Source organism: Choloepus didactylus, chromosome 8 (assembly GCF_015220235.1).
Source record: "Choloepus didactylus isolate mChoDid1 chromosome 8, mChoDid1.pri, whole genome shotgun sequence".
Taxonomy (NCBI): domain Eukaryota; kingdom Metazoa; phylum Chordata; class Mammalia; order Pilosa; family Megalonychidae; genus Choloepus; species Choloepus didactylus.
The window spans coordinates 97,539,376-97,827,733 of record NC_051314.1 but is presented as its reverse complement, the minus strand read 5'-3'; the positions used below and the strand labels follow the sequence as shown (position 1 = coordinate 97,827,733).

The 288,358-nt window shown below is 36.5% G+C and overlaps 1 protein-coding gene and 1 non-coding gene across 18 annotated transcripts; one reads left to right on the top strand and one right to left on the bottom strand.

Moving 5' to 3' along the window:
• Positions 1-70,673: 70,673 nt before the first annotated feature.
• On the bottom strand, positions 70,674-232,037 carry KIF21A (kinesin family member 21A). 17 transcript variants are annotated; one of them, XM_037845822.1, is made up of 39 exons: positions 231,787-232,037; positions 231,253-231,383; positions 139,710-139,932; positions 139,397-139,579; positions 137,841-137,990; positions 137,014-137,148; positions 136,332-136,499; positions 134,360-134,475; positions 130,924-131,119; positions 130,306-130,495; positions 129,426-129,489; positions 124,663-124,866; positions 119,147-119,185; positions 114,548-114,638; positions 114,017-114,134; positions 113,407-113,595; positions 112,795-112,994; positions 111,567-111,674; positions 108,406-108,474; positions 108,090-108,304; positions 107,784-107,937; positions 107,407-107,601; positions 106,679-106,780; positions 105,765-105,930; positions 105,257-105,277; positions 101,040-101,100; positions 100,601-100,655; positions 98,566-98,780; positions 96,089-96,196; positions 94,125-94,253; positions 91,993-92,031; positions 91,274-91,288; positions 87,870-88,006; positions 86,034-86,214; positions 84,408-84,572; positions 83,076-83,193; positions 80,980-81,150; positions 79,429-79,628; positions 70,674-71,929 (listed from the first exon to the last, which is right to left on the bottom strand). In XM_037845822.1, the coding sequence occupies exons 2-39, from the start codon at positions 231,294-231,296 to the stop codon at positions 71,836-71,838; spliced, it is 5,028 nt and encodes a 1,675-aa protein (XP_037701750.1). In that variant the 5' UTR covers positions 231,297-231,383; positions 231,787-232,037; the 3' UTR covers positions 70,674-71,835. The 17 variants fall into 17 exon arrangements, with proteins under 17 accessions (XP_037701750.1, XP_037701751.1, XP_037701752.1 ...); XM_037845823.1 differs by lacking the exon at positions 231,787-232,037 and having other exon boundaries at positions 91,274-91,285; positions 231,253-231,742; XM_037845824.1 differs by lacking the exons at positions 91,274-91,288; positions 231,787-232,037 and having other exon boundaries at positions 231,253-231,742.
• A 16,926-nt stretch (positions 232,038-248,963) lies between these two features.
• On the top strand, positions 248,964-249,025 carry LOC119543536. Its single transcript, XR_005218607.1, has one exon. It is a non-coding gene; the product is annotated as a U7 small nuclear RNA (small nuclear RNA).
• The last annotated feature ends 39,333 nt before the right edge of the window (positions 249,026-288,358 follow it).

Below are 288,358 nucleotides of genomic sequence, written 5' to 3'. Positions count from 1 at the left end.
ACAAAATAAAAATCTTCAGACTACACAGCTACAACCTAACATACACTCAAGTTTTCACCTTTAATTTTATGAAAATATTAATAATTTCTTTAGTAGCTATTTGATAATTAATACTCAAATGGAAAAATCTAGTCAATCCAGTAATAAATAAGGACTCTGATCTGTGAATGATTCAGAAGAATTGGAGTCTGAATGTAAAGAAATTTTAGGAATGCCAATTTATTTCACTTTTATTTTTCATTTTGCATATACACAATAGTGATATACAATTTTTTTAAAGTCTAAATAAGCCTAGAAACCTGTACTTCCAACAATACAAAATAAAGATGCTAAGAAATGAGAAGTCATTATGACATAGTTTAGTTGGCATTTTTTTTCTTTCTTAGTGGTGCACAAAATAATGGTGCACATTATAATTCATGGCATTTTAATTTTGATGAAACATGATCATAAGATATCTCCTAGAACCGTAGTTAGGATAAAAATAGATGATGTGTAAAGTCAAGCACGGTATCTGGTACAAGTAGTGTTCAGTCAACATTAGTTATTAGCAGCAATTTAAAATTTTCCTATGGAAATTAATATAAGTTGAAGGACTGCTTTAAAAAGTTATACTTCCTTGCAATCTTGTAATTTATTTTAGAATACCAGGACCTCTTCTATTAATTTGACTTCTGTGGTATTATAAAAATATGTCCACAAATTCTTTGATCATTCTCCTTGCAAAAGGTGGACCCTAATTTACCTTCCAGGGAATGTTAACTGTACTTGGTGATTGGTTTCTACGAATATAGTGTGGCAGCAGTGACAGACTGTGAGTTCCAAGACTAAGTCATGAAACATATTGTGGAATCCTCCTTGTTCTCTCTCCCATCACTAGCTGTGCTGGTTTGAATCTATGGTATACCCCAGAAAAGCCTATGTTCTTTTAATCCAATCTTGTAGGGGCAGACCAATTGTGGGTGGGACATTTTTATTAGGTTGTTTCCATAGAGATGTGACCCTGCCCATTCAAAGCGGGTCTTAATCCCCCTTGCTGAAGTCCTTTTTGAGAGGATAAAAGACAGATGACACTCAGAGAGCTCAGAGAAGCTAAGAGAGACCTTTTGGAGAAAGCCGTTTTGAAACCAGAACCCAGGAGAAGAAGGATCAGCAGACCTCACCATGTGCCTTCCCATGTGACAGGGAAACCCCAGATGCCAGCTATCTTTCCTCAGAGAAGGTATCCTCTTGTTGATGTCTTAATTTGGACATTTTCATGGCCTTAGAACTGTAAATTTGCAACCTAGTAATTCCCATTGAAAAAGCCTACCATTTCTGGCATATTGCATTCTGGCAGCTTTAACAAACTGAAACACTTGCTCTGGGGCAACCTGATGCCATGCTATGCTCCTGCTGCACTATAGAGAGATCCGTATGGCAAGGAACTGAAGTGTCCTGTCAATAGTCTTGTGAGCAAACCATCTTGTAAATAGGTGTTTCAGTCCCAGCCAAGCTCAGATGACCATAGACCTGGTCCACATCTGGACTCTAACCTCTTGAGAGATTCTGAGTCAGAAGCACTGGGAGGTAAGCCTCTCCCAGATAAACTGCATGAAGTAATAAATGTTTTTTTTTGTTTTTTGTTTTTAAGGCAGCTAAGTTTGGAGGTTATTTTTTTTTCATAGCAATAAATAACTAATACAATTGTTTTTATTCTCTTTGTAGCAAAACAGGGAAAGAAAAAAGTTGACATTTATGTCAGCTAGTTTAGTCACATTGTATAGAGATACACTGTACCCATGGAAAAAAATGGGTGTTACTACTAATCTTACACCCAAAGAAACATATTATACATCATGTGAGTCTTACTTTCTGTTTTGAATGAAAGCTTAAATCTTCCTGATTATTTTTTGCAAAGGCATGATAAAATACCCTTTCTTCCTTAGCTGATATTCTAGAAAACATTTACTATAAGATGTGCATTTTACAAAGGAATAAATTCCATTGATCCTTTTCAAAATTTTAAGCTGCCCTTGAAAGCACTCAGCATCTTTATTGATTTCATAATGTTGCTGAGAGCAAACATCTCTCTTTGAAATGAATCCTGGCAGCAGGAGGGAAGGTCATAGCTGATCCTCTAATCCCTTTTCCCCTCTTCAGCCAAGGCTAGAATCAGGCTCCCTTGGGTGGCTGATTGCATTTCTGTCTTCTCACACCCTGACATGTTTATTCGATGAAAAATCGATGAAAACATTTACAATAGTGACAATGATGCCCATAAAACCACTTGCTGCCACAGCTAAAATCTATCATGACTCAAACTGGAAAAAATCCGAAAACAAAATCCACCTGAGTATTGAACAGAATGGTGGACATCATCTCCCAGAACCCTCACATTTGGACCCTCTCCTCCTTGCTGTCTGACTATCTCCCGACTGGGATCACTCCAGAGATTGGATCCTCTAGAGCAAAATGTACGGTCCTTGAAGCCAGTTTAGCATCCAAGTGGCAACAAACACAATACAGTGCTGGCTTCCTGGAGTCTGAATGAGAATCTGAGATTTTAATTGTAAGCTGAGACCAGAGAAAGTCTGTATTAAAATAATTAGTAATTGGACTGTTAGAAGTTAGAGGGACCTGGGAGCATCCAGGTTGCATATTAGAAAACTGTGTCCCAGAGACCTCAAGTGACTTGCCCAATGTCACAAGCTGCTTAAAGAACATAACTCCCCCAATTCCTGATCCAGGGTACTTCCTACAAATAGCCATATCCCACGTTTTGATAGACCCTACTTTATTGATTTTGTTTTTGTTTTTATTTATTAAATATATCTTTATTAAAAGAATAATATATGCATGTTAAACAATTAAAAAATAAATAGATGATCCCATTTATGTAAAGTTTTCAAATAAAACCAGAATACATTTTAAGGTTTTCAATGGAATGAAAGTATAATAATATGGTTGAGAAAAATCCGCAGCAACCTCATGAGGGTGGTAGTTCTGGGAATCAGGGTCAGTAAGGGGCAAAAAAGGAGCTGCATTGTTTCATCAATATGATATATGTTAAGGAAAAAAAGAGATTTGAGGCAACTATGACAAAATATTAACATTTGTTATATTTGAGACATTAGTTTTCTTTATAATGCTCTCTACACTTCCCTTGTATATTTTAATTATTTCTTAAGAAAAACAAGAAAAAAAGTTAAGTTTTACACCATAAAAGAAAGTGTATCCCAGCTCCCCACTGCCCTTCCTTGAAGGCAATCTCTAATTAAGAGCTTATATATTCTTCCAGAATTTTTCTCTGCTTATGTAAACATACAAATGGATTTGCGATGTAAACATTCATTTTGCTTTATTTAAACAACATATCTTTCAGAGTTTTCCTTTTTTGTACCTCCAGCTCATTCTTCTTTTTTCCACCTCATTCTTTTTAATTGTTTCAAAATATTCCATTGAATTGACGGATCTCAATTTAATCAGTCTAGTTTATCTGAAGCATTGCTACTCAAAGTGTGATCCATGGACTAGCAACATCAGGATCACCAGGAATTTGTTGGAAATGCAAAATCTGCATTTTAATAAACTCACCAGGTGATTCCTGTGAAAATTAAAGTTTGAGAGGGCCTGATATAAATAACAATGGAACATGCCAGTGACCTTTACTTGAAATAATCCAGAGTGTTTATATTGCATATTCATTAAAAACATTTAAATCTATTTTTTAAGTAAGTATTCTTCTAGGTAATATGACTAAAAATACTCAGCATATGAAAAATTCAAGGGTGATGCACTTATTTCATGGGTAGACACTGAACACAAGAGAAGTGAGTAGAAAATGATTACAAGATAATTACTAAAATTTCTTCACAGTCTTCTACTGAGTCTATTTGTTAGTTTGACAATTTTAGAAAAATAATGAAGTACAGCTTCAGGGGTTTTTAAAATGTTACCATACAGACAAACAAAACTAGGCTTGGAAAGCATATCCAAAAAAAAAACAAAAAACTAGTTCAGCGTGTGGGTTAAACCAAGGAAATGAAAATCTAGAAGTTTTCCTTCTCCCCATACTAACTTCACTTACAGAATTTTCCAGGAGGTAAAAAATATTACAAACAAATATGTTCATTTTACACAGTTTTAGTTATAGATCACAGATTCCAGGGCCTAGAGGATGAAGCTCTCTTAAGACTGGGGAAGCTAGAACCAAAAGGAAGCTGGACAGTGAATGTGGGTGTTGCCATCCAGCTGTGGTCCAGAAATGACTCATTCTCCAGCCCCCCCCCCACCCTTAATTGTCATTGTCTTGGGGTGCTACTCTTGATGCTCTGCTCTCCTCACTCTCAATACTCTCCCTAGGGAATCCCACCTACCTCCAGGTCTTCAGCTCCCAAAATCTCTTATCCAAGGCCCACTCTGGAATTCTAAACCTTTGTTTCCAGTTAACTACCGAACATCTACACCTGAAGGAGACACAGATTGTTCCAACACATATGTCCTCAAATTTAGCACACCTCAGTATCACATGGAGTCCTTGTTAAAACACAGATTGCTGGAGCCCTCTCCCAGAGTGTATGATTTAGGGGTTCTAGTGTGGGATATGAGAGTCTGTGTTTCTAAAATGATCAGGCACTGCTGATGCTGTTGGTTCAGGGGCCACTTCAAGAATCACTGATCTACCAAAATATACTCAAAACCAAATTCATTTTCCGCGCCCAAATGCTTCTTAACCAATCCCCATTTCCTATTCTGCTCTTCATCCAAGGTCATGGCATCACTGTTAACTTAGCCCCTTCCCTTGCCTTCCTACCTCACATTAATGTAGAAGCAATCTTGATTCCTTTAGTTGAATTGTATAAATGACTTACTACCTGTTCTAGTTTGCTAATGCTGCCGGAATGCAAAACACCAGAGATGGATTGGCTTTTATAAAAGGGGATTTATTTGGTTACAGAGTTACAGTCTTAAGGCCATGAAGTGTCCAAGGTAACACATCAGCAATCGGGTACCTTCATTGGAGGATGGCCAATGGCATCCAGAAAACCTCTGTTAGCTGGGAAGGCACGTGGCTGGCATCTGCTCCAGAGTTCTGGTTTCAAAATGGCTTTCTCCCAGGACGTTCTCTCTAGGCTTCAGCTTCTCTCCAAAATGTCACTCTCAGTTGCTCTTGGGGCATTTGTCCTCTCTTAGCTTCTCCAGAGCAAAAGTCTGCTTTCAATGGCCATCTTCAGCAACTCTCTCCACTTCTGTGCATTCTTCAAAGTGTCTCTCTTGCTATAGCAAAAGCTTGCTCCTTCTGTCTGAGCTTGTATAGTGCTCCAGTAATTTAATTCAGACCACCCTGAATGGTGGGGCAACACGTCCATGGAAATTATGCAATGAAAGATCTCACCCACAGTTCAGTGATCACATCTCTATGGAAACATCCAATCAAAAGTCTGCAACTCAAAACTGAAACATTTCCTGCCCACACAAGACTGCATCAAAGATACCGGTGTTTTGGGGGGACATAATACATTCAAACCAGCACACTACCCTATATATGAAAACCTTACTATGCCCCACATCTGCAAATCTCACCAAGTAAGTGAAAAGTTAGCCCAAGAGATAAAGGAAATGGAAATGATTTTTCTTGATATATGACCACCACTCACAAGTATATTTAAAATATTTCTGGAACCAAAATAAGAAAAAAAAGTCTGTCCCAGATAATAATTTATCATCTCTTTCAATTTACCAACTCTTTGAATTTATGAGAGGGAACTTTATAAAATAAATTTAAAAATTAACTTGAGATCAAGGGCTAGAGGGAACATAATTATGAATTTGCTAATTGTTCCTCCTTATTCTATGCTTTAATTTAACAAGAAATTTTAGCCACATGAGAATAATTTAAGCACAAATTATATAAATCACATCCATGCATTTCTGGACAACATTTTCAGGTATAGTACAAGAAACATGTAAAAGACAAGGACTCCTTCAATAGTCCAAAAATTCACAGGAAAACATGGATATACAGTGATGATGGGAGAGAAAAACTCAAAGCATGAGTACAAGTAATCAGTAATACTAGATCACTGTATTTTAAATTCTCTATTATTCATTCACATGTTAACTAGATCATTTATCTACTTATACTAAATACAGTTGCAACATCTCTTGTGTCCAAGAATCTGCTAACATTTGGCCATTTTGTAACTGTGCAGGGTATTTTCCCTCAAAGGATTTCAATGCATCACTTATGTATGGCCTGTAAAATTATATACATCTTATGTGTTTGCACAATGCCACATACTTAAGCATGCAGAACATTTTCAAGCACAGGTAAGAAAAGCTGCAAAGGAAAGAAATTACATGAGTCCTGTTATAATCACTTCAGAAACTGAAATGTGGTGCTAACACAAATGGTGACCATGGCAACCTTTTCTGTTTAGATGTGGAATATTAAAGTAGGGACAAACTACTGCAGTCCCATGCACTTCTGAAGAGATAAGTATTTTCAAGTGACTTCTATTTTCACTAGTCCTGTATTATTTTTAAACAGAAGAAAATCATAACATTTTTTAATATGCTGCTTCTTTCATTCAGAGGTTTTACTGAAAAAGTCTTTTCAAAATGAAATATGAACTTTGAAATAATTTTGCATTTCTGTGTTCTAATTAATAAAAAGTACAGAAAGGAGAAAAGGCAAAATTAACATTTAAATTATGAATTTGCTTTTTTTAAGTTTTTACAATTACATCACTAAGTATTGCTGTTCAAGAAAAGAACACATGCATATTAAAATCTCTCTCATGCACATATAAAATAGAATAGTTACCAAATGTCTGCAACATCTATATAAGATATTGCTTCAGGAATTATTATCCTTTAAATATCCTTTCAAAGAAAGATTCAGTAGCAATTCCAAAAATAGAAAACATCGATTTGACTACCAGCTTTTAGTAGAAGGTGAATAATGTGTGTTGTCAGAATAAAGGGCAAACCAGGGGAAAACATTAGCAGACTTCTACAGATTTTTACCACGGCTGATTAAATAATAATACGCTTAAACAAAGTGCCTCCTGGCATAAAATTCCTGACACCTTTTACAAGCATATCTCTATCATCATGCCATTTCAGTTGGTTTGTATTACTTTTGGCATCAAGAAAGAGAAAACTGACCACAGATGGCTGAATTTACAAGCACACTTATTGTTTACATGAAATTGGGAGATTGTTGATTCTGGGGTTGATTCAGTGGATCAAGGAAATATTGGCTGTTTCTATCTTTCTACTCTGTTGTCTTGAATGTTGTTGGCTGTTGCCTTAGAGTACCAGGCTGCTATAACAAATACCACCCAACAGGTTGACTTAACAATGGGAATTTGTTGGCTAACAGTTTTAAGGCTAGAAGTCCAAAAGCAAGGTATCATCAGTGTGATGCTTTCTCCCCAAAGCCTATATCATTCTGGTGCTGGCTGCCAGCCATTCTTGGGGTTCCTTGACTTGTATCCCTGCATTGCAATGTCTTCTCCTTTCAGTTGAAGAATATGTCTAAATTGTGGTACATGATTCAATCTAACACAGCTATCCTCCTCAGGCTTGTTGCCCCATTATGTCAAAATGACTATGGAAGGTACAAATAAAATGTATCCCAGTCAAGAATGACAAGGCAAGGGCAAAGGGGCTTTTCCTTCCACAGTTTATAGCTTCATCAGGGAGGAAAATATCAGAAGCACTTAGCAGTCTTCTTTTCAGATTACTGCCAAAACAGGTTCACATGACTCCCTTTCAAACAGTTTTTGGCAAAGAGGCATAAGAGTGCCACATTACACTCAAACAAAGTGTAATTTTCTTATCTGATGCCATTTTAATATAGCTCCATTCAATGCTGTGCCACCACAGCTGCCCCAACTTGGCCTGTGTGCCAGCACCACCCTGCCAACCACTCTGCCACCATGCAGGACATGAACAAGTACAGCAGCACAGAGGAATTCACAGAGGGATCCAAGATCAAGGCTAACAAGAATCAGCAGGATGGCAGTTGTTCTGGTTTGCTAATGCTGCCATTATGTAAAATATCAGAAATGGATTAGCTTTTATAAAGGGAATTTATTAGGTTACAAAGTCACAGTTCTACAGCCATAAAAGTGTCCAAACTAAGGCATCAACAAGAGGATACACTGAGGAAAGGCTGATGGCATCTAGAACACATCTGTCAGCTGGGAAGGCACGTGGCTGGCATCTGCTGTTCCTTTGCTCCCGGGTTGCATTTCAAAATGGCTTTCTCCAAAATGTTTCTGGGCTTGTCTCTCTTTTCTTCTCTGGAGCAAATCTGGGCTAGCATCTCCAAACATTTCCTAGCATCTCCAAGTGTCAGAGTCAATGTCAGCACTTAGCTTCTCTCCAAAATGTCCCTCTCAGCTGCTCACAGCTCCTTCTGTCTGTGAGCTCTCTTACAGGACTCCAGTGATCTAATTTAGACTCACCCTGAATGGGTGGTGGAGTAACACCTCCATGGAAATAATCTAACTAAAGTTCTAGCCCACAGATGATTGAGTCAAACCTCCATGGAAACACTCAATCAAAAATTTCCACCCAACAAATTTGGGTTAAATGATGATGGCTCTTTTTGGAGGCAAAATATATCCGAACCAGCACAAAAGTAAAGTGTCTATTGGAGGCTTGAGCTAGGATACAAGGCAGAAAGATTTGAATGTTTGTCTCAATTTGGAGGGGTTTTAGACTAAACAATTAAAACAGATCCAGTCCCTGGAAGAGCAAGTAAATTTGGATTTGTGTTTTGCGGAGATGCTGCTAGTGTTCATAAGGTTTTGGAACTGAAAGAACATAAACTGGTTGGCAAATCAATAGACCTCTAAAAGGGCTAAAGCTTTAAAAAGGAAAGAAGCATCCCCCCAAAAGTTTTGTGGGTGAATTGAGCCCACATTCTTCTGAAGAAAAAATTAGAGAATATTTTGGAACATTTGGAGAGCCTGAAAATATCAAACTTCCCATGGATACAAAAAGAAATGAAAAAAGAGAATTTTGTTTTATCACATATACAGATTGTGATGATTAAGTACATGAGTCAACTTGGCTAGGTTATGGCATCCAGTTGTTTGGTCAAGCAAGCACTCACTTAATTGTTGCTGTGAGAACATTTCATGGATTTAAATCATTACTCAATTAACTGAATCTATGACTGATTAAATCTACAATCAACGAAGGAGTTTGCTTCAGCAATGAGAGAAGTCAGCCAATCAGATGAAGGTCTTGAAGGAAGTATTGATGATTTCAGCAGTCAGAAGGAAGAATTTCTATCTCTTTTCAGCCAGCCATCTTCTCCTGGGGAATTCTTCAAAAGCTTCAGAGCCACCAACTTGTAGCCTGCCCTAAGGAATTCAGATTTGTCAATCCCACACAGTTGTGTGAGCCAATTTCTATAATAAATGCCACAATCCAAAGAGGTATATAGGCAGCAACAGCAACAACAGAAAGGAGGAAGAGGAGCCACACCTGGTGGACAAGGTCAGGTTCAAAATTGGAACCAAGAATTTATTAACTATTATGATCAAGGATATGGAAATTACACTAGTACCTATGGTGGTGATCAGAACGATAGTGCTTATGGTGGGTATGATTATACTGAGTATAACAATGGGAACTATGGATATGGACAGGGATATGCAGACTACAGTGACCAAGGGGCATATAAGGCAAGGCATGTGAACAGGGTGGTAATCACCAAAACAATTACCACCTATTCTGGTTTGCTAATGTTGCCAGAATGCAAAACACCAGAAATGGAATGGCTTTTATAAAAGAGGGTTTACTTGGTTACATAATTACAGTCTTAAGGCCATAAAGTGCCCAAGGTAATGCATCGACAATTGGGTACCTTCACGGGAGGATGGCCAGTGGTGTCCGGAAAACCTCCTTTCTCCATCTACTTGCCACACTGATCTCTTTGTTGTCTTCCTAAAATATTTATGCAATTTTTTGCTTATATGGAATATTTTTGCAAACTAAAATGTGCTCCATTAACCCTTTCAAAATCTTTCTCAAATGTCAAGGCCTTCCAACTCCACCACTCTGAAGTTTTTCTTGATCCTCTCTTTGAAATTAATCCTTTCTTCTTTCCTCTGTGCTACCAAAGCACATTATACATCCTCTACCTAAAATTTCTTCATTCTACCTCATATTATGGTAGTCTTTTTGAAGTCGGACACTATCCTTTTCCAACTTATTCCTCACTGCAGGCACTCAACACATCATCAAATCTGATCTTTTTCTATAACCCTGATGAGAACATAGGATACAACAAGTATTAATGAGGTATCTTCCATGAGGATAAAGCTATGTACTACATACAGGAAATCCATTAATTTCCTCCATCATGTTGTTGAATGGACACTCACAAAGTCATAGGAGCAGACTGAAAAGCTTTATAACTTGGAAAGGGATAGTATCAAAGAAAATGCCATGGCCATGGGCTCCTGAACATGATAGCACATGAACACGGAAGCTCAGTACAAACATGACTCAAGCTCCATTTAGCCAAAGAGAAGGTGGGCAGAAGGTGCACTCAGCTAGAACATTCTCCGTATGGCCATAAAGAAGCATAGGCCATTTGGAATAGTGGAAGTTCTTTCAATACTAGAAGTCAGGAGGCTTGGGCTCTACTCTCCTTTTAACAATTCACTGATTGGACAAGGTCTCTTAGTGTTTCTGGACCTTTGTGTTTATATTTGTAAACTGGAATGTCAGAATCAGATGGCCTCCCTGTAATGGGAAACTATAACCCCATTTCTCAATGGTTCTAAGACTCTGACATGTGTAGCTGAGCAATACAGAAGGATCTCACTCCAGTATGTACTATAAACTCAACTCAAAAAGGTTAACAATTGGTGGTAAGAGTAGTTTTCTTGTTGTTGTTGTTTTGGATTTTTAATATTTTTTATTATGCATATTCTTGTAATTTTCATTTTATAATATATTGTAATAGTTTTTCATATTTAAATAGTAAATAGTAAATGGTATATAAAATACTGTTTACATTTTGTATAATAAATCATAATGATTTGTCTGGCCCCTTTGCCTCTTTTTTTTCTTACAATTTTGTTGAAATATAGTCACATAATATATAATCATCCAAATTGTACAATTGTTCACAGTATCATCATATAGTTGTGCATTAATCACCACAGTCAATTTATGAACATTTTCATTACTCCTCCCCAAAATAATAAAAATAAAAATAACAATAAAAGTAAAAAGGAACACCCAAAACAACCCATCCTCCCCATCTGCCCCATTATTCATTTACTTTTTGTCTCCATTTTTCTACTCATTTGTCCATACATGGATAAGGGGAGTGTGAGCCACAAGGTTTTCACACTCACATGGTCACACGATGTCAGCTATACAGTTATACACTTGTCTTCCAGAAACAAGGCTACTGGGTTGCAGTTCAACAGTTTCAGGTATTTCCTTCTAGCTGTTCTATTACACTAAAAACTAAAAAGGGATATCTATATAATGCATAAGAATAACCTCCAGAATGGTGTCTTGACTCCTTTTGAAATCTTTCAGCACCTGAAACTTTACTTTGTTTCATTTCTCTTTCCCCTTTTGGTCAAGAAGGTTTTCTCAATCCCATGATGCTAGGTGCAGATCATCCCCAGGAGTCATGTCCCACATTGCCAGGGAGATTTACACCCCTGGGAGTCATCTCCCATGAAGGGGAGAAGGCAGTGAGTCCACCTGCAAAGTTGGCTTAGAAAGAGAGGCCACATCTGAGCAACAAAAGATGTTCTCTGGTGGTGACTGGTAAGAGTGTTTTTCTCTCTCTCCAATTCTAGATTTTTATATAAAGGGAGACATCTGGAACTTTAGAACTACATTTCAAACATTGAGAAAAGTTGATAATCTTCCAATTATCCACTGTGCTTTATTTTATTTAAAGTTTGCAAATTTATAGTGTTGGGTAGCCATATTTCACTTTGTGTATCAAAACATTCAAAAGCCAAATAAAAATTTTTTTATTATTATTAGAAGAACTACATAGAAAAAAAAGCTTTAATCAATAATAGTATACTGCTTATAGTATATAACTGCATTGTGGTAGAATAATTTTATAGCTCCTTTAAAAGCTATGCTTCTGTTGAAATATAGGATTTTTCTAAAAAAGTTTCTAGCTTTTCAATAAAAAAAGTTTCTGCTATAAATGGAGATTTCTGTAACTATGGGCTTTGCATCAGAGTTCTGGCTGCCATGGAAACCAAAGGATGCAAATATCAGTAAAATATAAATCCAAAACTGGTAATCCCTGTAGGGAAGAAAGATATTTTTGATTTCTCCATTAAAAAACTGATTTTATAAGTTCAGCAGAAGTGGAAGGAAAGTGGGGTTCATAAAGCAGATGCAAATATTCCCCTCTGGGAGTCAAAGAGTATGAGAATGGAGCCTGAAACTGCCTTTTCAGGCATCTATAGTCACAAAGCAAGGTAAGAAAGTGGTTCTTACAGGAGAAATCCTGAACCACGGTAAAGCAGGTGGAAGCCCTTTGATGCTACACTGACTTCACCCACAGAAACAATGATCCTATGGAATTTGGAACAGGAATCAAGGGGGAAATTCAATTCAAAAAACAATTTGGCACACCCACTCTCCTTTAGGTGCCAGGCAATGCTGGTCTTCTCCTCAGACTCCCTACACTAGTTCCTCAGCTTCTGTTCATCCCAAAGGGGAATAAATTCTTGAACCTTCTCTCCCCTCCATATATCTCAATATACCTCAATTGAACATACCAGAGGTTGCCAGTTTTCCTACCTCAACCTACAAAGAAGGGAAGAAAGATGAGGCATCACAGACAGTATTCATGTTGACACATTCCTAAAATTACTGGCTCTTAACCTCAAAGTGGAATTCTCACACCTTGCATCTCAATATATGTCTGTCATCACTTAGCATCCCTTAAATGTTCTGACTGGTGATAGCCACATATTCATTAATAAACATCTATTATGTACTTACATTATGAAAGACTCTGTTAGCTTCTTTGTGGGTTAAGGTATTAAAGACACAGCTTCTACGCATAGGTAGCTTATAGGCTGAGTGGAGACAAGATAGGTAGATAAATGTAATAAAAATGATGAACATTGGTGAAGATGTAGACAAAGTACTTGGGGGTTAAATGGTGGTATAGATAACTTCAGGTTGAGGAGATGGGGAAATACTTAATGGAAAAGTTAGTGTTAAAGTGGACGATAGAGATGGAACAATTCTGGAAGGACAGGACTGTATTGTAAATTGGTTAGTTTTGCTGGAGTATAAGACGTGTAAATGGGAGTGACAGGCTATACATTTAACAAGGAAAAGATTCTTGGGGGAATTGTAGTAAGTAAAGTTTAGAAATGACATGTCTAAAATCCTAGTTTTAAAAAAAAATTCCTGGAAGTCATCCAATGGGGAGTTGAAAATCTTGGGCTGAAACAGTGAAGTCAGAGCTTAAGATAGTTTGGGGGGTCAGTTATATGGAGATGATGGTGAAAGCCATGTGATCATCAAGGGAAAAACCATAGAGTGAGTAAAACAAAAAGAGAAACAATGAGAAAATTATTGAGGACTGCTTAGATTTATTTTTTATATATGTGTTTATATATATGCATTTCAGTAGTTTTACATCATGGGTCTAAAACATCATTTAATGAATGTAGTCACTAGGATGGGCACCTTATGTAGATTATTTTACCCTTGCAACAACCCAATGAAGATATTTTTACTTCCATTTCATACATGAGGAAAGTAATTTCGTTCAAGGTCCCATAAATTAAAAATGCCAAGTTCTTATGATAAAAAATCCAGAACTTGATCCAAACTCTACATCACTATGCAATGCTGTCTTTCCTAAAATCTGTCGATGACCTGAATAATTAGACCAAGTAGAGTTGCCAGGCTTAGAAAATAAAAATAAAGGATACCTAGATAAATTCAAATTTCCAGTAAACAACAAATATTTTTTTAGAATAAGTATGCCCCATGTAATATTTGGGGAATAATTATGCTAAAAAATTATTCATTGCTGATTTGAAATTCAAATTTAATTTTGTATATCATGTGTTTTATCTAGTAATCCTATGAGTGACTAAAGTATGGAAAATGATGTCAATTCTTTAAAAAAAACAAAACAGGTTTTCCATACCCCATAGTCAATAATAAACTAGACAGGCAATAAATGATCTTGGATGAATGAAAGACTGGATAAAATATTATAAAAATAACTGAAATGAATAACCTTAATTTAACCATTTAATAATAGTCATGTGCCTCTTATGGCACCTTTTGGATGTTATCATATTTAGGAAAATGGGATAAAACAGTCACATAAGTGCCTCAAATATAAATGAAAAAATTAACAGTTTTTTTTTTGCAATTTTAGAGCAATTTTATTGAGATATATTTACACACGATACAATCTATCCAAAGTATACAATCAATAGCTCATAGTATCATCACATAGTTGTGTATTCATCACAATGAATTTTAGAATATGCCTTTTTTAATGCATTTTTTATTGTGAACTTTAACATATATACATAACAGTGATAACTTTCAAAGTACAATTGAGCAAGTAATTAGAGAGCAAATTTCAAAGAATATCATGGGTGACAGTTTCACAATTTCAGCTGTTTCTGTTAATGTAAAATATAAAATGCATTCAGAAAGATGTTAACTTCTGATGTACATCTCAACAAGCAGTTATATATGTAATTTCAAAAACTGTTAAGGGACATCAACATGGTGACATAAACAGCTACTGAAAACTCCTCTCCAGAGATTCAATGAAGGAAAGGACAATTCTGAATTGTTTGGAACTCTGGAGGAGGATATAGACCATAGAAGGGCCCTGCAGATGCCAAACTGAAGAAAGAGAAGAAATATCAGGTAGGAATTTTCCATCCCAGACCAGCCAATCCTCTCCCTTCCCCCTCACTCAGTCTCTGTGTGGGAAAGGTGCAGAATGAGCAGATGGGACCCCTCCCATCAGGGACACAGATTTTAAAATCTCTCACAGTAGTGAGACATTCCCCAACTGTTTGAAGGCCTGGGGGACAGAGGAGGACATTTCAAGGCCCAGGTCAGTGAGGAACAAAAAGACTGAGAAAACATGGACAGAGACTCCATTTCCAGCCCTGGGTCTGAAAACCCTTCCTCCACCCTTAAGGGAAGCAGCAGCTGGCAGCTATTTCATTGCCTTGGGGACAGCTGGAGTGCTGGGTCAGCTGAGGGAATATTCTGTAACAGGTGTAGCCCCACATTGAGCCAGACTGTGGCTGGCAAGTGAGAGCAAAGGAATCCTGCAATTTCAACTTATGCACCCTGTGCTTAGAGGCAAAGCAGCCTCTAAGGATGATTAAGCTACCAAACCGTGCCATCTGCTGAGCAGCCTGGAAAGTGCAAGGGAAGTGGAGCACCACTGGAAGCCAGCAGATCTATACTACCACACACAGTGAACTTGCTGGGGTGCCCAGTGCCTACCTCCCATCCCTGTGGCAGGCCATGATGGGTGCCTGATTTGGGGGGAAGACTTGGGGACAGAGCCAATCTCACAACTGGCCAGTAAGAGAAACAAAGAAATAAAGAGAACAAAGAAAACTCAAGGCAAAAAAGAGAAAACAATCTCCAGAATAAACTAATCAAGAAAATCAGATGCCTAGACACCAAAAAAATCATGAAACATGAAGATATGGCCCAGTCAAAGGAAGAAACTAACACCTCAACTGAGATTTAAGAGGCAAAACAACAAATTAAAGATGTTCAAACAAATTTAAATCAAATCAATGAGGTGAAAGAAAATGTGACAAAAGAGATGAAGGATATAAAGAAGGCACTGGGTGATCATAAGGAAGAATTTGTAAGCTTGAAAAAACAAATGGCATAATTTATGGGAATTAAAGGCACAATAGAAGAGATGTAAAACACAATGGAGACATACAACAGCAGACTTGGAGAGGCAGAAGAAAGGATTATTGAACTATAGGACAGAATATCTGAAATCCTACACACAGAAGAACAGGTAAGGAAAACAATGGAAAAATATGAGCAGAGTCTCAGGGAACTGAAGGACACCATGAAGTGCATGAATATATGTGTTATAGGTGTCCCAGAAGGAGAAGGGAAAAAGGGCAGAAAGAATAATTGAGGAAATAATCAATGAAAATTTCCCAACTCTTATGAAAGACATAATTACAGGTCCAAGAAGCACAGCATACTCCAAACAGACTTGATCCAAATAGACCTACTCCAAGACACTTACTATCAGATTATCAAATGTTGAAGACAAAGAGAGAATTCTGAAGGCAGCAAGAGAAAAGCAATCCATCACATACAAAGGAAGCTCAATAAGACTAAGTGTGGATTTCTCAGTAGAAACCATGGAGGTGAGAAGGCAGTGGAGGATAAATTCAAGTTACTAAAAGAGAAAAACTGCCAACCAAGAATCCTGTATCCAGCAAAACTTGCCTTCAAAAATGAGGGAGAGTTTAAAATATTTACAGATAAACAGACACTGAGAGAGTTCATGAACAGGAGACCTCCTCTACAGGAAATACTACAGAGACTGCTACAGACAGATAGGAAAAGATAGGAGAGAGGGGTTTGGAGAAGAGTGTAGATATGAAGACACCAGGAGATAGAAAGAAGATAAAGATCAGGCATTTGATGCTGAAGGAGGACAGAATGTTCAGCAGGATTGATTGTATAGATCCAGAAATGGATAGCACAATACTGGGTGATGGTAGCACAATATTTTAAGTACACTGAACAAAGATGACTGTGAGTATGGTTGAAAGAGGAAGATTAGGGGCATGTAGGACACCAGAGGGTGCTTCAATTGTGTTCACAATGTGCTACCATCACTACAATCTATTATCAAAACATTTCCATCATTCCAAATAGGGATCTAGTATATTTTAAGCCTTAACTTCCCACTCCCTATCCCCACCCTATCCCCTGGTAACTAATATTCTGTATTTTCACTCTATGAGTCTGCTTATTCCAATTGTTTCAAAACAGTTGAGATCACACAATATTTGTCCTTTTGTGTGGCTTATTTCACACAACATGAGATCTTCAAGTTTCATCCATGTTGTTCTGTGTATCAGGACTTCATTCCACTTTATGGCTGAATAATATTACATTGCATGTATAAACCTCATTTTATTTATCCATTCATCAGTTGATGGACACTTGGGTTGTTTCCATTTTTGGGCAACTGTGAATAATGCCACTATGGTGTGCAAATATCTGTTTGAGTCCCTCTTTTCAATTATTTTGGTATATACCTAATAGTGGGATTGCTGGGTCATATGGTAGTTCTATACTTAGCTCTCTGAGGAACCACCAAACTTTCTTCCACAGCAGCTGCACTATTTTTCATTTCCACCAGCAATGAATGAGTGTTCTATTTCTCTACATCCTCTCCAATATTTGTTATTTTCTGTTTTTTTTTTCTTTAATAGCAGCCATTCTAATGGGTGTGAAATGATGTCTCATTGTGTTTGATTTGCATTTCCCTGATAGCTAATGCTGTTGAACATCTTTTCATGTGCTTTGTGGCAATTTGTATATCTTTTTTGGAGAGATGGCCATTTTTAAATTGGGTCATATGTCTTTTTGTTGTTGAGGGAATTCTTTGTATATTCTGCATATTAAACATTTAGCAGACGTGGTTTCCAAATACTTTTTCCCATTATGTGGGTTGTCATTTTTTACTTTCATGATAAAATCCTTTGAGGACCAAAAGTTTTTTTTAATTTTGATGAAGTCCAATTTATCTATTTTTTCTTTTGGTGCATGTACTTTGGGTGTAAAATCCAAGAAACCATTGCCTAACACAAGGTCCTGAAGATGCTTCCATACATTTTCTTCTAGGAGTTTGACAGTTCTATCTCTTATATTAAGGTCTTTTGTCCATTTTGAATTGATTTTTTTTATATGGTGTGAGATTGAGGGCTTACTCCTATTTTTTTTGCAAATGGAGATCCAGTTTTCACAGCACCATTTGTCAAAAGACTATTCTTTCCCAATTGAGTAGTCTTTGCCACCTTTTCAAAATTCATTTGGCCATAGACTATTCCATCAGTCTATTTGCCTGTCCTTGTGCCAGTACCAAACTGTTTTGATTACTGTGGCTTTGTAATAAGTTTTAAGATCAGGAAGTGTGAGTCCTCAAACTTTATTCTTTGTTTTCAAGATAACTTTAACTATTTGGGGTCCATGTAAATTTGATGAATGGATTTTCTATTTCTGCCAGAAAGGTTGTTGGAATTTTGATTGGGATAGCATTTAATCTATAAATTGCTTTGGGTAGTATTGACATCTTAACAATTGTGTCAGTTTGGATATATTATGTCCCCCAGAAAAAGCCATGATCTTTTAATCCAATTTTATGGGATATTGGGATTAGGTTGTTTCTTTGGAGATGTGATCCATCCAACTGTGAGTGACACCTTTGGTTAGGGTGTGACCTCTGATTGAATGTTTCCATGGAGGTGTGGCCCCACCCATTCAGTGTGGGCCTTGATTAGTTCATGGGAGCCCTATAAAAGCTCAGACAGAAAGAGCTCACTGCTTGCTGTAGCTGAGAGACATTTTGAAGATGGCCATAGAAAGCTGATATTTTGGAGAACACCATTTTGAAATGCAACCTGGGAGCAAGCAGATGCCAGTCATGTGCCTTCCCAGCTAACAGAGGTTTTCCAGATGCCAATGGCCTTTCTCCAGCAAAGGTACCCTATTGTTGATGCCTTACCTTGGACACTTTATGGCCTTGAGACTGTAACTTTGTAACCAAATACACCCCCTTTATAAAAGCCAATCCATTTCTGGTGTTTTGCATAATGGCAGCATTAGCAAACCAGAACAATGATATTTAGTCTTCCAATCCATGAACAAGGAATGTCCTTCCTTTATTTAGGTCTTCTTTGATTTTTTAGCATTGTTGTATAGTTTTCTGTGTACAAGTCCCTTATATCCTTGGTTAGATTTATTCCTAGATATTTGATTCTTTTTGTTGTTATTGTGAGTAGAATTTTTTTCTTGATTTCTTTTTGTTCATTGCTTGTATATAAAAACACTACTGATTTTGGGGTGTTACTCTTGTACTCTGCCACTTTGCTGAATTCATTTATTAGCTCTAGGAGTTTCTTGTGGATTTTTCAGGATTTCCTGTATGTGTGATCCTATCATCTGCAAATAGGGAAAGTTTTACTTCTTTCTTTCCAATTTGGATGCCTTTTATTCCTTTTTCTTGCCTAATTATTCTGGCAAGAGCTTCCAGTACAAGGTTGAACAACAGTGATTACAGTGGGCATCTTTGCCCTGTTCTTGATCATAGAAAGAAAGCTTTCAGTCTTTCACCATTAAGTAGGATGTTAGCTGTGGGCTCTTCATATATGCCCTTTATCATGTAGAGGAACTTTCCTTCTATAAGTGTTTTTATCTAGAAGGGGTACTGTATTTAGTCAAATGTCTTTTCTGTATCGATTAAGATGATCATTCTGTTAATGTGGTATATTACACTAATTGATTTTCTTATATGAACCAACCTTGCATACCAGGGATAAATCCCACTTGATCATGGTGCATAATTTTTTTAATATGCTGTTGGATTTGGCTTACCAGTATGTTGTTGAAGATTTTTGCATCCAAGTTCATAAGAGATATTGGTCTGCAGTTTTCTTTTCTTGTAGTATCTTTATCCAACTTTGGTATAGGGTGATGTTGGTCACATAGAATGAGTGAGGTTGCACTCCCTCCTTTTCAATTTTTTGGAAGAATTTGAACAGAATTGGAGTTAAGTCTTCTTGGACTGTTTGGTAGAATTCCCCTCTGAAGCCATCTGGTCTTGGGCTTTTCTTTCATGGGAGGTTTTGTTTATTGATTCAATCCCTTTACTAGTATTTGGTTTGTAGAGATCTTTTATTTCTTCCTGACCTGGTGTATGTAGTTTGTGTGTTTCCAAGTATTTGTTCATTTCATCTAGGTTATCTAATTTATTGGCATATAGTTGTTCACAGTATCCTCTTATCATTCTTTTTATTTCAGCAGGGTCAGTGGTAATGTCCTCCTTTCATTTCTGATTTTTGTTACTTTTATGCTTTCTCTTTTTTTCTTTGTCAGTTAGCTAAAGTTTTGTAATTTTATTAATCTTTTCAAAGAACCAATTTTTAGTTTTTCTGATTCTATTTTTTGCTTGTTTTCTATTTCATTTATCTCCATGCTAATCTTTATTTCCTTCCTTCTGCTTATTTGGGTTTAGTTTGTTCTTCTTTTTCTAGTTCTTCCAGTTTTGAGGTTAGGTCTCTAATTTGAAATCTTTCTTCTTTTTTAAGGTAACCATTTAGAGCTATAAATTTCCCTCTCAGCACTGCCTTTGCTGCATCCCATAATTTTGGTATGTTATATTTTCATTTTCATTCACCTCAAGATATTTCCTAATTTCACTTAAGGTTTCATCTTTAACTGATTGATTGTTAAGAGCATGTTGTTAAATTGCCACATATTTGTGAAGTTCCCTTTTCTCCCTCTGTTTGTGATTTTTAGCTTCATTCAGTTGTGGGCAGAAAATATAAATTGTATGATTTTAATATTTTTTAAATTTATTGAGACTTATTGTATAATCTAACATATGGTCTATCTTGGAGATTGATCCATGTGTACTTGAGAAGAATATGTACTGTTTACATTGGGTGCAGGGTTCTATATACTTCTGTTAGATCTAGTTAGTTTATTGTATCATTCAAGGCCTGTATTTCCTTATTGATCTTCCAGTAGGTGTTCTATCCATTATTTAGAAGGCTGTGCTAAAGTCTTCAATTATTAATGTAGAACCATTAATTTCTCCCTTCAAATCTGTCAGCATTTGCTTCATATATTTTGGGGCTCTGCTGTTAGATGCATATATGTTTATAATTGTTATATCTTCCTGTTGAATTGTCCCTTTTATCAGCATATAACAACCATGTTTGTCCCTCATACCTGTTTCTGACTTCAAATTTTTTATCTATTATTGGTGTAGCACCCCAGCTCTCTTTTGATTACTACAGCCATGGTACATTTCATCATCCTTTCACCCACAATCTACTTGTATTTTTGAATTTAAGGTGAGTCGCTTGCTGACAGCATATTGTTGGGTCATGTTTTTTAACCTATTCTGCCAATTTCTGCCTTTTGACTGGAAAGTTTAATCCATTTACATTTAAAGTCACTACTGATAATACAGGACTTTCTTATAGCTTTTTGCAACTTAGCCTTTGTAAGTCATACCTTTTTCTTTGTTCCTTTCTTCCATTAATGACTGCTTTTATATTTATTTGCTCTTTTGTTGTACCATATTGAATGCCTTCTCATTTCTATATGGATATATTTTTTATTCATTTTACTTGTGGTTATCATGGAGTTGAGATTTAACAACCTAAATATATAATGATCATATTTAGGTTTGATACCAACTTAATTTCAGTAGCATGCAATGCACATTTACCTTCCCTACACTCCTCTGTCCCACCACCATTTTTTGTATTTGTTACCACTTATATCTTTGTACATATTATGTCCAAAAACATAGATTTATCATTAGTTTTTATGCATTTGCATTTGAGCATCTGCAAGAAGTAAGAAGTGGAGTTACATACCAACAATACAATACAATACTAGCATCTATAATTACCCAATGGTTATCTTTACCACAGGTCTGTATTTCTTTATGCTGCTTTGAGCCACTTTCTAGTGTCCTTTCCTTTCAATCTGCAGAAATCCCTTTAGCATTGCTTTAGGACAGATCTAGTGGTGATGAACTCCCTCAGCTTTTGTTTATCAGAGAATACCTTAATCTCTCCCTCATTTTTGAAAGAGAGTCTCACTAGATATAAAATTCTTGGCTGACAGTTTTTTCTTTCAGCATTTTAAGTATTTCAACCCACTGCCTTCTTGCCTCCATTGTTTCTGATGAGATACCGGCACTTAATCTAATTGAGACTCCCTTCTGCATAACACTGCTTTTCTCTTGCAGCTTTCAGAACTCTCTCCCTGTCCTTTGTACTCAATAGTGTAATCAATATATGATGAGGTATATATTTCTTCATGTTTATCCTGTTTGGTGTTCTCTGGGCTTCTTGTATGTGCATATTCGCATCTCTAACTAAGTTTGGGACGTTTCTGTCATTGTTTCTTTGAATATTCCTTCTGCCCCTTCTTCTCTTTCTTCTCCTTCTTGGACTCCCATAATGCATGTATTGGTGCACTGTTGGTATCCCAGAGGTGTCATAGGGTATTTTCACTTCTAATAATTTTTTTTTCCTTTCTACTCCTTGTCAGATTCTGGAAAAAGAATCTAGTATATAGAAGGAATTTATGACCTAGGGACCCCACAGCTTATCTCAGAAAAACCAGGTGTGACATAAACTTAAAGGTTAAAGACTGTTCAAGGCTGTTCCAGCCATGGTGGTGCCTCGACCCCCAGGGGGTGGATAAGGCAAGATCAGATATGCCCATAAGATTAACAACCAGAAAGGCCTGCTCTCCCTAGATAGATAATACAGCTACATTTCAAAGAAGAATAATGCTCAGAACCTTAGCAACTAATCAGCCCAGAAATTGATAGGCACTCACCCAATCGAGACACAGGACACACTCAGCAGGCACCCTTCCCCCCCAACACCCTCTCATCCCAACATGGGGTTTTCCTTTTTAAAATGCTGCTCTCAGAAAGAGAACTGGAGCCATTTTCTTTCTTCCTTTTCTCTGGCTCCCACCTGCTTTCTTCCTCTAATAAACCTTAAACTCTCTACTTAAACCATGACTAGCTGCATTGTGTGGATTCCTGAAGGACTCCAACCTAACACTCCTCAGCCTGACTTCTTTCATGTGTCTTGTCTTCAAGTTCACTGATTCTTTTTTTCTGCCAGCTGCAACCTGCTCTTGAAACCCTTCTGGGCATTTTTCATTTCAGTTTTTATGGTCTGCAACTCCAGCAGTTCTGTCTGGTTCCTTTTGAAAATTTCTATCTCTTTACTTAGACTCTCATATCATTCATTCATTATTTTCCTGATATCTTTTAGTTCTTTCTCTGTACTTTCCTTCATCTCACTGAGCATTTTTAAGATCATTTTTTAAAGGCTAGCTTTAGTATTATCATATTTTCATCTTCTTTGTTAGTATTTTCTGTATTTTATCCTCTTCCTTTGTATGGGCCTTCATTTTCTGTTTCTTCGTCTTATACTTCTTTGCTGTATACTGTACATTCTAATATTTTAAAACATTAATGCTGGGATTTATTCCTATGATGTCTGCTTCTTTGTTTTTGTAACCAACTGGTAAAAAGATGCATATTTTCTTGAGCTTCAGCCCTCCTATCAGGAAGATCTGCCCAAGGTGAATGCCGTGTACAGGGTTTTCCCTGTCTTCTGGGTACGTGTCTTGTCCAGGCTTTTGCTTGTTCATTGTTTTATTAGAATTACCCTGTTTACAGGAGTTTGCTTGTCCTTCTGTTTCCCAGGAGACAGACTTCCCTCTCCTGGGTGTTTGAAGCCAAGAGGCCTTTGTTTCAGACTGTCTGCCTCTATAGATTTTTACACTCCTTTTTTTGTCTCAAGCTGCGTTTGTCTGGAGGGCAAATTCTGGGAGGAGGGTAATCCTAGAGAGCACTTTCCCAAATCAGTCTTTCCCAGCCAAAACAGGGCCAGGCACCCATGAAGGGGCTCCAAAATTCCCTCTGGAAGGGATCAGGGAGGGTGCCAAGAGTTTCTCTGACAGCTCCCCAAAGCTGAACTTTCCTGGCCTGCCCAGCAAATGTAGCCCTTCAGCTAACGGTCCCCTGCAGCCCTGAGGAAGTGTTGTACCTTTACATCTCTACCACCTCCACCCCTGTCAGGGGCAGGTTGAAACAACAGCTTCCCTCAGAGCCAGGCCCCAGGGATCCAATTTGGTAATCAAAAGCCATGATCAGTGATAGGCCATGCCCAGCCCTGTTCTTGGGGAAAAGGAGTTTTACATCCCTTTCTGTCACCAGTGTGCTAGCCAGGGACTGGACTCCACATGGGTCTGCTGTCAGAATGGGGTTGGGTGCCAGTAGCTGCTGCAAGAGAGCATTTACTGTTCCTCACCGTATTTTATCAGCCTCTTCCTCCTGCTCTTCCCTGGTTGCTGTACAGTGTTTCTCTGGCCTCGGGAGTTTCAAAACAGTTGTTTCAAAGTTCCTGCCAGTTTAATAGTTGTTTTGTTTGAAGAACTGAGTCCTGGAGCTTCCGACTCTGCCATCTTCTCCAGAAGTCTCCAACACAACTGTTTTATCCGGGATTTTGAAAAGAAATGTGCCAAAAACCAAACCATTTGTGTGTGTGGAGCTAACTTTTAAAAAGCTTCCTGATATAACTTAGCTAGGAAAAAAATTCATATTTTAATGATTCCATTTTTCTATCTATATACTTTCTTCAGACACATAGTACATCCAAAGGCCAAATCAAGAACAAAATAAAGTAGATATTTTAAAGAAGGAAAGATCATTTAAATGCAGAGCATTATTCATGAGTTATTACTATTCTTAGTTTACGTAATAAACTATTTAAAAATTCACTGTCATTGTTGAGGTCAGCAGCTGAGTAGAAGGAAATTTTAAATGGAATTTCAAATCACTGATCATTAAAACATAAACCTAAAGCAAGTCAGAATGGTAAATGTTGGATATGACAACTCTCAACTTTCTGTTCAGTGAAATGAAGAAATGTATTTAACTTTAGAACAAGAAATTAAGAGATGTTTAGTCAATGAGTGATGTGACAGTTAAAGACTTCATTAACATATGTTGTATTTATGAGAATTACCAAGACCTTTAATTATACCTACTTTTTAACTCAGAATCTGTCCTTGGGCTTAATTTTTTTCTGCATTGTAATTAGAGATTTGCCATTTTCAGACCAGCTTATAGTGTCACTTTAAAAAAATATTACCCTCTATATTAAACACAGTTTATTAGCTACCATATATTTTTAATGTAAATGTTGTTTCTATAAGGCATTTATGTGGCAAGGGTTGTATATTAAGAAGAATTGTCATTTAATTGGGAATATGACAATGTGTTAATGAAGGAAAATGAAAATCAAGTTGAAAAATAAATTGCTACTCATACAAAGATTATGGAATGTCATTTAGAGGTTGGAATTGAGAGGAAGCTCATATACTCCCCACCCCAGGGAGTCTGTATAAGAAAAAAGTTTAACCACATGCCTTAGCTGATTATGGTACAACCTTCCATGCCCAGAGTTACTTCCACACGTAGACCCATTACAGGCCATCACTGAATTCTGACCCTGATTATAAGTAAGGGTTATACAGATACTGTTAATCTTTGAAGCAAACCCAAGTTGTATTGCACCATTTTGTACTGCATGAAGATTATGTGCAGGGAGGATAAATGAAGGAGTTAAACTTAAAATACCCAGGTACATGAATAGCACACAGCTTTAGGCACAATATGAGTTTGCTAGTTGCATCTCAGGTCACAAAAACACTCACATCCTAGGTCTAATGCAGTCTCTATCTGTTTTTCAGGAGCTGCATATGTCCTCTATTGCTTAATCAGATTTTGGTTTGGTTATAATTTAATTTAGGTGTTTCCTATATCATATTCAATCCTATGCCCTGCTATGTTAATTCTCCGAGCTCTGTTTATGTAAGATTCTAATTTGCAGTCAATACATTTTCTAAAATGTTCTCTGAATAAAGCCCAAGAAAATTGAAGACAAGGTTAAATTCTAAATACGTGAGTCATGTCATATAAGTTTAATTCAACTGCATTCTTTTTTAAAAATTCTAGTTTGAGTTGAAGCAAGTTTACTTGAGTATTAGTCTCAGTCTGGAGAATTTTATTACTTCTTTCTATCTTGCAAAATATCCATACCTATTTTGCATGGTATTGATTGCATCTTTGAGCATTTCCAAATGGAAACCTGATCCACAGTTGCAGTAAATGCAAAGAACTAAACACATCCCAATTAAACAATTAAATAATAGAGATCATCAGATAAGATAAAAAAGAAAAACTCAATGCTATGCTAGCTACAAGAAACCCATTTTTAAGCAAACAACCTATATAGGAAAAAAGTAAATGTATGGGAAAAGATATACTATACAAACACCAGTCAAAAGAAAGCTGGAATGCTGATATTACTATCATACAAAGTTAGGAATATATAAACAAACTGGATACTCTCATGCACTGGAATGTTACTCAACAAGAGAAAAAGGAAAGAATTACTGATATAAACAAGAGCATGGATGGATCTCAAGTGCATTGTGCTGAGTGAGAGATGCAAGATCCAAAAGTTACAAGCTTCCATTTTATGACATTCTGGAAAACAAAGCTCTGTAGGGACAAAAACAGATCAATTATTACCAGCTGAGTTCTAACAATAATTCAGAAAAGATTTTCATCTAAAAGGATTTGTTTTCAATGCTGATTTACAATGAAATACCTACTGTACAAATAAGTACATCTGGCTATCAGACAGGGGGCCTTACAAATGATAAAGAAAATTAAAGTTAGTTGTAACTTCCTCCTCAACTGCTGAGTTTTGATAAAGTGATTAAGATGCAAAAATGATAGACTGGAGGAAAAGAAACATTTTTTTCTTTTTTGCTTTGAGTCACCACAACAGTGTAAAGTACACAGGGTACCCAGGAAATAAGTCATAAAAATAGAAAATAAAAACAAAATTACATGAACATAACATTAAGGCTGAATCAAAACGGCTACAATGGAAATATTGCTTATAAAAATTCTAGAAACAATTTGTTTCCCTTCTCTCACAGTCTTGCAGGGTTGACCATTCAGAGTAGTGATTTCGATCATCTGCTAGAAATAAAAAACCCTGAGATCCTTTGGCCAGCACTGTGCAACCTCACTGTTGAGTCCACATGTTTCATGAGAGGCTCAAAGATGAGAATGGCAGTCAGAATATTTCTGAAAGGGAAATCTACTGGTATCCATAGCCCCCTCTTTATGTGACTGTCACCTAACTGTCCTTATAGGCAGTTTTGAATGTTTGTGGCCCAGGATAACTCCTTGTTCATTTAGAGACAACTGCCTCAAAATATCCTTCAGTTTTACCAAAGCATCAAGAAATTTCTGGAAATTTAGATAAAGCATAGCAGCAATTTCTAACTATGTAGTTGGTAGGCATGGCTTGAACTCAAAATTGGGGGAAAAACTGAATCAATCAACATCTGAATCTCCACAGTAACAGGGACCAGATAGATGCCCCCACCACAAACTACCAGAAAAACAGACCGAATATATGAAACAACAGTTCTCGACATTGTGAAATGCAGCATGTAACAGTGATCCCTCAGAGAAGGCAAACAAACTAGATAAGTCCTACAAATGCATCAACATACCGCCTAGAGGCAGTGTACAGAGCACAGCACAAAGGAGGGAACCCAAACAGAGCCCAGCAATCTGGCTGAACTGAGGAGACAGAGATCAGAGTTCAGAGACGTCAGGCAGTTTGTAGGGCAGTGTAACAAAGAGGAGGGAGCTAGAGAAAAAGGATCTGGAAGTTTGCAGAGGGGTCATCTCAAGTTTTTGCCTGAACTGTGTACGCGTTAAGAAAAAACTACCTGAAGCCAGGGAAAGAATCACTGCAAAGGAGTAAGTAGAACATTTTTTGGAAATCACACAGGGCCAGCTACTGTGGAACGACAGATGTGTAATACACGGGGCATAAGGGATAATCCTCTAAAGGATACAGCATTAGTAATGGGGCTAAATTGGCCCTAGACTAAAGGTGCCTTGGCCCTACCCTAACAAAGCCTATAAGCAAGCCTGAAAAGATCCCACTGATTCTAATTAATTTGAATTTATGTAAGGAAAAACCCACTATATTTAACAGAATAAAACAGTATACACCACCACCTTAAAATTCACAATGTCCAGCATTAAAAAAAATTATCAGAACAGGATAAAAAGTAACAGGCAACTATGACCTATAAGAGGAAATAATAAATCAATGATTTCAAAATATATCCAGAAATTATAGCAATTATGAAAATAGCAGAGAATACATATTATAAAGATGTTCCATATTTCCAAGTAAGTAAAGTAAAATATAAGTATGATAGAGAAATGAAAGACATAAAATTGACCCAAACTTAATTTCACATTACCTTTTTGTATTACTTTGATATTGCCATATGAATAGGGACTATCCAAAATAAAGCACAGAGAGGAAAAAAAAACAAAACAAATGAACAGATAATAAAACAGATAGTTTTGTACTTTAAAAATACAAGCTTAAATTGGGGAAATGTGTCTATATGTTTAAAAAGAATGGATATATGATGTCCATTTTGTTTGTTGTGCTTTGGGAAAGTTTTGTTTTTGTTTGTTTTTGTTTTCTTAATGGATCAGAGACTGAATGCTTCCAGAGAGATGGTGCATTTAGTAATGGATAGAGGTAGATGCCCCCCAATGCAAATGTTCTGCCTCCCATAGAGACAAGAACCCTAATATCTCATACTCTGGGTACAAGAAGGAATGTGCCAGTCCCTGGACAGTATTTGGCATAAAGTAGGCTAACCGTTAGCCTATGAAAGCAGGCCCATATGAAGTTCTCATGAGTAACCCTGGGTACCCAGCAACTTTGAGGACAGGAGGTAGGAGGATAATTCCAGCATTAGAATAAGGGTTGAACAAACAAATTTATCTGTCACAAATGTTCCTGATTTAATTAAGTTAATAAATTACTTGTTATTTTTATTGGCAATACTTTTTGTAATAAATTCTACCAGGATGCAAGAGAGTAGAGGAATTCAATCTCCTTAAGTTGGAGGCTGATGAGTGAGAGGCACCAGTCTCCACAACAGGTATCTAGTCATGAGCTGGAACCAGAATTTCAGAATTAGGATTTTTGTAAAGTCAGTTCTTCTAGAGTAAGAGGAAATAGCCTGAGAGTAGAGAGAAGAGCGCAGCTGAGGTACGGCTTGCCAAAAAATCTGGGTATTAGAACTCATACTCATTGTCTAGTTGGGTATTTCCTTTAGAAAAAAGTCAAACATTTATTTCCCAAGAATAGATCTAAGTATGGTCCATGACAACAGTGTCCCATTAATTAACACGTATTGCTTCCCGTTAGCAATATTTCAAATAATAATGTAAATAAATTAAAGAAACATATATTATAGATTGACATCCATTTTTAGACAGGGTGTTAAAATGACCAATTTCTGCATATGTTCAGATCAAGTCATACTCATATATCTCTGACAACCATATTTCTGAACCAAAACTCAGAACGTCATGTAGTTCCTTGAGGCTGTTCTTGCTTCTCACCTCCCAACCCCTCGGTTTCCAGCAGTTCACTCCACAGAGACTCTCTCTCCTGGAGTTCCATTGCCCATCAGTTACCCAAACACACTTTGGAGAGCAGCTTAGGCCCCGAAGGGGCCATCCCTTTTGTCCTTGAGATTTCCTGGGCATGAATCACACCCATTCAAGGATCCCTAATAAAAAGGGAGAGGTCACACATGAAGCTCTCCAGCGTGACCAACGAAGTCCCCTCGCAAGACCTGACGTGCAGTCCGCTCATTCCCTACCCTGCTCCCAGTGCAGCTTGCTCCAAAGAAATCCTCCTCAAAATCTCCCCATTAACTCCAACAACCCAACCATTTTATAATCTCAAACACGAATAGACTAATTTGGCACATCTACTTGGAAATTTCTGCATCATAGTCTATCTCTTGAATCACGTTTGGACTATAGTATATATCTTATCTTCATACCACAATTGAAACTCCCATCTTAACATGTACCAGCTTTTAAAATTTTTATTCCAAAAGTATTATGTACTCATAACAAGAAAACAGTCCAAAGATGTATAAGGAAACTCTCTCATCTTTAGTTTCCAGCTCCACTCCACCCACAATTTTCATCCCCACGAGGTAACTAATGTTATCAGCTTGATGTGTGTCCTTCCTCTTGTTTCTTTGGTTTTATTTTGGGCTTTTTTGTTTGTTTGTTTGTTTGTTTTTGTATATTAGGGATAATAATGCTGTTATTTTTTCCATTCTAGGATTTATTTTTAGAATTTGTGGAATCTTTTGCCTCCAGAAGTATTTGTTTTTCTTAATCAGATATATCCATATTTTCCCTTACAGTTTCCCTTATAGTCTCTTCTATATAGAAATTTTTCCAATAATTTTTAATGGTTAATAACTTATTCCACAAAAAAAGAAAGAAAATTAATTAACTGAAACAACACTGTAGGGTACTATCTGAAATGATTTGCAATATCTAGGAAATTATAATTATTGCTATGTCAATTTGAACAGAAATATAACTTTCAGAACATTGGTTCTAAATTGTGAAACACTCAAACTACTATGGGAATTGCTTTTACAAGCAAGGATGTCATTATGTATGCAAACATTACCCACCTAGGAATGGGAATAGTTTCATAAATGTCCTTGAAGTTTCATTAGTAATATACTTTTCCATACACAGCCCATATACATAGAGAAAGCTACAGGGATAAGTTAGTAACATTAGTACAGCAGGTATCCCAGCAGGTGAGTGTTCAGCAATCAAAACCTCTCCCAGCCTGTGGCTTATTTTTTTTTATTATTATAGAAAGATTTATTTTGCAAATTTTATTTTGCTGGAGATGCTCCATTATCTTTTGTTTATATGATAATTCTGTAGGCTAGCTTAGGGGAGGTACATACCAATTATTATTAGCATTTGTTTCAATGTATTATGACTTTCTCCAACTACTATAGTGGACCAGTTGGTCTCTACTATAATTAAATATTTTCCCATGTGGCCCAGCTTCTTTCCACAGACACAGTTCAAGTGTAGTGCAAGTTTCGAGTGACCCTGACTCTAATGTCCCTTTATGAGCTGGGTAGCTCCCTTAATATCAAATATTTAATTATTTCCCCCCTTTTTGGGGGGATAGAAATAAGAAATCATGACTTCAGAAAGTCTCACCGAGATCTCTGTGTACCACATTCAGAAACAAAACTTTCATAGCATTATCACAAATAGAACATGTAATATTTGTTGACATCTTATAACTCTTTCTCCAAAAATGTACCAACTTGTGATTTAATGTGGCTTTTAGAGGACAGAGAGAGATCTGATTATTTCTCCTATCTAGAAGACATGACAGATTTAGTTTAGTGTCATCACTGCCAATCATACCTGCCCTTGGAGACGTTATACAAAGGGCAAATATCCTTTCTTCCTTTGAAGCACATGTCTGGTTTTGAGAAAACCCTGTGGATGTATATATAAAGTACAATAGCCTGTGGCTTATTAATGGGGACCACAGAGCATCCTGGAAGAAAAGCTTTTCCCTTCAGCAACAAACAGAGAGAATTAAGTTTAGGGCACATGAACCTAAAATGTTCATGTATTATAAAAATCCAGAGTCCATTGATTACTAAATGCCTGCTAACCAATATATAGTAATACCCAGTACAAAAGTGACAGAAAGATGGATGATTGTATGGTATGTGAATATATTTCAATAAAATTACATTAAGAAATAATAAAAAAAAAGTAACAGAAAGATAGAAAAAGCTTAGAGCTTGCAGGAGATTGGCACTAGAACTGGCTTTCCTAAGAAATAAACTTCCTTTATTTCACCTCTGCCCAACTCAGAAATGTCATTCTCAATACAGTGTTTCCAAATACTACTTGTTAGGATTGCTCACGCTACTGTCTTATTAAATTTTCTTCCAATTACTCTTTAAAGCAAAGATAGAAATTTCAGCTTCATGAACCTCCAAGAAAAATTCAGCAAACCTTTATTCCATTTTTCCCCCAATAGTGAGCTGATCGCTCTTCAATTCCAAATCTTCAACTTGGGATTGCTCTTAAATCACTCTGTTACAGAAGTTTAGCATCAAAGCACTAACTCATCTAGTCTACCAATAAAATTGCCAGGGAGTCTGGTAAAACTTTAAAATTAAGATATATTTCTTGGCCTCCAAAAATCTTTAATACATTTAGAGGAAAATTCTATCCAGTTAACTGTACATTGCCAACAAAACTACTTTGCAGATTACCCAGCTGTCGTAATTATGGCTCATTACTTCTCAAACTTGACTGCACATTTGAATCATCTGAGAAGCTTTAAAAAATGATCGATGTCTGGGTATCACCCCTAGAGATTCTGATTTACTATCACCTTGAAAGCATATGTACTTAAAATATTCAAAGTCAGTATGGTAGGTTCAAAATTTATTCAGTAAGTCTCAAATGTGCAAAGCTAAGTAGTTTCATTTGTTTCTAAACCTGATTCCACCTTGTTCTTTTTGAGCTCCGTTTCTACTGAAAAAATTGGACCTAACATTAAAACTATTTCTGTTTATTGTGATTTTAAACTCTTTGGGGGAAATACTTTCTCTTCTGAGTAAATAATATCAAAATTCAAAATTCCTATTAGATTGTTTTTCTTCTCTCTCAAAGCTCTTTCCTGTTTCCCAAAATGGCATCTGGTTTTTGCAGGGGGACTTGAGTAGTCTCCCTGGTGAGGGAAGAAAGATAGAAGTGTGGTTTCTAATCTTGATATCTACCTTAGTGTGGTAGTTTGGAGCTGTAATGTACTCCAGAAAAGGCACATTTGTTTAATTCATTCTTGTGGTTGCAGACCTATTGTGGGTGGGACCTTTTGATTAGGTTGCTTCAATTAAGATGTGACCCACCTCATTGAAGGTGGGTCTTTATCCTTTATTGGAGCCCTTTATCAGAAGAGACACAGGGCGATGGGGAGGGGGAGAGGGGGAGAAAGGGGGAGAGGGGGGAGAGAGGGAAAGAGAGGGAGAGAGAGGGAGAAAGAGGGAAACAGAGGGAGAGAGAGGGAGAGAGAGAGAGAGAGAGAGAGAGAGAGAGAGAGAGAGAGAGAGAGGGAGAGAGAGAGAGAGAGGGAGAGAGAGGGAGAGAGAGAGAGAGAGAGCACTCAAGAGAAATGCCCAGAGAAGCAAGAAGGACCCACAGGAGCTGAGAGAGAGAAAGCTACTGAAACCAGAACCCAGGAGAGAAGGACCAGCAGACATCGCCATGTGCCTTCCCATGTAACAGAGGAACCCTGGATGCCAGCAGCCTTTCTTTAGAGAAGGTATCCTCTTGTTGATGCCCTAGTTTGGACATTTTTCATGGCCTTAGAATTGTAAATTGTAACCTAATAAATCCCCATTTTTAAAAGCTGGCCCATTTCTGTTATATTGCATTCCAACAGCTTTAGCAAACCAAAATACTTGGTATCCATAAGATTATGGTTCCTGGATACCTTAAGTAGCAGAGAGTAGCAGATAGAAGGCATTCAGCAGTGTTTCTTAAATTTTTTTTACTCATGAACCTGTTTCCGGTTATATGTAAAATCTTGAAAAAGATCCCTTGGAAATAAAAAAAAAATATATCATTGCTGTATATTGTATTTTTAGTGCTTTTAAATTAAAATGTTGTGCGTTAAATTAGATTATTAACAGTTCGTACAGCATAGTGGTAGAAACAAACTGCCCAGGATTCAACTCCTCATAAGAATGTGGACTTGGCAAATTATCTTCTTGTGAAAGTAACAATATGTTACTTGACAAGTATTATCTCTGTGCCTCTTTTACCTCATCTTTAAAATAGGGAGTTGTTGGGAAGATTAAACAAGATAATGTATGTAAAGCTTTTATAGCAGCACCTAACTCACAGGAAGCGTTTTAAATTAGTTTTTATTAAGTTAATAACATCTTTAATGTTATCTTAAAAAGATACATTGTTAGTTTTTCCATTTAATGCTGCTTAAATGACTTTGATAACATAGAAGAAAAGCAAGACTTTTCACTAATACAAAAATGACACTATGTTGGGCTTGATTTGGAGAGTGAACTGTATATTGAAATGCATAAATAAGCAATATCAATGTGCTACTCCAACCACAATGCAAACTAAGTATTTCTTTCTGTTTTCCTGTTGCCACACACATCTTTTACTCATTGAGATATTGTTTGCAAACATGTTACTGAACTACCAGAGAAAGAACCTCTAGGGTACCTTTTACAACCTGTCAGTCCTCTATTGCCAGAGAGAAACTACTAGCCTGGTGGCACAGATACCCAGGAACCCACATCAGACAGGGATAGATGAAAAGATAATAACTTATTTAAGAGGACATGTTAGGTTAAAGCAGGAAGACAACCTAAACAACTAGAATATACAGCTCCCATGGAGACAGATGAACAAAAAGGAACCCGTATTTGACAGCTTTTGATGGGATATCAGTATCACCCATTTTTCAGCAACTTACATCAACACTGATATCTTGTTCTCATTCTATGGGGCAGCGGATCGACTGTAGTTCTGCTTGGCTGTGCTGAGCTTAGTGCTGTTGAATTCCATGTGGCTTCTCCTTTCAGTACTCAGGCTGTAGGAGAAGCTGCTAGCTGGTCAGGCTGTTCTCAACGATGGCGAGCAGATGCTCACATACACAGAGCCAAAGAATGCAATTGCATGTTAAGCTTCTGGTTGCCTGCAGGTGCATCACATTTGTTAACATTGTCCCAAAGCAAGCTGTGGGACCACTTCCTCAGCGGGGTGAGGAAAATATACTCAAATACAAGAAAACATGGCAAGGGCAGGAAAGAATGAATAATTTTAAATAGATGATACCAATTCCACAGAACAAAACAAAATAAAAAGTAAAATGAGAATTCTTAGCAACCTACAAGTATGGATGACAGAAGAACAAATACAGGACATAAAATAACTTTTACATAAGTTTTAAATTAAAATCAAATTTTAAAAATAAAAGAGGAATAAGATGAACAACGTGGAAAACCCAACTAGGGATTTAGAAAACCAAGTGGAGTAATAAGCCCAACAACTGTAGCAAAAGTACACAGAAAAGAAATAAATGAGATGAAAAAAAAAGAAAGGAAACTATGACCAGAAGAGCAGATAGATAAATAGTTTGCTCACATTTTTATATAATCTATAATAGGAGTTATATAAGGGAACAATGAAAAATCTACAAAATAATAACAGTCAAGGAAAAAAATAGGAAATTTTCCTGAACAGAAGATACTTGCGTATTGAGATTTAAATGTATTACCAAGTATCAGGCAGGATAACTATAAAAGAGACATTTACTTAGTCACACTCTGGCAATATTTTAATGTAAATAAAAAAGAGAAAATCTTACATACCTGCAAACAAACAAACAAACAAAAAACAGACAGCAGAGAGAGAAGCTGACTACCATTGTAGTTCTTTTTTGCACCATCGAAAGCAGGAAAATGAAAAGAAAATGTTCACCAACTTAGAGGAACATATCAACAATTGTATATACAGTTAAGGTTTATTCAGATATGAAGTAAATGAAAGACACTTGTGCAAGTCAAGAATTTACAGTACACTTTAGGAGGATACCACTGAAATAAAAACCCATGTGTGCCAGTTTGAATGTATTATGTCCCTCAGAAAAAGTCATATCCTTTGATGCAATCTTGTGGGACAGACGTTTTAGTGCTGACTGGATTGAAATCCTTTGGGTGTTTCCGTGGAAATGTGCCCTACCCAACTGTAGGTGATAACTCTGATGAGATATTTCCATGGAGGCGTGACCCCACCCATTCAGAGTGGGTCTTGATCAGTGGAGCCATATAAATGAGCTGACAGGCAGAAGGAACTCAGTGCAGCTGTGAGTGGCATTTTGAAGAGGAGCTACAGCCAAGAGGGACACTTTGAAGAAAGCACAGGAGCTGCAGATGAGAGAAATTTTGAAGAAAGCCATTGAAAACAGACTTTCGCTCTGGAGAAGCTAAGAGAGGACAAACACCTCAAGTGGAATTAAGAGTGACAGTGTTGAGGAACTGCAGCCTAGAGAGGAACGTCCTAGGAGAAAGCCATTTTGAAACCAGAACTCTGGAGCAGACACCAGCCACGTGCCTTCCCAGCTAACAGAGGTTTTCTGGACACCATTGGCCAGCCTCCAGTGAAGGTACCTGATTGCTGATGTGTTACCTTGGACACTTTATGGCCTTAAGACTGTAACTGTGGGCGCGCGCGGTGGGTGCCGCAGCGGGACTCGCTGCGCTCCCTCTGTGGTCGGGTGGCCCCGCTGTCCTGTGGCAGAGCCAGGTGCTGTGGGTGGCATGGGGCTCGATGACAAAACAGAAGCAGTATGTCCAAGGTTAAAAGTCATTATGTCAGGATGGAGAACCAAAGATGGCAGCTAGGTGAGACAGGGCAAAAAAGCACCTCTGTGAAAAATAGTAGATAAAAACCAGAAAGTGACTCAGAACACCACTTCCAGCAATGCACCAGCCAGACAAGGTCTGCTAAATCCACAGGGAACGTGTATTTGGTGAAACCAGGAGCCTGCATTCTGAAACTAGTGAGTAAGCCAGCTGAAAGTCCCGTGGCCACGCTGCGGTGTGGGGAAATGGTGGGCTGATGTTTGGAGATGGACTAGTTCTTTAAAAAAAAAAGCCCTGGAGTGGCTGCAGATATGACAGGGAGAGCCGCACAGTGAAGCATGGTGGGAGCGGGCTGGGCTAACGCCTCGGTGTCTGGTGTGGAAGATACCCCTTCCCACACCCGCTGCTGATTGTCTTGAGACCAGAGAAGAGGAGAGCCAAAAGGAGAAAAAAACCGCATTCCTTGCAGCCATCTCCCCAGCGGGTGGGGGATGCTTCTGCCCGGGGCCAGACCCACAGCCCAGAGCCGTGCCAAGAAAGCCAGTGTGACGGGGAATCTTTCCCCAGAACTACACACAAGCCACAATATCGGCTGTGGACAGTGGCCTTTAATACACCCATGGCTGATGTCCCAGAGCTGGGAGGGTGGAGCTGTGCCAAAAGGGGGAAGTTAACGCATCCCATTCAACCATCTTTGAAGTGGGCTGGGAGTGCCCCTGCACAGCCCAGTGACCAAGGGCTTCCCCAGTGGTTTGGCACACACTAGTGACATGGCACAGCCCTCCCTCAGCAGAGGTCCTGGAAGAGCACAGGACATCCCAGGGACCCTATGCAAATACCAAGGACTTGTGGGTCAGTGGCAGAGATAATTGGTGGAAAGACTGAAATGAAGGCTTAGGCTTCTGCAACAGCCTTAAAACTCCAGGAACACCTGGGAGGTTTGATTATTAAAGCTGCTCTGCCTGCCTAACCAGCTAGACACATGCCCCACATTCAGGGTGGACAGCACCAGCAACACACCCAAACTTGGCGTACCAATTGGACCCCACAAGAATCAGACCCCCACACACCACAAAGACAAAGTGGGGGAGAACTGACTTGAAGGGAATAGGTGACTCACGGACGCCATCTGCTGGTTAGTTAAAGTGTATGCCACCAAGCTGCAGTTCTGTCAAATTAGGGATCAAGTAAAGCAAATGCCAAGAGGCCAAAAACAACAGAAAATCTTAAAGCATATAATAAAACCAGAAGATATAGGGAACCAAAAGATCAGAAGACACACAGTACTTGGCACTGTTAATCAAAGAATTACAGACAGGCAACAAGAGCATGGCTCAGGATATAAAGGACATGAAGAAGAGCATGGCACAGGATATAAAGAACATAAAAAAGACCCTAAAAGAGCATAAAGAAGATATTGCAAGAGTAAATAAAAAAATATAAGATCTTATGGAAATAAAAGAAACTGCTGGCCAAATTAAAAAGACTCTGGGTACTCATAATACAAGATTAGAGGAAGTTGAACAACGACTCAGCATCCTCGGGGACAACAGAACAGAAAATGAAAGAACAAAAGAAAGAATGGGGAAAAAAATCTAAAAAATCTAAATGGATCTCAGGGATATGATAGACAAAATAAAACATCCAAATTTAAGACTTATTGGTGTCCCAGAAGGGGAAGAGAAGAGTAAAGGTCTAGAAAGAGTATTCAAAGAAATTGTTGGGGAAAACTTCCCCAACCTTCTACACAACATAAATACACAAAGCATAAATGCCCAGCGAACTCCAAATAGAATCAATCTAAATAAACCCACTCCAAGACATATTCTGATCAGACTGTCAAATACTGAAGAGAAGGAGCAAGTTCTGAAAGCAGCAAGAGAAAAGCAATTCACCACATACAAAGGAAACAAAATAAGACTAAGTTGTGACTACTCAGCAGCCACCGTGGAGGCGCGAAGGCAGTGGCATGACATATTTAAAACTCTGAGAGAGAAAAATTTCCAACCAAGAATACTTTATCCAGCAAAACTCTCCTTCACATTTGAGGGAGAGCTTAAATTTTTCACAGACAAACAAATGCTGAGAGATTTTGCTAATAAAAGTCCTGCCCTACTTCAGATACTAAAGAGAGCTCTACCGACAGAGAAAAAAGCTGAGGGACTTCACCACCAGTAGATCAGTCCTGTAAGAAATGCTAAAGGGAGTTGAGCAGGCTGAAAGGAGGTGACACTAAATAATTGACTGAAACTACATGAAGAAATAAAGGGTACCACTAAAAATCACATGGTAAATATAAATACCAATACTACTGTCTTTTTGATTTGTAACTCCACTATTTACTTCCTACAGGATCTAAAATACAGAAGCTGTAATGATAAATCAGTGGTTTTGAACTCAATGTAAAATATGGAATTTTTGATAAGAACTACATAAAAGTGGGGGAATGAGGGAGCATAGGAACATAGTTTATGTGTCATATTGAAGTTAAGTTGGTATCAAAGAAAAACAAGATTGTTATAGATTTACGATGTTAAATTTAAGCCCCACTGTAAACACAAAGAAAGTATCAGAGAATATGACCATAGAGATGAAAAGTAGAGTAGGGGTTCTGAGAAGTGGGGGAAGGGACAGTGGGGAGTTAAGAAAGGAGTGTAGGGTTTTTGTTTGGGGTGAAGGGAAACTTCTAGAAAGGGATGGTGGGAAGGTGATAGCATTGCAACTTTCTAAATGTTATTAATCCTACTAATGGAATGCTAGGGAGGGGGTGGAATGGGAAGATTTAGGCTGTATATATGTTTCCACAATTGAAAAAAAAAAAGACAGTCTAAATAGATGACAATTAAATGCCAAGGATGATCCTGGATGGGATCTGAGGATGGAGGAGAAGAGGCTCAAAGGGACACAGATGGGACATAAGAAAAAAGAAAAAAAAAGGATATATAGAATGTAAGCTTTGTATCAAGGTTGAATTTCTTGAACTTATTAGCTGCACTTAATGAGATTGCGTAACAGAATGTTCTTGTCCATGGGAAAGGTATATGTGAATTATATTGTTTTTTCAAGGATGTGTGCAGCTTGTTCTCATATGTTCAGAAGACAGAGCAATAGATGATGGATGATAGGGAGGGAGAGAGGGAGGGGGAGGGAAAGAAAGAAAGAAATGGTGGTGTGACAGGATATTAAAGGTTGTGGGTCGGGGTATCGGGGGAGGGGGGTCGGGGTATGCTGGAGTTCTATGTATGCAGTTTGTACTGTTTTTGCAACTGTTCCTGTAAGTTTGAATTTATCTCAAAATAAAATTTCTTATATAAAAAAAAAAGACTGTAACTGTGTAACCAAACGTTCTAGTTTGCTAATGCTGCTCGAATGCAAAACACCAGAAATGGATCGGCTTTTATAAAGGGGGTTTATTTGGTTACACAGTTACAGTCTTAAGGCCACAGAGTGTCCAAAATGTCATCAGCAATCAGATACCTTCACTGGAGGATGGCCAATGGTGTCTGGAAAACCTCCGTTAGCTGGGAAGGCACGTGGCTGGCTTCTGCTCCAAGTTCTGGTTTCAAAATGGCTTTCTCCCAGGATGTTCCTCTCTAGGCTGCAGTTGCTCAAAAATGTCACTCTTAGTTGCACTTGGGATATTTGTCCTCTCTTAGCTTCTCTGGAGGAAGAGTCTGCTTTCAATGGCCATCTTCAAATTGTCTCTCATCTGCAACTCCTGTGCTTTCTTCAAAGTGTCCCTCTTGGCTGTAGCTCCTCTTCAAAACATCACTCACAGCTGCACTGAGTTCCCTCTGCCCCAATCAGCTCATTTATATAGCTCCACTGATCAAGGCCCACCCTTAATTGGTGGGGTCACGCCTCCATGGAAATATCTCATCAGAGTTATCACCTACAGTTGGGTGGGGCACATCTCCATGGAAACACTCAAAGAATTCCAATCTAATCAGCACTAAAATGTCTGCCCCACAAGATTGCATCAAAGAATATAGCTTTTTCTAGGGGACACAATACATTCAAACCGACACACCAAATAAATCCCCTTTTATAAAAGCCAATTCATCTCTAGTGTTTTGCATTCTAGCAGCATTAGCAAACTAAAACACCAGGTAAGAGAAAATGACATCATTCCAAAGATACCAAGAAAGTAGAAAACAAAGTATAAAAGTGGCAAACAATGTATAAGAGTAAATTCATACTTAAATCTGATTATGGAAGTTTACAATATTACTGTGAAATCTATGGGAAAGCAATCTTAAAACAAAACAAAACAGTAAATTCAGTAGATTCAAATTTAAATTATTAAAAAAATTTAAATAGAGCAGAGGTTGTGGGAATAGGTTGAATAGGGAAAATAGGAAACAAAGAGATTAAGAAGGGTCTCAACTTGGCAGAGAGAGGAGCATAATTTTTATTTAATGATGATGTACAGATAGAAAAATATTAAAACAGTTGAAATACAAAGGTACCTATTAGTAATGCAGTAATACCTAATAGATCTTCCAAATTAATAGGAAAAGGGAATCAACTTTTTTGATCAATCTAATAAAAGAAAAAAGGAAAGAAAATCTCTTAAAAAGTATGAAAATATAAAATAAAATAAGGAGAAAGGATTAAATTTAAACATAGTTATCAAATATTATCAATGTGTTGCATTCCCCTATTAAAAGAAAAATATTATATTTTAATTTAGTGGGAGAAAAAATCCAACTATATTAATGATTGTAAGAAACACACACACACACACACACACACACACACACACACACACACACTCAAATAGAAATAAGCTTTTAGTTCAGAACAAACCACTTCAAATTTACTGGCTTTAAATATCAATCATCCATTAAGCTCATGATTGTGTGGGTTAGCAATTTGGACTGGAATCATTGGGAAGTTCCATTCACCTGGGTCAAGCTCACCTGAACTCAGCTGAGCTTGCTCATGTGCCTTCAGCAAGCTGCCAGGTTGGCTGGAAGTTGGCTGATCTGTGATGGCTCAGTTGCAATAGCTTGTATCTGTTCAACATAGTCTTGTTTACATGATAGTATTGACAAGGGTTCCAAGAAAGAGTGGAAGCATGCAAAGCCTTCTGGGGCTCTGGGCTCGAAAGATACACATCTCTTCCACCACATCCTATTGCCCAAAGTAAGACACTGGACCAACCCAGATTAAAGGGGAGGAGGGAGTGAGACACCACTTCTTGATGGGAAGAGCTGCAAAGAACTGTGGCCATTTTTACAATCTACCACAGAAGGATAAAAAATATTAAAATAAAAGAATGAAGATATGGGCTCTGGTAAAGCCTAAGTAACAATACAATAAATAGAAACAAGATAAGGAGCTTTCCATGAAGTAAGGTGAAAGCTTTATATTCACGAGAGGAATAACAGACCAAGATGTTACAGTCTTATATAAAATGAAATTAATATAAGTGCAAGGAGAATGTTACAAGCCTATAATTATTGTGGAATATTTTCTAAATATCTCTAAAAACATCTAGATAAAATAGACAAAAAAATAACAAAAAAGGGTGGAGAAGATTGGGAAGAAAAACAATAATTTTGATGTAACAAAAGCTATACCACAGAATGATAAAGTATGCCTTCTTTCTAAACACTCATGTAATGTGCACCAAATTTGACCTTGGTATTAGAAAACAAGGAAACATTTAAAAAAATTTCTCCAATTGTAAAATAGATTGGTCAAATTTAGCAGCAGCAGCATTATCATTATCATCTATCCACTAAGGGAAAAAAAGGAAAAAAACTTCTAATTAATAATTCTTGGACTAGAGAAGAAAACAAAAATTACAAACTGTGTTGAAATGAAGAATGAAGATTTCTTCATTTCAAAGGTATTTATCAGTTAATGGATGATGTCAAAGTATTGCATAAAGAAAACTATGTAGCCTTAAATGCATTTATTGTATAACAGAGACAAAATGTAGTAAGTAGTCCAAGAACCTAGAAAAAGAACAACAGAGTCCAAAGAAAATAGAGGGCATGAATTAGTAAACACAAAAGTGAAAAGCAATAAAAACAGGACCCTCAAAGATTCTTTAAAAGCACCAATAAAATATAGAAAATTGTAGTAAGAAATCTCAAAGAAATTATATTAGGAACTAGAATGAGTAAAAAATTACAAATATACAGATATAAAGAAAAATTTTTGAATCATATATTGTATCAAATCTAAGATACCATCAGTTGTAAGATGTGCTATTATTTTCCGCATCAAGAAAGAAAAACTGCTGCCAACTAAACTATGATATGAAACTTTTGTATCATTTAGAATTTTTATTTTATGTGTATCAAAAGAACTCATATTTATTTAATCATATATATCTTATTATATATCACTTTTGTCTACAAAACAAGAAGGTAAATAGAATGAAGTAAATTGGTTTGGTTTCCTAGAACTTCTTCACATTCAGACTCTCTTTTCAATCAATTCTGAGTTGGAGAGTTTAAAACCCATGGGAAAAAAAACCAAACCATCAAACAGAAGTCTGCATATTAAATCTAGAGAATGGTTAATATCCTATTGCTTTTGCTTTAAAAATTCAACCACGTACTCAATTTTCTTTAAATAAAGATCCAGATGCTAATCTACTCCTCTTCTGTTTTTGTTCTGTTTTATTTTGTGGGTAGGTTTCCTCTTTTTTAAAAAAACAAAAAACAATCTACTTGATTTAAGGGAAACTACAGAATCGAGAACTCACCTGTCAGGGAAGGAGGGTCTTATTTATATTATCTGTAAAATTAAAAAATTAAAAAATTAGGAAAGAAATCAATCTTTGGTTTCTGTGTCTTACTCCTTTTTTGGAAAACGTAATTCCAGATTAACAGAGAAAAATTCCAAACCCAGTGGATCAATCTCTGAAATAGTAAAGTCTGAAATAGATAAATAGAACGTTGGCATGAGAACCTACTCAGTACAATACTTTGCATTCAATAAATTGCTTCGGACAACACCTTAGGGTATTTTCCTGCCAAAGACTAGGATAAATGAACACCCAAATAAGCTGGAATAGTAAACATATGATTTGCTTGCTTTGTTATTTTTAGCATAACTTTTGAGGAGAATAAATTTTTTTGTATGATAAACATTAGCAATGACACAAAAACACATTTGAAATTTAAGAAAAGATATTATGGTTTAAAATGTGAACTTACGGTTCACAGGTGCTCACTTCTCAACCCTACCACTGAAATCAAAGTATTGGCATGAAAAAAGTAAACAAATAAAACAATCCCTAAACAATAGACAGATAAAAATAAGATATAACTGCTTGACCAAAAAGGGGATGCAAAATGAGACGAAATAATTTCAGTGGCTGAGAGATTTCAAATGGAGTCGAGAGGTCACTCTGGTGGACATTCTTATGCACTATATAGATAACACCTCTTAGGTTTTAGTGTATTGGAATAGCTAGAAGTAAATACCTGAAACTACCAAACTCCAACCCAGCAGTCTGGACTCCTGAAGACAATTATATAATAATGTAGATTACAAGGGGTGACAGTGTGATTGTGAAGACCTTGCGGATCACACCCCCTTTATCTAGTGTATGGATGAGTGGAGGAATGGGGATAAAAACTAAAGGACAAATGGGGTGGGATGGGGGGATGACTTGGGTGTTCTTTTTTCACTTTTATTTTTTATTCTTGTTCTGGTTCTTTCTGATGTAAGGAAAATGTTCAGAGATAGATTGTGGTGATGAACACATAACTATGTTATCATACTGTGGGCAGTGGATTGTATACCATGGATGATTGTATGGTGTGCGAATGTATTTCAATAAAACTGAATTTAATAGAAAAAATAATAAGATATAATCATATTTTCTCGTGTCATTGAGGTAACCACCAAAAGTTGAAAACAGAAATTACGAAATTATCAAGAGTTTACCTCTGAGTAGGTGCAGAGAAAGGGTGGTAGGAGAGAGACAAGAAGTAATTAGCATTCATTATAAGCGCCTCTGTAAAATAGTATTTGTTAAAGGACATATATTACTGTGATTAAGACTTACAATTTTAAAACTTTAAAGCAGTCCAAAGAAGAAAAGAAAACGGAAATGTATTGAGCTTTTTTAAAAAACAGTATTTCCTATGGGGTGGATGACACAAAGCTTTTGAATTTTAATGCTAATTTCTTTAAGAGTTTCCTGCTGATTTCTAGTGCTTGTTAAAAATATCAGTCTGAAATAGAAAACGGTGATGGTGAAAATAAACCCTTCTTACTTCAACTTCAGGATATTTTGGGAATAAAGATGCAGGTTCTGTTTTCCCTTGAAAGAACAAAATCCGTCTGCTCCATAGGATTATTGACAGTCTTTCTTCTAGCCATGTGGGTTTCATTTTATGCAGCAGCACGAAACTACATTTCTGAGGTCTAGTTTTCTGCCTTTTATTATTTTCTTCTCTCTTTGGAAAAAAATACATGCTGATTCTTAGTCAGAGATTGAATTCCTACTTGTTTTCCCCTCTACTCCTCAGAGAGCAGTTTTCCTTTAAGGGATGTAATGGATTTCTATTATTTATAGTAGTATTATCAAACCGTACAGTCTGGCAGCACAGATGGAATATTAGACATATAAAAGAATAAAGGAGCAAACAAAACAGATAAAAGTCAAACTCTGCAATGAAAATATTACAGGACACAAAAGCAGTCTGATTTTAGTATGCATCTTGCTATGTCCAGGTTTAGAAAATAAATTTTCATAACCAATCTAAGCAAAAAAAAAGTATACTCTGGCACAAGAGACCAAAAAGAGCAATTGTTGGTAAATAATGGATCTTTTTTTTAAAAAAAAAATTATATTTCTAATCAACTTCAGTCCTTCACTTCAACAAAGAATTGTAGAGGCAATTCACCTAAGCCCTGACAAGGGAAAACACAAAAAGTATAAGAAGCAGTTTAAAGGGCTAACAACTGAATTGAGATGATATTTATATGCTGACAAAACTGGAGAACAATCAAAGACTAAATACTAAATTGAAGCCTTAAAATCCTGAAATGCATGAATCTATTTCTGAAATACTGAGCAAGAGATGGGAGTGAGATGGGACCTGAAACTGAAGAATTTCATTCCACCCCAAAGCATCACAGATACAAGTCAGAGAATGGGAGCAATTGCAAAATCCAGCACAATTAAAGCTGAGAGACCACATTTCATAATGTGTAAGAAATATTAAGACCTTCTCAAGTCTCTTGTGTTCTGTTCTATTCACCAACTCTCTCTAGCTATTTCCCTAATTCTCTGGCTTGGTTCACAAGCAACGTCTACCTGCCATATCTCTACTTCCTCACCTCTCTTTATGACTCAGATCACTGTAGTATCTAACAAACTCCCCCCTCTATACCCTCACTTAAGTTACTAGTGGCTTCTTGTTGGCTAAATCTAAAGTCCACATTTAAGTCCTTATCTTACTTGACATTAATGTTCATCTGAGATGGTTAACCATCCTTCCTTGAAATTGTCTCTTCCCTTGGTTTCTCATCCACTGGTCCTCTTACTCTACGTTCATTCATTTGAAAAATAGTTATTGAAGGCCTACCATGTCCAAGTCACTCCTACAAACTCTGGGAATTCAGGAGTAAAAGAAACAGACAAAAATCTTTGTTTGCATGGACTTCACATTATAAAGGGGAACACAGAGAAATAAGTAAAATATGTAGTATACTAGAAAGTGATAACTGCTAAGAAGAAAAATAAATAAATCAGGGAAGCTAGGATAAGGAATTTCAACAGTTTGGGGTTATAATTTTAGATGAAGTGACTAGGAAAAGAGATATTGGATATTGATTTAAAACCTGAAAGAAGTAAAGGAGTAAGCCATGTGGATTTCTGGGGAACAATTAATTCAGACAGAGAGAAGAGTAAGTTCAAAGACCCTGAGACAGCAATGTACAGGACATAATAGAAGAACGTCAAGAAAAAGCTAAGTGAGCAAGGGGGAGAGAAGTAGGAAAGTGAAGTAACTGGGGACAGATCACATGGGCATTTAGTGGCCACTGGAAGGAATTTAGCTTTTACTTGCACTGAAATGAGAAGTCATTTGTTAGGGGAAGGGAGTCAGCAGAGAAGTGACATGATTCAACTTGTCTTTTAACTGGATAACTCTGGCAGCTCTATTGAAATAGAATGAAGGTGTTCATGGGGAGAAGCCGGAAGACCAGAATAGAAGCCACTGCAATATTCCAGATGAGAGAAGTTAGTGACTTTGGCCAAAGTGTTAGTAGTGGAGGAGGTAAGAATTAGTCAGATGCTAGATGTGTTTAGACATAGCGCTGAAAGGATAAATGACTTTTGGCCTAAGCAACTGGATGAGTGGTGCTGTCATTTAGTGAGCTTGCGAAGACTGCAGGTGAAGTAGGATTATGTAAGAGGGGATTACAGACTGTTAGGAGCTTGTTTTTGAACATGATAAACATGAAATGCCATCAGACATCCATGTGGAGATACCTAATAGACAGTTAGGTATATGCATCTGCAATTTAAGAGAGAAGTCTGAGCAAGAGATATAAATTTGGGAATCTTAAGGTTACCTGGTATTTCAAGCCACAAAACTGGATGATCACAAAGGAAATGAGGATGGATAGAACAGAGACGAGGTTCAAGCACTGAGCTCTGGGACACTCCATTTGAAGGTCTCTTTCTTCTTCCACCAATTCAGTACAAGAGGTGATCGCCAGGTTCACCTCACTCTCCTCTCATCAGCATCTCTGGTCCAGCTCCTCTGTCTTTTCGCCTTGCCTTCCTCCCAGTTCCAGGCTTCATGTGAGCATAGTGACTTCTATTCCTTTCCCAGATCATCTCCGGTCTTCATATGAACGGTATTTCCTCTCTAACAATCACGATTTGTATTTATTAAATTTGTATGCTTTCTTGTTTCCTATCTGCCTGCTTCACTATCCTGCAAATTTCATGAGTACAGAGACCACCTGTGTCTTATTAACCACTGTTCCCCTGACACCTGCCATGAGGCCTGGCATGACACATTGAAGGAAAATATTTATATTTGCTGAAAGAATAAATATGAGTCCTTCCCTGATGACTCCCCAGTATGTATCATATTTCCAAACTGGATTTCTTTCCTGCACTTCAGAATTCACCAAACTGGCTATAAGATCTTCATTTGGAAGTCCCACAGATACCTCAAACTCAACATATACAACAAGAACCAGCATTGTCCCATCACTTCCTATTTTGGTGTCTGGAAAGATTGTTTACCTAGTCAGGTAAATCAAAAATTTAAAAGTCCTTTTTTTTCAGTTCCTACATTCCATTGGTCACCAATTCCTGTCAAGTCTCTTTCCTAAATGTTCCTCAACTTTATTCCTGCTGCTTTGCTTTGGTTGGGATCCTCAGTTTTCGATCTGAAAGCTTCAAAATGGCTCTTCCTGACCATATCCTGGCCTCTTATCTATTCTGTTCACTTTTGCCAAAATGATAATTCTAAAAGGCAAATCTGAGCCTATCAGTCACTCTCTTAAGATCCCACATGACTCTTCCAATCTCACACAGGGATCAGAAACCAAAGTCCAATCCAGTTGATGTTTAGTTCATACATTTAATAAGTAAACATGAATTTATTTCCAACATTATTGGGATATTTTGTACACCAATCCAGATTTCTGTTTCCCCTTGAAAAATCCAAAGCTTTGGCAAAACGATACAAATTTCCACATAGCAACAAGATGAAGCTGAATACCACTTACTTTCTGTGGGCTGGGAATGCCCTGAGCTCCAGTTCACCACAGCCCACCCCAGCTCATGTCATTTATGTGGACTACACAACTGGATCCACTGACCTAAAGGGTAAACTCCAGATACCTTAACATGGCATATACAGCATTCTGGGTATGCTTCTACCAGAGGTCCTTTCTGGGGCTCTCCTTTCCACATGCCCCTTCACCTTCTGATGCCTATTCCTCTCTAACTTCATACCGTGTACTTTGGACATGACAAAGCACTTGGAGTTCCCGTCACTCCTGTTACACACACATTCTCCTCTATCAGAGAATTCATCCATTGGAGGACAGACGGATCTCCATGGCCCTGCAGGCTTGCTTTTTCAAAACTCCATGGGTAGAGAGCCAGCTTAGCATGTCTGAGTTAGCTCAAAAAACCCTATGATACCAGCTGCTGAACTTCGGAGGCTTCTGTGTCTAACAAAGTCATTTCCCCAGCCACTGTTATATAGTAATAACATGCATAGTGTTGTATAGCCCTTGTAGATAGACACAGGGATGTCTCCTGCTCCTCTGACCCTACAAATATGCAGAGTTATGGGGTTAGAAACCCTTTCCACTGGAACATTGGCCATGGTGTAGGCAATCTGGCATTTGGCCTAAGCTGTGGGACAATGAATGAGTAGGTGATTGCATGCGGTCAGTTCTTCCCCAAGAAATCCTTTAAAATATCTGCACCATAAAATGCTAGCAGTGTGTATCCATGACCCTTTGGCACAATACTTTCAATTTCTTGCCCAAGTCTTCTTATGTTTATAAAACTTTCCCTGACTTCCCCAGAAAGATTGAGATCCTTGTTGCTCCCACAGTTCCCTTGGCACCTTGCTCTTTCCCTTAGAGTTGACTCTAAGACTTAGAGGATTTATCAACTCTACTGTAATTTCTTGTACGAGTTCATACTTGTTTTAGTTTCCTAGGCTGCTCAAACGAATACCATGAGAAGGGTTGGCTTAAACAATGGGAATTTATTCACTCACAGTTCTGAGGCTAAGAGAAAGTCCAAATCAAGGTGTTACCTAGCTTCCCGAAAGCCAGCATTCTGGGGCTGCTGCCTGAAATTCTGGCTCTGTCACATGGCAAGGCACATGGCAGCGTCTGCTTTTCTCTCCCTTCTCTTCTAGGTTTCATTGATTTCAACTTCTTGCTTCCCTGGCTTTCTTGCTCCATGTCTGAATTTCATTCTCTTATAAAGGACTCCAGTAATAGGATTAAGACCCATCCTGATTGAGGTGCACACCTTAGCTGCAGTAGCTTCATCCAAAAGCCCTTCTTACTGTGGGTTCACACCCACAGGAATGGATTAGATTTAATAACATGTTTTTTGGGGGTACCTACAGCTTCAAATCACCACAATACTTTATTCATCTTTCTAGCCTCACATGAGGCACAGAGTACAAGCTCAAAAAATGTTCACTGGATACACAAATTACCTGAATAATGTCAACAGAGTCACTCTGAGAAGCTTCTTACAGCAGTTATTCATGAGAAAAGCATTGAGTCTTTCCATCCAATTTAGTAAGAACTGAAATAACATTGTTTCATTTCTTTGCATTTTTTAGTAAAATTTTCTTTTTATTCAGCATTGTGAAATTGTTTTGAATTGTTTTGAAGACTAGTTTCAATAAGATGTGTATAGAGTTCTCAGCAGAGTGCCTAGTACATAGTAAGTGCTCAGCAAAAGGATACATCTGGCAGGCAGCATTTAAAGTGGTTGAAAACAAAGGTTTCAAAGATTCAAATCCTGCCTCCAAAATGGGGCAGCTCCAATTTTTAAAAAATGTGTCTAAAGTCAACGAGATAGCTGAGTTTCCTACACAGTTGTTAAGGACACAGAGCTCAGAGTCAGACAGCTCAAGGTTTTAGTCTTGGCTCTGAAACTAACAGTCTGTGTCATCTTGAGCAATTTATTTAAGTTCTCTGAGCTTCACTTTTGTCACCTGTAAAATCAATCATACCAACCTCTTAGGATTGTTATGAGGGTAATATAAGTCAGTAAGTATAAATTTTAGCTCAATGCCTGGTACAGTTAAAAAATCAAAAATTTATTTATTTATTATGCCTTGTCAACAAAAAAGTAAGTAGGAACCAAACTTTTTTAAGCATACACAAAATTACTTGGTTGTCAAGGAAAATCTCACATTGGGTTCTCTGTCCATTTGCTCTCTTATATATAAAACCCATAAACTTAAAGCATAGTAAAACAGATGGGCCACTTCCATCTGCCCTATCCCTGATCTTTTTTCCAAGAGAAATAGTGTTATTACTGCTGGATGATAAAGAGATACGGTCAGGCTAGAAAGCAATTTGGTAATATCTAGTAAAGATAAATGTGTGCATTACCTCCAACCCAAAGTATACAACCTAAAGAATCTCTCACCAAAGTCCATAAGGAAAAATGTCCAAGGATATTAATTGCAGCATGGCTTATAGTAACAGAATATAAGATTTCCAGAAGATTAAAAGCAAATTAAGTTTTAAAAAAAAAAAAAAAGGAAATGAGTTGTTAAGCAGCCATACACTGTTTTACCAAACAGGAGTGAAATTGAATTTAGAGCTTCATAAATTAACATGAATAAATCTCAAAAACATCATGTCAAATTAAAAAATACTTTGAAACCACACAAAATAGTGCTTTCAATTTTTTATGGATATATACATATGTCATGTTTAGGATTGTGGTTCCCTCTGGAGAGAGGAGGATGGGAGTGGAATTACACAGGGCTACAAATAGCATTTAATTTAATATTGTATTTCTTTTTAAAAAAGGAAAGGAAGAGATTGTGAAGCAAAACTTGGCAGGTAGGTAGAAGGTTCATGGATGTTTGATATATTAACCTAGCACTTCTGAATATTGAAATAATTCCTAACAGGGAGATAAAAAGAAGTGGTATTCTGATTTCATTCTTACTTTCATGATAGTTTAGTGTTTTCCATGTGCTCCTCTGTCTCTTTTCCACCTTCAAATCTTACTCATCAAGGAGAACGTAGTCCGCCTCCTCAGAACTGGGTTGCAATACTGAGATTGCCCTGCTGGCCTCGGTGGATCCCAAAATGCAGGTTCTTTCTTCAGTTCTTATGAGAAGATGCATCGATCACTCCTATTCACCCCTTTGGTGAAGGAGGGATCCCTCACCCTAGGTGGCATGAGATAGCTCAACACATGACACCCAAACCTGGACAGATGAGAGCGGCAGTTTAGTCGTCACATATGCTCACACTCCAGCGAAGTAGGACTATGCACGCCACGGTAGGGCCACAAGGGGTTTGTACTTGGGAGCAGAGTGAACCAGAAGGGGCTGTGGAAGGTAGGCTTTGTGATGGTGAGAGGGTGGGGTCTGTTGTGGCAGAGAAGGGTAGAGTACAGCTGGTCTGGCTGATAGGGGACTAGCCGGATGGGGAGCCTTTCCTGCTCAGGGTGGGGTCAGATCTGGTGACAGCTGCGTTGCTTGTAGTTAGAGCTTTGGGGCCCTGTGAGGCTCAAAGATGTCAAGGCAGCATTTTATTTAATAATGCATCTAAATTTCAAGCCTTACAAGATAGAGAATGATACTCAGACTTTATATTTTATCTATAATTAAGGACTATTTAGTTTAATAATTGCAAAAGTTTGTATTCATAAACTACAATTAGGACATTGTTGGAGTTTGCAGAGTCCTAATTCATGAAGCTCCCAAGAAATCTGACTTCTGTGCACACTTGGCAGATTTGCAAAGTACCTCTTAATTCCTCCCCAATTTTTATCACCCAGGTTTTTTTTCCTGTTGAAAAAGTGGAATGAATGAGATAGGTGTGTCTCAGGACTTTTTTCCTCCTGTCTGTGTAAAAAAAGGCAGCCTTCCTCAGAGATTTGAACTCTACCCTTTCTTTGAACTCCAAGAACTCTTATTTTTCTAAGGCCATCAATGCCAATCCTGGCTGCTCATCAGAATCATCTAGAGTCCTTGTTGTTGTTGTTGTGTTGTTATTGCTTAATACAGATTCCCAGGCCCACCCAATACTTACTGAATCAGGATTCCAAAGGTTGGGGAACCAAGTTGTTTTCATGAGTAAGCAAAGTCTTGAAGTAAATTTTAAATTTCTTGAGAGCAGTATTTCTTCTGTATTTCTTCATAGCTGACTTCATAAAAATAATTTCCTTTACTCTTTCCTAATTGCCACCACTTTTGTTCATACATAACCATCATCTTGTTCCTGGGCTATTGCATCGTGTCTCTTGCTGTTGCCCTCTCTCTCTCTCTTTCTCGCTCTCTCTCTCTCTGACTAATTTACTAATTTGAGAAAGTGTGAAGAAGGATAATTATGGGTGAAATGAGAGTGTGTTACACAGAACTGTAACCTAATCATTGTATCAAGAGAGTGCAAGTCAGAGAAGGAAGGCTATCCTGAGGAAGTGGTATTTATCTGAGAACTTGTCTAGCACGTCTATAATCTTTCAATTCATTCCACATTTATCAACTGCCTTCTAGAATGCCTACCTTATAGTGCATCTGTGAGGATTTAAAGTGATTAGTACATGTAAAGTGATTAGAAAACAGTAAATGCTCAATAAATGTTAGCGCTTGGTATTATTAATGCCATTATGATTATGTAAAGACTCAATAAGTTTTAGATATTCTTGTTATTTTCATTATTATTCTGTGACAGTCAGTAATAATACAAAGACGAATGACACATAATATCTGCCCTTATGCTGTTCACAGTCTAGTGGAAAAGACTAGTTTAATATTAACACAATCCATCAAGTGACGGACACAGAATATAAATAGGAGCAGCTGAGGGGTCCTTCCCAATCATCCTTTGTGGAACTTTCAGAGTATTTCTAAACACCAATTGGATCCTGTTTTTCCCCTGCATAAAACCTGTTGATGGCTCTCCATTAGGTATATGATAAAAATCTGGTTCCCTAGCATGACATTCAAAAGCTGTAGTTCACCGTAACCAACAAGTTACAGTCCTCCTAAGCATACCACACCATTTCCAGCCTCTGGGCCTTGGCTTAAGGCAGATGCAGTGCTCGGCCTGCCTCTTCCCATCCTACCCCTTTCTGCGGAGCAAATATCTATAAAGTTTCAAGATTCTCAAGTTTTCCCACTTTTATAAAGCATTTTCCTGACCACCCCCTTCTTCCTCTTCCCAGGCAGAACTGACCACAGAACCTGAAACACTTCAAGTATTTGTGTACTTATCTCACCTCTCTCTGATAAATCACAACTTCTTTGAGGGTGAGAGAATTAGGCCTGAGTGATTTTTATATCTCCAGAACAAAGTCCTCTTGAATGAATAGGGGCATGAAATGCCTGAATATGTGCAAGATTTCAGTTTTGACTCTCAGTTTATAATCTCTCCATTGCCAAACAGGTGAAGAAAAAATCTGTGTGAAGTCACATGATTGTACAGGCCTGATGGAAAAATCAGCACCCAAGAGTGCTTCCTCAGAAGGGTGGTGAAGATGGTAACTTCGCCATAGCCAGTGCCGCATGTCAGCCTGAACGGAGCGGACGGCCCTACCCCAGTGCCCCCAGATTCTGTGAGAGCTTGATTCAGCACAAACTCTGTGCTTTATTTAATCATATTAATTAATAAATTAACTTAATTCTATCATAATTATACTTGTTTTTGCTATGATTAATTTTATCTACTGCATGTCCCTATGATGGGTAAATCATTTTGATATATAAGCCTATCCTCCTGTAACACAGAACTGCTAAGAATTCATAAACATTGCTCTCCTAGATTCCTAAATACATGAGAACATAATATTGACATGCAACATGTATCATCATTATTAAATAGGTAAATTCAGTTTTCCATCTTCTAGATAATCAGTCTTTGGCAGTGAAGTATATTGCAATAATTGAACAGAGAGTCAAGCAAAATTTGCCCCCCTCCCCAAGTAAAGGAAAAGAGTAAGAGAAAAATGTAAAATAAATGAATTGGCAGGTAGAAAATGCAGATATCCTTCTGGAATTGCTCTCTGGTCCCTCTGTCCCTAAGATAACTGAGGCAGTAAGTCACATACTTTCCTCCTTTCTGCACTACATCTAAATCTCAAGTTACAAGGAAAAAAAAAGTAAAAATAGGAAAGGAGGAAGGACAAAAAAGTCAATTATTTGACTGTCAATTACAAAGCCATCCCTTTATCCCTGTAATTGGAAAAGAAAAAAAAAAGCACTACTCCTTGAGCACTTCCTCTTGTCAATGTGCACAACCGCCCATGAGTGGGGACTTACATAATCTCCATTACAGCTGAAGAAACCAGACTGCAAGGCCTCTACAGGCCCATTGATTAATGGCCCCAATGGCCTGGCTCAGACAATTCCCTCAATTCCACTGCCTTCCTCCCTTCAAAAAAGTAGGAAGTTTCATTTGAATTGAGATGTACTGCCAGTATTAAGTACACATTTTTTTTAATACAAAAAAGAATGTGATTTTAATAATTTCATGAATGATTTTTGTACTATTACATGTTGGTGATAACACTTTGGATATATTGTGTTAAAACATGCTATTAAAATTAATTTTACCTATCTTTTTTAACTTGTTTCATTGTGGCCTTTAGAAAATTTAAAAAATTAAAATGGGCGGCATTGGCTTACTGGAATTCACCGTAAGATCAATGAGATCTCTCTCATTCTTTACCTCCTTCCCCATTTGACCCCAGCCCAGCAGGTAACTGATTAGGGGAGCTCTCCATACAGAGACAGGATCTGACTTGCATAATTAGCTTTAAAAAAAAAAAAAAATCTTCTCATGCCTCAGTTTCCCCATCAGAGTCACAGAGTTCTCCTGGGGCATGTTTACACATTCAATTAAGATAATTATCTGAAAGAAGTAGCAGGGCTACAAGAAGAAATGGAGTAAGATGTTAAATTAAAATGGCAAGCTCTATGAATGTGTATGAGAAGGGGATATAGGGGAGTAATATGGGATTCTTGGTAGTGGTGTTATTTGCTGTCCTTAGTAGTATATTGTATTGTATGACATGTTATTTTTCTTTTTATCATTTGTTCTTATTGCTAAAAAAAAAAAAAAACAATTTTTCTCGTAGTAATCAGTATGTTCAAATGCTGATTGCAGTGATAAATGTACAACTTTATGATGATACCATGAACAACTGATTGTACACTGTGGATAAATGTATGGTATGTGAATATAACTCTATAAAATTGTAGGAAAATATATATATAGGAGTAAAAGTGTTGGAGAAAACATGGTGAGAGGGATGATGCCTCACCAATATGGACTAACTACAAGGTGTAAACTCAGAATTGAATCTTAGAACATAGCCTAACGTGGACACAATAATTGTAATAGTCCCTAGATTGTAAGCTCTTACAGCAGTTAACTCTATCCCTGAATTGTAAGGCCTATCTCTAAACTTTGAGATGCTGATCCCCTAGCATATGTTGTCACAAACATTGGGACTGGCGATTTGATGTGCTGAGCCCTCGAGCATGGGACTTGCCCTTATGAAGCTCATTACCGCAGAGGAGAGTCTAAGGTTGTATGTAATGGTGCCTGGGAGTCTCCCCCTGAGTACCTCTTTGTTGCTCAGATGTGGCCCTCTCTCTCTCTAACTGGGCCATCTCGACAGGTGAGCTCGCTGCCCTCCCCTCTACGTGGGACCCAACTCCCAGGGGTGTGAATCTCCCTGGCGACGCAGAGTATGACTCCCGGGGATGAATGCGGACCCGGCATCGTGGGACTGAGAGTATCTTCTTGACCAAAAGGGGGATGCAAAATGAGACGAAATAGTTTCAGTGGCTGAGAGATTTCAAATGGAGTCGAGAGGTCACTCTGGTGGACATTCTTATGCACTATACAGATAATACCTCTTAGGCTTTAATGTATTGGAATAGCTAGAAGCAAATACCTGAAACTACCAAACTCCAACCCAGCAGTCTGGACTCCTGAAGACAATTATATAATAATGTAGATTACAAGGGGTGACAGTGTGATTGTGAAGATCTTGTGGATCACACCCCCTTTATCTAGTGTATGGATGAATGGAGGAATGGGGATAAAAACTAAAGGACAAATGGGGCGGAATGGGGGATGATTTGGGTGTTCTTTTTCACTTTTATTTTTTATTCTTGTTCTGGTTCTTTCTGATGTAAGGAAAATGTTCAGCGATAGATTGTGGTGATGAACGCATAACTATGTTATCATACTGTGGACAGTGGATTGTATATCATGGATGATTGTATGGTGTGTGAATGTATTTCAATAAAACTGAATTTAATAAAAAAAAATGGCAAGCTCTAATAAAAGGGAAAATAATTTTTTAGAACTCAAGACCTAAAATTATCTCTCATATTTCCTCACAATACAATTACTGCAATACATGTACCAGTTTTAATGGCAGGAGTAAATAAGCAAATACTTGGTATTAATATAATATTAATAATAGAGTTTGTACTATATACAGAAGTGCCGTTTTAATTGCTCTAGTAATCTTGTGTTATAGTCTTTATTAAACAGCAAAACACTAGCATTCTTTACTTTCTTAAAAAAAACAAAAGGACTACAAAATAGATGTGACTGGTAGACGTTCCTAAATACTCTTTTGAGTTTGATATGAAGAAAAATCGATAGGAATATATATATTTTACTTTCCATTATGGACAACTCTCAAAGGTATCAAATTTCACACGTGAATGTCAAGTACATTCTCTATGGCACTATTAATCAAATTATGTTACTAATCATTCCTTGTATGTTGATATTTTGAACATTTTAATTATTTCATAAATCAAGGATTTATTGCTTTAGATTCCAAACAGGTTCCTTGTTGTTCAAGTCAAGGCTGTAAGATAAAACAGCACTTTTAAATTGTAGTTTAATGAGAGTGTTCTTGGTTACTGCACATTGGTGCCTATATGATATCACTTTGGACCCATGTCCTTGTGAGTATTGCTTATAGTAAGAAATACAAAAAGATATGGTGGTTGTTCCGGTCTGCTAATGCTGCTGTTACTCAAAACACCAGAAATGGACTGGCTTTTATAAAAGGGATTTATTATTACAAATTTACAGTTCTACAGCCATAAAAGTATCCAAACCAAGGCATAAACATAAGTATACCTTCACTGGAGAAAGGCCATTTTGGCATCCAGAAAACCTCTGTTAGCTGGGAAGGCACGTGGCTGGCATCTGCTTGCTCCCAGGTTGCATTTCAAAATGGCATTCTCCAAAATGTCTCTGCATCAGCTTTCAACGGCCACCTTCAAAATGTCTCTCTAAACTGCAGCAGCTCTCTGGGCCTGTGTGGCTCTTTTTAAAGTACTCCAGTAAACCAATCAAGACCCATGCTGAATGGGTAGGACCATATCTCCACGGAAATAATCCAATCCAAAGATTCCAACCTAATCAACACTTAAACGTCTGTCCCATGAGACTGCATTAAAGAACATGGCATTTTGGGGGTCGTAATACATCCAAACCGGCACATTAAATCTGTTCTGGTTTGCTAATGCTGCCATTTTGCAAAATACCAGAAATGGATTGGCTTTTATAAAGGGGGTTTATTTGCTTACAAAGTTACAGTCCTAAGGCCATAAAAATATCCAAACAACGGCATCAACAGTAGGGTACCATCACTGAAGAAGAGGCCAATGGCATCCGGAAACCCTTTGTTAGCTCAGAAGGCACATGGCTGGCATTTGCTGGCTCCCAGGTTGCATTTCAAATTGGCATTTTCCAAAATGTCAGCATCAGCTTTTTGGGGCAAACTCTGGGCTACTATCTCCAAAGCGTCAGCAAAAGTTTGCTTTCAATAGCCATCTCCAAAATGTCTCTCTAAGCTGCAGCACTGAGCTCCTTCTGTCTGAGCTTTTATAGGGCTCCAGTAAGCTAATAAAGACCCATGCTTAATGGGCGGGGCCACATCTCCATGGAAATTATCCAATCCAAAGACATTCCCCACAGTTGGGTGGGTCACTTCTCCATGGAAACAACCCAATCCAAAGATTCCAACATAATCAACACTAATACGTCTGCCCATTCCGAGATTACATTAAAGAACAGGGCATTTTGGGAGACATAATACATCCAAACTGGCACAGTGGTATCAGCTCAGCTACCCACAGGTAGGAGGCCAGGCATTCCTGCAGGGAAGTGACCTGGGCCAGAGTTTGCTAAGGCTCTAAGCCAGACAGTTGAGGGTCCTCATTTCACCAAATACAACAGCAGCAATTTCTCTGATTATGTTTCTTCTCCCAGGTGGTCTGATCAGCTGTCCTTGGCTCTCTCCACAATATTGTTTAGCCCAAGGTCCAGCTAACTTTTTTTTACCATGACCCATTGAAAGAAATACATTTTACGTATCAACTGTACCTAGACACACATAAAGATAAAAAAGTACATGCTTTACCAAATAATTTACCATTGCGAAGAAAGATGCTCTCATTTTCTATCCTATTGTATGGTATCCAATTTTTTTTAAATATAAATTGGTTTAACACACTGAATTAATTTCAAAACAATCTAATGGGTTGGAACCCATTGTTTTTGAAAAGCACAACTCTAGTTTCTAACTCTAGTTTCTACTCCAATGGCCAAGAGAACTTTTGGACACGGTGGTAAAATTGCTCTCCAAGGAATGTTGTTTAAAAATATCTTGTTCACTATTTGATACTATTGTCAAAATTATTATTCAATCAATGAAAAATTAAAACTGACATTGTAATCCCATGATATGATGTATCCTTCAGATATTTTTGAAACTTTAAATGAGTTCTTCCTTAAGCTGTAAATAAATGAAGTCAACCATATTAAAGTGAAGGGAAATACCGAGAACCTATGTATTTTTAAAAAAAATTTTCACCAAGGATTTTTAGCTCTCTTTTTTTGCAATATTTAGCTGAGGATAGGCTTAAAGATACTGATTTAGATATTGTCATCATTTGGATAATATTAAATAAAACAAGATGATTAGATTTGAAGTTCTTTATAAACATAAAATCCCAAGAGTTGAAAAGGACAGTGAAAATAATTGGCCCATATTTGCAGGAAGGGTTAGTGATCTTGAAGCTCAATTTTATCAGTATCATTATAAAAGATTTTTGCATCCAGTTTAGGGTTTCATAACCACTTCTTTGGAAAGAAGTCAAATTACCTTTCTCAGTATTTATAACTACATATTGTAGTCAAAAATACTTTCAGTAAAGTAGTGCTATTATCAGGAAAGCAACAAAACCAATTATATCTGCAATCTGTTCTGCTATGACATGTTCCTTAAACATGCATTGTCTCATATTGGTGGAAGGGGACCAATGGGGGAATGATGACAGTATAACAAAGAAATGGTGCTGGTTAGCATGTATTTTACAATTAATTTCCCACAATTAAAGAGAAACTTTAGCAATATATGAAGACTTAAGGAAAAAGTTGCAAATCCCACAGCAGTATTTTTCTTTGGTGTAAACAGTAATTGACTTAATGACTTTAAGCATTGCAACCCTTTACATCAGCTCTCTGATGAAGCCACAAGTACAAAACACATTAACAGAGACATTTTCTGTGATATTTTTTTAAAGAATGGTGAAGAAGTTTAAACCCTGAATCAGTATTTCTGTTTTGATGAAATTGTTCTCTATTAGAAGCAAATACCAGTAGGGCCCCACTTCTCCAAGGAGGAGGCTAGAGCGCCAGGGTACAATGCTGCAGTGTTTGACTAACTGGGAGGCTGTGGCCAAATGCCAAAGGAGAGGTCCCTGGGCTTCTGTTTGTCCCTAGGATGGTTATTGTTTCTGCGATTGCTTTGGTTACAAAGTCCCATGGGTTTGGACTGGTCTGCTCTGACCCTGTTTGCACTTTAATCCCTTTTATTTTATTGAACTTCAGGAATGCTCATATGTGTTATAACAGAATTGCCTGTATTATTTAAATTAGCTTTGACCCTTAAAATGAAGTAATCATATTGAATTTGATTAATAAATCTTGCTTTATAAATATTTTATAGAACTGACTTCTTGTATACAAGTAAATTTCTAGGCAAGATTGATAAGAAAGAATTTATGTTGTGAAAATTAAATATTGATATTTTTTAATTTTTGGGTTACCTGTTAATCTTTCAGACCTCAGAGATCTACCATGTAACTTCTTTATATTTGTTTTATTTGTTTTTCCAATCCAACTTCTATTCCCCATTATTTAGCAAAGGATATGATTTCCAGAAATTTTAAGAATTTCAGACTGAATATGTACTTGGATATGTGATAGCATTTTCACATAAAAGTTGTGTTCATATATAGAAAACTATTTGACACTAAACTTATAAACTACACTCAGCTCACCTTTGAGCACATCATTTCTTCTTCACTGGCAGTATAGAGCTTACAAATAATTTATCAATCGAAGGATTACTCTTGAATATTATTAATATCTCTGATAAAATGACAGTCAGTGATTGGTGGAAATTTCCACTAAAAGACTTGGTGATTAAATCTTGACAATGGATAACGCATCCAGTTCTATTTTTCATTTGACTCTACCCTGCCCTCATCACAATGCCAACCAACTTTATTCAGTGCTCTTTCAGTTTGCAAGCAATGATTTTGATGAAGAAAATATTTTTTCAAGAAAATAATTTTAAAGATTTCAAATATTGACAGTTCTTTTGTATCCATTGTCAGTAATATTAAAATAACATTTCCTCTCTGACTTTTTCATTTCCCATGAATCTTACATGAGAGAAGAGGAAAGCGTTGCTTTTCAAGCAGGATGTTTTTATCCTCTTGTGATGATCATTCTCTTGATTTCTGATACCTTTGCCATCTCCTTGACTCTTCTCAAACCATTTCATAACTTAATGGAATAGAAAAAATGAATTCATTTGGAATTCTTCCCAGCATTACACTAATAACCTTCACTACAGAGGATAAAGTTAAATTTTTCTTCCTTACTGTTTGGCTTACCACAATTTGCAATTATTTGTGCAATTCTTTAGAAACATGACTTTTTCCTTCCTATCGTATTTTTAAACATTTCAATGACAGAATTACAGTGTTTAAACTTTCCCCTTACATTTCAGAAGTATGAAATATCTGCCAACTTTATCAGCATGTTTCTTTGTAAAATATTCAATGAATCTTGACATTTTCAAGCTCCAGTAAAAAAATCTTGTTGGCAGATTAGGCTAACAATGGTAACTGCATATTTGTGAACAAGGCTGTGAAGCTCAATTTCAAAGAATCAACCAAGTATTGTCAACCTTTTTCTTTCATTTCTGACATTTTGAATCTGCCCTCTTATGAAACTGACTACTAGACACCCCTTTGGATTCCCTGCAAACTTCTCAGTCCCTAATATTCAAAAGAAAATTCATGATCTTGTCCCCAAAACAAATTCATTATTCCATCCAACAAATATTTACTGAGCTCTTATTATGTGGCAGGCACTGTGTTGACTGCTGAGAATACAGGGTGAACAGAATTAGGCAAACCTTTTGTCTCAGAAGATGGCTATCCAGTGCAGAAGGCACACAAATCAAAGAAACACACTAAGGTAATTGATGTGAAGGAAAGGGACACTACTCTTCATTGTAAAAAGAATTTGCTCTGCATTCAGGGATCATGACTCCTGAAGGCAGTCATATTGGAAATAAGATCTGATGGATGCTGTGCCGGTTTGAATGTATCATGTCCCCCAAAACACCATTATCTTTGATGTAATCGTGTGGGCAGACATATCAGTTTTGATTAGATTGTGATTCTTCGAGTGTTTCCATGGAGATGCAACCCACCCAACTGTGGGTGATGACTCTAACTGGATGATTTCCATGGAGGTGTTGCCCCATACATTCAGGGTGGGTCTAAATTAAATCAGTGGAGCCATATAAATGAGCTAACAAACAGAAGGAACTCAGTGCAGCTGTGACAACATTTTGAAGAGCAACTGAGAGTGACATTTTGAAGAGGAGCTACAGCTAAGAGGGACACTTTGAAGAACACACTGGAACCGAGAGAGGAGCTTCAGCTTACAGAGACATTTTGAAGACAGCTGTTGAAAGCAGACTCTTACTCCAGAGAAGCTAAGAGAGGACAAAACACCCCAAGAGCAACTAAGAGTGACATTTTTGAGGAACTGCAGCCTAGAGAGGAATATCCTAGGAGAAAGCCATTTTGAAACCAGAACTTTGGAGCAGACACCAGCCACATGCCTTTCCAGCTAACAGAGATTTTCCTGACACCATTGGCCATTCTCCAGTGAAGGCACCCTTAGTTTATGGACACTTTATGGCCTTAAGACTATAACTTCGTAACAAATAAACCCCTTTTATAAAAGCCAATCCATTTCTGGTGTTTTGCATTCTGGCAGCATTAGCAAACTAGAACAGATGGGTTGTAATGGCTGAACAAAGGCTGATGTGTATGGAGTCCTGGTCATAGAAAGCCCCAAAGTCTTTGGTCTTTCCCCAGCGAACCATGGAAATCCTCTGAAATGTTTTAAGCTGAGGGTGACTGAAATAACTTTTTTGGATAAGATCATTCTGGGGAACAGATTGGAGAGGTTATCACAGTAGAGGAGAGGACACCAAAGAGTAGTATGTGCCCACATCCAGGGCAGAGAGATGATGGTGTAGGTAGCAGTGAAGATGGGGGAAGTTTGAGAGATGTGAGTAACTTGGTAGAAGATGGAACATGGGAAATGAGGGGGAAGGGGCTGTCAAGGATGACCTCTAGATGTTTACCTCTATCTTCTTCATATCCTGGCATTATATCCAATTAATGCATAACAGATCCATGGGGTCCTTCATCTCCTTTACGCCTATATCCCAAAGGATCTTTAAAGAGTCCTTTAACTAACATATCCATGAACTCTCGCTCCATTTCCAAGATGCCTACCCTACTTTATAACCTTGAAACATCTCACCTGGATTACGCCAAAGCCTGCTATGAATTTCCCTTACCACAATATTTGTCCTCTTCAATCCATTCTCCACACAACCACCAGAGTAATTTTGTCACTGCCATATTTAAAAGCCTTTGTTGGCTTCACCATGGTGAACAAAAATTCAAAATCCTTAACTTAGCACACCAAGTCTGTTATGATCTGGCCCCTGATTTATCACCCATTTCTCAGTCTAGAATTCTCTTTCTCCCTCTCCTTCCTATTTGTATTCCTACTCCTACTGCTATCAACTGAAATGCAAGCATCACCTGTCAGAGAGAAAGAGAAACTAACTTGAGTTTTCTGCATACCTGAAATAAAGGTAGATCAAAGCCAGTTCAACATCTTCAAAGTAAAGTACCTTTAAGGAAGCTTCTACTTAACCTCAAACTCTTTCAAACAAACTCTGCCTCTTATTGAAATGCATGTATAGGTAGCTCTCTCCTGAATAATACTGTGTCAGTGAAGTTGTGTTCAGGGACTGGGAAAGAAACCCCAGCTCATACATGTTTTAAAATAAGAGAATCTATCTTCTTACCTAATGGGGAGTCCTGGGTTTTGGCAGACTTGAGTTCAGCTGACTCCAACGTTGTAATCATTCCAAAGCTGTATTCCTTTGTGGTCACATGTGTTTTTCAGTAACAGTTGGATCTCCACGTTTGCTTGATCACTCCAGTAGCAGGGGCCAGTGAGCTTCTCCCCAGTCAAGGAATAGGAATCCTTCCTCTCCTCTCAGGCAGACGCAGGAATCCAGGAGGCTGGGTCAGGAGTTCATAGCCAGATCAATAATCACTGTCAGGGGAATGTCAAGTTTGATTGGCTTAAACCTGTGTTCCTGGATCAGGGCCCTGAACCACAATAGAGGAGAATAGAATAGACTTAGACCAGCGGTTCTCGAATGTGGGCCTTCTTCAGCAGCATCAGTACCACCTGAAAGTCTTGTTAGAAATTCAAATTCTTGATCACCACCCCAGACCTTCGGAATCAAAATCTCTAGGGGTGGGGCCAGGCAATCTGCTTTAACAAGCCATTCAGGTGGCTCTGGTGCACACTGAAGTGTACTTAGACTAATTAGAACCATTCCTGGGTTTTTTCTGAAGCACACTGACTATGTAGGGTGGGGTGAATTCCTGAATTAAATTAGAGTAGACTAGTGTGTGTCTCTTAAGTTCTGCCCAACTTGTGACTACCTCCCCTCCTTGCGTTAGATTGTACTTTGATTTTTTTCTTTTTCTTTCTCTCTTTCTTTCTCTCTCTTTTGCAAGAAGACAAATTTTCAGGATACCAAGAGATAGAGACCAAAGAGTTTTCACATCTCATAACTCCCTACCAAATGCAATGCACAACAATGTCCAGATATTACCCACTCCTTTTTTCAGCCTTCTGCCTGAGGGTGGAAATCTTTAATTATTCAAATGAATTGTCAAGAAGCTATTGCTCACTCATTGCTGGGGGCAACTGGCATTTCTCACCCTCAATTTAGCTAGCCCCTGCAGGGACTATCAGTCCCTGTTCCAGTAAACAGAGGAATTCTTTCAAACCTATTTAATAACTCTTCCTAAGGCAGAAATTGGGGGCTTAAGAAGAAATTCAGTTACAACCTCTGCCTTATTAGGGACACTGAAGGACAAGATTTTCCTGACCTATTTATGGAAAACTCATATGGAGCAAGTAAGCAACAATACTAAAGAAAGGAGCTTAAGCAAGGGATTGCAGATATAATTATTTTCAATCCAAGTGGCTAGTCCTCTAGGAAAGGACACAGGGACTCTGACATGCCTTACTTAAGGGAAATAGTCATGGATATTAATAATCCATGAGAAAAAAAATCTTTGTATGAAAGGAACTGAGATCTCAGAACCCTTCTAGAGATTTTTCTGTGGGTATCTCATAGGAACGTGAAATAGAATAGGCTACTTTGGTCCAAGGAGATCTTTAAAGTGAACATGTCAGAAACAGGAAAATGGTCAACAGTCATTTGTTCTCCGTTGCTAATATCTATGTCACTTCCAGGGAGTGAAAACTCAGTTTCCAGCAGATCTTCATTCGTCTCGGGCTTTGACCCAGTTTATCAGTAGGGGTTCTTAGTTGCAAACAACAGCAACCAAGTCTGCTAGTTCAAGCAGAAAAAGAATTTACTAAAGGTTATTAGATAGTGAGTGTGTACGATTTCCAGAGGAGCCAGAGGATGGGTCTTGGAGGCTACACAGACCGGGAGCCAGGTTCAAAATCATACCTCAGAACTGTTTGCTGTTTTATCCACCAGGCATGGGCTGCACAGCTCACACCATTGGCACCAGCCATCCACGTTCTTCCACTGCTACTGTGGAAAATGGCCTCAGCTCCGACCACCCTGTCCAAGGGATTCAGCAGGTGCCAACATTTTTGTCGGTAGCTTCCAATTCAAAGTCAGTTGCCAGTGCTTGTAATGGCACAATTCTAAATCACATCCCACCAAGTCTGCAAAGGGAGGTGGGGGGAATGGATAACACACAATTAGGGAAATCACAGATACCTGGTAAGTGGCCAGCGCCCAGCCCTTCCATACCCCCACCTGCTTCTCTGGGGAAATCACAAACACATGCTAAGTGGCCATCATCTGGCAACGACCCTATGTCCACCTCCTTTTCTTTTGTGTGACGTTCCAGAACATGGGGGAGATGTTATGTCTAATGGAAAGGCACTGCCAGATCTCAACCCTGAAACCAGGGAACAAGCTGCCCCTGAGGCTTATCAGAACAGGAATTCTCAGTGGCGGGGCCCCTCCCCCAGAGGTGGAGGAAAACCACGCTAAAACAGTACAGACTGGTCTCTCTTCTTTGGCATGAAGTGAGCCATGTGGAACTGCCATCTATTGACCCAGCCTAGAGCAGTTTGTGGCCACCCTGGGCAACCAGCTATGATAGGATTTATCTTTTTGGACTCTTAGTACTATGTAAGTGACAATAAGATTTGCTCTTTCTGGACTCTTTATTCTGTACATAAAGGGATCATTTGCTGAAAATTTCTGTGGTGCCCTGAACCTGTGTTCTCACAACACACCCTTGTAGCAACTCGCTCCAAGCTGGAGTCTAGAGTGAAACGTGGAACTCATAGGTGGGAATTGCCCTAACACAGGAACTTGTCGAAGGTACTAAGAAATCCAAAAGAATGGCAGGTACTCAGTACAGCCAGACTCAGGATCCTTTATATGTTTACACTCGATTTTCACCTTATTTTCACAAGTTTGGGTGGAGGAGGCAAGTAGAGCAGTCATGCAGCAGCAGGTGCACGTGTGGATCTTTTACAACATCAGTGTAAACGAATGGAAGGCAAGTGCTGTAACAAAGGCAAGTCTATCACCCACTTGGACCCCAAAGACAGCATAAGACAATCTCTCTTAAGCAAAATTCTTACCATAAATTTCAATTATTCATAGAATAATAGATTATTAGTACTTGAGAAACTATCAATATACCCTCTCCTCCAAATCCTTCAATTTAAATGGCTGGCTACATTTTCATTATTTTTTAAAGAAGCATGTTTGACAGAAAACATTATGGTTCTGAAAATTTGGAATTCTTGATTATAAATTCCATGAGGTTAGAGTTTCCTAAGCAAGGCATATTTTTAAAGGGAAAAAATTTATTATTTTTGAACTGACCTTAATAAGGAATGTTTAACTTTAGGCAATGGAAATCAAAGAGTTAGCCACCAGGGTTTTTACTAGCCAGTGGGCACCAATGTTCAAATTAGAAAATTCCTGAATACATATTTTACTTCCTTATGTTGAAAATTTGTCATAGAATTCTTACGTTTTTAAGAACAAGGTTATTTATGCCATCTGCCCTAAACTTGTTTCAACAAATACATAAATTTACAATGTCTAGGAGTGAATGCTACTCTCTTGGGTTGTGCAGTGCACAACCTGCACGACCATTCATGGTAGGCCTGGTGACCATCCCTCTCTGTAGAAAATCTTTTCCAGAATACATAGTGTTATAAATCAGTAACTACATGCATATATACTTTATTAGACTATAGGTTAAAATGCTCTAATAGGCTAATTACAAGGAATCTTAAAATTCAGTGGCTCAAACTAGATAGATGTTATCAATCTCCTACCTAACAGTCAGGGTTGACAAACTATAGCCTATAAGCCAAATTCAACCTTCAGCCTGTTTTTGTATGGTTCTCAAACTAAGAACAGTTTTTATATATTTAAAGGGTTGGGAAACAAAGATAGAGGTGGTGAGGAGAAGAAGAATGTGTGACAGTGACAATATATGGCCTGCTAGGCCTGAAATATTTATTATTTGGTCCTTTCCACAAAAAGTTTGCTGATCCCCAGTGTAGAGGCTGGTGACAGTCCAAGACCCTTAAGCAGGTACCTCTGTTCTACAAGGCCAAGGACTCAGATTCCTTCTATCATGTTGCTCTACCTTGCATGGTCAAGGCTGCAAATGCGGAAAGGGGAGAGAGGAAGAGAAGGTCAAGTACTTCTTTTTAAAAAAAAAAAAAAAATTGGGGCCAGAAGTTGCATGCATCACTTCCACTTAAATCAGAAGGCCAGAACTATAGTACTTGGCCGTGATCAGGTAGGAAATGTAGTCTGGCTGGGCAGCCATATGTTCAGCTAAAACTTTAAGGCTTCTCTTAGTAAAAAAAGTGGTGGAGGGCTGGTAGGAGAAGGAAATTAGCAGTTTCTGCCACATATACTACACAGCTCTCAGTTGGTGATGGAGCTGTTTCAAATGGTTAAAATCTCTCATTTCTCTCCCACCTCATGTATCAGAATAATACCCATAGAGTGTATTTACTCTGTGGGGATTCCCTGTCAACAACCAGCACAGTGTTTTCCAAACGGCAGGCAAGCAAGGGTGGGTGATAGAGGAGAGAGGAGAAGGTCTATGGACAAGGAGAAGAGAACAGAATGAGACAAAGCACTCATTGGATAAGAAAAAAAAGTATTTAAGATCCTTCAGTTAATGACCAAAATAGCTGAAATTACATTTTTAATCTCCCCAGCCACTTCCTGTCTTTTCTGAGGCAGCTTGTGGAGACACTACTTGTCTGCCTCTGGCAGAGGCTGTTAATTATAAAAACTGTCTGATAGTCTCATCAGAGGTTAATAAACATTGTATCCAGGTTCCTGGATCATGTGGGTTAATCCTGTCCTAAAATTAGAACTAAAATTAGAACTGCTGCTAAGTATCATTTTTCAGTGATGGTGTTCAATTGTGGTGGCAGATGAGAAAGCATGAAAATATATCTGGGATACTCTCCCCTCCAACTTCCCTGAGTGAAACACCAGACAGGACCAAAAGCCTGAAGAACCTAACAGGGTTGTCAGAAATAGCAGATCTGTAGATTTAAGTGTAGGTGGCACCTCCAAATGCCAGCTGTCCTGGAGGGCGTGCAAATATTCTGGGTTCAGCAGACTTCAGAATAGTTGCACACATGAGAGAGAGCTAACATCAATAATTGGGTGACAAGGGACAGCAGAGGGCCTCCACAGACGACTGACAATTGCTGGAAATTGCAGGAAGTGAGTGCTTCAGCCCTACCACTGTGGGTAGACAGCCTGTCCTTACCAGCCCGGGAAAACAACCATGTGTAGACAAAGAAAAATAATAGCACACCAAAGGGCAGCAAAGCAAACAGAGAAAGACAAAACTGAATAATTATTAGTAAGGGGTTCCTGGTAAATTAGAACTGCCAGAGGAAAGAGAAGATGACTTTAATAAATAATAATAATAGCACTTAAGGAGATTCTATTAAAACATAAGAAGGCTCCCTGGAGCTTAAACAATACTAAAAAATATTTTTTTCAATGTTAAAAACAATTATCATAGATTAATAAGAAAAGAAGATGGCCATTTTTGAGAACTGAATTAGTCTCCTGAAAAAAATAAATGGAAGAAATATCTTAAAGACACTGGTCACAAAGAGAGTGCATTTTTTTGAGAATTCAATTGCAAATACAGAACAACTGTAGTTAGTTTAAGCAGAAAGGAATCTAACATAGAGAAATGGGTGCTTATGAAATCTTTAGAAGGAGTAGAGGAGCAGGTTCTAGAGTAGACACCAGAACTAACTGACCAAGGGAATTACTGCCTCCGAAGACAGAGAGCTAGAGAGCCACTGCCCCCTGGAGGCTCAGGACCACACCTCAGCTGGTCACCACTAAAATGATCCCATCATTATTCACAGTTGCCTAAAGGTGGGGGCAATCCAAGTGTCCACCAACAGATGAATGGGTAAACAAGATATGGCATATATATATATAATAGTGTGTTAATATTTGGCCGTAAAAAGGAATGACATTCTGACGTATGCTACAACATGGATGAACCTTGAAGACATCATGTTGAGTGAAATAAGCCAGACACAAAAGGACAAATACTGTATGATCTCACATACATGAAATTGGCAGGATACGCATATTCATAAAGTCACAAACTAGAATACAAGTTTCCAGGGGCTGAGTTGGGGAGGGGATTGGGGCGTTAATGTTTAATTGGCACAGAGTTTCTGTTTGGGTAATGGGAAATTTGGGCAATAGATGAAAGGGATGGAGAGATAACTTTGTGTGTAATTAACACCACTGAACTGTATATTTGAAGAGGGAAAAAAAGAAATTTAAAGTCACATATGTTACCACTCACACACATACACACACACACACACACACACACACACACATCCAAAGAACTGTACCACAAAGAGTGAATCCTAGTGTAAACAGTGGAATAAGGTTAATAGCATAAATAATTACAACAATATTGTTTCGTGAATTGTAACAAAGCTACCAAACTAATTCCAAATGTTAACAACAGAGAAAACTGGGGTGGGGGTGGGGCAGTGTATGGGAATTACATGCTTTCTGCATGATGTTTCCATAAACAATCTTTTATGTGAAGCAGGAAAAAAAAACAGGGTGCCCTGGTTCTCAACACCCTCCTCTAGTAACCAGGTGCTGGAACCCTCCCCCCTCCAACTGCTGCCACTGGAAAAATAAAAGTCTCTTTGACAGTGCACTAATTCCACCTCATTCCACATCTTGCTGCGTTCATGTGCTTGGTGGGAAGTAAGGTCAAATGTGGAACCCGAGCTGAAGGAAATTTTGAGAAACGTGGCCTCTGCTTTTCCTAAATCCAAAATACTCAAAATATATTAGGAGGGTTTTGGAATCATGTTTCCTGCCATATATGGTATAGTAGACATTTGTTGCTACTTTTGTTTTGTCTGGCAGAAAGCCCACTACACCCCCATCATAACAAATCCAATATATAGTACCATATTTTGTCAATTCTAGGATACACTTGTTTTTGTTTTTTGTTTTTTCACAAATAAAAATCTCTGAAATCAAGTGCTTCTGATCATTATTGGCATTTTGGATTCCCCCCATTTCAGGGGATGCCAAACTCACCCCCTCTAGCCCCATTCCCATCCCACTACCCAGGACACCTGTCAGTCTCCATCCCTTTTCTCTCCCCTTGAGGTAACCAAGGTTGCCACTGTCCTAACATTTATGGGAACAGTTCCTTTTTTCTGTTTTACCATTCATGTTTGAATCCATCAACTATATAGTTTGATTTAATTCCTTTAAATAGAACATTTCCTTGGCTCATCAAGATCAGGTTACAGGTTAAAGTTTTCAAGATTATTTCATGTCTAGTGAATAAAGAAAGGAATATATATGAATTGTCAGATTTTTAAAAAATCTATCTTTTCTTATACCACACACAGATTAAAAAAAATGGTTTTGCACACACTGGCCTTTTCTTACACTTAGAAAAAAGAACAATAGAATAACATTAATTCAGAGCAACATGTTTATTTAAGCCCTAGCTAAGTTTTCATTTACAAGCAAATATTTTCAGGAAAAACATCACATAAGACAATATTTTCAAATGTTATATACCATCTACATAAAAGTTAAACTTGCAGAATTTACAAATTAATATTCAGAGCAGACAAGTAAATTATACATCCTTTTTCAAAATCCAATCTACAGCATTTAAAAATTCATACAGGCACAACGTAAGAGAATATCTTTACAATCTACCTATTTACATAGCTTTTCCCACTGTATGTGATATAGTTCTCATCACAGCTACCAAGGTTTGCAAACAGTGTATTTAAAATATATCTAGCAGCATATAAAAAAATTAGATAAAAGGGGAGGAAATGCTACTATTAAATAAAAATGAAACTAAAAGAAGATAATAGAAACAACTCCATAGGAAAATAGACCAAAATATATTTCTGTTAGGACTCAAAAATGTTTCCCACCACACACTGTATGCACAGCACTAATACAACAACAATTTAACAGCATTTTAGTCCTGAGCACAGAATAGAGCACAGCTGCAAAACTTTGGTTAATACATGTCAATGCCAACATTAATACAAACTGTTTAATGTTCTTTATTAGTAGATTAAGATCAATTCCACTTTATGAAAATCTTCAATAATACTCTCATATCTTATTTTTCCCATTACATTAAAAGAACTTTGAAGTTTGGGAACCCTCTATAGGCCAATTTAAATACTAGACACACAGACCACAATTTGACTAACATTCTCAATACATTTAAATATGTAAATTTCAGAATAGACTATACGAAGGAGGTAACAGTGGTCAGCATTTTATTCCAGATATTTATTCCAGTATATTTTACTGTCACAGCAGCAGACATCTTGCAGTTGAAATAATTTGAAGGTGGTTTTTATAGCTACGCACAAAAATCAAGCCACAATAAAAGTACTAATCAAGCAGTGTATCAACTGTAATTTATATGTTTCAATAGATATTAAATTAAGCACATAGGATAGATACAATTTTATTTGAACATGACATATTCAGCAGTTAGATTCAGATATATTTTCCAGTTAATCCCATTCAGGGCAACATTTCCATAAAGAACATATAGAACATTATCACAGTATTCACTTTATGACTATCTCCATTCGTGTTTAATTACTGGCAATGTCTTCCCCCGGATCTCCAGTATCTGAGATCTGACCATCTTGCAAATTGCGAGCCTTCCAAATTCTCACAGTTCGATCACTACAAAATAATAAATTAAAAATGAATATGTGAACAGAGACAGAAAAATTAAGAAATAGCTCTTAGAATTACTTACTATGGAAACATTTTCTGAAGAGATCCATAATAAACGTAAGTAAAAAAAATATATGTTGTCCAATAAGTATATCAAATCTCTACTCATAATAATGGAGCTTGCTTATCACCCCGTCTCTTCTGTCTCTCAGCCCCTCACATCATACATCCCAACATGTCACCAAATCCCACTGATTCCAACTGCTAAATGCCTCTTGGATCTGCCCTCCCTCTCTCACCCAAAAAAAAGAAGAGAGGAAAAAGAATGTTTCAGGCATTGTTGCTGTGTGCCCTCTACATATGTTAATGAATTTAATTTTTCTCCACTACCACAAGAGATAGGTACTGCTACTATTCCCATTTTATAGATGAGATTGAGACAGAGAGGTTAAGTAATTTATCCAAGTTCACAAAGTTAAGATTTGAATCCAGGTGGTCTGGCTCCACAGCCCCATCTCTTAACCATGGTATTGGATGTGCATTCATTATTTCAGAAAATAGCATGTGGTATGACATATGGACGGAGGTCTTTGGGTACAACAACCTGGAGTGTGGTCACACTGAGGCCTCTGGGATGGGAGGGGCTGGGACAGGGTTTCCAGGGATTGGTGACTCCAGTAACAGTCATTAATAATTATCTTTGGGTGAAATCAGAATAAACCCACAGAGAAGGTAGGAGGGTATTAAAAGGTGGACTAACACCCCACCTAGCAGACAATATGGAAGATGAAAAGTATTTCCAAGAAAATTTGTTTCTGCACACTTGGCATCTGCTGGTTACTGGAGACCAGTCATTAGACAATCACATTTCTTACCATGTCTCTCATCATGGCTTAAAGACAATATCTCCCTACTCCAATTTCCTGATAAACCCAAACCCCAACCCCCCCCCCCCAAAAAAAAAGTAGAGTTTCCACAGAATTTGATAGCTAAAAGGCACTTCAGAGATTAGGTAATCCATTTCAAGTGACTTGCTCAATGTAACAAAGTAAGGGCAAAACAGCCTAGATTTCTGGTTTTTAATCAATAATCTCACCATCCCACACAGCACACATACACTTGTAACAGCAAGGGTAAATGTTCATTCATTTACCCATTCATCCCTTCATTTATTCATTCAACCCTTCCCTTAACAAATGTTTATTGAGAACCTGCTATGTGCCAGGCACTATTCTAGGCACTTGGGATAAATCCATTTAAAACAACAACAATAAAAAAAAACAAAAACAAAACAAAACAAAAAATAAACCTCTCCCTTTGGAGACCATATATTCTAGCAGAAAGAAACAGACAATAAGCCACAATAAATTACTAAAGTATAAAGTATATTAGAAGGTGATAAGTGCTATAGAAAAAGAAAAAGTAAACTATGGTACGGGGAATCAGAAGCACTAGGTGATGGGAGAAATTACAATTTTAACTAAAGTAACAAGGGTATTAGTATTGAGGAAGAAAGATACCAAAGATCGCATTTCAGGCAATGAACATGTGAGCAGCTGGAGCCAATGCCCTAAGGCAAAAGTAAGCCTGCTATATTCAGGGTCCAGCAGGAAGCTAGCAGGGTTGGAGCAGAAGGAACAAGCCAGAGAGTGGTAGAAGGTATGGTAAAGAAAGTTACAGAGGGTCAGAGATCAGATCAAGAATCTCCTCTAGGTGAAACGGAGGACCACTGCAGGGTTTTGAGCAAAGAAGGAATATGTTTAGATTTGTATTTTAAAAGGAAATCTGGCTGCCGTGTTGAAAATAGACTACATATGTGCAAGGGGCCTTACTTGGAAAACTACTGTAGTAATCCAGTAGTTACTGATGGTGACTGGAACCAGACAGGCAGAAGAAGACACATTGAGAAGTTTTGCAGGTTTGAAACTGTTATGTACCCCAGGAAAGGCCATGTTTTCTTAATCCAGTCTTTTGGGCAGACTTATTATGGGTTGGATCTTTTGATTAGGTTGTTTCCATGGAGATGTGACCCACCCAACTGTGGGTGAGGTCTTTTGATTAGATTATTTCCCTTGAGGTGTGACCCCACCCATTCAAGGTGGGTCTTGATTAGTTTACTGGAGTCCTTAAGAGAACTCAGGAGTCAACACAGACCCAGATGCTTGGAGATGCAGACAGAAAGATGTTTAGAGAGGCTAAGAGATGAAGCTCAGAGTTTGCCCCAGAGAAGCTAAGAGAGGACTCCCAGATGCTTAGAGAGAAAAGCCCTGGGAGAATAAACAAGGATGCACAGGAGCTGAGAGAGAGAAGGAAGCCCAGAGACATTTTGGAGAAAACCATTTTGAAACCAGAACATGGGGGCAAAGGACCAGCAGATGCCAGCCACGTGCCTTCCCAGCTGACAGAGGTGTTCTAGACACCACCAACCTTTCTTCAGTGAAGGTATCCTCTTGTTGATGCCTTAGTTTGGATACTTTTTTTGGCCTTATAACTGTAAATTTATAACCTAATAAATCCCCTTTATAACAGCCAATCCATTTCTGGTATTTTACATAACAGCAGCTTTAGCAAACTGGAACAGAAGTGGACATTTCTGAGATATAATTTAAAAACAGAAATAACAGTATTTGTTGGTAGATTAGAGATGGAATGTGAAAGAAAGGGAACAGGGAAGAGTTCTGGTCTGAGCAACAGAAAATACAGAATAGCCATCAACAGCAGAGAGAAGGCTGTGGGCTGAACAGGTTTTTCATGGGGAAGATCAGGAGTTCAGTTTTTGATGTGTTAAGTTTGAGATGATTGAAATTCTACTACTCATCATGACAGAGTAAGTAGCACCAGGTTAGACCATCTGCTGTAAACAAAGAGGAAACTTGAAAAAATATATGGAGCACCAGTTCTCAGACACTGGGCAACAGGCAATGCAGGACTGTGATGGCGCAGAAAATGGAGACAAAGAAGGTGAGCTCCATGACTGCCCTGGCTTTTTGCATGGAGGCACAGGGAGAGGGAAGTGATATACAGGGAGGGGCAACCCAACAGAGAACCATAGAATCACTAAGTTGAAGAGACAGCAATTAAAATCTGAGAAGTCTTAAGTAGGTGGAATTTTCAGGACCAAATAAAAAGAGAGAGCAATGCAGAAAAAGAATCTACATAGGGGTCACCTGAAGTTTTTGGCTGAATGCTAATCTGCACATGAATAGAGTGAGCCTCTATAACTAGCAGGGAATAATGAACAGAACAATTCCTGAGATTCACACAGGGATATGAGATGTTAAAGTTCTAACCAGTGAAGTGGAGGAATATCATTCAACATCCAGGACATTCAGCGGAGATCCCAGAAGAGTCAAGCCTTAGTAAAAGAGCTAACTAGCCCTAGAAAGACTACTCTAGACCTATATAACAAAGCCTAAAAACCTGCCTAACAAATCCTCAAAAAAAGTAACTTAACTGCCTGCCAAACAAAGCCCAACACTCCTTACAGGAATATAACAAAACCCAGATATTCAAAACATAATAGTTGTACATTATAACATCCAATAAAATATTACTTGATGCAAAAAAGAACAAAAAATGTACCTATAATTACACGAAAAACTGATCAACAATAAATCCAGAAAGGACTTAGAGTTATATATGTGTTCAAGAATTTCAAGGAAATAAACAAAAGGTAAAAAAAAAAGAAAGAAAGAAAGAAAGAAAGAAAGAAAGAAAGAAAGAAAGAAAGAAATAGATGGTTGTTTTAGAGCTGAAAATACAATTTCTGAGAAGAAAAATTTACCAGATCGGCTTAACAGCAAATTAGATGCTACAGATGCAAAGCTCACTGCACATGGAACATAGAAACTATTGAAACTGACACACAGGAAAAAAAAAAAAGCTTGAAAAATAATAAAGAACAGAGCCTCTGTGACCACCATTAAGTGGTCTAACATATGTGTAATTGGAGTCCCAGAAAGAACAAAGGGGACAGAAAAATATTTGATGAAGTTATGGCTGAAATTTTTCTACATTTAATGAAAACCACAAATCCACATATCCAAGAAGTTTAAATTAACTCCAAGTAGGATAAATATAAAGAAAGCTACACCAAGACACCAAGACACTTCAAGTTGCTGGGAAACAGTGATAAAGAGAAAATATTAAAAGTGAGCTTGTGATGCCTATTGGATATCCAAATGGTGATGTGAAATACGCAGTTATATGTATGAGTCATTCATTGGGAGAGGTCTGAGTTGGAGGCATAAATTCGGTAATACTGATACTGAAGAAATATAAAAACATGAGAAATAAGAGAAGATGACCAAGCACAAAGCCCTGGGGTACTCTAACATTCTCCTTGGCTCAGGGAGAAATAAAAAACCCGCAAGGGACAGAGCAGGAGTGATCACTCTTTTGCCCTTAAGACAACAATGAGTGAGTTGTCTTAAGAAGTCAAGTGAACAAAGTGTATCAAGGAAGAGAATAAATATTTGTATCACATGCTACAGACATAGTTAAAGAAGACAAAGGAGTGCAAATTGAACCATGGATTTAGTGATGTAGAAATCATAGGTGACCTTGACAAGAGTAGGATTCATAAGTTTGTATGGAAAAAAGTCAGACTGGAGTGGGCCTAATACAGAAAGGGATGAGAAAAATTGGAGCCAGCAAGTACAGACAACTCCTTCAAGGAATTTTATTGAAAGAGGGTGCAGACAAATGGCAGGGAAAATGAAGTCAAGAGAATGTTTTGTAAACAGGAGAAATAAAAGCTGATGAGAATGATCAGATAGAGTGGGAAAATCATGATGAAGAAGAAAGGGGGAAGGATTTCTAAATCAATGTTCTTGAGAAGGAGGAAGGAAGAGGAAGTATCCAAGTGGAAGCAGAAGCTTTAGGCAGGAGCACAGATGGTTTATTTCCGTCATCAGATGAGAAGCAAAGCATGTAGGTTTAGATGCTAAAGTGAGGGTAGAAATGGAACCAAGGCAGATATTGTAGAAGCAGCATGGGTGGTGGTTAAGAGTACAGACTTTAAACTGGACTATCAAACCACCTGGTTGCCAGCGCTGGCTCTACCACTTACTAGCTGTGGGACCCTGAACAAGTTACTTCTCTCTGTGTCTCAGTTTTCCCACTTGTAAAACAGGGAGTATAATAGAACTTTCCTTCCAGAGTTATGAGGAATAATGAGTTAATGCCTTTAAAGTGCATAAAAAATGCCTGGCAGATAGTGAGCATTATACAAATGTTTGCTAAATTATAAATAAATAGAACTGATTAAAAAATAGCCCTTCTGATTTTCTGGCTACTTTTCTATGAAATATAAACATGTAAATATAAATATTTCTTTGAAATATAAATACTTGAGAATATATAGTAAATAATTTACACCTGATGCACCTTGGGTAAACACACAAAAAATTTAGATCTTCAAAATGAGACCATATCAGGGAAGAGAAGTAAGTACAGTAACATCGTATCCCATCCACCAGGCCTCCGTGATTAACCAAACTCTTCTGAGTGTCCAACATCTTTCAGTGGTATCAAATTATTTCCAGTAAATTATCAAAGGCTCAACAATTTTACAAGGAAATAGACAAAGTGATGACTCTATACAAGGTAATACATCTTAAAAATAGCATCTGTATAGAAAGTAAACACCTTAGAAAACAAAAAATACTGTAAATTGATTTTGAAGTAGCTTAAAAATAAAAGAAAGTGAATCTAAATGAAAAGAGGAATTGAATGGAAACAGCATAAATAATAAGAGATGCCACAGAACTAAAGCAGAGGTTTCAAAATAAAATAAGGGCATTTGTGCATTTGGGATCGACTGAATCAAGATAGATATTTATGAGAAATGGCACTTTATTCGGATGAGGCCAATACCTCACATTATAGTATGTACGCTTTCCTTTCTGAAGTACTTACATACATAGTATGTCATTTTTATGGGCCCAATATCTCTCCATTCTCTTCAAGAATCATCTTAAAGATCACTTTTTCAGTGAGGCCTTCCCAGACCTTCTGATTTAACCCTTGTGATACTCCCACCTTCCTTCCATGCTTAATTTTTCTCCACATTGCTCATTACCATCTAACATGTTTTACTTATTTATTTTCTACCTCTCCTCACAGAATATAAATGGAGTTGGGCTCTGTTTTGTTCACTGCTCTAGTCCCAAGACTCTGGGATAGTGCCTGGTACACTGGAAATTCATTGTGAATGAATGAAGAAATGAACAAATGAATCACTCAATCCAGCCATCCATAACAGGGATGAAGCAGATGTTATTAATATGTACTTATACTTTAAAGGAAGGAAAATGGAGGCACAAAGAGATTTTTTTAAAATCACTTGTTCTAAATCATTAATTCCCTACGAATGTAAGGCGAAGAATGGCAAATCTATTGCCTTCCTTAAAAAAATCCTTAGAAATCAGTCATTCATAAATGATTTTTTTTAAAAAATTAAAAGCAGAAGGGCAAGATTTGGCAGCAGAAAAGGAGAGGCTAAACTTGCATATAATTGTGCCTAAGAGTCTCCCCGAGTACATCTTTGTTGCTCAGATGTGGCCCTCTCTCTCTCTAACTGAGCCACCTCAGCAGGTGAACCCACTGCCCTCCCTTCTATGTGTGACCCGACTCCCAGGGGTGTAAATCTCCCTAGCAACACAGGATATGACTCCTGGGGATGAATCTGGACCTGGCATCGTGGGATTGAGAATATCTTCTTGACCAAAATGGGTGTGCAAAATGAGACAAAATAGTTTCAGTGGCTGAGAGATTTCAAACGGAGTCGAGAGGTTACTCTGGTGGACATTCTCATGCACTATATAGATAACACCTGTTAGGTTTTAATGTATTGGAATAGCTAGAAGTAAATACCTGAAACTACCAAACTCCAACCCAGTAATCTGGACTCCTGAAGACAATTATATAATAATGTAGATTACAAGGGGTGACAGTGTGATTGTGAAAACCTTGTGGATCACACTCCCTTTATCTAGTGTATGGATGGATGATTAAAAAAATGGGGATAAAAACTAAATGACAAATAGGTTGGGATGGGGGGATGATTTGGGTGTTCTTTTTTTACTTTTATTTTTTATTCTTATTCTGATTCTTTCTGATGTAAGGAAAATGTTCAGAAATAGATTGTGGTGATGAATGCATAACTATATGATCGTACTGTGAACAGTTGATTGTACACCATGGATGATTGTATGGTACGTGAATATATTTCAATAAAACTGAATTTAAAAAAAAAAAAAAGATCTGGCAGCAGAGCATTAACACAGGCATAAATTTTGTCATATAACTTGGGGAGCCTAAATTCAGTCCCCTTAGTGTACATCAGAAAACATAAATGAAATATCTTAAAACAGACATTAGAATGACTGTGATAAAAGAAGGATTTCATATGCTTTGTTTCTATATACCTACAGTTTACAATATTTATTCAATCTGAACACAAAGTAACCAGTACAGAGAAAAATCATGTGGGTAAAACTTACTCAGCTGCAGTAAAAATGTGGGTGGAGTTGACACATATGGCATTGATAGGACTATCATGACCCTTCATCTCTCCAACTGGTGCAAAAGTATCCACATTCCAGAGTTTCAGAATGCCTCCTCTGCAGCCACTGAGCAAAACCGGGTGGCTTGGCACCACTCCCAGGGCACAGACCCAGTCCTTGTGTGCATTTGGAACTTGCTGAGAGGAAAAAGAGACATCAGCAGCTTAAAGGGAGTCTTCCACAGTGATATTTTCAGACCAAATAAGTTACATTTTTATTGATAATCTCAATATTTGGAATATTGAATGGCCTGCAAACTATCAAAGTTCATTTTCTAAGCAATCACAGTTTAAAGAAATAAATCTGTAATGTGCTCTTTGATTTATCTCACTAATTATCATTATGAGTATTAAAGTCCTGTGATGCTAATAATCTACAGAATCTAAAAGACCTGGAAAGTATATAGAATTCTTCTAACATCACATCCTCTTCATGGGCAGTAAACATCTCATCTTTCTCCAGAATGTATTTATTTGTAAAACAGGTTTTGAGAACTACAATGTGGTAAGTAGGCTATAGGAGCTGTCTCAAAGTCACCACCTTAAACCTTTGGTAAAGAACATAGAGGCCTGAGGTTTTTGTAGAAGACCAAGGTAACCCATATATTTCATAAATGAACAAGCAATAATTATAAGATTAGACTATATGACTAGATTTATATATAAACATGTTTATATATGCAATATAAAAATCACAACCATGAACACATGCCTACAAAAGAAAAGCTTTTGAATGACATACATGTGTCTGTTGCTAATGTTAATATTCATCTACTTATTCATTTTATTTTCATCTTTTGGTCACAAGGAGGGATATGGTAGCAACTATCATATATATACCCATACATATAAAAAGAAAAGCTTGAAATTGAGAAAAATTTCACCTACTAATTAATTCCTTCCCCTGGGAATTAAAAAAAAAAATCACCAATATTAGATGTTTTTCTTTTTTTCTTTTTTTTTTTTTTTTTGACATAACACTTCAATCCAACCACTGTTCTGTAGAAAATGAGAGAATTATCACTCTTGGATGCACAAAATGCCCCTGCAGATGAGGAATCATTTATACTACTCTTGCCTCTGGCTAAATTTGGTCCTCTTTGGAACACACGTACATGAAACAAAAACAAAAGAAAATGAGAAACTACAACCGTTCTATTCCAAATCTGATTTTATTTAGTAAACACATACATGGGGCAATTTCAGATCTTTCCACCCTTACCAGTGCCTAATCTCCTCTTATCTGGCAGATATTATAAAATGTTGACTTCATCTTCATGTCACAAAAGGGAAAGAATTATAGCATTGCCACCTTTATTCTCATTAATATTTCTGGTGGGTGATGGTAAAACACTCTTTAAGAGGAAGCTCTGATTAATATAGTCCCTAAACAATGAAAATTTAGATAGAGGCTCTTTAAGTTCTTTCATATAGACTATTAAGGGATTTTGAAGTGCCCCTTCCACACCATGAAAACATTCTGCATTACCTGAAGAAGGTCTTTTTGAGCTAAGTCCCATTTCTTGATTCCATTATCTCTTGACCCACTAAATAGGTTATCCCCTTGAATAGTTAGTGCTTCAATGCCATCATAATGAGGGGGTTCAAAATTGTGGGTAGGACTCACAGTTCCAAGAGCCCCTTCAGTTACATCAAACATCTAAAAGAGCAAAAAGAAAGCAGACATCCCCATTTAACTTACAAATAAGCACCTATATGTGCACATTCCTAGAAACATGTATATGTATATACATCTATATTAGAGACAGGATTTGTTTTGTTATAATATTTTACTAAGTTAATTAAATTAATCTGGTATGCATGATATTTACATTTTCACACTATTTTTGTTTACATGTCACATGCCTAGCTCTCTGTAGACTTTTTAAGAAAGGCAATCAGTTTTTCCACGAGTGCAGAAATGACATATTCAAAAATAATAATAATCTATCTTGTTGAAATTCAAATAAACAATATAATTCTTATTTAATCACTATTAGGTAGCTCTGCAGTCATGATGTTCACTTCAAATTTTGTTGCCCTCATCTCTCTTAGCTAATGACCTTGTGCTTTCCTAAAAAGACTAGGGTGATCCAAAATAAACTTTTTGGATCCTCCTCCCCCATGCCAAAATGTTCCTGTTATCTTCGAACATCCTCTTACCTGTACCTTTTTCTCAGAGGCTAAAGTGTACTTACCTCTTTCCAAGGTTCACATCTATGATCTGATTCTAACTCCTCCTACACTTTCATCAATTATCACCACTTCAGTCTTCCCTTCACTCCCCTTTCCACTGGTCCCATTTCCTAAGCATATAAACATGCTCAAATCTCCTGAACACAAAATCCTCTCCTCTTAACCATTTTATTTTCAAGTCATTAACTCTTCTCTCAACTTTTAATCAATTTAGAAAGAGTACATACACTCTTCAACTTTCCATATTATAACTTTGGTTTGTACTACACTTTGAAGAAAGTCTAATCTGAGCACCCATCTCCAAACTGGCAGATTCAGTTCCTCTAAGTCCTCATTCTATTCTATCTACCAGTATCACTTGACACATTTGATTTCTCCTTTCCTCTACATATTTTCTTTTCTATCTTTCTCTCTTTCTTACTGTCACCTCTTTTTATTCTTGTTGGTTCTTACAGATATTCCTCAAGGCTGAGTCCTCAGTCAATGTCTCTCTGCCTTGGCAGTATCGTGTACTCTAACTCCTTGAATATCCATTTCTATTTGAACAGTCCCCAAACCTCCATCTTTAGTCATAAGTTATCTTGAGCTCTGGCCTATATGTGGATGTCATGTCAGTATCTCACATTTAACATTTCCAGAATCAAGCTATGCAGCTTTCCTCACCTTATCTGCTAATTTCACAAAATTCTAAAGACCCTAACATGATCACTCAGAGATGGTGACCATGAGATAGATGATGGTGATAAAATAGGTAGGTAGGTAGGTAGGTAGGTAGAGTAGATAGATAAATAGAAAAGGAAGAAGGAAAGGAGGAAAAATAGAAGGAAGAAGGAAGGAAGGAGGGAAGGAGGGAGGGAAGGGAGGGAGGGAGAGAGACAGGGAAAAAGGAAGGGAGGAGAGGGAGAAGTATAGGGAGGGAGAGGGAAAGAGGGAGAGAGACAGAGAGAGAGGGAGGGAGGGAGGGAGGAAGGAAGGAAGGAAGGAAGGAAACCTAATAGTTGGTAAATTTAGGAATTTGGATACGGGGGTATGTTAGAATTCTATGTATTGTTTTTGTATTATTTTTCCAACTTTCCTGTCAGTTTGAAGTTATTTCAAAATTAAAAGTTAAAAAGAAATGGTGACCATACAACTCCAGCATTAGTTGGATGACTGAGGTAAAAAAATCTTTAAACTCCCTCCCAACCTACCTTCTATGAAAAGTGAGAATATCTGATTGAATAACAAGACAATAATGGTCAGAAAGAATGAATGAGGGAAAGATAAGAAAAGTTAGAAATGGGAAAGAGAAAATTGATTAAGAGAACAGGGTCCTAGATGAGTCTCATTAATTCACCTAATATTTAGTGGGAAATAGAAGAATATATCCAACAATTCTATTATACACACTTTGATGTAATGATCCTTGGAGCCAGTGATGATTAGATCTTGTCCACTGGAAATCTGATCAACAGTAAGGCACATAACAGGGCCTAGATGTCCCGTTAACTTTCCTGTAGATTGGAACCTTTAAAAAGAAAGAAAAATAATTTCATTTGAAATTATTTCTTTGCATGCTGGGGCTAAGCCATAATATAAAGAGTCTACGTGCTTAGTTTCACCTCTATGAAGGATTAGAGTCAAAATGGTCAAATTAACAAATTCTATGATGGAGGTGGGGGGAATCCTAGATAAGCTATTCCAAAACTGGCTAAAAAATAAAACCAAAAAACAACAAAGGTCTGAAAAATGGCTTAAGAGTAATTTTAACTCTAATCTAAGTTGAGGTAAACCTAAATCTAATTAAATGTATGACATGTGATAGACATGTATCACTGATATTATTATAGCCAATTTGGAATTTGAGTAAAACAACCATATCACTAATGTAACTACAGAATCAAAAACAATGGAGAAAGTAAGATTTTATACATACACACATACCTATTTTTAAAGGAAACATGTCTGGGAGGAGGAGTAAGGAGATGAGCAATGAGGAACAACAAATGTTTGTGCACACACACATGCATACTCATGTGTTATGCATATATATCCTCACACATACTCACACATACACACATATACACCATATACACATATGTATACACACATATACTGCGTATGTGTATACCAGAGAATAGGTGGTCCATTTCATCAATTATTATAAATATATTAAAAAGACCAGGATAGATATCTGGCTGGTGGAAAAATGTATGATGTTAATTTTCTGGGGTGACAATGAACCTTTGTTTCCCAGTCCTACTTTAAATCAAGTGCTGGGATACAGAGATGCCTTTGGCTTCTAGGACATTATCGTTTCTCGAAAACCCTGTGAGGATTTATGTCCAAAGTTATTAAAGTAAGTTTATAAACTGAAAACAAAATGAGATATAAAATGTTTGAATTATGTTCCTAACAATAATTTTTTCATGGGTATTGATGAAACCACGTTAAGAACCCTGCTCTCTCCCCAGTAAACAACACAATTTGCGGACACATTTTATGAGAGTCTAAGGTTTCCATTCTATTTTTTTTTCAGCAATGAAGATTAAGAGGAAAATTGTGAGTTTGCTGATGAAGCTGATGACAGACGAGATACTTAGGGGTGTTGGGCTGAATAGAAAAACCTATGGTTATATACTAATCAGGTTATAAAAAACTAGGCCTCATAAGCATCAATGTGATATTAATGTTCGAAAGTTGTATTTGCCATGTAAGAAGTACATTTTCCTCAATTCCTACCTTTTAAGATCCCACATTCTGACAGCATTTCCAGAAGCTGCATAGAGGAAAGTGCCGGTTGGGTTTAGTGCAATTTGATTGATCTGGTTCTCTCCAGAAGGAATAGCTACTGTACGGTTGGTACTTGCAGAACAAGCATCTCCAAGAGTAACTTGACCTGAAGACCTTAAAAGAGACAAAACAAAGCGAAAAAAAAAAAAAAAGTCACAAATCCAGACATGAATTAGGTCTGGAATTTCTTGAATTCCTATGAAACAGGCCAAGGCAAGGACAGGAACTGTGTCCTTTTGTCATAATACACACAAAATAGTACTTCTCACATGGGTGGCATTTGTAAATGTTGGCTGAATAAACAGATAAATGAATATATAAAATGAGACAAAATGGTTTAAAACTTTTAATTTTTATTGCTATTATAAAGCTAGGAATTCCAGCCAGGCCCTGAGTTAGAGATGACTGAAACTTCATTCAGAAAAGATAAGACAACAAAGCTGAAAACTCTATATAGTGATGCAGAGTCACAAAGGTAATTCATTTTTCTGTAGTTTCCAGAAGCCCCCTGTGCGACAAATCTACCAATATTCCTTTCATAAGTACGAACAGTCCCCTGGATTAAAGACAACTGGGGACCTTTTTAATTATTTGCAGTTTGTGTATCAACCCAATCACATATGGGGTATATCACCGTATACTAAAGACAAACATAACTTACCTATATTTCCTCAGATAAATTCTAGATGTTAAAAATCTTTTTAAATTTTGAAACATTTTCTCAGTTAACTTCTAAAATAGCCAATTAACTTCAATCTTTTTCCACTTTAAGTTTAGTGATTCAACTGGATTGTTAACATTTCTAACTTAAGATATAGTGTTATATTTCTACAAAATCCCCCTCAATCAATAGGCTCAGTACAGTAAAGAAGTAATGGTTCTCAAATTACAAGTTAGCGCTTAAAAGTTAATCTCTACAAATTAGTAAAAATTAACCCCTTCCATACTCCCTTCTCTCATTTACATTAGCTGAGTTCACCTCAGTTTTGAATATGTAAAACAGTTCATAAACTCATGGCAAAAAGAATCATTACTTGCTCTACATTTTAATGACAGACATGATCACATGAGAAAACAGACTCATCCTCCCATTATCCTACATAACCTGCAGTTCTGAAATTTGTAATAATAGCAAAGCAGAGTCTCAGTACTAAAAAAAACTCTTGATTATTCAATATCTGTTAATTAAAGATAACAAGTACTTCTTAACTGCTTGCAATGGTGATTTGAAGCCATTTCAAAGGAGTGGTATTCATTTGAAGCAAATAATATAAATCATTTAACTCTCTATTTGGGAGAGAAAAACATGAAAAGTGTACTTGGTCATAGATCGCAGTCTTTTCTAACATGATTTATCCCTTCCTGTTTAATATGCGGCGTGGCTCTTGTCTTTTATTCTGTCAGCATTTTTTTTTTCATCCTTTATTTTATCTGTGTTGTATCATATACAACTTAATATCTTTTTGGAAGTGGACAGGTATAAATAAATAAAAAATACATTCACAGTCCTATCTTCTCTTACATTTAACAAAAAAAGTAGTCATTCCTTATGCTGTTTCTCTTTAAGTTACTTACGTCAGAGTTCGCATGCACTTTGCTGAATCTCTGATATCCCACACCTTAATATAAGATGTTGAAACAGTGAAGACCAAACTTGTATAATTACAGTATTTTACAGATACGACATTGTTGGGATGACTCCCCAGTGACATTATCTCCTGCCCAGTCACCAGATTCCATACTTTACAAGTGCGATCTAAAACAAATTTAAAAATAATAAATACCATTAAGATAAACAACATTAGATTCTCCAAACAATAAAAATTATTTAAACAATTTCTGTCCTACAAGTAGGAAATGAGACTTCAAACTGAGAAATTATTCAATCTGTAACAGGCATACTAACTCAGCAAGTTCAACTACAAGGAAGGTGTAAAAATGGGATGAAAGCCACAAATACCTGTTGTATGGATTACACAGTATTAAAAATAATGTTAACACTTTGAAATAGTATTATCAAAAGAGTCCTGCTTCAAATTGCCCATGATATTAAAATAGCCATCTCAAATCAGCCTCTTCAAAACATTCTTCTTTAATCACACAACCACTTGCTCACAGCACTCTCCTCACTTGTAAATACACGTATACCTTTCTTTCCTAGGGGTCACAGCTGATGGATTTTCTTATTTTTGATCCAAAAACATAATCAGAAAACTATTATCTTTTGTTTTTCTGACATGGTAAATATCTAATTATCCTGGGGAGATAAATTTACTCTGAATCATTAGAAAATTCTGTTATTTTCACAGAATTGACTTTTTTTAAATTGGGCAATTTGTTACCATTATTCACAATTCTCAAGATCTAACTAGACTGTTATACATCCCTCATAGACAATGAACAATAAATGTTAAAGCTGATTGAACAGAATCTTGTAACATCCCTAAAAGCTAAAAAAAAAAAAAAAAAAAAAAAACTTTTACTAGCTCCTCAAATTCCTGCATATATTTTCTTCCTACCTTCTAGTCTTATTGTCCACCACTTTTCTTACATATACTCTACTTCTCAACTCAATCAGACTTAGTTTCCAAACACACTCCAGATTTACCTCCATATCTTTGCTAATGTTCTGTAATTTTGGATGCGAATCCTTACCTGTTGATATCCAAACCACGATATTAGGTTCATTCTAAATTCCTCCTTGACAGAGCCTCCCTTGCTTCTCACAGCTGGGCATAATCTCTCCCTTTTCTCAAACTCCAAAACTCTTAGTCTGCAGTTCATTAAGGCATTTACAGTTCATTTCTATTTGCTTGTAACTGTACCCCAGGGGTTAAGAGTGCAAATTTAGAGACGAGTAGACCTAGGTTTCCAATCCTGGCTCTTCAACTTACTGGCTGAGTTTACACTGGGCAAATTATTTAATATCTTGAATCCTCTGTTTCTTCATTTTAAAAATGAGAATGCAACATGTATCTCATTAGGGATGTTTTGAGAGTTAAATGAGTTATAATTGTATTCTGACTAACATAGTCCCCGGCAACATAGGAAGTGCTCAGGAAATGGTGGTTTGTGCTCATCTTATTATCTCTACCTCACTGCATTTTAAGTGTGTTATAAATGTTTATATGATCTGCAGTACCAAGCTTTGTGTGCAGTAGGTGCTCGAATACTGAAGGGAGATGTATTCTCTCAACTTTCTGGTCACATAACATGAACAGGGCTTTTACTTTCTTCCCAACTAGGCAATCATTTTACAAAGTATCAGATGTTGAACCAGATTATCTCTCAGATTTTTACCAGATCATAGTTTGACTTTTTTTTTAAGCCTGTTAAAAATGTAATCATAAAAAAAAAAAAAAAAAAAAAAAAAAACCCTGTGAAATGTCCACATTTGAAAATGACTAGCACCTTTTGATCCAGTGAAGAGGAGATCGTCAGTAGAATCTACACAGAGCACAGCTTTTATATGCCCCTCAGCTATGTGAATACACTGTAGTGGAGAAACTCGGATTCCTTTTGAAGCAGGAAATGGGTTGATTATTCCCCTGAGATGGGTGAAAAACAAAAAGCAAACAAAAATAGGATTCACCATCAGTAGCAAATTAATAGCTGTAACATGATACTAATTTTATTTTTCTTCTTTGACATTAAGAAGTATTTATAAGTAAATAGTAATAAAATAAAATACAGATTGCTCCTTGTCTCTTTCATAAGCAAAAGAACAGAGCCAGGATATGAAACAGTAATAGTAGTGACAGGGTGCACCCACTAACTGAGGGTCTGCTGGGAGCTGCTTTCTGCAAAGAGCAAAGCATATGATACATTTTGGGTTTTCTAATTAACAAGTTCATCTCTCCAAAGTTTAACGAAGCATGTTGGGAGCTGTTTGTACTGAATTCTGACAAATAAGAAAGAAGCAGAAATGGTGGACACTGCAAAATGTGACTCTATGTCAAAAAAGGACATGGAGAAAGTACGACACAAATCACCTAAATACTAAGAAAGCACATTTCAAACAAAATATGAACAAAAAGATAAGAATTATTGCATGGACAGAAATTCTAAAGAAAGGATGGTACAAAAAGATTAAAAACTCAAAGAACAAAATTCTAACAACAACGATAAAAAGGAAAGAGAATTTTTTTTTTTAATTGAGGCTCTTTAGGGAGCTTTCTCATAAATTTAATATTTCAGTTTCTGCTTTATGCCACTGAACTATGTACTATGGAAATACCAAGATTATCAAAACATTGTTCCCACCCTTAAAAAAGTTTAAGACAGGGTTTGAATTGAAATAATTGTGCTAGGAAGGCTAGAGATGAGAATGAATTAAGACATGATAAATATATCAGGCATATATACATTTGTTCAGAGCAGGATGAAAAATTATATTGAAATATATGTATTATATAAGACAAAATGCATCATCATAGGAAAAATATAGAGATAAAGTAAAAACTGCTTTGTTTCCATCTTCCTGATTAGAGGAATCAATCTTCAAGAATCAAGGGACAGAAATGATTAAGAAGAAATGTGAGCCTAAGATATGTGTCAGAACTAGCAATGGAGACATATTCAGTGAGTTCAAGTATTTCTGTTTTTTAACAATTATATTATAGGGTTTTGAAAAATATGCCATCGTGAAGGCAAAATCATTGTTCGTACTCTAAGAAATCAAAGTGTTCAAAAGGGGACAAAACTTGTGACCCAATGTTCCAAAAAGGATTCCAGAAATTATAGATCAGTAAAACTTCATGTTGAATCCCATAGAGGAAAATATTAATCAAATCATTATGAACACTTTTTAAAAGTGCTCATCAATAGGAGATAACTTGGGCTCACCAACCTCATGGGGGGAGTTCTTTTTAGGGTTAATAGGCAGCAAATTAAGGGAAGGTCATATACACAGTATATGTTGACTCCAATAAGCTTTTCAAATGCTATCCTTATGGACATGGATAAGTATTGAACTGTTGCAGTAAGGTAACTCCATAGGTGGCTGAGGAGTCATACCTAAAGAGTCATTTCAGTCTGGAAGGAGATCTTCAATGTCTAATCAATTTATCCCTAGCCCTAAAGACAGAGGTGGCATGCTTATTAAGTTAATTTATAGAGGTGAATACTGTATTGTACTACCTGGAAAAAAAATGACTGAAACAAAATTAATTCATTTTAAGTACCTCTTTAGCAGTAAAACAGTCATTGGACATTGTTTAAACATAAAATTTAAGCAAAAAATAGACCATAATGCTTCAAATAGGAAAGGAACTCAATAGCAGCGTAAGTTTAAAAAGCTTAAGGGCTTTGTTTACTGGATATGAGGTCAATGAATCAGCAATTTTTGGTTCCTCCCAAATCACTATCAATTACTTAGTCAATGGAATTAAATATTTCAGAAGAAGGAAAATAATAGAGCTACTGTACTCTATCTAGGCCACACTTGTAATGGGATTTAATTCTGGATGCCACATTTTAAGAAGGATATTGAAAAGTAGGAGCTTTTCCAGAACAGAGTGGAAGCAGAATGAAGGGTCTTAAATTATATTATGTAAGAAACAAACTACAAAACTAGAACTATTGAGCTGATGAAAGAAGGCTCATTAGAGAGGATACAATAGCAATCTGAATATTTAAAGAATTTTCACAAAAATAGAGTCATTTGATTAACTCTGATGTATCTCAAGAGGGCTGACAAAAGACTAGTGAGTAAAGGATGTAAATTTAGGCCCAGGATTTTTTTTAAAAAACTTTATTTTTATAGTCTAGTTACAATAATTTTAAAAAGTGAAAAAAATTCTTGATCACTGGATATATAATTACAAAGTACTATTATTTGCATACATATCAATTTGAGATTCTTGAAATTAATGCTCAGTAACTTGTTTGTAATCTAAGAATTTAACCAGATTAAACTTGAAATGGAAGCAAACCCTGCTCAGAAGTCTGAATCTTCCGTTTTGAAACCCTATAGCCATAAGATTCACAGCTAAGAACTAGAGACTTCAAATTTGCAATTATTGCTTCAAACATACAAAAGATATGATCTAATGAAGTCAATTGCTACTGTTACTTCACAAACAGAAAATATATGTATATATGTTTCAAAAAGCTGATTATAAAGAAAAAAATCATGTTAATAGCGTAAGAGATGTTTTTGATTTGCATTAAATGACACAAATAATCCTAAGAAAAAACTTAAGCAGTACCCTGGGTTATGCAATACCCTGTCTGCAAAGATGTGCTTCCTTCAGTTTACCAGCTTTATCCTAAGAATCTATATTAATTTGCCTCTGATGATATAACATCCAACAAAATTCTGTCAATGTATCAAAAGTTTTAATAATACAAATATATTCAGTCAACAGTCACCTCCAGTGACTTAGGACACAATTATTTTCTGGTGAGCAAGAGTTCTCCTTTTCATTCTTATGCATTTTAATATCATTGATTATTCAGTCTTCTGAAGAAAAACAATCCCAACTTTAATTGTTGCATTTTAATAATTAGATACTGAAAAAATTTACAAATGTTCTGAATGTTAGGGTTAATGTTTTATATAGATTGGCTTATATATAAAAAATAATAGAAAAATCTCAAAAGTGAAAATATATATCCAGGTATTTATTCTCTATTAGAATTAACCTATTCACATTCTGAAATATAGAAATCAACTTTAAATGAGTTTCTTTAAGTTAAGGATAAAATATTGCAAAACAGACCAGATCCAAAGGGGGAAAAAAGCACTCCATGCAAATCACCAAAGTCTTGTAATATTGTGAATGAGATTAATGTGCTTTCCCTCCCCTGCCTACCTTCGGGAGGATCTGCTGTTGATCAGCAAAATGGCCATAAAACAGGGGAGACAAGTGCAAAGAGGGAGGTGACAAAATAATAAGTGGGGAGAGGGAATGAGAGAGAGAAAAAGAGAGAAAAAAAGTAAGGGTCCAAAAAAATATCTATAACATGAAAAAAATAACATTATTACTTTTAAAAATCTATCAGCAAAAGTTACTCACTATTATAAAAAAACAAAAACCTTTTACTCCCTATTCCTTTTCTTTCTTTCTTTCTTTCTTTTTTCTGTACCATAATATTCTTTTATTCCCTAGCATACCTTTGTCTCATCATATAAACTGCCATAAACTTTTTTATTTTAAATTGCTAAACCAACAACAAAAAATACTTTATTCATCTCCCACATTTTGAGATATTGGAAACAATTATTAAGGTACAAACCTTCTATGACTTCAATGTTCATAAGACTTAATTTATTTTAAAGAAAACATTTAGATTACAAACAGAAAACAAAAATCACAATTCTTTAAACTATCACACACACAAAAATTGCCACTGCTTTGTCTAAAAGACATGATCACACAAATCTATTAAATTTAATGTTTAAAAATATTAGTGTATTTATATGGTTTACAATAAGTAATGCATGCAACAAAAATGAGACTTGCTTAGAATCTCTAGGAAGGCTTTTAAGAACACCAATGAAAGACCAGAATGTAGGAGAGATAGAAAGTACCTGTGTACCTCCGACAGAGAGGAGTCACTTTCATCAGACCTACAGTGAAAGAGTTAGAATTATGAGGAGACAGAATACAGATGTCAATAGGTAAAGACACTGAGTTTGAACTGAAAATCAACAGCATGAATACAGAAATACAGCAAACATTTCCTCTATAGTGTCCTGCTTTTCTATTTCCTCTGGATACCAGCAATTTTGAAATGTATCTAAGCCAGGTAAAATAGTTGATTCTTATGCTTTCAACCAAGACTTGGGGTGGCAGGAGAGGGTCTGTCTGTCTCTTACTGATCCACAGAACTTATCCTTACTTCTAACATTAAAGCCCTGGAGGAATGCCAACTTCATGAAATATATCACTTTGAGCTTCTTTATATTTAATTTGACTGGCTCTAGAGATATTTTCCTATTTCAAAAATTATTAACAAATTTTATTCATCTTAATTATTACTATAGATTTAGGCTCTAATATGGAAGTTGCCTGAATATATGTTTGCACGGAGAACAAATTACTCAAAATTTAATAACCTTTGCTTTGAACATATCTCAAAAAAGCATTGAGTTCATTTGACTAGGGAGCCCTCAGCAATAGTTGGGGGACTTTAATGCAATTTAAAAAATAGGTGAGCCACTTCTGTCAGACTTACCCTGGAGCCACCAAGACTAGCTGTGAGTCTGGTTATTATGAAAATCCATTTAGCTTCTATAATAGGCTTGAGTAGAATAAGGAGAGAATGAGTGCTGGCCTGAGATATGAGCGGGAACAACGTGTGTGATCTAATTCTTGCTGGTGAAAAATTGTGGTCATAAAAGGGGCCCCGATGAAAGTGATACATGAGGTAGGGGAGGTTTGGAAAGTATAGAAGAGGCAGTCATTCTAAATTTTAGCTTATAAGGGTGAAAAGAGTCAAATTATTGGTAACTCATAAAATATTTTAGTAAAAGTTATGGAACTGTGACTAGATTGTCTATATTATCAGAAGACTGATGGAAAATTTTTATTACTGTGACTGCAAGGTAGACAAAATTTAATAATTCTTCATAGAACTAATGAAAATGAACTTCCCAAAGATATTCCTAATATTTTTCTGCCGTTTTCCTGATTAAATGAGATAGGACTGGACAATGTTAAAGAGCCTTTTTTCCATTAACACACAAAAATATTTACCCATCTAGATCAATTTAAAGGGCATGTCATCTACCATGTAAATTAGATTAAAATATAGTCAACAAGTTTATCCACAAATTAAATAGATTAAAAATTCTTTCAAAATGATAGTATATTTTTCTAAGTTTATAGAGCCATTTAGCAAGATCTAAACATGCCGGACATATTCCTAAATGGCATCTTATAAATTTTAGACACCACTGACACATAGAGGGAGAGAATAGCATAGAAACAAACAATGGGCAGGTAGGGTAGGATCAGGTACATACACCCACAATGTTACAATTAAAAATCAAAGCAGACAAGCCAGAGTTAATAAATACCTTATGGCAATATTATCAGTATCGAATTCTTGCAAGAGATTCTGGTTTGATGTGGGAATATTTTTTTCACCTTAAATTTAATGAAAATTACATTTTCCATACCCCTCTAACCTCTCTTCTCTCACAACCCATCATGTCCCCACCAAAGATGCTCTTTTATTCCAAGAACACAATCATTGAAGTTTTGTGGTATATTTTTCTAAAATAGCCAAGTGATAACATGCTATATATAAAACAATGGTCTTTGTAAGATGTTATATCCACCAAAGGTAAGATAATTTGCCTCTTTCAACCCAGGCTATCTGGATTAGAAGCATTTGTGGGCTCTCAGATGCTGATGGATCCCAGGAAATTAAATTCAAGCCATCTCAAAGATATTTCAATTCTAATTTATTTGTAAAAACAAAGGCAAGATAAGTGCTGAAAGTATAGTAATGCAAATCTACAACAGGGAATACTGTTCAGCAGGAAAATAATTTTCTCTAATTTTGGCTATATGGTTCATTTCTCATATGACAAGAGTTCACACATCAGATTCCATCTCCCACACAAAGAGATGATTAAATGTTTTCTACAGACTGGATGGAAAAGCTCAGAATATATTGTGTAAATAGTTGAGGCTATTTTGCACTTTGACTTACTTATCCTGCTGAACTGATGTGTTTCCCTGAGAAACAGTAAGACGATTAAAAACATTCAGTTCATTACGGGGCCGGCTTGGTGGGGAAGAAGGAGGTGAAAGACTAGCCTCTGAGGTTCCAGAATCTGAGCTACAAGAAAAAGAGAACATTACATAGGTGGCTTTAATTGGTTATGATTAGTTAGGAAGGCTATAAGAAACATGCTTTAAAAAAAAATCTCCATTAGAGAACTCCTTCCATCCTCTATTTCTTTTTACTAAGGTAAAATGCACTCTGGATTTTGTTACACTGGCCACAAGATGGCACTGAAGAAAAAGTTCTGTCTGCTGAAATTTGAAGTCAGTATAAATAAAGCAAGCTGAATTTAAAATTCTAAAATTTGAAGGTTAAGACCAAGCTGCTCACTTTACAGGCAGGGAAAGAGGCCCAGAGAGTTCAAGAGCAATTTGCCTATTCAGCTGATTCATTCATTTATGTTTAAACTACTTGTTTGCTCCATTCTCCCATCCCCTAAATATTCTTGAAACATTTGATTCAGTACAAACAGGCAAATTACATCTTTAAATAAAGGAAGAAAGGATGATAAGAAGGATCGTTTCCATGATATTCAAGTGAGCTAAACCAGTGGTCAAAGTGGAACACATGCACTTTGGCATATGGGAGCGGATATAAGAATTTTTATATTTAATTATATATTATGGAAATTAGAGAAATTAGCTTTATTAATATTTATATGCAGATTTGCATTGATACTCTCATTCCACGACATGTGAAGAGATCTACATTTCACAGGCAGCACGTTAGGTAAACTGAGGGAGGAGAGGGTGTGCCACAGGGCAGAAGGATGACAGTGGCTCTAACCCATTCAACCTACTGCACGTTGCACTGTTGCTTCACATGTGTCCAGTTAATTGGATCATCAGACTGTACCATGCAATAGTAAGCAAGCTAACCCTCACAAAATACACAAGTGACTTGTAAAAGATTGCTGCAAAGGCACGATTGAGGGTAATCCCAACATTTTAAACATAAGAGAACAGTAAGAAAACCACACAGCTAAGACACCTTATGTGTAATAGTAGCTTTTTTTTTTATTAAATTCAGTTTTATTGAAATACATTCACACACCATACAATCATCCATGATATACAATCCACTGTCCACAGTATGATAACATAGTTATGCGTTCATCACCACAATCTATCTCCGAACATTTTCCTTACATCAGAAAGAACCAGAACAAGAATAAAAAATAAAAGTGAAAAAAGAACACCCAAATCATCCCCCCATCCCACCCCATTTGTCCTTTAGTTTTTATCCCCATTCCTCCACTCATCCATACACTAGATAAAGGGGGTGTGATCCACAAGGTCTTCACAATCACATGGTCACCCCTTGTAATCTACATTATTATATAATTGTCTTCAGGAGTCCAGACTGCTGGGTTGGAGTTTGGTAGTTTCAGGTATTTACTTCTAGCTATTCCAATACATTAAAGCCTAAGAGGTGTTATCTATATAGTGTATAAGAATGTCCACCAGAGTGACCTCTCGACTCCATTTGGAATCTCTCAGCCATAATAGTAGCTTTTTGTCAGTCACTTTAAAGAGGTAAAGTCAATGTCAATTTTATCAGACGACAGTCAAAATTAATTTCCAAATTTTTTAGGAGACTATTTGAAATGTAGGTTTAATTCGTTACCTTTAACAGTACACCTCATCTCAAGGGAATACTGACCCATACCCTTGACAAGTGCTCAAACATTTTTATAGGTATGTGTATGACCAAGAAAGTTAGGAGACCATTTATCCAAATCAGAGCCGACTTGATTGTCTTGATTAGTCAAATCAGTCTTAACCACAGAACCAGCCTAAATCAGGAAAATAATTTCACTATTGCCCATTAGCATCTAAATGCAGCAAACATTCTAGCAGTCTAGTAGATAAAAAGCATTAGTAACTTACTGCTTTTGTTCCTTGGCCTTTGACTTTTCTGCTTTTTCATATGCCTTTCTCCTTGTTATAGGGGAAAGTTCTGGTATTTTCTTTTCTGATACAGATGGCTGCCTGGAACTAAAATAAAAAGAGATTCTTTAATCATTCAATTTAAAATATATTCATATAACTTCATTTTGAATATGTTCAACCAAAAATTTTAATAGATTTCTAATTGGAACTTGAGAAAGATTATTACTTGGGAGCAAAAAATAACTAGGATAGAAACATATTATGAATTATTTTTAGCTGATAAAACTTGACACCTATATATTTTATTGTTAAATTAGCAATCTAATTATATATGGGAAAAACTATTATATTTAAATGTAAACATCAATCCTTTACTACCAAATAGCTATAATAAATATTTCATTTTAAACAAGAACGTTGAAGTTTGATTAAAATTGCTTCAGTTGAAGAAAAATTGTCTTTAGTTTTACAAGAACAAAAATTTTAGAACACTAGAATATGAGACACAAGATTTAATGAATTAATATTTAGATATAATCACAAAATAGTACTTAGGCAATCACACACACACAAAAGAACACAATTATTTTGTTTAGCTAGGATTTAGGTATTAATTAGTAGCTATGTAAATTTAAAACTATTCCTGTCTCATTATAAATTATAAATATGGAAGAGTTCCTATGTAATTAAAAATGCAAAACTATAATTTTCATGTATGGTGGTAATGGATTCTAATTGAAAAAAATGTATCTTTGCTTTCCTTGGCTAGTAATATTAACATGAAAAAAATTAAGGAAATCAGAAAGATCCCCAGAATGGACCTACCATGATGATTTCATTTTAAAAATGTAAATTAATTGTGGTTAGACTCTGTATGACTGATTTTTCTAAAAGGGAGACATCACATTTTAGAATTTCTGTACTATTTAAATCGTAAGGGCCATTTGAGTAAATTATTTACTTTGTGCAATCAAAGCAATGCACTAAATGGCTTATAAAAGTCACTGCACCAAGCATGTGACCAACTCTTAAATTTGTAGAGAATCACATAAGCATTTGAATGTATGAAAATCAAAAATAAGACATATGAAGATACAAAGGCTAAAAGAGATTTTCTATGATCTGAAGGATATATTTCTAAAATGAAAAAAGGCAAAAAGAAGGTATTACCTGAATCTGGATTCCAGGCCATAGATTAAGTCTTGAGGTTCCAAAAGCCTCTATTCATCTGACAGACTAATGCTGAATGCATGCGGGTTCCTAAAATCTGTCCTCATTTCTATATCACTGACTTCACCAAAACAATTTCTTCTATGCTCCTCTTACCACAAAAGCACTGAAGCCATAAGCTACACTGGTTAGCAGTCTCGAACGGCAAATCCAACAGTTAATTACAAAGACCACCTCAAGCACATGCAAGAAAGTTCTGTCATCATTAAAATTAAAATTAATTTTAAAACTAAAGGTAGCGGATGGAATTTCTGAATGGAAGACTATAAAAATATCTTCATGAAATGAAGACTATTATGGGAAACAGAGAGAAACTCAAGTGGGGAAAGCTTGTTATTTTTTATTACTTTTAGGGTCATATAGTGTGTCCCACTTTTTCTTTTTGGCAATATTCCTCAATGTAGCAATATATTTATTACATAAATTATTTGCTACAGCATACGTGAGGGTTAGTTTGAAAAATATCATTAAAATTGTTTGATAGTGACTGACCTAATTTTAACTATTAAAACATACATACATACACACACAATCACACCCACAGAACATATACACATACACTGGCTTGTGCAGAGGAATCTCTCTTTGTCTCCAAGTCAGTAATGAAAAAATTCTAAGATTTGTTTTGAATGGAATGTTTTTTATTCATATTAACATAGATGGGAAAGAGAATATTCCCCCATCCAAGACTTTAATAATACCAGTAGAAATACTTTGTGAATACCTTCATCCCAAATATACAATGTGCTTCAAGGTATAGAATTAGAAAAGCTCAAAATGTTTTAAATTTTTAATTAACAACTCTCTTTTTATTTAAAAGGGACAGAAACAGTTTACTATCCTGATAGGGCTCTTAGAACTAGGACACATGAAATTTAGAGCAAATGTAAGTCTTCAAAGTGACTATTTATATACAATGGTTTTATAGGTACCATTTTAGTGTAATTTAATTTAGTTGTTTCTAAATAAATTTTCTGTCTGTAATTCATAACTCAGTCCTTACAAAAAAATTATAAACCTTAAATATGATCTTAAAACTTAGAGACAAGTAATTCAACAAAGTACACCTCATCTTAAATGATTCTGTATGTTCAAAATATTAGGGGAGACAGCACCTAACAGAAATTACTTTGAAAACCAGGAATCTTATTTACATAAGTTTAAAAAAAGAGAAGAAATGAGCAACATGCATATTTTTTAAAAAGCCAAAAGAAAGGAAGTTAGTGTAGCTGGGCCAGACTTACATGCTGCCTATCTTAGAAGGTAAGCCAGATGGGGGAGGGAGCTCTTTTTCCCTAGCAGAAGTACCACTTGTCTCTGCATTCATCCCAATCTCTTGCCCTTCTGCAACAGGTGTAAGAGGGCCAGGCAAGGAGACATCTCCTGCACTAGTGTCTGAAGCTAGTTCACTGCTATCTGCATACAGCAATTCCATCTGAGTAGTGGTTCTCCTTCGGGCCTAGTCAGAGAATGGAAGGAAAAGCAATCAGGAGCAAACTTTTGCAAAAGAAGGCACTTAGGGAATAGAGATTTAATATTAGTTTGAAATAGGTAAAAACATTTAGTGTGTCTCTTCTGGCAAATGTGTGAAACATAGCATGTAAAATAGTGACAAGCAGAGCTATATCCAGATTAAGACCTTTAGAGGCCATTGTAATAGCCAACATTTGTATCAAACTTATTATGTGCCAGGCACTACTAATCACTAGCATATTAGCATAAATGTAGCACTATCATTAACCCAATTCACAGATGAGGAAACTGAGGCACAAAGAAGCTGAGTAACTTGCCCAAGGGCACACAGCTAGTAAGTGGTAAAGCGAGATTCAAAGCAATTTGCCTCCAAAATTACTGTGCTATCCTGCCACTTGTGGTCAGCTCCTTCTATTTTTTAATTAAAGAAAAAAACAAAAAGAAATTAAACCAAAAGATAATTGCAGGGAAGCTCAATTAAATTTGGATTTTCCCAGGCTTAGATGCTTTAATTTAATAAATTATTAAATATCAATTTTTAAATTTTTTTCTCAATTTTCATCCTGTTCCCCTGATACCTTAACTATGTCTTTAATCTACCTGCTGGAAAATTCAACACCAGCCAACACAAGAGTTGGGTGTTGAAATCACTAAGGTGATAACAGATAATCAAGGAATTCACTAGATTATAGGCCTCCAGAGGACAAGGACCCTGTTTAATTCAGTTTTATATCACCTGCATTTAACACAGGGCTGGTACAAACCTATATAAAATATATAGTTAACTTCATTTTTGCAATGAGTGAATATATATATTACTTATGAGATTCTTTTATATATATATGAGATCCTTTTGGGCACTCGCAGTACACAAGTATTTTAAAGACCAGGAAATTGTACATAAAAATCCTTATTTCTGGCTTCTCTTGAAAAACCAGAAGATCTGGCAGCCCTTGGCTCATATTCCTACATGGCAAAAATAAGCAAGAGTTGTAGAGGTGGCTATTTATTTTAGATGGGGCATGTATGCTCCAGCTAAGCACATTTATCTCCACTTATTATTTTACATCCAACCAAATTATTCATTACATTGTCTGACTAACAACTATGGGCCTTAATCTGTCCTGTCCATTTGCACAATATTATTCTTTTAGGTCCCGATTCTATTCATTCATTCAATAAATATTGACTAAGCACTGTGAGAGTTCTTTGTTTTCAAACATCTTAAGATAGTTAATTCATCTAGTATCAAATGCTAGCATGCTCAATCTGAAATGTACAATATGTATCTCACATTTATCAGCATGCATTATTTATATATGTTTTAAAATCCCACAGATATGCATTATATTCTTAAAAGTTTTCAACATAGCAGGATTAAGGGTTGACTTATTATTCAAACACTTCAGGATACTAGTTAAACAAAACAACAAAAACACACTTAAAGACATATTAAAATGATAAAATTTCAAAAACTTCTGCTATATACCACTACAGGGTCTAACATTTAGCTAACCAATAGCTTAAGAATCAGCCTCCATTATCACATCTTGTCCAGTGAAAAAAGCACAAGAATATAGTAAAGCCTAAATCTATCAAAGGGGAATTTTTCAATTTAATTTTTTTTTCAGTAACCAATTAAAGAGGAATATGATAAAGATTTAAATTTCTTACACATGGGAGAACTTTTTTAAAAGAATGCTTACTTGCTAATCTATTGAGTGGAGCTTGAGGCCTTTGTGTTTAATAGTAATAAGAAAGAACAGTGAAAAAGAATGTTTGCTTGGTATTTTCAATTCTCCTTACCTTGTTCTTAGGTTTCACTTCACCACACAGCTTCATAAGGTCTGAAGACAGTGTGCTATATGCAAATAAATAATTAACCACAAGATTAAAAGGGAACTTGTTATAGAAAACTGTATCTTCTATGTTTACAGGTATAAGAAAAAGGTATAAGCATAAGGAAAACACAGAAAGACAATATATAATATCAAAATATCATTTTCTTAATTAAAAAATTCATTTTTCCTTCCTAAAATATCCCAAATATTTTATTCTAAAATACTTATGATAGTTAAGCATGACTTAGATTGTTTTCCAGATTACTGCTCCTAGTGCTAGTCACTTAGTCATAGAACTCAAAATCATTTCTACTTTATGATCATTGTTTTAAGTAACAAGATAAACATACTAAAAGTATTAAAGAAAGAAGTCAATTCTGTTGAGTTTCTTAAGACTCTCTTACCTTCCCTCTGATCCTGGGCTGTTTAAAGGTACATCCTCATCAGTACTATCCTCTACATTTTCTAAAAAAAGTCCAAAATATAATTATTATTGACATATCACAATTCAAATGGTGACTGCAATCCTCATGCTATAATAAACATTAGCCTAAAGGCTCAATAGGGGCACTGTGGTTTTAGTAACTGAATAGAAATGGACAGAATTATAGAAACAGTATTTCTAACACCTTTGGGTATATGTCTTAGGATGAGGAAAAACATGTTCAAAATAGGACAAGCATGAGTTTAAAGCACAGAACAAGATTCACAGGATGGGAATGAGATCATATATTTATCAGAGCCCTGCACAATTTATATATTTTTTTCAGAATTATGTATTTACCTCATTTATCCAAACACAAGAAAATTCAGAGTAAAATTATGTAAGATTAAAGTAAATGCTGCATGAGCTCCCTTTCATGTGCCAAGCCAACTGTGACAACTGTATAAATGTAAATGTGTTTGTTATACTTTATCAGTTATTCCAACTTATTTAAATGGAAAAATGCCTTCAAGTAGCATGTGTGTGAAGGAATTCAGAAGTCACAATCAGCATGCCGCTCATTCATGAATACACAGAAGACGAAAACTATAGTCTTGCATGCAACAGTTTGTGAACAAATACAAACGAGCCACTGCTATTTCAAAACAACCCTAGCAAACTAGTAAAAAAGAAGGAAAAAAAAGCAAACATATAAAACTAGTAGAAAGTCAGTAAGTAAGATTCACAAGAAAGTAAACTGTTCAAAATATCAGTGAATCGCTAACATGGTACAGGTTTTAAAAATGTATACATTTTATTATAAAATCATTCCACAAAACTAAAGACAATATATAAATAACATATTATATTAATAAAAAATAGATAAGATTGATCTCTTTAATCTTTTAATTTTGTCTCATACAGGTGGACTGTGCATATGATCAACTAATTCTTTACTCTTGACTGATGTTCACGTCCTTCTTCACTGTTTCACAGGAACTTTGATACAAATTCATTAATACCTGACAGTATTATCTAAAATGGAGCCCCAGGGGGCTCATACTAAGGGAGTTTACTTTCTGAAGTGAAGAAAATAGCTGTCTTGAAGGTTGTGTGGGTCACAAAGCCCAGCATTAGAGGAGGCTCAAGGCCTTGCGTCACACACGGGATGACTGAGCGCTAAGGTAACTGAATTAGTCAACATTGGAGAAAAAGAGGTTGCAAAGACATGGTAAACCTAGCCTTTGTTTTCCCATGTATAAAAGCAAGCTAAGATTTGCTAGTGTTTTCCTTATAGAGATTGATGAAACCAGATAGTTGAATATCATGTAAGCCTTAATAAAAAAAAATCTCTTCCCTCCTGCTTTTGCATGTATGCCTTGTTTAGAGATAATTATGGCTTATTCTAACTAACCTGGCCACAGCCTAGAGGCCCCCACCCAGTCGCAGAGTCAGAACCCTCAGCAGGACTGAAGAATAATGTCTGAAGCACAATGATCACCTGGACACACCATCACCCCACTGTTGTACTCTCTGCTCTGAGAACATAACTGTAGCCCATGGACAACTTTTTTTCTCATCACAGCAGCATTCAAGCTGAAGGCAGAAATTTAAAACTCCCAAATGCCATGAAGTTCTTCCATATGAGTGTAAAGTTTCACAGTCTTAACTTTGTTGGAACTTAAGCAAAATGGTTATCTTTAAAAAGTCTGGAGTAGTGTGCAGCCCTGAGACTGCTACGCCCCAGAAAGGCCTGCTTGCAAGGTTGACCTTTGGCTGCCATCTGGAACTTGGCTCTCAGAGTGTCCCCAGTCAACAGCTGACTGATAAAGGTGGTTCACAGTACCTAGAATATTTGTGCAAACAATAGCGCTTATGCTGAATATAAGCTTTCCTTCTGGGAGTGTGAGTTTCTGGTCTATGCTAGGCAGAGGGTGCCTGCATGACCAGTCCCCAGTAAAAATCCTGGGTACTGTTTCTAATAGCTTCCTGGGCATAAACATCACACACATGTTGCTTCATTTTTTTTCCCTAAGTCACCTGTCATGGGAGAGAGAGCATAAAGAAGCCTACATGTAGATTCCTCCAGACTCCATCTGCATCTTTTCCCTTATGATCCAGTTGTATATTCATATTCATCACTGTAATAAATCTTAGTTTGAAAACAATTATATGCTGAATACCATGAGTCCTCCTAGCAAATCTCCAAACATAAAAGTGGCTTTGGTGCCCGTCTGCCTGGAGTGACTCTTCTCCCGCCCCCCTCTTCAAAATTGTCTGTTGCCTGGCTAATTCTTTCCCTTTTAACTTCAGCTCAAATGTCACCTTCTCCATAAAGCCATCCACTCCTCTATTTTCTATGGATGGCCCCACATCTGTGCTCCCATAACCCCTGAATATGTCTCAATCATTGCCCTCGCTGCAGTGTATCATACTCTGTCCATGGTCTGTACCCTCAGCAGGGCATCAAGTTCCTGAGAGCAATGTTTATGTCTTACTGATCTCTGAATCCCAGCATCAAGCCTGATGATTGAGATAAAATAGGAGCTGAATAAAATTTTTTAAAAGCAATATATCTATGACTGCCTAGCTGTGCTTAAGAACCCCCCCCCCCTCCTTTTTTTTAATCTCTTTCTATGCCTTTCCTCCAGTCCCTCTGGTCTGGATTATGGCTCCAATCCCAAGGGCAAATTTCTTCCATGAGACATGAGTTACATCAGCTGAATGGGTTACCACTCTTTGCTTCCAGTCGTTCTTAGCTAAAGAAGATAGTTGAAAATTGTTTGCAATGAGTCTACAAGGCTTCTACCACTGGTAAAAAAAGTAACAGTGCTCATCAAATTAGCAGTTTAATATTTTCCAGAAAGGGCAGTGAATTTTTTTTCCAAATTAAAAGATATCATGGATTGAAATAAAAATCTAAGTTGAGCCACTAACAAGAATAAGAAAAAGTAAGAGGAGGAGGGAGTGGAAAAGGAGAACACGAAACATGTTTGACAAAACATGGAATGGCAAAAATGCTGCTTGTTATGTAGGATTTTTAAAAATGAAGTTATAGTCTTCAGGCCAGGTACTTGAGCAGCCTAACTAGGTTCCTTAATATAACCAATCCTAGTTCTTCTACATGTCCTTGTTACAGCTTGAGCAGTTCAAAAGTAGTAGCTTTTCTCTATCTTTATCATGCAGCTGATTTCAAGGAAATGCTATTTTTAGATTAACATGCAGTGTAAACATCTAAAAATTCAAATAGCTCCTGTATTTTATTTTGTATAGCATCTTAACATGTAAAATAAATGCAGATTAGTATTCTAACTATACACTTAGATAATTATGTTCATTCTTTCAGTTACTTTCTTCCCTTTTAGTATAAGCATTTGAAAAGCTTTTGACAGCTGAGTGATTAGGAAAAAAAGTTAAGATCAGATTTAAAAATAATTTTAATTAAATAAGAACGTCTTCAAAATAATCATTCAGACAAAACCCAGGCAATAAAATTCCCCTGATAACTCCTGGTCCCTCCTGTATATAATCAATAAGAATAGGGAAAGATGTTACTAGTGGCGTAGTTCACGTGAATGTTGTAGAGGCAGAAGGAAAAGATTAAAAATCTCTGTACTTGATGAGTTCCAACCCTGCTTCTAACTTGAAAATATTATTCTATGATTACAAATATTGTTTCAACCTCTTCAGAGAAATTCTTCAGATAGTTTTCTTCAATTTACGGTATTAGAAAGTGTGTCTAATTTTACAAAAGTGAAGAGTAGATGAGAATTGAACAAATATACAGCAAAGATACTCAATTAGTTTCAGAACAAGTTTTTATGAAGTTAAAATAACTGATGCAGCTTAACAGCTTCTAAAAATTAAAAAGGGCCATATATTTCATTTTTTCCTATAAGAAAGAGAAAGAACTTAGAAGGTTTATAAAATTGGAGCCATAACTGGAACTCAAACAATAAAAGACAATTAACTAAAGTATATTTCTTTAAACATATAAGGATTTTTAAGTCAGAATTTTTTAATAAAGAAAAGACTTAGTATGTTTGTAGTCGTGGATACATTTAAAACATACATCATGCAAAAAACAGTTGGCTGCCAAATGAAAACTTTTTAAAATAAGATGTACCACAATTAGTGTACATGAACAATTAGTAATTCATGCAGCTGGAGGGTACACAGAAAGCTAAACATACTTACCTAAAGGTACGCTATCTAGATCTGTGTAAATAACAGCAAAAGGAAACAAAAAGCAACACTCCAATCAAAATAGATCCAATGTCAAGAACTCCTACATAAAACAAGTTTATGTACCACTTATTAAAAAAAATAGAATAGATGCCATAGCAAACACTTACAAATTTATTTTTTAGGCAGTTAGATATGCAAAGTACAGTAATGAAACAGTTAATATTTTAAATAATTCAAATAACCAATTCAGAAATTTGGTTGATTTTCTTTATCTATAAAAACTAATTGCTTTAAGGAGTTAAGTAAGCTTTTTTAAGTTGGTAAATATTTCTTGGAACAACAATAATTGCTTCCCACAAAATTTACACATGCAAATTAAAGAAGGAATGGTTATTAAAAGCATTAAGTAAATATAGCATCTATTCAGTCAAGCTATAGGGGAAAGAGGAAGCATATAACATGCTCCAAGACCAAAGCTACCATGCAATTTCTTTAACTAAAATTTAGTCCAAATTACCTTGTAAAGCATGTCCTAGTAAAGCATCTAGCTCAGGATTTAATTCTGCTTTCTCTTTCAACATGTGGAATAAGAGCTGGTTTTGTGTAGCACTGGTTATTTCAGTTTGTTTAAGCCGACCTTCAAGAACTTTAATTTGAGCCTCTTTCTGGGCAGCCTGAAGGCCCTATAATGACATAAAAAAAAAAGAACAATTATTTAGGTCATACACACATACAATCTACCACACAAAGATCTATCAAATAGCAAATGCATATGACATATGGACTTTGACATCAAATAGACCTGCTCAAACTCCTATTCCTCTACCTACTAGCTTGGTCACCATGGGAAAGTTACCTTTTCTTCCTGATTCTCAGTTTCATCATTCATAAAATGATGTGAATTTAATACTTACTTCCTACCATGTTGTACAGATTAAATGAGAGAATATAACAAAATGGGTCTACACAGTTCCGATGCGGGGGGAAAATGAGTCAGAAATCATTATCATTTTAGATAAGCTGATTAAAGCATTTATATTCAAAGGAGGGTTACAACTCTATTTTCTTCCTTTCTGATTTTCTTCTGAGCTGGAAAGAATCAGTATTAAACCAAAGTTATAACACCAAGTTTGTTTTTACTTTGAGATATTTTCTTTCTTTTGTTAAACCAAAAGGGAAATTATTTCTTCTTAAGGTTGTTTATTTGTTCTTATATGCAAGCACAATAGAAGACAAGCTAATGAAAATTGTATTAGAAAAAGTGATCTAAATATTGCTGTCTTTTCTTAACACTATTCAAAGGCAGAAGGGATATGTTTCTAATTAAGAGTCGTCTTCATTACTACAAAGGGAAGATTCACTAGAGAAAGATAAAGCCATAATAAAATAATCAAAACTCAGCCTTTAAATAATAGCGTAGTTAAGTCTTACCTTATTAATGCCCATCGACAGGAAGTGATCCAGCAGATACCGGGCTTCTGTGAGCGTGCAAGCATTAATGACTGCAGTGACATCCAATGTCTCACCTTCTTCCTACATCAAACCAGTCAATGATGATCGTTACTCTGAGCTGGATGTATTTATACAGAAGGCAAAAGCCTCTTAAGGTATTATTCATGAATTTACCTGACAATATTAGGCTAGCTAATGAGACTATTTTGAAAAGTATAAGACATAGCTCTGCCCCAAGAAACATACAGTCTAATAGAAAAGATACCAGGGTGTACTAAATGAAATATGTGTTGTACAAATAATAAAAACTATCACAAATTCAGCAAAGAAAGCTGCTCTTTAGGCTGGAGTAGTTAGGGCAATGCTCATGGAGTTAAGTCGGAAAGAATTATTTTAGGCAGAAAGAAGGATGAAGGCAGGTTCCTGAATTTGACCTTCTATGATGAGTGCATTAAGCCATATTGGGGGTGAGGAACTAAGTTGCAAGAATATCTTCCTAGCAGAACATGAGCTTGTTTAGGAAAGTATAAATTTTTCTAAATCACCAGAGAGCAGGCAGGGAGTTGTATACATGTAAAACATAAGAATGAGATTAAACAGATAAATAAAGTCCCTGCATGTAACAATTCAAAGTGCTTTTAATGAAAAAACAATTGGAAAATATTTTCCATTAAGTCATTAAACTTTTGCTTCTTAATTTTACAAACCTTGGCTTCTTCCATCTGCATGATGTTGGCTTGACAATCAGAAATACTGTCATTGATGTAATCTATATTAGCAGTTAATGACTCCATTTCCTCATTGATATTAGCCAGATTTTTATCTCCCTCTCCATTCTCCTTGACTATCTTTTCTCTTCTTTTAGAAAGTTTCTCTCGTCTTTTTGTGAGTTCTTCCCGTTGCTATTGAGAAAACAGGTTGCATTTTGAGAAATGACATGTATCTATTCACACCAAGGACAATCAAAACAAAGAAAATAACTTGGTAAAAACAAAATTTACTCAGGAAGCAAATTTGGAAGAATAAAATTAACAGTCAGCTAAGGTAGGGAAAGAGGGGAATGTCTACTTTCTATTTTTCACACCTTGAGGAGTCTATTCATATCAGTCTCCATATTGGAAATAGTCATTTTCTGCATGATGATGTCCGTGACCCTGCGTTCAAGAAGCTGCCACTTCATGCGAGCTGTCTTGGAAGTAAACACCCGGCCAGTCAATCCTTTCCTCTGATATTTTTTTCTATAATCACATAAAACAAACAAACATAACTACTTAACATACTTATTTGACTGTGCACTGCCAAATTATGAGAAGTTTTTCATTTAAGTACAATATTTAGTTAAATATTTAGTTAAAGATTGTGTCAGGAAGAATAGAAGAATCATGTTGACCTGGTTCCGTTTGGTGTGGCCGTTGGTAAGGCCTGCACTCGTGCTACAGGAACTCTCATTTTCTGTGGGGTTCCTGCCCTTGATGCATCTGGTTCTGTGGCAGCTGCACTGGAACCCGAGTCCTGCGCAGGGGCCTCTGATGCGCTCAGCCTCCGAGTGACCTTCCCAGCCACTTTATCTGACATGGGCCTTACTTGCCGACGAAGAGCTGTAACCTAATAACAGCAAGGAGTTGCCTCAATCTCTTACACTATTAAAACACATCATTTATTTCAGTCAGAAAGTTTCCCTCAAATGGTCAACTGGATCACTGTACCTCTTCGGTTTTGCGACGAAGAACCACTTCTTGATTTCTTTTTTGGGCTTCCAAAAGTCTTAATTGATGCTACAAAATAATATTGAATAAGATGAAAAAGTAACCTGAAAGGCACAATCTTCCAACTCCTACATTAAAATATTTCCCCGCCCTTCCCACCCCACCCCCGTGAACTCTGTAAGGGATCTTAGCAGAATCTGAGTTAACAGGATCTATTGCTACAGATGTAGGTATTTTATTCCAACAAACTCAAATAAATACTGGTATAGCCATCTCTCTCTGAAAAATGAAAAGCTGTCTCTGGCCACACAATTTTATTTAGTGAACACTTATACTTATTAGGTATAGGTACCGTTCTAAGTGCTGTACAAACACTGTCTCATTTAATTTTTGTTAGACAATTTTTTTTGTTGCTGGCTGAGACACAAACAGGAAGACACAGAAAACACTATTAATTCCATCAATATCAGTTATACTATTGCTAGAAATACTAATTAGCTTAGAATATTTTCAATAGCGGCATCTTACATCATATATAATAATTATAAACTCCTTTACATATAATGAGAACATATACTAATTATATTAGCACTTTATAATAACTTTGGAAATGTTACTATCAGGGGTGAAGTAAATGGACAATAACATCTCTGTTTAATAGTCAGTATTGACTACCAATTTGTTTCTAGGTACTCTAATGATGGAGATAACTAACTGTGGATTACTTTAAGTCATATTGCAGGGATATAATTTAGGAAAGAATTTTGGAATAGGAAAAACAAAGATCCTGATTCTTATGAATTGGACTTGAGCACAAACATCCCTTTCAAGCACTTAAATTCTGAGATATAATGAACAATCCTTCATGTTTTTTTGTATCTCAAATTCAAACAGATCATTCCTCTCCTATGTATACATGGACCTCATGAGAAGGGAATTCTTTGAGAAAAGGACTCTTCTTGATGCCATATCCCCATTGCTTGTCACAATGATTCACATAGAAGCAAAATTAATAAATATTTTTAAAAATGAATGAACTATAAAAAAACAAAACTAAAATGCATAGTTTGAAACTTGTTACTACATTAAATTTCTTCCTATTAAAAATTAAATCTCAAGCTCATTCATATTTGTGTAGGATGTGCAAATATTATACTTGGTTCTCTAAGGGTTTAAAGAGTAGTATGACAAGGACCAACTTAGAAAAGGATATCAGTTTGCACACAGAGCAATAAATAAAAGGGAGAAGGAGTCTGAATGTGAGCATCTTTGTATATAATTAGCCAGCCTCAAATTTTTCTAGTAGAACATGGACATCAAATGCTACGAGTAAAATTCAAAAGTTCCATCCAGAGTTTATTGTAAGATATTGATCCCTCTATATCTCATATGAATTTATAATAAAAAAAAAATCTTGCATACCTTGTGAAGAAATTATTCCTAGCATACAAAGTGTTCATTAAAAACAAAATAAATAATCAAAATCTTGGAGTAATGTCCAAATTAGCCAAATGTCCATCAATTTACGAATGCATAAACAAAATATGGTACATCCATATAATAGAATATTATTCAGTCATTGAAAAAATAAAGTACTGATATATTCTACAAAAATACACGAATCTTGAAAATGTCATTCTAAGTGAAAGAAGACAGACACAAAAAACTACATATTATATGATTCCATTTACATGAAATGTCCAGAAGAGACAACAGATTAGTGTTTGTCAGGAGCTGGGGAAAAGGAGGAATGCAGAAGGACTGCTAATCTATATAGAGTTTCTTTTTGGAGTAATGAAAATATTCTGGAATTAGGTAGTGGTAATGGTTGCACAACTTAGTGCATATACTAAAAATCACTAAGGGGAAAATTTATGATATGTGAATTATATTTCAATTTTTAAAAAGCAACATTTGGTGGGGGAAACCAGATAGGCAATGTATTCAAATGGTGCTTCTATTTGATTTCAATAGGAATATATTGGTAGAAACAAAACCTAAATTGCCTAGAAAGACAATGTGACAAAATGAATGGATTACTAAAGCATGACATGCTAGGAAAAATAAATATAACCATAAATATGGGGGGGGGGGTCTTCTTGCCAAAATATCTACTTTTCTACCTCATTATTCTCTCCTCTGTACCACCTTAATTTTCCTCTTTACCTTCCAAAGTAGATTCACACTTTCTAAAACATGCTGTGCGCCCAGGGAGCATTGAGAAAAAAATTGAGCAAGAAAAACCAAGCAATGGTTAAAAGCTAATTGATCACAGGGAAAAGAGGGTGATGTCCTCTTCATTTAAGAAAAATTATACATAAATATATAACTAGAAGTTTCTCCGTTTAAAGAAATAACAAAAAATTTGGAATAAAGAAGAAAAAACTCAACCACAACCTTTAATAACTCTAACACAACTACAGCTAGCAAGTCGGTGTATACATTTCAACATTGTCTCTGATTGTAATCAAATATGCATACATTAAATGCAACTTTACATTTAATATCAGAGAGTCATTTTTCATATCACTATACAATTTACAAATCCTAATTTTTAGTAGATGAATAACAATCCATTAAATGGGATGGATCATAATCTATTTAACTATACCCCCTACTGTGAAGCATCTCAGTTAACATTTTTTACTATTACAAATACGTCTGAAGTGAAGAGTAAAAATACACAGTAAATTTGTAGCCAGAATTCATGAAAGTGGAATTCTTGAGTCAAAACATACAAATTTTTTTATAGCTCTTAATAAAGTCTCTTCAAGTAAAGTCTGCTATGCCACCAAAAACTTTTGTAAGAATCTCTAGTGATGAAACTCTTCAGAACCATCATAAAATTGCTATCTTACATAATACTGCAACTAGTTCCTAGGTTTTCCTAGAGATAACTAGTTATTCCTTGCTATTTTCTTCTATTTTATCATCTGGGAAATAAGTTTCAAATAAAATTTATATTATACTCTTTCTCATAAATTTTACATTTAATTACTATTATTCATATAGCACAATAAATGCCATATTATAAAATGAATGCTTATTTATCCTCTTTTATCTGTATGAAATAGTTATATCAGGAAATTTTCTTCTATTTATTAAACAATGCTGTTCAATTTACATCATTCTTATATAACAGAGAGTTTACGTCCACTCACTTCTCTTTTACGTTGATCCTTTTTCAATTGCGCGATCTCTCTGTTTCTTCTAGACTCTGTCAGTCTGGCTTTCTCTTGTTCTTCTTTCATTTGTTTCATTAGGCGAACCTAAAAAAATTAGGCATATACACCTATGGGAATTACGTTATTACAGCATTCATTAAACAGTATGTCTGGAAGTAAATTCTTAAAATGCTGAATGCTTAACATGGAAATATGTGGAATTTTTCTGCACATTTAAATGGCAATTCTTATTTTTGCAGAACATAGAAAACTTATTCTAATATATTTCTATCAAATGCTTAGTGCTTTATTTAAATTTTTTTTATATCCAATGTTCAGTTGTCCCATAAATTGAATGAAATTTTGGTACTTAATATCAGTAACTATGTGACCTTGAATGAGATACTTAACCTCTCTAGACTTTGGTTTCCTCATCTATAAAATGGAGATAATAGTTCCACTGCATTGGACTGTTGTGAGAATTGAATGTTTTTATATATATATATATAGTGCTTACAACAGTGCCAGACACATAGTAAGCACTTAATAAATGTTAACTATTGTTGTTGCTATCAGCAACCATGTAACATTTCAATCTGCTACTTCCTAAATCATTTTATGTTTGCAATTTTAAAGCAACTGCATTGATTTTGATGTCAGGTGTTAAGAGGAAAAGATCTCACTTAAAAAAACAAAAAAGAGGTAACAGTTCAGGATTTACATATCCTCTGTGCTCAAGGAAAGAAAATCTGTACTTTTCTAAGCATGGAATGTGAAACACCAAATTCAGGACAGCTATTATCTTTTGGGGAAAAGGGAATATGACCCAGAAAGGATACACGGGAGGCTTTGAACACATTTTTAATATTTAATTTCTTAAACTGGAGAGTGGATATAGTGTTCATTATGCTTTACTTATGCTTTTTCGCATGTTTGAAATATATTTTATACTTTTGTTAACCTTATACAAAAGTTTCAAGAGGAGAAATATCCATCAAAGTCAGGGAAGTTCTGTTGAACCACATAATTTTCAGCTACTCCGAAGAAAGGTTTTGATGATGGACGACTACAGGAAACAACTTCTAATTGCCAAAGGAAGGGTATAATTTGCAAAAAGACTGGGTTATCTTTTACTGAATATGGAAAGAGCCACAATAATTGTTTTTTTCTCCCAAATGACCAAGCATTCATAGTACTAAAGTTTAATGGAAAATATAATCGATACCTTTGTTTTTTTCATTTCCATCACATCCTGCTGCAATTTCTTCAATTGCTTTTCATATTGAGATTGATTTTTTAGTAACCTTGCATGCTCTTTTTGAGCTGCCTGCAATCGCTGCAATTCTTTATTCATGGCTTGGAGTTTCTTTTCATATTCAGACCTAACTTTTTTTGCCTTTTCTTCTGAGTAAGATTCCACCGAACCTAAATGACCAAAGAATATTTGTATTTGTTTTTTATGAAAGACATATTTTTATTTCACTGATATATATCTCATGACCTTAGGGAAGAACTACTCTCCAAATACATGAGTTAGGAGGCCAGGGTGCCTTCAGTCGTTCTATAACTTAACCTGCTTAAGGACTATTGAAATTTTTTCTTTTTTAAATTTAAAAATAGTCCAAGCATAAATCAAGGCCATTAAAACAATTAACCACAAATTTGGGCAAACTAATTAAAGAGCATGAAAGCATAAAATAAATAACAATATTTAACATAAGACAGATTAACATCTAACGTGGCTTCTAATATTTTTATTTATTCTAAAGTAAGAAAATATAAAGAGCTATTTTGACAATTTAGGAAGAACTTTCATTTGAATAAATATAATTCTTACCTAAGTTTTGAAGCACCTGATCTCTTTCAAGTTGAGTGTCTCGAATTTTATGTTGCAACATCATTAGCTTCTCTTCATACTGCTTTTTCAGCGTCTGTAGTCTTTTCTGGCTGTTTTCTAGTTCATCAATCAGCTTTTGCTTGATTGCAATCTCACAAGTAATGTTTGCTAAGTCTGCTTGATAATTGGCTATTTATAAAAGGAGAAAATAAAAATCCTAGAGATAGGTCAAAATATCATAATTCTACCTTTCTACCTTTCAAGCAAGAGGTTGAAAAACATTTATCTACATTCAAATATTCACTTAGCAGCTATAAGGAAAATACTCTGGATAAACCAGAAAGTAAAAATTTGAACAAGATAAAGAGACCCTGACCACAATGGTCAGGGACTACAGATGTTATTTGTACTAAATAGGAATGGAAATCACACAATGACTACATCCAATAAGGGAAGGAACTCTTCATTTGCTTAGTATAGGGCATATGAAGTCAGCAGTTACAAAAGATTTCTTTCATCAAGGATGAAATGGAGAAAATTAAGAATTTTCTGTTGTGGTTTAAACAAGTTCCCCAAAATGAATTTTATGTACTAAGGCGAAAGTCAATACCTTTTTCATCTGATTCAGAATCTGATTCATCAGAGCTTTCACCCCCTTCAATGTCATCCTCATCTTCCTCGTCCTCCTCTTCCTCATCTTCATGATCACTTACTTCTTGATTTTCTTCCTAAAATGTGGGTTGTGAAAATTAACAGCACAGTATTGGCAAAGCAAACTGATTATCTCCCCAAGAGGGGACTGCCTGAGTACAAAGTACCAAAACACAAAACTTTCACTTTTAATCAGTTCAAAAATCATTCCAAATTTTAAAGTTATTACTAATAATTTTGTCTTAAATCATAGAGTACTTTATATCTCAAAGCATTCCATCCCCCCAACAAAATGCTTTCACAATGCACAACATTGAGAGTTGACAATATTTTAGAGCTCGTGTTTCTGAAGAAGCCCTCATGGAAGCAGTTTATACTGTGAGCGTGATAACCACTTCCCTCTTCTATATATAGGTTCGTACAGTTATCAGCAACCAAGAACAACCCAATCCAGTCACTAAGATTTACAGGTTCATGCTTTTATACTTACCACTTCTAATTCATTGTTTTCTCTCTCTGAGACACCCTTTTCTTCTTTCTTCTCTTGGTCTGTGTCTGTAGTATCTTCTTTACTAACCACACTATAAAAAGGAAAATAAGGGTATAGTGGTAAATTAGAGAGAAAAATTGTTCACTTTTTTCTCCCAGGTTTTTTTAAACATTAATTATTCATGAAAACAAACTAAAAGAGTTCATCATTTCACTGAGCAATGTTATAATGTCTGATGCTTCAGAGGAAAATAAAAATCATTCAGTCAATCATATACTAATTTATATCATGGAAGGAAAGCTTATTCTTCAGAAACACTGAGGAATAGATTATACACTGAAGCATGAGACCTGATGAGACTAAGAACCAGTCACGGTAATAGCCAAATGACTAAAACCTAAGGCAATTTAAACGCAAAGGAAAAAAAATCAAAACAAAGAATACATAAAACTTTTATCTTCTAAATGCAAAGAAGAAAGATTATATTTTATTGACATCTTAATAAATTTAAGAATAAATTTAAAGATTCAAAATAAATCTGCTCACAGTAAGCTTGCTTACACTGGCTATATCCATCAGCATGACCAAGCCTCCTTCCAGTAGTTCACAGGCTCTTTTTTGCTAGGTTCTCCACCATCCCTACAGCACAGAGCTGTTTCCCATTAGGGTCAGAAATAGGTCTTTGCACACCAAAACTGTCCTAAGTTCAGGCTGACCTTTAACTAGGTAGGAGATTCCAGAGCCTGCCACAAGACTCTATACAATTGGAAGCCCTTCTCTTCAGTTAGCAAGTCCTGACAGCCACATGGGCACACTGGTGTCAGGTGATGGTGATGGCTAAACTAATTCAGCCTTGGGGGCTCTGAGGAGAAGATGTAAGACTGAAGTGAGCAAAGTTTTTGCATAGCCAAATCGCACTGCTACTTTGTTGGGTTTAGCAATCCTGATAAACAATGCACAGAAGACGCACTTAGGTTCACTAAAATCGGATATTTAATCAAAGTAAATGATATTAAGAAAGTGAATTTTAAATGAATCTGCATATAAAAGATTCCTTTTTTGTGCTATAGTAACATTTAAAAATCATTAGGAATAAAAAGAATACTCAAGGCGATATTCTCCGAATATAATTTCCCAAGAAAGAGCTTAAAAGCTTCATCAGAATAGCTTCAAAACAGCTACCATTTATTTCAGATATTCTGCACTACATTAAATAATCGTCCTAATACAGAAACTTATTTTTAGCTTCTAGGCTAAAAATTTAATCTTATTTAGACCTTATATTTATTCTTACTTTAAAAATAATAATTTTGGTGGTTTTATTTACCATGCATAGCCTTTGGAAAAGTTTAAAATATTGATTTTAAAGTAATAGCTATTATAAAATGTGAAGAAAATGCACAAGAATGTGTTCCAACATGGTAGATCATACAACCTGGGAAAGCAATGCTCAAGAATTAAAAGTAGCCTACAAAGGTATATTACCTAATTTTCCCCTGGATAGTATGTGTCTTAAAATGCTAAGATGCAGTGTATAAATTCTTTAGGGAAGGGAAGAAAGGGAAGAATAAAGCTATTTCATTCATACTTTTTGCAAATGAAATGTTCAGCAATTACTTGGATATTATATCACCTACAACGGTGACATATCGTTTGCTGAACACGCACACAAAAGTACAAATACTAGGCTGCTTTGAAGGCCTTTCAAAATGGTTCATAGGTAAAAATATTTAGTAAATTATAAAGCACCCTACAAATGTAAGGAAATTTGATAATGATGAAACAATATTATATGATGCACCCCATGGTTTTTATCAAATACTGTCTCATAAACTCTAACATTAAACTCTAGGTCCCTATTCTCACAGATATTTTGTACTTAAAATAAAATATATATAAATACTTTTCCTTTGTAATCCCTAAGAGGAGTCTGTAATTTACATTTATTTATGTGATCATTTATTTAAAGTCTCTCTTCCTCAGTAGACCATAAACTCCATGAAAGCAGGGACCATTGTCAGTTTGGCTCAGCATTACATCACCCAGTATCAAGGGCCTGGCATATAATAAATGTACAATAAGTATTTGTTGAATTAATAAATCCATATGATTGTGCATGAGCACATCTGTTTATACACGCATGTGTCTCAGCACTAGTTATCTGGGAATGGAATGTCACGGGTTGAAAGATGCATAAAGATCCATGGAAGACAGCGTATCTCTGAAGTGAAAAGAAAGTACCTGTAGGAATACCAATAAAATAATCTTCTAACTGGAGAGGAATCAAGTAAATTATATCAGGGTTCCATGAGTATTGTTAAATCAGTTTGTTACAGAAAAATGTACTCGAAGAAAACTAGGAACTATCTAATGAGAACTTTTAAGACAGACAAGAAGTAATTTTATGTGATATACATAAAACGCCTTTGTTAGATTGCTTATAATATACTAGGACTGCTGATTTCCCACCATCATGCAGTTCAACTTGAAAATTGAGAAAAGCATTTCCCCTTCATCCAATCCACTCAAGCAGTGCTTTCCTTGTGGTTTAGAGCTAGGAAAGGAGAATTTGTTGGGCAGAATAGGGAAGGCAAGCACTCTACACCGCCTCTGTCCTTCTCCTTGATCAAATATCCCATCAACTCTCCCCATTCCGTCCCTTATGTCTTCTCTCTTCCTCACGTACTCCTCTATACAACCACCTTATTCGGAACACTTGACCTATCCTACCTTCCTGCATACTGCAAGTAACCAATATCCAGCTTAACAAATGCTATCTTTCCTTTCAGAGTAAGTGATTAACTCATATATTATAAGGTGCTCATGCCACTATCTGATGCAGAAAAATCAGCAGTTCTGTCTTTACATTATTAATTTACCTTTACACATCACTTTTAAGGCATATGCTTTTACAATACAAGTTGATACTTCATAACTATTGTGCTGCCAATATTCAAGATTTCCTCAATAAACTCAGGCAAATTGATATTAAAAATAACTATCAACGAGCAATGGAAGATCTCTAAGTTTCCACAACAATATACACACTGAGTCAGAATCTTGGAGCCAGAAGGAATATTATCGATCATGTGGTTTAACAGTTGATTTGACAACCTAAAAAGAAACTGTGGCCTGGGGAACTCAATTGATTCAAGCAGACTGGAACCCAGTGTCCTGACTCACAGGCCAGTATTCTAGATCCTGTGTGCAAAGTTCAGTTCGCAGACTGGGAAGCATCAGCATCGCTGGAAGCTTGTTAGAAATGAAAAATCCAGTCCTACAGAATCAGAATTTTCATTTTGGCATGATTCCCAGGAGATTTGCATGCACATTTATGTTTGAGAAGCACTTGTAGAACACCAAACTGCTCTGCTTCTGCTATCCTTTAGGGATCATATAAAATTTAGAAACAAACTCAATTTACTAAGGATATTTAAAGGACTTGAATATTTTAAGATGGGAAAATCCTTCCACACCCTACTTAAACTATACATCTTACTTTGACCTTTCAAAATAGAATTTCACAATTTCAGTGCCTTAATTTAATTCCAATGATAAACATAATGTCCTAAATTTATACTAATTAGTGAGGTTTGGTGTGACCTACAGACAATTGGAAATATATTCTAATTATAGAATACTTTAAAGAAGTTATAGAACTATGGAATATAATTATAGAATACAAATTATAGAATAGTTAAAAATTCATATAATTTTAAGTTTTCCAATATTTAATTTAACTAATTGTTACCTAGTAAGGTTCTCAAAGGGCTTATTTTAAGTAAGAGATAAAACTTCTAAGGTAGCGTGTCTAAATACTATAATATTAATTTAAAAATAGTTTTCTTCTCAGTACTTTTGACTATATAAAGATTTGCATAGAAAAATCCATGAAAAAACATTCTTTTAAGAATACAACTAGATCCTTTGAATAACCACAATTCCAAATCAGCAAAATGCAAATCTTTATTAGAGAGTTCAGAAATGTGCCTCTAGATTTCACTCAAGTTTCAAAGAGAGAAAAAGAGAATATCCTGATTTTTCTTTTCAAATACACTTTAAAAGCAAAAGTTGTTTTTCTAATTCAACATTAAGAACACTTTGTAAATCTTATCTTAGAGTGAGGCCACAGCTTCCTTTTGCTTTGCTGCCATTTTAGCATTGTTTTCTGACAAAGGTTATGCCAAATAAGGAAGAAGAGAGGAGAGAGGGGGCCAATCATGACTTAGCACATGCTGCCACAAAGTATCAATCCCCACCCAATTCATTACTCCCAGTCTGCTCGCAAGTTTCTGAAAGATACAAATTTATTGAATTTTTAAAATAATAAGTCAAATGGTGAGTTTGGGAGGTCATTTTTAGTCTTAAAAAAGGTAAGTCACCATCAAAATTGTTCTTTTTTCCTGAAAATACATGAAATTGCCTAAATTTTAATTCATGTAACTAGTGCTGATGTTATTTTTATAAAATCATCATTACTTTCAGGAGTACCCAGCTAATTCAGTCTGAAACAGTCTATAATTCTCTAAAACATTTCCTTGTGAATGGCAACTAAGTATTTAAATGACATTTAATTAAAAACCTGGAAAATATTCCAACCTTCTTTCTTCTCGACTGCTTTCCTCAAGTTTCTGTAGCCTTCAAAATCACGAGGCACAGTATTGGAAGGCCAAGCCAATGAAGGACAAACCAGACAGTAAAAAGCGAAAGTGATAAGAAGGTAAAAATGATACATGAGCTCGAAGATTTTAAAATAAATTTTAAAAGATATCATCAAAGGACAATCACAGTAAAAAGGCAATACATTTTGTATGAATAAAAGTAGAAAAACAAGCAGCATTATATCTAAGAAGAGTATATAGACTATCAGTTCAAATCATTCAGCATAAAATGTACAATCCCTGTTTATATAAGTTGATAAGAGTAAGGAGTTTTTGAATACCATTGTTTTTTTTTAAATCTGTAATAGATCAATTTTCTTAACTCCCCCCCACCAAAAAGACAACTTTCAATAATATCCTCTTTCCTTTTAAATCTTTACAAAAGATGTCTTAATGGCATTATTAAAAGAACCTCAAATAGTAATGCCTTTATACCATATTATGAAAATTCCACTAACACTATATACTAGGGTACTACTTTTTAAAAACTTGTAAACATGTAAACATCAATCAATCTAAAAAAAGAAACCCTACTTCAAAATTATACATGAAATGGTATAACAGGCAGATGAATATGGTTGTTATGGTATCAGTAAAAACTGTAATTTTATTAATCAAAAATAAAGATTTTACTTTACTAATTAGTAGAAACTAACTACCAAAAGGACATATCTAAGGCAAAGTGGCAATAAAATGGGAGATGTAGTACTTTCCATTAGAAAGATTGTTTTTTAAGCAGAAAAGTAGAAGAAAAACTACAAATACATAGTATGGACTTTGAAATATTCAATACACAAAGTTGGGTATCTTTACTCGATGCAACGTACTGAATAACAATATTTGCCTATGAACAAAAGGGTAGATATGCTAGGCTCTGACTAAGCATAGTAGCAATCTTGATATAATATACTTCTGCCCAGAATTCCAAAAGTACTTTTCAAAATTATTAATGTTTTAAAATGAAGCGATTGAGTCCAAGGTAAGAATTATTTCATCAAGCCAGTTCTCATTTTCATTTTATACCATGTGTTCTCGCATGTGATTTCTGTTGTTTGTTGGTCTGTGAATGCTTTCACAATCAGCTTATATTTACTGCAATAACAAAAAGAGACGAGCAATCTCTGGGGAATAAGCCTATAAGCGTGATATTCACCAGAGATGAAAAAGCCCAGTATAGTTACTGGGAAAGGAAATTCAAGTTACTAGCTAAGAAATCAGTATGTTTCTAGAGTTACAATCCAACACCACTAAATACAAAATATAGTGCAGTCTGATGGATGTGTGAGGTTTTTTTTAATATTTCAAGTCATTTAAAGCTAGATATCCAAAAATATGGGGATTGATATGTGAATGGTAAGTTTTCTTTATCCATAAAACAAACAGAAAAAACTTTTATGCTTAATCTAGGTTTATACTTATGATAATGAGTTACAATGGCTCTAAGGATATGGCTTTATGGTGAAGAGCCCGAATTTCCTATCTTCAACATGAAGAATTTTTATCTTACACAAGAAAGCTATATTAAAATATATGGCTGGCATGAGCTGATAAGTAGATATTACTTTAAAACTTTAGATGCCTTCCCAATTGTCTCTTTAAAAAATATTGAAATCAATACTTAAAAAAGATAGTGGATGAGGCAGAGAAGGAAACTAGTAATAACCGCTCCATAACCCAGAGGAGCTCAGTTTTTATTCCTTTTAGTTCTATTACAGTGCTTCTTCTATAGGAAAAAAGAGAAAGAGCGATTATGACAAATCTTGCCAACCATTTTAACATTCGTGTAACTGAAAAATAGGCAATGCAGTCTATCCAACTATTCAGAGGCAGCCAGCCCAGTTAGCAGGGCACCCATGATCCTCGACACACCTTTATTTTCTTACTATCTACTCCTTTGGGTTACTCTACAACAGAAAATAAGCACAGAAGGGTAGAACAGCAAACCTTAAAACCCCACATATAAGCTACTGGTTGTAGATTTGATAAAGACTTAGATGCAGAAGAAGGTGAAACTCTCCTGGTACAAAAAGGGTTGGTGGCATCCTCCTTGAACACAAACGCAGTTTCTGATGTACCTATGACCCAGCTGCCACTCTTCTACCAACTCTTACATTGTCAGAGGCCCTGTAGCACTACAACTAAAAACCAACAACAGCACAAAACAAAGTATATTAAAAGACATAGAGTTTCTAAAGAATTTCTGGATTCAGTGGGATGGAAAGGAAGCAACTATGAGAGATGGGATAGTTTAGGGGTGCTAAACCCAAAGGTCAAGCCTCAGATAGGTTTTGTAAACTCTCAGCAAATGTGGGGGTGGGGTGGGGAGTCCTGCCCTACAGGGCTTAATTTTTTTCTCCTCCATTAGATTATGCTGCCTGAATTTTGCCATTTGGATTAATGCCATCCCTTTTCAAAATTACAAACATCCCTAGAAAGGGAGCATATTGGTTATCAATCATTTTCACTGCTATGAATTCAGATGGCTTTGCTCCCATCATCTAGGTGCACCGAAAAAAACAAGAGTGTGAATTTAAGGAGATGAGAGAAGAAAATAGATAATTTTGAAATTGTGAGTATATCAGGATAGGGCAGAATTACATGAAAACTGGACCATACTGGGAGGCCACTGATCAGAAGGGAACAAGAAAGAATGCCTAAGGCAGAAATTCACATTTTTTTCCTGAAAGGTTGGCCTATACCCATGATAAGGAAGGAAGGTTTCTTTCCTCTTTTTTTGCCTTTTCCTACTCCCTCCTGAATTGCTCAGCCCAAGAATTATGAAATGGTTATAAATCATTTCATGTGAGTGAGCTAGGAAATCTGGCCACCAAGTACCTACAACATCTTCTAGAGAAAAATTAGTCCCAAGTTCCAAACAATTTTTAATTGAACTTGCTAGATGTGTAAAGTTGAGGCAGAAGCATGCAAATGATAAAATGAAGCATGTATTACAACCTAACCAGAATCAATGCATCCAGACAGGAGCTATCACCTCCAGGAATTTACTACAGAAGACTGAACACTAACTTTAGTAAAGCTGCTGTCATTTAAAACACTTTTGGAACTCTGTAGACTATTTGTTTCAATCGGTAGCAAACCCCTTGGCTAAAATGAGAGCTAATCTACATTTAAAAAATTCATAATTGAAAAAACAAAATATTCAGCTAAAAGTTACTGGGATCTAAGCATGATGAACAAAATGCTTTATCAAGCTGAATAAAATAGTACAGATTTTCATTTTTAATGCAAAGGAACGTTTGGCTATACTGTGGTAAGAAAAGCTATATGCATTTAGATATACATGGTAACAAATTCATAAACTGGCACTAAAGACTTTTATATTTATAGTTTATAGTTTCAGTTTTACAAAGATACACTATAGCATGTTTGTGAAAATGGTTTACAAAGCATTTTTTATGAAGCCCTCAGAGTTATTAATTTTTAGGAAGCATTAATTTCTTTTTTCTTATTCTAAGCTATCTTTCACTTCTTATCTGGTTTGTTCTTTTTCCTCATGATTTTTTTTTTATCTCAAATTATATTGATTTTTTAGGAGATAACTTATTTTCTTAGATTTTTATGTTTGAATCCAGTTGTTTGGTAAGTTCTTAGTATTAACATCTACTACTGTCTTTATCATAACAATTATTATAGGTAGCATTATCACTGAAACAGCCACAGTTTTTTACTTTTAAATAACTTCTGTTTTCATTATTTTTTTTACCTTAAAGTTGTTAAGAGTTCATAATAATGCAACAAGGATAAAATTTAATAATAAAGTGGTTTTTTTTTTCTTTAGTACCATTTATCAGTCAAATGTGCTTATAATCCTGCATTATCAGAAAAATAAACTGAATCAAAGGTATTAATTTTGGGTACCTATCACCATTATAAAAATGTTAAAAACAGCCTAGGTTTCTATTGGGATCCCTATTTACTTCTCATTATTCATACCCAATAGCTGATTAAAGCAATATCCCTAAATTTACCTTGAAAGCAAAGAGCAGAATCAGTTCATGACCTTGAAAATTATACTGTTGCTCACACTTACTTACTATTCTTGAACATAAGGGACCTAAACCTTTAAAAATAAGTCATATCTTTTGATATTTTGACCAACTACAGAATGGCTTGTACAACTAAATGATGCCATGTGCAAGTCTCATGTTTATTTAAGCAGTATGTTGAGTAACACTAGTTTTGATAATTCTGTGATCAGTATTTCAATTTTAACTGCCCTCCATCAAGGGAGAGCTAATCATTAAGCATTTCTTAATGCTGCCATAATCAGCCATCCATGAAAAACACCTATTAAGACATTAATATCTTAAGCATGCAATTGCAATTGCAATGCCTGCTAGCCACAGATGTGTAACTCCTTGTTTTGATTATTTCAATCATTTCTTTTTAACTCAAGGACACATAGCTGACTTCAATCAACTGACTGTTCAATTAAGACATGCCTGATTACCTAAATAAATTTCTAAATAAACTGAGCAAAACAGCAGGTATCTTAAATACTAACTACAATTCTACAACGCTTTCCCCCTAATAAACCACATGGCAAATAAGATGGCTCTGCTTCCTTTTGAATATCTAGCCAAAAATGCTTAAATTTAATTCGGCTGGCATGTTCAGAATATATTCTCAGTAAGTAATTTGACTGCACCACAGAATCAACATATCAACATGTAAAGAATTTGTGAGTATATAACCTCTCACACATTACAAGTGGTCAAATTTTCATTTTCATCCTCTTTGTACCCAGTTGATTTCAGAGGGAGATATTATTAGGATGCATGGAAGAGAAAGCCTACAACAGTGGTAAAAAGCTGAGTAACTCCTTGTTGGAAGATTTGGAAAGCCTGAAATAACATAAATAACTTCCACATAATCAAGTTAGAAGCCCAGCAGAAAATGTTGAAGAGACCAAATGGTATTAAATGACATTCTGATGGATTAGTTTAGCCTTTAGTTAAACTAATCTAGACAGGAATTAGAAGATTCATGAGACTACTTAATTGCATTAGAAAATGAGGGTGGGCGGAAACACTGAGTTGCAATGATACAGCAAGCTTTGCAGAAAACAAGATGAATGGAATGCAAAAGCAGATATATGAAGAAAGATTAAACAATTTCTAAAAGTAATTTTACCCTGTCATATTCTGAATAAAATTCATTTCCGTTTGTTACAACTATATTCATTTTTCTTACATACAAAAAGATAAACCTTAAACAATGTAGATTTGTAATGGTCAGCTAATTTAAATAATTTATTTAATTATTTACTTATTCATAATATACTTATGAGGCTATAATTTAAATAATTTATTTAATTATTTACTTATTCATAATATACTTATGAGGCTATGAATACTCATTGTAATTGCAAATTAAAATATCCTTAAAAGTAAGAAAATAGGGATGCATTAAGTAATGATTTTATAACACTACCTTTTTTTCTTCTTCTTTTCTTTCCTTTTCAGCTTCTCTAAATCTTTCTTAGCTAGATCTATAATTTCAATGGTCTCTTTGTCTGAGGATAATACAGAAGGAGAGAAAGCTGATGATCCACCGAAATATGGTGATCTTGCTGTGGCTCTTGTCAGGTTTTTTCGAAGGTTCTCATTCACTGCTTCACTTTCTAATAATTTTGCCCTGGTAAATAAAAATATATTTAAATAGGGAACATTTTACATGAGCTGTTTTGCATGCTAAAAAGTTTTCCAAAATGTATTTCAATATTGCTGCAGGCAGTTTTTGTTGTTGCTGTTGTTTTAAACACATGTAGTTCACAAACATTAATTTTTAGGATATTTTGATGATTCCCTGATTGAATAATCATCAATCTGGTATTCTAGTGTGCAAAAGAAGTCTACATCTTCAGGTGTCAGTGATAATTAGATTAGTTTAATTCTGGACAGTAGGTACCGGTTGTCCTTGCTCTGTAAGCCCATTATTTAAACATAAAATATACAAGCAGCATAATTCCCTTCTTTCACTTTGTCATTCATCATTCAGTAACAGCATTTCCAAAACTTTGCAAGGAACTTAGTCTAGCTTGCCCCTAACTAGCTGAGAGACATCTGGCTCCTGAATATGGAGCGGGAAAAGACAATGTCTCTAAAGAAACCTAAGTTTGATCACTGAAGACAATCTTTTGTTTGCTCAAGCAGACCTAATAATGACAGGAGAATAATCTACAGATTATCAGTAATATTAGAAATCATGGAATAATGAGTTCTTTAAAAGGGCAAGGCTCTTGGGACTAAAAGGGATTCAGAAAGTCCTCTAGGCCAGTCCCTTTACTTCTATTTAATTGAAAACATCAAGAACACAATTATCTCTTAAACGTAATAGATTTTCAAGGTCAATTTGGTAAAAAGGTGGTTGAGAGAGGGCTATAAGGAGAAAATACTATCTTCTGTATCTGTCTCAACACTGTATTAACTAAACACGTTTGCCGTATGTTCAGATATTTCAGAGGAAGTTGCTGGAACATTTGCAGCTACTAAACCCTGGAAGACACAGTCAGCTCAGTGTTTTTTCATTGTCTGCCAATTCATGACACTCTTGATACCAGCTAGAGACAGAGTATACATAATATCAGTGAATACATGTTTCAGGCAACGTCCCATACATTATTTAATGCAACTATTTTACCATATATCTGGTGTCACATGTAAGCAGAACAACAATTACAGCATTTTTGAATGCTTAAATAGCCGTGTAGACTTCTGGGTTAATCCAATGAGCTTGAAAATTGTTTTAAAGAAAATTCTGAATATAATGCTATGACTTTTTTATATTGAGAGGGAAGCCTAAGTATAAAAACTCAGTATACCTATAAAAACTCAAAGTCAAAATTCATGATTATCAAACAATAGCAAAGTGCAAACAATACTTAACATTTTTCTATATTTTCAATACCTAGCACAAAGCCTGGGTACATAATAAGTATTTAAGGAATCTTTTAAATGAATGAAAGTATAATAAATCAGTTAAAACAATTATGTTCTGTCTTATAATTGGGTCATTAATATAATAATCTGATAGTTCTTTTTTTGGTGGGGGGGTGGGGAGAAAGCAGGGAGTAGTTATTACCTGGTTGCAAAAGTTTGCATTTGGCAGGAGCATATTCAATACTTCTTTGATCCTAGTGCTAAAAAAGCTGAAAGTTTTTGAAGCTCAGCTCCACAAATCCCAAGCTACAGTAGCAGAATCTGCTTTTGGTAAACTTTGTAAAGATAACTTCTCTATCTTTCCCTTTGTCTTTCTCTCTCTCTCTCCCTCTTCCTACTCACTCATCCACCCAGTTGATGTGAAATGCTGCATTTTATTGAACAGGAGACCAAACAGTGAGGCAGGAGGTGATGTGCACAGACTTCCTGGGGAAGAAGTACACTAAGGGCTTGCATCTCAGCTCTGTCACTCACTGGAGCTTGAGCCACTAGTCTCTAAACTCTCCACTCTTTCCCTTGTAAAATGGAGATGAAAATATATACTTCTCTAGGATTGTTATGAGGATTAATGACATAATGAATTTAAAGCTCATTTAACTGATATTGTATTTACCAAATAACTATCTCATCAAAAAGTTGAAAACAACATAATTATCCAACAAGAGAATTAGCTAAATAAACCAGTATCAACCACATGGTAGTCCTATGTGGAGCCATTCAAAAATCATTTTAGAAAAATATTTGCTAATATTGAAAAATTCTCATATTATTACATTTCAAGGAACGGGTAGCAAAGTAATATATGCACGCTGATGTCAATTTTGCTATAAAACACGTATTGAAAAAATATTGAAGAATACTCAGAAATGTTTACATTAATTCTTAGAATGGTGGGAATATGGGTGATTTAATTTTCTTTTTATACTTTCCTATATTTTCAAAAATTTCTACAAAGTTTTAAGCCTGAAAAAATATAAGGATTATATAAATAAATAGTGACTATTACTATTTCACAAATAACATGTCATGTAAGTTTATTAAAAGGTGACTACTATTATTTTTAAATTAGAATAAAGCAGAATATAAATATTACAAGTTGCAACACATCAACATACATTTATATTAAGTTTAAGATGAAAATAAAAAGACAGCAAGTTTTGATGGAAATGTGGACTGGAGGAGGATTTAGTAATAAAGAGGGAATGTGAGAACTTGGACCTAAATAGTAATAACACATTAGGCCTTTAAAGTACTTTTCAATTTAAGAATTTTTACATTTTTTTATTTGAGACTCATAATAATTCTGTAAGACTAGCAGGTATTACCTCATTTTTACAGATGAACAAACTGAAGTTCAGAGACATTCGGTAACTTGCCCAAGATGACACACCTTATTAATAGAAACTTGAATTCCAACCCAGGTAATCCAATTTGAATTCATGGCTCATGTATGCTTACCACATATATAAATTATTTTACATAATAAATTATAGTCCTGGGATTCTAGAAGACTACTCCCCAGGGGTGGGAAAAACCTAATTAAAGGGTGATCAAAGAAAAGTTGGGAAAGTGGAAGAAACTATTAACCTACACCAGAAAAGATTTGATCACTGATTGAACTCAGGATTTATGAGTCATCTCCACTCTGTAAATGGCTTAAAGAATGATCTTGACTCAAGACCTTGAAGAAGGAAGATATTAGATGCTGCATTTAGCCACAAGACTGGGTGACATGATTCAGGCAATTTTCCAGGAAATAATGACAGTAGTCAAGCCACTTGTCCAATAGTGAGATCATGCCTACATATAGCCCTAGAATAAAAGACAGAGGAAAGGAAATGGAGCATACGAACCAGAGCATGTATTCAGCTTTAACAATTGGCCAGTGCCACAGAAATAAAAGGGATAAAGGGAAGCAGGCTGGGAGCAGGAAGAGGATCTCTAGGAATAAATAGACACAGATATCAGTTGTGTCTCAAGGAATGTTTAACATAGCCTCTACAAGGTGCAGAAAGACTGGTCAGAGAACAAAGCTTCAGTGGTAGGCAGGGAAGAGGACGGTCAAGACAGGAGAGAGACTGCAAGTCCAGGTTGGCTGCTGAGGAGAACCAGGACCCAATGTTCCAAGGGTCTCTGTCAAAAAGGTAAAGCCTGGGAAACAGGTTTAAGAATGGTCTAACCATTGCAAAAATTACACCAGGGCAAACTGAGTGAGGAGAGGGAGTAAAAATAAAAATAAAAATAAAAAGGGAAGCATTATTTGATAACTTTACCACCCATATCAGATGTCTTTGTATTTCTGTTCACTTTTTTAAACATTTAAGGGATCCAGTGTGCCTTGTGGTATCTGAAACAGTAGAGACAGTACTCATCTCAGTTTGAGAACCTCTAGAATACTCAGAGGAAGAGAGGGGGAAAGAAAACACAAATACAAGATGGGGAAGTGTTTTGGTAGCTCAGAAAGATGGTATCTTCCCCACTTGTTTAGTCTCTGACAGCGGGTAGCAGAAGTGAAATTTTAACTACCTAGATGTTCTCCATAGAGCTGACTGCAGTTTTACTTCAAGATAAAGTACCTCAGCATCAATACAAACTATGGAACCTGAAAAATATAGGAAAGATTGGTGTCCTAGAGACTCTTTCCCACCCCTATTCTCCAAGGCTGGGCTCAGTCTCTACATCTGCCATGCAAGACATGGGCATTTATGACATGTGACTATTTCTGTATATCTCCCAACCTAAACAATGAACTCCTTGTTTATGTCACATTTGCCTCCAGCCTATAGCAAGGTGCTTGGCATATAATGAGCATTTGGGAATGTTGCATGAAGGGCAAGTGAATGAATGAACCTCTGTATGTATCAGAGAGAAGCAGGCAAACTGTTAGGTATGCAATGATCCACACATACAGAATACTGAAGAAACATAACAGGAAATTGGAGGTGACTTGTAGATGTTGATCTATTGCCAAATAGTAGGGGAAGAGTTAAAGGGTAGGGAAGCACCAAAGAACTTCACCAATATTAATTAAGTCTGTCCTGTATGTCAGGTTAAGTAAGCTTCTGATTAGCAATATAATAATAAGAGTAGGAGGATACATCATGGGAAAAGCAAGGATCTATCCCCCTAAGTTAACTGGACCAAAGGGCTGAAAACCATTGTGAAAATCTGCTGAACAGTAAGCCCAACCAATAGCAACATTACTGCACTGCAAAACCAAACATGTGATTATATATAACAAAACATGAACTATACCTGAGATCTTCAATTTCTTTGATATAATTGTGAATCATATTACTAATCTCCTCATTGCCTTCACCTGTGAGATAAAATATAAAACTAAGAATTTCCTTTAAATTAATAAGACTTCAACAAAACCAAAGACAAGAAACAAAGTTATAGAAATAGAATTACAATAAAATGCTTTAAAACACAATTCTCACAGCAAATTTCCTGCCCTTAATTACATAAGCAGACAGTAAGATAAAACAAAGGACAAATTTTGTTTATATAAGAATGTAATATAAAAATAATTAGGTATTTACCTTAAAATCACAGATTGTGTCTAGTTTGGCATTTCTATTTTTTGAGGAGTTGCTTCAACTATTCTAGGTGATTAATATGATGGTGTGGAACTGTATAAACCCTAGAAAAGCATGTTCTTAAGTTTAATCCATTCCTATGGGTGTGGACCCATTGTAAATAGGAACTTTTGATGAGGCTACTTCAGTTAAGGTGTGACCCACCTCAATCAGAATGGGTTCTAATCCTATTACTAGAGTCCTTTATAAATGCAATGAATGCAGAGGAAAAAAAGAGAAAGGCATGGAAGCTGAAATCAACAAAACTCAGAAGAAAAGGAAGAGACCAGCAGATGCCACCATGTGCCATGCCATGTGGCAGAGTAGCCAAGGATCACTGGTAGCCAGTCTTCGGAAAGAAAGCATCACCTTGATGATGCCTTCATTTGGACATTTTCTCAACCTCAAACTGTAAGCTAATGAATTCCCATTGCTTAAGCCATTTCGTGGTATCTGCTTTATGCAACCTAAGAAACTAAAACAATTGGTGAGGACAAAGAATGTTCCCTACCCTTCAGAAGTTATCCCTCACTCATCCCACTCTATATACATACCTGCTCTGGCAAGAACTTGGTTAGCTTGATCACTAACAAGCTGTGTGATTCTGGTCCTCAATGCATCAACCGTCTCTTGCATGGCTTTAATTCTTACACGCAGGTTATTATTTTCAGTCTGTAGCATGGCGTTCTCGTGAAACATGTCATTTATACTTTCCACACCCTCCTCATCAATTATTCTTTTACCCTAGAAAAGGAAAATATTTCATGTTGGTTGAGGGACCTCAAATACATAAGAGTTTTGTTTAGGATACAATTTTGTTCTGTAACTGTGTAATTCAATAACCAAGAACGCTTTTAACTTACCAGCCCCAAGGCAAGAGATCTTTCTCCCTTTACTACAGCCCTCCATAGTACATTTGTCATTAAAGAATTGATTGCATAGGAAGCCTTTTGGAAAAAGAGGTCAGTCAAGATGGTAGACCAACTATCATTAAAGACTATCAACAAGGAAGAATGGAGAATGCTACCTCCAAAAGGAAGGAGGTCTTTATTTTGTCAGCCAAGAGATTTCAGACACATATATGTGCAAGTCACCACAAAAGGCATCATTGTGTTCGCAACATGCCAGGCTTAGATGTATCACAAAATGCAAAGTCAACTCCATTAACTTACTGTTTTGTACTCCATGAGCTCCATCTGAAGTCGTGTGATCTCGCTACGGAGTGCATTGATTTGCTGGCTAGCTCTGTCCTGATTGACCATCACCTTGTTCTTGATATTTCTAGCTCGATTAGCATATTTCAGGGTGTTTAAAGTTTCCATAAAATCTCTGTCTGAAGGGCTGACACATGCTATCATGATTGTTTGGCTGAAAGTTACAAAGAATAATTAGGTTTACAGATTAAAAGCAAATAAAACACTGAAAATAATCACTTAAATTCCTGCCCTTTAAACAGCATATTTTCAAGACGCCAAAGATTAATGCTGCTAACTTAGAAACAAAAGCAAATTTTAAAGCTCCCATGCTTTAAAACTATCTCAAGGAAAAAGAATATGTTTACTTAGGTAAAATTGGAGAAATGAATTTATATTATCCCTCTTTAATCCATAAAGCCTTAAGAAAATACAAATACATACATTTATTTCTCACCTCTTTATAAAGTTTTTGAAGCAGTACACACAGAATAATTATTCTAAAATCTAATCTACCTAGAATATGATAACTTGAACATCTAAAAACATTTCTTTCACTATTTACCTATTATTCCAGATAATAAAATCTTTCTTCCTTTTATTTAATCTTATGAATCCTGACTTTTTGGTGCCAGCAAAGAATTACACAAAATCTAATCACATCTGAACAAAAAGAGTATTTATTATATTCTAAGGTTTCATAATATAACATCATTTGTGAATGAATGACCCAAATCCCAGGGTTGTACTATAATTAAGTTTGGGGCCAGATTATCTGGAAAAAATGAGAAACATTACTTTACGGTCATAATAAATTGCTTTACCAATCTGAACCGCTTAGTGTGCCCCAGTTATTACATCTGACTATGAAATTCCAATGGGCAATATTATCATTATTAATATATTAAAATTTTCTAGAACCTGGTATCAGACCCTAAACTCCTAGATAAGAAAGACCATAGGTTTTATTCATCAGTGTACTTCTAAGCATATAACTTACATTTGGGTCATTGATAATTGTGAGTGTAATATTTATTTATTGGGGATCAGAAAGTTAAGATAATCTATGTCTCTCTAGCTCTCTCTTTTGATTAACAAGACAAGGTAGTCAAGTGAGAGTAGCCAGGTTACTCAAAGTGCACACCCTAGACCAGTGCCAATCTGTAAACTATCTGTATTGGTTTGTGATGAGATAAGTACAGAAATTGAAAGTATGCATTCTAGAAATATTTACAGCATTTCATCTGGCTGTAGTCAGTGGAGGCATTTCATTGAATAGGGTATAGATAATTCACGTGTTTTTGAATTAACATGGTGACTTACAAATGGTGCAAGCGCAGTCATGTGCAATATCAAATTGGGGGGAGAGGGATACTCGTCTTTCACAAATACTTGGAGAAACACCAGTGTCAAGTATGTAATGAGAATGGTGAAGTGATAAATGAAAGGAACTGGCCAAGACAGACTGTATAGGGGAAATGTCACATATTAAATAAACAAAACCCAAAAGATATAAATTTCCAAGAACAGTTGAATTTATGGAAAATTTAAAGAAAACATTAAAACAGCTTAATTTTGAAGTTTATGTAAAAACCAAAACTGTATCATTTAAATATATTATGTAATACTTTATTATGTTTTTATATTTTATATTGTATATTACATTATATTATACTATACTATTCTATAAAATACTGTATATATCGAAGAAAATACATCACAATATTAGCAGTATCTATCTCAATGTATTAGAAATAAAATTGATTTTATTCAAGCTTTATACTTTTCTTTATTTTCCAAAATTTTTGCTGTAAGCTTGTGATTATCTTAAATATTGTAAATGTATGAAAATCAGATGGGTAAAAAAAAGTCAGCAAGTTATGCACATAAATATATACAGCTTATTTTTAATATGTCATATTAATTTTCTCTTGTTTAATTTGTCTAAAATTTATCAAATGAATGTATTTCCCTCTCCTGGGATTATGCAAACTACAAAGCTTTTGAACTAGAAGTTCAATCCTAAAATTTTAATCAGGAATTAAAGTTCACTAAGGATGGACTCATTCAGGAAATGAGTGAGGAACAAAGACTATTTATCCGTAGCCTATCTAAAACAAAGAATAATTCAAGACCCACAGTGAACATAACTTACACAAACTGATCAGAGGGCAAGCAACCTTTCAAAAGCATTGAAACTTATAAGAAGGAAGGGGGATGTTTATTATCTCTGCTTTGCCTTATAGTTAAGAAATAAGTATACGAAGGGCTACAATTTAGAAAAATTGAAAAAAATTATAGTTTGGCTTAAAACACATAAATTTTTTTTGTGTTATAATAAGACTCAGGGACACTGAAGACCAGATTGAAAAGAACAGAAGTAAGAATGATGCAATGCAGTCCATACACAAGGCATGCTAAAAGAGAAATGAGTTGAAACAATGCCAAAATTACATAGAAGAAAGAAACATAAGAATGATACTGAATTTCATGAAGCAAAACTTTATTTCTTAGCTCAACAGTTTTCAAACCTAAATAGATTTAACATTATCCAAATTTTTTAAATAATAGTTCTCAAAAAAAGTTTGCAAGTTAATTACCAGAGCATTATACAGCATCTAATGACCTTTTTAGTAAGCGTGATTTGCTACACTGTTGAAAATACTGTAGAATAGATTCACTGTGACTGTTTATAACTTGTTGAACTGTTCTGTGATTAAATTTAAATGCCAAAAATGTTTCTACTTGTAAAGCCAGCATGCCGATGCTTATAGAGGAGAGTGCATTACCAGAAGGTGTGCTTAGCTGATGAAACATATCAGAATGATGCAAAGTATGGGGAAGGAGTATCAGTGATATTGACAAAGTAAATAACCAGCAAACTCAATAACCAACAAACGCCCTATATTTCATTCAATTCACCATAATAAAAGTTTTTCAGCATGTACAAAAATATTTACATTTTTAGGAGACTTTGAAGAAAAGTATCAATAAGGTATTTAAATTACTTTTGCAGTTATGTAGAAGACAGAATTTATTTTTTTCAGCAAAATTGTATTTGCTGTCTACTTCTTTGCCAAGCACATAAATAAAGCAGAAAATCTGGTATAACAGAAAGAGTACATGCTATGGACTTCACTTACAAAGTGACTTTGAGTAAATTACTTAACCTCTTAGAGTTTCAATTTCAATTATTATAAGAAGGATAATAATACCTACCTCAAAGGAGGTTATAAAGGCTATGTGAAGTAACATACAAAATGACTCACAAATTTTATGTACTTAATAATTAGTTCCTCATCCTATTAATTTGCTTTATAACAAAATCAGCTCCTATAAATCACCTTACAAAGTTACTTACAAAATTATGAATAATGGAAACTCAGGAATATGAAGGATAATCGCTTATACACACCTATTCCCCCCGAGGGAATCCTGTAGTAGTCTCGTTAGCTTGGAATCTCTGTAGGGAACGTGGGTGGCTCTCTTGCTCTTGTCTCCCAGTGCACTTATTACGTTGCCAAGTGCCAGCTAAAAGAGAGGAGAGAGGGAATGATGTAAATTCACAAACTGCAAAACTTTTAAACAGAGAAAGCATATAGAAAACAGCCTGGACGCATGACAGGAATTGAGAACATTTGGGTTTGGTTATGTTTAATATTTGTATTTTCAAGTGTAAAGTAAATTTCAAAGTTGTCTATATTTACCAAAAATTGACAATACTTACTTAAAATTTAGTACCATATATACCTCCATAACTCACAAATACTTTAAAGCTTCTATTCAGAGATTATCTTTATAAATAGGAACGTTATGAGATTGACTACTTCTAACCATTCTTAGAATTGTCAGGGCATCAGGTTGTGCCTGGAAAATTGTCAGTTCATGTTGCTAATTCTTTTCCTCAACTCAAAGAAAAATAAAATGTTTAGTTCATTTAACAGCATCATGAAATTTTCTTGTTACAATATAGCTCCCTTATGGTAAAACAGAATCTCCTTTAACCATAATAAAAATAGCAGTATGATTTCTCTGAATGGGGTATTCCTATGCAAATATAGCAGTTCTTTGAAATACAGTAAATCCATGTTCCAAGCATCCCATTTTTAAAAAGTAAGTGAAATTACACAAATCTGTAGTCAATCCTACCTGCTACCCTACTTTTTCCCACTGCCACTGAACTAGCACCTGTAACATAAACATGGTCCTATATGTTGGTCACGTGAGCCTTCAGTAATACAAACATCTACAGCCACGTCTCTGCCAGGGGAATGGATCATGCAGGGAGTGGTGTCAGCATCACACTGCATCTACAGAAGCTACAGCCTTAAGCAGTGGCCACGCTGAAACTCGACCAGATGTGTCTCAACACACTTTAACACCAAAAAAGGAAAACACAGCAATGGCTTTGCCTTTTCCTGACAGCACAAATGTGTGATTTTATCTCCTAAGAAATCCAAAACAATGCATAAAGTCCAGGACCCAGGTCAGAACCATCCATATGACAACTGACCAACTGGCAGGAACATCGAGATGAGTATTACAGTTGGGAGGTCTGGCTCTCTCTAATCAGCTTCAGTTGATAATTCCCCCACAGAAGGGTTGCAGTCATATAAGAGCAAATAATGGGCATGACAAAAAGGAACCTATATATGTTTGTAGCCCCTAGATCCAGGAGAGGAGGGAGAGCAGGAAAGCACAAAACTCATGCCCTGACATTGTCAGAATCACAGAAATTTAGGGATTCCATTGTTTTTTGCAGGAAAAAATGTCTAACTTTTAAACGAAGACAATAAGAAGCAAAGATTTATTACACAGAAATTTTCTTCCCTATAACAAAAGCTTTATGCTATCTCAATCACCAGTAGTTTTATAACCACTAGGTGGGGCATGGTGTCAAAGTAAATTGCTAATATAATCTAGAAAATTTTTCACTTTGAAACGATCATTACTAAAAAATATTTTATTATAATTCCCAAATTCAGTAAAATAACTGTCTAAAATGTTTGTCAAAAGCTACTTTTTAAAAGTTTTATGCCATAAAATACTTAAAGTAAGAATTTACTTTTATTAAATGCTTATTTTTATAGTATATTTTTAATGTGAAAAGAACTTTTAAAATAATTTCTAGATATGGTTTTCTACACATATCATAAAACTGAGAGCATCTAAATTAACAAATGAAGAAAATCTGCAAGGTGAAAGGAAGAAAACAGTCTTCAATGTGAGGAGATCAGAAATCCAATGCACTGCTCACAAATTTACTGCAACTTTAATTTATCAGCCCAGTGCATGAAGTATTTCCATTTGGGGTATTATTTATTACAAAAGAGAACAAGACAATAGAAAAATAGTAATATATTATCAGCACAAAGCCTTAATCTTACAAGCCCACAATTGATGGAAATGCCTTCTTTTGCCCTCTCGCCAGTAGCTCCAGTACGCTTCAGTCTTTCTGATCCTGCCAGATCAACAAAATGGAACTTTGCAGTCAGGGTTTCAAATTCATTCATCTGTGATGATTCAGAAATCATCTTATTATCAGTCACATTTTCCTGCAATTGAGGGGAATAATTGAAAACATTTTATTAATGTGACAATAAATATTCTCCAACCCCATATTGCCTTCATCCCATGTATATAGGCACAGCCAAAGAAACAGGCATGCAGCCAAATATATAAAAGCAAAAATGTATGCTGGCAATTAGAACCTTAGACGAAGTCAGACAGAAGTTGGAAGGTCAGAACCCAACGGTTATCAGCTGAAGCTTTGCTTATGTCCCTGTTGGGAAACCTGGAGAACACAGTCCTCAAAAGCCAACGGTCTCAGGTGACTACTCTATCACCGTATGGCCACAGCATGCTTTCTGGGGGCAGCCAACACAAACCTAATTTTTTATTTCAAAATCTTATGTAGATGTTCTGTTACATTTAAATAGGAGCAAAAGACCTCATCAGTAAAAGGAATGATTGAATAAGTGAATTTGGTTCAAATGTAGTCTCTTGAGATTCATGTGATTTTAGGGAGATGAAGCCTGAACAGTTAAGAAATTAGAACTAGCAACTCACTGCATCTATATGTGGACACATTCTAGTTTGAGACACATGAATGGTAAAGATGGCATGTGAACGGGAGCTCTGAACATTCATCTGTGTACTAGCAGTGGTCCGGGACAAAGCACCCAACTTCAAACACTGCATCATCTGGAAAAGGGGAAAAAAGAAGGGCTTTACCTGAAAAATATTTAAACAAAATTCAACATAATCAAGAACCTAAGCTAATGGCTACAAACTATCATATTAAAAGATGTAAAAGATGTGGATTTCCATATTATTATTTTAGTTACAGGCAAGTTTTGAGCTGAACTTCTCAGTATAATAGTGTATTATTTTTTAAATAGGAGAAAACACTGAGATTCCATTGTTTGTCATTTGCTGACATTTGAAGCTTCCATTCCAAAACTGTTACAGTAGAACACTTTGGTACAAACTGACAGTAACTTGAATTACTCAGACTCTTCTGTATCTTCTGTTGAAATTTTTTTTTTGTAACTTTTAACAGTATTTTGGAGCCATGATACAGTCCTGCATCCGTGACAACAAAAGCTTAAAAAGAATTGTTGTTCTCATTCTTTAACTGTTTAACTCTTTCTAGCTGTGAAAGAAAACAGTAACACTTTCAATTTTTTTCGATGCTATCATCAAATTGATATTATCATAACCCTCACATTTTAAAAAATGAAATCTGGTATAAGACAATATAAGGAAAAGATATTCTAGCTCCGTTTATGTTTAAGGATACAAATTTCATATCTTACTCTTAAGAAACTACCAACAAAGCTGACTGTGTAAATAAAGCCAAATATTCTCTATTTTAACTATAAGATAAATGTCACCTCTGATTCTGTATTCACAGTACGTGTTGTGACGCCCACTGTATAAATTCCTCCAGTTGAATCTTCATGAATTTTTATATTTGATTTTTTATTTTTTGCATCAATGTCACGAGTGGTATCAAATAGGTCAAGGACCTCTTCATTATAGAGCTATCAAATAAGAATATTAGATTAATTTTAGCAGAATTAAAATTGCCTCAAGGGCTGTCATAATACAAACTGTAAAATGTTATTTTTCAAACATATTAAAAAGTTTTGTGTTTCTTCAAAATGAAACACTTTCTTCAAAATAAATCATAAAATTAATGAGAGAATTAATATCACAAATATAAATAAATGCCAGATTTAAAAAATTTTTATAGTAAATGACTTAATCATAACTGATAGGTTGAGGACTAGCTAAAATGATCTACTAAAACTTTACGAGAGATGAGCAAATACTTACAAATATAAGCAAACTCTAATATGCGCCAAATGTAGACAAATCCTAAACTTAGAGGAGTTTTTAAGAATTTTTACCAGTCAAAATAAAATATATTCCCTACTATCCTGCAACCTTTATTAATATGTCTAAAACTTAATACTTAGCATTTTTATAAGGTTAGCAACAGTACTAGTATTTCTGTATCGACAGTGGCTGACAAATTCAAGTTGCCTCTTTAGAAGAGGATGTACATACCTATTTTTCTACCAATATGCTTAAAAGTCACAATGCCTAACAACCTTTTGGAGAGTGAAAGGAAGATGGTGGGACACTGTTTCTTTTCTTTCCCCACAATCATTTATCTTCCTTTTGGTATAAACACAGTCCTTTCCCTTTGATTACTAAATTGAGATGTCCATAAAACCAACACCAATATAACTAATATGGCTCTGAATTGTTTTATATTTTGTGCTATACATTTTTCAAAAAAAAAAAAATGTATCTCAATGACCAAAATGACTAATTCATGTAATGCTTTGGACCAATCATGCAGAATTAGATGCCACCATCCACCTAACTGCAGTATCGCGCAAATCCTGGTTGTCCTCTTGCTGTCATGCCCCTCCCACCGGACTAGACTGCCCTAAATTCATCCAAACCCACCCCGACCTTTGGACATTGCATCAGATCATCTGGCTATCCTTGCAGGAATCCTAGTTCTGCAGACAGATTAGTGCCGCGGTCTCAAGCCTATTATTCCTCATGTTTTCCCCCTCCCTTCTGGTCTTAGTTGCTGAGCTCCCAATACTTTGTGAGCCTGCCTAAATTACAACAGTAATTATAGGATACAGAGAGATTCTGAAATAAACAATACTAATTGTTCTTTTAATCTACAGACACTGGGCAAGTGTTTATAATCTTCAATGCCAACATCATCATTTACAAAAAAGACTACTTATTTCCTATTATTTAACGTTAACTTATTCAAACAACATTGATTGCATACTATGTACTAGATTGAGTACTATATACTAGGCTATGTACTATACTGGAAATAGGGAGTATATAATCATAAGGGCCTTATGTCTTAAGGACAATTGAAAGAAAACTAATGATATAATTCAACTATTACCTCTAAGAATTGGGCATTCACTTTAAAATCTGGAGGAGGAAGCCCATTTTTAATTGCAGCATGTTTTTTTTCTTCAATACTTTTAAAAAGGTGTTTAACGGCACGAGAAATAATACCCTGTTCTTCCTCGATGATGTTAACATCAAATCCTGTTCCCATTGTGTATGTTTTGCCAGCTCCAGTCTGAATTAAAGAACAGAGAAAGATGAGTGCTCGACCTTCATAACTTAACCTCAAGGAACAAAAATGAAAGGGCAATCAAATTGACACTTCTGAAAAGTAACTGCCCATACCATAATAACTTGTTACTCACTTGTCCATAAGCAAAAACTGTAGCATTGTAGCCTTCAAAACAACCTTCAATTAGTTTTTCTATACACTGAATGTAGATTTGGTCTTGTTGGGAGTCAATGTCAAATACATAATCAAAAGTAAAGGCCTTGTCTTTCCCTAAAAAGACCTGAGGCTCTCCCGGTGTAACAGATGTACAAATATGGCATCCTTCAATCTTTTCTTTGGCAAGCTGTGGTCTTATTCTATGAGAAATAAACAGAAAATAAATTAAATGGGAAAAAAAAAATCCGTAAGAATTAGGACTTAAACATTTCTGGCCAAATCTTTTAAAAACAACAATGTAATAATCAACTGTAGCTCCTTTAGTTGAAAAATCTTAATAAATTGAATTATATTGAATCAATTTCAGTATGAGTTACTTAATAACACCAAAAATAATGATTAATAGTAAAATTAATCTTAAAATTAACCTATTCTGATCAAACAGTACTTTTTCTCAACTCCGTAAGAAACAGACACTAAGTTAAATCCATTCTTCTACCTGCATATTGTTTGTTACCTTTGATGTTTTAGGTTTCTTCTCTTCATTTCCAGGGATGATAATATGCAAAAATGAAAACTTAAGGACAAAATATTTATCTTTACACATTTGACTGTTCCCTTGAAAACATTTAAGCCATGGTCCACAAACTGTTGATCGTTTCCTTCTTGCCAGTTTGACTTGTTTATGCATGCATTACTAAACTGATTTGTTATATATTATGAGATATACCAAAAACTGAATTTCATAAAGAAATAAATTAAATATAAATACAAACAGAAGTTTTATTTTTTTCTCTTCAGGACCCAGTGAATCCATCTTGCACATCATCTGGGGAGTCCGCTCTCCACTTGGAAGACTGCAGCACTATACCCACCCACTCCCGTCTACTCCAGAGTCCAGTGCTTTCTGTTCAGTCCTCTCTTCCTAATTTCAAGTCCTGTTTTCAAAGAAGGAAAGTAAATAGGGGAATATGTTGAAAACAGAACAAACCAAAATCTGGTCCTAATCTAATTCACCGTGTGTGGAGGATCATCCTGGACAAATGCACTGTTTACTAACTATACCTATATTTTTAAAGAGATTCCTTTGTGGAGAAGGAGATAAGAGGAAAGTGGAGGCAACAAGGGAAGGAAACTTTAAAATGATAAAGACAGAAGAAAGGAATAATCTTAAAAGAGGCTGATGCCACATCCATATTTTTTGAGATAAAGAAATTGAAGCTCAAAGATGTGGAACAAGTTCATCTATTAGAGATAAAGCTTCACCTAAATCCAGATTTCCTGAACTTCAATCCTTTCAGAATGCGAATTTCCTTTCAGAATGCGAAAATGTCAATGAAAGGACAGGAAATTGGAGGGTTCAAGAGCTATTTCCTAGATAATCAATAGCTCTTGGACACTGATTGGAGATGGGAAATACAGGAGAGAGGAATCAAGGTTGACTTTCTGGTTTCTGGCTTGACAATTGTCAAAATGCTATCAGAACAAATCAAAGGGTTCCTTATAAGAAGCTACACCCATGGACTATAAAAGCAGCCCACGGTAGCAGCAACTTTGGCTTTCTGGTTCCACACATTCTTAATAATGAGTGATCGCTCTCTAAATTATTACTCTCTTCTGTTCAAACTTCCCTTCTCCTACCTCACTTCACCCAGGCATGGTGGGGCCGGGAGCTGGGGAGGACCATAAGAAAACCCCACTCCCTCCCGGGAGCATCTGCATCCTAGACAAAAGCAGGCATAATTAAATAGCAATTCCCAACTAACATGTTTAGTTTTATAACACAGAAAGACTACAGTCAAAGGAAAAAAACACTTAAAGTGCTGATCTGAGTACTTAACCTACTTTGACAACGAGAAAAAAGTCTCAAACACACAAATATCTGAATATCAATGCATCTAATGGTTTTTTATACCTATCATAAAATAAACTTCATGGAATTTTTATTAGAAAACTGAAAGGCAATTTTAAGATCAGAACATATATGTATTACTGTTTATCTGATTTTTAAAGATATCCTGCCTTTGCTATATTATACTGCAATTTGACAGACATTCACCAGCTCTTACTTTGTGCCACGTGTTATACTAGAGGCATTTACATATGTTATACAATTCTCAAACAATTCTGTGAAGTAGATTATGTTCCCATTTTACAGATCAGGAAACTAAAGTCCTGAGAGGTAAAGAGTCTTGCCCAGTGTAACACACCTGGTGATGATCAGGCCTAGAATGCAGGACTCCCAAGAACCTAGTCCTCTTTCTATTCAAACACAAGGTCATATCTGAGTCCATGCTGCTCTCTATCCCAAAAGCTACTTCCTTAACCTTGGGTCTCTACTCTTTACCTTCTTTATAGCTGCTATACCATATATAACTCTGTGAAGCTTAACAAATCCTATGTAATAAAACAGATGAAAGTAAACACAATTGTCTAAATGAAAAAGAGCACTGTGCTACTGTTTGAAATCAGTGCCTCATTAGTTCTAAATAAATTATTATAATCATAGGCTAACATATTTGGCTATTAAGATACTTTTCATTTCATTTCAACATGAAGAATGAGGTGCCACTTGAACTGCAGAGATAACTGATGATCTCAGAATGCCAGTATTATTCAGAATATCTTTAACTTAATCTCCTAACTCCTACTCATTTGTTTATTATCCTTGGTAATGGAAAGGATCATGTTGGAAGCATGGATGATGTGCAATTCCATCCATTTGCATGGGTGTGGGCAGGAGAGTGGCTTTACGAGCCAACAAGGTGAGTGGAGCTCTTTTCTACTGAATCCAGGCAATGGCAATTTCCCAACAGGCCTGAGAAACTCACACCTGGGAAGGGCATGGTCTCTCCATATGCACATGATTGGAAGCTGACTACATTTAAAAAGTTAGGGATACATTCACCTTTTTAATTCCTCTTCAAAAAATCCTATTTTGCACTCCCCAAACCCCTAAATTTAATACTCAAGACAAGAATTCTCAGATGAAATCCCAACCCAAGCCAACTCAACTCATTTACACAAAATAAACCAACACTTCTGGGAAAGAGAAAACTGAAAAAAAAAAAGAATCTAACATTAATGAATTGATATTTTGAAATACTTCTTTCTTAATATTTTAATGTAAAAATAAGAAAATTAGGCACACATCTAATCTTAACACTAAGAAATAATTAATGTTAACATTTTGGTATATAGCCTTGTAGTCTTTTAAAACTTTGTAATCATACAACTATATATATTTGAAACCACTTCTCAAAGAAAAATAATTACACATAAAACTTATGTCATAAATGTTCAAAATAATAAGATATTCTAGTATTACAAAGCAATATTGTTATTAAAAGGCTACCAACAATATATATTCTATCTATAATGTTAATTTGCTAGTGGAGATTATCCTTACTCGGCATTGGAAATGAATATAGACATGGTGAGTATATTATGGAAAACAATAGTTTTTCCTATTTATTCCTTAGCACGAAGTGGAGAACTTTTTATCCTCTGTGGGCTACTAACCAATGGGGTGGAATCTAAAAGGGGGAGCCCCTTGGAGTCTCATACAGAAAAAAAAAATGATCAGTTTTACCCATTTTGTGAAGGTTGAAGATTTGAAAAAGAATATGATAAAAGCTGTTAATTGGTAAGGTTTAAGATGAAGGAACAGGAAAAAATGCTATCTCCATTTTCTCACCCCTGAATCTTCCCCTTAACATATAGCAGCCATTTAGTTTCTGCTGTCACACTTACTTGAAAGTGCTTCCTCAGAAGGCACCAACAACCTCCACATTTCCAAATGCAATGGACCCTTTCCAGTCTTCATTCTGCCTGACCTCTCTTTGGTATTTGATCCTACTATCAGCAACATATTTCTCAATTGTCTATCTCTGGTTGACTTTTGTCATATTCCTATTTTATTTCCCTTATAGCTCATTTACTTACCTACTGTGCCAGTTTGAATGTGTTATGTCCCCCAGAAAAAGCCATACTCTTTGATGCAATCTTGTAGGGCAAATGTTTTAGTGCTGATTAGATTGGAATCCTTTGAGTGTTTCCATGGAGATGTGCCCCACCCAACTGTAGGTGATCCTAACTCTGAGGAGATAATTTCCATGAAGGCATGGCCCCACCCATTCAGGGTGGAGCCATATAAATGAGCTGACATACAGAAGGAACTCAGTGCAGCTGTGAGTGACATTCTGAAGAGCAACCGATAGTGACATTTTGGAGAGAAACGGCAGCCTAGAGAGGAACGTCCTGGGAGAAAGCCATTTTGAAACCAGAACTTGGAGCAGACGCCAGACATGTGCCTTCCCAGCTAACAGAGGTTTTTCGGACGCCATTGACAATTCTCCAGTGAAGGTACCCTTTGTTGAAGGACACTTTATGGCCTTAAGACTGTAACTATGTAACCAAATAAACCCCCTTTTGTAAAAGCCAATCCATCTCTGGTGTTTTGCATTCCGACAGCATTAGCAAACTAGAACACCTGCCTTAAGATGTGTATCCCAGAAAATGTCCAAATTCTTTACCATGGTATCTAAGAATTTTCCCAATCTGGATTCTTCCTGTCATTCCATCCTCAAATCTAGTTACATTCAGCTACATTAAATCACTTATCATTTCTTGATCAATTTATATACTTTCATTCTCCATGCAAAGGTAAGGCTGGTCCTCCATTTCTCTGCCTAGGAAACTCTTTGGAACTATTCAAGACTCACCTCAAATCTCTGTACCTTTATGAACATTTTTCTGTTCTCCTGAACTGAATTAATTACTCACTGCTGTAAATAATTTATACATGATTTTAGAATAGTAGATATGAAATTAAAGTCCTGTTCTTCCACTGCTAAATAAATTCTTTGAGGACAGAGAACATGTCTTACTTATTCATAAAACAAACTTCAACAAATGCTTACTGACCAACTTCTATAAACTAGGTTAGGTAAGGGGGAACATTCCAATACTGAGCATATGATAAGTAAAACATTCTAACTTATGCACCGTCACTTTACTCTGTTACCAGACACTTGATCTTGAGCAATTATTTAACCATTCTACATCTCAGTTTTCTAATCTATAAAATGAGAGGACTGAATTTAATATTTCCATGATTCTTTCTAGATTCAAACTCTATTTAAGAAATCCCTTAGAAAATGCAAAATGAAGGTTTTCTATCATTGCTTAAAAGAAGCAGCAGGAAACTAACCAGTTATACCACTTGTTCCTTACTTCTTCCTAGAAACTATAGCACCCTCCAGTTTTTGTAGCAACTATTGTAATGGCCATAGGGAAAAGGAATTCATTTATGAAAAAATTACTATGCCTCCTAGTAGTGGCAGTAGTTAGTGAAGATTAGAGGAGATTCTGAGACCACTGGGTCAAAAAAGGAAGCAGAAACCAATGGGTCAAAAAAGAAATCAGAAGAAATTTAGGAAATATCATGAGGCAAATGAAAATGAAAACATGACATACCAAAACTTATGGGCTGCAGCAAAGGTCATGCTGAGAGGAAATTCATAGCTCTAACTGCTTACATTAAAAAAGAAGAAAGATCTCAAATTAGAGACCTAATCTCACAACTGGAAGATTTAGGGGGAAAAAGAGCAAATTAAACCCAAAGGGAACAGAAGGAAGAAGATAACAAAGAACAGAGTGGAGATAAATGAAATACAGAATTAAAAAAACAATAGAGCAGATCAATAAAACCAAAAGTTGGTTTTTGAAAGATCATTAAAATCAACAAACCTGTAGCTAGACTAGACAGAGAAAAAAAAAGAGGAGGTAAAGAACAAAAATGAGAAATGAAAGGTGTGACATTATTGCTGACTCCACAGAAATGAAAAAGATTTTAAGATGATACTATAAACAAGTGTACACCAACAAATGAGATAACCTAGATGAAATGAACAAATTCCTATAAACAAACTACCTATACTGACTCAGGAAGAAACAAAAGATCACAACAAACCTACTGAACCTAAAATACTGCTCGAACTCATCCAAAAAACTGAAGGTGAAGGAACACTAACAAATTCTATGAGGCCAACATCACCCTCATACCAAAGCTAGATAAAGATGCCACAAGAAAAGAAAATTAAAGACCAATATCCCTTACGAGTATAGATGTAAAAATCCTCAACAAAATACCTGCAAACCAAATCCAGGAGCAAATTAAAAGAATTATTAAAACAAAAATTAAATACCCTGATCAAGTGGGATTTATCCAGATATGCAAGGGTTGTTCAACAAAGAAAACCAATTAATGTAATCACACAAAATCTAGCACTGCTTCTTGATTTAAAAAACACCTAGAAAACTAGCAATAGAAGGAAACTTCCTCAACATGAGAAAGGGCATATAAGAAGCCCACAGCTAATATTCAACTTAATGGTGAAAGACTGAAAGCTTTCCCTCTGAAATCAGGAAAAAGACAAGGATACCCACTGTCACCATTGTTATCCAACATTGCACTGGAAATTCTTGCCAGAACAATTAGGCAAGAAAAAGAAATGAAAGGTATCTAAATTGGAAAGGAAGAAGTAAAACTTTCCCTATTTGTGGATGATAGGATCTTATATACAGAAAGTCCGGAAAAATCCACAACAAAGCTCCTAGAGTTAATAAATGAATTCAGCAAAGTAGGAGGGTACAAGGTCAATATTCACAAAATGGTAGTGTTTCTATACACAAGCAATGAACAATCAGAACAAGAAATCGAGAAAAAATATTCCATTCACAATAGCAACTATAGAATCAAATACCCAGGAATAATTTAAACAAGGACATAAAGGACTACATGGAAAACTACAAAACATTGCTAAAAGAAATTAAACAAGACCTAAATAAATGGAAGGACATTTCGTGTTCATGGATTGGAATCAATTCTACCAATTCTACCCATTCTACCCAAAGCGATTTACAGATTCAACACACTCCTAATCAAAATTCCAATAGCCTTCTTTGCAGAAATGGAAAAGCCAATCATCGAATTCATATGGAAGTCTAAGGGACCTGAATAACCAAAACTAATTTGAAAAAGAAAAATGAAGTTGGAGAACTTACACTGCCCAATTTTAAAACTTACTACAAAGCTACAGGAATCAAACAGCATGATACTGGAGCAACGATAGACACAGACCAATGGAATCTAATTGAAAGTTTAGAAATAAACCCTCATATCTATGGCCAATTGATTTTTGACAAGGATGCCAAGTCCACTCAATGGGGAAAGAATAGTCTCTTCAATAAATGATGTTGGAAAAATTGGATCCCCATATGCAAAAGAATAAAGATGGACCCCTACCTCACACTAAATATGAAACTAACTCAAAATGGATCAAAGACTTAAATATAAGAACTAGAACCTTAAAACTCCTAGAAGTAAGCACAAAGAAGCTTCTTCAGGACCTTGTGTTAGGCAATGGTTCATATACTTTATACCAAAAGCACAAGCAACAAAAGAAAATAGATAAATGGACTTCATCCAAGTTAAAACTTTACAGCATCAAAATAGTTTATCATGAAAGTAAAAAAGACAAGCTAGAGAACAACAGTTAAACAACCCAATTAAAAAGTCAATAAAAGACATTAACAGACATCTCTCCAAAGAAGACATACAAATGGCCAATAAGCCCATGAACAGATGATCAACATCATTAGCCATCAGGGACATGAATGGATAAACAAAATGTGGTATATACATACAATCAAATATTATTCAGTCATAAAACAGAATGAAACAGTGATACATTCGACAAACATGGCTGAACTTTGAAGACATCATGTTGAGTAAAATAAGCCAGACACAAAATGACAAACATTGTATGACCTCACTGATATGAACTAGAATAAGCAAATTCATAGAGTCAGAAACTAGAATACAAGGAACCAGGGGTCAGCGTGGGGATAGTGAATGGGGAGTTAGTGCTTAATTTGTACAGAATTTGTTTGAGGTGATGACAGATTTTTGTAACGGATGGTGTTGATGGCAGCACAACATTGTGAATGTAATTAGCACCACAGAATTAATATATTTGAATATGGCTAAAATGAGAAGTGTTAAGGTGTATATACATTTCTATAATAAAACTTTTTTTAAAAATGTAAGACTGTACAACACAGTGAAACTAAATATAAACTATAGACCTTAGTTAATAGTATGATTATAATACTATTGTTTCATCAATTGCAACAAACAAACCATACTAATACAAGGTGTTAAAAATAGGAAAAACTGTATGTATTGAGAGGATATATGAGAACTCTGTATTTTCTGTATGATTTTTCTGTAAACCTACAATTTCTCTATTTAAAAATTTGTATATATATAAAATCTTTTAAAGAAATTAGGTGTAAGCTTTATTTCTGCCCTGTGATGTTGGAAAAGGCAATCTGCCATGGGACCAGAGCATCCCCAAACATTCTTGCTATATATGTTAAGAATGTAAGACCCTGAATGCTCTTTTCATTGATCATTTCTCAGTGTTTTCGCAGCAAGCAACCTTTAGGGATGAGGTAACATCTTCCCCGTCAAAGAATTGGCTTGTTTCTGCATACTGTAAAAGGTGACTCCCCAAGCTCAGTGTTCTTTGATATCCCACTGCTTGCACATCATCCATTTTAATAGTTCCACCTGCACGGCCCCCTTTAGATTTGTGGGAAGTGGGGCACCAGTTCAAATCAACATGAGGTTCATGGCACTTACTATGCTTTGAGTAATAATATGTCCTTTGCTCTTACCCAAGAGTCTCCTTTCTTGAGCCAGTATCCATGAAACAGTAATATCCAGCTTGTTAGCTTGTAAATAAGGTAAAATCTCAGACCCTTCACAGATCTAAACATACACTAGCTGTGACCTTTGGCAACTCACTCTCTTAGCCTTAGTTTCATTATCTATAAAATGGCAACATGACTGCCACATCATAAGCATTTTGAACAAATGAGATAATATGTGGCAATGGAAGCCTATGTAGCTTCAAAGTGGTGTTGCTGTTGTTATAGCACAACTTGAAAATTCTCCAAGTCAGTTCCCTCAGAGCACACATTAACCAAACTAAACCAATTTTGGCCTTCCATTATGTTAGAGAATGCATGACAGAGATGGATGGATGGATGGATGGATGGATGGATGGATGGATGAATGGAGAGAGATATTTGATAAGATGGGTAGACAGAATGATATGGTAAATGTGGCAAAAAGTTGGTAGATCTGGGTATTTGAGTGGGGATTATGTTGAAGTTCTCTGTATAAGTTTTGTATTATTTTTGTAACCATCCTGTACATTTGAAATTATTTCAAAATTAAATGTTTATTTTAAAAAAACAGAATGCATGATTTACAGTTTGTTCCCCATATTTTTCAAAACACCCCCTGGATGTCCTTAGTCTTTAGGACAAATAAATACAAAACTGTTAGGTCAGAAATAGGAGTATAAAACAACAGTGATCATGAATTACCTGCCTGTATGTGTACATATACATACAAACAAACATACATGCATTGCTATGCAAAGGTGATCAAGATGAAAAATGTTATAGACTACTATTTGCAATGAAAAGTCATAATTATAAAATTAAACTTTCCATAGTAATAAGTAGTCAAGCTTCATAAGTGGCAGAGGTTTAATTGAAGGATATCCTGTTCTTATACAAGTATAGAGTTCAATAGGACCCAAAATGAGAATTTTGATTCTTTCAACATTATATATTCTTTACTACCTCCATATAGCTAAGGTAATATCATTCAGAAAGGAATAGAATCAAGTTCCCAAGTATTGGATTCTTTAAAAAAAAAAAAAAAAGACTTTATTTGTTTTGGTACAATTTGCCCTTACATTGAATTAAAATTAAATTAAATGTTAGTGACCAAAATTTTGACAAATGACCAATAAATGATTTGTAGTTACTGAAGGGATGTTGACTTAGGGAAAATAAACAAATGCATATCATTATAATTTATAGCCTCCTAAACTTGTCCAGTAATCTATATATTTTTTTCTAAATTAGAAGAGTAGCACTAAATAACCTAAGTCCAAGCATGCAGGCAATCAAACCTATATTTTTAAATACATGCAGTTTTTATATTTTTGAGATTTTCTCTCACAGCCTCACCTTTCTCATTCCTCTGTTCCCCATTTTATTAAAACATCACAAGGAATAGGTCTTTTGCTAATTTATTGGGGTCAAGTTATTTTTCCTCACAAGTAGAAGAGTAACCACAAAATAGCTTCCTTTTTGCATTGACCTTGGCTGACTTCTTGTCCTGCTATAAAGTACTGTCATCTTTAATCTATAGTTTCATAGTTGTGAAAATTTTTCCATTACTTAAATGTCTTTTTAGACTGTCTCTTTTTTGCATGAATTATTCTGATCTCATCCCCCTGTGATTGTGGTAGCTCTCCAGTTTACTCAATAATCTGACCTGCTTCTCACTTTGTGTGGTTCTTTTACTTGCAACTATCTGTAACTAGCCCACTTGGCATCTTGTTAACACTTTTGTTCTTTCTACATAACAGCAATAATCTGTTCTCTGTACAGATCCTTTGACTTTCTTTACCCTTTGTCTTGGATGATTATTATATGGTATGCTACATGCTAGGTGTTCAATTTGATTTCTTAATGTTAATTACATCTTTCTGATTTCCTCCCTTCCATTCCCTAAAAATAGGACAGCATTTATTTTGTCACCACAACCGAATCACTGGGGTTTCTGGTCCCCTTTTTGATCCTCCTCGAGTTCCTCCCAGTTAGATGACACCAAATCAAGGAAGCATCTGCCCTACTTTAATCCTCTAACTTCTGTTTTAGAAAAGAGTTTCTGACATAGGAACTTGCTAAAGCATTTGTGGCCTTGTTGAATTGTTTTTGTAAGAGATCAAGCATTGCATAAATAATAACTTAGGTCCACAAAAAGAAATTTCTTTACCCTTAATTGAATTGTTAATTACAGTGAAGGGTGATGGGAATAAAGGTATTTCTTCCAGACATTCAAGAGAGAAACACATCTCTGTAATTCTATTAAGTAGATTAATCATTCAGTAAAAAGCCTAACGAAGCATAGCAGTATGTACCAGTGACCAGCAAGCATATACTGCTGTGAATGACAGAGGAGACAGGTAACAGAGGAGAATCTCACTTTTTAAATCCATTAATGAGGAATTACTATTTAAAAAATTACCCAGAAATCTTATCCTAATATGTATAACTAGCTATGCATCTTATTGCCTCATCTCTTAGTGGTCCACCTGACTCAGGTTTATTCCTACCCAAAAACACCAAAAGATATTCATATACATGTCCATTTTCAATAGAAATGCTTAATACACAGTATATATAATTAATATTTGGGGTTGCAATTCCTTAAACTAAGCTACTCGGTCTCTCATTTGCAGCACCACTTGGAAAAACAAAAATTTGTTTCCCTCAACTGCAGTTCCATAGTGACCAACTAGGAAAAGGAAGCAGCAGAAACGGGATGACAGGACACTGCACCTTTTTCATTTGCCTTCTCTCACCCTGTCTCCTACCTTTACATTCCCTTGGTTCAAATAATGATAAAGTGCATTGAGAGAAATTCTCTCAAGTGAGGATACTAGTATCTTTCACAGAGGGATAGTATCATGCCACTCCCTCCGTTGAATACCAGATATTCAGAGAACTACATTGAAATAGTGCACCTAGTCTGAAAAAAATAGTCAAATATTGGATTTAGGGAAAAGTCCAATCATCCACGTCACTGTAATTAAACCTTTTGGAAACTCTTAGAGCTTTGTTTTGTAGTGTCTTTCCCAGTAAAATAAAAGCTTCTGTTGCAAAAACTGAGGGGGGTGAGGGAAGGGAATATTTTAAGTGATGACTTGATCCACCTGCCCATTGTCCAAAGTGCTCATATAGTTTCCGTTATTGCCAGGCTATTCACGGCAGCACATTACCCAAGGCCCTTAGAAAGGCTTCATTTAGTCAACAAACCCCTGTGGGGCACTGACAAAATGCCAAACAGTGTGTAAGGCAAAGATTTAAAAAAGACAAAACAAAACCTTGAGGCATGTAGCTATCGGAGAAAGAGAAAAAAAAATCGCTAGAATTAAATAGATGTTCAAATGGAGTATTATTTACAAAGGAAAAATGGGACAAAGATTAGCCAGAGGGGAAGAGGGGAGGTACAGGAAAAGCTTCACAAAAGAAATTATATTTGATCTGGGTTTTGAAGGGTGATTAGAATTTTCCAGGCTAAGATAGGAGAAAACGTCAGTTCAGGCAAAACAAAGGTAAAGTTATTGAAATGCATTTGTTTCTTTTTTTGTAGTAATCCTTTTGGGCAGAAGCACCAGGATAAGAGTTGCTAAAATTTCTTAATGTTTTGTGAATGCCAAGACACCAACTAATTAGACTTCCTAGCTAAGACACTGCCCTCTAGAATTAACACTCACAGTCTCCCCAAGATGGAAGATGCCGCCAAAAGGCACACTAGAGATCTCTACCAAACATTTTGGTCATTTTCAACTCCAGATGGATTCTTCACTCAACTACATCTTACCCTGTGCCTTAGGAGACTGACTTTCATGAACCACAACAATGGGCTATCTTGCCCTTAGGCTTCAAGTTGGGTTTAACCAATAGGAGGTAAAATATTATAGAGCAGGAGCAGAATGAGGTCAAGCATTTATTTCCTGTTTCTTTTCCTGCCAGGTCCTGTTGGCAGCTGTGTCCCTCTATCAGGCCACAGCACCTATCGGGGCCGTTTCTTAACCCATATTGTTGTTAGTTGGGGGAGAGGGGAGGGAACCAGTCTTTCATCATTCTTTAGCATGGCAAGTTAGGCTCCTTTTTTATTTGTAAGATTTCTTTTAAGAAAGGGATATACAGGGTTCAAAAGGAGAAGTTTGAAAATCATTGTTGTAGAGGAAATTCCTGCATATGGTGAGAGCTGAACTAGATAATCCTAAAGGTTCCTCAAATACTGTCTTAATTTGCTAGGCTGCTATGACAAATACCACAAAATCGGTTGGCTTAAACAATGGGAATGTATTGAGGCTAGAAGAAATCCAAAATAAAAATATCAGCAAAACTTGCTTTTTCCTGAAAACCTATAGCATTCTGGGGCTGGCTGTCAGTAATTCTTGGGGTTCCTTGGCTTGTTTTTCTGCCTCCCATCACGTGGTGATGTCCTCTCCTTTCTCAATGCTGTGACTTTCTGGTTCTCTTTATAAGGCCTCAGTAATTCAGGTTAAGACCCATCCTCATTTGGTTGGGCCACACCTTAAGTAAAAATAACATCTTGAAGAGATTCTATCTACAGAAGGTTCACACCAACAGGAATGTGAATTAGGATTAACAACATGTTTAAGTTGGAGTACATAATTCAATCTACTAGAAATACCAGTTCTAAAAGTCTAAAAATGTCATACTGTGAGGATCGTAAGAACAATTACAGGTAATATGACTGACAAAATAAAAGCATGAATTGAGGGAATGAGAAGTTAATGTTTGATGGGTGCCGAGTTTCTGTTTGGGGTGATGGAAAAATTTTGGTAATGGATACTGGTGATGGTAGCACAACATTGTGAATATAATTAATGCCCACTGAATTGTATGCTTGAAAGTGATTTAAATGGGAAATTTTATGTTGTATATATGTTACCTCAATAAAAATAAATATTAAAAATAATAAAAATGAGTGATATAATTAAAAAATAATAAGAAAAACATCTTTTTTCTACACTCAAAGAAACATACACCATACAGTATCATGTGGGATGAAATGACCTATCAATAAAATTACCTATCTAATAAATTTCCATACATCTGCCTTGCTTTTTACACATTAAGTTCGCTTTTTAGAAATTCAGCCAAACATCACTCATGAAGCTTTATATTATTTCATGAAGTATAAGAACCGGAGCATGAAAATAGCATTCCTCATACAATTCTCTTTAGTTTACTTTGGTCTATTAGCTTAAAATTGTTTTTAAATGGGAAAAATGTAAGAGGAAATAGGATGAAGTCAGAGGGAAGTGAAAAGATCCCTAGCAAGTGGTCAAGAGCAGGAACCTAGGAAAATCTGGCTGTCAGACCTTTTAGTGTATGAATTTAAAAGAAAAACATTAGAGAATAAAGTATCCTTGGTAAATGCACAGAATGCACTTAATCCTCTTCTTGAATTGCAGGTCAGAGGAAATCGACCAATCACATCCATTAACATGGATACAAAAGAGTTAGAAACTATATTTATACATTCTGAGAAAACAATTTGAGTGTTAGGAATTGAATAAAAATATCATTAGATATTTTTGAACCACAAATAAGCTATCTAAACCATTAGCTTCCCCTTTCCGGCAAAGATCTAATGTCTGTAAGTAGATTATAAAGTCTCCATTTTTATCAACAAAATGATATCTTAAATAACAGACATTTGAGGCTAACTAAAAGAATTAAAATTTTCCAGAAAAAAGAAAGAAAGCCTCCTAGAGTTGATTCAATTTAACCAATAATTTATCATGCCCTTATATATAAGGTACATGGACATTGCAGGGGAAATGATGAATAAACTTCAAATTCCAGATGCCTGGGAATTTATCACATAATTCAGGATATGAGGCAAATACAAATATAACCATGTTTCAACATGAATTTATTGAGAGTCTATTAAACACCATAAGGGAACCTTAGAGCAATACTTCTCAAGCTTTAATATATTCACAAATCACATGAGGAGGTTATAAAAAAAACAGATTGGGATGCAGTGAGCCTGAGTGGGAGCTGAGAATTTGCATTTCTAATAAGCTACAAGTGATGCCAATAATGCCCTTTGAGTTGCAAGGCCTTAAAATAAAATAGGGTGAAGACAGCCCACCAAATTAAATACAAAGGGAAGAAACTATAGTCATGATAGAGGGAAAACATGATACTTTAGAGGATGATTGAAGAATAGGGGAAATATAAAATGACCAATCAAAGATTAGGTAAATTCTAATAATGATTATTAGGGCTATTATTTTAAAAGAGCTATCTTATATTACCTGCACAGATAGAACTGACAGAATTCTATTAAATTGCATTTCTTATAACTTAGGTTTCTAAATATTGCAAAGTCAAGCAGCTTCACACAGCTATCTTATTGTGAATCAGTGGTTCCCAGGATGAGCCCAAACAAGAACACTCAATAGAAATTAAAGCTTGTAGGCCTGATTCCAGATTGTACCCCTCACTCTACCACCTCTGAACAAAGATGTCCTTGAAGGTTTAGATGTCACACTCTCGGGGGAAGGAGGGGTGGGCACAGAATGTGGATTTATTTCCCCACGGGCAACATAGAACTCTTAACACCTGTACTAACTTCCTATCACTGTGTAAAAATTACTATAAACTTAGTGGTTTATACCAACACACATCTATTATCTTAGTTTCCACTGGTGAGAAGGTCAAGCAAAGCAAACGTGGGTCCTCTGCTCAGTCTCAGAAGGCTGAAGTCAAGGTGGCAGCTGGGCTGCATTCTCAACCGGAGCTCAGGATCCTCTTCCAAGCTCATTCAGGTTACCTGAGTTCCTTACAGTTTTGAGACCACCTTTTCCTTTCCAACCAACGGCCAACTCTCAGGAACTAAGGGTCACCTTCAGCACCCAGCTACATGGCCCTCTCACAGTCTGGCAGCTCACTGTTTCAAAGCCAGCAGAAGAATCTCTCCTCCAGTCTGCTAAGATGAATATCATATAACATAAAGCAATTGCAGGAGTGCCATCGCATCACCTTTCCCATATTCTACTGATTAGAAACAAGTTACTGGTATCGCCTGAACACAGAGGGGGATTACACAAAAGCAAGAACTCCAGGAGTCAAGGATCACTGGGGGTCACCTCAGAGTCTATCTGCCAGTCTAAAAGCTTTTCTCTTAAAAAATGTGACATTTCCTTAGAGACTTGAAGGACGTGGAGTCAGCTATGAGAAGGCAGAGTGCTGAGGAGCCAAAGCAACCACCGGGAGGAAGGGAAGAGGGTATAAGGAAGGAGGTAGCTCTTAGAACTCCTGCCACCAAAAGCCATTTCAGTTTTCTTTTAATTTCAACACTGGTTACTAATGAAAGTGAATAAAGTATACAGTGTGAGTTTTATAAATCCAACTACCTAATCTTCTCAACTATTTCATGCATACCCAAAGAAGTATGCATCAATGTGAAAGGAAGACACAGGAAAATACTGCAAATCTTCCTAGAATGTCAACTATACATTTGATGAAACTACTAATTTAAACTTTTTTACATCAGGAACAAAAACGGTTATAGAATGGATGTGAAAAATGTAGTATAATACAAAACTTCCACTAATTTTTTAGATAAAACTTGAGGTCTCAAAGAAATTTCCAATTTGAGAGTACATTATACTTTTTTCTCTCTTTAGTTAGGGGAATGTTGGTGGAACAGTTTGAGACTCAGTGCTATTTCAGGTCTACTCTGTACTTCATACCTCATTAAATATTAATGAGTGGGAAAAAAACCTCCCAGGTGAAGAAATAAATTTTTAAGCACACAGTATCAAATGCAATGACATGAACTATCCACGGTAGTCTCACTGGAAGGCAAATTATTTAAACCAGACTAAATTGTTATGAAGGCAGCTAAATTTATATATCATACAGGTGTTGATGTCCAGGGTATTATACTTTACAATTATCCTATCCAACTATTAGTGTTTGGTGTGTTTATCAGGTTTTTGGTTTTGAGTTTGTTCGTTTTAAGTTCTGCTTTATATTTTGTTTTTTTAAGACCCAAATGTTTGTGGCAGAAATTGCTAATTGCATTCCAGTATCTATTCTCCCCTTTTTCCTTGTTAATAAAATTTTTACCTGGTCACCCTGTGCATTTTTAAGCCTCATAGCAGCTAGAAGTGGCCATATGACTAAGTTCTGGTTCATGTGAACAGGAGAGTTCTTAAATGGATGGGAGGGGCCCTCCCTTTTTCTCCCCTTCTCACTGCCTGGAATATAGAAGTGGCAGTGGTGTACCATTTTAGATCAGGTGGACAGGGGTAATATATAAGGTGATAGAGCAACAAGATTCTGGGTCCCCACCACAATGGAACATATCAACTCTGGGTTGCCTATCTAGGTAAACTTCTATTTAAAGCCCTTGGAATTTTGGGTCTCTGTTAGAGCATTTGAATCCATGTCCTAGTTAATGTAAAATTTGATAGCTGGAAGTGGTTGCTGCCCAAACAGAACCACCGTCTTAGAGGTCGAGCAGTGGGCAATGAGGAAACAAAGAGAACAGATAAAAAGCTGCTGCCTCTTGTTAAGCCACCGTAAAACATGTAGTGAAACTGACCTTGAAAGTACCAACCAAGGCTTCTAAGCTCAAAGGGAAGTGATTGGAAAAAGTCAGAATATTAGTAAGCATGGGCTGCTTCTTGCTCTTTCAGCAAAATCCTTCAAGAGAGATAAACTCAGCTTAAACCAAAGAGTCTGCCAGCAGATGTGGAAGGGAATTCAGCTTTACTGAGGAAAGCGCATACCTCTTCCAGCACGAAATCTAAATTGACTGAGTTTGCTAAAGTGGGACTTCATAGGATTGAAAAGTTAAATTCTTCTATCGCCCAAACTGAAACAGTTAAAACAGGCAGTTCAGAAGACAGAGCTTACGCTGCCTATAAGCCTGGTAACCCAAGAGTTCTCAGACAGACAATGGGACTGTCTCAGATGGCCTCAAGGTAACTGTCACTGACTAAGAATCTGGGGATTTGCAGAGTACAAAGGACAACAATTAAAAGGCCAGCATTTTTTGCTGGAAAAAATATGTCTCAACATTAACATTTGGCTGTGGTTCCTTGTACTTGCAGCTAATCAGAATAAATAGGCAGAAAGCCCAAAAAGTGTTTGAGGGAATTTTATTACTTAAGCACGCCCACACAAAAGTTTGGACTGTAAAAGCCTACGATTGTTTGACCCAAAGACAACCTCTGAGGCTCCCTTACCTGCCTCAGCAGAAAGTCCATTTTAAAAGCTGTCCACCCCCAAGAAAAGGGTGAACTTTCCAACGCCTACTTTAGATCTGGCCATGGAGAATAATAAACAGACAAGGAAGAACCTCCCAAAGGACAAAGCCGTGGAGAACAAGGGATTTCCTCTCCTAGGGCAGGGGGCATGCTTGCCAGAAAGGCTAACAAAGAACTTCTTCTACTGCCAGGATAAAAATCCTCATGATTCCCACAGGCAGGAGGATTTAACCGTTTCTATTGACCAGTGACTGTTACATTTCTTATCTTCTCCTTTTCCAAACAGGGGTGTGTTATGTTTCTTCTCCTGCCACCATCTATTGGATGTACTACCCTGGCCCGAATCTCCCATTGTATATTGGATGTGTATTTGGGAGATTAGCAGATGGCAGATAAATTTGCTTTCAAATTGGAAGTGCCAATGATAAGAAGCCATATCAGACTGGGGGGAGAGAACTGACTTGGCATCACCCAGGAATAGTAACTTGGAGATAGATGAGACTTGGGAAGTTCCCAGGTGTGTTCCATGGGTGGGAAATAGAGTGTAAGTGGAAATAGACTGTTAGGTGCCCCCCAAAATGCATGTTCTCCTCCTCTCATAGTAACAGGAATTTTAGCTGGATATATGGCTCCCTACATTTCCTAGTCTCCTTTGCTGTTACATGTGGTGATGTGACTGAATTCTGACCAAAAAGATGTGAGAAAAGTGAGGCTTACAGGTCAGTCCCTTACAAGGAAGAGGCATTCCTTCCCTTGACCCTTTTCTCCTTCCTGCTGGATGGGATGTAAGCATGGCATTCTCCATCCATGCAGATGAGATCAATATTTTAGGGACAGCAAAGCAACAAGAGAGAAGCCTGGGTCCCCAAAATTATGCGGATTCCTTGCTAGCCCTTGACTAGCATAATAATTAATATTTCTTTTAAGCAACTGTTATTTTGAATCTGCTACAGCAGCCAAGCCTGTATTTCAACTTACACATGCTTATAAAACTATGACAAGGAAATTTCTAATTTAATGTACAGATATATGCAGAGAAATCAAGAATGGCTTTAAAAACCTATTCCAATTAAACTGCTGACTAATTTAGATTGTGACTCACTATGATAATTCTGTGTTTTATAAAATCATTTGTTACAACATAATAATAGGGGTTAAAATAGAATGGTAAATTACCACTTATTTAAAAAATTAGGAAAACTCTAAACATACTGAAATGAAAGGCATTCTTTAAGAGAAATTTGTAAACAGTAAGAATGCTTTGAACTGTAAAACTTGGGAATTTTTAAACTAATTTTTAAAGGTGGAATTTCTTAATATGCAGATGTAACAGCAAAGGAGACTGGGAAATGTAGGGAGCCATATATCCAGCTAAAATTCCTGTTACTATGAGAAGAGGAGAACATGCATTTTGGGGGCCACCTAACAGTCTATTTCCACTTACACTCTATTTCCCACCGCTGGGACATACCCGTGAACTTCCCAAGTCTCATCTATCTCAACAGTCTTTTCCATTAGATTCCAGGATATACCAAGATACTGGGGCCAACTGGGAGAATGACCACCTTCTGGTAGGGACAGTTAATTCTCAGCACATCCCTCCATTACTTTTCTTAAATTTTTAATTCATAGCAGTTTAAATAATTTAATTCAGTTCTCATTGATGACCACACACTATAGAGATTTATAAGTGGTTTCCATCATGCAGCCTATCCCTCTGCCCCTAGAGTTGCTGGGATGTAATGCAATTTGGGATTCGAGGGCCTAATACCTCTCTGTTTTCCCCCACCCAACCAAACCCACTCCACTATCCACTGTACCTTCATTTGGTACATTTGTCTCTCTCCCACACACACTTCCAACCAAACTGTATATCAGGGTACTGTAAAAACATTTCTGGTTCATCTTATTGCATCTCTTCTCCCATATATCCACCTCCTACATCTAGCACCATGGTTTGCATGGGGCAGGTTCTTGGGACAGTGGGAGAGAAAAGGCTATGGAACCACTCAAAATTACATAAATTAAAACCTGAGCTCTCTCCCAACTGTGTAATCCACTCGCTATAGAACCTTTACAGAATATGGGTATTCAGAACATTCCTCCTATATTTTCATATAAATGAATGACTTAAGTAAGTTTTTTAATGAAAAAGAGAAATTCTGGTTTAATCAGACAATAGCATTCAATTTGAGCCAACAAGAAAGACGTAAGAGACTAACGTTTATGGGGGAAAAATAGAGACAAGCTGGATTACTGGACATTAAATTTTATTTTCCTAAAGGTACTCTTTTCAAGACTATGATTTAGTCAAAAAGAAAAATAATTAAAGAAAAGAAAAACCCGAGATCTAAACTATGTTTTTCCACAAATTTGTGGTATAAATTGCATTTATATAACACTTACCTAAATCAAAAAGGGTACCAAAAAGAATACCATGTGTAAAGTCTGACAGTTTTAGTGTCTAACACATGGAAGTTATACAACAAATACTAGCCAACCAGCTGCTCTAAAGAAAAAAAAAAAAAAAAAAATATATATATATATATATATATATATAAAATATTCATCAGGATTGAAAGAGGTAATTCATAGTATTAATGGAGATAATAATAATTCTTGTCATTCTTGTTCCTACCATATATGCACAAGAATCTTAAGAGGTAGATATTATTTTCACAATTTTACACTCTGCACAAGAATCTTAAGAGGTAGATATTATTTTCACAATTTTACAGATGAGAAAAATGATACATAGGGAAATTATGTGCCAGAGTCAGAATTTGAACCAATGCATGTTTTATTCCAAAACCTATGTGTGGCCCGTCAGTCACACTTATTGCCTGGCCATGGACTTCATAGTAGTGATACACAGTATGGTTATTACACGTGTAAACCAGAGTCTGGGTAGGAAGAGCTGTAGCTAGAATCTCAGTGTAACATAGCCCATGCTGATCTCATCACTGAAACACAGCATGAATCCGGAAAAACAAGTATCCTTGCTATCTAAATCTATTCAGTTCCTGAGTCTGGATACAGAGTTCCCATAGCAAGCTCTGATAACAAGCTCTGATAGCAAGGAATTCTGAATCTCTTTGGTTCTTAAATTTTGGATAGCAAATAAGCAAGAGTTTGGATACTGAAGGACTCATTAAAAAATTATCAGATATTTGTTTCAGTTTCTGAGTTCAGAAAGCAAGAGTTCAGTTGACAAGAGATATCATCTGAATATGTTTTACAGCATGTTTGCTATGGGTCTAGGTATTAAATTCAGTGGGGGATACAGAGAAGATTTAAGACATGAATTTTGCTTCATAGGGAGTTGCAATCTACTTGTAGAAACAAGCCTGTCACACCCGGGTGTGTGTAAACGCACATTAAATCTATAACAGTGTATGAAAGGCTAAATCAAATGCTGTAACTTTTAAAGGCAGAGATTGGCAAAGATGGGAATAATCACAAAAGCTCAAGTCACATGGTAAGATACAATGGCTCCTAAAGGAATAATCAGCAGGACCTGGGGAAAAAACAAGGATATTTCCAACCAAGGGGAAGCATCGTGAGTAAGGAGCTAGGATATATAGAGAGAGTGCATTCATGGAAGAGTAAAGAGAACAGTCTGACATACATATGCCTGGAACATCACATTGCCTCAGCCACGGTTCTCCCAGCACCAGTTCATACAACTGCTGATGAGTCCTCTCAAGTTGCAGTGATGTGTAGGATGCCTTTCTTCCTACATAATGGAGGTGACCCTCAGTTGGCTCAACATTTCCTTCAAGGATCTCTCACTGGAAACCTTGCATTTACAATCCACTGTTTATTCCTTTGTCTCTCTTGACAAACCCAGCACTTGCACACCTTCTGTCAGCCATTTATGTTTGCCAGGAAGTGAAACAAATGGCAGCAGAAAGGCCAAAGTGAAGTGCATGACTCTGCAGAACTTCCTCAGTTCGGGACATGGAGGCAGTTGATGCGTTGGTTGGCTGACAGCATTTACAGCAAAAGCTGAGGAATTCAGCACACCCTGCTAAATCGGCACTCACTGGTGAGAGCAAAAAATAAAATTCAGATCTTGGAAAAAATATACACCATAAAGGAACTACACTGATGTTCACGTATAAGGATTAATATATATTTTAAAGGAAAATGTTTCCAAAACAAATAACATTATAAAGAATTTATGGTGTATTGAACCCAGTTTTTGATCCTCCACAGATTCTCTCAGCCCCTCCTGCATCATCTCCTAATATCTCAGCCTCGCCCAAAGGGAGGGCTGGGCTCCCAGCACTGGAGCTCTGGCGCCAAACCTGGCCTGACCAGACTCACAGAGGCCCTGGCAGCTCCTGTCATTTCTAGAATCAGATGAAGGACTGTTCCATAGTTTGCAGGATTTAGCTTCCCAGTAGATGCCAAGAGGGGCAGGGTAGCAGAACTCAGTAGGGCAGAGGGCAAATGTTTACCAATAAAAACAAGAGATAGAAAGAAGAAATAGGTAAATTAGACTGTGCTGAAATGAGTGTTTCCATATAGCTTGTCCAGAAACTTCCCTGGTGACTTGGCTGTGTTTTCTGCTCAATGATACATCACCTTGTATTTGCCATCCCATCTTTTTTGCCTTACTTCCCTCTTCCGTTCATTCTTTGCTACTTTGGGATAGTACCATGGGTAAATCATTAGCTCCAAGATTTTGCCTCCGGCTCTGTTGTCTAGGAAACCCAGGCTAAGACAGGCAATATTAAACTAACTGAGGAATTGTATTAGTTTCCTAGGGCTGCTATAACAAAGTACCACAAACTGGGTGGCTTAAAACAACAGAAATCTATTGCCTCTCAGTTTTGGAGATGGGAAGTCTGGAATAAAGGTGTCTCAGGGTCATGCTATCTCGAAGAGCCTAGGGAAGACTGCTTCCTTACCTCCTCTAGCTCCTGGGGGTTGCCAGCAATTCTTGGCGTTCCTTGGCTTATGTCAGCATGATTCCAATCTCTGCCTCCATCTTTACATGGTGTTCTCCCTGCATGTCTGTTGTGTATCTGTTTTCTCTTATTAATAGGACACCAGTCATTGGATTAGGACCCACAGTTATCCAATACAACTTCATTTTAACTTAGCTAATTACATCTGCAAAAACCCTATTTCCAAACAAGGTCACATTCTTAGGTTCCAGGTGGACATGAATCTTGGGAGTACACTATGAACCCATTACAGTAAATTTTTTTATGTTTTCCCAAAGGAGTAAGAGAGAAGGAAGAAAGTTTTACCCATCACTCTGCATGCAGTGGAGTGAGAAGGAACGGAACTGATACAGGTTAAACATCTAAATATGCCTATCACCATACTGGGTTTTCATGTTATTTTTACATAGTCTCCTTTAATCCTCACTATGAACCATCCAATTTTATCAATGGAGAATAGGGAAATATTTTTTTAGATGGCTGAGCTTTTAACTTGTAAATCACTGAGCTCAATATAGCAAGTACAGACATCATAACTTGGATTCAGTATAGTAGTCACCAGATCAGTTCAGGCATATTCCCGAATTTGAGTATCCAATATCTAAACCAATCTGCAGGAAATCCATTAGTCCTCCTTTCCTCCTCATTTCAAATGCTTGATTCCATCCCTTTTTCATTCTCCCATTCAGATGCTAAGCAATTCTCAGGAGCTGTCAGGCAACTCTTTTTTTTAAAAAAGTCAATTCTGTGCCCTTTGTCAAGCGTGCAATACAGATGTCATCTTCACCTCAAATGTCACAGTCTTTGTCTATTTACCTTTTTTAAGCAGCAAATCTGTTGAATTTCAGCTAATTCAAACTTCACTTTCTTTAACCAGATGTTTAAGAAAATTACTTGTCATTCTATTCCAGGATCTCCCCTTACTGCTTTTGGCAAGCCTGTTTTCAAATAATTCAATGAAAATAGAACATTGGCTTGCATTTTTGAAAATTCTGCTCTTTCTATAAACATCTTACAGTCAAACAGTATTGATATGCCTAAACAGCACTCATATCCAAAATTAACAAAGACCACAAAGATTCTACAAATTTATAGAACTTAATAGCAAACACTTATGTGCCAGCCATTGTTTTAAAAGACCTCAAAGGTCATGGAATGCCAACTCCCATCTACTACTTAAATACCTTCTGTGATGTTGTCACAGGGCTATACTTCATTGAGTGGAAGAGCTCACATGCTGGATTCAGGAGATGCACTTGTTCATCAGGTGATTTAGTAGTATTTGTATGGTGCTTTCACATGCTATTTTCTTTGATTCTCACAATGACATGGATGGATGGATGGATGGATGGATGGATGGATGGATGGATAGATGGAATGGATGGATGGAAATAGAGATACAGATAGACAGAGATCAGACAGAGAGTTACAGCTCCCAAAGCTTTATCTCCATCTCAATCTCTTTCCTGAATTCTAGGTCCACATATTACCCAGATATCCCAAAGGCACCTGAAATTCAACATGTCCAATGCTGTTCATATTGTCTTCCCCACACCTCTGCTCTTCTCACACTTCTGAGCTTTATTAATGAGAAATGCTAGAGTCATCCTAGACTCCTTCTCTCTTACCAATCTCACATCTAATCCATCCATCAAGATCTGCTTGTATTGTCTTTGTAACACTTCAAGCCATTTTCTCCATTCCAGCTGCTCGTGCCTTAGTTCAGATTGAAATCACTCCACACCTTCAATCCTCTCACTGTTCTACCTCCTGTCTACCCATCCCTCTTTCTCCTAGCTTAAATATACTTTACTTAAACTGTCTTCTACATGCCTACCAGAAAAATCTTTTGAAAACATCAATGTGAAAATGCTATTGCCCTATTTAAAATCTCTCAAAAGTTCCAAAGGTTGGCTGACCTCTTTCTATCCTAAAACACTTCAACCTCTCTGCCTCTCCACTGATTTAGAAATGTTCTGTACCTCGCCCAAAATGCCTATTCTCACTCCACCCATCCCACCCCACCCCCTCTTCTTGCCCAGCACCATTTCCTTTAAGAAGCCAGTCCTGATCCCCTAAATGTTAAGTTCCTTTCCTCTATGCTTCCATAGCACATCACACATAGTTGTCAACTTGTGTCTTTTCTCTGTGATACCATGAGATCTCTAAGGACAGAAAGAGTCTTCATCTTTTATCCTTAGTGCAAAGCAATAGGAGAAACTCAATAAATATGGAATTAAATAAATGAACTATTCAACAATGAATCTTACTAAATAAAATTCTGTTTTATATCCTTAACAGAAGAGATAACCCTTTCCTCAAATCGTGAATTAAAAATGTAAAGGATTTTATGAAATTTTATGTGGATATACACACACATAAGTGCACTGAATTATCACATCATAGAATCTGAGGGATAAAAGGGGCATGAAATATCAGGTAAAATAAAATATCAAGAAAGAATAAGAAAAATGCTAAGGGATTTTAGACTATAAAAGTCATCAGTCTCTTTTGTCAGAAAATATAGAGGTTGGAAATTGAAGGAACCAGAGGACATTATAAGTCTCCACCTCATGTAGATAAAGTAATCTATATAGAGATTTATTTGCTTCTTGATAAGAGACAGAAAGACATGAGCAGCTGAATAGTTTAGAACATGCTGCCTGAAAAGCATTTGACTCCAATATATATTGTAACTCCTCAAATCACATGAAGAGTAGGTTAACTGCAAGAAAAAACTTGAAAGGAGTTGTAAGAGAAGCTTTTTATCCAAACCCAGGTCATCAAGGGGGAAGGGTGCTGCCAAGGAGAGAAGATCCAGGATTAGAATCACCATAATTGAAAACTAGTAATTACCGTCTATTTTGCCTTATCATATAGGTTGTTTCCCTTTAACAAAAAATGTATCCTTTGGGAAAAATGAATCCTTGGTCATTAAAGAAATACATATTAAAACCACAAAGAGATACCACTATATATCCACTAGGATACTTCTAATCAAAAAGACTAACAACACCAAGTGTTGAGAAGGAAATATAGAAACGGAAACCCACATGCATTGCTAGTGGGAATATAAAATGGTACAGTCACTCAGGAAAACTCTTTGGCAGTTTCTTAAAAAGTTATACATGCGATGGTACTGTGAACAGTTGAATGTACACCATGGATTGTATGGTATGTGAATATATTTCAATAAAACTGAATTTAATTTAAAAAAAAAGTTATACAATGCACTTTCCACTAGTAATTATACTCCTATGTCTTTCAAAGAGAAATGAAAGCATATCTCCACACAGAGACTAATATTCATTGCAGCATTATTCATAATCATCAAAAACTAGAAACAATCTGAATACCCATTAATTGGTGAATGGATAAACAAAGTATGGCATGTGAATATATCTCAATAAAATTGAATTATTAAAAAAAACATAAAGTATGTCAAAGTCATATAATACAATACAACTCTGCAATAAAAAGGAATGAACTACTGAAACATGCAACACAGATGAACCTCAAAATCATTATACTACGTGAAAGACACTACACTCAAAAGACTAAACATTACATGATTCCATTTACATAAAATATCTACAAAAGGCAAAACTATAAAAACAGAAAGCAGATCATACAGTGGTTGCCTGTATTCTGGAAATGGGAGCAGGGACCGCCTACAAACAAGCACAAAGGAATTTTGGGGGGTGATTATATTAAAGATGGATTGTGGCAACTGTTTCACAACTGCATAAACTTACTAAGAATTATTGAACTATACATTTACATTGGGTAAATTGCATGGTCTATAGATTATACTCCAATAAAGCTGTTAAAGTTTACCTTTGGGTTCTTTATAATTCACCACATAATATTTGTGTTTAATAGACATTTTTTTAATTGAAAAACCTCAGGTGAAGAAAAATCATATTAAATCTCCATTTTAAATTATAAAGTCTACAGCAGTGTTTCCCAAAATGTGTTCAAACACAAATCAGAATAATATTGAGAACTTCGTACAATTGTACTCCTATCTCCAGCTCCCCTTCTGAACACTCCACACACATACACATCCCTCCCCGCACTGACCCACCTTAACAAACCCATTTTTCCCATAATTCTTGTCATCCTCTCACATACTGTAGAATTACTCCATTTATTACATTATTGTATTTTTCCCAGCAGTGACCCCTACACTCAGAAACACACATACCCATTCAGTGGCAAGAAAGCTCCAAAACAGCAGGTATTGATATACCATACCCAAGAACAGTTCCTGGCATGTATTTTAGGTCCTCAACAAATATTTGCTTAAGGAGTAAAATTTCAGTTCCTGGATCTCATTGCAGATCTACCAAATAAACTCCTGGAGTAGTACCCTGTGATCTACATTTTCACCACCTACACCCCCCCCCCCCAAATAATGGCACAATAATGTTAGAAATCTACTAGCCCAAAGGGAGCCCACCTCTTCCAACATGGCCATATCCACTCCAGTGGTGGCAAAAATAATCTAAAGGCAGGCACTGTCCACAATGATATAAATAGATGAGGGCTGAGCTTACAGACTTAACACAGTGTTAGATGAAGTAAACAAACTGCTCAGTTTTTGAGTATGACATACAGTACTAAGTTTTCCCTCCACTACAACCACCCACACAAATTTAATAGAATATTCTTAGCCAGACTTTTAAATTGTATCCCAAGGATCTCTGTGTAACCACAAGTCAAATTAACAACTAAAAAGGGATTCTTTTAGCTGGAATCTTAGCTGGAAACTCAAAATAACTGACAGATTCTTATTATCCATGGTTCCAACAATGCTGTATACACTATTCAAAATATGCACTCTAGAGAGTTTTTGAGAACTTACACTCTAAATTTTAAAAGATTTCATAGCAAGAAGAGTTTTAAAAAGTTTTAAGAGGTCATCTTTAGTATCAAATGATAGTTCACAGGGAAGTTCTTTTACAGGGCTCATGCACAGAGATATAAAGAAGGAAAAATAAGACCCTGATGGGAAAGAATAGCGGTTTCCTCCTCTGTCAGCAGAAATAACACTCTCTGCTCTCTACACAGGTTGTAGTAAGGCTAAGATGATATTATTTGGAAGTACTTAAAGAGCCCAAGGAAATAAATCAATATTTCATACTTATAATATACCCTTCAGATATGGTTCTCTTGTCTATCCTTTGGGACTTCTTGCATTTAGTGGTTCTTTCTAATCTTTGCTCTGAACCATAAGGGTTAACTGAAATGCTATACTTACGGATTCTCCATGATATGAAAGCAATCAAAGAAACATTCCGGAGGTGGGGCAAGATGGTGGCATAGGGAGGTGTGGAATTTAGTTAATCCCCTAGAGCAACTAGGAAATAGGCAGGAATAACCAGAAAGTAGTCTGGAACAAATGTTTGGTGGACATCCGTGACCAGACACACATTGTACACCAGTCTGGAATGGGTGGAACAGCTGAGATCACAGCAGAGAACTGTAAGTAAAGCTCTCCAAACTGCAGAGCTGGCGACCCTCCCCCACTGGCAGAGCAGGCTGAGTTGGAAGACTTCCCCAAGGGAAAAAGAAGTGACCTCTGCTGGGAGCAAGGGAAGGTACCTCAATCAAGTTACAATCACAGATTTTTTTTTATAATTCAATTTTATTGAGATATATTCACAAACCATACAAATATCCACAGTGTACAATTGTTCACAGTACCATTGTATTGTTGTGCATTCATCACCACAATTAATTTTTGAACATTTGCATTACCACACGCAAAAAAGAATAAGAAGAAATTTAAAGTAAAAAAGAACACCCATTATCTACTCATCTGCCCATAGACTGGATAAAGCAAGTGGAAGCCACAAAATTTTCACAATCACATGGTCCCACAGTGTAAGCTACATAGTTATACAACTGTCTTCAAGAAGCAAGACTACTGGGTGGCAGTTCAACAGTTTCAGATATTTCCTTATAGCTATTACAATACACAGAAAATTAAAAAAGGATATCTATATAATGCATAAGAATAACCTCCATAATGAACTCTCAACTCTATTTGAGATCTCTCAGCCACTGAAACTTTATTTTGTTTCATTTTTCTTTCATCTTTTGGTCCAGAAGACTTTCTCAATCCCATGATGGTCACGCTCATTCCTGTGAGTCATGTCCCACATTGCCAAGGGGATTTACACTCCTGGGAGTCATGTCCTACATAGAGGGGAGGGCAGTGAGTTTACCTGCAGAATTTGCTTCGAGAGAGATGCAGAGCCACATCTGAGCAACAAAAGAGGTTTTCTGGGGGTGGCTTTTAGGAACAATTTTAAATAGGCTTAGCCTCTCCTTTGCAGTAACAAACTTCATAAGGGCAAGTCCCAAGATCAAGGGCTCAGCCATCAAAATTGGTAGTCCCCAATGCTTGTGAGAATATCATTAATTCACCAGGTGGGGAAATTTAATATTTCCACATTTTCTCCCAGTCCCTCAAGGGTGCTCTGCAAATACATTTTTATTCTCTGCCCAAATTACTCTGAGATGTATCAGGGCTTCACACTAACCTATACAAACCAACCAGATTTCACTCCCTATTCAGCTTCCCATATAATTATGTTGTTTGAATAAACTGACCATACAAGATAAATTACATAGTGTGCTAAAAAAATACAGATTTTTCTCCTAATAAACATCTCTTCCTTTGGTTTCACACAGAAGTTGAAGTTTTAAAACACCATCAATATTGTCCTTTGCTCTTTAGTCTGTTTTACCTTAGTCCTAGTTATGTATTCCCCACCACTATCTATATGAGGACATTTCCATTTCTTCCACAAAGAAAGAGGTAGAGGTGAAAAATGAAAAAAAGAAAAAAGATAAAGAAAGAAAAAATGGCAGCTAAAAAGCAACAAAAGAAAAAAATAAATTAAAATAAAATACAATTAAAAAGTGAGACAACACCACCAATGCCGAGAATCTCATACCCCTCCCTTATAGCCCCCTCTTATAGACATTTAGCTTTGGCATATTGCATTTGTTACAATTAATGGAAGCATATTACAATGTTACTGTTAACTACAGACTTCAGTTTGCATTGATTGTATTTTTCCCCATATATCATCCAATTTTTAACACCTTGCAAAGTTGACGTTCATTTGTTCACCCTCATGTAAAAACATTCTTATATTTGTACACAATCATTGACCACTCTATGTTTCACTAAGTTATACAATCCCAGTCTTTATCTTCTATCTTTCCTTCTAGTGTCCTGCATGACCCTAATGTTCCTCTTTGAACCATACTCACAGTCAGTCATCTTTGTCCAGTGTATTATAATGTTATGCTACTATCACCCAATATTGTGCTATCCATTTCTGGATCAATACAATAGAATCAATCCTGTTGAATATTCTGTACTCCTTAATCATCAAATTTCTGACCATTACCCTCTTTCTATCTCCTGGTATCTTCATTTCTAGACTCTTCTCCAAAACCTCTCTCTCCTGCCTTTCCCATCTGTCTTTGGCACTCCTTTTGTATTTCTTGTAGAGGAGGTCCCTGTTCACAAACGCTCTCAGTGTCTGTAAATATTTTAAATTCTCCCTCAGTTTTGAAGGTCAGTTTTGCCAGATATAGGATTCTTGGTTGATAATTTTTCTCTTTCAGTATCTTGAATATATCATACCACTGCCTTCTCACCTCCATGGTTTCTATTGAGAAATCTGCACTTAGTCTTATTGAGCTTCCATTGTATGTGATGGATTACTTTTCTCTTGTTGTTTTTCAGAATTCTTTGTCTCTGACATTTGATAAGCTGATTATTACCTGCCTTGGATAGTCTATTTGGATAAATTCCGTTTTTTGGTAAGCTGTGCTTCTTGGTTCTGTGATTTTATGTCTTTCATAAGAGTTGGGAAATTTTCATTGGTTATTTCTTCTATTATTTTCTCTGCCCCTTTTCCTTTCTATTCTCCTTCTGGGACACCTAGAACATGTATATCCATGCACTTCATGTTGTCATTCAGTTCCCAAGCCACTGCTCATATTTTTCCATTCTTTTCCCTGTCTCTGCTTTTGTGTGTAGGATTTCAGATGTCCTGTCCTCCAGTTCAGAAATCTTTGCTTCTGCTGTTGAATGTCACCAGAGTGTTTTTCATCTCTTCTATTGTGCCTTTCATTCTGATAAGTTCTGCTATTTGTTTTTCAACCCTATGAATTCTTCCTTATGGTTACCCAGTGTCTTCTTTGTATCCTTCATCTCTTTTGTCATATTTTCTTTCAACTTGTTGATTTGATTTAGAAGTTTTGTTTGAACAGCTTTAATTAGTTGTTTCAATTCTTGAATCTCAGTTGAGATGTTAATTTGTTCCTTTGACTGGGCCATATCTTCAAGTTTCCCAGTGTGGTTCATGATTTTTTGCTGTCTAGGCATCTGATTTTCTTGATTAGTTTATTCTGGAGGTTGTTATCTCTTTTCCTTGGGTTTTATTTGTTGTTTTTCTTTATCTCTGTATTTCTTTGTTTCTCTTGCTGGCCAGTTGTTAGATTGGCTCCACCTCCCAGTCCCCCAAATCAGGCACCCATCATGGCCTTCCACAGGGATGGGGGATAGGCACTGGGTACCCAGCAAGTTCACTGTCTGTGGCAATATAGATCTGCAGGTTTCTAGTGGTGCTCTGTTTTCCAATGGCCAGCAAGACCTGAGTTTGTTTTAGAGCCCTGCTTTGAAAGTTGTGTTGCTCATATTTCTCATCGAAAAACAGGATGGGTTTCCATGCAGGGTATGTAGACCAGTTCCTGTGGTCCTAATAAAGAGTCTGAAGCATCTTTTTAAAGACTTCTATTCCCTTGCACTTTCTGGACAGTCCAGCAGATGGTGCTGTTTGGTAACTTAATCATCCTCAGAGGCTGCTTTGTCTCCAAGCACAGGTGAGCTGAAATTGCAGGATTCCTATTCCCTCCTTTGCTGACCAAAATCTGGCCCAGTGTGGTGTTCACCTGTGGCCAAGCACTCTCTCAGCTGACCCAGTACTCCAGCTGTCCCCAAGGCAAGGAAATGGCCACTGGCTGCTACTTCCCTCAAGGGTGGGTGAAGGGTTTTCAGACCCAGGGCTGAAAACGTAGTCTCTGTCCAAGTTTCTCAGTCTTTTTGTCCCTCACTGACATGGGCCTTGAATTGTCCTCCCCTGTCCCCCAAGTCTTCAAATGGTGGGGGTATGTCTCACTGCTATGAGAGATTTTAAAATCAGTGACCCTGGTGGGAGTATTCCTGTCTGCTGATTCTGTGCATTTCCCACACTGAGCCTAAGTGAGGGGGATGGGAAAGGACTGGCTGGTCTGGGATGGAAGATTCCTATATAATGTTTCCTCTCTTTCTTCAATTCGGCATCTTCAGTTTCCTTCTCCAGTCTATATCCTCCTCCAGAGTTTCAAACAATTCAGAATTGTCCTATTTTTCACTGAATCTCTGGAGAGTTTTCAGTAGCTGTTTATGTTGTCATGTTGATGACTTCAATCAATCAGTTTTAATTAACAAATCTGGACTACTGAATACAAGCTATGAGCACAGATAAACCCAGAGCAAGCAGAAAAGGAACACTGAGGTCTCTCCTCACAGAGAGGAGGTAGGGCTGTTGGAAAAAATAATAAATAAAAATAAAAACAGAGAGTTTTGGAGTAAACTGAATTCAGAATACTGGAAAAAGGCTATTTCCCAAGAAAAGGGGCATAAAGACCAGGTATCAACTCTGGTTGACTGGCAAAACTGGGGGGCTAGGGACTGGCTCTGAAAAGGGAATTCTTTCTTTTTTCTCTTTTTTTCCCCTCAAATTCTAAGTAGCTCATTAGAGAAAGCCTTGGGCATTTTCAATTGTCAGCCCTGACCCCAGCAAGGGTGGAGTTAAGTAGTTAGAGAGACAAAGAAAGAAGTCAAGTGAAGGAGATAATTCCATAAAGGGATCATCTTCCCTAAGAAAAGAGGGGTGGGGCATCTCAAGTGGCAGCCCTCCCTCAAAGTATTCAGTCCCCAGGGTCTGGGGAAAAAGAAAATTAAAAAATAGAAAGGGCTTAACCTTGCCTTCTGATTTACCCCAGGCTCCTGGCAGAGACATGGTCTGCTAATAATTAAAGGCACAACACCTCTTTATGCTGGTGGGGACCTGCAGGCTGACAAGCACCACCTGCTGGGCAGGATAGGAAAAGCACAGAGTCTAGAGGCCTCTGACAATCTTCTGGGGCTAATCATCAGGAAAACGTGATACTCATTACACCCTCCTCCTGAGACCCTGGCCCCTCTCATCTGGGAAAATCTGATTTATCCCAATCAAGGAAACCAGATGCCTAGACAACAAAATATTATGATTCACACAAGGAAAAATGAAGATATGACCCAGTCAAAGGAACAAACTTACACTTCAAGTGAGAGATAGAAGTTAAAACAACTAATTAAATATGCTCAAACAAATCTTCTACAACAAATCAATGAGCTGAAGGAAAATATGGCAAAAGAGATGAAGGATATAAAGAAGACACTGGATGGCCACAAAGAAGAATTCACAGGCTTGAGAAAACAAATGGCAGGAGTTATGGGAATGAAAGGCAAAACAGAAGAGACGAAAAACATTATGGAGCCATACAACAGCAGATTTGGAGGGTCAGAAGAAAGGATTCATGACCTACAGGACAGGACACGACACCTGAAATCCTACACACAATAGAGCAGATAGGGAAAAGAATGGAAAAATATGAGCAGGTTTGCAGGGAATTGAAGGACAGCATGAAGTGCATGAATAAGCATGTCATGGGTGTCCCAGAAGGAGAAGAGAAGGGAAAAGGGGCAGAAAGAATAATGGAGGAAATAATCAATGAAAATTTCTCATCTCTTATGAAAGACAAAAAATTACAGATCCAAGAAGCACAGCATACCCTAAACAGTATATATCCAAATTCACCTACTCCAAGACATTTAATAATCAGATTATCAAATGTCAAAGACAAAGAGAGAATTTAGAAAGCATCAAGAGAAGTGATCCATCACATACAAGGGAAGCTCAATTAAGATGATGTGCAGATTTCTCAGTAGAAACCATGGAGGTGAGAAGGCAGTGAGATGATATATTTAAGATATTGAAAGAGAAAAACTACCAACCAAGAATCCTATATCTGGCAAAACTGTCTTTCAAAAATGAGGGAGAGTTTAAAATATTTTCAGACAAACAGACACTGAGACAGTTTGTGAACAAGATATCTGCTGTAAAAGAAATACTAAAGGGAGCACTACAGGCAGACAGGAAAAGGAAGGAGAGAGAGGTCTGGAGTACAGTGCAGAAATGAAAACTATCAGTAAGGGTAAAGAGAGAGAGGAATCAAAAAATAAAATAAAATATGACATATAAAATCTAAAAGACACAATGGCAGGCAAGTAGACATTATATTGAGTGAAATTAGCCAGAAACAAAAGGACAAATACTTTATGGTCTCACTAATACTAACTAACATTGATGACCAAAATTTGAGAGTTAAAGTTGAGAACACAGGTTATCAGGAGACAGAAAGAGGTTAGAGATTGGGCATTTGAAGCTGAAGGAGTACAGAAGTTTCAACAGGATTCACTGTATAGATCCAGAAATGGATGACACAATACTGTGTGATGGGAACACAATACTGTAAGTACTCTCAACAAAGATGAGTGCGAGTATGGTTGAAAGAAGAAGGCTAGGGGCATGTATGATACCTGAAGGAAAGACAGAAGATAAAGACTGGGATAGTAAAACTTAGCAAAACCTAGCATGGTCAATGATGGTGAATAAATATACAAGAGTAAGAATGTTTTTACATGAGGGTGAACAAATGAATGTCAACATTACAAGGTGTTGAAAATTGGATGGTATAAGGGGAAAAAAATCAATGCAAACTACAGTCTGTAGTTAACAGTAACATTGTAAGATGCTTCCATTAATTTTAACAAAGGCAATATACCAAAGCTAAATGTCTATAAGAGGGGGATATAACGGAGTGATATGGGATTCTTGGTGGTGTTGTCATTGTCTGAACTTTTCATTGTATTTTTACTTTTTTTTATTTTCTTCTATCTTATATTTTTTTATTCTTCACTTTTTTTCTCCTCTTCCTCTTTTTTGTGGAAGAAATGGAAATGTCCTCATATAGATTGTGATGATTGTTTACTTAGGATGGATTGTACGGGGTGTGGATAAAAGTGTTTAAAAAATTAATAGAGGGATACAAATGATGGAGAAAATGTGGAGAGATGGATGTACCTATTCCCTATTACGGCTGTGGAGGGGGAGTAGAATGGTGCAGCCCTTCTGGAAGGCAGTGTGGTGGTTCCACGGGAATCTAATAATGGGTTTCCATATGGTCATACAACCTTGTTATTAGGTTTATACTTGGAAGAACTGAGAGCAGGGACATGAATGGACATTTGCACACAGGTTTTTATGGCAGGAGTATTCATGATTTTCAAAGGTAAATTGATGGATAAATGGAATGGTAAACTGTGGTGTATACATCCAATGGAATACTGAGCAGCGGCAAGAAGGAATGAAGTTGTGAGGTACGCAACTAAGTGAATGGACCCTGAGGACAGTATATTGAGTGAAATAAGCCAGCATCAAAAACACAAACATTATAACGCCTCACTAATATGGAGTAACTATAAAGTATAAACTGAGAATTGAATCTCAGAACATAGGTTATCGGGGAAAGCTTATTGTAAAGGTTCCTAGACTGTAAGCTCTTAAAGCAGTCATATCCATTCATGAGTTGTAATGGTTATTTCTAAATTCTGAGATTCTGAGCCATTTGTGTATAACCTAGTCAATAACTTCAGGTATCTGTGTGACATCTGAGACTCAGACCCATACAGCAACTGTTTAAAAAGCTGAAAAAGAGATCAGACTTCAATTAGACATATGAATGAAATGGACTTGATAGGGACTAAAATAAATCAGACTGAAGGGTGAAGGATGATATTGATTGTGTTTTAAAATTTCAACTTCTATGTGAGGCCAAAGGAAGAGATGTTTATTTAATGCAAAATTGGTATTTTCTGTAGCACACTATATAATTTAACTTGTATGGTCAGTTTATTCAAACATCATAATTACATGGAACCTTGAATAGGGAGTGAGATCTGGTTGGTTTGTACAGGAGAGCATGAAACCCTGATACATCCCAGAGTAATTTGGGCAGAGAATTAAAATGTATTTGCAAAGCCCCTTTGAGGGACTGGGGGAAAATTGGAAATATTAAACTTCTCCACCTGGGGAATTCCTGATATTCTCACAAACATTGGGGACTACAATTATAGTAGGTCAAGCCCACAATCTTGGGGCTTGCCCTTATCAAACTTGTTACTGCAAAGGAGAGGCTAAGCCTGCTTAAAATTGTGCCTTAGAGTCACCATCAGAGAACCTCTTTTGTTGCTCAGACGTGGACTCTCTCTCTAAGCTAACTCTGCAGGTAAACTCACTGCCTTCCCCCCTATGTGGGACATGACTCCCAGGGGTGTAACTCTCCCTGGGAGTGTGGACATGACTCCTGGGCATGAGCCTGGACCAAAAGGGGGAAAGGAAATGAAACAAAATGAAGTTTCAGTGGCTGAGAGATTTCAAATGGAGTTGAGAGGTCATTCTGGAGGTTATTTTAATGCATTAAATAGATATCCCTTCTAAGTTTTTGGTGTTTTAGAAAAGCTAAAAGGAAATAACTGAAACTGTTGAACTGCAGCCAGTATCCTTGATTCTTGAAGACAAACGTATAACTCTATAGCTTTCATGGTGTGACCATGTGATTGTGAAAACCTTGGGACTCACACTCCCTTTAACCGGTGTATGGACAAATAAGTAGAAAAATGGGGACAAAGAGTAAATGAATAATAGGGGGGCAGAGGGATATGAGATGTTTTGGGTGTTGTTTTTTTTTAACTTTTATTTTTATTTTTATTTATTGGAGTAATGAAAATGTTCAAAAATTGATTATGGTGATGAATGCACAATTATATGATGATACTGTGAACAACTTCAGATGACTGTATGGTATGTGAATATATCTCAGTAAAGTTGCATTTTAAAAAAGAAGAAACATTTTGATAGAGTCAGAATTCCCAGACAAAAATACTAAGAATTTTTTTCCTTTCTGTAAGATGTCTCCCTTCATTCCATTATACTTAAGTATCAAATTTTGTGTTTTGTTCATTTTAGAGCTCTCTATACCTCTATATTTACATCTCATTATGATCACCAAGATGAAAAACAAGGCACAAATGAACTATGCAGAGAAAGAAGTAGAACAGACATGCTCAGAAGTTGAAATGTGGGGAATATGCTTTTACAGACACTATCAAGGTGCCATTTTTTTTTTATTTTGTGCCAAGCATAAGAACCAGTTAATGTATTTATACTAACAGCCATTAGTATTAGCATAATGTACATTAATATAATGTATTAGTATAAATACAAATTTAAAGCTGGAATCTGAGAGCTAAATTTAAGAAAGAAAACAATTCAGAATTAACCCCATACTAACCAAACAGCTTAGGAGTTCATTAGCTCATTTATTAGTCCTACATTTTCTGAGCACAGAGGCAAAAGATAATTATGATCTAGTAGGAGATAGAAGCCTGAAATGAAATGACTGCAATACTGTGTGATATGTGTGATGATAGAGGTCCATATGAAGCTTATTGGTGGTAAAAAGGAGAGTAATAAACTGCATAAACAGCATTAAAAGGGGGTAAAAAAAAACCCACTAATTGAGTTCAAAACACCATCTTCTCTGTTAAATTACTACAACAGCCCTCTCTATTTTCCATTCTTACAGACTTGCTAGAGCCACTCCCTTTTTCCCCAATTCTTTATCTACATAACACACATTATGGTATTTCTAACACATTTATCTGATAAGATTTACCTCCTTACTATAAACGTTTCAGTGGCTCACCAACAACTTAATATGATAAATGCCAAAGGCTTTATAATGTTATGCAAGCCTCAGCATCTTTTCCCCTTACCTACACAAAATATAGGCTCTCCTTTCCTACAAATCCAATCCATCATCAACCTCCAAAGTCCAGACAATGACATCCAAACATTCCAGCCCAAATTGACCTTTCCTTTCTCTGGTCTCCTATAGCATTTAGTGGCTCTCTGACTCCTTCTGTACAAAATCCTTTCTTGCCATACATTGTTCTTTACTGCTTCTTAAATGAATCTGCTTTCCCACGTAGAAGGTAGACTCTTTAATCCCAAAAATCATTCTTGGTACTTCTTTTGAAAACACCAATAATCTCCATAAATGACTGTTGAGATAAACGGTAACTATTGCAAAACTATCCTTTAATTGATTTATAATGGAATCACAGGTTCAAAAATGGTAACTAAAAGTAAATCATCCTATTGCTCTCAGATAAACTTTAAGAAAGGGTATTTTTTTTCTTTATTAAAAAAGCTATGGGTTTACAGAACAATCATGCATAAAACACAGGATTCCCATACACCACCCAATTATTAATACCTTGCACTTTTATTTATTATATTTTTAACTCTCTCACATTATTAAATGTTCCTTGAGTGCCAGGTTACCAGTTTCATGACCTTTATAACTAAAAACCATTCCCTATGGCCATTCTATTATTTTTATGAAGACAAAGGAAGTTTCTCACCACTTTAAGTACATCTCCAAGGAACCATTTGGTGCCCCATTCATTCATTTATTTCACAGATACTTACTGAACACCTACTACGTGCCCAAGAAGTAGAGGAGAAGAACAGAATGAAACAGATAAAGTGCCTATCTCAAGGAGTTTACCGTCTAGTGGGTAACAAGTCAATGTATAGTATTCCAATAGCAATAAGTGCAATAGAGAAAACTAAAGTGGAAAATGGAATTGGGAAAGAAAAATTTTTATATTTAATGGCCCAAAATGTCTACTCCATGTTTCCCAACTGCTTTTGGATGTTTTTCAGTTATGAAAAATAGTAACAACTCAGATTATTCTAGCACTACTTAAGAAAGTGACACTAATACCTAGAACATGTCTAGCCTCTTAATTAAAAAAAAATTTTTAAAGAGCTAGAAAATGCAGTAAATATTCCATATGTCTCTCAAGAGGATTAGTTTCATGTGCACATTCACTATTAAACAGGCTAAAATCAGGGACAGCCTAAGGTTACTGCTGGGAATTGAATCATACCCTCCACAAAAGGCATATTCAGGCTGTAACCCCTGATCCTGTGGGTGTGAAACCACTTGTAAATAGGACCTTTGAAAATATTATCAGTTAAGGTGTGCATAAACTGAATGAAGGTGGGCCTTAATCCAACATGGTTGAAGTCCTTATATTGCAAATGAAATTCACACATAGAAAAAGAGGTCACAGGGACCAGCAAGAAGCTGGAGTCCAATGGAACATGGAAGAGAAAGAAGACACCAAAATGTGCATCCCCATGCAATGTAAAAGCCAAGGACCCAAGGATCACCAACAGCCAGCTCCAGAATGCCACAATCTTCAGGAAAAAAAGCATAACTTGTTGACACCTCAATTTTGGACATCTTCTAGCCTTCAAACCAAGAGCCAAAAAATTCCCATTGTCTAAGCCAACACATTGTATTTGTTTCAGCAGCTGGGAAACCAAGACAGCAACATACAAAGCAGAAGAGGGAAGTAAGATACTCTGAGACCTATAACTGCAAAGGTGGCCAAGAGAGCTTCAAGGGAGCCTAGCAGTCAGGAGATGACTTAACCCTAACCTGCTCTAAACAGGACAGAATGGGAGAACCCATAGAAACACTAGCCCAGACAGATGGGAGGCATCACTGGAGCCAACCAAGGGAGCTGGGAAATCAATCCAGGCTAGGAAAGGCCAGTCACGGAGCCCAAACTGGGCACCCTTAATTTACTAATGAGGAAACTGAACCCCTGGGATTAGGTAATTTATTCTAAATCACATGGCCAGTAAAGATTTCACCCATGATGCTGAAACACATTTCATAAAAATTGCAATAACTTCAGCAATTAAAAAATAAAAGTTTATATTACGACAGTATTAGGCTGAGATGCTTAATGCATAAAAGGCAAGGAGAATCTTAATAATCACCTAGAAGTAATTAATAAGCCCTTCTGAAAAGATGGATTTCACATTTCTTACACCAAAGGTAGAAAAGATTTATTTAGTGGGAATTTAAAGGCTTTTAAATGTATTCTTATGTGACTCCAACCTAATTAATTTATTGCAAATCCTTAATGGAATCAAAAGCAAAGAAGGGGGGGTGAATTAGCATCATTTATCATTTACTTATTTCATTTATCATTTGTACCACCTATGTACAAGAGTGACATAGACCTCTTTTGCTAATAAGTGAAAACAGTAATAATAAAGTAAATGTGATATTAAAAAGTGCTCTTCTGGATACAGTAAAACTCCCCTACCCCAAGGCTTTAAAGTTATTTTCCACTGTTCACAACTTCCTTTATTCATGGCTGAATGTTATGGAAGTTCATCCCCTATTTTAGGTGCTGAAGAGAGTGGAGAGTACAAGATTTTTTAAATGTGACTTAGGATGAAGATCTGGAAATTATCTTATCCCTAACTGAAAACAAAAGAGAACCATACCACCAAGACATGCAGTTCTGATGGATCATCTGAAGAATTCAGGACCAAAGAAATCTAAAGCAGAATATGGCTAATTGTAACAAAGGAGAAAACTATCTTCTGGCTAGAAAACTTTTGCCACTTGGCTTTAAAAAGTGGTTTTTATAGAATTATATTAATGGGAACTAGACTAAAAGATTAATCCAAGAGAATAAATGTTTATTGAACACACACTTTTTCATAAGTCCTATATTTAGCACTGATGAGAAACCAAGATGAAAAAGACAAGAGTTTGCCCTCATGTAGCTTGTATTTCAGAGGAGAATACAGACATGTTTCTAAAATAATACAAGATAAATTAATAAGTACTACAAAAAGGAATCTTAAATGTTCTCAGCACAGTAGAGGGAACTATTAATTGTTAACAGGAAATCAGGAAAAGGCCAGAGAGTATAGTAAGGAAGGAAAAGCAGAAAATTTGTAAGGAATAATTGCTAGATTAAGAAGCTACAGTTTTCATAAGAGCTAATGATTAGAGAAGGATTATAGGAAACGTGACTTGTTTCTAGGACAAAAGAAACAAGAACAGTAGGTCAGTAAGTGGAGTGGTGAGGAAATTAAATTTTCAATGTAAATTCCTTAATCAGTAATTCTGCCTTTAAAAAAAAAAAAGATTTTCTATATTGAAAGAAGCACTTTTGATGAAAGTTTAGTATACCAAGGGTTAAAGGGTATTCACAATAAAATGTCATTGATGAAAGTAAAGGCTAAGTTTCCATGTTTCTACAGATATTTACTGAGGCAACTCAGTGTAACAAGAAAGAACTTGAAAGTGCATGGATGGAACACTTGGCTAAGTGCTCAAAAAACTGTACCAAAACCAGCACCCAGAAGATCAATTAACTGCATGTCTTTGTAGGAAGTGTTTAAAGTGTTTCTTCTTAAATTCTTATCAAATCTTTTTCAAGAAAAATGGTTCCACAGATGCTTACTTACCTTTAGAAAATGATTTTTCAGGATTAGTAATGAATGCACTTATCAATTACATGTACAATATTAAAAAGGAGGACTGTACAAATACAGGAAAATCAGTTTATCCAAAACCTCATTTGAACCATTGTCAATATACTTCCTTGCCAACCTAGTTATGAGCTGCAAATATGCAGAAAACTTGACTAAGTGCCTCTGATTCATTCATTTTTCTTACACCTAATAGAAAAATTAAATATCTTGATTTAAAAAAAAAAACAAAAATAGTCGACATTTTGAATAATTAGCAAAAATAATAATCTGGTTCTAGAAAAGAAAGGTGACTGGCTTTTAAGAGACTTTATACACTTAAATAAAATTTTATTTTATACAACACAAGGGATCTTTATTATAAATCTTTCTGAACTACCAAAACCACTTGGGTGGATCAAGTTTGTTAGGTTTAGAAGCATTTTCTTTGGACTGTCTCTTTGAGGTGCTGAGATATTTCTGAAAAAAAGGAACCCATTTCGTCTTCACTGAGAATGTAATTCTACCCTGGTAACATACATTATGTTACTGAAAAAAGACATCTGTATATGACCTAAAATCTGTAGAACATTCTACAGTGCATTATAAGAAAAAAAAAAACAACTACTATTATATGACTGCTATGCTTCTTCACAAAGGACTATTTTGCCAGTTCTGCCATCTTCGGTGCACAGACTCTCCCCTCTCTGAACAATGGGTGGGGCCAGGCTCCCCCCAATCCCCAGAGATTGTTCCACCCTCTTTGAACTCCAGTGCAAACTCACATGTATGAGTGGGTTCATGCTCCTGTCCCAAGGTATCTTAGCTCCAGACCTTGGCTTCCATGGTTCTGCCTTCTCTGAAGAAATTTTTCCTTCAGTCTGTCCCTTTTCTGCCCCTTTTAGTCTAGACTGGCAGTGCTTCCATTTATAAAGATCTTGGAAAAAATGTGTTGGCTTGGCACACAGCATACAAGAGTCAAAACCTTCAGACAATAAGATTTTCCAAAATCCTTTCTGGATAACTCCATCTCCAATCCTGGCTTGTACTGAAATGGCTGACTGGTTCTTCCACGTTCAGTTAAATCCTCACATGGGGCACTATCCTCTGGAGTCTTACTTTCTGGATGCCCAAAATTCTCCAGACCATCAATTTCTGGGGTCTTTGTACCTAAAAGTACAGTTCTCAGCTTATCTCTTTCCTCTTGCATTTTAGTATAAGCAGCAAGAAGAAGCCAGGTTGCATTTTCCACAATTAGTTTGGAAATCTCTTCAGCTAAGCACCCCAGCTCATCACTTTCAAATTCTGCCTTCCATCCAATACCAGAACTCAATTTTGCCAAATTCTCTGCCACTTTAAAACAAGAATCACCTTCCTTCCAGTTTGCAATTATGCATGCATCATTTCTGTCTAAGGCTGCATCAGAAGTCCATATTTCTACCAACAGTCTTTTTAAAGCAATCTAGGCCTTTTCTATCAAGCTCCTCACAATTCTTCCAGAATCTTCCCCTTATCCATTTAAAAAGCCATTCCAACATGTTTGGTATTTGCAAACTCAGCAGCATACTACTTCTCTGGTACCAAAATCTGTTGCGGTTTGCTAAAGCCACTGGAATGCAAAATACCAGAAATGGATTGGCTTTCATAAAGAGGATTTATTAGGTTACAAACTTACAGTTCTAAGGCCATAAAAGTGTCCAAACTAAGGCATCAACAGGAGGACACCTTCACTAAGGAAAGGCTGATGGCATCCATAAAACCTCTGTTAGCTGGGAAGGCATGTGGCTGCCATCTGCTAGTTCTTTGCTCCTGGGTTGTGTTGCTTTCAGCTTCTGATTCCAGTGGCCTTCTTTTTAAGTGTCTGTGGGTTCTCATTTAGCTTCTCCAGGGCAAATTCTGGGCTTTAACTCTTAGCTTAGCATCTCCAAACATCTGGTTTCTTTTTTTTTTTTTTTTTTTAAGTCTAATTCTTTTATTTATTTTTTTATCTTCATTTTATTGAGATATATTCACATACCACGCAGTCATACAAAACAAATCGTACTTTCGATTGTTTACAGTACCATTACATAGTTGTACATTCATCACCTAAATCTATCCCTGACACCTTCATTAGCACACACACAAACATAACAAGAATAATAATTAGAGTGAAAAAGAGCCATTGAAGTAAAAAAGAACACTGGGTACCTTTGTCTGTTTGTTTCCTTCCCCTATTTTTCTACTCATCCATCCATAAACTAGACAAAGTGGAGTGTGGTCCTTATGGCTTTCCCAATCCCATTGTCACCCCTCATAAGCTACATTTTTATACAACTGTCTTCGAGATTCATGGGTTCTGGGTTGTAGTTCCAAACATCTGGTTTCAATGGCTGTCTCCGAAATGTCTCTGGGCATTTTCTCTCTAAGCATCTCTTTGATCAGCTGCTTTTTAACTACATGACCTAGGGCAGGTCACTTAACTTTCATTGGCCTATTTCCCAATTGATAAAATGCAAATAACAATAATACCTGTTTTACATACCTTGTTATGAGGATAAAAAGGCAAAAGATGTAATAGTGCCTATTGAACTGCAGAACTCTATATAAATGTACAATGTTGCTATAATCCAAAAAGAGATCTCATTATTATTTTAACTTCTGAAGCTATTAAAATAAATAAAATACTTTCATGTAAGTTTTTAAGTAAAACAGTCTCAGCTTAATATCAAAGTCTTATACCTTTTAAGACTACCATTGAAGATTTAATGAAAATTAAGTTAAGAAATTCATGTTGAATTAATAATAATGAAAATTGAGTTAATGTTGAAGAACAGCCACCTGACCAATGTTTGTCAAAGGACCAGATATATCCTAACCACCTGGCAGGCATATTAAACAGGCTAATTTATAAATCTGAACTCCTAGAAGGTTGGGCTTCAGAGTCCACATATTTATCAAGCACCTAGGTGACTCTTGCACACTAACGGCACTGACCTATGGTGAAAGATCAACCTATATTTCTGACCTCAGTAGTAAACACGGTCAGAAAAAGATGATGAGAACTAGAAAATAAAGCATCACATGAAATACTGCATTTTCCAGCTCCTTTAAAAATATTTTTTAATTAAGAAAGGATAAACATGTTCTAAGTATCAGTGTTACTATCTTAAGTAGTGCTAAAAATAATCTGAGTTATTACTATTCTTCATAACTAAAAACCACATCTAAAAGCAGTTGGGAAATACAGAGTAGGCATTTTGGGCCATTAAATACAAAACTTCTTTCCTTTGAGATAACACAACTTAGTATAAATATCACCTTCTCTTTAAATGTACTACTGCTATCATGTTTCATGATATAAGTAACAAATAAAAATATATAGTGAACAGTTCTGCAGGTATTCTTTTAACAATTTCAATAGCTAAAGAGACTCCTTGCATGTTCCTAAGTTGAATTTTATATAAATACAATACCAAGAAAATAGTGTAATTTTGAAGAGTTTTTTGGCAAATTAAGTATAAGATTAGTGATACCTACAACTATTTTAGCAATACCTATACTATTCCAAATATTGTACATTCCTTACTGAGACAACACAAATTTCAACTGAACAATGTTCAAGAAATTCTGCTTATGGTAATTAAATTTTCCTAAAGCTTTTATTTTCAAATTTCAAAAAGTATTGGTTAGCCATTAAAAGATATAATGGAGAATTTAAAACTATGTATGTGGTGAAATTATAGATGAGATTACTTTTCACTTTTTAAAATATTTACATGCTATTTAAAAGTGAAAAGATTAATTAGAAAAATATCCAATTTTCCAAAAAATGTATCTTAACCAAAAAAATTGCTTTGTTTTTTAAGAAGTCTGTGTAAAAAAGAGTATTTGTTTATGTAAAAAAAATCTAAAAACCATAGTCCTCTAGTAACACCGCAATGCAGAAAAAAATTAAAGCATAACAGTCAACAAATAAAATCTGTTGGAAGAGCCCCACACAGTTTTTTAAATACTCTTTACATTAACATTTAAGGAACAAAACCTACACACATTTTTCCTTGCAACTGCTTTATAAAAGAGTATATAAAGTTCCAAAACAAACTACTAAGAAAAGCCCCACATTATTGTTGCATGTTTCTTACTAACAGATATTTCTCTGTTTGAAACAGAAGACTGCCTGTTCTCTGCAATCACTGAAAACATGGAGTTGGTCATTCTTAAATAGGCCATAAGAAAAAAAAAATATGCAGTAAGAAAAACAATGAATTCACTCAACAGTGGATAAAATAGTAACAGGACAGTTACAAACCCAACATTGTATGTGTGACTAAACATTTTATACTCCATACAAAAAACAAAAAAACAAAAAAAAAAAACTCCCCTTTAGCCCATATGTAAAGCATGTTTTTATATATTTCCTTCCTGGCCACCCTTCATGCTCAAGTCAAATAAATCTTAGAACACTCAAAATATTTGTGTAAATTAAGAGAAATTTGAAGATATATATCATATCCTGTAAAAAATACTAGTACTGCACACACTAACTTTTCCCCTACCTCCTTTCCCATCCTCCACCCCCCCCTAAAAAAAAACAAAAAAAAACTATATCTAAGCTTTAACAAATTTTTCCTCAATATATATTTGGTACATAAAATGAAATAGAACATATTTCAAGGTCATTAAAATGTGATTATATTTCACTTAAACATAACTGTAGTGTTGTTTTATTTTCAGAGGGAAATGGACAAATCAACATTTGCTATCCACCCACCTACACAAGAAGTAGAATCAACAGATAGGGAATTCAAAGGCTCTGTGTTAAAAATAATAATAATAATAATAAGCACAGAGCTGAAACCAAGGAAATACCAAAAGATGCCTCATCCCTTTGGCATCCATCCATGGTTTAACAACCAATCAATGCTCACATTCTACTAGAGCCACCCAATGTGGCCCACATTCACTCTCTCCTCTGAAAGGACAAAGTCTGTGTTCTAGATGATCCATTTGGCATTCATCAATTGCTCACTTATGTATCCTTTTAGGTGTCTAAGACTTAATTTGGCAAGTGCTTTAAGCTTTTCAAGAGAAAAAACTGTTTTACTCCTTTCTTGGCTTCACCATGTTAATTCATCCTAAATTTGTTCATCTTTTGTTCCTTCACAAAGTTTGTAAGCTCCATACATCCCTTTCCTCTCATGCCTCCATATTCTCCATTTTAAATTTAGGATCACAAACTTTAAATGTACCCTGAGCACTACCAAAAGGTCCATCCATATCCCAAGTTAATTCACTTACACACTCTCCAAAGTTTAACTATTTCACTTTTTCTCCTCCAACACCTCCAACCTCACTCTCAGCTAATAACCACTTCCTACTTCAATGACAAAGCACAACTATCAGAATAAAACTTTATCTACCTACTCTCAAACCTATCCACATACTTTGACTTCACTATTATTAAAATGAGTGTACATTCCCTGCTCCTAGAAAGTTTAATCTCTTCACATGTGGGCTGCCTTCAATCATTTCTCACCTACTTGAAATCTATGCTCCTGGAATTAGCCTTTCTAGTTCCTACGTTATCAATTATTTCCTCCTCATTAAGCCATTATCAGTATATAAATATTGTATAATTGCATTCCTCTCTATATGCCTAAGATTTCTCATTTTTACAATAGGGATAAAAATAGTACCTCCTTCACAGAGTTACTCTGAAGATTACTATAATTATAATAAATTTTGTGTTTTAAAATCATCTCTTTGCCTCATGTCCCCTCTGGCTACCACATTTCTCTAATCTCCTTTATATCAAACTCAAAAGAATGGTCTATTCTTGCTATCTCTAATTTCTCATTCTCTTCTAAACCTACCTCACTCAGGTGTTTTTTGCCATCACGCTGAAAAACTGTGTATTAAAGACATTAATAACTATAACCAAATCTAGTAGTCTATTCTCAGTCCTCAGATTAATAACAGCCAACACATACTGAATACTTACCAAGCTGCCAGAGTAATCCTCATAATAACTGTGGGGTGGTGTGGTATAATGAAATACTTTGGCTTATATTTTCCCTCAGTTCCTGGAGAAGCAAGCTCTGAATCTTTGGAATTTCTTGTGATAGGAGGTGTCTTCTGTTCTTCACGTTAGAACATGAACCATACCTGATAGTTCATATGCTAATGAAATGACTGAGAGGGGCCAATCACAACTGTGGTTTAGGTTGGGGGCTGGCCCACCAGAAAGACTAACCATGTTATCAGGGGCTTGGGGCTTTAAGCCACTTCATATCAGCCCATCTCTCCAACCTCGGAGGGGTGAGGGGCTACAGACTTAGCTCAATCACGTGGACATTGGTTCTATCAGTCATGCCTAATGAGACACCATTCAAACTCAGGACGCTCAAAGATACAAGGAATTTCCAAGATTAAGAAAATATATCGCTACCACGCTGGGAGGGTGACAGATACTGCTTGCATTTTACACCCTCCCAGACATCCCCCTATGCACTTCTTTTGGCTGCTTCTTACTTATATCCTTTTACAATAATAAAAATATAACTGTAAGTATAGCAGTTTCAATGAGTACTATTAGTCATTCTAGTGAATTATCAAACCCAAGGGGTTAGTAGGAAACCCCAAATTTGTAGCCAGTTGGTCAGAAGTTCGGGTGGCCTGGGTCTCACACATTTGGAGTTATATCTTGTAGAGGATTGCCCTTAACCTGCGGGGTCTGGCCTAACTCTGGGTAGTAAGAACCAGAATTGAATTGATTTGCCAGTGTCTGCAGTTGCTGATTGAGTTTTTTGATAACCTACACAGGTAGATACTATAATTAGCTCACTTTAGAGAATAGGAAACTGAGGCATAAAGCAACTTGCTCAAGATTACACAGCTTACTCATTTTCTCAGTGAGTTCCAGGATTCCCAACAACCTGGCTCTATTCTAACAATCATTTTAACAATATCCCACTACCCAATTTCTTGACAATCAGCAGGCCAGTGTCCTCACTGTACTACTTACAGCGATTTCCATCTCTTAACTCATGCTCCATTCCAAAATCCAAAGAACAAGCAAACAAAAATCTCCCTTTATTTGTGTTTTATACACTGTGACTAGCATTAAAATCAAAACTTTCAAGAAAAGTAGAGAAGGAAAATGTGACCAATAATCAAGAGGAAAAAAAAAATAAGGGAAACATTGACAGATGATCAAGATGTTTTAGTTAGCTGACAAGGACTCTAAAATAACTACTATAAATATATTAAAGAATAGAGAAGAAAAAAATAAGTAGGTGAAAAGATGGAGAATTTCAACAGAGAACTCAAATCTAGAAAAAATAATTGAATGGATATTCTAGAAAAATACAATAGCTAAAATCAAAAACTCATTGAATAGATTTAATAGCAGCTTGCACAAAGACTTTCTTTAACTACAAAACAGGTCAATTAAAGATATCCATCTGGAGATTTCTGGGGAAGATGGTGGAGTAGGGAGCTCCAGGACTTAGTCCTTCCACCAAAACAACTATTAAACACACAGGAACTGTCTGAAACAACCATTTTGAAACTCCACAGGCCAGAAGAACACTGTACAACATCCAGCGAAGAGCAGAAGGAATTGCTGATAAATTAAGGTAAAAAATGTAAATTGCTCTCTCTGTGTGGCAGCTACCAGTGCCCTTTCCCCACTCTGGTGGCAGGGTCCAGTCCCTGGCTAGCTGCTGCTGACAGAAAGGGACTTAAAATCCCCTTCTGTATTAATTAGGATTCTCTAGGGAAACAGAACCAACAAGAGATATCTGTAAATATAGATTTTATGTATCTCATGCAACTGTGGGGATGCATGAGTCCAAATTCCATAGGGGCAGGATACATGAGTCCAAATTCCATAGGGCAGGCAGTGAACAGACAACTCCGATGAAGGTGTTCACTGAACTCCTCAGGAGACACTGGCTAGCTGAAGAAGAAGAGAAGGTTCTCTCTCTTCTCTCTTAAAAGTCTTCAACTGATTGGATTAAATCCAGCTGATTGAATTCTTTCATTGCAGAAGATATGCCCTTCATTGATGTAATCATCCACAGATGTAGTCAATTGACTGAAGATTTAACAAACCAGCCTTCTGGTTTATTAACCAGCCACAAATGTCCTTGCAGTAATGGTTAGGTCGGTGCTTGTTTGACCAGACACCTGGGCACCATCACCTGGCCAAGTTGACACATGAACCTAACCATCACACCTTCCTAAAAGAACAGGGGCGTGCACAGCCAATCACTGATCATGGCTTTTGATTAGCAAATTCGGATAACTGGGCCCTGGCTCTGAGGACAGCTATTGTTTCAACACACTCCAGACAAGGGCAGTGGCAGCCACTGTTTCAACCCTACCCCCTTCCCAGAAGGGGTGGAGGTGGTGGAGACTTAAGGATACAGGGTCTTATCAAGGCTACAGGGGACAGAGAGCTGAAGTACTTCATTTGCTGGGCAGGCCTGGAAAGTTCGGCTTTAGGGAGCTATCGGAGAAGCTTCTGGCACCCTTCCTGACCTCCTCCACAAGGCACTTTGAAGCCAGTCTGTACCCCCTTCATGGGTCCATGGACCTGTTTTACCTAGGAAAGAATGAATTGGGAAATTACTCCACTGGGGTGACACTCCTCCCTCTAAGAAAAAGCAGCATGAGACAACAAAAGGAGTGTAAAAATCTATAAAGGAAGACAGTCTGGGACAAAGCCCCATTAAGTTCCGATACCCAGAAGAGAGAGGTTTGTCCCCTGGGAAACTGAGGGGACAACCAAACTCTTCTAAACAGGGGAACTCCAAAAGAACCAATAAGAAAAAGCCCAGGACAAGACACAGGTCCAGAAAGAGAGGGAAAACCCAGCACACTGCATTTGCCTTGGGCAGACCTTCCTGATAGGAAGGCTTAAGCTCAAGAAAATCTCTGTCTTATCACAAGCTGGTTATAAAACTAGGAAACAGACATCCCAAGGAGTAAGCTCCAGAGTTAACATTTTAAAATATCAAAATGTGCAGTATGCAACAAAAGAGTACAAGGCAAATAAAGAAACAGGAAATGATGACCCATCCAAAGGAAGAGGATAAAAATACAGAAAACATAAATGAAAAAGAGGAGAATGTGGACATACCAAACAAAGCCTTTAAGAAATGATCCTACAAATGGGTAAGGAGATGAACGAAAGTACAGAGAAAGAACTACAGGATATCAGGAAAACAATGAATGAACAATATGAGACTCTAAGTAAAGAGATAGAAATTTTACAAAAGAAATAAACAGAACTGGTGCAGTTGAAGATCACAATAACTGAAATGAAAAACGCCTGGCAGTCTTTCAAGAGCAGAATGGAGCTGGCAGAAGAAAGAATCCGTGAACTTGAAAACAAGACACTTGAAATAAATCAGGCTGAGGAGCAGAAAGAAAAAAGAAATATTAAAAACAAAAATAGCCTAAGACAGCTATGGGACACTATCAAGTACACCAATATACATGTTATGGGAGTGCCAGTAGAAGAAAGAGAGAAAAAGGCAGAAGGAATAGTCAAAGAAATAATGACCAAGAACTTCCCAAACAGATATTTGCACACCAATGTTCATAGCAGCATTATTTACAATTGCCAAAAGATGGAAGCAACCTACATGTCCATTAACAGATGAATGGATAAAATGTGATAGATAGATAGATAGATAGATAGATAGATAGATAGATAGATAGATGTATATACACAATGGAATATTATTCAGTCATAAAAAGAATGAAGTCCTGATACATGCAACACGAATGAACCTTGACGACATCATGTTGAATGAAATAAGTCAGACACAAAAGGACAAATACTGTATGATCTCACTGATTGGAAACAATTAGAACAAGCAAATTCATAGAGTCAGAATCTAGAATATAGATTAGCAGAGGACAGGGTGGGGAGAGGGAATGGGAATTTAAGGCTTAGAATATACAGGGTTCCTATTTGGAATGAAGGAAATGTTTTGATAATGGATGATGGTGATGGTAGCACAACATTGTGAATGCAATTAACAGCACTGAAATACATTCTTGAATATGATTAAAAGGGGAAATGTTAGATTGTATATATGGTAATGGAATAAAATTTTTTTTAAAAAGCCATGGAATTACACTACACAAACAATGAACCCTACATTAAACCATGGGCTTTAATTAAATAAATGATAATTAAAAATATCCTATCATCAATTGTAACAAATATTCCACACCAAATCAGGGTGTTGCTGGTGGGATGGTATATGAGGAGCCTATGTTTTATACATGGTTGTTCTATAAACCCTCAACTTCTGTAATAAAGGAAGAACAAAAACAAACAAAAAACCATCTGAATCCCAAAGTGAAAAAGAATGAGAAAACAAGAACAGAGCACAGGAAGATATGGGACACTCTTTTTATATTAATTGGAGTTGAAGCAGCAGAAAAAAGAATGAGACAGAAGGAATATGTGAAAAGATAATGACTAAGAAATTTTCAAAAGTGATGAAAGACATAAGCTCAGATATTTAAGAAAATCAGTGAACCCAAGCAGATAGTTATGCCAAGAAATATTACTAAAATACAGAAAAATATTTCATAATGATAACAGGATTGTGGCAAACAGAATAATGCCTCACCAAAGGTGCTCATGTCCTAATCTCCATGTTTATGTCATGTGATCATGTTACTTACATGACAAGAGATCTTGCAGGTGTGATTAAGATAAGGATCTTGAAATGGGGAGATTATCCTGGATTTTCTGAATGGATCTGTCTAATCACAAAGGTCCCTATAAAAGAGAAGTTAATGTAAAGATGGACACAGAGAGAACTTTGAAAATGCTACTGTGCTGGCTTTGAATATGGAGTAAGGGGTCAAGGAATGCAAGGAATAAAGCTCTAGAAGCTGGATAAGGCAAGGAAACAGATTTCCCCATACAGCCTCCAGTGCACCTTGGTTTTAGACCAGTGAAATCTATTTTGGACTTCTGATCTCCAGAACTGTAAGATAATAAATTTACACTGTTTTAAGCCACTAAGTTTGTGTTAATTTTTTTTGCAGCAGCAATGGGAAACTAATACATGAATCAATACAAGAAAATATAATGTAACCAAGAAATTAAGAATTAATACATAATTAGGATGACAAATCATTATATAGATATCTTTTCCATACTTCCTAGTATATTGTAGAATAGCCCAAAGGAAATACCTAAATTTACTAAAACCCACTGAACTGTACCCCAGATGCCTTGATCTTTGACAATGATTGTTCAGCTATAAAACCTTTATCTTGTGATTGTAAAATACTAATGACTGGCCCTGCTTGTACCCCCTTACCCTGTTTTACAACTTTGGAGTCTTAAGATCACAAAGACAGCCCTTAATGTTTAATAATGAGGGAACTTGAGTTGGCCCAGAACTAACCCTTCCTAATTCCTAGACTATTATACTAGACAAAACTAGATCTAACCAAAATTGGCCTGCTTGACATGCTTAGTAGCTTAAACCTTAACTTGTAAGTGACCTGTATCTCATAATACTAAAAATCACACTCATCATAAAGCTGCCATTTTTTTATATACATTCTGCGACTAAGCATGTAATCAGTCTGTGCATGCTCAATAATTAGATCATTTCTAACTTCATCCTCCCAAGCCGTTATACTTATTATCCTAAAACCTGCCCATCTTTTGATACTATAAAACTAACAGAATTATTGCAGTTCAGGGAGATAGATTTTAGGACAACTGACCATCTGATCTCCTTGCTTTGTGTGGCAATATACTCTTTCTCTCTTTGAAACCCAAGCATCATAGACTGGCTCTTGTGTGCATGGGGCAGAGAACCTCACGTTTGATCAGTATCAATAATAATACTGAATTTGCCTCTAACCAATAATACGGTTTCAAATACATAAAGCAAAAGTCAACAGAACAAAAGAAGAAATCAATAAAGCCACTGTTAAAGTTTGAGAATGCTAACTCTGTCTCTCAGTAACTGATAAAACAAGCAGATAAAAAAATTCAGGAAAGATACACAAGATTTAAGCAATACTATTAAATATCTTGACCTAGATGACAATTATAAATCACTGAACACAATCACTGTAGAAAACATTCTTTTCAAGTGCACCTAGAACATTTTACCATAACAGACCATATGCTGGGTCACAAAGCTAGTCTCCACAAATTTCAGGGAACTGAAATCATACTATGTATGTTGCACTTTGAGTATCCAGTACTCTCACTGTATAGAATTAAACTAGAAATAAACAAAAGAAATAACTAGACTCCATAAAATTGCATTTAAAAAAAAGTAAAAAGAAAGAAAGAGAGCTAGAAAAATCCCTAAATGTTGGAAAATTAAGCAAATTACAGAGCTCCCACCCTCCCTGTCCTTCCCCTCAAATTCTCATACTCTGGAGGTAAGAGGGAGAATGTTTCTCCCTGCCCTTTTCTGTACTCCCTGCCCTTTTCTCATTCAGCCTTATCTTTGCCCTTGACACTGCTCCCTTTCTCTTTTGCCTTTCTACCAAACCCTGCCTCCCTTCAAGGCTCAGTTTACACCCTTCCATCAGTCCCAGATTACTTTTCCACCCATAAGGATCTCAACTTCCTTTCACCTTTCAGACTACATATACTCTGTGCCTCTTTTAGCTCTCAATCACCTCTAATCTTTAAATATTTAAACATTTCATGTGTGTGGATGCTAATCCTCCAATAAAAATGTCAGTTATTTAATGTTAGAATTTATATCTCATAGCCTTGCTATTCAAAGTGTAGTCCATGGATCAGCAGTGTAGGTATCACTAAGGAGTCTGCTTGAAATGCAGAATCTCCAAACCTACTGAATTAAATTCTGCATTTTAACAAGATCCTCAGATGGCAGGGATGCAAACTGGAGTGTGAAAAACCCTGCCTTTCAGTGCTTCTTTGTAATCCATCACAATAAATTTCACATAGAAGCAATTCAAAAAAACCATTTAAATTGGTCCAAAACTATAATATTCATGCTGCTACATTTTTAATATCCAAAGATCATACAGTAAATTTAAGGTCAGAAAAAAATATTTTCAGAAAGGAAAATGATTAATGATATGTTAATAGATACATCTAAAATGCAGGCACATTGCAACAAGACATGCTCATGAAAATCAAGGTTTATGTTTCTCCTGCCTGTTGCCTGCATATTCTGCAGAAGACATTTAAATGTTTGACGAGAGATAATGACCCATAAAAGAAAGAAGAAAAAAAATCAAACAATCCTGGTTGGCTGTTTAAGCCTTCACTACCATCAATTTACCATCAATTTGATGGAAAGGACTTACTTGTGTTGAAAAATGAATAGAGATATTTCTGTTATAACTAGTGCTTCTGCCATAAATAGAGCAGTAGCTCAAGCAGCATTTTAAAAACACCCACTTCAGAACTGACTCAGTCCTACATTTACTCAAGAATATGATGCTTAATTTTGCTTTAAAATGCTATATTAAACCCACTTCTGATTTTAATAAATCCCATACAGTTCACCAGACTCCTGAAAAACTAACATCTACATACAGAACCAGAAAAAATAAATCCTCATTTAAAACAGACATGAATTCACCCTTCAGTCATTTTTGAGGACCTACATAAAGATTTTGAATTTTGAATTTGAAAACATCTGTTTGGTGAATGTTGTGAGACCAATAACTTGAAAAATAGTTTAGGAATGCCTCTATTTTTCAGGTCAGACATCAATCTTTAAAATCTATCTGGAGAACCCAAGATGATGGCTAGGTAAGACAGGGCAAAAAAACACCTCTGTGAAAAATACTAGATAAAAGCGAGAAAGTGACCCTGAACACCAGTTCCAGCGATGCACCAGCCAGACAAGGTCTGCTAAATCCACAGGGACCATGCATTTGGTGAAAATGCAAGTCTACATTCTGAAATGAGTGAGTGAGCCGGCTGAAAGTCCAGTGGCCGTGCTGCGGTGTGGGGAAACGGTGGGTTGGCATTTGGAGATGGACTAGTTCTTTAAAAAAAAAAAGAAAAACAACGTGGGACCGACTACGGATACACGGTGAGAACCGCGCAGTGAAGCACGGCAGGAATGGGCAGTCCCAATGCCTCGGTGTCTGGCGTGGAGGATGGCCCTTCCCACACCCGCTGCTGATTGTCTTGGGGCCAGGGAGACAGAGGGGAGCCTAAAGGAGAAAGAAACCACGCTCCTTGCAACCATCTCCCCAGGGGGCTGGGGATGCTCCCACCCGGGGCTGGACCCACAGACCAGAGCTGCGCCAAGAAACCCAGTGTGATGGGGAGTGATTCCCTCAGCACTGCGCACACACCACAATATTGGCCGTCCGTGGACAGTGGCCTTCAGTGCACCCACAGCTAATTGTCCCAGAGCTGGGAAGGCGGAGCTGTGCAAAGAGGGGGAAATTAACATGCACCATTCAACAATCTTCACAGCAGGCTGGGAACATCCCTGCCCGGCCCGGCGGCCCAGGGCTTCCCTGGAGGGCTGGCACACACTTTGTGATGTGGTGCAGCGTTCCCTCAGCAGGGGTTGTGGAAGAGCATGGCTGAAAATGGGGACCCGCTCAGAAATCCCAGGGATCCTACACCAGTGCCAGGGATTTGTGGGTCAGTGGCAGAGATGATCTGTGGTGGGAATGAGGTGAAGGCTTGGACTCTTGCAACAGCCTTAAATCTCTGGGAACACCTAGGAGGTTTGATTATTAAAGGTGCCCTGCCTCCCTAACCACCCAGACACACACCCCACATTCAGAGCGGACAGCATCAACAACACACCCAAACTTGGGGCACCAACTGAACCCCACAAGAATCAGACCCCCACACACCACAAAGACAAAGTTGGGGAGAACTGACTTGAGGGGAATAGGTGGCTTGCGGACACCATCTGCTGGTTATTAGAGAAAGTGTACGCCGCCAAGCTGTAGATCTGACAAATTAGAGACTGGTATTTTATAGACCCTGAAAGAACCCTATCAAGTAAAGCAAATGCCAAGAGGCCAAAAACAACAGAAAATCTTAAAGCATATGATAAAACCAGATGATATGGAGAACCCAAACCCAAACACGCAAGTCAAAAGATCAGAAGAGACACAGTACTTGGTGCAATTAATCAAAGAACTAAAGTCAAACAGTGAGAGCATGGCACAGGATATAAAGGACATGTAGAAGAGCATGACACAGGATATAAAGGACATAAAGAAGACCCCAGAAGAGCATAAAGAAGAAATTGCAAGAGTAAATTAAAAAATAGAAGATCTTATGGAAATAAAAGAAACTGTTGGCCAAATTAAAAAGACATTGCATACTCATAATACAAAATTAGAGGAAGTTGAACAAAGACTCAGTGTCCTCGAGGACCACAGAATGGAAAATGAAAGAACAAAAGAAAGAATGGGGAAAAAAATTGAAAAAATCGAAATGGATCTCAGTGATACGACAAAAAAAATAAAACATCCAAATTTAAGACTCATTGGTGTCCCAGAAGGGGAAGAGAAGGGTAAAGGTCTAGAAAGAGTGTTCAAAGAAATTGTTGTGGAAAACTTCCCAAACCTTCTACCCAATATAAATACACAAAGCATAAATGCCCAGCAAACTCCAAATACAATAAATCCAAATAAACACACTCCAAGACATATTCTGATCAGACTGTCAAATACCGAAGAAAAGGAGCAAGTTCTGAAAGCAGCAAGAGAAAAGCAATTCACCACGTACAAAGGAAACAACATAAGACTAAGTAGTGACTATTCAGCGGCCACCATGGAGGCGAGAAGGCAGTGGCATGACATATTTAAAATTCTGAGAGAGAAAAATTTCCAACCAAGAATACTTTATCCAGCAAAACTCCTTCAAATTTGAGGGAGAGCTTAAATTTTTCACAGACAAACAAATGCTGAGAGATTTTGCTAATAAAAGACCTGCCCTGCTTCAGATACTAAAGGGAGCCCTACTGACAGAGAAACAAAGAAAGGAGAGAGAGATACAGAGAAATTTAGCAGACATATATACATCCCAAATCACCAGGATACACATTCTTCTCTAATGATCATGGATCTTTTTCCAGAATAGACCATAGGCTAGGACATAAAACAAGCTTCAATAAATTTTAAAAAATTGAATTTATTCAAAGCATGTTCTCAGACCACAGTGGAATACAAATAGAAGTCAATAACCATCAGAGACAGAAAATTCACAAACACCTGGAGGGTAAAAATTACAGGGAGATGAAAACATTCACAGATAATCAAAAGCTGAGGGACTTCATCACCAGTAGATCAGTCCTACAAGAAATGCTAAAGGGAGTTGAGCAGGCTGAAAGGAAGGGACACTAAACAACTGACTGAAACCACATGAAGAAATAAAGATTTCCAGTAAAGATCACACAGTAAATATAAATACCAATACTACTGTATTTTTGATTTGTAACTCCACTATTTACTTCCTACAGGATCTAAAATACATAAACTGTAATGATAAATCAGTGGTTTTGGACTCAATGTAAAATATGGAATTTTTGACAAGAACTACATAAAGGTGGGGGAATGGAGGAATAAAGGAACATAGTTTATGTGTCATATTGAAGGTAAGTTGGTATCAAGGAAAAACAAGATTGTTATAGACTTAAGAGGTTAAATTTAAGCCCCATGGTAAACACAAAGAAAGTACCAGAGAATATGACCATAGAGATGAAAAGTAGAGTAGGGGTTACGAGCAGTGGGGGAAGGGGCAATGGAGAGTTAAGAAAGGAGTGTAGGGTTTCTGTTTGGTGTGAAGAGAAATTTCTAGTAATGGATGGTGGGAAGGTGATAGTATTGCAACATTCTAAATGTGATTCATCCCACTAATGGAATGCTAGGGAGGGGGTGGAATGGGAAGATTTAGGCTGTATATATGTTTCCACAATTGAAAAAAAAAAAAAAGACAGTCTAAATAGACAATGACAATTAAATGCCAAGGATGATCCTGGATGGGATCTGAGGATGGAGGGGAGGAGGCTCAAAGGGATACAGTTGGGACATAAGAAAAAAAAAAAAAAAAAAGGAAATATAGAATGTAAGCTTTGTATCAATGTTGAATTTCTTGAACTTCTTAGCTGTGCTTAATGGGAATGCATAAAAGAATGTTCTTGTTCATGGGAAATGTATATGTGAATTACATTGTTTTTCAAGGATATATGCAGCTTGCTCTCATGTGTTCAGAAGACAGAACAACAGATGATGGATGATAGATAGGGAGGAAGGGAGGGAGGGAGGGGAAGAAAGACATAGTGGTATGACAGGATGTTAAAGTTGGTGGATCAGGGTATCGGGGGAGGGGGGTTGGGGTATGCTGGAGTTCTGTGTATGGGGTTTGTATTGTTTTTGCAACTGTTCCTCTAAGTTTGAATTTATTTCAAAATAAAATTTAAAAAAAAATCTATCTGAACTTCTTTTAAAAAAATGAAATAATAACTCAGATTTCCTTATCTTGACCCTATAGTGTCTAAAACTCCTTGTTTGTAGTTCACACAAATAAATTAGCAGCTTATATCGCATACCCAGTTTCTTACCCCCATTTTGAAAACAATCTGTCAGTTCTTCCCTCAAGCCCCTGCCTATTCAATGCTTTTCCACTTAAACTAAACATCAACACCTAATAACTTGAGTCCTTTTGACCAGGCAGAATACTTAATAGAAGTTCCTTGGGACAGGAAGAAAGTGTGCCCCAGACAGATGCCTACTGTCACACCTTACTTCTTTGCTTTTAGAGAACAAAGTCAATTCTGACAAACAATAGTTTTGAAGTTCTAAAAGAAATCAATAATTTAAATTACTTCAAAACTTGTCTGAAATAGGAACTAAAAATTCATACACATAGTATACGATATGAAGATCTATTCAGCTGTCTCCTCTTTTTGGCCATAATGATAAATAAGATAACCAAATATGACATGGAATTAAAGCTATATTAGAATGTAAATATTAATCTCATAAAATTATTTTCCCACAGGAAGATATAATATGTGAGGGCTACAGTAATGACAGATAACATCAACAAAATGCCATAAAAGCAAAAATAACAAACCTATTTTTTTGAGCTAGTAAATGCTATGGACTGACACACCCCAAAACAGGCAAAAGCATACTATATGTATTGCTTTCAGAAAGAGTTCAGGTGTACTTAGTTTAAATAAGTCTCTACTATATGAAAAATTTAAAACAAAACTAACATAATAAAATAATTATCATTTGGTACCAGCTTAAAACTTGGCACAGCTTTTGGTGCATGGTTTCAATGGTTTAACCTCCTTTAAAATTACAAGTATTGATATGTTCTTTTTCTTTGTATATTAGCAGAAACATTCAAAATCATTCTACTTAAGATGTTTCACTCAAGGATTTGGACAAAATTATTCTTCCTATTGCTTGGGATAGTAATATAAAGATTATGTTTCACCCACTTGTCCTTTTCACTCTCTCTTCCCCTACACTTTATTCAATAACAAAAAGTGCAGCTGTGCACAAAGCAAATCAAAATTACCACTATGCTGATACATTACTGACTGTGGTACATTATTGTCAAAAGACCTAGCTGATATTTGACTGATGTCTGCATACTGCAAACATAGTCAGAAATTAATTTTTAAAAACATTAATTGCTTTTGATATATAGGTCAGCATCGAAGAAATAATGTTAACAGGTATCAGACTCAATTACTCAATTGCCACCATATGCAAGCCCCAACTAACAATGTTCCTGAAAACTCTACCCTAAGCTCCAAGATGCTATAAAAGTTTTACTTAATAAGTTTATTTTTTCAGAAACTTAAGGCCTCCAAATTGTTCCTATGCCAGATAAGCCTGAAACCCAGAGGTACCAGTCTCCCCAAGAACATCAACCAGGTTCATTCCTCTACTGCATTAGGTTGACACCCCTTTGCAGCACGAAGAAGTTAAAAGAGTCATTGCCCAGATATTCCTGAAGATTGAGAGAACAATCAAATGAGAGGGAGGAGTTGTAACTCAGAAATTAAGACTTAGCAAATGATTATGACTACTGAATCATTATATGGATGTTTCTTTTTAGTTTCTAGCGTATTGAAACAGCCAGAAGGAAATACTTGAAATTGTTGAACTGTAATCCGGTAGCCTTGATCTTTAGTATTATTGCATAACTATATAGCTTTTATCGCATGACTGTGTGATTGTAAAAACCTCGTGATGGACACTCCCTTTATCCAGTGTATAGGAATATGAGTAAGAAAATAAAGACATGCATGAAAAAAATAATAATAGTTCGGGAATATGGGGGGAAAATACCCCTACATAACTATGGACAATACTTATAATACTACTTTAATAATCTTTCCTCAATTATAACAAATGTAACTACTGTTAAAAAAAATAGTAGAATTACACACACACAAAAAGTGTTATCAACTGTAATTATTTTCCACACCAATGCAAGTGTTGGTGGTGGGGTGGTGTATGGAAATTCTGTGTTTTATTCATGATTGTTCTGTAAACCCACAACTTCTCTAATAAAAAAACAATTTTAACATTTAAAATACTTTAAAAAGCCACTCAAAGAATCTAAGCTTTATTCTCCACAGTTTGGTAAATATCTGATCCAGCTAAACATAGCTAAGACCCAAAGACCAAATAGGTACACTGAGTCTTGACGATCAGGGTGACCTAACAGCACCATGCAATGGGAAGAAATCCACGCCAAATGGAAAAGTTCTGGTAACAGATGATAGTGATGGCAGCACAACATTTTGAATGCAATTAACACCACTAAATTTTATACTTGAAAGTGGTTAAATTGGGAAATGTTATGTTGTAAATATGTTACAATAATAAAAATTGAATTAAAAAGAAAAAGAAAAAACGATAGATAGACCTAGGAGAAAGCAGAGAGCAATATCAGAAATATGAGGGCGAGCAGCAGGCTTTTAATATATAGGTCAGCATCAAAGAAATAATGTTAACAGGTATCAGAGACTCAATCACCAAGATTTGTGTTGATTTATAAAAAAAATGTACAGAGGCAATCAAAAAAATATTTATTGACCTCTCTTCTGAATTAACCACTGGGCTGGACACTGAGGACTCAGTTATGAATAAAATAGACTGCTTACTATGAACAAGAGCCTGTGCTAAACATTCTATGAATATAAGCTTTGTTTTGCTGTTGATGTTAGTTCAAGGGCAAATATAATGATGAACTAAGCAGTAAACAAAGGCAGTAACTAAGGCACAGAGAGCGAAAAGACAGAGTACAAATTATTGGAATAGTGATACAAAGCAGGGCCAAAATCAATTCCTGGAATCAAGTTATTGAAAGTCCAGTGATAAAGGTTTAATTCATTCAGCAAAAAATGTTTATGCCTTAACTAAATACCAGAATTGGAAAAATAAAAAAGACAAACAACCCTGACCTTCTGAGCCCATGGACCTCAGAATGGCCTCGTGTTTAAGGACAGGATCTGTCCTGGAGTCTGAGATAAAGATAAATATGCAAGCGTTAGACAACATAACTTCAAAGGGCAGAGATATACAAGGGCAAAAAGACAAAGCAATCACTACAGATATGTGCAAAATTATGCTTTAGGAAAGAACAATCAATCTGATGAGCAAACAGAGAGACTGGAGAAGGATTTAAGATAAAGCAGAATGCCATAATAGAAAGAGCATGTGATCGAAGTTAGAAGACCTGGTTTTATTCCCTGCTCTTTTACTTGTTATTCTCTTATACTCTCACAGTCTCTGTTTCACCATCTTTAAAATAGGAAAAACAACAAGTTGACTATAAGGTCCAAATAAAAAAAATGAGGATTCACTTTCTAATTTGCAAGGAGTGATACAAATATTAATTATTGCTATCATTAGGTAAGAGTCTATAGCAATAGCTCAATCACTAAATAATAAAGACCAGAATTAGAGCGAAGACAATGTAAATGACTAGGGACTTAAGGAGAGAAGTGCAGTATAAGAGACAGTAATGAGAAAGAAGTGGTAAGATATGGCAACAACTAGGGGTAGGCAAAAAGAGAGAAATTTAAATTTGCTAAACGTCTATGAGAAATAATTATAATATGACGGTCCTATATTAATAATGCATCTAGAGTCCCCACAAATCACTGGAACTTTAGCACAATCAGCTCAGCCTTCCAGATACGTTCAACTGGATTAACTGCACCACTTCAAATGGGGAATTAATAGTTATTAAAAATCTACTATGTGCCAGTTATGCTTAGATTTTACATCTATCATTCTATTTGCTATTTCCTCAACTGGAGTTCCTCAAACAAATTTCCAACGCACAGTGGAGGTGTTAAAAGAAAAGAAAAATAGAGGCAAACAAAAGACAACTACCTTATCGTTATACCCTCGGATCCACCAAACCACCTACATCTAAATGCACAAATTCTGCTTTTTTTCTTGTTAAAGTAGAAGTCTCTCTGTTCCTATCGAAGGTCATTCTCTGCACTTCTCTCTTCAATCTCATCCCCAGTCTCCTTCTCAAGGGCTTTACTCCTACAATGATCTCCTCTCTTTCTCATATTATTCATTTCCCCCTTCTCCTGGATCATTCCCATCAGGCAAAAGCATTACTCATTATCATTCATTAAAACAATCTTCCTTAATCTTGTGTCCTTCTCCACCCCATTTCTCTGCTCCCCATCACAGCAAAGTCCTTTAAAAGAGTTACTGATTTCATTATCCACTTCCTCACTTCACTTTCTCTCCCTAATCCACTCCAATCAAGCACTCCACTAAAAGAGTCCGTATCTGGGTTTCAAATAATCCATCTCTTATCAAAGCCCATGGTCAACTTTTGTTGAAATCATACTTGACTTTTCAGCACAATTTGACACAGTTGACCCACTTCTAGAACAACATACTATCACTGCTTTTTCTTACCTCACTGACTGTTCTTCTCCAGTCTCCTTGGGTGGATCGTCTCTCATTTGGCCTCTAAATCCTAGAGTACACCAGGGCTCTTTCCCCACAAGTCTGCCCTAAATTTTCTCTCTTCATGGGTGAGTTCATCTGGTCCCATGTCTTCAAACATCTATATGCTATTGACACTCAAAAGTTTATCTTCAACCCAGACATTTTCCATATGATCCAAATTCATATATTCAATAACCTACTGAATATCTTTATTAGGATGTCCAATAAGCACTGCAATCTCAACACAGCCAAAGTAGAACTATTGATCCTTTCCAAAAAAATCAATCTCCCCCAAAGACTTCCCATGTCAAAAAATAAGACCAACTGCTTATGCCCCAAACCTAAGCTCCTACTTGATTCTTCTTTTTTCCTTACCCTCTTCATCTTGTCCTAAATCTAACTACTTCTCAGACCATCTGTATTGCTATTGTTTAGTCCAAGCCACCTCCATCTCTCTCCTGGAACACAATAAAGCTTCTCACTGCTTTACCCACTATATTTTTCACTCTTAAAATACAGTCCATTGTCTACAAAGCAACCAGAGCTATCTTTTAGAAATGTAAATCAGATTGTGTCATCTCCCACCTAAAACACTACTCTTTATTTTCTCTAACTGGCTGTATGACTCTTCTCACCATTCTGTTAACGTGTCATGCGTTTGCTTGGAATGCTCTTCTCTCAGATCTTCCCATGGCTTACTTCTCAATATTCAGGTCTCAACTCAAATGTCTCCTTCTGACCAAAGTTAACTACTCTCAAGCAAACTGTTTCATCTTCTCCATAATATTTGCCAATATCTGAAATTATCTTATTTATCTTGACGCTTATTGTCTCTACCCTCATCCAATGTTAGCTCCTTGGGAATGGAAACTCTACTTGTTCACATCTTTTGTCCTTGACATCTAGAACACCATTCTAGTACATGAAAGGCAGTCAGACATTTTTTGTCAAGCTTACTTAAGTCTCCATAGGAATAATCAGAGGCTTACTACATATTTCTCTTCTGTGTTGAGGACCAGATCTCATGCACTTACTGATGTATTAGGCACTCAACAGAGAAGGACAAAGAAGAAACAAAAAGGTCTATCCTTGCTCTTTAAAATAATTCCAAATCCATTTAAGGAAGAAGAAAATAAACAAAACATATCCAAGACATTAAAGACAACTCTTTACAAGGCAATTTATAAGTCTAATGTCAAGTAGTATAAATTATATCTACATCTGTTAAAGGACTGTAGAATTGAGAATATGGCAGAATTAGTCAGGAAAAATACAATTAGGAGGGATAATTCTATGAGGTATATATTATTAATACATTTTTTACATATGAGGAAACTGAGGCTCAGGCATATTGAACAATTCACCCAAGATCAAAAACTAGATAAGAATCAGATTGGAACAAACTTCCTGATGTCAAAGTCCATTCTTTTTTTGGAAAATCATGTTTTTCCCACTTTCTTAAGATGAGAGCTGGCCCTAGAAAGTACATCTAATGGAAATAATATTGAGTGATAACAAATAGAGCTGTCAGGGAGATCTAGAAGTCTAGGCAAGACTCAATAATAGCAGGACCCCACCAATATTAAATGTTCAAAGTATCTTGGGTCTTTGAATGATAAAACAGATTAGTAGCCTACTAAGAAAAAACAGAGCCTGGTACCCAAAAGATTCTGGGATTGACAAAATGGACAAACAAGAAAAATATATGTGTGCTGGTTTGATTGTATTATGTCCCCCAGAAAAAAAGCCATATTCTTTGATGCAATTTTGTGGTCAGACATAGTAGTGGGGATTAAGTTGGAACGTTTGGATTAGGCTGCTTGTATGGAAATGCATCCCACCCAAGTGTAGGTGATAACTCTGATGAGATATTTCCATGGAGGCATGGCCCCACCCATTCAGGATTGGGCCTTGATCAGTGAAGCCATGTAAATGAGCTGACAGGCAGAGGGAACTCAGTGCAGCTGCAGCTGTGAGTGATGTTTTGAAGAGGAGCTACAGCCAAGAGGAACACTTTGAAGAAAGCACAGGAGCTGCAGATGAGAGACAGTTTGAAGACGGCCATTGAAAGCAGGCTCTTGCTCCGGAGAAGCTGAGAGAGGACAAATACCCCAAGTGCAACTAAGAGTGACATTTTTGAGGAACTGCAGCCTAGAAAGGAACGTCCTGGGAGAAAGCCATTTTGAAACCAGAACTTTGGAGCAGATGCCAGCCACGTGCCTTCCCAGCTAACAGAGGTTTTCCGGACACCATTGGCCACCCTCCAGTCAAGGTACCCAATTGCTGATGTGTTACCTTGGACACTTTATGACCTTAAGACTGTAACTGTGTAACCAAATAAACCCCCTTTTATAAAAGCCAATCCATCTCTGGTGTTTTGCATTCTGGCAGCATTAGCAAACTAGAACAATATGCCATTAAAAAAGTTTTAAAATTTATTTAAAATATTCTTAGAAGTGGAACATATTTAGGGCACTTTCCATAGAAGCTTTCTGCCTCACTCAGATCCAAACCGGTCAATCTAAATGAATTAGTCATTAACTAATTGTGTGGGAGAAGAACATGGAAATGTGTGTGAGAGTGCACACGTGTGTGTATGTATGCACTAGTATTCTTGTGTGTGTGTCATTGAGCAGCTGTCAATAAATCTTTCCAATAGATCTGACAAAAAAATCGGATGGAATCCACAGAGAAGGATTAAAAGGAATGGAATGAGCATGGAAATTAGGAAAGCATTAGAGAAGATACGTAGAGGAGAAAGAAAGGAGAGTAAATAAATGAAAGGAAAGATTAGATGTCATGGGGCTTTAATCATTAGAAAGTGTTTACATTACTATTTTGGAAAATAAGGAGTAATCTTTCTGTCTTTGAAAGTGGGTTAATGTGATCACAATGGTTGTGGAGGTAGACAACTCCAGTATAGCACATAATATACTCATACTTCATTTTTGTTGTTTCATGGGAAAGCCATTAGGTCTCATATGGACATAAAAGACTGAACTATACAGTGAATTCCTCAGGGACAAAATCCACAGCTGATTCACTTTGCATCTGTGACTTCTTCAGGGTCAGAAGCATTAGCCAATTCACTTTGCATCTCCCAGTGCCTAGGGAAGTGTGTTGATTGCACTTGGTCTTAGTGGAGTTCAATTACTATCCGACTGAATTTAACTAAATTGAAATACACTGAAGTATCTGAACTGAACTGAACTGGAATAATTAGGGATGGGACTACTTACTATCCTTACAAATTCATCTCCATTTCTCCACTTTAGATATCAGAATATATTACTTAAGTAACTTCTGCTTTAATTACAAAAAGCTTGATGTAACAGCTTTCTTTTTACACTTTTACTGGCTACAGTTTACAAAAGAGTGTGTAAGGAACTTAGCATCAGTATTATCCACTTTACTCTAGACAGACGTGAGTCACAAAGAGGTGTCGTGTTATTTTTCCACTGGGTTAATTTTTACATGGCTGCTAACTCAAAGTGATTCAGTGGAACAGAAGGGATCGGAACTCAAATTCCAATAGCACTACTTGTACCACTGAAGTTCATTTTACAAGATTCAATCATAAAAGGCAAACTGAGTAATGTGCAATTAAACATATATGATAGTTCAAAAAAGGCACAAAGATGACAGCATTTGGAAGCAAATTCCTGTTATTGCATCCATGTTTCAGGTAAACAGAGAATATGGCTCTCATCAGAAGTATAGAAAACAACTCAGATTCAAAGCATCTGCTTTGCAATATGAGCATAGGGAATATAACTGATGATTTTGGAGGATATTCATCCTCAGTTATTTTATTCTATTTCTACCACTTATCCACTATTTAATGCTGATATTTAGCACAGCCTTCTCCTTGTCAAAGAGAACAAATAAGGCTCTCTTAGTCATCTTCTAATAGTCCACTTAACTTTCCACCACATATTTTCTAGGTTCATCTGTCACCACAGTGTTTCATTTCACAGTAAACCAACTTATGAAGGACACAAAAGATATTTGTTTCAATAGTTCAATCACATTTGTTTTCTAAACAGATTTGCTTTAAAAACTGAAGTTTATTTTCAGACTCAGTCAAGTTTCAGACTTATCACTCAGAAATTTGTTTTTCAATGCAAACATACCTAATTACCCAGTGAGAGTTTTCAGCAGCTAATACTGTGTAAACAAGGAAGGCCCCATTATTGAGTAAACTCCTAAGAAATAGTCAGATACTTCTGCTTATTGAAATTTTCTTTTTAAATCATGTTAATATGAGTCAAAAATATGCAAAATGGCTTGTCTCATGAACTACAAAGAAAGGCAAAATTAATCCAATGTCTTTTATAAATTAGCAAAGGAATTCTGTGACCTCAATAAGCTTTACAAAATACTTCAAGTAATTTGCCACATGGAAATAGTAAAATTTTCTCTGAAAGTTTATATATAAAATAATATATATATATATGTATGCATGTGTTTCTGATCACCTTTGGGATCTTAGTAAAAACTGTTGTTATAAGTAGAGGTATGTTCAGGTTAATGATATATCAAGCAATATAATTAAGAAGCTTAGGAATTAGCATGTCAGTCAGCTCACCAAGCCAGATAAGTAGCAGGAAATCAATAAGTATCCCTTATGTTCTTAAAGATAAAAAGAAAAAGAATGTAATTTAATTAGGATACATACCAACAGAAGCAAAGATTAAGGAAATATTTTATTCAAACTGGTCCAGAAAGTATAATCTCAGCTTGATTTTCACAATTCAACACATTCAGTAAAGTTGCCTCTCTGCCCAGATCATTTTTAAACAAGACATCAATTCTATTTAAAAAAATACAATGCTGATAACTTCAGCTAGCAATATCAAAGTCATACATTATCTAACATAAATGTGCTGTTGCCATCACTTCATTAGAGACAAACTAAAACATAAGTAGGGGTCCCAACTGAAGTCTTAAAAGAAATCTTTGTTTAAAAAGATAGATGTTTGCAAGCTATTATTACTACAACTAAAATTTATTGAGGCTTACCATGTATCATGCATTGTCCTGAGTGCTTCAAAACATGGTAATGAAAAAGATGGAGTAAGAGACAGAGAGATGGAAAAAAAGGAAAAAAAGAGGGAGGAGGAAGAAGAGGAGAGGGAACTAAAAAAGTAAAAGGAATCTAATATCTTCTGAATACTTCTAAATGCATGGCATTACCAACATTAATATAATCTTAACAATGCCATGAGATTGGTATTAACTTCATGTTACAGATGGAAACAGGCTCATAAATAGTGATTGTCCTGAGATTGTGAACGCAAATCTTTGTGACTCAGAAGTTCATGCTTTTTCCTATAAGCCATGCTGCAAAGGAAAGTAAAATGATGGCAGGTGGGGGAGAGGGGAGAATTATAGGGAATGTGAAGCTAGAAGAGAAAGAAAAGACATTAGCCAGCTCTTAGCTCTTTTTAATGGGTACTGGGGTGAAATAGGGCATTTTGCCACAGAGACATGATTCTTTTACTCTGGAATACAGGGCAGTGAGGAGCATAGAACTATGTGTCAATAATGATAAAGGTTTTATATACATTATCTCATCTAATTCTCACAACATACAAGATAGGTATTATTTTCACTTATTGAGCCTTTAGGCACTGTATATAAATATTTTCATACATAATGATCTAATGAAGGAGAAGAAAATTGTGGAACATGTTTGGAAACAGATTGGAACGATTCATCCTCTTTCTTGTTCAGTCCCAACTTCTGAACAGCAGTATCTGTTGTGACTGGAAAAGTTACATTAAAAAGAAACAAAGCAATATATACATATTGCAAACTATATACTACGTTAGTAATACTTTAACATTCTTTCATCAACAGGAACAAATGTACCATACCAAAACTATGAATCAATTATGGAGGGGGGCATGGTTAGGGGTATGGGCAGATCTGAGTTTCCTTTTTTGGGTGAAAATGTTCTAAAAATTGAAAAAAAAGTATTAATTTTGTTGATGGATGCACAGCTGCGTGATGGTACTGTGGGCAATTGATTGTACACTTTGGATCTTTGGATAGTTGTATGGTATGTGAACAATCTCGATAAATATATATATATATATATATATATATATATATATATTTTAAAAGAAGGAGAAGGAGAAGAGGCAGCAAAGCTTATAAAGTCTATCCAGGAATCAAACTGATTATCTTAGACATATTAGCATCACACTGAAATCAACTGGATTTCCAAGTCACAAATACTTACCACACCCAATAATAATCTCCTAATGCCTATTTTAAAATAGAATGAGGTAGGTTCCTGATATTGAAAGATATACAGGGAACCTAAGATGCGGCTAGGTGAGACAGGGCGAAAAAACACCTCCGTGAAAAATACTAGATAAAAGCCAGAAAGTGACCCAGAACACCAGTTCCAGCGATGCTCCAGCCAGACAAGGTCTGGTAAATCCACAGGGACTGTGCATTTGGTGAAACCAGGAGTCTGCATTCTGAAATGAGTGAGTGAGCAGCTGAAAGTCCAGCGGCTGTGCTGCAGTGTGGGGAAACCATGGGTTGGCGTTTGGAGATGGACTAGTTCTTTTTTTTAAAAAAAAAAAAACAACCCAGGATTGGCTGCAGATATGACGGTGAGAACCATGCAGTGAAGCATGGCAAGAATGGGCAATCCCAATGCCTCAGTGTCTGGCATGGAGAATAGCCCTTCCCACACCCACTGATAATTGTCTCGGGGCTGGGAGGGCTGAGAGGAGAAAGAAACCGCATCCCTTGCAACCATCTCTGCAGCAGGCTGGGGATGCTCCTGCCCAGGGATGGACCCACAGCCCAGAGCCACACCAAGAAACCCAGTGTGACGGGGAGTGTTTCCCACAGCACCACACACACGGCACAATATCAGCCATGGACAGTGGCCTTTAGTCCACTGCTAACTGTCCCAGAGCTGGGAAGGCAGAGCTGTGCGAAAAGGGGGAAATTAACATGCCCCACTCTACCATCTTTACATCAGGCTGGGAATGACCTTGCATGGCCCGGTGGCCCAGGGCTTCCCTGGAGGGCCGGCGCGCACTTGTGACATGGCACAACCTTCCCTCAGCAGAGGTCCTGGAAGAGCATGGCTGAGAAGGGGGACCTGCTCAGAAATCCCAAGGACCCTACACCAACACCAAGGACTTGTGAGTCAGCAGCAGAGACAATCTGTGGCAAGACTGAAATGAAGGTTTAGACTCTTGCAACAGCCTTAAATCTCCAGGAACTCCTGAGAGGTTAGATTATTAAAGCTTCCCTGCCTCCCTAACCATCCAGACACATGCCCCACATTAAGGGCGGACAGCACCAACAACACAACCAAATTTAGTGCACCAATTGAACCCCACAGGAATCAGATCCACACACACCACAAAAACAAAGTTGGGGAGAACTGACTTGAGGGGAATAGGTGACTCGCAGACGTCATCTGCTGGTTAGTTAGAGAAAGTGTATGCCACCAAGCTGTAGATCTGACAAATTAGATTGGTATTTTTTATAACCTGAAAGAACCCTATCAAGTAAAGCAAATGCCAAGAGGCCAAAAACAACAGAAAATCTTAAAGCATATGATAAAACCAGATGATATGGAGAACCCAATCCCAAACACGCAAGTCAAAAGATCAGAAAAGACACAGTACTTGGAGCAATTAATCAAAGAACTAAAGATGAACAATGAGAGCATGGCACAGGATATAAAGGACATGAAGAAGAGCATGGCACAGGATATAAAGGACATAAAGAAGACCCTAGAAGAGCTAAAGAAGAAATTGCAAGAGTAAATAAAAAAAATGGAAGATCTTATGGAAATAAAAGAAACTGTTGGCCAAATTAAAAAGACTCCGGATACTCATAATACAAGAATAGAGGAAGTTGAACAAAGACTCAGCATCCTTGAAGACCACAGAATAGAAAATGAAATAACAAAAGAAAGAATGGGGAAAAAAATCAAAAAAATCTCAATGGATATCAGGGATACAATAGATAAAATAAAACGTCCAAATTTAAGACTCATTGGTGTCCCAGAAGGGGAAGAGAAGGGTAAAGGTCTAGAAAGAGTATTCAAAGAAATTGTTGGGGAAAACTTCCCAAACCTTCTACACAATATAAATACACAAAGCATAAATGCCCAGCAAACTCCAAATAGAATAAATCCAAATAAACAAACTCTAAGACATATCCTGATCAGACTGTCAAATACCGAAGAGAAGGAGCAAGTTCTGAAAGCAGCAAGAGAAAAGCAATTCACCACATACAAAGGAAACAACATAAGACTAAGTAGTGACTACTCAGCAGCCACCATGGAGAAGAGAAGACAGTGGCATGACATATTTAAAATTCTGAGGGAGAAAAATTTCCAACCAAGAATACTTTATCCAGCAAAGCTCTCCTTCAAATTTGAGGGAGAGCTTAAATTTTTCACAGACAAACAAATGCTGAGAGATCTTGCTAATAAAAGACCTGCCCTACTTCAGATACTAAAGGGAGCCCTACCGACAGAGAAACAAAGAAAGGAGAGAGAGATAGAGAGAAATTTAACAGACATATATGGAACATTACATCCCAAATCACCAGGACACACATTCTTCTCTAGTGATCACAGATCTTTCTCCAGAATAGACCATATGCTGGGACATAAAACAAGCCTCAATAAATTTTAAAATCTCTGACCACATGGAATACAAATAGAAGTCAATAACCATCAGAGACTTAGAAAATTCACAAACACCTGGAGGATAAAAATTAGGGGGAGATGAAAATATTCTCAGATAATCAAAAGCTGAGGGACTTCAGCACCAGTAGATCAATCCTATAAGAAATGCTAAAGGGAGTTGAGCAGGCTGAAAGGAAGGGACACTAAATCGACTGGAACTACATGAAGAAATAAAGATTTCCAGTAAAGATCACATGATAAATATAAATACCAATACTACTGTATTTTTGATTTGTAACTCCACTATTTACTTCCTACAGGATCTAAAATACATAAACTGTAATGATAAATCAGTGGTTTTGGACTCAATGTAAAATATGGAATTTTTGACAAGAACTACATAAAGGTGGGGGAATGGAGGAGCATAGGAACATAGTTTATGTGTCCTATTGAAGTTAAGTTGGTATCAAAGAAAAACAAGATTGTTATAGATTTAAGAAGTTAAATTTAAGCCCCAGGGTAAACACAAAGAAAGTATCAGAGAATATGACCATAGACACGAAAAAATGGAGTATGGGTTATGAGAAGTGGGGGAAGGGGCAATGGGGAGTTAAGAAAGGAGTGTAGAGGCGGGGCAAGATGGCAGACTGGTGAGCTGTATGTTTTAGTTACTCCTCCAGGAAAGGAGGTAGAAAGCCAGGAACTGCGTGGACTGGACACCACAGAGCAATCTGACTTTGGGCATACTTCATACAACACTCATGAAAACATGGAACTGCTGAGATCAGCGAAATCTGTAAGTTTTTGCGGCCAGGGGACCCGCGCCCCTCCCTGCCAGGCTCAGTCCCGGGGGAGGAGGGACTGTCAGCTCCAGAAAGGAGAAGGGAGAACTGCAGTGGCAGCCCTTATCGGAAACTCATTCTACTGATCCAAATTCCAACCATAGACAGACTGAGACCAGACACCAGAGAATCTGAGACCAGCCAGCCCAGCAGAGAGGAGACAGGCATAGAAAAAAAACAACACAAAAAACTCCAAAATAAAAGCGGAGGATTTTTGGAGTTCTGGTGAACATAGAAAGGGGAAGGGCCCTGAGGCGCATATGCAAATCCCGAAGAAAAGCTGATCTCTCTGCCCTGTGGACCTTTCCTTAATGACCCTGGTTGCTTTGTCTATTAGCATTTCAATAACCCATTAGATCTCTGAGGAGGGCCCTTTTTTTTTTTTTTTAATCCTTTTTCTTTTTCTAAAACAATTACTCTAAGAAGCCCAATACAGAAAGCTTCAAAGACTTGCTATTTGGGCAGGTCAAGTCAAGAGCAGAACTAGGAGAGCTCTGAGACAAAACGCAATAATCCAGTGGCTGAGAAAATTCACTAAACACCACAACTTCCCAAGAAAAGGGGGGTGTCCGCTCACAGCCATCATACTGGTGGACAGGAAACACTCCTGCCCATCGCCAGCCCCATAGCCGAGAACTGCCCCAGAAAACCCAGTGTGATGGAAGTGCTTCAAATAACAGGCATACTCCACAAAACTGGGCGTGGACATTAGCCTTCCCTGCAACCTCAGCTGATTATCCCAGAGTTGGGAAGGTAGAGCAGTGTGAATTAACAAAGCCCCATTCAGCCATCATTTCAGCAGACTGGGAGCCTCCCTACACAGCCCAGCAGCCCAGAACTGCCCTGGGGGACGGCACTCACCTGTGACATAGCACAGTCATCCCTCAACAGAGGACCAGGGGGTGCACGGCCTGGAAGAGGGGCCCACTTGCAAGTCTCAGGAGCCATACGCCAATACCAAGGACTTGTGGGTCAGTGGCAGAGACAAACTGTGGCGGGACTGAACTGAAGGATTAGACTATTGCAGCAGCTTTAAAACTCTAGGATCACCAGGGAGATTTGATTGTTAGAGCCACCCCCCCCTCCCTGACTGCCCAGAAACACACCCCATATACAGGGCAGGCAACACCAACTACACACGCAAGCTTGGTACACCAATTGGACCCCACAAGACTCACTCCCCCACTCACCAAAAAGGCTAAGCAGGGGAGAACTGGCTTGTGGAGAACAGGTGGCTCGTGGACGCCACCTGCTGGTTAGTTAGAGAAAGTGTACTCCACGAAGCTGTAGATCTGATAAATTAGAGATAAGGACTTCAATTGGTCTACAAATCCTAAAAGAATCCTATCAAGTTCAGCAAATGCCACGAGGCCAAAAACAACAGAAAATTATAAAGCATATGAAAAAACCAGACGATATGGATAACCCAAGCCCAAGCACCCAAATCAAAAGACCAGAAGAGACACAGCACCTAGAGCAGCTACTCAAAGAACTAAAGATGAACAATGAGACCATAGTACGGGAGATAAAGGAAATCAAGAAGACCCTAGAAGAGCATAAAGAAGACATTGCAAGACTAAATAAAAAAATGGATGATCTAATGGAAATTAAAGAAACTGTTGACCAAATTAAAAAGATTCTGGACACTCATAGTACAAGACTAGAGGAAGTTGAACAACGAATCAGTGACCTCGAAGATGACAGAATGGAAAATGAAAGCATAAAAGAAAGAATGGGGAAAAAAATTGAAAAAATCGAAATGGACCTCAGGGATATGATAGATAATATGAAACATCCAAATATAAGACTCATTGGTGTCCCAGAAGGAGAAGAAAAGGGTAAAGGTCTAGGAAGAGTATTCAAAGAAATTGTTGGGGAAAACTTCCCAAATCTTCTAAACAACATAAATACACAAATCATAAATGCTCAGCGAACTCCAAATAGAATAAATCCAAATAAACCCACTCCAAGACATATACTGATCACACTATCAAACACAGAAGAGAAGGAGCAAGTTCTGAAAGCAGCAAGAGAAAAGCAATTCACCACATACAAAGGAAACAGCATACGACTAAGTAGTGACTACTCAGCAGCCACCATGGAGGCGAGAAGGCAGTGGCACGATATATTTAAAATTCTGAGTGAGAAAAATTTCCAGCCAAGAATACTTTATCCAGCAAAGCTCTCCTTCAAACTTGAGGGAGAGCTTAAATTTTTCACAGACAAACAAATGCTGAGAGAATTTGCTAACAAGAGACCTGCCCTACTGGAGATACTCAAGGGAGCCCTACAGACAGAGAAACAAAGAAAGGACAGAGAGACTTGGAGAAAAGTTCAATACTAAAGAGATTCGGTATGGGTACAATAAAGGATATTAATAGACAGAGGGGAAAAATATGACAAACATAAACCAAAGGATAAGATGGCTGATTCAAGAATGCCTTCACGGTTATAACGTTGAATGTAAATGGATTAAACTCCCCAATTAAAAGATATAGATTCGCAGAATGGATCAAAAAAAATGAACCATCTATATGTTGCATACAAGAGACTCATCTTAGACACAGAGACACAAAGAAACTGAAAGTGAAAGGATGGAAAAAAATATTTCATGCAAGCTACAGCCAAAAGAAAGCAGGTGTAGCAATATTAATCTCAGATAAAATAGACTTCAAATGCAGGGATGTTTTGAGAGACAAAGAAGGCCACTACGTACTAATAAAAGGGGCAATTCAGCAAGAAGAAATAACAATCGTAAATGTCTATGCACCGAACCAAGGTGCCACAAAATACATGAGAGAAACACTGGCAAAACTAAAGGAAGCAATTGATGTTTCCATAATAATTGTGGGAGACTTCAACACATCACTCTCTCCTATAGATAGATCAACCAGACAGAAGACCAATAAGGAAATTGAAAACCTAAACAATCTGATAAATGAATTAGATTTAACAGACATATACAGGACATTACATCCCAAATCACCAGGATACACATACTTTTCTAGTGCTCATGGAACTTTCTCCAGAATAGATCATATGCTGGGACATAAAACAAGCCTCAATAAATTTAAAAAGATTGAAATTATTCAAAGCACATTCTCTGACCACAATGGAATACAATTAGAAGTCAATAACCATCAGAGACTTAGAAAATTCACAAATACCTGGAGGTTAAACAACACACTCCTAAACAATCAGTGGGTTAAAGAAGAAATAGCAAGAGAAATTGCTAAATATATAGAGATGAATGAAAATGAGAACACAACATACCAAAACCTATGGGATGCAGCAAAAGCAGTGCTAAGGGGGAAATTTATAGCACTAAACGCATATATTAAAAAGGAAGAAAGAGCCAAAATCAAAGAACTAATGGATCAACTGAAGAAGCTAGAAAATGAACAGCAAACCAATCCTAAACCAAGTAGAAGAAAAGAAATAACAAGGATTAAAGCAGAAATAAATGACATAGAGAACAAAAAAACAATAGAGAGGATAAATATCACCAAAAGTTGGTTCTTTGAGAAGATCAACAAGATTGACAAGCCCCTAGCTAGACTGACAAAATCAAAAAGAGAGAAGACCCATATAAACAAAATAATGAATGAAAAAGGTGACATAACTGCAGATCCTGAAGAAATTAAAAAAATTATAAGAGGATACTATGAACAACTGTATGGCAACAAACTGGATAATGTAGAGGAAATGGACAATTTCCTGGAAACATATGAACAACTTAGACTGACCAGAGAAGAAATAGAAGACCTCAACCAACCCATCACAAGCAAAGAGATCCAATCAGTCATCAAAAATCTTCCCACAAATAAATGCCCAGGGCCAGATGGCTTCACAGGGGAATTCTACCAAACTTTCCAGAAAGAACTGACACCAATCTTACTCAAACTCTTTCAAAACATTGAAGAAAATGGAACACTACCTAACTCATTTTATGAAGCTAACATCAATCTAATACCAAAACCAGGCAAAGATGTTACAAAAAAGGAAAACTACCGGCCAATCTCCCTAATGAATATATATGCAAAAATCCTGAACAAAATACTTGCAAATCGAATCCAAAGACACATTAAAAAAATCATACACCATGACCAAGTGGGGTTTATTCCAGGCATGCAAGGATGGTTCAACATAAGAAAATCAATCAATGTATTGCAACACATTAACAAGTCAAAAGGGAAAAATCAATTGATCATCTCAATAGATGCTGAAAAAGCATTTGACAAAATCCAACATCCCTTTTTGATAAAAACACTTCAAAAGGTAGGAATTGAAGGAAACTTCCTCAACATGATAAAGAGCATATATGAAAAACCCACAGCCAGCATAGTACTCAATGGTGAGAGACTGAAAGCCTTCCCTCTAAGATCAGGAACAAGACAAGGATGCCCGCTGTCACCACTGTTATTCAACATTGTGCTGGAAGTGCTAGCCAGGGCAATCCGGCAAGACAAAGAAATAAAAGGCATCCAAATTGGAAAAGAAGAAGTAAAACTGTCATTGTTTGCAGATGATATGATCTTATATCTAGAAAACCCTGAGAAATCGACGATACAGCTACTAGAGCTAATAAACAAATTTAGCAAAGTAGCGGGATACAAGGTTAATGCACATAAGTCAGTAATGTTTCTATATGCTAGAAATGAACAAACTGAAGAGACACTCAAGAAAAAGATACCATTTTCAATAGCAACTAAAAAAATCAAGTACCTAGGAATAAACTTAACCAAAGATGTAAAAGACCTATACAAAGAAAACTACATAACTCTACTAAAAGAAATAGAAGGGGACCTTAAAAGATGGAAAAATATTCCATGTTCATGGATAGGAAGACTAAATGTCATTAAGATGACAATTCTACCCAAACCCATCTACAGATTCAATGCAATCCCAATCAAAATTCCAACAACCTACTTTGCAGACTTGGAAAAGCTAGTTATCAAATTTCTTTGGAAAAGGAAGATGCCTCGAATTGCTAAAGACACTCTAAAAAAGAAAAACGAAGTGGGAGGACTTACACTCCCTGACTTTGAAGCTTATTATAAAGCCACAGTTGCCAAAACAGCATGGTACTGGCACAAAGATAGACATATAGATCAATGGAATCGAATTGAGAATTCGGAGATAGAACCTCAGATCTATGGCCGACTGATCTTTGATAAGGCTCCCAAAGTCACTGAACTGAGTCATAATGGTCTTTTCAACAAATGGGGCTGGGAGAGTTGGATATCCATATCCAAAAGAATGAAAGAGGACCCCTACCTCACCCCCTACTCAAAAATTAACTCAAAATGGACCAAAGATCTCAATATAAAAGAAAGTACCATAAAACTCCTAGAAGATAATGTAGGAAAACATCTTCAAGACCTTGTATTAGGCGGCCACTTCCTAGACTTTACACCCAAAGCACAAGCAACAAAAGAGAAAATAGATAAATGGGAACTCCTCAAGCTTAGAAGTTTCTGTACCTCAAAGAAATTTCTCAAAAAGGTAAAGAGGCAGCCAACTCAATGGGAAAAAATTTTTGGAAACCATGTATCTGACAAAAGACTGATATCTTGCATATATAAAGAAATCCTACAACTCAATGACAATAGTACAGTCAGCCCAATTATAAAATGGGCAAAAGATATGAAAAGACAGTTCTCTGAAGAGGAAATACAAATGGCCAAGAAACACATGAAAAAATGTTCAGCTTCACTAGCTATTAGAGAGATGCAAATTAAGACCACAATGAGATACCATCTAACACCGGTTAGAATGGCTGCCATTAAACAAACAGGAAACTACAAATGCTGGAGGGGATGTGGAGAAACTGGAACTCTTATTCATTGTTGGTGGGACTGTATAATGGTTCAGCCACTCTGGAAGTCAGTCTGGCAGTTCCTTAGAAAACTAGATATAGAGTTACCATTCGATCCAGCGATTGCACTTCTCGGTATATACCCGGAAGATCGGAAAGCAGTGACACGAACAGATATCTGCACGCCAATGTTCATAGCAGCATTATTCACAATTGCCAAAAGATGGAAACAACCCAAATGTCCTTCAACAGATGAGTGGATAAATAAAATGTGGTATATACACACGATGGAATACTACGCGGCAGTAAGAAGGAACAATCTCGTGAAACATATGACAACATGGATGAACCTTGAAGACATAATGCTGAGCGAAATAAGCCAGGCACAAAAAGAGAAATATTATATGCTACCACTAATGTGAACTTTGAAAAATGTAAAACAAATGGCTTATAATGTAGAATGTAGGGGAACTAGCAATAGAGAGCAATTAAGGAAGGGGGAACAATAATCCAAGAAGAACAGATAAGCTATTTAATGCTCTGGGGATGCCCAGGAATGACTATGGTCTGTTAATTTCTGATGGATATAGTAGGAGCAAGTTCACAGAAATGTTGCTATATTAGGTAACTTTCTTGGGGTAAAGTAGGAACATGTTGGAAGTTAAGCAGTTATCTTAGGTTAGTTGTCTTTTTCTTACTCCCTTGTTATGGTCTCTTTGAAATGTTCTTTTATTGTATGTTTGTTTTCTTTTTAACTTTTTTTTCATACAGTTGATTTAAAAAAGAAGGGAAAGTTAAAAAAAAAAAAAAAAACAAGGAAAAAAAAAAAAGATGCAGTGCCCCCTTGAGGAGCCTGTGGAGAATGCAGGGGTATTTGCCTACCCCACCTCCATGGTTGTGAACATGACCACAGACATAGGGGACTGGTGGTTTGATGGGTTGAGCCCTCTACCACAGGTTTTACCCTTGGGAAGATGGTTGCTGCAAAGGAGAGGCTAGGCCTCCCTATGGTTGTGCCTAAGAGCCTCCTCCCGAATGCCTCTTTGTTGCTCAGATGTGGCCCTGTCTCTCCAGCTAAGCCAACTTGAAAGGTGAAATCACTGCCCTCCCCCCTACGTGGGATCAGACACCCAGGGGAGTGAATCTCCCTGGCAACGTGGAATATGACTCCCGGGGAGGAATGTAGACCTGGCATCGCGGGACGGAGAACATCTTCTTCACCAAAAGGGGGATGTGAAAGGAAATGAAATAAGCTTCAGTGGCAGAGAGAATCCAAAAGGAGCCGAGAGGTCACTCTGGTGGGCACTCTTACGCACACTTTAGACAACCCTTTTTAGGTTCTAAAGAATTGGGGTAGCTGGTGGTGGATACCTGAAACTATCAAACTACAACCCAGAACCCATGAATCTCAAAGACAGTTGTATAAAAATGTAGCTTATGAGGGGTGACAAGGGGATTGGGAAAGCCATAAGGACCACACTCCACCTTGTCTAGTTTATGGATGGATGAGTAGAAAAATAGGGGAAGGAAACAAACAGACAAAGGTACCCAGTGTTCTTTTTTACTTCAATTGCTCTTTTTCACTCTAATTATTAATCTTGTTATTCTTGTGTGTGTGCTAATGAAGGTGTCAGGGATTGATTTGGGTGATGAATGTACAACTATGTAATGGTACTGTGAACAATCGAAAGTACGATTTGTTTTGTATGACTGCGTGGTATATGAATATATCTCAATAAAATGAAGATTAAAAAAAAAAAAGAAAGGAGTGTAGGGTTTCTGTTTGGTGTGAAGGGAAATTTCTAGTAATGGATGGTGGGAAGGTGATAGCATTGCAACATTCTAAATGTGATTAATCCTACTAATGGAATGCTAGGGAGGGGTTGGAATGGGAAGATTTAGGCTGTGTATATGTTTCCACAATTGAAAAAAAAAGACAGTCTAAATAGATGACAATTAAATGCCAAGGATGTTCCTGGATGGGATCTGAGGATGGAGGAGAGGAGGCTCAAAGGGACACAGATGGGACATAAGAAAAAAAAAAAAGGAAATACAGAATGTAAGCTTTGTATCCATGTTGAATTTCTTGAACTTCTTAGCTATGCTTAATGGGATTGCATAAAAGAATGTTCTTGTCCATGGGAAAGGTATATGTGAATTATATTGTTTGTTCAAAGATGTGTGCAGCTTGCTGTCATATGTTCAGAGGACAGAGCAACAGATGATGGATGATAGATAAGGAGGGAGGGAGAGAGGGAGGGAAAGAAAGAAATGGTGTTACAGGATGTTAAAGTTGGTGGATTGGGGTATTGGGGGTGGGGGGTCAGGGTGTGCTGGAGTTCTGTGTATGGGGTTTGTATTGTTTTCTGCAACTGTTCCTGTAACTTTGAATTTATTTCAAAATAAAACTTAAAAAAAGAAGAAAGCTATACAAACTGATGTCAAAACATGCTCAAATTTACAAGTGCAAAATCATCAAAAATCCCCAAGTACTCTATGTGGTGACCTGCACAAGATAAATGAAAAATTATGATATGTTATACCAAGTTAATATCAAATGAAAAACCAAAGATAACTAAAGAAACCCTATACTTAAAAACAAGAACTGAATTCTGTCACAAAGGAAACAAAAGTTCCAGTTATGTTTATGTAACAAAGTAGATAAGAAAGTATTGTGGGACAGATGTAATTTGTTGCCAGTCTAAGGGCAAATTAATAAATTAAGATTCAAAAGCATCATATTTTATTGCCTAAATCAGGACTTAAAATTGTCACAGATGTCACATTAGGATCAAGGAAACTTAAATGGCAAGGTCAAAAAACCAGGAATGAAATCTGTAATCTCTTGTTTAATCGGCAGTTGCCAACTTCCATTTTAGGGCAGAACAGATGCAGACTAGCGTGACCCCCAGGCTATTCAAACAAAATGTCTGTTTTAAACTGAGGTGAACACAAGCAAAATAAACACCTTAGAAATGCATTGATTTGTCAAGGAACATCGCATGGATATAGACCTGCGCTTGGTTTACCATCAGTGTCTTAGACTAATGTGTTGGGTCAATGTTTGTATTATCCTAAATATTACATCCTGATACAGATAAAGCTGAAAAGTTAAAATTAAATATCAACATATCTTTTTTCTGAAAAGCATCCTCAGTTATCCTCAAACACATAGTCATATGTTCTGGGTGAGCAACACTGCCCCACCCTCCAATTCCAGCCAACAGTCATATGTGGAGATGGTGCTCAATCAGTGGAAATGCAAACATTGTCAAGAATCATGAGTCTGCGAAACTCTTAGAAAAAAGAAATCAATGTCCTTATTTTTTTAAAAAGGCTCATCAAGATATTTTGAACTGAATTATTAAAATGAAGCAAGTGATGTATAATATTAAGAATGTTACTCAAAACATCCTTCCTTAATATTAACATGCAGAAAAATTCTTGTTATCCTCAGTGGTAAAACTCAAGCTACAAAAGCGCAGCCACATGCTGATTACAAGAATTTTTAAAATGTACATACACGTGAAAACAGACTGAAAAGAAATATACCAAAATACAAATAATAATTATACTAGGATGAAGTTATGATTGACTGTTTTTCTTATCTTTTCTCCAAACCTTTTCTAATGTGATTGTATTATTTCAATAAATAACTTTATATAAAATTAAAAGCTGATTTCAAGATAATTAGGCTGGGCATGCAAAGTGTTTTATTTCCTGCTTCCAACTTTCAGGCTTTTCAAATGCTTCCACTTCACCGCCTGCAGCTAAGTCTTCACATAGTTCTGCCAATGAGTTCTGTAGACCAGTGCCTCATTAACTCCAGGTCCCAGAAAAAATTTTCATTTAAAAAGTTCTGTGTCATAAATTATTACTGGTCCTTTTAATCAGTTTACCCCTTAAAGCACTCTAATCCATAGCATAGTTTAGCAGCTTGTTGAGAAGGGAGATGAGAGGAAGCAAAAAGTAACTGTTAGCAACAGAGTTTCAGAAATCGAGTGCAAGACAATTTGGATGGAAAATTCACATTTTTATTATTTACTTTAGTCACCATCCTCTTACACTAGGTTAAGCAATTAGTGGAAAGTATAACTCAAAACTATTGTTAATCTCACAAAGTATATAGTAATAACTTTAAAAGCTATAATCAATTGAAACCCTGGGTGAGAAGTATAGAAAAAAAGAAAGAACAGAAATGACGGATTCTATTAAACTAAAAAAGGAGGAATTTGGTAAAATAGAATAGGCTGGTATGTAATTAGATATTAAATACAAAATGAAAAGTGAGAGGATAGGTAGGGTAAGTTTTTCAAAAGTATTTATATACATTTTTGAATCTTCACAGTGGTAAAAATAATGGATACTCAAAAAGCAGAAGAACAGAAACAAACACCTTTAAAGCACTTTGCAAACTGAAGTTATAGGTTGCACTCTAGAGACTGGCTAATCTAATTGCTAGTTTGGAATATAACCAACATGCCCAATTTTGAACAAAATAACAAACTCATTTCTAGAAATATTACTGTCTTATGTTTGTGTAAAAACAGTTTTCCAAATGCTTTCACATGATTGTCTCTTTGATACTTTCCTAAGTCCAATGAGGTACGTAGATAACTGAGACTCAATGACCTACCCAAGGCTGAGTTTATCAGTGGTTTTCTCACATAGTTTTCTGACCATCCAATGCTCTTTTCCAGTATATAACATCACCTTTCCTTACTTTAATGCCTCCAATTTATGTGACTCCATACACAGTAGATATTCAATAATTATAACAAATGAATGAATTTTGATTCAAAGAACTAATTAAGATTAGAAGGAACACAACTGAGAGAAGTACCTATGTCTCACCTCATAATAATTAACCACAGTGTGACCGTCCCCAAGGTCTGTCATTCCTTCTTGTCAAAAGAAAGTTTCTTATTTCAACTTCAAATTGACTTTGTAAACATGTCAAGGAAAGTGAATACCTAGATACTCTGAAAAAAATACAATTCCTTCATCATAATCAGAGATCTCTCATGCTGTCATGCATAAGTGACAAACACAGTTCCCCAAAGTTTAGAAATCCAATTTCAAACACTAAAATATTATCCAGTTAGAAATCTGAAGAGTGGGGAATAAAACTTGAGCTGTTCTTGATTGAGTGAGTACCCACCTTTCTGCAAACAAGTTTGAACATTCTTCTTGGTTCCTCCCTCTTACCAAAGCAGATGGAGGTGGAAAGAGAGTCATGTAAGTAGAATGAGCCTGGGGTTAAATCCTGAATAACTTTCATTCCAACATAGGCATTCAAGATCTTAAACCTTCAACTTCCTCCTATCTGTGAGAAGTTATAGGCTGCCATTTAAGTATCTAAGTTTCTATCCAATGATCCCAATGTCCTCCATGTGTTTTATCAATATGCTAGCACCTTCTAGAAAAGCACTAAATATTCTTTACAAGTTTTGTGAAAATCTCAAGCCAGACAGTGAAAATCATCATATTGTATATGTCTCTCTCATTAGAACTTTTAGAGGGAAAGAAAATTCATATAAGAAAGGTCTATGGCCCCCCAAAATAGACATTTCCCTGCTGGGGAGCAATCTAGAAAGGTTTTATGTGGAGGGATATAGGACACTCTTGGGATAACAGCTTCCATTAAGGTCAAAATAGGTTGCATTTTTTATTTCCATCAGAAACAAGAATGAGCTTCTGAAATAAGGAAGGGCTGGGATGTTACTTAACTTTAGAATTACTAGTCAGCTGAAGTAATCATCAAAGAGGATCTTTTTAAACCACTTAAATTTCTACCTCCCAACACCCCGTATCACTCTTACCCAGCCCCTCCAGCCTCCTATGCTTTAGTGAAGCTGCCATTATTACTAGAATCTGCTATAATCCTCCAATCTGCTAGAATAGGGAAAGAAAATGTCAGGAACCAAAGGAGGAGGGAGGCAGGAAGGCCACATATCTCAGACCTAACACTCACAAAACCTCATAATTTGATGTTTAACAGTACTTCCAAATTAGATTATACACATTTTATTCTGTGGTTGTGGTTAAAGCATCAATGTGTTCCACAAAAATGTTAAAAACAGTCTACACTTTTTTGGTAACCCATTTCTGGCATTTCTTCATATTTTGATGTAACAGGAACCTCAAAATATACACCTGGGTTTCTACCTCTGGGTCTCTCTCTAACCCTAAGAGATCCTTGTTAAAATCACTGAGCTAATTTCTAGAATTGAAGCAATCATAAAGCCAAAAGAATGGGCAATGAAGTGGGAGAAGGGAAGCTCATCTAAATGTCAAATTAAACTTTTATGAGAGCTTAAGGGATTAAAACTAGTTTTTAAAATATAAAGAAATTTCCATTGCTGGGATATCTGCCAATAAAACATGAAGTCCTAGGAAATCTACAGCATTAATCAACAGAAGACTTGAGTTGCTAGTTGTGTGACCTCAGGCAATCCTTGCAACTTCCCCGGGGCCTCTATTGTCTCAACTACCTTAAAGAAGACTAGACCAGCTAGTTTCTTAAAGTTTCCTTTCAAGTTTAAAATAAATTTTCCAATAATTATAGGATACTAAAATTATGTTCAATATACAAATTTTTAATAATTTCAAACAACAAAGGACAAACGAATCTTAAATACAATTGTTAAACATTCAGAAAGAGCTCGTATTTGTAGAGTGTCATGAAAATTGTCCCTTTGGCTTCATTGGCTCCTTCAAATAATGCCTGAGCCACAGGAAAACTATTTTAACACTCTGAGAAGATTAAATAGTTAATCCACTGGGAAACCAAGTTAAAAGATGGAATTCATAAATCCGCTTGCCAGAGAGAAGCACTGAAAATAACAATAATAAATTTGTTTTATTTTTGAATAAAATTATTTTAATGACACTACATACAAATAGTCTTTATTATTATCTGCCCATGCATTTCCCTTGATGTGTTTTTCTTCCTAATGTGAAATTCACATGATGTCAGTTCACTTCTAATTTTGAAAGAAAACAACCATTTATAAAATAGTTACAACAGTGAGTTTTAACATGTCTTGGGAAAAAACATCCATAATAATGAATGTTCTAAGTCAACTTCTTTGAGGAGAAATTGATAAGAATTGGAAGACTGGGCAAATTATGTTGTGTTATTATGCTAAGATAATTTCTGCTTTCATGGCTTCACTAAACTGGAATTTCTAGTGCATCATTCACTACCCCATAATTATGCATCAAAATATTAACCAATTAGTATATAGGATGGTAAGACCTCAAGGGGTAGTAATAATTAGACAAGAAACCTGAACTTCCATGTTGTTCCAGATAACAGACACATGTACCACTCCTTATAAATTTAATAAACTGTATCTGAAGAAGCATCAACTCATATTTTGTAAATAAAATAACTGCACTGACTTTCAACTAGCATCATCTGCTAGCCCTTTAGTCTCCTCTCTTTCATTTTCATCACTTCCTGATCCAAACGCAAAGAAGTCCAAGTAGGGTATGTATGTTTTATGAAGTAGGACCTACCTGATAAATATATAATACCTTCCTAATGCACAGGACTTGAAGTTCAATTTCTGTATGAAATACATTTGGAAGCAGGACATTTTTTTTAAAAACCATTGTTCTTGAGGAACACATGGACTGAAAAATACTATTGACAAAAAAATAAAAAATAAAAATAAGGGAGAAACAAAAACAACTACAACAATAGCCTTTCATTTCTAATTTGTGTCATAGATTACATTTTGTGTTAGTTTCAGCAAACTTCGCACATTTAAAAAGTCTCGTATTGCTGGTTCTAAGCTCCATGAAAGCAGGGACCATGTGTCATGTTTGTTGTTTGTTCCCACTGGTAGAAAAGCATCTGTCATATAGCGGGCAGTTAAAAAATATTTGTTGCATAAAGGAAGGAAGGAAAAATAAATGACCAAACACTAGATATCCATCTATTTCCATAAAATAAATGTATCTGAAAGATCTTGTTTATCTAAAATTAATTTACCTCACGTGTATATCAATGGTTCAGCTTGAAAGACCCTTATTACATTGAATTAGTAAGCGAAATGTTTTAAAAACATTTAGAAATATGTTTAAGATAATAGAAATAAATTGAAATCTGAGTTTGCATTCCAATTCCAGTCCTTGAACAAGTCACCTAGCTTCTTTGAGATTCAATTTTTCCTCTGTAAAATAGGGATAATATTATCCCTATTACCTCATAGGGTTTTTATGTAGATTAAATATTGTACATTTGTATTATAACCAAAATGGGACAAGGAGACCACAAAGCCCAAATGCTTCTTCTTTGGTAATGAGCAGCCAAAACCAACATATTATTGAGAAAGTCAAATTTGACGTGTTAAAAGTTCCTTCCTGTGACTAAAGAATCACCATTAATGCCATAAGTTCAACCAAAAAAAAAAAAAAAAAAAAAAAATCACAGACACGCTGTACATACAAAGTTCTTACAACCCTTAATACCCTTAGGTATGCCCTAAACATGGGCATAAGAAAAGTACATGGAAGTCACAAGGCAAATCAGTGCCAGTGACAGCCTTAAAACTGAGCTTCTGCCTGTACAACCAGTCCTAATCCTGACGAGCAATGCCACTTCTTAAGAGTTTTAGTAAGGTGAAAATACACAAATTAGACCATATTACACTCTAATCCAAACTTACTATCAAAGATACGTAGAGTTCTCTGCCAAAGTCAGGCAAAGAAATCCTAGTTCACAATCACATACAGACAATGTCATGAAAACACAATGGTCCTTTTTATATCTCCATTTTCACCCAACTCATTCACATTTTGCAAGCTAAAGTTCATGTTGCTGATTCTCGAAAAGGAAAAAGGTTGAAATTTGTTGTCAGCTTCAGAGACAGGAAAGGGTAAAGGATACATCATCTCATGTCTTAGTTTAGAATTCAAAGTATTTCACTCATTTTTATCATTTTGAGTTAACTGAATAGTTCACATCTATATACTCAAATAAATAAGTATATAATACAGTATACTGTAATGTACATTTTTGTTGATAACAGCTAGCTAAGCCATTCATTCAACTCATAATCAGTACCTTTCTACACCTATGCATCCCAAGAAGGAAAAAAAAAGTTGCTATTAAATGTCTTTATACATATACATACACACATACATAACCACTCCAAAAACAGACACTGATATTTTGGTATTTTCTTTGTGGTGAACCTATGATGAGGTGGCTGTGAACAGCTTTATTCTATACTTCTTTCTCACAGATCTTAAATTATAGAGCAGTGCTATCCAATAGAAATATAATGTACACCACACATGCAATTTTAAAACTTTTAGTAGCAACATTTTATGAAAGGAAAGAGAAACAGATAAAATTAATTTTAATAATATTTTATTTAAATCAATGCATCTAAAATATCATTTCAATACATAATCAAAACAAAAAAGATTTGCATTCATTTTTTTTCAGACTGTCTTCAAAATCCAATGTATATTTTACACTTACAGCACATTGCGTTTTGGATGCTAGATTTTCATCAGAAATGCTTTAGTCAGTAATTAATATCATAAACTTTACAGTTGAAAAAGTAGATTCACATAACCAAGTTGCTCCAAGAATACTTAAAGTCTTCCAATAACTTGGCTGGGGACCATTTTTTTTTTTATTTAAATTAGTTAAAATTAAATAACATTAAAAATTCAGTTCCTCAGAGAGGTTAGTCAGAATTCAAGTACTCAATAACTACATGGGATTGGATAAAGGGATTCTATGGTAGTCTAAATTCATATCTACCACAATGATGCAGAACACCTCAAATATACCCTGCCAAAAGGAATTTTCAGAAATTGAATAATAATTATTCTCCCTAAATGAGAAACTTCCTGCTCAATTTCTTCTCCCCAAAGCCTTATATGACCCATGCACTTATTTTGAGGACCCTAAAATAGAGTCATCAACTTTAATGTACTGATAAATCTCTACATCTAATAATACACAAGAACCTCTAGAGCACCTGTGATCTACACAAGTAGAGTCAATGATCCATTATCTGTTATTACATTATTCAGAGAAGGGAAAAAGCAAGTGAAACGCCTGTTGATTTTTCATCCTTTGTTGATTTTGTGTCTATGTGTTGCTTTATTTATCCTAATGCTGAAATCTATGGAAAACTGGAGGGTAGGATTAAAGGAAGTTGGAAAGATGAAAGGATCTGAGGAAATATTTTAGTTGTTTTCTAAATATTTTTCTCCAAGACATTTGAAGTTCAGGTCCTCTCTTTCTGAGTTCTGTCTTTTCTAGAAATCTTTAGATTTGAATAACTTGATAAGGCCATTCATTTGTAATTGAACCAGTACAGAACCAGGAAGCCAACTGACCTAAAGCTATGTCTTTGCGAATCATGTTCTTGCCTGTAATCCATATAGGGTTAATGGTTAAAAACTTGGGCTGAAGAGTCAAGCTTTCTAGGTTGAAACCCTGGTTCTTCCACTTGCTACCAGTTTAACTGCAGGCAGATTACATAATCTGTCCATGTATCATTGGTAAAATGGTCATAATAATAACAGAGTTTAGCTCCAAAAATGTTGTGAGGATTAAATGAGATTTTCGATGATATAAAACATCTTAACACACAGCACTGATTCTGGCACACGGTATCAGAAATTGGGATAATAACAATGAGGATATATGTCCAATAAATATTTGTTTGCAAATGAATATGATATGTCCAGACACTTTATAAATACTAAACGCTACATAAACCTATAAAGTAGGTTTAGAAATTAGCTCTGTTCAGACAACAATGTATTACCTGAAAAAAAATGCCCAGTTTCACCAAATTGGATCTTCATAATGTGGCTTACTAAATCCTATTAAAATTTGTATAAAGCCTTTCCCCAAAAATCAGACACACTCATTCACTTAGAAAGTGCTAGCATGCATACCAAAACCAAATCTAAGTTTTTATTTGTCATCACTTTAGGGTCATCCATGGCTCTGCTCCCCTCCATTGCAAGCAGCAATGGATTTAGTAGTATGATCAATAAACTGATCAATAGACTAGAGAATTCACAAATAAAAATTTTAGAAGTGTAAAAGTGCTTTTTCCCACAGAGAATTTTCTGTTTTCATTCGTATTTTATGCCCCTCTTCATCTACTTTGACCAGATCTGCTAACAAGCAACAAAACTGCCCCTAATTGAGTTTCCTGTCTTTCACTTACTCCTTCCTCTGCCCTGGTGCAGTCATTAGTGAGCATTAAACTCCCAAACAGAAGTAGCAGCAGTGGCAGCAGTGATAAGTAGCCTTAGAATAATCAAGAAGGTCAAATTAAAACATCAAAAGTTACGACAGATGATTCTAAACAGTCATAAAAATGTCACCTCCATGAGTGGTAATTTCCTTCTTCTGTAAAATGAGAGAATGAAAAAATATTCATTTTATTCTTAAAGTTGATTAAAGATACAAAGTATATAAAACTGCCATTTCTAGGCCTAACAAAGATTTGTCATTATAATAATAATCATAGAAATGCTTCCATGATAGAATATTTAAAATAATTTTCCCAAAAGACTATCAGGATGGAAGGTTTTTTAAATAATTTTTTAATAATTTCAAATTTCTTGAAGGACAGATTATTTTTATAATCCTGAAAGTACAAATATATAGAAGTAAATTAGCAGTAGACTACCAGAGCTGCGAAAGCAACCCACTTATTCTACCACGAATGCTTCATTAATTTTTCATTGCGGTGATGTTGCAATTTTCCACAAGCAACTGTCAGAGCTTTGCTTCTCCGTATGTATCAAAAACAGCGTAAATTACATTCAACACTTGTGTATCTGACATTGAACAAAAAACAATTTTCTTTGTATCTAGTATTTCAAAACTCACACCCAGGCATATATAACATTATTATTATATTGTATCCACCCTGCTTAACCTCAGAATGTTTCACCCAGTCATGCCTCTAACCTTTCTTTCCACTTGATAGTGTTCTTCCTTCTATATATCTATCACCGGTGAATTTTGCCTTAAATATAAATCCCACTCCAACACCTGAAAGGCCACATCTGTCTCCTATACCCACACGCTTGTGCGTGTCTAGTTCACTGTGATGCTTACTAAGGCATTCCATTTGCGCAGACGTCTAGAACCCAAGTGGGCAAACCGCAGGCCCTGCGGATAGAAGCGCTGTCAATCTCACGCTTTGTCTCCTGCTCAGAAGGCCGGAGTTGCATGTACACGTATGACAGACACTCTATACATAATAAAAAGAAAAGCTCAGCAGAGAGGCAGCTGCCCCAGGCAAAGCCGGACAGGCAGTTGTCCAAAGCCGCCAGACCTGGGGTGACTGTTGCTCGGGTACCGCGACCCAGCAGGGAAAGGCGGCGACTGCTTTTCCCCTTGAGAAGTTAGGGCGCCCCTCGGGACCGGGCAACGCGCAGGCGACGGCCACCTGCAAACGCCGACAGCTTGAGAGCGGCGGGGCCCCCAGCGAGCAGTCGGCCGCGCGCGCCAGGCCAGCTGCCTCAGTTTCCACAGCTGCCGCCCCCCGGCAGTGCCCCTCCTTAGGTCTCCCCACCTTGGCAGCCAGTGTCCCTGGCCGCAGCAGGTTCTCGCCGCACCCTCAGCCCGTTGCTAGCCCGCACCCCGCACCCGCAACCCGCGCGCCGCCGCCGCGTCGGTGCTCACCTGACAGCCACCCGCACTGAGCTCTCGTCCGGGGTGCCCCACATGCTGGTGGTGGGCGACGGCCGAGCCCCTGGGCCTGGGCACGGCGGAGGCGAGGCGCCGTGGGAGTCGCGGCGCTCAAGCACAGGAGGCTGGAACGGCAGGGGGCGGCCGGCTCACCTCCGCCGCGCTCCAGCCATGTTGGGCGACTGAATGGAAAGGTGGCGGCGGCGCTGAGGCAGGAGGAGGAGGAGGTGATTCACAGCTCGCGGGCACCCGCCCCTTCTGCCCCGCTCACCCCCCAAGATCTGGGGCGGAGACAAGAGCAGCTTGAATGACGAGCGCGGCGGCCGAGGAGCTAGCAGGCCGCTGGCGGCCTCCTGGAGGCCCGGTAAGCGCGCCCTGCCCCCTCCGGTGGGGACGCGGCCTCACAGCCACAGGGTCGGGGACTCCACGCCCGCCGGGGCGCTCAGGGCTCCTCGGCCCGCTCTGCGTCAGCCACTGCCGCACAGCCCGGCCCCACCTCGCCCTCCCCCAAGCTGCGCCCCGCCCTACCCTCCGCTGGGCACTGCCTGGCGCTGCTGGGCAGGGAGGCAGGCGAGGGGGGAGGGATGCCGGCCGCGGCTGCCCACGCCCGAGGGCGAGGAGCCTGTGCGCCCTCCCTGGCGCTCCTGTAAGAATGAAGTAGCTAGAGCTGGCCCTGGTGCGTGTGTCCTTGTTAAAAATCGAAGCTTGATTCTCCCCAGCAGCGCCGGGAACCAGCCAGCTGCTGCTCTTATTCGGCTTTGTTTCCACCCTTAGCCTTATTGTCCTCTCTCCAGCTTGGACTCTGACCCCCAGCCCCAGCCCCCGGCTGAACGTATTCGCTCCCAGCAGTCAGTCATTCATGCTAAACTAGCTCCCCGGTTTGTCTACTGTCGCTGGGCTGGCAGCTAGGCTGTTCTGCAGTCCATCGCCCATTTACCAGCCGGTGTGGGTTATGGAAATAATTTACTCGGAAATTCCTGAATGCGTTTCTGTTAAACCATTTGTACACCGGTAAATGAACTGCACCCTGGAACTACCGAGTGTTTCCAGGACTGAATATCCACCAAGACCTGCTGCGTAGTAAATCCTTCCAAAGTGACTTTCTTTCCCTTCTGGCGGGCCTTCAAAAAGCAACCAATCCCGGGATTCTATCAACATTGACCATTGTGGTTTCTGCTTGTGGCTATTGTGCTTCTACATGCCTTTAGATAGCTCTTGGAAACAGCCTTTATTAGCTTTCCACAGCGTGTCTTTTGTGGTCTGCGCCATGCATTTCTATAAATAAGAATGTGGGTTCATACAAACAGTATAATAGATTAAATGACACTATCCAAATAAAAGCACTACCCCAAATATCTACTATCTAAAATCACATATCTAATCATCTACTCAGCAGAAATAAAGAATTGTTGGACAGAGGAGGCAGCAGGCTTTGGGCAAACAACCAAGTATTTCACTTCATATGTGAAGTCCCACAGAATATATAATTAAAGATAATTTTAAACTCATTCTTTCCCTAAACCTTGCTAGCCCTGAATCTTATAGATGCGTAACTGGGGGTTAAGTAGACAGAGATGGTGAATATCCTTCTATAGACCAAACTAATGGCAAAACTCTTCTCTGGCTACCCTTTGGGGAGCCTCTCCTCACCTCAGTATTTATCCATCGACAGATCAGAGCTGCATTTCATCCTGTCCCAGCCATCCCAAATCTGGGTAGATCTGGACTGGCCACCTGGCCTCCTGAATTGGAAAAAGCTTCAGGGAAGGAAAGAAAAACTGAGCAAATTTGTCAAGTAAACTAAGGAGAAATTATTATTATTTATGTCCTTTTAAAAAAAATTACTATTTATGTCCTTTTAAAAAAAATTCTCATTTAAACTAGCACTATTGCACATGTCTCAGTAGAGGGTGTCACAAATGCAAATGCCTACAGGAGCCAAGTGGGTAACTTAAGTGAGTGGAGCAGGCAGGGTGAGGACTGTGACAAAATAGAGAACACAGGCTCCTTCCAAAGGCAGAGGCCATCTGAGTGTTGCCTGGCTGGAATGCAGACCCATTGCTGCCTGGTTTGTTGTTTGCTGGCATGTTTGTTGCTTCGCTTGAGAAAGAGAAAATCACATCTTTATGTGAAGTCTCCTTAGTTTTAAATATCAACAACTTATTCAGCACAATATTTACATACTACACAAACCAATCAAAATATGTTTCAAGCCAACTTTAGTCCCAAAGTACCCAGCTAGAACTTCTGGCCAAAACATCAGGATGAATAATACCTGTGGCTTTGGATCATATTGCACATGGCATGGTTTCAGGAAGAGACAATAATTTGAATTTGAATTTACAAAAGTTTAAATTCCCATTGTCAGTAATTTTCTTTCAAATTTAAAAATTTGTAAAATTGACTATTTTTTATTTATTTCGGATTCCTTTATAACTGGTGTAACCCCTTTCCTTATGGCTCATCTAATTAATCATCTTGATTTGAAGAAAACTCCAAGGGAAGAACTTTTACCACAAGAGTGGTTTAAATCTTATTCCAATATTATTCCACCGAATAAATATTTAACGAGTGACTACCACATGCAAACAAAATTTGGCACTAGTGACATGGAGGGGATTAGGACACTGTCATTGCCAGCATGGAGCTTACAGTCTGGAGCAGGGAGACAAATTTGAGAATCCATAGTGCAATTAAAAAAAAAAAAAGTATATTGAATTCTACCTGGAAAGGTGAGGAATTCTTCAGGTATAGACTACTCAAGATGGACTTAAATTGTAGTCATTCTCAACAAAAGAATGTTTCTAAAAATTATGATACATGTTGGAATAATCCATATATTTTACCAACTTAACTCTAAGATGTGTCTCAAACTTCTTTGGGTCTTCAGTACCACCACTTCTTTGGGTCCAAACCATCACTACCTCTCACCTGGATTATTAGACTAGCCTTCTAAGTGGTTTCCCTGCATCCAGTCTTGCCTCCCCACCACAGGAAGAATGAGCTCTTAAAACACAAATCATTTTATGCTACACCTCTGCCTAAAACCTTCCTATGGCTTCCTAATGCAAGCCAACCCTGACCTCATTTTTTGCCGCTCTGTGCCATAACCACTTTTTAGTGACACTGGCCTTCTTTCTATTTCTTGAATACATAAAGGCCTTTCTTGCTTTTGGACTTTGGCACTAGCTAAAACTTTTACCTGGAATATTTTTTCCCCATATATTCACATGCCACCTTTTGGCTCTTTGGACATCAACTTAAATGTGTTCTCCTCAGAGAAACCTCTCCTGATCACCCAGTTTAAAATGGTATCCCCCACAAGGGCCAACTACATGATTTGCAGGGCCAAGTGCAAAATGAAAATGCAAGGCATCTTGTTAGAAAAGCAGGATAGAAATACTGTTAAGCATACTAAAAGATAAAAGATTTTTTCCTTTCTTCTGTGCACTCTCAATTTATGGTTTTTTTTGTTTGTTTTGGTTTTGGTTTTTTGTTTTGCTGTTTGATGTCACTCTAAGTGAAGAAAAATTACAATTTTAAATTATTAGCATGAATTTTACCATTCATATTTACATTGTGCCTACTAAATGTGAGTAGAAGAGCATTTAACTCATATGTGGACTGATCAAAATTACACAATCCCTATTTCAGAGCCCCTATATGCATAAGCATTTAATTCTTAATGATGGAAACACTGAGCAAAACTAACCCAACTGTTTTTATTTCATTTCTTGATACATGCATATTCTACCAAAACTATCTTTGCTCACAGTTGAGTAGGAAAGGATTGAAAGCAAAAGAAACTATCTTTGTCTATCCTTTTATGTCATCATTTTTAGTGTCAATGGTTGACTAATTCAGGGAAGCAGCACAATTAAGAAAGGATATGATAGGATTCCTTGGCCATTGTGTTTCTTGGAACACCACTGCCTTCTTTCTGCATTTGAAGCAAGTTCTGATTTTAAGGAAAGAATGGTCTTTTGACCATTCAGCATCCCCAGTTATCAGTCATAGCCATCCCACACTTATGTCATACTCAGTACTGGCTTTGAATCTCCCTGATCTCCCACACCTTTTGGATTCACCCAAATTCTGTGCTCTTGGGACAACCTGAACACTATACGTGAATGCGGTGGCAAGGAAAGAAGACACACATATTGCACATATCTCCTCTATTCGTGCACATGGTGCATCATTTTATCAGCTCTCACTTACAAAACACAAGTCCAGAGATAAAATTAAGAATTTCAAGATGGCAACAGCAGAGCATTAAACCAAGATTGGGGCCTTCTGAGCTGCCACTGCAGTGCCCGTTACTCTCCATTACATTGCTCCTTTATTTCTTCACAGCCCTATCACCAGCTGATATAGTCCTTGTTTTTGTTTATTGTCTGCCTCCCTCCATTTGAACATGTACTCCAAAATAGTAGGAATCTTACTTGTTTTATTCACTGGAAGCTGCAAATACATCAATAAATAATTGATGTATTTGTAGCTCCCAAAACAGTATCTGACATAGAGTAGGGTTCATTAATAATAAGGGCATTAACAAGATATGAGACTATTATAAATCTCACTTTCTTATCCATAAATAATGTATTTCCTAATTCATTGCATTGTTTTGGGGATTGAAAGAGTTTTGCATATCGTATGTTAATAACAGAGCTTGCTAAAACAAGCTAGTTTTATTTTAAATATCTTTGTAAATTTGGAGTGTTTTAAAAAGCAAGTATTGATGCTTTAGCTGCACCTGCCTAAAGTCAGGTACATTTGGAAGAAGGATATGTCCTAGCACACCCTAAACATGCAGCCCAAATAAAACCACCAGGGGCAGTAGGGCAAGTATCTCATTTCTCCCTCTAGGCCATCTACCCTGTGTTTTTGTGGTTTCCACATTCTAATAAGTCATTAAAAGTTACTTGCCTCTTCCTTTTTGCTGCTAGGAGAAAGATTAAAAGAAAGAAGTTCTGTTTATACTCCCATATGCAAACAACTGGCTTTGGAAAAGCATGCCTACCCAACAGCCACTGCCTGAGAAATCTTTTTGAATAAATCTTTAGGAAGCTATCCCTGAATGCCACAGTAAGAAATGTCAATTCTTCTTCAGTGAGTCCTTTTGTTTCATGCAATTTCTCCGTTAATGATAACGGAGAATATTTATAGGGCTCTTGTTCTAGTTTGCTAATGCTGCCAGCATGCAAAACACCAGAGATGGATTGGCTTTTATAAAAGGGGGTTTATTTGGTTACATAGTTACAGTCTTAAGGCCATAAAGTGTCCAAGGTAACACATCAGCATTCGGGTACCTTCACTGGAGGATGCCCAATGGTGTCCAGAAAACCTCTGTTAGCTGGGAAGGCACGTGGCTGGCATCCGCTCCAAAGTTCTGGTTTCAAAATGGCTTTCTCCCAGGATGTTCCTCTCTAGGCTGTGGTTCCTCAAAAATGTCACTCTTAGTTGCACTTGGGATATTTGTCCTCTCTCAGCTTCTCTGGAGCAAGAGTCTGCTTTCAACAGCCATTTTCAAACTGTCTCTCATCTGTAGCTCCTGTGCTTTCTTCAAAGTGTCCCTCTTGGCTGTAGCTCCTCTTCAAAATATCATTCACAGCTGCACTGAGTTCCCCCTGTCCGTCAGCTCATTTATATGGCTCCAGTGACTCAACTTAGACCCACCCCGAATGGGCGGAGCAACACTTCCATGGAAATTATCCAATCAGAGTCATCACCCACAGCTGGGTGGAGTGCATCTCCACAGAAACTCTCAAAGAATTACAATCTAATCAACACTGACAACGTCTGCCCACACAAGATTACATCAAAGATAATGGCGTTTGGGGGACACAATATATTCAAACTGGCACAGCTCTTCTGCCATGTCAATGCACTGTGCTTAATTCTCTCAAGGACCCTGGAAGGTAGGTACAATTATTATCTCCATTTTACATATGAGGAAAGTCACGACAAGTACATTTTGGAGTGAGTACTCCAATCCAAATGCTGAAGTTCTGTGTGGGGTGTTCAAAAAGTTCATTCATTATGAAAAAGCTAGGCACTAATTATTTGGTTGCTAACAATATGGGTTTATACATGTGTATAAATATATAAAAATAATTGGCTTTACTGTTCATGATTTAGTGTATCCTAATTTTAAAACATCTGCTTCCTTATATACACAAAATAAATTTATTTTCCAAAACCAAAGCTTAGACCATCACACAAAATCCTTATTCAACAAAATATTAGTGATTTCACATCTGTGAAATACAAATACTCCTGCTGGGCTTGAGTTTTCCCCACCATTGCCATCATAATTTTCCTCCAACATATCTTTTCATTATAGTATGCCTTTACTTCCAATTATTTACCATAGGCTTCAATCAAATTGGATTGTATTTTAATCTTTATGTATTATATGCATTCACACCGCTGCACTCAGGGCCATATTTTCTTTCACCTGAAATGCCTTCCTAACAACCTCTTGCTGTTAAAATCACATCTATATTTCTAGACCCAACTCAAAAACCACTCCTTTCTTCATAGTTTTCATGATTTCATTTCTTCCCTGAACCAGATACATCACTCTTCCTTCAGCCAAATCTCCATAGCATTTTGCTCATATTTTTTGTTATTGTGGTAATGATCACATTCTAACTCCTCAACCAAATTGTAAATTCCTAAAGAGCAGAATTTGTGGAAATTCAAGAGGGTAGCCAATACTTATTTATTGAATAAATAAATCGGTAGTTACCAGAAGGCGGCATGCTTTTCTTTTACGTCAACACAAAACAAGTTTCCATTATAGATAATCTGCTGGCCACTGGTAATAGTTCCCAGGAAGAATGTTTCAAGACAATAATGTCTATTAAAACATCAGGAAAGAACCCAGAGCACCCGAGTTTCTGTAAACCAGCAAATGTAAGCCAGGTTTCTCTAATTTTGAAGATGGAAGATATTTTACAACTATTCTAGTCCATCCCTTCATCTTAAATATAAGAAAACAGGCCCAGGGAGAATTGACCACCTCTCTACCTCCCCACCCCTACCCCAACACACAAACATAACATTACACAGCAAGTTAGTGGCAGAGCTGATTTAAAATCAGAGCACTTGTTCTGGGCTCTTTGCTCTCTAATGTGAGTTTCACCATACTGTTTATTCTTTGGGTTGAGAAAATCTCTCCCTGCACTGTATGTGTTTGCATAGATGCCAAAAAGTAACAAGGTGGTCTTAAATACTTCTAGTACTAATTTACCTTATAAAAAAAGCAGTTTGTTTACATCTTGTAAACTTATTTTTTTCATGACTCATAACATTACCAGGAAATCAAACTTTTCAACTATATACATGTAATTCCCTGCTCACATTTCCTCGTTTTTATTTTGAAAATTGGTGGGAGTTATTTCTGAATGGAAATTAAGAGTTTAAGAATTTTCTATTTTCTTTTTTTCTTCTATCTTTTCATATTATTTGAAATTACTGCCATAACATAAACCCCTTTTGCAAAAACAGCAAAATTATTCTAAAGAAAAAATGGTAGGTAGCTCAATTCTCTTTATTAAGAATGAACAAATTAGATAAAAGCCAGATTTCGTTGTTCACATTTAACAGAACCAAAGTTTGAAATCTAAAATTGCTTTTATGGTCCTGGACCTGAGTTCCATAACTAAAGGAAACTCACAGTAAAAAAGGCTTTAGTCTTTTGTTCAGCTTGCAGCAAATGCGTATTGCAGACAGCTTGACTACCCCAAAGTAGTGGCCCAGTTAATTGCATTCAAATGCAAATTACAGCTATTAAGTCATGCTGGTTTTGAGCCAAAGTCTTGAGCCAAGTTCCTAAGAGGAGTGTGTTTTTTCTAACTGTGCAGGACTGAACTTGTCAGGCAGTTTGGGATAGTCATTCATTAGAACCTCATTCTTTGTATTTTTTTTTATTTTGGCATATTATAGAAGTGAATCACCAAAATATAATCTTATTAGTTATTCTTAATAGAGAACATTTCACCTTTTACTACCTCCTTCTCTTTTATTTATTCATCAAGGCACACCATTCCCATTCCATGTCTGTTGATTGAAGTTTCTGCCTTGCACTATCTTCATTTTCTTTTTTCCAACCATTTTCTTTTCTTGTTATCTCCACATGGACATTTTTCAAATTCCCTTGGCTTTAGATACCCTGAAGTCAAAAGATTAACATAGCTCTGGATTTTTCATCTTTATTCTATTTCATGAAATCTGTAGCAATAAAAGTATGAACGTAAGGTGGTCTTCTTAAGTTGGGAACAATATAATGAACATTTCACTGACTTCTCCAATATATGCTCATATTTACCTCCCTTGAGAAACAAATAGCCACAGTAAAAAAATAGAAAACCAACTCCTACTATCTAGATACTTCAATTTTCCTATAGAGGTGCCCGTTTGGTAGAATCAGTGCACTTTAAACAAAAATGTACATCTTTGTTTGTAAGAGGCTTTACCTAAATCAGTAGACAACTCCATTCTCATTTCCTTGATCTGGTCTGAAAAGTTATTTCACAGTTGATTCCACCAAAAAAGACTTCCTAGACAAGAGGAAAAGATGACATTTTATTTATTTATTTGAAGCCAAGCCACTCTTACAATTACTGCAGGAGTGCAAAGGGAAAAACTAATTCTGAACGAAAAATTAATGTTAAACCACATTTTATCCCCCAGATCCCTCAAAATAGCTATTTAAAGGACATCTCTGGACTGCTGACATCAACAATAAGGATAAAACCAGAGACATGGACACAGCAAGATGTTAACAGGCTTTAAGCTAATGACAAGATAATGGCACACCTAAACACACCTGCTTCTGCATATACCATAAAGAACATACCTCTGGATACCAATAAGGAGTAAGGTGGGTAGGGTCTTGAAAGAAGAGGAGTTTAGACTGATAGAGTAGAATAGAGCGAACCATTTAAACTTTGTGAGTGAAAGAGTGATACATGATAAAGGTGGGATTTAAAAATGAGTAAACTAAAATTTTTGAAAGGATAATAAGTCTGATCTGAGTCTGTAAGATCAGGGAGATTCAGTCGGGCAATATGACATCATATTTAATCTAGTTTTATTAGCTTATAACCATTCTACCCCTTGTTTAGCTAAATTCAACCCAATCTTTGAGGCAATCTAAGATTCTTTTCCTGACTTCCTCATTCTTAGGTTAGTTAGACCAAGGACTCTTTTAATATAATCCCATTGTACCAGGGTATTACATTATTTGGTCTGTCACTAAAGTTATTAGTTTACTTTGAATTTATCCATTTAAAAATGTCTTCCCCACTAGATTATAAACTGTTTGAAAGTAGATATCATGTCTTATTCACTGTATATACACCTCCAGACATAGTGCGTATTATTTGGTGCTCAGTAAATGTTCATGGTTGACCTAAAAATATTTCTTCTGGCAACGTTGTTCTTGAATTTCAAGCAGCAGTTATGACTTGGCTATGTACACCAGTGTTCACAGCAGCATTATTCACAATAGCCAAAAGGTAGAAGCAACCCAACTGTCCATCAGAAGATGAATGAATAAACAAAATGTGGTATATGAATATGTGGAATATTATTCAGCTATAAGAAGGAATGAAGTTTTGATACATGCTACAACATGGATGAACCTTGAAGACATCAGGTTGAGTGAAATACACCAGATATAAAAAGACAAATATTGTATGATTTCACTTATATTAATACTTAGAAAAAGCAAGTTCATAGAGACAAAAAATAGATTACAGGTTACAAGGGGTGGGGGTGGGCAGCATTGTCGGGGGAAGAATGGGGAGTTATTGCTTAATGGGTACAGAGTTTATGTTTTGGGTAATGAAAAAGTTTTGGTTATGGATGGTGGTGATGGTAGTACAACATTGTGAATGTAATTAATACTATTGAATTGTACACTTTAAAGTGGTTAAAATGGGAAAATTTGAGTCATATATATGTTACCATAATAAAAAGTTAAAAAAAAAAAAAAAAAGGTTGACTGTGCTTTTTTTCCCTGAGATACTGTCAACTTTCACGCCACTACTTCAGACTCCTGTATCTTGGACTTCTTAGTAAGCCTTCACTTCCCCAGTCTCTAAATTTTCTAGTTCCCAGGTCTTGGTCCAAGATTCTCTTCCTTTTCCTTTTTATACTCTCTCCTTAGATGATATCTATTCCGATGACTTAAATTCAATCTATATGGTGATACTATCCATTCATGCAACCATTTATTCAACAATTCATTCATTCCCTCAACAAGTATTTATTAAGTGTCTGCCACATGCAAGACACTATTTTAGGCACTGAAGGTACAACAGAAAAAAAATGGAAAAAGTTTTCTCATCATGGAGCTTACATTTTTAGAAGGGGAGATAGACAATAAACAATTTAAGTAAAATATAATGCACGTTTAATGGTGTGAATGCTACAGAGAATAGGGAGGGAGCTTAGGGAGCACTGGAGATAGGGGAAGTTGTTTGGACTTTAAAGGGAATAATTAGGAAGGGCCTTACTGGGAAGGTGACATTCAGTAAAGACCTGAAAAAGATGAAGGACTGGACGTTTGGGGAAGCTGGAAGAACAGCAAATGCAAAGACCCTGAGATGAAAACATGCCTGATCTTGTTTAAGGAACAACAAAGCAGCCAATATGACTAAAGCAAAGTGATCAAGGAAGAGAACATTGAGGAATGAGGCTAGAGAGATAGAGGGTGGGGGTAGAGTAGGGGACAAAAGGCCAGATTATCATCAGATTTTCATAAAATATAGGACAGTCTATCATTGAAATTGCTGAGTGAGACAGGATGCCTTGGGTCATACTGAGCTAAGTAGTAACATATGCTTTGATGAGATCCCTTTGGCCACTTGGTTGAAAATAAACTGAGAGAAGTTAAGGACAGGAGGAGGAAAATGTTTGGGTAGCACCTGAAAAATGCTTATTAGGAGATTATATGATTTAGGCCAGGTTGGTAGCAATAAAGGTAGTGAGAAGTGGTCAAATTCTGGACATAGCTATATAGTTATAGATATAGATATAGATATACACATATTTGTGTGTATTTATTTATATTTAGCTTTTTCTTTTGAAATAATAAAAATATTGAATACAAATATTTGAAATAATAAAAATAATAGACACAAAAAAGTTGCAAAAACAGAACAGAGTTCCTATCTGCTCAGCTTCCCCTAATATTAAATCTTATATAAATATTGTATAATTATCAAAACCAGAAAATTCATATTAGTTCCTATAGTGTCATTGTTGTGTTCCAGAGCATGCATTCCAGGAGTCCACGTTACATTTAGCTGTAATGTCACCTAAGTCTTCTCCAATCTGTAACTGTTCCTTTCAAAATTCTGACACTTTTGAAGAGCACTTGCCATCTATCTTATAGAATGTCTCTCAGTTTGGGTTTGTCTGATGTTATCTCAAGATTTGATTGAGATTATGCATTTCTGGCAAGAATATCAGAGAAGTGGTAATGTGTCATTTCTGGTGTATTGTATCAATAGGTGTGTGGTATTGATATGTCTTATGACCAGTAATGCTAACTTGGATCTGTAGTTGAGGTAATGTCTGCCAGACTTCTTCACTGAAAAGTTATTATTTTTCCCTTTGTAGTTAATATGGTTGGATACATTGAGAGTATGAAAATTCCTCATTATACTTATACCCACTAATTTTAGCATCCATCAATGATTTCTTGCCTCCAAGAATTATTACTGGGAGTTTGCCTAATAGAGATTTTCAATCCATTATTCCTTCTACATTTATTATTGGAATTCGACTATAATGAATAGCTGTCCTTTCTCCCGTTTTTTTTTTTTGGGTTTTTTTTTTTCAGCATGGACATATGGATATTTATTTTATTTTTATGGGTTATAATTCATAAGAAAAGAAGAAAGAAGGGAGGGAGGGAAGAATAATGCTTCTTTTTACTCACAGTATTATTGACAAGGCCCCGAAGTCATTGTTACTAACATCTCACGCATTATTAACTATAAAAAGTTATGTACAACTGTACCAATACTATGAGTCAATAATGGAGAGGGGTTGGTTAGGGTTATGGGAGGATTTGAGTTTTCTTTTCTGTTTTTATTTCTTTTCTGGAATAATGGGTGCACAGCTGTATGATGGTACCGTGGGCAATTGATTGTGCACTTTGGATGATTGTATGGTATGTGAGCAATCTCAATAAAATTGAATTTAAAAAAAAAGTTATGTATGAGAAGTCCATGTTCTATTCTATTTAAAATGTTAGAATTTTAGGAAGAACATAAAACTTCACTATGTTTTGTTGAAAGAACCTACATATTTTGGTTATTTAATATTATTTAATATTAAAATATAAAAATAGAAATTGTATATGTGTTAGACATAAATCAAACCTCAAGGATTTGCTGAAACTCTTTCATTATCTTCCCAAAAGGTGCCTCTAACTCCAGCCTGTCCTCTCTTTGATTCATCCCACACATCAGTGTCACATTAACCTCATAAACCACATTACTTGCTCATGTCACACTCATGTTCAAAAATTTTCCTTGGCTCTCCAGTGCTTCTTAAATAAAGTCTAAATTCCTTAGTAGTATTTGAGGCTCTCCGTAGCCTCTCCCCAATCAAGCTTTCCAACTTTATTTCCTACTCTTCACTTCATACACTCCACCTTCACTCACTCTGGACTAATCAGACTTATCAGGGCAGAACTTGTGATTTCCTGCCTCTCCACTTTTGCTCACACATTTCAACCACGTGGAATGTCTTCCTCGTGCTAAAACTTTATGCATTTTTGGAAGTGTTAAGTGTTTAAGGAGTATAATGTATTCAACCTACTCTCAAATGTTTAGAAAATAGTATGATGAAAAGAGAGAGAGAGAATGATACATTAAATGTGGCAATGTATTGAAAGTTGGTGGATCTGGGATCTGGATATCTGGGGGTATAGGGTTATGTTGAAGTTTTCTGTATGTGTTTTGTATTATATTTACAACTGCCCTGTAAGTTTGAATTTATATAAAAGGTGTTTTTTGCATTCTTCAATGTCCAGTCTTAAGAGATATAGTCTATATAAATAGCAGACACACAAATCAATGGCTTCACTAACTTGGCCCAAGCGTAAATTCTTATAAGTTAGCCATTCTGCACATGAAAACAGCTATCAAATGATCTGTGAAAATGAGGAAGTTATGAATTGATTTTTACTTACCTTGCTAATGATTTTTCCGATCCTAAATCTGAAAATTTGTCCTCCATTAATTCATAAAAATTATGTTATCTTTTAAAATATTGCCTTTGTTTGTAGTAAATTTTCTCAGTCTTTATTTGAAACGTTTTTGCTTTATCTTCTTGAAAGATAGTTTCACTGAGACATAGACTTTTAATTTCGATAGTTTTTGCCTATCAGCATTTTGAAGATGTCATTGCATTGTCTTCTGGCTTTCATTGTTTTTGTTGGATCAGTTGTCAATCTAATTGTCATTCCTTGGTAAGTGATCTGGGTTTTCTTTTCTCTACTTTTTTTTTTTTTTTTTTGGCCAGCCTCCATGAGGCTACTTTATTTTATTTCTCTAAAGCCCACAGCTTTACACATGGTGGTGTTGGTGAGGGAGGGAAATCAGCTATCAAAATATAAGCATGGGTACAATCAAGCTATGCTTGTTGCTACATTTAAACCTAAATGAGGATGCCAGAACATCTTTGACTGACAGCCATTTAGTTTACCTTGCCCCTCCAATTTTGGGAAGGGACTTATGAGATGCCAAATATTTGTAAATGTGTGTGTGTGTTTGTTTGTTTTCTCCCCTGAAATTTTATTGAAATACATTTACATACTATAGAATCATCCACAGTGTACAATTGTTCACAGTATCATCATACAGTTGTGCATTCATCACCACAATCAGCCTTTGAACACATACATTACTCCAAAAAAAAAAAAAGAATAAAAATTAAAATTAAATTAAAAAAGAATACCCACAACATCCAATCCCCTCCATCCCCTCCTATTATTCATTTACTTTTTGTCCCTATTTTTCTACTCATCTGTCCATACTTTGGATAAACGGAGTACGAGTCACAAGGTTTTCACAATCACAGTCACATTGTATAAGCTATATATAGTTATACAATCATCTTCAAGAATCAGGGCTACTGGGTTGCAGTTCAACAGTTACAGGTATTTCCCTCTAGCTATTCTAATACACTAAAGACTAAAAAGGGATGTCTATATAATGCATAAGAATTACCTCCAGAATGACCTCTCAACTCCATTTGAAATCTCTCAGCAATTGAAACTTTATTTTGTTTTATTTCTCTTCCCCTTTTTGGTCAAAAAGTCTTTCTCAACCCCACGATGCCAGGTCCAGGCTCATCTTCTTTCCTCTGCTGTTAACAACAACAAAACTTTCTCTCTGGTGTTCTAGAGACATTCACTAAACAAAGCTGAGGAAGGAAAATGATTCCAGCAATGCCTGAGATATAAGAGGAATGGTGAGCAAAAGAAAACATGACTGAAGCTAAATATAAGAACAATAAAATGACTAATAATTGGGATTTAAAAAATATAGATAGAATGAAATTCTTATACCACATTCTCTGATTACAGTGCAATTAAGAAGAAAATAACAAAAAAAAAAAAAATTTTAATAATTCCAAACTTTTGGAAGATAAAAAATTTCTAAAGGAAATATACTTCTTAGAACTGAAAGATAATATAAATGCTACTTATCAGAGCTTGTAAGAGTCTGATTTATATTTTTCAATGCTTATTAAAATGAAGAAAAGTTGAAAATTAAGCCTCTAATAAAGTAGAGAAAGAGCAAAACAATAAAATTAAAGAAAATGAAAGAAGGATATAATAAATGTAAGGGTAGAAAAAATAAAACTAGAAGACAAAAATATAGTAAAGAGTATCAACAAAGACAAAATTACAATAATTAATAATTGAAAAACTCTGGCAAGACTAATAGAAAGATAAAAGGTACCCTGAACAATATTAGAAATGAAAGAATGAATTAACATAATACATATGGCAGGCTCTTTTTTCCCTTTTTTTCCATAAGGCAGATATTTTTAAATATTGTAAACAATCTTATGGCTATAAATCTTGAAACATAGGTGAAGTAGATAAATCTTGAGAAAAATCTAAATTACCAATCTGAAACAGAAATCCGTGTGGTTTACATAGCAAGTAATAGAACATCTCTATGGTCACAGAGCAACAAAAGAAATTGAATTGCTAGACCAAAGTAGCCCCAAAAGAAAACCCTAGCTAGCCCAGACTTCTTCAAGTTCTACAAAACATTTCAGGAACATATAATTTTGATTTTATATATGTTTCAGAAAGTATAAAAGAGGGCCCACTCCTCAACTTCTTCTATGAAAATAGTACAATCTTGATGCCAAATTCAGACAAGAAGTATACTCATACACACATACACAAAAGGAAATTATAGGCTGAATCTCCCCTTGAATAAAGAATCAAAAAATTTCTAAATGAGAATTAGCAAACTAAGTCCTACAATGAATAATTAAGGTCATATATCATGTTCATGTTTTATCAAAGGAATACAAATTTTGCTCAATATTAGAATATCTAATCCATATTTAAAATTTAATGTAGAAAAATTATCACAATAAATGCAGAAGAAGCTTGCTATAAAGTTGAACAATTCTTGATAAAAACTCTTAATAAACTAGGGATTGAAAGTAACTTCCTTAACTTTTTAGAAGATATCTACATGTGTGCCCACAGACACACAAAATACAGCAAGTATACTTAGTGATATAGCAGAAGCATTTTCAGAAAAGAGAAGAGTATGTCCATTATTTGCACTTCTTTTACTGTCGTCCCAGAGGTGCTAGCCACTTAAAATAAGGCCAGAAAAAAAAATAAGATGTATTGACAAGGATTGGGATTGGAAAGAAGTAAAACTATCACTATTTGCAGATGATTATTGTCATAGAAAACCTGAAATAATTTATAGACAAATTATTAATAATAAGAGAATTCAACAATATTGGTGTTGAATTCAATATATAAAATTTACTTGCATTTCTATGCACCAGCGTCAAACAAATCCAAATTTAAGGGAAAAAAAAGATATGATTATAGCCCTCAGAACATACCCACACATTTGCAGACACTTGATGTGTGACAGAGGTGGAGATCAGTAGAGAAGGAGGAACTTTCCCATAAATAGCTCCAGGAAAAGTGTGTATTAAGAAAAATATCTCACATCCTAATCAAAAGAGAAAGCCATGTGGATTAAAGACCTAAATATAAAAGGCAAAATCATAAAGATTATAGAAGATAATATAGGAGATGGTATTCAGATAGGGAAGAATGTCTTCTCATAAAAGCACTAACCAACAACCGAAGCGTCCATCAATAGATAACTGGATAAACAAAATGTGGTATATGAATATGATTCAGCCATAGAAAGGAGTGAAATACCAATACATGCTACTTGGATGAACTTTGAAAACATTATTCTGAGAGAAAGGAGTCAGACGCCAAAGGCCACATAGTATATGATTCCATTTATATGAAATGACTACAATAGATAAATTGATAGAAGCAGAATGCAAATTGGTGGTTAGTAGGTGCTGGAAGGAAAGAGGAGTGAGGACTTACTGCTTAATGAGTACAGGTTTTCTTTTGGGATGATGAAAATATTTTGGAACTAGATAGAAATGGTGGTTGCATAACATTGTGAATGTAGTAAATACTAATGAATTGTACACTTTCAATTGGTTAATTTTATGTTATATGAATTTTACCTCAATTTCAAAATAAAAGCACTAAACATAAAGGAAAAGGTTATTAAATTTGACTACATTGGAATTTAAAAATTCTGGTCATCAAAACACTGCAAATGAATCTATAATCATCTCAAAATATGCTAAAAAAAAATTTGCCAGCTTAAAAAAAAGCCCAACATCAAAAGAGTGAAGATAAGCAAACATTTGGGAAAAGTTATTTGCTCAAACAAAACTGACAAATAATTAGAATGCAGAGAATACATAAGGAACTCGTTCCAATTACTCTGAAAAAAGATGCTAAACTGATAAATAGAAAAATAATCAAAAGATATGGATTCTTTCTTTAAAATGAAACACAAATGGCCAATAATATATGAAAAGGTGCTTAACCATTTCAAAAATCAGAGAAATTCAAATAAAAAATACAAGATACTACTTCATATATGCCTGTCTGCTGATACACTACTATTAGATGTACACATTGAAAATCAAATTTGCAGTAAATTTGAAAATGTGCATACAAATCTACTCCTAGGTATATACTTGAGAGAAACTCTTGTACATGTGCACAAGGAGACATGAAAAATTCTTGAAGGCATTGTTCATAATGCCTCAATCAAGAATAACTCAATTAGCCATAGGGAGTAACTGTATAAATTAATTATGATACACTAGAATGTTGTATTGAAATGAAAATGAGCAAACTACACCCTCAGGTTTGACTAAAATAATGTTAAATGAACAATAAAAGGCTATAGGGTTTATCTGTTTTATTTAACAAGCACTTTTAAAAAGCATATAATTACTAGCATTGGAACAGGTACTTCACAATTTTAGATAGTGTACTTAATCCTATAAAAAATTCAATGGTGTAACTACTACTTATAACTCAGTTTACAGATACAGAAACTGAGGCATAGAAAGGTTAAGTAATGTGTTGCAGCTCTTTTAGAATTTGTCTAACAGGTTTTCTGGCTTTGGCTGGAAAATCCTTTAAAAAAAAAAAAAAAAAAGAAAGGTTAAGTAATTTGCCCAAGGTCACACATCTAGTAAGGGGAGGAGCCAGATTTGAAACAAGGCAATCTGGCTCCAGAGTCAGAGTATGATTCCATTTATATGCAGTTCAAAAACAGGCACAGCTAGGTAACATACCAATAATAGTTATACATACATGGGACAAAACCTGTTTTTAAAATATGAAATAAATGATGAGCACAAAATTCATGATTACCTTTGGTAGGGCAAGGGAAGGGAATATAATCTGGGAGGGAAACAAAAAAGAATTCAAAGAAATTGGCAATGATCTAGAGTGTGAGTGCTAATTTGATCATTGATATTGTCATTCTCTGAAATTTACATATATAGTCGTTGTCATGTATGCTATTGATGTGGACTGAATTGTGTACCCCAGTTTGGACATGTTCTTGGTTTTGGTCTGCATTATAATGCGTATGGACCCCTTGTAAATTAGATCTCTTCAAGATGTTACTTCATTTAAAATGTGGCCCAACTGAACCAGGTTGGGCTTTAATAAGAATTACTGGAGTCCTTTATGAGCAGAGTAAAAATTAGATGGAAAGAGAAGTCACTGGGAGCAGCCAGAAGCTGGAAGTTTACGGAACATGGAAGAGAAAAGAGAAGACTCTACTGGTTGCATTGCCATGAATCACAAAAGCCGAGAACCACGGATAACTGCCAGCCAGCCCCAGAATGACAGTCTTCTGGGTGAAAGCATTGCCTTGCTGATGCCTCAGTTTGGGACTTCTCCCAGCCTCAAAACCCAGAGCCAATAAATTCCCACTGTTTAGGCCAACCCTTGCATGATATTTGTTTCAGATGCTGAAACATTTCACAATTTTAAGGTTAAAAAAGAAAGGCTGGCATCTGAAAACTGAATAAGAAAGAGTCCCTGCAGTGGAAGAGAAACCTGCACTTCCAGAAGTTTTCCATGTGTGCCAGAAAAGGTAGCTGAGCTGAATTGTCATTGAAAGGATCCAACCCAAGAGACCAGCCACCCAGGGCAAGGTGACCACAAAGGAAGAGGCTGTGTGGGGAGGATCTGAGAAGCTGGGGCCCATCCAAGAGAACACAGTGTAAGTGAGAGGGCTGGGTGATGGCAGGTCCTCCAAATGTGAGACTTGTGAGGTCTCCAAAGAGTGCACTAAAGCAAATGGAATAAGAAGAGAGAAGAGCTGGCATTTGAACATCTGCCAGATGATAACTACACCATATATGCAGGCCCCGGAGGTAGCAGAGGCAGAAGGGATGAAACCGTGGAAGAAAAAGTTATGAGAAGAGGGAAGAATGAAAGGGGGTGAGAGAAGCTTTGAGTTCTTGATTATTAAACCAGATGGGATTTTTTTGATGCCTAGAAATGAAGCTTTTTTAAAAATTCATGAAAGTGACAGGGAAAAGTCTGCATGCTGTTTTCAAGGTTCATGCGTGTTGTAGTATGTTTCAGTACTTCAGTCTTTTGTGTGGAAATATATTTTATTTATCCAATCATTGGTTAATGGGCATGTGGGTTGTTTCCACTTTTTGGCTATTATGAAAAATGCTGTCATGAACACTCATTTACAAGTTTTTGAGCCTATATGTTTTCCCTTCTCTTGATTATGTACCTAGGAATGGAATTGGGTTGTAGTTAACTCTATGTTTAACATTTTCAGGAAGTGCCAAACTGTTTTCCAAAGTTGCTGCACAATTTTCCCATCTCAGCATCAATGTATGAGGTCTCCAGTTTCTCTTGTTATTGTACGTATTCTTTCTTTTAGCCATCCTAGTGAGAGTTAACTAGTATCTCATTGTGGATTTGATTTGCATTTCTCTAATGACTACTGATACTGAGCACTTTTTATCATATGTATATGTTCTTTAGAGAAATGTCTATTCAGATCCTTTGTCCATGTTTTTAATTGGGTCAATTTTCTTTTTATTGTTGAGTTGTAAGTGTTCTTTATATATTCTAAATACAATTCCTTATCAGATATATGAGTGACAAATATTTTCTCCTATTCTTTGGATTTTTTCACTTTCTTGATGATGTCCTTTGAAGCACAGGTTTTTAATTTTGATGAAGTCCTATCATTTTCTTTTGTCGCTTATGCTTTTGCCTCACATTTTTTTTTTTTTTTGCACAAATGCAATAATACAATGCACATGATTCCTCGACTTGCTTTTCCTTATTTTAGTAATTCTTGGGCATCTTTCAATATCTCTATATCTATCTATCTATCTTTCTATCTATCTATCATCCATCTAACTATACTTATTTTCTTTTATAGCTACATAGGAACTTATTGTGTGGATATAATTAATCAGTTCTCTATTGATAGACATTTAGGTTTTTACACCTTATTGCTATTATAGCGCCACAGGAAACATCCATGAGAATATATCTTTACATACATTTGTGTGTCCACAGTATACATTTTTAATTGTGGAAGTGCTAGGTTAAAGAGTATCTGCATTGACAATTTTGAAGCATATTGCCAAATTATCCTCCAGTGATGTTATTAATATTTATATATGTTATTCTCTAGTAGTGTTTGAAAATGTTTTGCCAACATCAAGTATGATCAAACTTTTTGTCTTTACCAATCTGATACACAATCTGATTTTCTTTTGCCCCTCTTTAATTGTATTTGAAATTGACCATATTTTTATATGTTGATCAGATATTTTATTTCTTTTTCTACAAACTGTTTCCTCATAACATTTATCCACTTTTCTAGTGGATCATTTGTTCTTTTCTTATTGATTTTTTTTAAGTTTTTATTTTGAAACACTTTCAAATTCACAGGAATAGTTACAAAAATAACACTTATCCCATACAGAGAACTTCAGTGGAACCTTATCCCCCAGATACCAGAACTGCAAATTTTAACATTTTGCCACATTTGCTGTTATCATTCTACCCATTCATCAAACTAGCAATCCAACTATCTATCCATCTATCTATCAATCCATTTTCTGAACACTTGAGTGTAAATTGTATTCATCATGCTCCTTGAACACTTAATACTGCATGTACATTTCCCAAAACAAGTATATTTACTTATATAATCACCTTAAGTGCGGTTATCAAGTCCAAGAAATTTAACATTGATATATAGCTTACAGTCCATATTCCAGTTTTTCTATGTCCAAAAAAATGTCTTCTTTGTCCTTTTCTTCTCCATCTTTAGATCCCATCCAGGATCATGTTTGGCATTTAATTGTCATTGTCTCTTTAGTTGTCCATTCCTTTTTCTTAAATAGTAGGAACATACGTACAACACAAGCTTTCCTATCTCAACCTCTCCTAAGCATACTATTCAATCGAATTACTCATATTTACGCTGTTGTGGTACCCTCACCATCTTCCATTACTAAAACTTTCCCATCTCCTCAAACAGAAACTTTATACCCATTATGCATTAATTCCCCATCCCCCTACCCCCATCCCCCATGCCCCTGGCTTTTTTCTCTAATACTTTCTGTGAAGTCATGGGACTTTAATTTAATATCCTAAATCTATAAAAATCTTATTTGCTTAAATACCAATTTAACTTCAATAGTACACACAAACTATGTTCCTGTACCCCTCTGCCCTCCACCTTTAGGTAGTTCTTGTCACAAGTTGCATATTTACACATTAGGAGTCAAAAACTACTGATTTATCATTACACTTTATGTATTTGCCTTTTAGATACTGTAGGAAGTAAAAAGTAGAGTTACAAACCAAAAATACAATAGTACTGGCATTTATATTTACCCTGACTGGAGATCCTTATTTCTTCATGTGGATTCTCTTTTATTGTAATTTTTTTTAGATATATTCACACACCATGAAATTCATCTAAACTATACAATCAATGGTTCACAGTATCATACATAGTTGTGTGTTCATCACCATGATCAACTTTAGACCATCTGCATTACTCCAGAAAAAGAAATAAAAAGAAAACAAACATACCATACCCATCGTCCCCCCTTACTGACCCCTAGGAGTGCATGCTACCCAATTTTTAATGCAGTTTTATTGAGATGTATTCACACAGCAAATAACCCATACAAGGCATACAATCAGTGGCTCACAGTATTATCATATAGTTGTGCATTCATCACCAAAATCAACTTTAGAACATTTTCCAGTTACTCCAAGAAAAAAATAAAAATAAAAATAAAAAAGAATACCCAAAACATTCCATACCCCTTATGCACCCCATTATTTATTTATTTATTGTCTTTATTTTATTAATCATTTGCCCATACACTGTATAAAGTGAGGGTCAGTCACAAGGTTTTCACAATCACATAGTTACACAATAAAAGCTATATGGTTATACAATCAAGAATCCAGTCTACTGGATTACAGTTCAACAGTTTCAGGTATTTCCTTCCAGCTATTCTAATATACTAGAAACTAAAAAGGAATACCTATATAATGTATAAGAATAACCTCAAAAATGACCTCTCGACTCTATCTGAAATCTCTTAGCCACTGAAACTTTATTTTCTTTCCATTTCTTTCCCCATTTTTGGTCAAGAACACATTCTCAGTCCCACAGTGCCAGGACCAGGAGTCGTGTCCCACATTGCCAGGGGAAGACTTACACCCCTGGGAGTCATGTCCCATGCAGCGGGGGAGGGTAGTGAGTTTATTTGTAGAGTTGGCTTAGAGAGAGAGCAACAAAAGAGGTTCTCCGGGGGTGACTCTTAGGCATAATTATAAATAGGCTTAACTTCTCCTTTGCAGGAATAAGTTTCATAAGGGCAGGACCCAAGATCAAGTGCTTGACTTTTTAAATTGGGAGTCCCTAATGCTTGTGAGAATTTCAGGAATTCCTGAGGTAGGGAAGTTTAATATTTCCACATTTTTTCCTGGTCCCTCAAAAGGACTTGCAAATACTTTTTTATTTTCTGCCCCAAATACTCTGACACTCTACTCAATTTTAAGACTTACAATAAAGGTAGGTTAACTAAGACAATGTAGTATTGTCAGAGATAGATATATAGATCAGTGGAACAGAATAAAACCTCTAGAAATAGATTCATACAAACACAGGCAACTGACTATACAATCATTATCAAAGATCAAGGTTACTAGATTACAGCTCAGCAGTTTCCAGTGTTTCCTTCTAGCTATTCTAATACACTAGAAACTAAAAAGAAATATCTATATAATGATTCAGTAGTCATAATCATTTGTTAAATCCTAATTCCTCAGTTACACCTCCTCCCTCTCATTTAATCATTCTCTCAATTTTCAGGGATATTTGGGCAATGACCATTTTAATTTCTTCATGCTGGAAATAGATGTTGACCTTATGGGATAGAGAAATGAACCTGGTTGATGTTCTTGGAGAGATGGATGCCTCTGGGTTTCAAGGCTTATGTGGCATAGGAACAATCTGGAGACTTCAAGTTTCTGAAAAAAATAAACTTATTAAGTAAAACATTTATAGAGCTTTTGCTAGAACCCAAGGTATTGTTTAGGGTTTTCAGGAATACTGTTGGTCGGGATTTGGCATACTGTGGCAATTTGCAATATCTGGCTGAAGCTTGCGTAAGAGTAACCTCCAGAATGATCTCCTGACTCTATTTGAAATCTCTTAGCCACTGAAACCTTATTTTGTTCTGTTTCTATTCCCCTTTTTGGTCAAGAAGGCATTCTCAATGCCATGATGCCAGGCTCATCCCTGGGAGTCATTCCCTGCATTGCCAGGGAGACTTACACCCCTGGGAGTCATAGCCCATGTAGTGGGGAGGGTAGTGAGTTTATTTGCAAAGTTGTATTAGAGAGAGACTTTGCAAATACTTTTTAATTTTCTGCCAAAAATACTCTGGAATGTATTGGGGTATTACCTTGACCTGTACAGAATAACATGATCTCATTCCCTGTTCTAGGTTCCATGCAATTAAGTTGTTTAAATAAACTGATCAAGACAGGTTATATTAGATAGTGTGCTATAGAAAATTTAAATTTTGGACCAAACAAATTTCTCATCCTTTGGTCTCACACAGAAGTTGAGATTTTAAAATACAGACAGAGAGGCGGGGCAAGATGGCAGACTGGTGAGCTGTAAGTTTTAGTTACTCCTCCAGGAAAGTAGGTAAAAAGCCAGGAACTGCGTGGACTGGACACCACAGAGCAATCTGACTTTGGGCATACTTCATACAACACTCATGAAAACGTGGAACTGCTGAGATCAACGAAATCTGTAAGTTTTTGCGGCCAGGGGACCCGCGCCCCTCCCTGCCAGGCTCAGTCCCGGGGGAGGAGGGGCTGTCAGCTCCGGGAAGGAGAAGGGAGAACTGCAGTGGCTGCTCTTATCGGAAACTCATTCTACTGATTCAAACTCCAACCATAGATAGACTGAGACCAGACACCAGAGACTCTGAGAGCAGCCAGCCCAGCAGAGAGGAGACAGGCATAGAAAAAAAACAACACGAAAAACTCCAAAACAAAAGCGGAAGATTTTTGGAGTTCTGGTGAACATAGAAGGGGGAAGGGCAGAGCTCAAGCCCCAGCTCAGGCCCTGAGGCGCATATGCAAATCCCGAAGAAAAGCTGATCTCTCTGCCCTGTGGACCTTTCCTTAATGACCCTGGTTGCTTTGTCTATTAGCATTTCAATAACCCATTAGATCTCTGAGGAGGGCCGTTTTTTTTTTTGTTTTTTTTTTAAATCCTTTTTTCTTTTTCTAAAACAATTACTCTAAGAAGCCCAATACAGAAAGCTTCAAAGAATTGCAATTTGGGCACGTCAAGTCAAGAGCAGAACTAAGAGAGCTCTGAGACAAAAGGCAATAATCCAGTGGCTGAGAAAATTCAATAAACAACACAACTTCCCAAGAAAAGGGGGGTGTCCACTCACAGCCACCATCCTGGTGGACAGGAAACACTCCTGCCCATCGCCAGCCCCATAGCCCAGAGCTGCCCCAGACAACCCAGTGTGACGGAAGTGCTTCAAATAACAGGCACACACCACAAAACTGGGTGTGGACATTAGCCTTCCCTGCAACCTCAGCTGAATGTCCCAGAGCTGGGAAGGTGGAGCAGTGTGAATTAACAAAGCCCCATTCAGCCATCATTTGAGCAGACTGGGAGCCTCCCTACACAGCCCAGCAGCCCAGAACTGCCCTGGGGGGACGGCACTCACCTGTGACATAGCACAGTCATCCCTCAACAGAGGACCCGGGGTGCACAGCCTGGAACAGGGGCCCACTTGCAAGTCTCAGGAGCCATACGCAAATACCAAAGACTTGTGGGTCAGTGGCAGAGACAAACTGTGGCAGGACTGAACTGAAGGATTAGACTATTGCAGCAGCTTTAAAACTCTAGGATCATCAGGGAGATTTGATTGTTAGGGCCACCCCCCCTCCCCGACTGCCCAGAAACACGCCCCACATACAGGGCAGGCAACACCAACTACACACGCAAGCTTGGTACACCAATTGGGCCCCACAAGACTCACTCCCCCACTCACCAAAAAGGCTAAGCAGGGGAGAACTGGCTTGTGTAGAACAGGTGGCTTGTGGACGCCACCTGCTGGTTAGTTAGAGAAAGTGTACTCCACGAAGCTGTAGATCTGATAAATTAGAGATAAGGACTTCAGTAGGTCTACAAACCCTAAAAGAACCCTATCAAGTTCAGCAAATGCCACGAGGCCAAAAACAACAGAAAATTATAAAGCATATGAAAAAACCAGACGATATGGATAACCCAAGCCCAAGCACCCAAATCAAAAGACCAGAAGAGACACAGCACCTAGAGCAGCTACTCAAAGAACTAAAGATGAACAATGAGACCATAGTACGGGATATGAAGGAAATCAAGAAGACCCTAGAAGAGCATAAAGAAGACATTGCAAGACTAAATAAAAAAATGGATGATCTTATGGAAATTAAAGAAACTGTTGACCAAATTAAAAAGATTCTGGACACTCATAGTACAAGACTAGAGGAAGTTGAACAACGAATCAGTGACCTGGAAGATGACAGAATGGAAAATGAAAGCATAAAAGAAAGAATGGGGAAAAAAATTGAAAAAATCGAAATGGACCTCAAGGATATGATAGATAATATGAAACGTCCAAATATAAGACTCATTGGTGTCCCAGAAGGGGAAGAAAAGGGTAAAGGTCTAGGAAGAGTATTCAAAGAAATTGTTGGGGAAAACTTCCCATATCTTCTAAACAACATAAATACACAAATCATAAATGCTCAGCGAACTCCAAATAGAATAAATCCAAAAAAACCCACTCCGAGACATATACTGATCACACTGTCAAACATAGAAGAGAAGGAGCAAGTTCTGAAAGCAGCAAGAGAAAAGCAATTCACCACATACAAAGGAAACAGCATAAGACTAAGTAGTGACTACTCAGCAGCCACCATGGAGGCAAGAAGGCAGTGGCACGATATATTTAAAATTCTGAGTGAGAGGAATTTCCAGCCAAGAATACTTTATCCAGCAAAGCTCTCCTTCAAATTTGAGGAAGAGCTTAAATTTTTCACAGACAAAGAAATCCTGAGAGAATTTGCTAACAAGAGACCTGCCCTACTGGAGATACTAAAGGGAGCCCTACAGACAGAGAAACAAAGACAGGACAGAGAGACTTGGAGAAAGGTTCAGTACTAAAGAGATTCGGTATGGGTACAATAAAGGATATTAATAGAGAGAGGGAAAAATATGGCAAACATAAACCAAAGGATAAGATGGCCGATTCAAGAAATGCCTTCACGGTTTTAACGTTGAATGTAAATGGATTAAACTCCTCAATTAAAAGATATAGATTCGCAGAATGGATCAAAAAAAATGAACCATCAATATGTTGCATACAAGAGACTCATCTTAGACACAGGGACACAAAGAAACTGAAAGTGAAAGGATGGAAAAAATTATTTCATGCAAGCTACAGCCAAAAGAAAGCAGGTGTAGCAATATTAATCTCAGATAAAATAGACTTCAAATGCAGGGATGTTTTGAGAGACAAAGAAGGCCACTACATACTAATAAAAGGGGCAATTCAGCAAGAAGAAATAACAATCGTAAATGTCTATGCACCCAATCAAGGTGCCACAAAATACATGAGAGAAACACTGGCAAAACTAAAGGAAGCAATTGATGTTTCCACAATAATTGTGGGAGACTTCAACACATCACTCTCTCCTATAGATAGATCAACCAGACAGAAGACCAATAAGGAAATTGAAAACCTAAACAATCTGATAAATGAATTAGATTTAACAGACATATACAGGACATTACATCCCAAATCACCAGGATACACATACTTTTCTAGTGCTCACGGAACCTTCTCCAGAATAGATCATATGCTGGGACATAAAACAAGCCTTAATAAATTTAAAAAGATTGAAATTATTCAAAGCACATTCTCTGACCACAATGGAATACAATTAGAAGTCAATAACCATCAGAGACTTAGAAAATTCACAAATACCTGGAGGTTAAACAACACACTACTAAACAATCAGTGGGTTAAAGAAGAAATAGCAAGAGAAATTGCTAAATATATAGAGACGAATGAAAATGAGAACACAACATACCAAAACCTATGGGATGCAGCAAAAGCAGTGCTAAGGGGGAAATTTATAGCACTAAACGCATATATTAAAAAGGAAGAAAGAGCCAAAATCAAAGAACTAATGGATCAACTGAAGAAGCTAGAAAATGAACTGCAAACCAATCCCAAACCAAGTACAAGAAAAGAAATAACAAGGATTAAAGCAGAAATAAATGACATAGAGAACAAAGAAACAATAGAGAGGATAAATATCACCAAAAGTTGGTTCTTTGAGAAGATCAACAAGATTGACAAGCCCCTAGCTAGACTGACAAAATCAAAAAGAGAGAAGACCCATATGAACAAAATAATGAATGAAAAAGGTGACATAACTGCAGATCCTGAAGAAATTAAAAAAATTATAAGAGGATACTATGAAAAACTGTATGGCAACAAACTGGATAATATAGAGGAAATGGACAATAACATGGAAACATATGAACAACCTAGACTGACCAGAGAAGAAATAGAAGACCTCAACCAACCCATCACAAGCAAAGAGATCCAATCAGTCATCAAAAATCTTCCCACAAATAAATGCCCAGGGCCAGATGGCTTCACAGGGGAATTCTACCAAACTTTCCAGAAAGAACTGACACCAATCTTACTCAAACTCTTTCAAAACATTGAAAAAAATGGAACACTACCTAACTCATTTTATGAAGCTAACATCAATCTAATACCAAAACCAGGCAAAGATGCTACAAAAAAGGAAAACTACCGGCCAATCTCCCTAATGAATATAGATGCAAAAATCCTCAACAAAATACTTGCAAATCGAATCCAAAGACACATTAAAAAAATCATACACCATGACCAAGTGGGGTTCATTCCAGGCATGCAAGGATGGTTCAACATAAGAAAAACAATCAATGTATTACAACACATTAAAAACTCGAAAGGGAAAAATCAATTGATCATCTCAATAGATGCTGAAAAAGCATTTGACAAAATCCAACATCCCTTTTTGATAAAAACACTTCAAAAGGTAGGAATTGAAGGAAACTTCCTCAACATGATAAAGAGCATATATGAAAAACCCACAGCCAGCATAGTACTCAATGGTGAGAGACTGAAAGCCTTCCCTCTAAGATCAGGAAAAAGACAAGGATGCCCGCTGTCACCACTGTTATTCAACATTGTGCTGGAAGTGCTAGCCAGGGCAATCCGGCAAGACAAAGAAATAAAAGGCATCCAAATTGGAAAAGAAGAAGTAAAACTGTCATTGTTTGCAGATGATATGATCTTATATCTAGAAAACCCTGAGAAATCAACGATACACCTACTAGAGCTAATAAACAAATTTAGCAAAGTAGCGGGATACAAGATTAATGCACATAAGTCAGTAATGTTTCTATATGCTAGAAATGAACAAACGGAAGTGACACTCAAGAAAAAGATACCATTTTCAATAGCAACTAAAAAAATCAAGTACCTAGGAATAAACTTAACCAAAGATGTAAATGACCTATACAAAGAAAACTACATAACTCTACTAAAAGAAATAGAAGGGGACCTTAAAAGATGGAAAAATATTCCATGTTCATGGATAGGAAGGCTAAATGTCATTAAGATGTCAATTCTACCCAAACTCATCTACAGATTCAATGCAATCCCAATCAAAATTCCAACAACCTACTTTGCAGACTTGGAAAAGCTAGTTATCAAATTTATTTGGAAAGGGAAGATGCCTCGAATTGCTAAAGACACTCTAAAAAAGAAAAACGAAGTGGGAGGACTTACACTCCCTGACTTTGAAGCTTATTATAAAGCCACAGTTGCCAAAACAGCATGGTACTGGCACAAAGATAGACATATAGATCAATGGAATCGAATTGAGAATTCGGAGATAGAACCTCAGATCTATGGCCGACTGATCTTTGATAAGGCCCCCAAAGTCACCGAACTGAGCCATAATGGTCTTTTCAACAAATGGGGCTGGGAGAGTTGGATATCCATATCCAAAAGAATGAAAGAGGACCCCTACCTCACCCCCTACACAAAAATTAACTCAAAATGGACCAAAGATCTCAATATAAAATAAAGTACCATAAAACTCCTAGAAGATAATGTAGGAAAACATCTTCAAGACCTTGTATTAGGAGGCCACTTCCTAGACTTTACACCCAAAGCACAAGCAACAAAAGAGAAAATAGATAAATGGGAACTCCTCAAGCTTAGAAGTTTCTGCACCTCAAAGGAATTTCTCAAAAAGGTAAAGAGGCAGCCAACTCAATGGGAAAAAATTTTTGGAAACCATGTATCTGACAAAAGACTGATATCTTGTATATACAAAGAAATCCTACAACTCAATGACAATAGTACAGACAGCCCAATTATAAAATGGGCAAAAGATATGAAAAGACAGTTCTCTGAAGAGGAAATACAAATGGCCAAGAAACACATGAAAAAATGTTCAGCTTCACTAGCTATTAGAGAGATGCAAATTAAGACCACAATGAGATACCATCTAACACCGGTTAGAATGGCTGCCATTAAACAAACAGGAAACTACAAATGCTGGAGGGGATGTGGAGAAATTGGAACACTTATTCATTGTTGGTGGGACTGTATAATGGTTCAGCCACTCTGGAAGTCAGTCTGGCAGTTCCTTAGAAAACTAGATATAGAGCTACCATTCGATCCAGCGATTGCACTTCTCGGTATATACCCGGAAGATCGGAAAGCAGTGACACGAACAGATATCTGCATGCCAATGTTCATAGCAGCATTATTCACAATTGCCAAGAGATGGAAACAACCCAAATGTCCTTCAACAGATGAGTGGATAAATAAAATGTGGTATATACACACGATGGAATACTACGCGGCAGTAAGAAGGAACGATCTGGTGAAACATATGACAACATGGATGAACCTTGAAGACATAATGCTGAGCGAAATAAGCCAGGCACAAAAAGAGAAATATTATATGCTACCACTAATGTGAACTTTGAAAAATGTAAAACAAATGGTTTATAATGTAGAATGTAGGGGAACTAGCAGTAGAGAGCAATTAAGGAAGGGGGAACAATAATCCAAGAAGAACAGATAAGCTATTTAACGTTCTGGGGATGCCCAGAAATTACTATGGTCTGTTAATTTCTGATGGATGTAGTAGGAACAAGTTCACTGAAATGTTGCTATATTATGTAACTTTCTTGGGGTAAAGTAGGAACATGTTGGAAGTTAAGCAGTTATATTAGGTTAGTTGTCTTTTTCTTACTCCCTTGTTATGGTCTCTTTGAAATGTTCTTTTATTGTATGTTTGTTTTCTTTTTAACTTTTTTTTTCATACAGTTGATTTAAAAAAGAAGGGAAAGTTAAAAAAAAAAAAGAAAAGAAAAAAGACAAACAAGGAAAAAAAAAAAAAGATGTAGTGCCCCCTTGAGGAGCCTGTGGAGAATGCAGGGGTATTCGCCTACCCCACCTCCATGGTTGCTAACATGACCACAGACATAGGGGACTGGTGGTTTGATGGGTTGAGCCCTCTACCATAAGTTTTACCCTTGGGAAGACGGTTGCTGCAAAGGAGAGGCTAGGCCTCCCTATATTTGTGCCTAAGAGTCTCCTCCTGAATGCCTCTTTGTTGCTCAGATGTGGCCCTCTCTCTCTGGCTAAGCCAACTTGAAAGGTGAAATCACTGCCCTCCCCCCTACGTGGGACCAGACACCCAGGGGAGTGAATCTCCCTGGCAACGTGGAATATGACTCCCGGAGAGGAATGTAGACCCGGCATCGTGGGATGGAGAACATCTTCTTGACCAAAAGGGGGATGTGATAGGAAATGAAATAAGCTTCAGTGGCAGAGAGATTCCAAAACGAGCCGAGAGATCACTCTGGTGGGCACTCTTACGCACACTTTAGACAACCTTTTTTAGGTTCTAAAGAATTGGGGTAGCTGGTGGTGGATACCTGAAACTATTAAACTACAACCCAGAACCCATGAATCTCGAAGACAGTTGTATAAAAATGTAGCTTATGAGGGGTGACAATGGGATTGGGAATGCCATAAGGACCAAACTCCACTTTATCTAGTTTATGGATGGATGTGTAGAAAAGTAGGGGAAGGAAACAAACAGACAAAGGTACCCAGTGTTCTTTTTTACTTCAATTGCTCTTTTTCACTCTAATTATTATTCTTGTTATTTTTGTGTGTGTGCTAATGAAGGTGTCAGGGATTGATTTAGGTGATGAATGTACAGCTATGTAATGGTACTGTAAACAATCGAAAGTACAATTTGTTTTGTATGACTGTGTGGTATGTGAATATATCTCAATAAAATGATGATTAAAAAAAAATAAAATAAATAAAATACAGACAATATCATCCTTTACCCTGTATTATGATTTATCTTCTTCCCAACTAAGTCCATTTCATTCATATCTTTAATTGAAGTCTGATCTCTTTTTCAGTTTCTTTAACATTTGCTGTATGGAGCATTGCTGGTTTTCAGAGCTGCAGAACTCTAACTCTGAGTCTCAGGTGTCACACAGATACCTAAAGTTCCAGAGAACTACCTGCTGTATACAAAGAGCACAGCAGCTCAGAATTTAGAAATAACAGTTAAAAATCAGGAATAAATTGTCTGCTGTAAGAGCATACAGTCTAGAAACCTTTACAATGAGCCTTATTGAAGATTTTTTACTCCTTAATCATTGATTGCCCAATCTCTACCCACTTTCTATCCTCTGATAACCTATGCTCTCAAATTCAATTCTCAGAGTATGCTCATTATAGTTATAAAGTTGACTTTTAAACAAGTGTAATCACATTTGGAAAAGATACAGGGCCAATGATACATACTTGCTTTATCAGAAAATGCAGGGGCAAATAAGCCTGGCCATAACTGCAGCTTTCCAAATAGCTTGTTGAATCATTATGGTTTTTATCTGTGTTTCTTGGATAGAGTTTATGTGGGCTAGAATGGGATTATAATGTGTGACATTATAGACCAGAGTGTCATAATAATGAATTGGTCTTTTCATTTCTTTAAGTAAAACTTTGTCCCATTATATTTTCTATTAATTCCATCTATCTTTGGCATATCTTAAAGGTTATTAATTTACTCTTGATATTTTACATATTTAGGAATTTTACCTATGTGACACATGCTATTTCCTATTTGGTTTACTCATTATATACACATAACACATGTTCTGAGTTTCACCTAAATATCATAAACTACTAGTTTAATTACTATTTCTGTTTTATACTTTTTAAAAAATTTAAATTTTATAAAAAGTTCCATCATCCATACCATTTATTTTCTTGTTTTTTATAAAGCTTAATTAATATCTTCCAATAATACAAAAATTTGCATGTTACAGTATTAGAGGAAATAATCACAACTTTTATAAACATAATAGGGAAGCATAAGAGTCATTACAGCTCCATTACAGAATTTTGCCTATAACATCACATCCAATTAGATTTTTATAATGGTGGAAGGGGGCGCTTGTAACATTAGATTGGCAAAAGATGACAGGCATTGACCTTGAAGCTCACCTCTGAATAATCTAAATTTTATGTATAGCTTCCCATGGTTTCTTAGTTTCCTAGGGCTGTAGTAACAAACTACCAAAAGCGGAGGGGTAGGGCTGTAATCAAGAGAAATTTGTCACAGTTATGGAGGTTAGAAGTCCAAAATCCAGGTGCTGGGTCACACTTCCTTTGAAGTCTGTAGGGAAGAATCTGTTCCATGTCTGTCTTGGCTTCTGGCAGTGGCTGGCAATCCTTGGTGTTCCTTGTCTTGTGGCATAACTCTGCTTCTGTCCTCACATACCTGTTTTCTCTGTGTCTATGCCTCCTCTCCCCTTCTTATGAGGACACCAGTCATATTGTATTAAGAACCCACCCTTCACCAGTATGAACTTATTTTAACTTGCCCAATTCCATCCATAACAGCTCTATTTTCAAATAAGGTCACATGCTGAGATACTGGGTTTCAGGACTTCCACATTTCTTTGGGGAGATACAATCAACCTGTAACACATGAATTAATCCAATTTCTGACATGTATTTTTTAAAGTGGAGTCTCATGACTGTTAGTACTAAGCTCTTTCTAACATATGATTTAGATTCAAAACCAACACAAATACAAACATGAATATGATGTGGTCTCTGAATTTGAGTAGCTCCAAGTAGAGGGAGATTAAGACCCATAAGTAAGGAATTACTATCAGTATGAGCAATGTCATAAGATAACAGAAGAGAAAATTTTATCCCTAAGAGAATAGCAAAAACCTCCTAAGAAGAGTCATTGTGGTTGGATTTTATGAATAGAAGTTTACAAGATGGTTTAGTTTAGGAGGAGAAAACAGGCAGCACAAACTATGCAGGAAAAATATGGAGGAATGAAAGAAGATATGTATAGAGCCTGGGGCACCTTTGGAGTGCCTGGAGTGCAGATTCTCATAGGGTTGGAAGATGAATGTGGTAAGTCAACTTGTGGCCGTAACAAAGAGGAACTCAAAATGTGGTTAAGGAGTTTGAACTTTATCTTTAGAAAGTGAAGGATTATAAAAGAAGTTTATGCTTGGGCATGACATAATCAGATGTCTTCCCAGATGTATCCAGTTTGGGCCAGACAGATCAAAGTCTGATCTTGGTTTTGACCTTGAAGCTTTGGGTAACCATTTATTTTTTTCTGCCATACTCTCTAGCTATGTTCAACAAGCATCCATGACTTCCTATTAACATCTTTTTATAATCCCCAGATAGCCCTCCCTCTCCTCTGTCAAACACAGACAAAGAAGCACAATTTAGTTATCCTGAAAGTTGGAGTTTTCCTTCTTATCGTTCTATGTGTGCAAATCTCAATTATCCCTTTACATAGCCTGAGCCCTACCCTTTCAGTAAAGTCCTTGTGTATTAAAAAATAGAATTTTTGGAACATTGGCATAGAGATCATCAAATCCAAAGTCCTCACTCCATTCCACACTGATTCCCTCTAGCAATTTTGAAAATGCTTTGAATTATTGAGTTCTTGTTATGTATGCTTATGCACAGTTATCCTACAGTTTTGTAAGTCTTATTGCCATGAAAATGTTTTTATATTATATAACTTTAGTACATTTATTTAATTTTAACAGTAAAATGCTAAGAAATAATATCACTAACTTCCTACGCACCTGAAAATGTCATTATTAATCATCAAAATTCAAACTGTTTTCTTTTCTCATAATTACAAAATTGTGGATATATGGTCAAGAGTATGTAAACAATGGCTGACTTTAATTATTCTTATCATAATTGTTGCAGTAAATGGCATGGAACAGAAAACAAGAGTTGTCAGAGTTCTGGTGACAAGTTAAATTAATTGAACTCAAATTGTAGGCACATCTGTTCATTTCTGAAAAGGCCCTCTGTTTAATCTCCTGCCTGAACACACTGAAGCTTTCCTTTTGTTGTGAATGACATGCATTCAGGTGTCAATCAGGGTTGGGAAACACCCCTTTTGACTGGTTCTTGGGAACTTTTAGGGCTTTTGGACTGAACAAAAGTTTCTCTCCAAATAAAAAGGTTCAAATGTCTGCTGTTATCCCTCAACCCCTCAGTAAGCCACTATTATTCTACCAGTGATTTTTTTTTTAAATCTTGAATGTTAAGGAAACAGTGAGAATTACATCACATTTGTTATGTTTAAAACTTCATTGTTTCATTGGCTTTTTTTCACTAGTCAGATGTATCAAGCCAATTTTGATTTTAAGCTTTGAATTAAAAAAAGTAATTATTTAGACAACCTCTGATGGAAAACTGTAAAATTTGAATTTAAAAATATTATTCAATGATATTTATTCATTGGTCTTAAGTACATGGCACTCTTCTAGAAAATAGACATAATTGATTTTCAATGCATTATGTACAATGATTTGTATAACTAAACCAAGAAATAAGAAGAGCCAATGATTTCAGATGCTTTATAATCTGAAGTACAGGAAAAAATGCTTACATAAAAAAAAGGATTTGCAGAATTCATAAAAGAATAGTAAAATATACCACAAAACAATCTTAAACTGTGTACAGCTAAAATTCCATAAGGAAATTTGAAAGAAAACAAGAATAAATTTACAACCTACATAACTGACAAAAGCAAATTTTCCTAACATACAACAGACTTTTAAAATTCACTAAGAAGCTTGCCCCGATCAGATAACAGAGTGAGACAGACACTTTAGGGCTCCATCCCCCAAGAGGAGCTTTGAACAACCAGCAAGAACAGGAAGAAATATCTTTCTCAAAGCTCCAGGAAATCGTTAACGGACGGCAGTAGCAGGGTGCATGCCAAATCAAGGAAAAAGGCTACATAGAGTGGTAGGATCTTGTGGTGTCCTGGCTAGCCCCTCCAAAATCCCTCACAGGCTGAGTGTGGAGATCCCTGGGAGGGGATTAACCCTTATGCACATAGTGGAAGAACATGTGTCTGGCCCAGTATGTTTGGTGGTGGCCTGAGGGACTCACCATCCCAGAACTTGCTCTATGTGTAGAAGGTAGCTCACAGCAGTCAAGGGGCTGCCTGGAGCAAGGGATTGCTGGCTATAGGACATACCATGCAGTGCCCAGACTGTTTGGAAACTGTTTTCCAGGGAAGAGGGGACATTCATATCAGTGTTAATGGGGGAATTCTTAAGGCTACGTGCACACACCCAAGACAAGATGCATGCACAGAAAGGATCAGAATGGCCTCTAAGCTTTGGTCTCACACTGTGCTGCAGACTCATTATATGGATAAGCATTCACACAGGTCAGTCTGCAAAGACTGGGAAATGTGTTTTCTTTTTTTTTCCTTCCTTTTTTTTTGGTTAGCTCCTGGCATTTGAGGACACTCTTTCATGATACAAGCTGGATACAAGCTTGAGAAACAGAGCCTCAGGGTCTAAATTCCAGCAAGAACACATTAAAATGTCAAAATGTTCAGGTTTCAACAAAAGATCATAAAACATACAAAGAAACAGGAAGTGATGATTCAGGCAAAGGAGAAAATTAAAGCATTAGAAACCATCAGTGAGGAGAACCAGAACTGAGACACACAAGAAAAAACTTTTTAAAAATTCCTAAATATTCTAAAACAGCTAAAGGAAAACACGTACAAAGAGCTAAAGGAAATCAGGAAAATGGTAGATGAACACAGTGTCATTAGAAAGATGGAAATTATGAAAAGGAACCAAACAGCGCTGAAGACCAAAGTAACAAATCCTTGATTTGTTGAACACCCTAAGAGGAGATCAACAGCAGATAGGAATCAGCAAAAGAAAAAAAATAAGAGAACTTGAAGATAAGACAGATGAAATCATTCAGTCTGAGCAGTAGAAAGAAGCAAGAATGAAGAAAAGTAAACAGAACCTGATGAAACTGTGACACACCATCAAACAAACCAACATATGCATTGTGGTAGTCCCAGAAGGACAAGAAAGAGAGAGAGGGGCAGAGAGAATATGCAAAGAAATAATGGCTAAGAACTCCCCAAATTTAAAGTAAGGCATGAAAATACACATCCGACATGCTCAACTAACTCCAAATAGGATAAACCCAAATTGACCCAAAATGTGACATACTATAATCTAACCACTGAATGCCAAGTGTAAAAAGAAAATTCCGACAGCTACAAAAGAGAAGCAACATGTCATATACAAGGGAGCCTCAATAAGATTAAATGCAGAGTTCTCATCAGAAACCATGGGGCGTGATAGTAGGGGGATGATACATTTAAAATGCTGAAAGCAAAAAATTGCCAACTAAGAATTCTGTATCTGTAAGAACTATCTTTCAAAAATAGGGGGGAGATTAAGACATTCCCAGATTTAAAAAAGCTGCAGGAGTTTTTCATCACTAGGTCAGCTCTACAAGAGATGCTGGTTGAAAGGAAAGGACACATGACAATAGCTCAAAGACGCATGAAATACAGGGTAAAGGATCATATTGTCTGTATTTTAAAACTTCACCTTCTGTGTGAGACCAAAGGAAGGGATGTTTGCTTGGTCCAACATTTAAATTTTCTATAGCACACTATCTAATTTAACCTGTCTTGGTCAGTTTATTTAAACAACCTAATTACATGGAACCTAGAACAGGGAATGAGATATTTTGTTATTCTGTATGGGTTAAGGTAATACCCTGATACATTACAGAGTATTTTGGGCAGAAAATTAAAAACTATTTGCCAAGTCCACTTGAGGGACTGGGGAAAAATATGGAACTATTCAACTTCCCCACCTGAGGAATTCCCGATATTCTCTCAAGCATTAGGGATTTCCAACTTAATAAGCCAAGCCCTTGATCTTGAGGCTTGCTCTTATGAAATTTATCTCTGCAATGGCAAAGCTAAGCCTAGAAAACCCCCGGAAAACCTCTTTTGTTGCTCAGATGTGGCCTCTCTCTAAGCCAACTCTGCAAATAAACTCACTACCCTCCCCCTACATGGGATAGGACTCCCAGGGGTGTAAGTCTCCCTGGGAATGTGGGGCATGACTCCCAGGAATGAGCCTGGCCCTGGCATTGTGGGATTGAGAATGGCTTCTTGTCCCCAAAAGGGGGAATAGAAATGCAACAAAATAAAGTTTCAGTGGCTAAGAGATTTCAAGTAGAGTCAAGAGGTCATTCTCAAGGCTTCTCTTATGCAAGCTTCAGCCAAATATTACAAATTGCCACAGTATGCCAAGTCCCAACCAACAGTATTCCTGAAAACCCTGAACAATACTCTGGGCTCCGTCAAAGACTCTATAAATGTTTTGCTTAGTAAATTGGTTTTTCAGAAACTTAAGGCCTCCAGATTATTCCTATGCCAGATAAGCTCTGAAACCCAGAGGTACCAGTCTCTCCAAGAATATCAACCAGGTTCATTCCTCTATCCCATAAGGCCAAGCAAAAGAAATTAAGATGGCCATTGCCAGATATCCCTGAAGATTGAGAGACTGGTTAAATGAGAAGGAGGAGGTGTAACTGAGGAATTAGGATTTAGCAAATGATTATGACTACTGTATGTATACTGCATGTACTGTATGTATCCGTACATAATATGGATGTGTCTCTTTAGTTTCTAGTGTATTGGAATAGCCAGGAGGAAATAGCTGAAATTGTTGAACTATAATCCCTTAGCCTTGATCTTGGATAAAGATTGCATAACTATACAGCTTTTATTGTGGACCATGTCATTATAAAAACCTTGTGACTGACACTCCCTTTATCCAGTGTATGGGTAGATGAGTAAGAAAATAAAGACATACATGAAAAAAGTCAACTCTAGTCCTCATAACCTCATCATAAGCAGGGAAACCTGATACAGCCAAAAGAGAGAGACAGGACATATGAATGTTGCATAAGGGATTCGGTGGTGTCATCCTCCCACTTGTTACCTATTTTAAGTGTGTTAACCTACTCTGCCTCTTTTCCCCAGTTGCAGCCTGTGTGCTTTAATAAACTGTAATTTGATATCTTAATTTTCTCTATGAGGCCTTCTGTTCAGTGACCTATGGGATAGCTTGCCTAGTAGTATACTTGGAGGCTACGTTTGCAGCAAATTAATTCCCCAGGTGACAAGTAGAACTGTAGACTCTGTTGCACCTTATGGAATCATATAACTCAGGTTAAATAAATATTTTTTAAGGGAATAAATGAAAGAATGAATGACACAGCTGAGAAAATGATTGTTTCAATTAAGAACAAAAAAATTACGCTAGCTAAATAATCATGAAACATTTAAAAAATCCTGTGATTGAAGAAATAATTACCTTTAAATATTAAGAACTATGGGTCCCAGTGCAAACATTCAAGGGAGAGGCAGTAGAGTAGAATGGGTGAAGCCCTCACCCAGGAGGCAGAACGCATCAACCCTTATCTGGTTTCTGTCAATTGTTAGATGGGTGACTTAATTGAGTTGCTTAACTTTACTGAACTTTTATTTCCTCATGTGACAAATGAGAAAATATCTGTCCAGAGAAATAGGAAAGTAATTTGTTTTCATAGTGCTGTGCCGATTTATGATAGTACTATCCCAAATGTTTCTCAAGTACAAATTTTAAATTGATGAAAGCAAATGCATCTATCATAATAGTTTCAGCAGAAATGCCAATTTCAAAAGGGAAGATTGTGGGGGAGGGTTGAATGATGCTCACCAACTTCATTAGTTTTTAATTACTAACATTGGGAATCTTAATTTAATAGCAAAGGCAAAAAAGGGGTGAAAATGATTCCATCCTTTATTTCTCTTCCTCATTCAATATAATTTATGTTAACTCTCCTTTGGGGGAGCAGTACTTAGAAAAGTAGAGTGTGACCGGAAACTAAAGGAAAAGTTAGTATGAATTTTATGTCTTTTTTTTGTCCTTAGTTGTAGAATACACTTACCATTCTGTGTCTTATCCCAAGATCTGACCCTTTTCTGCCCTGCCAGCTCACACCAAAAGATGATCCTTAATTGCCAAATGGGTTAGAGCTTGCACCTCCTGGTCCTTACAGGTCACCAGTTGGGGTTTAAGATTGGGGAATAAATGGAACTGAAAGTCTTCCAGATTCACAGTAGAAAATTTTATAAATATACATTTCTTTGAAAAATGTATCACTTTTATTTTTTCACAGTTCTTTTTGCTGTAAATACCTTGTACCTGTTCATGAATTATTTTATTTTTAAATATGTTGTCAAAAGTGTATGAACCAAAGTAAAAACAAAGACTTTCAAAAAAAATTGTCAATTTTTATTTTAGCAAAATGCTTTTTACCTCAGTCCTTTCGTTAAAAATGGAATTTTATATTATTCACTCGACCCAAAGATACAAAGAACCTTCTACTCCACCACCATACTCCCTCATTCTTCTCTTTTCTCTTTGTCCCACTATAAAACCTGCCATTTTGGTTCATCCAGCCCAGACAAGCAGTGATTGCTCCACCTAGGTAAGTACCACCTCAAATAAAAGCTCAGCCCTGGATTCTAATATTTATTCTGCTGAGTACACCATGTACAGTTTACTCAAGTCTCATGTACACTCAGTAGGCAATCTAGCTGATCAACCTTTCAGGATAGTTAACCAAGCTCATTGTTGTTACAACATGTCTCTGCTATCATCACTTCTCCACTTTCCATAAGCCTCATATCAGAATTAGTCTTTCTATTTTACAGACATCTCATTTTGGATTATAAGCAAATCTTATTTACCAGACTTTGCTCAATGACTTCAGTTTTACATCCCAAATTAAACCCAAGTTTTTCCCTCTTGAATTAAAATAGTAAATTTTTAAAAAATATAATGCAGAATTCAAAGGCTGTTCTCAAAACAACATTTCTAAAATTATTTGTACTGGCCTCAGTAGATCAAGTGATCAAACTTGATTATATATAGCGAGCATGACGAAAAGAATTATATGTATATAAATACTTATGTTCTGATAGGTTTAAGAAAAAGCAATGAATAACAGTACCTCATTATTCATTGATTTTAAAAGAATATATTATTTTCTAGTATCCCAGAGATGTCTATGCATAATAAAGAACAATTCATTATTAGTTTTGTTCATGAATCTAATAAAAATATGAAGCAAATTGTGTTCGGATCACACATTAAATACTACTTGAGGTAACTTTACAGCTATAGTGAAAGTGAATTTTTCCCTCTACCCTTTACATAACTCTCAATAACTTGGAGTCATGTTAAAAAACGAAAGCTGTATCTTCTCTGCTGGGGACGGCAACAAAAATCTTTTCAATGAGTCTCTTTTCCTATCTCTGTTCTTGGTCCCTGATTCTCAATATCCTTCCCTGAATTATCAAGCTTTTTAGGGTCTCATCTCGAGAAATACAGTGTTTTTCTGTCAAGCTTCTCCCATAGGCTTCTTTGAGTAAAATCTTGATCTTCCTTGAAAATATTGTGGCACATAGGAAATTGAAACATTTTTTAAATCTCTAGAAAATTTTAACATATTTAATCTTTGGCTAGATTTGACTTGCTCTCCTAATTATTTATTATTATTTTAAATGTTGTTAAAACATATTATCTCAATCTACCTTTTATTCTGCTGTGCCATGTGCCGCAATATCTTTTCTCCAAAGAACTCCAACACTTCACTAAAAATACTTTATAAGTATAGCTGCAAGAATAGTAATGCTTGGGTATTTTTGCCTAGATATTTGCAGGGGTTTTTTGTATTTTGTTTTTACAAATTCCTGGAAATCTGAAGTTTCTGGATTAGGTATGAATTACTGGGTTTCAGCTCTGTGAAGACAGGGACCACATTCTTTCCTTTTGAATTTCCATTTCTCACCTGTGCTCTGTAAATACTTGAATTACAGAATAAAATGAAGGGAAATGCATATGTATATATATATTTTAAGCAAATCTTGGTCCAATTCTGTTTGAAGGCCTAGAGCTCTGAGACTGCCTCTATCTTACTTTGACTGCCTTATAGGACTGATGGAGTAATGTCTCCAGAGCCATAGGTTACTGAAGGATCCTTATATATAATGTCTTCATGTCTCTCTTCTCTCAGAGGGGTTTAAGGTACTGAGTAAGAAAATGGTTTCTACAGTCGGCAGATGGTTTGAACCCAGATTTGCCCTTCATTGCATCTGTGACCCTGGACAAGTTACTAAAACCTCCTCAATTTTTAATTTCCTCATCTGTAAAATGGGTATAATGGTAGTCCCTACCTCACAGGGCAATAGGGTTGATTAAATGAGATAATACATCCAAAACAGTATAGTGCTGCTTGGCAACATAGGAATCATTTGATAAATGTTAACCATTATTATTATTACAGCCATAATTTTATTTGTACTTAACTATAAGCTCCATGAGAGCAGTAACCATTGTTTTTTAGCTTTGTACCCCCAAGTACCTACCACAGAATCTGGTACATGTTTGTTGAACTGAACTATGTTTATGATCTACAGATAGAAATGTAAAGGATCAATGTTGCTCATTCATCTTAATTTCTTAGGTGGGATTAGTGGGGATTTCTTAGGCGGTCTATGAATTGTAAATATTAATCATCTGGTCAATATTTCTAAACTGAAAAGTAAATGCCTAAATCTTTAAAAGAGAAATAATTAACTTATAACTTCAAAGTGAGAAAATTGAGTTTGAATAAAAGCTAGGCAAGGACAGTTGTTTGTCTTATCTGTTTTTCCTTGCATGTGCTTCTTATTTTTAAAAGTAATACAGGTAAAGAAAGATGACCAGGAAGAAAGAGAGGGGAGTTCCAGAGAAACTCAAAGTTTACTTACTTCTGTTCAAGCTATTATTACATTGAGGGAATGTTCTCTGTATCAAAAGCAATTCCCCCACCCACATAGAAAAGAAAACATTGGTGATTCTTCAACCATGGCTAAATGCCAACATTTCCACATTACATGGAAGAAATTTCAAGAAGTCTTCCTTAAAGAAAGTCACTGTGTAAATGCCTGATAATATTAAGAGTTCAATGACAACTTGGACTTCCCACCTCATCGATTTTGAATTCCTTGCTAAATAGAGTTTATCTGCACAACTGCATGTTTTACACAGCACAGACCCTGCCATAGTTAGTGTCATAAGTGAAATGGGGGTAGATAGTGATATTTTTCATTATCAATGTGTTGGATTCTTCATGCAGCATCATAATAGGATTCTAACTTTCATACAGCTCTCTTTTGGTACTCTTACAGCTATCAACTCAGTAATCAGATGGTAAAGTGATTCCGTCAGACAAGGTGGGGCCTATTAAAACATTACATCATTCTGTAACACACTGAGCCAAGTAAGGATCTTATCATATGGTATCTTCATGAGTAGCTTGTCCAGCAAGCATTTTAGCAACTCAGGCAACAATGATCCTACCCTTGCCGGGGAAAATATTTTGTAAGTTATTCATCCTGGTCTTTGGAAATTTAAACTTATTGAGTCTTTGAACTGCACAGGACATTTGAGATCACCACGTGCAACCCACCTGGTTTTCTTCAACATTCTTTTTACTATTTTGGTAACATATGTACAACATGAAATTTCCCATTTTAACTACTTTTGAGCACACAATTCAGTGGCATTAATTGTCACCATCTGTTCTGATTTGCTAATGCTGCCATTATGCAAAATGCCAAAAATGGATTGTCTTTTATAAAGGGGATTTATTCAGGTACAAATTTACAGTTCTAAGGCCATAAAAGTGTCCAGACTAAGGTATCAACAAGATGCCGATGGTGTCCAGAACACCTCTGTCAGCTGGGAGGGCACGTGGTTGGCGTCTGCTAGTCCTTTGTTCCCAGGTTGTGGTTCAAAAAATGGCTTCCTCCAAAATGTATCTGGGCCTTTGCCTTAGCTCCTCTCTTTCAGCTCCTGTGCATCTTTGCTTCTTTCTCCCAGGGCGTTTCTCTCTAAGCATCTGGGAGTCCTCTTTTGGCTTCTCCGGGGCAAACTCTGGGCTTCATTTCATAACTTAGCATCTCCAAACATCCTTATGTCTGCAACTTCAAGCATCTCTTAGTGTCAGCAAGCATCTCTTGGGGTGTTTTTGTCCTCTCTGCTCTCTGTGTGAGTTCTCTTTAAAGGACTCCAGTGATCTAATTAAGTCCCACCCTGAATAGGCAGGGTCCGCACCTCCATGGAAATAACTAATCAGTCTGCCCCCACAAGATTGCATTAAAGAATATGGCTTTTGGGGGGACATAATATATACAAACCGGCAAACTATCCATGACCAAAAATTTTCCATCGATCCAAAAAGCAACTCTGCACCCATTATGCATTAACTCTCCCTTCTCCCTTCCTGTCTTCCCCACCTCACCCCTGGTAACCTGTATTCCACCTTCTGTCTCTATGAATTTGCATATTGATGGTATTTCATAGAATTGGAACCATACAATGTCTGTCCCTTTGTGTCTGACTTATTTCATATAACATGATACCTACAAGGTTCATCATTGTTGTCACTTGTATCAGAAATTCATTCTATCTTCTGACTGTATAATATTCCATTGTATGTATATACCACATTTTGTTCATGCATTCATCTTTTGATGGACACTTGCGCTGCTTCCACCTTTCGGTTATTGTGAATAATGCTGCTCTGGACATTGGTGTATAAATATCTGTCCAAGTCCCTGCTTTCAATTCCTTTGGGTATATACCTAAAAGTAGGATTGCCAGGTCATATGGTAGTTCTAGGCTTAACTTTTTGAGGAGACACCAAACTGCTTTCCACAGTGGCTGCACCATTCCAACCCACTTGTTTTTGCAATTTACCCAAGATCAAGTTGGTGAAAGAACTGGAATTAAAACCCAGGTCTCCTGCTCCTTCCAGTACCTGATACTGAGTCTTAATTTCTTAATGTAGAAAGCACTCTTTCTTGCCCATTCTGTAGTATAATTAAAGGACATGTTTTCCAAGCATCATACTAGAAAGACTTCAACTTTATATTTTTGACATTAAATATCTCTTCACTTCTTAAAAATATGTAGAAAAAAACCCACTCAGAATTTCTCTCTTTTAGGGAAATTGACATTTGGCAAAGATTTATTACATGTAAGTTTTTTATTTTTAATTTTATTGTGGTAAAACATAACAAAATTTGACATATTAACCATTTTTAAATATACAATCCAGTGGCATTAACTACACTCACAATATTGTGCTACCATCATCACCATCCATTATCAACCTTTTTCCATCACCCTAAACAGAAACTCTACTCATTAACACATTGGTCTCCATTCCTCCCTCCCCACGGCCTTGCTAACTACTAATACACTGTTCCAGTTTGCTAATGTGCCATTACGCAAAATACCAGAAATGGATTGGCTTTTATAAAGGGTATTTATTAAGTTACAAATTTACAGTTCTAAGGCCATAAAAGTTTCCAAACTAAGGCATACCATGAATATACCTCCACTGAAGGATGGCCATTGGCTTCCGGAAAAACCCATTAGCTAGGAAGGAACACGACTGGCATCTGCTGATCCCAAGTTATGTTCCAGCTCCTCTCTCAGCTCCTGTGTGTTCTTGGTTCTTTCTCCCAGGATGTTTCTCTCTAAACACTGGGGGTCCTATCTTACATGTCCCAGGGCAAACTCTGGGCTTCATCTCTTACCTACACATCCTTCTTTCTTCATTTCCAGGCATGTCTAAGCATCGGCATCAGCAAGCATCTGGGCCTGCGTGGCTCTTTTTACAGGACTCCAGTAAACTAATCAAGACCCATCCTGAATGGGTGTGCTGGTTTGTATATATTATGTCCCCCCAGAAAAAGCCATCTTCTTTAATGCAATCTTGTGAGGGCAGATGTATTAGTGTTGATTAGGTTGGAACCTTCTGATTGAGCATTTCCATGGAGATGTGACTCACCCAACTGTGAGTGACATCTTTGATTAGGGTGTGACCACTTGATTGAATGTTTCCATGGAAATGTGGCCCCACCCATTCAGGGTGGGTCTTGATTAGTTCACTGGAGTCCTATAAAAAGAGTTCACAAACAGAGGTACCCCAAAGAGCAACTGAAAGTGACATTTTGAAGAGCAGCTGCAGTTAAGAGAGGACAAAATGCCCCAAGAGCAACTCTTGAGAGAACACCATTTTGAAACTCAACCTGGGAGCAAATGAATGCCTGCCATGTGTCTTCTGAGCTAACAGAGGTTTTCTGGACACCGTTGGCCATCCTTCAGTGTAGGTTGTTCCTGCCTTACCTTGGACACTTTATGGCCTTAAGACTGTAATTTTGTAACCAAATAAGCCCCCTTTATAAAACCTGATCCATTTCTGCTATTTTGCATTCCAGCAGCATTAGCAAACCGGAACAATGGGCATGGTCAAATCTCCATGGAAACATTTAATCAAGAGGTCACACCCTAATCAAAAATTAATCAAATCTGCCCCCGCAAGATTGCATTAAAGAATATGGCTTTTTTCTGGGGGACATAATATATCCAAACTGGCACATCTACTTTCTGTCTCTGTGCATTTGCTTATTCTAGAAATTTCATATAAGTAGAATCACACAATGTTTGTTCTTTTCTGTCTGGCTTATTTCACTCAGCATGATGTCTTTGAGGTTCACCCATGTTGTAGCGTGTATTGGAACTTCATTCCTTTTTACAGGGAATAATATTTGTTGGTTTAAAAAAATACTACAACTAAGTGAAGATAGTGTCAATCAACAACCATATCAGGTTATTCATTTTGGGAATGTAGCTTAAAAACCTATATTTTAAAGTAAGATTTAGGCATAAAATATATGGATACTAACAACTATTTACGTATTTTAAAAACATCACAGGTAACTGTGCAGTAAATGAACAATTCCATTCTTTTCCAGTGACTATCCTGGTATTGCAAAATAACTACACATCTCTTAACCAGTTTGTGTAGCCTTAGCTGTCAAATTAGTTGCTACATTTCTTATTAAGATTGTCCACATACAAACCCCATACTTTCCATGTGATTTTTATGGCAGGAATTTGTGAGGATCATGATGCCCTACTCTGCTTTAGGGACCACAGCCCCTGAAATGACTAGATCTCTCCCCTTGTGAACAGCAACTGCTACTCAACCCAAGGAACAAACAAAATCTCACAGGATGAAGATTCCAGGGAATAAACTGACATTTTTGTGCATAGCCATTACCAAGCGAGTCCTCCTCTTGGAATAGTATTGAGACTCAGACTTCCTCAAACTCTCTGTAACCTACAGTGGCAACTGCAGTATTTTGAGTCAAGATACATGTGGGTTTAAATGCTGACTCTCTCACTTAATAACTGGGTCACCTTGGGCAAGTTAAGGAAACTTGTTAAGCCATGGTTTGCTCATCTGTTAAGAAGAAACTAATACTTAGCTTTCAAGGGTATTGTGATGATTATATAAAATAATATGTATAAATTGCCCCATAGAATGCTTAAAACATGGTAGGATGGTAATGATATTATTACCCTGCAAACAAGACATTCATGCCTTCTAATTCTTTGGGTACTTACCGATTCTCATTAGTCAAATGACCAAATCTAATGCTGATCGTTAGGTGGTATATATTCTCAATATTACTTTCTAGGCTAATTTACCTTCCTTGTAAATTTTTGTATGTAACCCTTGATAATCGCATTTCTGGCATGTGCTCCTTGGGGTAAGACTTTCCAGTCTAGTGCTTTTCTTCTCTAGGAGACCACTACCCTCAGTTATGTTTTCGTAGCCACATAGCCAGGAATTTCAGAGCTCAGAAGAAGATTAATTAAACCTTCTGGCATTCTTGTGGCAAGGCTTCCTTTATTTTAGATTGCTGAGCTGAACCGATCAATGGTACATCTGGACGTGGAAGCCAACAAGCTTGATTACCAGTTCTTTGTGACACAGAAAGAACACTTTCATTGACTGATTCCCTCTTCTGTGGGGTTTCAACAATACCCTAGTGAGAATCAGCTCAGAGAGACAGGCGCACCTTCCTGTACTGCAATATGATGCATCCGCACACTCACAGACGATTCCCCACTGACCTAACCTGCAGTAAAGGAAAGCCTGGCACACTACTCAAGAAGGGCAAATGAACCAAATCAACACTCACCCTTACCCTTAGGTTTCTTATCTCAATAGCCTTCTGTCTATATTGTTTAACCATTGAATATTTAAGGCATGGGTTGCCTACTTAGAAATAAACTAGCTGATATTTATCCAATTTAATTTAGCTTTATTAGGTAAACTAATTTTGACTGATTTTCCAGATTATTAGCATAATAATTGGACTTGAGAGTCAATAGACTATTCCTTGGCACATGAATGAAAATGTCTCCATATTCTTCACTACACAGTGATTTATTTTTTTGTGTCCTCCTGAAGGCTGAAGGGAAGAGAAAATATGTGCTTTTATTAATAAATGTATTTATGCTTTACTGTAATAAGACAGCTTTGTGCCAAAGCCCCAAATGAATTATTGCATTTAATCAATTTTTGAAATTATGAATTTAATATTTTAATAGTTGAAAGACATTAATCAGAGTGATAGAGATTTGTTTAAAGAAAAAATTTCTCGAAACTATCACCTGCAATATATATATAATATATTTAACTATCAATTCTAGTACATATATGTATATATGTGTATTAAAGAGACAGTTGAGGCAAATCTTGAATAAAGGCATAATTTAATCTTCTGATATAGATTGCTTATGAAGATACACCTACAAGGATTTACGTACTTATTTTTTTGGTCATTTGAATTTGGACTCTTCAATAACTAAAATATTTTCCCTTCAGGTATATGCTCAGTCATTCTAAAATGTGTATTTTTAAAAAGGAGGAGATAAATAGAAAAATAAACCATAGATCATGCTGTTCTACCAATATTATTTATTACCTCAGATCTTCAGCTTGGCAGGCACCTTTGCTTTGCAAAATCATTCAAATATTCTAACTCTAAAAAGGAGAATTTAATCTAGAAATAACTCAGTTCATGCTCAATGGTTGGAAGGTTCTGACTTACCCATTCTAATATACAATTTCAGTTCTCAGTATAGATACATATTTAATAACAAATCTGCAGAATTCTTGTGGATGTTTACTCTTTGGGATGAAATTCAACATGTGTTGTACCATAAACATTTTCCTTGATTATTCAACAACCTTGAGGGCAAGGAAAAAGGATCAAGTTAAAATAGAGTTCCTTACAGTCAAAAATCATGTTTGCTTTCACTTAATGCTATCAAATTATGAAAATATTACTGGAAACATGGTTTTCTAGCTAGTTAGCCAGGTTCAGAAATGTTCCCAAGTTTGATACAAATACATGTATTCAGAAAAGGAAATTGCTATGTCAGATGTCGATATGTCCTAGTCAGATTGTTTCCTGTTTTGGAAATCACTGTGCTAGTCAATCAGGGCTGAGATCATTCTATTCATCCTCTACAAGGAGAATTGGCCAGATCAGTAAGAATGGCTTCCAAATATTTCAGTGGAATTGAAGCTCAAATAGTAAGACTCACTGGATGCCAAAAGATAAAACATTTTGGTTCTTTTCCTATAAATTGAGAGCATTTATTTTTATATGCTGTGAGTTTTTAAATTTTTTCATGTTTTGCTTCTTCACACCAATAGAACCTGAAATGTGAACTTATATTTCCATTTATGCTATCAATCTTATAAAATCCCTTCTAGTAAGATAATATATAATTTTATAGTTATCAAAAATTCTTACCTACTTGCATTAATAGAGGTACAAAGTTTTGGAAATCACATCTTAACCAATAATCTCATTTTTCCCAGTCAAATTGCTCTGCTATTATTAAGCAAACTAATCTAAAATTCATATTACTCCCAACTTTTAATACACTGATAGCTTTGTATACCCAACAGTCTAACCTCCCTTCTTCTGGTAAATGCACCAACCCTTTTTTTTTTTTATGGTAGAACTTTTCCCCTGACCATCTGTTACAAGTAGGAGTTGCCAATTGTGCTATCCATCCACCTCCATCCCAATGATTGGACCAAGTCAGGCTAATAGCAGTCATTCTCCTAAATTTTTATAATTTAAGCAGGAGAGGGGACCATGTGAGAAGAGGTATTTGTTTACTACACGTTTTTACCAATTTGGAATTGTCTCTGACAGTTTATTATTTAGTGTTTTTATAGGTTGATTTAAAAATTCCTCCCAACATAATAAATGTAGAGAATAACATATTGTTACATTTGCAACTTACATTAATATAGAATTGAACATTTTTAGGTAAACATTTTAAATTTTATTTGCTGGTAAGTTTGCTTCAGTTTTTTATTAATGCTTTCAAATGTACACCATACAAAATACACTCAAAATTTGAGCATGTGTTCACTCTCTTTTGCCGAAGCACCAAGCAGTAGATTATGTTTCAGCATTGCAATGCTGCAAAATAGAAACTGTTTTTGTCGAATTAATTCTGGAAAGGAATTATTTTTAATGAGCAGAAGTCAGAGACCAAAGAGACAATTCCCTCATTACATTGCTTTGTTTAAGGCTCAGGACCACCCACTGGAAAGTGGGTGAAGGCAGGAAGGCTATTTTCAATTTTTTAAAAAAAAGAAAAAAAAAAAAAGTCTATGCACCTGTTGTACAGCTGTAGTGACATCCTAACAGGGACAAAGCATGTCGGGTGTGTGTTCAGCAGTTATTTCTCCCATGTGAGGTGTAAATGCTTTGCTGTTTCAAGAATTCCTGTAGAAAGCATCAGGCCAAGCAATATCTTCAATATATTTTTTTTCTGTGAGAGATTCTATCCTGCCAGTAATCTTATTTAATTTTGGAAAGTAATAAAAAGTGGTTGATTTATAAAGGCAACAAAACCTTCTAACATATTTCACAGAATGAAAGTTAAAAAAAGGTAAAAATTGAGAGGAAAAAGACAGAGAAAAGTGATTTTTGAACCATTTCCATCATCATGGAAAGTTTATTGGACAATGTTGCTCTAGAGCTTCCTATTTCATAAAAATACAATTTCAAATAAAGTTTTGGGCACAATCATTAGGATCACACCAAGTTATATTTCTTCTTATGTCTTTAAGAGGATTTATACTTTCTTGTTTATCGATACTAGAACAGAGAAACAAACAGTGGTATGTTCTTACACTGAAATATTACTCAGCAAGGAAAACAAGCAAAAAATAGGTACACACAAATACAGATAAACCTTATAACCATAATGTTGACTAAAAGAATTAAGACACGAACATTTTTAGTATATATGCATTTACATAAAGTTCAGAAACAGGCAAAACTAAACGGGATCATTTAGGGTGTACACAGTGGTAAAAAAGAAACGATAAAATCAAGGAAGTGGTTATCACAAAGTCACACTACTGGTTATGAGTAGGGGAGAGGAAGGAGGAAGCAATCTGGAAAGAATACATAAGGGGTTTCTGGGATGCTGGAGATAATCTATTTCCTAATCTGTGTGATAACAAGAGTGTTTACTCCGTTTATTTCATTTCATCATACATGTTTCTAAACCCTTTCTTGTATAGAATGTGTGATATTTTTGCAGTAAAAATAGGCTAAAAATCACTGTCATAATTAATTGAGCTTGCCCACTTATTTAGAAATATAAAATCATTTAAAAACAAATATGATTAAGACATTTTTCATAACTGCATGGACTCTACACACAAGTGTTGCCTTTTAGTGATGAAAGGAAATCCTTAATTAAAAAATGTTGGCAGTAGATTATGATAGACATACTTAAAAAAAAGATCCTTTTCGAATTCCCTGGGGGTTTGCATAAACTAGATGGCATATTTTTATTCTATAAGTGGCTAGATGTTTTAAATATCTTTGCTGAGTTTGTTGTTATTTTCTTCTAAATGTCATGTCAAATAAAAGATTAATGATACTGATTAGTTAGAGGCATTTATAAAGGACAAGTTAGCACAAACTTTCACCTACCCCACTAAATCCAAACTAGGTTAAAAAAAATTTCAGTTGAAAATGCCTCAGGTATTGAAAACAATCAATCTTTTATGCTATTATAAATTGGAAGGCCTTAGAGGCTTTATCACCAGAAGAGCTATTTGTTCAACAGGAAGGATGATTTACATTCAATTATTCTAGAACCTGAGGTTGTTATATATAAGGAGGAGACCCTGTATACATAACAGACCCACCAGGATCAGATGCCTGCATATCCTTCAAAACTAATACCCTTCCAACTTAATGCTTTATTTTCATGTCCCACTAAATAGTTGACGTTTATTAAGCTGCTTGATGTTTTGTATCTTCATGCTTCAGCTGTTGTGTGAAAGCTCTTTACAAACAAGAGCATTTTCTAATTCCCTAGGGGTTTGCAAACTAAGTAAAGAGAAAAGGAAATTTCTTTAAAACTTTTTAAATAAAAAGATATTAAATACTCATTGTAACAATTTTGATTACAGAAGAAGTAACTACTATTAAAATTGGAATATGAGTCATTCCAGACATTACACACATATGCACACACACCTGCACACATCTTTTTCTCTCTACATTGTATGCTACCATCTATATTGTTCTACCGATAGTTTTTTTCTTCATTTAATGAACAAATTTCAGAAAGTATTAAAGAGTAAAATAGAGTCTACCTTATTTTGTAACACCTGCATTGTACTGATGGACATTTAGAATATTTCCTATTTTAAACAGGAATTTATGTACATATACTGGTACAATCACATAGAATTCAAGGAAGTGTTAAACATTCATCAGCAAGAATGTTGGAACCAAGACAACTCTGCAGCAGGAGCCTTTTGATTTTCCTTCCAGCACTCTGAGATTAATTTGTGTCTCAGCTTAAATTCTCCAGAGACAGCAAATGGTGCACCTGGAGTTGGGTGCCACTCTTGCTCCAATTAGGGCCAGAATGGAAAAAACATGGCTTTCAAGGACCAACACCTGAGGTGGGAGGCAGGGCCCATGATTTATTTGATTTTGTATTTCTGGTGCTTATACAATGTCTTTCTAGCTCCACAGAATGAGTTGTGACCAAGTAGCTTTTAGGACCTGTTGAATAGGTTGCCCTTCTCTCATTTTTTCCCCTTTACTTCAGGGTTTACTGATACAACATGCTAAACTGAAAGATTATTTGGTATGATAGGCCCTAAAATGCAGATCCCGGGTGGGCCAGCCCTGCAGAGCTGCGGTGAAGGAGGTGAAGGAAGCATGGACCTGAGTCACAAGTCCTTGCTATAGGCACCCAAAACACTCCCTTCAACCGCTCTCTCCATCTCCTGATCTACATGTCCACCTGCTTACCAACATCTCCATCGAGATGTCCAATGGAATTTCCAAAACAGAATTTATCTTTTCACACTCTTACTCTTACGCGAAAAACCGTAAGAAGAAGAATAAATTAAAATGTTGGAGATAACAACTAATGATAGTATGACATATACCAATGTTTCTGATGAACACAAAAGGATTCAGATTAAGGGAACTGCACATTAGCTTATTTTGTCTTACACAGGAAAACAAAAAGTCCCTTTATTATTCTAAGGCATGCTTAAGGGATGTGCATTTCAAGAGCAATAGTTAGGAACAAAAACCTAAAAAGGATTTCCGGAAGTTTTAATACTTCAGAGATCTTATCTACTGCATGGTTCACAGACATTAACGTTTCAGAACCAGAACACATACCACACATTTTTTTACTGTCCCTTCCTCTCTCCAACCCTCCCTTCTTTTTCCCGGCTCTAAACTCTGACAATCTCTTTCTATTTTTCCAGCTTGCACTGTGGGTTCACCTCCTGTGTAATAACTATAAGTAATCAGCATGATAGGACCTGTGTGGTAAAAATGCCACACCTTGGTTGTGTTGTGAGCAACCACTTGAAGTGGTGGCAACCTAAACATTTACACACTTCTTGCCACAATCTCTTTTATATAAGTATTTCATTCCAAGTAATTCTTTTTTAAATCCAATAGGTGAAATAACTAAATTCCTTTCCATGTAATTACCTGGCCTCAAATTCCCCTATCAATTGAAGTGTTCACTGACCAGCGCACTTGACTCTGCATGCTTGGAATGGGTGTTGACTGCAGCTCAGGATGATTTCTTCAAATTAAAAAAAAAAAAAAAAAACACAGAAAAAGAATTGTTCTTCCCTGTTAAGAACTAAGCAGAGAGAAACAAAAGGCTTTGTTCAGTTGTAAAGCATATAAAGCAGAGGTAATGGTACCTGCTCCTGCCAAGGCTAAAGCAGAGCAATTGGCAACATGACTTCAGGCATCACAGGATCCCAGAAAGTCAGCATTCTGGTACTCTCTTGAGCCATATATTACTGTGGAAGGAAAAAGCTAAGAGTGGTTCTCAGTAAATAACAAGGTAGGTGGGAACAGCCCCTTTTGAGTTTCTTTGGCCCATCCACTATCTTTGCCGCCCACAAGCCTCCAATAAGGGTTATTCCTCCCTTTCTTTGAGCACTGCTGAGTACTCTAGGTGTTCCCAGCTGCAAGGCAATTGTTCATCCCTAGTCTCCTCAAAGAAAGTGTGAGGGTATTCAGTATGCAGTAATGAGTGCCCAGTTTTGGAGAATTAGTGATTTCCCAGTCATTAATATCATCCCCCTAACACACACACATAAATATATAGAACCCAAAGGTATGCAAAAGGAAAAAGTTATACCCTTAGATGGGGCTGTATAAATCAGTCAGATCCCCTAATTTAAAAGTGATGAAATTGAGGATCAGAAAAAGAATTGATTTGCTCAAATTCACAGTAGTTACAGAGAAACTAAGACTAGGATTCAGATCTTGTGAGTGCAAGTCAAGTATATTTTCCTATATCTAATTCTTTGGTTTAGTAAATTAATTTTATTTACAGAATTTCAAAACACTTTTTGAGATAGCTGGACATATCTAAGTTATCACAAAACTAGGGTGGGATAACTGTCAAAAAGAAGGATTTAATGAATATTTTTAAAAACTCAATTATCTGCTGTGCTTCTTCACAACCTTCACTGATACCAAACTTTCTTGTTGATATCTGGGTTTTGGTGGCACGATCTCTACTGGGCAACCTGTTGCTTATCATAATTTTGCAATGCAAACAATTATTGCCTTTGCCTTTGATTTATCACTGTCATCCTTTCCAGTATGACTAACCATTGTACTTTGTTTTTTTCAAACAAGATGGTACAGCTTCTCTGAAGGAACTACTGAGAAACTTAAGAAGTAAGAGTACCAGTTTACCTAAGATAGTTGTCTCTTAACTCTGTTTTATGTAACTCAATCTCTTGGCCCTTGTGGTGGCTTCTGGAATAAACCCAATTAGGCCAAATCCATTCTAATAAACTTTATTAAGAAATCTTGTATCAAATTTACGTCTCATCATTTTGCCAAACTTCAAATAAATACCTTCTTCTACTCTTCTTTGGAAGTTCTGATGACCAACAGATAAAGACTACACATTTCATGAAATCAACGCATAATTGTGTTCCTACTTGACAACACTCAGTTCAATGGCATATCCATAAAATGCTATTAAGTGGTAGCTCTGTAAGCACATATGATGCATATACCCTAAATGCAATTCCAGAATGCAATTCCAGGACTTCCTTGTGTCCAGCACAGCCAACAAATCTCAGGTCTTACATGTAACTTCACCAGTCTAACCCTTGGCCAATCACGCTACTTCATCAATCCCAACCTGAGGCTTACATTTCAAAGTACTACATTTGAAAAACATATCTACCATTTCTCCCTACTTCTAATATCATATATAACTAGAAATATTTCATGCCCATCTTTCAGACTGTGAGCTCCTCCAACACAATGACTATGAAGTATTTAATTTTTACTTCCCAGAGACTAACACCAGGGATTAATAAATGTTGACTCAGTAAATGAAAAAATAAATAAGAAATGAAAGAATGTGCTTTGAATTCCTTCCATTCAAAGATTGTGCTATCAATGCTTTATATTATTTAAGTTCATTTTCTCTCCGGTGATCATTTTTTTCTTGCCTTTTCCCTAACTGTAGCTCCCTTTCTTCATCTGTCTGCAAAGAAACCATCCCTTTTCTGGTAGGATACAAGAGCATGGGGAATTGCAAGGCCTGTAGAAGATGATGGTTTCATATATCAATGCAATAGAGTGCCAAGTTGGCATGTCACAATAAATGATCAGATATTTATCAGGGACAGTTATTGGGATTCCAGTTTGCAAGCAAAGCTGACACAATCAGTTTGAGAGATTACTTGGGGTCTGAACATTGAAAAGGGACACACCAATCCACAGTTAGGGAGGCAAAAGTGCAACTCAATGAGCAATGAGCTGGAAGAAAAGTAGGAGGTTTAATACCAATTGATGCTAAAATAGAGGTGAGCTTCTAAATGCAACCACAGAGGCAGCTCATACCGTCCACACACATCCTACACCAGCCAGGGCAGTAAGCACTGGATTGTTGATAGTTGCTCAGCAACCACACTCCATTCCACACAGCCTTCTCAGTGGCTTGTGAAGGATTTGTCACAGCTTTGGGGAAGCCTTTGATATTCACTTTCTAACTACATTTCAAATGTCAGCAAATTCTGAAATCTGTTCTGAAATCTGAATTCTACACATGTTCCTGCTGCTAAGGAGAGATCTGTGTCACTGACCCTGAAGACCCAAGCAAAATAACTAAGGCCTTAAGTGTGCAGATCCTTCAACCCCAATGTTTTGGTTTGCTAAAGCTGGCAGAATGCAATCTACCAGAAATAGACTGGCTTTTTAACAACGGGGATTTATTAGGTTACAAATTACAATTCTAAGGCCATGAAAAATGTCCTAATTAAGGCATCAACAAGAAGATACCTTGTCTGAAGAAAGAATGCTGGCATCCAGGGTTCCTCTGTTACATGGGAAGGCACATGGCGATGTCTGCTGGTCCTTCTCTCCTAGTTTCTGGTTAAATGGTTCTCTCTCAGCTCCTGTGGAGTCTTCTTGCTTCTCTGGGCATTTCTTTCTCTAAACTCACTCCAAATGTCTCTGCCTTTAATCCTCTCGTAAAGGACTCCAGTAAGGATTAAGACTCATGTTGCATGGGCTGGGTCACATCTCAATTGAAGCAACCTAATCAAAATGTCCCACTCACAATAGGTCTGCACCCACAAGAATGGATTAAAAGAACACGGCATTTTCAGGGGTACATAACAGTTTCAAACCAGCACACCCAAGTTTCTCAGGAAATTAACCAAAGAAAATACTCAGAAACATGCTAACCTTGATCACCTTATAATTTATAATATCAATAACTGGAAGAAACCATAAAGTTATACACTAGAGATTGGTTGAGAACATGATGACACATTCATACAATAGACTACCATCAGCTAA

Coding starts and splice junctions, on each gene's coding strand:
- KIF21A (XM_037845822.1), bottom strand. CDS start 231,296: ATGTGGGGCACCCCGGACGAGAGCTCAGTGCGGGTGGCTGTCAG. Junction 98,781..100,600: donor AAGTGAAACCTAAGAACAAG/GTAAGGAGAATT, acceptor TTCTCTGACTAG/GCCCGAAGGAGAACCACTAC. Junction 81,151..83,075: donor CCAAGGATCATTACATCAAA/GTGTGTATAATA, acceptor TTGCTCTTTTAG/ATGTTTGATGTAACTGAAGG.